This window comes from Saccoglossus kowalevskii, chromosome 9, assembly GCF_978046115.1.
Source record: "Saccoglossus kowalevskii chromosome 9, keSacKowa6.1, whole genome shotgun sequence".
Taxonomy (NCBI): Eukaryota; Metazoa; Hemichordata; class Enteropneusta; family Harrimaniidae; genus Saccoglossus; species Saccoglossus kowalevskii.
This window is the reverse complement of record NC_140649.1, coordinates 26,697,622-26,985,979: the sequence shown is the minus strand read 5'-3', so window position 1 is coordinate 26,985,979 and position 288,358 is coordinate 26,697,622. Positions and strand designations below refer to the sequence as shown.

Sequence of the window (288,358 nt, the reverse complement as noted above, 5' to 3'; positions counted from 1 at the left end):
TAGTTACTGGTGACTATTTTGGCATTAACACATTCGTGTAACTCCATACCGACTTAACCACTCAAAGAATTTATGCAATTGAGTTTAATTAATCATTAAAATCAATTAATTAAATTGAATTAATTTCTATGAAAACAACTAATGGTAGTGATGAATTGCATTTACTCTACAGTGTGACGTTCAAAGGCGAAAGCTATTGGCGTTGGCGGTCATCACCCACAATTATGTTTAATGTTATTTTGCATGAATATAATACATATCATTGCCTTTACTCAAAATATAATAAATATGTCAAATTAAAATAATGAAATATTGTTTTCTATATCGTTCCAAGGAGTTACACTGATCCTATTTGTGGAACAGTCTGAATATTTAACATTATTATCTGAAGGCGTCGGATTTGTGTTATCTGTACATAATCCAAACAATCACCCTTTTCCAGAAGATGAGTCAATAAGCGTTCTACCTGGATATAAAACTTCGATTGGAATTTCTATCGTAAGTTTGACAGGCTAGTTTCATTCACCGTAAACACGTCGATTACATCAATGTTTTGTTTTTGTTTGAAAAAAAAACTTTCATGTGTACGAAGTGTATAATTATTTCTTATTTTAGAGTGAAACCAAGACTCTGGGGCAACCATGGGATAACTGTACAAAAGAAAATAAGACACCTTATGGCAATTATCCATACTCAACTTTGGTATGTTTTAATATTTTTACAATATTGTACGATGATGCGAAAAGTATAAGCGTGTTACTTTCTGACGGGCCAAAATGATGAGGCAAGGAATGGTTCTTGGTTACACTTTATCAATCCTGAAATCAAATATAGAAGCAAATATATGTATCAACGCCAAAGCATGAGCACAAAGATAAACAAGAACTATCTTTGACATAATAATTGTTTATTTCACCAGGCTTGCAGGAAAGAATGTTTACAAACATTTTTACATGACAAATGTGGTTGCGTAGATGCCATATCAAAAAATGGCTATAAGAGGTGTGATGTATTGAACAAAACACAAGGTGAGTGTGTATGCGATTGTCTGTCTGTATGTGTGAATGAATGAATGAATAAATGATTACTAAATAATAGTATTATTATTTAGTAAGGTGCAATGAATAGGTGATTTTGATAATTTTTCTGTTGTTCGTTTATTGAATATCACGACTGACAAGGTTATTCTGTATACACTAGTCTTTTTGAAACGAATACATATAAAATATGTTAATCGGGTGATTTGTTCTTCTTCATTTTTGAGTAGAATGTATTCACACCTAGATTTTAGCCAATATTATGTTGTGTGTTCAGTTATATTATTGCATTGCGTTTGTTAATTTTTAATTGTTTGTATATAGCCATTTAAACTTGATTCTCTAGGGGAATGTTGTAATAATTATGTGTTGTATTGTCATTTATTCTATTATTTATAACGGAAGATTATTTGTTTATGTGGGGCGCTAGTGATTTCTTTTATATTTACCTAATGCAATATCACACCATTATAGCTAACATTTCATTGTTTCTACTTTCATTAGAATTGTGCCGCCAAATGATAAATTACTTAAATAATAATGACAAACTAAAATGTAACTGTCCTGAGCCTTGTAGGTAAATAACAGTCAAGTTATGTTATTGCTTATTCAATAGACGCACCTTGCTATGTAAATAAAATTATCGGACAATGGTATGAAAATATGACAAACAAATATACCAGTTTAATAAAGTGTTGCCACGTCTTTTTCAGTCAATACAGCTACAGCATGACTACGTCTCTGGCGGTCTGGCCATCAGATGATTACTCTGTGAGTAAAGTAGTCATTTCAGATTATAATTAGACGCACACATAAATTAATAAACGTATTGAACCACGTTTGTGAGTGTGCGTGCATTATTGGATAGTTTAATATGAATTCAATATACCGTATCCTGTCGAGGGAATGCTGCACTCGTGAATCTATCCGAGGATAATGTGATATGTTTACTGTCATGTTTATATTCTTAGTAAATTTGCGCACAGAGAGAAATATTATTAATCTTATACCATAAATGAAACGCATTAAGGGAGGTACAGAACTGTTTATTGAACATTTTTCGCATATATAAATGAACATTAAAAAATAAAAGACAACTTGTCTATCCCTAAACACTGAATCCTATCTCTAAATGTAAATCCCTATTTGTGCGACATAATATCTTTCACAGTTTAAGCACACTACATGCATGCATCTAAATAATGTGCAATTTATCACTGTGCGGATAGTGTTCACTTTACACATACTTTACTTACACTTGTCAGTTTGAACACTGAGATCATAAAATATTTATTGTTATTCGTAGTAAAAGATGGCAATTACATTGTTGGCAACGTTTTGAATTATATATACTATATGATCTTTTGTCTTCAACAGGAACGTCTATTACATTTGTTGCATGAAATGAACAACAAAACCAAGGCTATTAATACATCGACTCTGAGGTAATATTATTACATGGTATCATACTGATTTAAATATATATATATATATATATATATATATATATATATATATATATATATATATATATATATATATATATATATATATATATATATATATATATATTCGATCTTGCCAATGATACAATGCATTGTACTTGTAACATATATCTTGCTTTCATATTTGTACTTGTTCAATAGAGGAAACATCGCCGTTGTTCATGTGTACATTGACAGTCTATATATTGAAACAGTATCTCAAGAAAAAGCATATGATGTAAGTAATGTATGACATCTCATCTGTGCTAATATAAATACTAGAATAGATGTATCATATCAAAATACTGTATTCATTCATACCGTATTTAATATTAATATATTATAATGTTCATTTTTTAGATGTTTGATCTGCTTGCTGACATTGGTGGCGCGCTTGGACTATGGATTGGAATGTCAGTTGTAACACTGTTTGAAGTAACTGAACTCACTGTGAGCATCTTAACAATTTTATGTACTTAAATTAGCTTGATATTCAAGACCTTATCGCTCTAATATTACGTCTCATCAGTTGCACATTATTCATTGTTAATGCCCTGTTTAGGTTGGTTGTCATGATTAGGTGTTGTTAAACTTTAAGAACAAATGATTGCAATTAATCACTTTGTATCCGCAAAACTACCACGATGCGTAATAATTTGGATGCCATGTGTACCATATTTTAACGATCAAGGAAGTCAGATAGTTGTTTTGCGTTGCCATCTATTACATAGATACATAAAGAATCGAGTATGTATTCGTGAAATTCATACAATGTGTTTTTATTTGTCTGCAGTGAATTAGTCTATACCAAGACCTTGTTATATGTATGATAATAATGTTTTAATTGTAATATTTCAACAGGTGTCATTATTAATGTTTTGACTTTACACACATTAATACCGACGTATCTGTTATGGTCCCACTGCGTTGATCTATGTGCCAATGACTGCGTAATAACGATTAATTCTACAACAAATGTATATTTTACATGAACTTAAATTGCATGGGACGAAAGTACGGGTCATCAATGCATTCGCACACATATACACACATACATCGTAAATCATATATATTATGAGTACAACACGCGCCACGAATTATATTACCATTATTGCACTATTTACATGTATTTACCTCAGTTGTACAATTTGTCAATGTCATTCACTGTAATATACTTATATGGGCACCTTTGTTTAACTGTTTCGGCAAAACAAGCGTTCATCAATACATTGTGTTTACTTGATAAAATGCGTATAATTGCATCTGGTGTTGACTCGACTTTAAACAACTTTACATTTAATCACACTGATGCATTCAAAACGTGTATAGCGAGTGGGTGCTGGTTTGCCCCTGTAAGTTACATTACATGATTGGGTATATTTATATTCTCAAAGTGTATGACTTAATATCAATAATAGCTGTATTAAATTTTTCACATTTTCATGGGAACGTGTTAATTGCATGGCATATGTAACTATATAACGCTGAATACATTGATATGCATAATAAGAATGCAAAATGTAATTCCGATTTGTAAGCGATGATTCGTACGAATTTTATGTATTGAGAATATACAACATGAGTAAACTTTCATTTCACTTTTCTCTACGCTCAGAAAATTTGTAATTGAACTCAAATGTGCATTCCATCAGACTGAAGTAAATTAATTACGTTTTTTTGCAAATGAGTCACGAGCAGACTAGCATTTATTTCGCAATGCTAAAATAAGAATAATATAAAGTTTATCTCACTGCGTCAAACTATACAATTAGAGAGCAGGTATTATCATGTAAATTTAAATAGACAGGTACAAAAACAACCAAGATTGAACAAAACATTTTTAGAAGAATTGTACACCATGGTGATAAATATGTTATACTTATTACATATTTTTTTCAATATATATGTTAGGTAGTAAAAAAACAAGTTTACAGAAATTAGTTAATATTTCAGAACAAGAGAAGGAACATCATTGCTGTTTTTGATAACAAGGACGATGATCGCATATGAATGTTAAGACCAACACATAATATATATATTCAAACAGCATAACAATATTCTGTCATATTAGCATTTCTGTGTCACATAGTCTGTAATGACGTTATGGAATATGCATTAAAATAGTCTGCTAATGACCAACTTTTATGGGTATTGTGTGTTAATTGTAATATTGTCGTTAGTTAGTCCCACATTCCTCCTAGTACGGAATTTATGGAAATGTGATTTTACCTTTTTTTTCATATTCATGTTTCATTTATTGTTCTTATTGTGTTGATGAGCAAAGATCTTTTTCTATTAATATACAAATGTTAATGTCATACTCATTCAATAAATCATTTCCGTATAAGGATTTTAGACACGTGCAATGACCATATAATCATTCATGAAGGCATATTACAAATAGTACAAATGATATTGAAACCAGCAACGATTATCTGCCCAGATGATTTGTCATAATTTGTCACCGGGCACACACAAGTCTTGAGATAAGACGTTCTCTTCAAATTCTTTTCTGAAAGTTATCATATCATTAGCATATCATATTAAGCTGCAAAATAGAAACTAGTAGTGGAAGTAACTAATCCGTTTGCAAAGACGATACAGAGAAGCAAGGGTTAGTAATACTAAATAATACTCATACACATCCGTAATATTTATTGGCAGTTTGTGCGAGAACAGGAACAAAAGAGATAGTGTGGAGGTCTCCTACGATATATCAATATATCTAACAATGCGGCTTGAGACACTGTCGCTGTTAAATAAATCTTTTCCTGTAGTGACACGGAAAACGAACTTACCACTCAAATAAGTTAACGTAGCTTTACATACAGACATAATCGAAAAAGTGAACAGAGAGCTGATGGAAGTGGACGCAAACATATTTATGAGAGTTCAGCAGTTTGAGAACGACCTTAGGCACATGCGAGAGGTGCTGTCATGGGAGCTAAAGGAAAATAACATTTGATAGGAAGGTTGTCCAAGCTCTAAATATAAATAAAAAAAAGGAATTCCTCAGATACTTCGATGCATGACATGGAGAAAAAGAAGAGAAGAAGAGAAAATGTGTCTGTTCCTGCTGAGTACAGTTTTGGTGTATATTATACCAAGACACTGTATTATAATCAACATAATACTTCAACAGTGAATGTATGAGGTACTAAACACGACCAATTAATTGAGCTGTGCCAGACCTCGCTTTCCAGAGATTGATTATTTGTGTTATATGTTCTCATATTCTGTTCTCATACATCAGTAAATCGTAGGATCGTTCACGACACATTGTCATTATGTGGCACGATACTTAGGGAAAGTGGTATTTTAAATCAAGCATAACATGTTTACCATTGATATCGTTTGACTATTTTAACGACTACAAAACGACGAAAATAATGGGGCTAAATCCCATAGAAATAAACTTCAATTTGCATATTGAACGTCATTATTTAGTAAATATGACGTTGATAAATGAGTATGAGACCATAATTGCGATGGAAAAAGCTTTCCTCACCATTCCCTAAAATATGATTAAATATTGAAATCCGGATTTAAAAAAAATAGATATCATCTATAGCTATGCTACTGTTGCACCACGTTTCGTCACAAAAACATGGCGATATATCATATACGACTATACAGGTGTATAATAAAAAATATACGGTGATATTTACGTCAACAACAAAATGAGGCAAGGCTTAGTAGCATCCAAATTTCACGATGTAATTGTTAATAATTCTTTGTCATTAAAGTTTGTGGGTTGTGGGTTTTAATTATGCCACACCTATTTTGACACGAGTGTAAGAACACAGACCGCTGGCATAGTATTAATTCAGGGGCGAAACCACGACGGGCTTACAGTTCACCTAGATCTGAGAAGTGAGTGAGAATCTAAGAATTTCTAATGTAATACAGATGGGTCTCCAACACAGCCATAAAAGTAATTAGCCGACGCTTGGAGAATTCTTGTAACCCAAAATGCCGATTACCTCGTTAAGAAATTTAATCAAATTAAGGTTATTCTATTTGTGGAATCGGATGGAATAGAGTGGCATTTTATTGAACACTGACCAGACAGGAATGATAATGAACTTATCTTTTCTAGTCATAACATCACTAACAATAATATCATATTCGAAGCTAGCCAAATAAGGAATATATAAGTAATTCCTAAATTGAGTAATTATATCATATTTCAATTAAATCATACATCATCATAACCTGATATGTTTTTTTAATGTCAAAATAATTTATAACAGTAAAACAGATAAGAGGAAAAATGCAGCTTTGAAGGCGATCTAAGTATGAATGAATTGTTTTTATTCATTCATTCATTCGTTCGTCTGTTCGTCCGTGTCCGTCTGTCCGTGTTCGTTAACCCGTCCAAAACATCGTAACATATTTTTTTATTTGAAAAAACTGCGATATAAAGCTAACTGATTCCTGTCAAAATTGTGTGCGGCATCAAGCTTTACAAAAACAAATAGCACATTTAAAGTCACAGTGAAGGTTTCAAACAGAAAACATTTTACTGTGGCTCAGAAAGAAATGTAACGGGTGCCACATATGGAACAGGATATGCTCACTGGCCTAACATCATTTTATCTATGCTTCATAATCACAATAGGGTAAATTAACGGCAAGCGGTGTTGATGGAAGGCAATAGTTTATGCAAATGAACCAGAACGTTCCACGATTCCTCAAATACGCACTCACAAATTACGATCTCTGTATTCTTCTTTAGCCTTAAGAAATTACGAAATGGATATATATATATAAACATCATTCGTGATCCTACAATATAACGTTCATTAAACTGTAATTATTGTTAATAATATCTCGCGGGTCAAGCATGATATATACCCTATTTACACAATGCATATTTCGAATGAAGTCATTCCAAACAATTGTCATGAAACCATTCATGTATCTTTATTTTTGCAAACAAATATTTAGTAATACATACCTCCTACAGATAATTATTTTTCCCCAATGTAAATTTAAAATACCGATGTTAGTAACAAGTGTGTTATTAGTTTGGATAAAATGAATTATCTGATTTATTACAAAATCAACATTATTTGACGAGTGAGTATGACCTCGCAGTGAAGATGCGAATCCTGCATTCCACTAGTTAAATGTCAGGATTTTGTCTTTAGTACCGAATCACCAAATTATTTCCAGATTGAAGCATTAATATTTACTAGTATTTCAGTGCACCAGTGTTAATACTTAATGACGACCCTACCTCGTCAGTGTGTAAGTTTGATTGTTTTATGATCAAAATGGATCTTGAAATGTGCAGTACTATTATTCTATTTCAATTTATGTCTCTGTTTTCATAAATGTGTCCATGGAAACGAACACAGCACAATGATTCTGAGCTAAATATTTTATAATTTGTCATGGAATCATGCTATAGTAATGAATTTAAATTCACTAATTAATAATCTAACCGGGTTTCACATCAATAATGCAAGCTACTAACCATACTCATTTATTTCATCAATATTATGATAACACCTGATCAGATCGAAACGATTACTCGGCATAGTCACAAATGATGGTAACAGTGAGTGGAATAACATTATGATTGCTTTGTCGACAAGAACGCGCGGAATTTATAATAGTGCAACAATGTTCGGTTTATATGGTTATTGGCCGAAACTTTTATAAAAAAGTAGATTTATACAGAGTTTCAGCCACAACCCAATCACGGAAATGAATACGAATAAGCTTAAAATCACTGCACTGCATGATGTTCAAAATATTTAACACAAATAATAATTTTCATCACATGTCCGACAAGCACAGGCCAGGTATTTTGGTCTGATGTTAAATATACACTTACAATATGTGACTAAGTGTACTTACTTACTTACTCACTCACTCACTCACTCACTCACTCATCTTAATGTCCATCTACTTTATTAACATTTGTGTGTCCTGGCAAGTGAAATATTTAGCCAAATGTATATTCTCTCGATCTATTTCTCAATTACTACAACAAAAACATTTAATAGTATAAACAGTGTGCATGTAGCACAATCTGTCTATTTACAATATTTGAATAGTAGTATTTACAAAATGAATCGTTTCATAGTGGCAACATAATGATGAATGTGTTTTTTTTAACAAAGTCTGCCATACAATACAGGCGAATCTAAGAAAAAACATTTAACGATTTTCTAATCAAAATTCAGTAATAATAATGGCCATATTCAAATTTAAATGAATTATTTTTAGCAATTCACATGCTCTCATCAACACATTAAAAATATACTAGGGCATGCGTTATGAAATTATAATACAAGACTAATGATAGCCAGCCAATCTACTGTAAGGTGCAAAGATCATGTGATATGGAATGGACAATCACCGTATTACTGAAACAGAATTGCCAGCATGTTGATCGTATGACACGCTAGACTGTTCACAACCTGTTTTTTTTCTGCACTAAGCTAAGGTAAGTAGCGACAATGTTAACGTACATCATTTTATGTTACTGATTTTGTTGAGGTTTCACGGAAATATACTACAAATGATGTCAGCAAAACATCGAAACATATTACTGCAAGATGAAGCTAAGTGATTCCTGCCAAAACGTTGTGCGGTAGCAAGTTTAACAAATCAAAACAAGTTTGCAACATTATATGATATTTACGTAGCATATTTAAGCTCACAGTAAAGGCTTCAAACAAAAAACATTTCATTTTGGCACAGAAATAAATTTAACGGGTGCCACTTGTGGAGCAGGATAATTATGCGTACTCTCCTAACAGCATTTTATGTATACCAGGGTCTGCATATATCTTTCACTTACTTACGTGACTGTATAGTGTGGTGTCCTTGTCAGTAAATCATTCGTGATAACGTTCATAAAACTCGTGTAGTAATTGTCCTCAATTTATTGTGGTCACGCGTGGTATATACCTCGTTTGCACAATACAAACAATTGTCATGAAAATATTTATGTATGTCTATTTTTGCAAATAAGAATTTAGTAATACATATCTCCTATAGATAATCAATTATTACATAATTCTTCAATGTAAATTTAAAATATCGATGTTGGTAACTCGTTTGTTGTTATTTCGGATGAAATGAATTATCTGATTTATTACAAATCTAACATTATTTGAAGAGTCAGAATGACATCGCAGTGAAGATGCGAATCCTGCATTCCACTAGTGAAATATGCGATGTCAGTATTGAACTATTTTTTAGTACAACTACTATATTATGCTCAGATAGAAATATTAATAATTATTAGTAGTTCAATGCACCAGAGTTAATACTTGATGACGACCCTACCTCGTCAGTGTGTAAGTTTGATTTTTTTATGATCAAAATGAATATTGAAAAATTACTATTATCCTATTTCAGTTTATCTTTGTTTTCATAAGTGTTTCTATGGGAACCAATAAAACACAATGGTTCTGAGCTAAATATTCTTTAATTAGTCACGGAATCATGAAACAGTAATGGATTTAACTTCACTAATTGGTAATCTAACCCTCTTTCACATAAATATAACAAGCTACTAACCACATTCATTTATCTAGTCAATATTCCAATAACGCCTGATTTGAGTGAAACAGTGGGTGTAAAGGCATAACAATATGATTATTGTGTCGATAACAACAGAATTGAGTTACGAACGAGAATATGAGATAGTCTCCCGCTAACTTTGTCGCCAATATCCCGCACCCTAAACGAAACACTAACAAAGGCACATAACCAAAATATGACAAATAATGCTAATTTAATAATACGATAATCAAAGCAAACTAACAGGAGCGATGTAAATTACACATTGGTCAGCAATATACATTACAATAATAATAATAATAACAATAATAATTAAAGCTGCAAGCAGCATTGGCGGGGTCCAAGCAGAATTGTCATACTCCTCGAAATGAGGTATTGATGCAAATATATTTTAATAATCAAGTGTATACATGTTAAATATTTCTTTATATTCAACATCAGCATAACCATGTGACTGATAACAATTTGGGGATGAACTTGGGGTGTATACCTTATGCATATTTATGAGGTTACATTGTCATATATGGCCATTCTTTATGTCAGGTACATCCTTTGTTTGATGCCTTCATTACGATACTGGTTGCATGTTCCGTTCTGCAACAGTGTTACAGATATGACAATTATGCATATTAATGATCTCACATGACCATATACGGTCATCTGTTATTTCAATCAAATCTCTTGTTCAACATTGTCATAACACATGATTCATCTTCCTAACTGCAACAGTGTTTGATATACAACAGTTATGCATATTCATGAGCTCATATTACCATATACGGTCATCTGTTATTTTAATGAAATCTCTTGTTCAACATTGTCATAATAACACAGAATTCATCTTCCCAACTGCAATGATATAACAGTTATGCGTATTAATGAGGTTAAAAGCCCCACCCATTTGGCACCCTGCCACAGGAGCTAGCCATGTTCCATTCAATTGGAAAAATGTATCTCAAGATTAGAATGCACATACAAATTTTCATCTCAATCGGACCAATACAACGCATGTAATTGACAATTTCCCAATTTCACAAAATCCAAGATGGCTGCAAAACCACGTGAAGGATCGAAATTTTATTATTTTTGTCATATAATGCTATAACCAGAGATGTCACATACAAATTTATTTAGTTGATCTGTAGATGCACCTTTGAGAAACAAATGCCTAAACTCAGTTTTTCTATAATCCAAGATGGCGGTCAAACCACGTGACTGATCGAAAATTAAATTTTTCTCGTATGCAGAGACATGTTAATTAGTTGAAGCGCCAATGAGAAAAAAATGCGCACACCTTTGGTCATTTTTGTTACAAAATAGCGGCCAAACCACATGAGCAACCAACTTTTTTATGGGCTCAACTTGAAAGAGCTATGCACGTAGATGGATTATGACAAATTTCATGTCAAACGGTCTGCAACTTTATAAAGATTTTTGAAGTATTTTGCCTCGTTTTCGAAAAAAAACTAGCGGCAAAATCACGTGACCTCTGATGTGTATTTACACACTATTCCGTTCAGCCGTTTTCGAAAACAAGCTGACGAAAAAAACATGTGGCAAGTAGAAAAAAACTTCAGCAATAACAAAAGGGGTCCAGCCCTGAAAGGGCTTGAAACCCTAATAATATCTAGGCATTGCCTATCCTACGAGGGGCGTTCAGTAAGTATTGTCTCTGTCCCTCTTCCAGTTGTCTGAATTTTGCATGTGTAATGATTTACATCTCCATGGGTTATGTTGCAAAAAACAGCTCTGAACTAATTAGGGCAGTGATCCGGTTTTTGTATTTGAAAGATAGCATACCAAAGGAGACTTTTGATGAAATGAAAGAAACTTATGGTGATGATGCCTCACCATATAACCTTGTAAAACCCTGGCATCGTGGATTCAATTATGGCCGGAAGTATGTAGAAACAGCTCCCAGACCAGGTCGTCCCTCTTCTGCCATTGATGAGGCATCTGTCTGTCAAGTTGAGGCAGCCATTTTGGACGATCGACGCATTACTGTTCGCCAAATAGCCCAAGAGGTCAAGATTAGTACAGGGTCTGTGGAAACTATTATTCATGACCATTTGCATTTACATAAGGGGTCTGCCAGATGGATTTCCAGGTTGCTCACACCTTTCCAGAAGCAAGAACTTGTGCTCATGGATGAATTTGGACATGTGCCAAGAAGATGAGTCAAAGTTTTTCGAAAGACTGATTACACAGGATGAAACTTGGATCCATTACTATGATCCAGAGACCAAAGTCCAGTCAATGCAACAGAATCACTTGGACTCGGGACCTCCAGAGGAGGCAAGAGTGCAACCCTCTGCTGGTAAGGTCATGCTCATAGTCTTCTGGCAAAGGGTACCACAATTACAGGAGCCTACTTTTGATGAAATTAGGAGAAGCTATCAAAATCAAGTGGCGGGCAAGATCAGCAAAGGTATCCTCCTCCTGCAGGACAACGCTGTAGATTGATACTTAACAAATAAAATTTCAGGTTTAAAATTGTGAACACCATGTCTGTTTTATTCTAATATTTATAAATGGTAATAAATATTATTGGTGATTGAAAACAACTTGATCATTCACAAGCCTTACCGGATGAATACCGTCCATATAGAACTTCACACCAGTCAGCTAACCTTTCAACTTTCCTTTGTCTCGTTTTCACAATATAGCGTTCTGTACCTAACTATAATTATATTTGCATTCTTTTAAATTTATTTGGGTGATCAAATCACTGTATTCAAACAGATTTGATGGGATCTATCTTTTGCGTTCAGTAAATCGGGCAAATTGTTGAAGTAATCCTGCAAACCAAGTACAGGTAGTGCACTGTAGGGTACAAATGTAAGTAAGAATTCGCGGATCTCCAAAAAATCGAATTTAATAATAAAAAAATGAAGTATATTTTGTTAGGGTGAAACTGAACATAGGGTGGAAGGACTTAGCATTGTATTCCCACTCCTTACACTAACTCGAACCTTAAGCATCTAGTCCCCAATTCAATAATAATAGTAAAAATAACTTTATTGCTTCCTTATGTCTAAAACTTGTAGTCTATTTTAAATTTTGCATAAGTTCTCAGTTTACTTTTTTTGTTTGAAATAATTTTTCCCTATAAATTCACATATTCACTTACCAAAATTTTTTTTTGTTTTTCACTAAGAGATTTTTCATGCATGAAATCAGACGAGTTTCATTGTAAAATTGCATTTATGTTTTATATTAATGGGTAGCTTTAGTTCTTGGTTAGCCTGCTTTGTTAAATTATCAGTTCTTTATGTGCAGCCAGTATGTAATAGCCTGTAGTTTTGCACATAAAAAAGTTGATATTGACCCACCTCTGCTTTAGTTACAAGACTTTTTATTTACTTGCAATTTTTTTTCAAAACTCAATATAAATTTTTAAAGTTGTTGTTTTGTCCCATTTAATATTGTCATTCATACCTAATGCCAATATTTCTGAGCTATAAAATAAAATGAGTTAGATATAATGTTAAATAACATAATTTTGAGTTTATTGTATATAACCTTATTTATAATGTGAATTGATCCGGCTGCTTTACTTGCCAAGTGTGACATTGTATCATTGAAACTCCAATTTGATTTAATAACATATTTTATGTTTTCATTAGATTTTTCCCCATATTTGAATTGAAAATGACAACCTGTGTTTTTGATAGCCTGGGAGAAAAAAAAATAAGTGTTCGATCATCAGCATAAATGTACATGTACATAATTGAGCTAGCTATTGTATTATTTTTCATGGTGGGAATCTGTTTTAACATTAATTGTTCAAATTGTCTTTTAAACCATTAATACAAATATTGAAAAGAGTATGGCTTATGACACCTATGTTAATACAAGCTTTAGTGTTTCAGTATATGCTACTACTAATAATTAATACTTTCCTATCAATGTTTTTTTCCAATAACTTGTATTATAGGCTTTCTTTCCAGTTACTGTCTTTGCAAAAGCTGCAAAACATAAAAACATTTTTCGTTTGTTCTTGATATATTTATAAATCAAATTATTCACCTTGAATTTATCTGAATTCAATTGCATAGACAGAAAGCTATGTCCTCGAGAAGGGCATGTACAGTAAGTGTGGGAATAGCTATGGAAGGTAGGGTTAACGTTCGGATTAGGGGATACAATAGAAAGTGCTCCATATGCAAATGATCAAAATTGTTGAACAAACAATAATTGCATGCAAAAATGACGACTAGAAATAATATTATCGTCTGTTGTTTGCCAGACAGCTTTAAATTCCTTTTCCATGAAACAATTGTCGATAATTACCCAAGAATTTTTATACGAAATGTAAGTTTATGAATAAATCTGCAACTTAATGCTGTTGTTCATGTTATAGCTAATTCTGATCTGTCATACATGTACCAACAATGTCTTCGATCACTATGCAGGTAGACTGTATTAACACAAGCGATTTACATGCCTGCAGTTCAATGTAGTGCAGTAAATCGGTTATACAGTACAATCGCAGACAAACGAGTGTACGCAATTTCTAGTATCGACCCTGTTGCTCAAATATTACGATTAAATGCTTCCACTTACCATGAATGAATAAAATCTACTCCGACACAGTCTGACTCGGTCATATTGCAAATTATAAATATCTCATAATGCATTTACCGTACCCCCTAAGCTAGTGAAGAAATTAGACGTGGAGTTCGCACAAACTTAGCAAGATTAAAAGTGTACTGGGAATTAAAACTGCGAATAAAGTGAAGGCATTGTCACTAAAGAATTGAAAAACATTGTATTATGCATAATAATCGCATAAATATTACTTGTTACTTAAATATGAATACAAATATTGTTAGATTATGTGGCAATCAATTTCAACAGAAAATAGGGGATCACTTTTGATGTCAAAGACACTGATATTTAAACAGTACAGTAAAATGCACATCATTTCTAATTTATAATAAAACACAAGCAGATCAAAAAAACATATTATATATTGTGTCTATTGAATGCAATGTAATTAAAATTAAATTAACTATAAATGCATTGAATGCATCAATAACAATAACTAATAATTGAAACTTGATAATTTATACTCATCGTTTATAAATATATATCACAAGCTATCATTTACATATTAAATATGAATAATATAACCTAGTTGAAATTAATTTGAACGAATTTAATGCTTTTACTTGAATAATGTATTTTGCATTAAAAATTTGGTACTGATATAGAAATGTTTGTTTTTTTATTTTAACTTACTGTCTACCATATTAACCATATTCATATTTACGAATATATTTTGCTAACCTACTCGTTTCATCTTTACATATCGGTGATACGGAGCTAACATAAGAAGTATATATATATATGACATTATATCGTTTGTCTTTGTTGTTGTATACTTCCACTAGTGCTACGTCAATACACTATGACCTCGACAGAAATGATCGTCATTGAGGAGGAAACTCAGCCTGATGATGGACAGACTGGTGCATCAATCGTTGAAGCCGTGCCCAAAGAGACCGACCCTTCTCGTAAAATACCCAAGAAACTCAGCAGTGTTTTAGCACAATTCGCATCAGAAACATCAGCACATGGGATCAGTCGTGTGTCATCATCGGTAAAACCAATGCACAAGATGATATGGAGTATTATTGTTCTGGTTTCCTTCTGTGTTTTCACTTTACATGCAAGTGCATTAGTTATTAAATATTTCGACTACGACGTAACTTTCAAGCTGACAGTCACGAAGAATAACACCATTCAGTTCCCTTCTGTGACGATGTGTAATATGAATAAGATGCGGAGATCAGCTATAAAGAACACAATATACTATGACATAGCTAAGTCTGATGAATATTTTCCAATCATGTATAAAGGTAAGATGTTTGTCTATATTATCATTTTCATTACATTTTAAATTCTATACAGTCCTGGGACCAAATTATTTTGAGTTTAAATTGATTTTACTCATCCTTTAATTGCTAAATATGGGTAAATCTTTGTATGTTCGATACTATAACCATCCTAGTATATCCTAGTGACATGCACCAAGGAAATGTTTGTTACCATTCTTGATGTGTTTGATATGAACATTAGCAGATACGTCATAGCCTTGTTATGTGATATACGGTTGATGATACTACATCATTTGTATTTGACAATGTCTATTCGAATTTTAATTCATGCTAAGCTCTGAAATCAGCATTGTGAAAATTGTACAAAAATACTGATTCTGCTAAAATTTGTTTATATAAATTGGTTGAATAATATGCAGCGTGTCACAGTGACGTTAGATCATCTAACATTTATCTTTTTTTATTTATAATGCAAAATTTAAAATAAAACTATGCTCCTTTTTGTGAAATAATGTTGCACATTTTATTCGTCAGCCATATAGTTAAATTGAAAACTAATTTTTCTTAAATTTTACGGCATATGTGATGTGTAATTCTTCAACTACATAGCCATAATCATTTCATCATGTGCTTGGTGTATCCAATTTATTTTGTAGTGAATGTCAAACATGTTTTAAATCGGTTTTCCTTTTTATTACAAGAGCCTTGTGCAGAAAATGATATAGCATGTAATGACATCGAAAACAACTGTATCAAACCATATATGCAATGTAATGGTGTAAGAGACTGTTTAAACTCAGAAGATGAAAAAAACTGCCGTAAGTAAATTAAAGAGATATTGTTATGGCAATATGCGTTACCTATTTTAATAAGAGTAACAAGTAAAGATTGTAACCTTATTATAATTGTTTTTCCTGCAAAAAGTTTTCACTATTTTGGCGGGTATTAAAGCAGGAGTGATCTTTTTGAAACTTATCTGAGGTTGTAGGCATTCTGATGTTATTGCAATACTGGTATATGGTCTACCTATTTCTTGAAAAAAATTAGCAATCACATGTATTTTCTCGTTATATTCAATAATACGTAAAAGCAAAAAAAAAAAACATGTTTCTCATTGCCGTTTTTTCCACAAGCCATTTGTGGAACATCTGTGAATGTGATATTGCTAAACATGCTGTACTTATTGACTATTATTTGATCTTATTTAACATTCGGACTCGTTTGGCAGTCATATTGGATTGATGTAAATTGGGAGTTATTTTGTTCTCACATTATTGATATGTAGACGAGCTAATTAAAAAACCTTTTGATTTTCCACCTGGTTTGTATTATCCTGTATGACCGAAAGTTTCATTTGGTTAGGAATGCAACTTACTTTTTTTTATTACTTTATGTTATTTAATATGATAGTATAAATAATAACAAAAGTGAATTAGTTCTCTTTTATATATAATGTATTTTATATTATATTATATTATATTATAGGTTACATTTACCAATTACCTAATAAATTTATTGTTTTTTTAAGGCGACTGTTATGACTCTGAATTCAAATGTGCCGAAGGCGAGTGTATCCCTTTAAACCAGAAATGTGATCACAAATTTGATTGTTCAAACGACATGGACGAAGCAGACTGTCCTAAAGGTATCCATGGTTTATATTTATAGTATGTTGCATTACGTGTATGTTTGTTGGTTATTTCCAGAATTCAGCAACTACAGAGAGAGATAATTCCAAGTATAATTGTGAAATTGATTTATTTGCAGAAATGTATATGTGTAAATGAAATTTGAGAATATATACGTATTTTAGCTGATTCGATGCATGGCAGTCGCGAAATGTTTATTTTCGACAATGAAATTGATCTTGAATTTGACAAACACGTGGGTATTGTAACTCATCTTTCTGTCTTCTTAGTAACTTGTACTGAATTGGAATGGACGTGTGACAACTTAGATTGCATTCCAAGTTCATCATTTTGTAATGGAATTCGGGACTGCTACGATTACAGTGATGAACCTGATAATGAGGATTGCAAATACCCGCTTCGTAAGTACAAATCCACACACGATATAGTATTTGTGTTTACCGTATAATATAGTTCGATATTGGCGCTGTCTTATTTATTTGGCTCTGGTATCATGTTGTAGTTTTTTTAAAAACGTTATTGAGGGGAATGCAGAAAATAAACTGAAAGTATTCTGATTGTGTTGCATTGTAGAAACGTAGGTGATCATACTCGTTAATGACAACACAAATCGTGTTTGAACAAACTGTTTATGGTAACAATGTCTGTGTGCTATAAATATTGCTGAGACATTCTAAAACATTGATCTAGCAGAAATTGACCAACCAACAAAATATGCTTTCCGAACTGGCTGAACACTGAGCCCTACAAAGCATATTTCATTACGATACCATAGGTTATCATCAACAATTCAAAGTTATCTCGTATTATTACTATTAACAACCAAATCAACAATCGCAATAAGTCGTTGCCCCGAATAGCGGATAATTATAATCGTGCCATGTTCCCGGAATTAAAGTGGCTCATTTTACATGTATCTGTTTTTTTTGATCGAATTACAAATGTTTTAAATTGGTAATTCGCTGCTGTTACAGGATATATCGTGTAGCGTTGTTCGGAAAATATCCCATACATGTTATTTGGTATTAACAGCGAGTATTTTATATATACGTTGTATAATATTGACCATAACCATGCTATTGTTGGTCATAGTTAATAATTACAAAAATAAAACAGTATAATCAAGACACTAGTAAAAGATGGGTTTACACACGATTTGTATAAAAAACCTAATATGAACACATATATATAAAGTCATGGGTTATCCTTAATTTTGTAGAACAATGTCTGGCAAGTGAGTTTCGGTGTAATGATGGTACTTGTATCAGTGGTAGCATAAGATGCGGTCAGTTGTATCATTATAATAGATGTCCTGATGGTGAAGAAGACATGAACTGTTATGAATGTGAGTAAACTTCTTTCAATTTTCAATATTATTAATAAATGTGAAGTGTGATTGAAAAAGAAGTACACAAAATAAAAACAATCTATATTTTTATGAGAATATATACATTAGAGAAGAAGAAGAATTTCTGCTTTAATATTAATAAATAGTTGTTAATTATTATAGTTATTAAAGTAGCGATTCACGTTCATGACCTTTCATTTTAACTCCTTTTTAACCCCTCAATAACGCTCATTGTGGAAAGTTTGCATTACTTACTAACATTATATACCTTCTAAATTGAAAACTCTGATTTACGAGCTGACTGGTTTAAATAATGAGTTGTTACTTGCATGTGAATATGTTTGATGCTGCTCGAGCAGCTAACTGTTTATTTCACATTTTTGTCGCATTTTAAACGAATTGACTAATTATTCACTGGAGTTCAAAGTTAGTCGAAGCGGTAAAGTGAAATTCGAGACAAATTAAGATTGTAAAGAACGTGTTTCTAGTATTCGCAATTGTAGTGATACATGCAATGCATGGACAATACTTGTCAGAAACAAACAGAGCTAAAAATGAATGGGCATCGCGTCGGCCGGGCAATTTTCCGTCACAGGAGTGGGCAACTCGGGCTTGATACAATAATTTTTCATAACCTTTTTTGCTAAAGTGTAAACGTTTCTGGGCAATGTGACAGTAATATATTATTAACTCTGACCTTTGTCAACTTGAACCAGATCGTCTGGCAAAACAAAAGAATTTGCACTTTTATAACCCACAGTCAGTTTTTTCTCCAAGAGACTGCAAACAAGGCGACAACTAATCGAAACACGCGGTCAGTCAGTGATCGAGAGTGTGGGCAATTTAATGTTATCACATAATTATCGAGAGGTTCACAACCCCTTCGTCATTTTTTTTTACTTACAATTCGCCTTAGTAACACCTCTTCACACGAATCTTCCACCGCGCACTTGTTATAATATGAGCCAATTCCCTCCTTGTTTGGTCGACCACGTTTGCATTTTCGAAATTTTTCATATATCTAGCATGTGTCACTTACAAATACGGAAGTGCAAATTCACATTCAAAGTCCTGTGATTCCTTTCATATACATTGGTTTGCGCAAGCGTCAAACAAAACGCAGCGTCTTCCAACTTTTGCTTATATATGTATTAATTGGCTATATTTAGCCAACCGCTAAGTTGAATCGCAAACAGTACAGCCGAGTCGATAGATTCTGGGAGATAAAATGTGTCTTTTTATCATATTTTCCGAATTTCTAAATGTTATATTTTTTTGTAACTTCAGTCCTTACCTGAAGTTTCTTAAGTATATGAAAATATTTACATTCATTGAAATTAGGCCATGAAACGTATCAGTGCTTTCCTTTGAGGTATTTTAGAACTTCATGATCTAGATCATAGCTTTTACAAAGTGTACTATGAGAACAATAAGGCTATCCATGCATTGCTGGTAAAGGAAAATAAATGGACTCATCGTTTTTCTATTGAGCAGGCTTGGATGATAATCATGTTAGCTAAACAAACCAATAGCCTTGGCTAGACTATACAATTATGTACTGTTTGATTGCATCATGAAATGTGTTGAGGAATTGTGAGTAAACAATACAAATTAGTTGAGTTTAATATACATACAAGTATATGGAATTATAAAAAAATAACAATCCAGCTTTTTTTATTATAAACAAACATTGTTAGTTGGATCACCGTGTTTACTCATAAAACGACCAAAATAGCCGGGTAGTGCAATTACTATTTGCCATGAAACATGACAGTAAATAAGTGAATTCCGAATATAGAAGTATATATGCAATTAATTACTAATACAATGGTTCTTGCAATTAATTAGATTAGGATTTTATCGAATAAATGTGGGCAATCGTTCACTGATTTGTTGGCTGCCATATTCAACAAAATGTATGCAGATATATACTACCATTGAATTGATTGATCAAACATTACTTTTCACGTATGAACACCTAGCACAGTACATTTTTCTGTCAATATATTTATACATATAAAATACTTTATGTGGCAGATACATGTCCCGACTTTACGTGTTTGAACTACATGTGCATTGGGAAAGAATTTGTTTGCAACGGATATTACGAGTGTCCGTGGGGAGAGGACGAAGATACCGAGATGTGCGAAATTCGTGAGTGAATAATTGTCATGTATTCTTTCAAGTTTGTATAGTGGAAATATCACACCGATCTTGAATCACTAAACAGAAGTCGCAAAGAGAACATTCGTGTTCATGAACACAAAACAACTACAAAAAACCAATATATTACTCAACATAATTACATCACTAAAACTATTTACATATATTTCAGTGCACTTATTTTGGTGCACCATGAAAAGCACAAATGTCGAGAAAAGTTATTGGGATTTACAATCGTGTTTACATAGTTTCGAAAAGAGTCATATGGTTTGTTTAAACCTTCGATGTCCACATAATACATACACGTGATTGTCTATTTTTTGTTCACATAACATTATGATAGTTGAAAATATTGAAGGTGGAAGGCATTGTGTCAACAACATATGAAATCAATTTTTTATTTTATCAATTGTCAACATCATTACAGCAAACAATAATCACAATTGCGGCGTACGGGAGTATAAGATTACTAATTCATTCACTATTCCCGGGCATGTAGTGAATGTGAAGACATTTATCGTCCAATCTATTAAACCAATGGTTTTGTAGGAAATATTTTGTCTTAACATTCAAATGGTATAATTGTATGTTTGATAAATCTTTCTCTTGCTGATTGGTTATTTTGTATAATATATTTATCAATTACAATTTCTGTTCTTGTGGATTGTTTTTGTTAATGATGTGAGTAATGATGTGTTTTGTGTTCTTCAATTTGTAAAATGTCTAATAGGATCTACTCAAATCAACATCTATTAACAATATTAATGACTTATTTTAGCAAATGTGATTACTGTTATTATTGGTTAATTAAAAGTAGACTTTGCAATGACATTTTATTTTTCAGATACATGTCCTTATTTTAAGTGTAGCAACCACAGGTGCATCGATCAATTTGAATTATGTGATGGTTATCCCGGTTGTCCCAATGGAGAGGACGAAGATGAAGCTGCGTGTAACAACAGTGAGTAAATACTCATTTACATTGATGAATTATTTCCGAAACGAATCACCATGATTACTCATAAAACGACCAAAATAGCCGCGTAGTGTAACATATTTGAAAAATAGCTAGAGAAAATTATCGTTTGAGTACAACAGTAACAATTTTTAAATTTATTAAATTATGAACATTCATTCAAGATTATTAAAATAGTAACCATTTGCAACAAACATAATTCAATCAAAACAAGTGTGGAAAAGTGAGAATAAGCAAACCAGAGAACTTTATACAAATGTTTCCTTGTAGACATTGTATCAATAATAGTAGACCCGCATCTATTGTGGAATTCGCAAATCACAAAACTTCCGCTAAACCACTAATCACTGATCTGATTAATGAATTTAAATTGCACCAAATATTTTATATTGCATATCTATGGAAATAATTCACTGAATTATTACAAAATTTTCATTTTTCGAGAGATTTATGAGAGAATATCTAACTAACGATATTTCAAACACCACTAATCTGATCTATGATTTGATTTCAGAGATAGGCTCCACATTTATATTGCTTTATTGTTAAGTAAAACATATATATTAAACAAATAATAAGAAGTATGTGATTTATTATTAATATGCAAATTATAATTTTGGCTGCAATTTAAATTTATCAAATTGATAAGAGATAAGGCAGAGAGGAATTCGATTCTTTAGTTTCTTTGTTTTTAGTTTAAGCTGGATATATTGTCAAATGATAACGAATTAATCAAAGATTGTTAATGGAAAGTACATCATCAATATAGCTGAAAGCCAACTTGAATAAGTTCGCTTTCTTGTGTCTGAATATATTGCTGCCTTTTGTGGGGCTACTCCGTATTCAGGAGCTGGGAGCTTATCTTCAATACAGGTATAATAATAGACACTTCCGGTAGCGTGCTTATTTTATAAGTCTTTTCCCTTCAGCACGTCCGCTGCCACGGGGTGGGGATCGTTTTGTGAAAGTATATCACCACAACTGAGGCAGTACAAGGAAGGAAATCAAAACAATAAATCAAAACAACACAATTTCCTTCACTTTAATAAATAAATAGACGGGGTGCTAGTCACTGGAACTAGCTATACAGTAAACAAAGAAAACTTAAGAATTGATCGATGCTGCAGGGGACACTTCACTCGCCGGTGAACAGCAATGCACAATGTTGCGTGTTTTGATGTCTGGTACACTGTTGAAGCAGCTGCACTACAATATAAACACGTGCTCTGTGTCCAGGGAGTAGCACCGGTAGATCATGCTTCCAAATTAAGCAATTTACGATGGTACATTTCAGTTTACGTGAACATATTTAGACTAGAAAAAACTCTGATCTGCATCTATATTTTGTCGTCTTTTTACGGCTGGTGCCGTTTTAATAATACCATTCAGATGGACGATTGTTTATATTTACTAAAGCATACCGCACACGAGAACGATCAGCTCAGGCAAAGTTTGTTTCAGGTTGTTTGCTTAAAGGGCGTCAGGCGTTGTGTCGCGTCCTGTTCGATATGGAACTCATAGCGACGTATACAACGCGTGCAAAATAATTGTTTATTTACACGAAATTCGAACACGCGCTTCGCAAAGACCATCGCACTTTAAGCAAATATCTTCCGTGTGCGCGCAACTCGTGGCGTAGCGAAATGGTAAATATATTTTGTGTTTGATAAATTTCGCCACGAGTGACAGAGTGCTTTGCGTGTGCGGTGAAATGAAAGGTATCTGCTTACGCGTACTCGTAAATGCGCATGCGTCGCACGGAATGGAGTGATACTGATTCGTCATCCGAAGATGACGAGATATCGCTGTTGTTTTTGCTGCTTTTGCGTCGTCGTCGACGATTGAGAGCGGCATGTCGCAGGAGATGGACAAGGTCATGGGTTATGAGAAGGAGGAGCCTACAGTTGAAGTTCTGCAACCTCATACAGGAGTTGAATGCCGAAGATCCCTCCTATCCCTATTCTTGAAATCATATGACCTTACATTATACAAACAAGGATGATCCGGTCAAATATCAACAAGACTCTCTTCTAAGAGAGCATCATTCACGAATACCGAGTCCGTAGGCGCAGCCATTTTGTTGTTATTTGCACGAAAGATATTTGCTTAAAGTAGAGATGCAGTTTACCTGACAGGTATTTTAATTAGTTAATTAGGAAACCAAGATGACCTTCCTTGTCCACAAAACTATATATTTTCGGAAAGCTTGTTGTATGAATTTTAAAATTGTGTTAGTATTTTTTTTATGGACACTGTAGTTTGAAATATGCACGAAAATGTGCTTTTTTGATCAAAAGTGGTTTACAAAAAAAATTAGCTTCTAAACCATGCTTCTGTTTTCTGTCAAAATGGGTTTATGGTACATCTATTTACTATGAAGAAAGTGTCGTCTTGAAAACTGTCTACCAGTTGTCAATTTTGCAGGACAGCAGCTCAAATTTCACTACTTCAAGTTTATGCATAAATTAACACCCAGGCTAGTTGTCTGTGCGATTGCTGTAACACTGTTCAACCAAAAACAATGCCCCGACGGCGTTTTGAAGATAAACACATTGTCAATCATTTGTGAAAATTTCAAAACAAAATTTTAAAATTCATACAAAAAGCTTTCCGAAAATATATAGCTTTGTGGACAAGGGAGGTCATCCTGGTTTCCTAATTAACTTATTAATTACCAATTACCTGTCAGGTAACCTGCATCTCCACCGTAAAATGGCTGTAATAGTTCCAAATTTAAATGTATTGTCGTTTTATTAAAAGTTAAGTATAGTCCATAATATGGAGATCCCGTTATTTCTTTTTTTCGCCATGTTTCTTTTTAATTATTTAATTACAGCCTTGCTAAATCTTTCTAAGGATTCAAAAAAGATAATGTTTGCACCTGTTATCTATACTTTAAAATCGTTTTTGAGTATGTTCCACTATTCACAATTCTACAAAATTTTAACAGTCTATAGCCAAGACTGTTTGGATAATAAAAAGCAAAAACAAAATTTCACTCCCAAGTGCCCACAAAGCTGCATCTCTACCTTAACAAACAGCGACGAAAGAGTTTCGCCTGAGAAAATAGCTCTCGTGTGAACCAGGGTTTATGGGTGTTTTCGTTATGTCGCCCACAGTAATCTAAAACTTACTTTGTTAATTTTGTAGCGATATGTACTGAGTTCAAGTGCAAGAGCGGTAGATGTATCAAAATGCGTTATACCTGCAATGGATATAACCACTGTCCCGATGGCGATGATGAAGAGAAAATAGCTCTCGTGTGAACCAGGGTTTATGGGTATTTTCGTTATGTCGCCCACAGTAATCTAAAACTTACTTTGTTAATTTTGTAGCGATATGTACTGAGTTCAAGTGCAAGAGCGGTAGATGTATCAAAATGCGTTATACCTGCAATGGATATAACCACTGTCCCGATGGCGATGATGAAGACGCCGATCTATGTGGACACCGTGAGTTGTTTATATCAGAAATGTATATCATTCATAGACCACTAATTGTTATCATATATTCAGCAATATAAAAACTATTATTATTATTGAGCATAGAAAACTATATAATATATGGCATTTAGCATATAATACAATATATATATAGTTGCGTAAAAAGCCGCATCTGTATTCGCTCGAGCGTTCGAATTATCTTTCAAATATAGTAAACTACATCACCAGCCTTAATGCGTTACGATTAATGACAATTGTTCACATTTGAACACTTTTTATATAGAATACCTTCACTGGCTGAATTATCTTACAATTTAACCTGGTTAATAAATATGTGTGGACTTTTTAAAATAGTTATCTATGTAGGTTTTACCTGGCCACAAATGCACCCACCACAATGCTCCTATGATATCAGAGAGTACTATGGATCTAGCACGTGACGTTATAACATAGTGTACAGTCTTTGAATGATGTTTTGGATCATAGATTTTTCTGATCCTATTCCGATATATAGCGCATTAAGTAATTAAGCACATACATTACACAGGATGAACCCGATTGACTAATTTGACAAGATGCGCAGTTCTATAAATCACACCTATACAAAATCAAAAACAAGTTTCTTGATACAGTTCATGGACATATTTAGGTTCTGACAGTGCACAACTTTGGCGAGATTATACTTTAGTTATTCGACATACATATGCCATACTTTCAAAGTAAGTTCTTAGTCTTTGTACAAGAAAGATTCATAACAATTTAAAACACTACAAGGCTTAATCTGCATCACATGGATAGCAACTCATCGCTAAAAAATGTAATTACACACAAAATAGAATATCAGTTATCGTGTGTGTTATTTTGTGATTATGCGACTCAACAAAATAGCTTCAGCATTGTGTGGTTGCCAACTAGGCGTAGATTTTTCCCATGAGAATGACGTGGTATAACGAATAAATGAGTAGTATCGCACAAACACATTGTACAATTACTCGGTATTCTAGGTTTCTTAACTGCTCCTCTCTGACCAACTAGAGTTAACACTTGCTTTGCTTAAGGGCACGGTTCTAATGATTGATTGGATTTTCCTATATCCCTGTTATTGTCACATTCCTAGTTTCAGTAGGGCCAGATTTTCCTCAAGGTCGCTCGCAAGTAATTATTGTGTGAAATTGCTCTACATGAACGCCCATATTAAAGTAAACAGCAATATGTTGTTACACAGACAATATTCAGTGGTGATTCACTATAAATATACGCACATTCTGCAGAAAATGTCACAATTTTGGGAGCTAATGTTGTGTAATAACAATTGACTGTGATGCCCTCCACATAACATTAAAATAATATTCCAAGCAATTATTCCTTTATAAATAGTTGTAGTAAGCCCAATAATTTCAGAATATAATTGTTTTTGTACTTACCTATAAAGATGTGATTTCAAACAAATTTATTACTTGTTTATAGAATGATGGTTGAACACCAAAAGTATTCACATTTGATTAGTATTTATAAATACAGTAGTTTACAGGGTATAGTATTTGCAGTTTCGTAGTGCAATACGTTTGGTATAATTGCATTCTATGGTGAAGAATAAATTTTATCTCCATAGTTCCGTGTCGCGAGTTCAAGTGCAACAATAGTCGATGTATTCAAGAGTACGTTGTATGCAATGGCAGAGATGACTGTAAAGATGGATCTGACGAAGATCCTTATATGTGTTCAAATCGTAAGCTATAAATATATTATTTTTCACCAACCAACATACATAAACAATACATTATATAAAATGAAATAGATCTATAAGCAGGTGTCTAAAAATAAGTAAGTACATTATTTCGCCTATGAACTGGCTATGCTGCCGTTAGTAAGATGCATAACAAGTTAAATAAATGTGGTTCACACATAATGACACTGATACCAACAGTGAGGTATAGAAATAGAAAATATTCATTGATTGCTCGGGGCTATTGATATTGGTAAACCACTATATTGGTCATGCCCGTAATTACTGTGAGTGAACCAAAGATAATTCGTCATTTCTATGTGACCGTCTTAATAAAATATGGCGCTCTCCTAAACTTGTACCGGGAGAAGTGTGACCCACCATCAAATCCTCAGGCCTTGCCCACTGGTATTTAACGTCCAGTCCCTCAATGGGTACATTTACAAAGTCGAGTGGTCAAAGGTTAATGATATTGATCAAAATGTTAATGACCGAATCTCACATAAATATGTTAAATAATTTATAGGATAATTCTAACGTGTCAATGAAATACAAATTACCATCTCTAAGAAAATTTGGTGTTAAAATTCGGACATTGAAAATAACATAATGGATCATTTATAATAGCAGGTGTTATATTTCATAGATTTTTGTTGATGTTGTTAATTTGTTAAATCTATATCATTCTAATATATTTACAGGGTATGTCCTAGAACTGTTCATTTCAATATAAGGCGTACATAGATCAACATACAATTACGAAAAAAATTATTCCTCCAATGTCTCGACATGTAAAATTGTAGTCACAATTAAAAATGCCTCAAATCAATTACTCTCAAGTACTATTATTGTATATATTTATGGTGGGTACACTAATATCAAGCATAGCTTATTTTGAATTTGATATTTTTTGCAGATGTGTGTTCTGGAGTAATATGTAGAGACGGTAGGTGTGTAAGTGAATATCGTTTGTGTGATGGACGATGGGACTGTGGTTATACACGATTTGGCGATGAAGATCCTAATTTCTGTAGAAATCGTACGTAAAGACACCTGCTATCACTTGTTTGATCACTCAAGGAAAAAAAGTATTGAGCATAGAATAACATGAAACATTCATGCTCGCAGTAGCCCGTACAATAGCTCCAGTAACTTTATGTTTGAAGAAAAAATATAATTATTATTAAAATTATTAAAAAACTAATTAAAAAATAACTGTTATTTATTTAACGTCAATCGCTTGATTAATCTTGTGTGGTTTGTAAATATTCAATTTAGTTTTTGCGATTTGTGTTCATGAGATCTCTGTTCACTAAAATGTATTTGTCATAGAGTGTACAATACAGGTAGTAAAATACAAGTAGTACCACAAGCTAAATGTGGTACAAAAAACAACCCATTGGTGTATACTTAAACTCCTGACAGCCAAGCTACCAGTGAACCATGCGGTGAAATCTCTGAAAAAATATTGAAACGTTTGAATGATCAGACAACCAACAGTTGAAAATATGATAATCCCATGTGGCATTTTAAAATATTTACCAGTTGGTTATCTCCCTGGTATCATTGACAAAACATGAAACATTTGAAAAAAACAGACAATCTTTCAGACATAAATTAGAAAAATACATCGAAAAAGTAAATGCAGAGGTACAGACGACCTAAAATCATCACGATGATCACGATGACGCGTTGAACCACAGTTCATCTTTGTTGAAGGACTGTGTTTAGACGAAGCAGCAATGCCGTCCAAGAAAATTAGCATTACATGAATCGACGTCTTTATTGAGTACAAATTATTTTGTGTAATACATTCGTAGTTCAGATAGCTCGCGTTGGTTGTGCTGCGGCAATAACTGTTTTTACTTTCAACGGAATCGTCCAACCGGACGCGGTAGAATTGAGAACGTGATAGAACTTCAGAACCGAGGTTCCTTAGGATTTGTTTTATCACGCTAACAAGACTACCATGGCCAATGACTTAATCCCATGTAGTCATTACAATTTTTATTTATTTTTGTGATAAGATAAAATCGGTGTCCTCCCACGTTTACTCAGTAAATTAATGACGCCACTTCAGCGGGTGGTTTTCAAAACTTTGTTGCGTTTTCCAAACAAATATTGCCGCAGTATGATTATTTTCGTCAAAGTACCATGAAAAAATTATCGTTTCAAATAGGTTTCCAAACGATTAGAAAGACAAGAAAGTACATTTATGCAAATTTGCCGTTTTCGAGCCTTTCATTGTGGCACTTCGTGCAATATTTTAATAAACGTCTGACAGACGCCGGATCAATAGAATGTTTTCACAAAAAATTCTCATCCAGTTTACCAATAACTGTACGTATCGCATTATTCGATGAGCTTACTAAAACGACAGAAATCATGAGTACAATACTAACATACGGTAATTTGTTAATAAATTGAAACAGTTTTCCTTTCTGACTTCCATTTCAAGAAAACAAAGGCTCGCATTGTACTGTCCGGACACGGTCCGATTCCCAGTTTGCTGACCAGTTTATAACAATGTTTTCCGTACGTCTGTTTTGAGTGAAAACACTCAAAAAAGCCTATTTTCGAGACACATACACTAGTTTGAGAAATAAAAAAAAAACATTTTAACACAATTTACACACACTAAAAATATATCTTCACTATCAAATTCCATCCTCACTGTGAAATACAGGTTTGAATATAAGCGCCCACGAACTTGGGTCTCATCCTTAAGCTATACATTGAAATAAACAATAGTGGTATGTATCATGTTTTAGCTTTGGTATAAAACCCTTACGCTACGCATGGAAATGATGTCATTAGGGGTTTGATTATTATAGTATAAATCAAGTATTTGTATCTGAATTGTACACAGTATTAGTTTTAAGTCATCTTACAAGTGAAGTTCAAAAATGTAACGATGCTTTTTTTGATCCAGCATTTACTGTTAGTTAAAAAACAGGGCTTCCATAGTAAGCATATTGGATTCCATAACATAGTTATTTAGTTTTCATATAATCCCTGGCCACCATCGAAGCCACCCTGTTCTTTTTCTTGTGCTCTTGAAATGACTTCTGGATTAGTCACGTCTTCTCACAATGACTGTAACGGTAATTATTTTTGTAATGTCATATCACTGGTCAATGTAACGTATGTGTCACTCAGAATATAACATTTTAAGCTAAAACTTATTCTCATGGTGAATGGTTCACTTTCAAGATTTTGCTATTCGGTTTCAACTATGTTACTTTATGGAAGGGAAATTAGTTTTGCTCCCATCTGGGTTGGCAAGGCCCTTAATATGTAATTCATATTGTATGATTTTAATCGTAATCTTAGATGTCTGGTCAAGTGGATTTATCTTGCAGTTTGGGGTACAAACCTTTCTTACACGTAGTGTCTACAATTCAGTCTTACTGGACCTGCCTCAACTCGCTAACTTTCGATTATTAGTTTATCTTCTCTGCGCCATTACAGACTTCATATATACTCAAGCACCATGGTTATGTAGTTAGCTTGTAGATTGAAGTTCATTGTTTATTTAGTAGCCCTATCATCTGCCATATTAACGTCAGTAAATTTTCAATCACAGTTTCACAATCACATGTCAAGAGCACTGTTAGTCCCACAATTTATCTGAAATACAATTTATTGCACAAATGTAACACACAAATGAAGCACAATTCAACAAACTAGTTACTTAATCATTTATTTATTTTTAGCATTAGTACACGTACTGAATTTTGTTAATTCACTAAACTGTTAAATGGGTATCTTGGCATAACTGAATTAACTTTTTACATACACCTAAATGTTATGTTATTTAGCAAGCGTTGCTCAATTTTACCATATAATAATAATAACATACTATGCTGCTTTTGTTACAAACCTCAGTGGTTTAATGTATTTTGCACTCCACATAATAATGTGTGTCATGTGATGAACTGTTAATCAAATGAAAGTTTTTCTGTGTTTGCAGTCTCGAACAGAGTCAAATAACTCAGTACTTTTCCATTCGTACTGACAATATACGTTTTTGCAAAGCCAAATTAGCCTTTTCAAATTACATTACATTATTGTATTTTGTCTGTATGCTGCAATTAGGATTGGTCAATACATATATTTAGTCTTTTGTTTGTATTCAATAAAGGGTCTGCCAAAACATTGCTGCATTTATGTTAAATGAAGCATACACTAATTTAAACAATACCTTTCTATAGGTACATGTGATGGGTTTAAATGCAATAATGGCCAGTGTATTAATGAGCATCTCGTCTGTGATGGAAAATATGATTGTAGTGAGGAAGACGATGAAGATCTTGATTTATGTACAAATAGTGAGTATTCGTTTCATTCGTTATCGTTGTTATCAATATCGATTATTGTGCTTCACGGCGCATGCCTGAAGAGAGTACAATCTGAATATCAACCAACTTGGAGATTGTTGCTACCAATAACTGTTTAGGCAATATGTAGTGTATATAACGAGCCATTGATTGCTGTCAATTAAGACCAAGAGACTATATATTAAATGGGCGGTTAGGTTTGTTTGTAACAACCCTGATGAAAACAAATATCCATTGTTAGTAAAAAATACGATCGTTATTTTTGATCGAGTATAAGGCAGTACATTTATATTACCTAACTGACATACTTCATTTACATTTCTCATGAGGTCAATATGTACAAGCCTAAAATCGGGTATATTTCCTTTGATAACTGATTCTTCAGACTGTAAGATTATTTGTCGATGTACACATTTGAGTCAGTTGGAAACTGCACCACTATCTTTGAACAGGGTATCATGATATCATGATCTATAAGTTTCCGTTTGCGGACTGCGTCTGAACGGGGTCTAAATATCACTAAGCCTAACTATGTCATGATCTTTATTTTTAGGCTGCAATGAAATATCTGGATTTTTATGTCACAACCGTAAATGCATAAGTAATTCGTCCGTGTGCGATGGAAACAAAGATTGTCGTGAAGCGGAAGATGAAGATATGTTGTTGTGTACGAATCGTAAGTATTTAACTCATTACAGCAAAATCTGATGTGATAGACGAGCGGTGGGAAGGTAAAATATATTATGGACAGACAGCAAATCTGGAACGCAGTCAATAAGCAGAACACACAAATACATTAAGGAACTAAATATGGTTAGGTTAGGTCTGGAAGTCTTTTTGCAAGCAATTTAGGCAGAACGGTTCAATGAAAGATTTAATCTTCTTCAAATACTTTGATTTCTTTATATATGGCTTCAACCTGCACATGTATAAGTAAGATTTCTAACAACTAATTTTCTAGTATTTTGGAGTGGTATGTTTACTGATTTGTTCTATCTCTACAGCATGGCATCAAATAGTTATGTGAAGTCTGCTGTCATGAACTAAAATAATACAATAATATAATAAGCTATCTTTATTATAGCATTCGGTATCGTTCTATATGTACTAAATTACGTCATTAGGATGGAATGCATCCTCGTTTATTTATGACACACTCAATACATTTCTTTGTTTTGCCTGAAAACTAAAAAATGCACGACCATGAATTTGAATATATTGTGCAAGATTACTTTTGGAGATTCTAAGACCAGTTACATCATACACGTACCAAACGCAATAAATTGCGTGTTTTTATGAACAAATTTTAAAATAAAACGTTCATACGTTCATACAAGTTGTGAACAGTTGATACACAACATGACATGCAATATAAGGTTCTCAATGATTTTGATTCATTATGTTTTCGATATTTGGAAATCGATGCAATTAATTGCAATACATTGTTGTTTTTTTTCTTTTGTTATTTTTTCAAATAAACGCAATTGAACAGTGGTACCAAAACCTAATCATTTATGAACATACTTCATAAATCAAACTGCTTATAAACGACTAAAAAGGTGTTATATTAAATCATAGTAAGGTAATTGTAAGGTAACGCCATATGTTTATTTTATTTTCGAGAAACTTGTCCGTTTGGATATTTACCCTGTGAAAGTGATGGCGAATGCATTGAAATCAAAAAATGGTGTAACGGACGAATGGATTGCTTGGACGAACAAGACGAGAGCTTCAATATATGTCATATACGTGAGTACACATGGCACACTTTATGCATAAATGTTGTACATTTATGCATATATGTCGTATAATTATTCATATATGTTGTACAGTATATAATTGGGTGTATCTCTATGACCAGTGGTTTGTCAATGTCAAGATGTGATTTATTGACAGGATAATGTTATTTTGTTTGTCGGAAATTAAACTAAATGTATGTCTAATATATGACAAAGTAGTTATTATGGCAGTAGTGCCGAATTGAATACAAAGAAAGCCACAAATACTTCCGAGGTTCAACATTTGATCTAGCTGCATCTTTTTTTTTCCAAAAAGGGTATTAATTTACATCAAATACAAAGAAAATATCAAAACATCTCTGTCAGAATTTGGGTGCAAATAACTTTTGATTTAGGGCTCACTACTGAATAAATTCACTAGAAAGAAATAAGCTATCCTCAATGAATGTTAATTGTATTCAAGTATGTTTAATTGAAACCAGTTTACCTTAGGCATTTGCAGTATTGGCGTCATGTGATGTGAGCCTCGCAATATAGTATCCTTCCACTTTGGTTTTGGTTTTTGTAGTACTAATTCGAACTTGAACTTAATTATCTTTTACTTGGATTTTTCTAGAGGACATTTGTATTTTGTTGGATTACTTCGTCAGGTTTATTTCAACTTTGTACTTAAAATAAACTATCAGTCCAAGTTTTACTTGCTAATGATCCAAGTAAATGCACCAAGTGTCAATTCATTTGTATGCTGTTTTTTTTACCTAATATGTCTTCTGAACTTTTTCAAGTATTTAAGAGTAAAGTAAAAATAAAGCAATCCAAACTTACAACTGACACAAACACTGCACAGCATAATGAAATTATTGATATAAATGCATGTATTGACATCAAGTCATTTGACTCTAAAATAAGTAATTTTAATTTAGACCAGAACAACAGTAAAGGGATTACGTGGACATTCACTGAATGATGGATGTGGCATTACTTTTAACTGTGAACTTAGAGTATAGGATACTTACAATTTGTTGACTGGACCATTCATTTTTGTTATAATATTAACTATTTTTTTCAGAAACATTACCAAATGGAATCGAACAATGTCGCAGTACTCAGTTTATTCACATCAACTCATGGTGCGATGGGTATGGCGACTGTAATGACCGAAGTGACGAAAGTTTTTGTAACAGTGAGTTGTTTGAAATTACTACTAATAATTGAATGACGTGAAAGTACTTTACAACGTCGAGTAGCGTAGGCCAAGTCGTTGCTGATATTCAAATACAGTAACTATATACTGGAATGTACACCGTGATTTTTGCAAGGTTAATTGAACGGTGTCTTTAGAGTGTGTTAGAATTTATCACAGTAATGCAATCATTGTTCTGGGTGCAACTATGTATTGACCTGAATATAAAATCAAATACGATTAAAAATTTACAAATTGAGTTGAAAGCTAAAATGTTAAAACTGTTTACCGCATTTCCGTCGATGAATTCTATAAACAATAAAATCATATCTTCTAAGAATACGACCTCATAAATATATATTTTTATTGAGAAATGTGTGTTAATTTGTGCATACAATTATGTTATTTATTCTCTGGTCAGTTTAATTGTCTGGTCTTGGTTAAATGTAGAAAACAATAAATAGCCTAATTACAATATACAAGGGTTACACTGGTGGCCACATTTATACTATTGCACAAGCTTCAACTAATGTGACGTTATGTGTTTCCACAGATGTGTGTTCCGATGACCAATTCCGATGTAAAGGTGGATGGTGTGTTGATTTTGACAAACTTTGTAATGGTTGGAATGATTGTGGTGATAAATCAGATGAAGTCAACTGTACAGAATGTAAGGAACAAATATTATTGTAAATGATGCTTATTAACAGTATATGAGAATTTCAAACAATAGTCGGAAAAAAAATATGACGGGGAATTCATTCTAAGAAATATACCTGAAAGTATTATATTCCGATTTCAAAAACGATTGGCTGATTAGCATATATTAACATTCGATTCGTAATAGTTGTAACATAATACGACTTGATTCGTTAAACTCACATCCATTCACATTCGATTCCTAGAAATAATAGTGCATAACATGGCTGTGTCAACCAACTTTTCGAACTTTTCGAATTGATTTTTATGTCATTCATTTTTAAATTACCGTATGTGAGGTATTAACATAAGATACATCAATATTTTAAGCAGTATTTATGGGGTTCCAGAAAAAAACAGTATTTACAAGAAGCGATGATAATAATCAGGATATTTGAGCAATATACTAATACGAATCACATTTTCCCAAACTTTCGATGCTATTCCACCATGTATGATTAGGAAATGTCAGCAATTAGCTAGTTTTTTCGAAAGACTGGACAATTTTAGGCAGACACATATTGTGTTTCGAATAAAATATATATTACAATGTTTAGTTTAAACCAACCGGTATATGCATTATGCTTGTTTGATATATAGATAAAACAGAATAACTTACAATTGCGGTGCGTCCACAAACCGTAAATCGAACATGAACGCTCTTAAAGTATGTTACAATAATGCGTTCCACAGACTGTTTGGTTATCCAAGTGACTATAGCGCTAGTACTATATTCTATACAAACCGCATTAATTCGTTTTCGTGTATTTATCGTAATCTCATTTTCAACGTGGGCAGGGATCGTCAAATCGTCTGCTTATGAGTCTGTATAACTCTGGTATACGATGAAGGTATCCGAAATCAGCTGTACTAACTTTTACATTTATTAATTTGTTGGGGGGTTTTCTCCTATTTCCTTCTATGGATCTTATGATTTAAATTAAGGTAGAGATGCAGTTTACCTGACAGGTATTTTAATTAGTTAATTAGGCAACCAAGATGACCTCCCTTGTCCACAAAACTATATATTTTCGGAAAGCTTATTGTATGAATTTTCAAAATTGTGTTAGTATTTTTTTTATGAACACTGTAGTTTGAAATATGTACAAAAATATGCTTTTTTGGTCAAAAGTGATTTTAAAAAAAAATAGCTTCTAAACCATGCTTCTGTTTCCTGTGAAAATTGGTTTATGGGTACATCTGTTTACTATGAAGAAAGTGCCGTCTTCAAAACTGTCTACCAGTTGTCAATTTTGCAGGGCAGCAGCTCAAATTTCACTACTTCAAGTTTATGCATAAATTAACACCCTGGCTAGTTGTCTGTACGATCGTTGTAACACCGTTCAACCAAAAACAATGCCCCGACGGCGTTTTGAAGATAAACACATTGTCAATCCATTTGTGAAAATTTCAAAACAAAAGGTAAAAGCGTCTAGGAGCTATTTTTTCTTTAAAGTTCTGGGATGTGCACTAAAAAGAAGCTGAGATAATTGCTAATTTGTATAACAATTCACTCAGTAAGAAGTTTGCTAATGCTCATAATTACAATGGCTGCAACAGTTCCAAATTTAAATGTATTATCGTTTTGTAAAAAGTAGAATATAGTGCATAATATGGAGATCCCGTCATTTCTTTTTTTTTCACCATGTTTCTTTTTTATTATTTATGTACAGCCTTGCTAAATCTTGCTAAGCATTCAAAAGAGAGAATTTTTGCACCTGTTATCTATATTTTCAAATCGTTTTTTGAGTATGTTCCACTATTCATAATTCTACAACATTTTAACAGTCTATAGCCAAAAATCTTTTGATAATAAAAAGCAAAAAAAATCACTCCCAAGTGCCCACAAACCTGCATCTCTACCTTAAAGCAATAATAATATGTCAATATAATTTTACAGCTTAAAATTGATATTGGATCTTGGGTTGTAGACCTAGTTTAACAAATCATTAGACAGTACATTAATTAGGTCATTTATCTATTAATTTGGTGCCATTAACGCTATTCATTACTCTATCACTTGATTGTACACTTTAGTGTGATATATCCATATACCGAGATATATATTCCTTAGTGGAAAAACATTCTTTTTGAGTTGACACTGCATTTTATTTATTTATTTTTTAATAGATAATACAAATATGTTCGAATATTTTTTTTTAGTTTGTCCGGGCGAATACAAATGCAAAGCCGGTATATTTTCAAATAGAAATACACTGCCTAAATGTATTCCTCTTCATATGAGATGTGACATGTTTATCGATTGCGATGGTGGCGAAGACGAAAATAACTGTGATTATGGTAAATGACATTTCTAACTTTATCTGAATAGTATGATCGTTATAAGGATAAATTAAACCTTCACTTTTGTCACGAAGTGTCTGGATTGTGATTATAAGAAACTAAACACATGTTGAGCACTAGGGTTGCATTTTATTATTATCATACTATAACAGCCTACAAGCACAAATATCTGATCGTCCCGCCCGTGATGTCGCCACTTGATTTCACTTGATGGGTAAATATTCATAGCTGATGACTGTGCAGTTGTGTTGACACAATAAATTGTGTGACGACATGGCCGATATTTGAAATTGGATGACGTGCTTCCACATGATTGCTGCTCAGATTTTGACAAAGAGGGCCCATGGCTTCGGGCAGCCAGAAATTCATGTACTATTATAGTCCGACGATTCAGGGGTTAAACTGGAAAGAAAACATAGTAATATAGTTTCACTGTGTGTCATACTGTTACAGAATTATAGCACGTGAAAGAACACCAGTGTTATAACTCAAGTGAAGTTGCAAAATTTGCAGAGCCGCGTAATGGGGGCACGCTAATGTACCAATGGCTAAAAAATACAGATATTCCAAATACCGTCTTTATTGAGTAAAACAGACAATATGTACCCCAGGTGATATCAGTAATTTACACGATTTGGGCTCAAAACAAAAGACTGTAATGGGGTGTTTGGGCAAGATGACATTATAGAAGGTTGGAGGTGGGAGCGTCCCCCACCACACAGTCACTCATCACCCGACTATTGACACATTGACGTGCATCTTTACACCTAACGTGAAGATAATCAAGCGGACTCCCTGATTGCTGTACAAGATGGTGCAAATAATCATTATAGCGAGCTGGAAATACTTGAGGTTATACATGGACAAGAACTCGCAGGACGGTTATGCACGATTCCACTGTTATGTAATGGCTGTCAGCAGACTATATGCAAGGGTGGAGATGGTAAGGTTCCAGGTACTTTCGGTAAATTGCTTCCCTGCGTGAACAGCTGAAGAGCATTTTATCCCCAGCTACAATGGCTGGCCATAAGATGTCTATCAAAGAAATGATTGCATTCTGCATTAAATCTGGATATTCTGTTGCACTTTTTTGTAGATCTGAAATGACACCCTACAGAACCACAATGGCAACGACACTTTGATATAGTTCTTTGCCAGCGGCTAATCTATAGCTGAAATCAATATTTTCTTTAACCCAGAAAATGCATCTAATTTATTGTACAAGAATTCTCGTCTTGTCGCTATAAGAGATAAATAACACTCATGTAAATAATATTAAATATAATTAAACAAGGATTAAAGGGAAACAAATCTAACAAGCTTCGAATCGGGGAAAGGCAGCAAATATGTTTACAATCAACACCATCGTGAACAAAATTCTAGTGCTACAAGAAAATAAAAACAATTAGTGTCTATTATCTTAGGTCATCTTCCGTTCGAAGGCTCCGTGCCATAGATCATACAGCAGGGTCTATGTACTCTTGCAGTCATGAAATATGCTAAATTTATAAACAGCAATACAATGTATGAAAAGTATACCAACCTTTAGTATTTATTTTGGTCTTTGGGTTTGTGTACTTCCGAATTTGAATCTCCCGGTGCAGTTTCCTCGTCTTTGAAAAACAATTAAAACCAAAACAAAGATTTGCCGCCTTTGTGTAGATAAATTTCTGTAAACTCACAGCGATGATATTAAGAGCATGTCAAAGGAACTGCCGAGTACATCAAGAAAATCCCAATCTAACATAGCTATTTTTTCATATGAATCACTATATGTGAGTATTACATTATAAGCCTTCGAAAACAATCGATCAAGGCAACCATCTTGGTGAAACAATACCAAACGCCTACGATCATAGTAAGCGTCTTTCCCTAGACAATTCGTGGCATTCACAGCCAGGGCTTGATGTAAATAATTCCTATCTCTAATGTTATGTTCATTTAGGAGATCGTTTTTACACCCTTGTTTGGTTTTGAAGCTCTAACAGCACAATGTGCATTTGTATTTCTCAGCATCACCTCGACGTAAACATCTAACAAACGTCCAACCTTAGATTTCCCGTCTGCTACAATATTTCATCGTCGCTGAAATTACTGTCGTTAAGTCGTAACCAGAATAAACAGATGGAAATTCTTCGTTGTCTATCTGAGTTTCTTTTAAATCAGCTTCACTTCGTTTGATTTACATAATCACGTCTCGTAGATTGCGAGTGTTTAGGCAATTTACATTTGATTTGCATAGTCGCGGCTCGTGATTCACGAGATGTGATATAAATTTAGCTCAAGTGGGCAGAACGTTACGCAAAATAAAAATAAACGTTACACGATTCAAAACCACCTTACATCAAGGAAATACTCATATCCCTCTACTGTAAGGTCTGTGGTATAACAAATAATTTTTATAATAAATAAATGTCGAATTACAATGTTTGTGTACACAGCGTAATGCGCTACTTATAATCACAATCCGTACAATTCGTGACAAAATTTATTGCTCAATAGATAATATATTTATGCAGAGAGTCTCAAAACGAGGAGATAACGTGAATGATTAGTACATGAAACAAATCAATCATTGGAAATTGACAGTTAATTACAGTATTTGTTTATATAATTTACAGTTATACAGGATAGTACTTATGTAATATGTTAATAGTATACACTACACAAGTCGGTTCATGAACCAAAATCAACAGCACATGCAATAATACCATATTGTAATAAATTACAATCTGCTGCTTCATCAAAATTTAATAAAAAACAATCAAGAATTATGAAAATGATCCTAATCACCTTATTTATATTGTCAGTTAAGTCAGAATATTTCAGCAGCAGGTGAAATAGATCATACCACATTGTGTATGAATCATCATATTACAGAGAAAATGTTTCATTATAAAATTCATTATGAGTATAAAACGTGAATTCCATAGTGTACATTTGATTAAAATATCTGTATGCGACTACATGACATGAACCACCATGTACGATGAATACTATGCTTTTAATAAAGAGGCAGATAATTATTCCCAACTCTATCGCGATAGTTTCGAAACAAACACCATAGTGTCATAGAGTACATAATTGTCTTGACATCATAAAGATTCTTATTTTGAGGGTAAACAATAGTATCATTTACATATGATAAACGGGTGATTTGTATTTTTAATCGCCTTCATAACATTGAAGAAGAAGTATTTCTTCTGGACTTACGTTGTTAATATGCTTTGTGGGACATCTTATAATTTCCATATGAACAGATGTGATGTCAGAAGGTCTAATATTATAATCTGATCATAATACATTCTCATATATTCCAGTTTTGGACACATTCCGTGATATTGATGTGTTCGCCGATCCACATTGGTTTGAGTATTTCTATGACATAACACAAGATCCTAAACTCTTTGCCGTTTTCAAAGACAAATACTATACTAATACAACTACTAGCATGATTCCTAACAGAGATCCGCTATCACTGAGACATGTAATCTTGGCTTCTGCATTTAATCCGGCACTAAATATATTGAATATGCTAGACGTGCCTGTTGAAGAGCTAGCTAAGTATGGTCATCAACGAGAAGATATGATATTGAAATGTCGATACCAACAGAAAAAATGCCGAGCAAGGTAATATTATTATATTTATGTTAAATTGAGTTCGTTATTGGTGAATATTCATTCATGGAAGCAGTTCCATTTTATATTCCATTTTCTAAAATCAGACACTAATACTGTGTGAATACCACGTAGGTAGTCCGCAATATGTTTTCTTTGTATGTTTGTACAATACGCTTTCGGCATGGTATGCTCTTCGTTTTGGTGGTGGTGACTGGCCAGCAACCATTTATTTAATACTCAGCTCAATTAGGCGTCGGTTGCGTCATAATACATCAAGATATTGTCATATCGTCGGATGGTGTACGCCGACATTGGTTTGAAATCTTCGATGCCAACCCTGGATGAGACATTGGACAGGTACAAGGCAGGCCTGCTTCACTTCTATCAAGGATGTTCCACAGTGATATAGGAAACCTTGGTTTCTGTCGATGACGGTTGTGGCGTCGACCACGTTTGCGTCTCATAAATGTGTCTTCAAAAAACATGCTGGAAGCGTGCATACATGTAATGTAAAGTCATTGTCTTCTTGGTATAGTTGCTGTAGTCCTTCAGCCTGTACTCTTCTGTAAACGCACTGTGACAGATGCTAAAACACCCCTTCCTCCTTGTATTAGGGAATACTGTACCGGCAGCATTAATTGCATCTGATCCAAAGTCACTCAACATGGACGTAGCACCCAGTTGCTGTCTTATGTCGAAAATCCAGCACAATCTTGATTGTTAAGTAAATGTAACCCGATTGTCGTATCACATTGTTTTTTGTTTTTTATGTTTTGTGAATTTTACAAATATGAGCTAACTGTTCTTTGGTAGTGTTGGATTTTTGTTGAATTGTTGGTGGAACATGCTGTTTTATTTCTAGTAATAAATATAATATAATAATATAAATCTCTGCATCATTCTTGTGTAGTCACTAGAGTAAAAACACATCCGTTTCACAACAAATGCTCAGGTCACACTCTTAAAGTAAAGCTCGGAATTTTCTGATCTACGCGCTATGCTGTTGTAAGCACCCGAGTCAGAACGAGGGAGATAATACATTATTAAATCCTACAATAATATTTTAGTATTTTAAAATATTTGTTTAATTTTATAAAAACAAAACGCGGGGCAAATCAACCAGGGGCAACAGGCCGGGCAATAGGCGGGGGGCAACGGGCCTAGAATCGTCATTCAAATCACATTGATAGATCATTTTTTCCAGTACATTATGGCGCTACAATTTCAAAAGTGTTGTTGATGTATTCGTCGAAACGAAAATGACTGTTCTAACGTGTACGTTTATCACATGAAGTGTTGATACTATGATTGACTCCACCATTATCATTAACCAATAAAACAAAATACAATTAAATCAACCTACTCCATAGGTTTAAGATTTTCACGATGTACTGACTAATTCAATGTGCGTAATGCCCCAAAGAAATCAGTTGTATCAGTGACGATGCCCATCAACGCAACGCTATTGTGATCAAAGATATAAATGAGATGAACTCCATACTACAATCCTGTAAATCAGGATATACTAACAACCTCTGGCAATTATTGAATTCAACAAAGTGACTACATATCAATGTTTACAGCATAATAATATAATCTATGTAAATTCAGTATAGTCAAATTACGACTTCCACAGTCGTCAGGAATTCAACGGCATTTTTTACAGGGAATGTACCTTCGTCATAGCCTAATTTCAAAATACCATGACCGTTTCATGAGATCAATAAATACTCATGTCATCATATACTTGTAAATCACCATATAGATGTCACCAATGTCACCTATGTATGTCAAAGGTTTGTAAGATGTTATGTATGTTATTCTTTCAGTGATATTTCGGAATTTCAAGACAACAAATATGGAAATTGTTTTACATTCAATCCATCAACAGAAAACAGAATATTGTATACAACTTCGAAAACTGGCAAAAGATATGGTAAGCCACATTTAAAGTAATGTACAGTGAAAGCGTACATTTCAATATACTCTATTGAAGTCTTGACAATATTATCACATTTCTGTAACCCGGTATCAACACCTTTAGAATTTATACGATTGAGTTAATTATTACATTCAAAAAATCAAATTGAAATTGGTATTGATCAATTTTATTGACTCTAATGTGTGAAAATTAGTGTGACGTTCAAAGATGAATGCACATTCGCCAGTCACTGTCATGTATGTTTGTTCTACTTATAACTCTTGTACTCATTTACGTTGGCGATCCGCATACGCTATTATGCATAATGTCAATTAAACATTTATGAACTGATTATATATAATACCTATGTATGTCCATCGAATATGATAATGAAGTGTTTTATTCTATATTATTTCAAGGAGTTACACTGATCCTATTTGTAGAACAGTCTGAATATTTAACATTATTATCTGAAGGCGTTGGATTTGTGTTATCTGTACATAATGCAAACAATCACCCCTTTCCAGAAGATGAATCAATAAGTGTTGTACCAGGATATGAAACTTCGATTGGAATCTCTATCGTAAGTGTGACATACTAGTATCATTCACCGCACACATGTCGATTAAGGAATGTATCAATGGTTTTCACGATGTTCATATTTAGCCCTCGTTCGGACGCAGTCCGAAAACTTATAGATTGACCTTTGTGTGTGCGTCCGTGCCTGCCTCCGTCTATCCATGTGTCTTAGACATGCATAGACCAATTACATTCACAATTCACACATACATCATACACATATTATTATACATACTCATATCAATTGTTTTACGATCTGATTAAAGTTGGCCGAATATCGGCCATTTTTTATACTGAAATCAAGCATTTCTCGCATTCAAAACCGAATGGTTTACAAATGGTTCATATATAAAATGAGTGTACATTATGGAGCCTTGATGCACGTCATTTTGATTTTGAGATCGCTTTCCAAATTGGACGACTGGTGGCTACTTTGTTTTAACTGTTGCTGTTTGGGAGCAATAATGTATTCCTTCGATGATCAGATACAAAATGACTGAATGTCAACCATTTTAATGTTGAAATACCATCACAATCAAGCATCATATTCTGAAATCATAATCATATCTGTGACAACTATACTACTATAAACAAAACTGTATATTTTATGCAATGCTTGTTATTTCTTTTTTTAGAGTGAAACTAAAACTTTGGGACAACCATGGGATAATTGTACGAATGAAGTTAAGACACCTTATGGCAATTATCCTTACTCAACTTTGGTGAGTTTTATTAGTTGTACAATTGTGAACTCTAGCGTTGTGTTCGAGAACTTCGTCTCGCATGGCTGACAACACTTACACGTAGAAATACCAGATTCGACCAAAAGGGACACATTAGTTCATTAAAGATAGTCTAGCTTTATTCATCCAAACAGTGAGCTGAGGTTACCCTCGCTTCCCACTCCTCTCCTGCTCCAGTAAACATGTGACCAGCCAATCGCTGCAGTCGTTTGCACAATCACATAATTGCCAGAGACGTGTCTCACGGTTCAAGCATTGCTTACTTTCCACTATTAAATACAATTAGTAATAAATTCCTGTTATATGTTTATAATGTCTACACTAAACATCCAAGTTGTTGATTCTAAACAAAACCGCCAAGATAGGTGAACCAAATGTCATTGATAACACAAAACTGGATTATCAGCGCACCCTACTTTCTGATGGGTTGAAATTGATGGTTCAACCCACAGTTATGGTACTGCTATTCTGAGGGTGGTGAGAAGACAGGAATATACCTGGAATTTTATTTTGCATTGATTTTGAAAAGGCATTTGACTCTTTGGAATGGCAATACATTTTTGCTGTTCTAAAGAAATATAATTTTGGGGAGTCATTTATTAACTGGATTCATTGTTTCTACTCTGATATCTCAAGTTGTGTAATGAACAAAGGCTTTTCAACTGGGTATTTTAACATGAATCGAGGTGTAAGACAAGGTGACCCTTTATCTCCTGCTTTGTTTATTTTAAGTTTGGAACCTTTACTAAATGCTATATCTGAAAAATAATAAAATAAATGGTATTCAGATTGGTCCAAATCAAGTGAAATACACTGCTTATGCAGATGATCTCACCACTTTTATTAGAGACTTGGCTTCTGCTACGGAACTATTTAGCAAATTGGACTGTTTTAGTACTGTATCTGGGCTGAGGGTAAATGCGGATAAAACGGAAGCAATGTGGATAGGTAGCTGGAGACACCGAAAAGACGAACCTTTAAAATTAAAATGGTGTTCAGATTGTGTTAAAATTGTCGGTATATATTTTTCATATAACGATGATCTTGCGACTTCAATGAATTGTGAAAAATATCTTGTGTCAGTTGGAAAGCTTTTAAAATTTTGGGCTTGTCGTAATTAACTTTACTCGGTAAAATACAAGTTATTAGATCCTTAGCTATTTCCAAATTACTGTATACGTTTAACCTTATTTCCGTTCCTAAATCAGTATTAGTTAAACTCAACTCGATGTTTTATAATTTCCTCTGGAACGGTCCTGATAAGATCGCCAGAAACACTGTGATTGGTAATATGTTAAAGGGGGTTTGGCTATGCCGGATTTATTGAGCATGTGTGTTGGAGCAAAAGCAAATTGGGTTAAAAAGTTTTTTGATAAAAATTACCATCCATGGAAACAAGTTTTCGATTGGTATCTTAATTCGGTAGGTGGAGCAAATTTGTTGTTCCAGTGTAATTTTAATAGGGAAATGTTACCGATAAACTTGCCACCCTTTTATGAGTCTGTTCTTCATGCATGGTCGTCAGTAAATTTACATAAACCCCCGGAAAATCTTCAAGAAATCGCAAGTGAGATTATTTGGAACAATCAAAATATTATTATTCAAGGAAAATCTATCTTTTATAGGGAATTGTATAACATAGGTATAGTTTATATTACGGATTTATATGATAAGAATGGTAAAATTCTGTCTTGGGATCTATTGGTTAATCGTTTGGAAGGCACGACAATTTTTTTAAAATGGTTTGGTCTTGTGGATGCAATTCCGAAAACTTGGCATATTAAACGTTCTTATGTTGTTAGACCCACTCTCCCGGTAAGTGTTCCTAGTGATGGTAAAATTATAGTTATTAGCAAAATGTCTACGAGAATATTTTCCCAAATACTAGTTAAAAGGAAATTCCCCCCCCCCCGAAAAGCGAAATATACTACCAAAATTTGTTTCCTACTATAACTTTAGACCGGAAAAAATTGTATGCACTTCCGTACAAGGTTACAATAGAATCTAAGTCACGTGCATTTTATTGTAAAATTTTGAGAAATATTCTATATATTAATTTTATTTTATTTAAAATGTCCCCAGCTTATGCATCATCTCCCCTGTGTACTTTTTGTAAAAAAAACAGATGAAACTTTACTACATTTATTTGTAGACTGCCAATATTCAAAGGAGCTTTGGGGTAAAGTATTTCATAACTGGGGCAAATTTTTAAATCTAAACAGTCTTCCAGATAAACATCAATTACTACTTGGGGATGGAAATTTTAGTACTATTACAAATCAGGTTATATTACTTGCTAAACGGGCTATATACACTGCTAGGTGTCAAGATACCTTACCCAGTTTCATAGTATTAAAACATTTAGTATTGAATATTTATAAAATTGAAAAATATATTGCAACTCGTAAAAATATTATGGAGCATCATGTTAATAAATGGAGTGATTTTCCAGTCGAATAGGTCAAATTTTATGTACTTTACCTTACTCTGATAATTTGTTGTATTTGTGATTGTGTTGTACTTTTTGTTCTGTTTCCTTTTCATGTATTGTTAATTGTATAAGAATAAAAAAAAAAAAAAAAGAGAAGACATGTTAAAGACTCGGAATGTAGATACATCATTTCGAATTGTGCAGGCGGAAGGGCACGATAAAAAATGATGCTTAAAGACAGCTCGTCTATTCAAATGTCCCAGTTATGTTAACTGATTTCTTTAAGCTGACTGGTTTGATTTTTAATTTAAGGAAGACAAAATGATTCTCATTGGTAATCAGAACGGGAGATAGGTGCTTCTACAAAGCTCATCCCCCAACATTGATCCCCGTTCAGATAATTGGTGTGTATTCAGATCATGATGAAAGTAAAAATGAAAAACTGAACTTTTGGGGAAAAAATGAAAGATAAATTAATAATAAAGAGGAGATTTTGTCATATATTTAGTTCAAAAATAAATGTAATATCGAGGTCTACTTTATTACATATTATGATAATACCTGCCAACCCTCGTAATTGGAACAAAGCCGAAGTAATTTACCTATGCATACAAGACCTACTAGTTACAAACAATTAAACACTATATACGAATTTCAAATGTCTCAACTACTATACTGTTTTAAAACTGTTCTAATTTTGAGAGCACGTTTGGCAGGAAGGAATATGCAGATAATGCTAGCTGAAAGGAAGCATGGCAACAAATTAAGCAGATTGTATTCAAAAGGATATTGCAGGGATTTTAATAAGATTTCAGTAAATGCGAAAACATTTTAAAAAATTGAGTAAAATTATAAAATATTTTGAAACGCATTAAATTGTTAATGCATTCTATTCTTTTATCAAAATAACATGCACCTTTTGACTTTGTCCATGTCGCCGTTTCTGTCCAGGTTTCGCTTGTTGTCTCGTGTCCTAGTGTGTGTGTGTGTGTGTGTAAATCATCATAAATTAGTCATAACTGTGCTGACATCATTGGCATATGATTTGCTCGTGTCTTTTGAATAATAATTAAGCCTGTTGTATATCTGAATATTTGTTCAATATCAATAATTACAAATTATCTTTTACAAATGAAGACAAATTATATTTATCCACGCAAAAGAATGTGACCAGCTCAGAGATAAACGAGAAATATTCTTGTTTATTGTACCAGGCTTGCAGGAAAGAGTGTTTGCAGACATTTTTACGTGACAAATGTGGTTGTGTAAATGCCATATCAAAAAACGGTTATAAGATGTGTAATATGTTGAATAAAACGCAAGGTGAGTGGCTGGACTATTTTGTGTGCGTTTGTTGGTTAGTGTTTTTGATGTCAACGTTGTTCCTTTAACTTTACACTTACCAGGTGACGACAAACGTACAAAGTCACAACCCTATTTTCATAAGTTATATTAATATTTAATCGAATTTAAATCAAGTTTGCGTAGTTTAGGGTTAATGGGGAAAGTGTAGTATAATTTATATTATTATTATTGTCGTAAAACTTGTTCGTTCCACACATCCTGAATGATAGCTATTGTTTTCATGTAAAAATACGGACATCATTGTTCTTCTTCATTTTTGGGTCAAAATATTTTCACACCCAAATTTCTGCCAATATTTTGTTGTGTGTTTAGATATATTATTGCATTGTTTCGTGACTTTGATTCTCACTTTTGTCATGCAAAAAAAAGATCAAGTATCGTTAGTATGTATCTATGCACCCAATTGTTATTTAATGTAGATTCTTGAAGGTTGTAATTGTACGCTCACGTTTGTTATGTTTACATTAAGTGTTTATACTATTTGGTCTAATATTTGTTTATGTGTGTCACCAGTGATTGTTTTTATACTTACCTGATACAAGATACACAAATCGAGGTAACATTTAATTGTTTTTACTTTCATTAGATTTGTGCCACCAAATGATAAGATACTTACATAATCATGGTAAACTAAAATGTAACTGTCTTGAGCCTTGCAGGTAAATAAAAGTCATGTTATTTAATATATGTTTATTCAATATACGCACCTTGGTATGTAAAATAAATTATTGCGCGAAGCTATGAAGTTCAATTAAGTGTTGCCATGTCTTTTGTAGTCGATACAGCTACAAGATGACTACGTCCCTGGCAGTTTGGCCATCAGATGATTACTCTGTAAGTACAGCAACATTTCATATTACATATGACGCACAAATGAATGAATAAATGTTTTAACCACGTATGTGAGAGGGCATGCATTATTGGTTAGTTTAATATGAATTCAATATAACGTATTCTGTCGAGGGAAAACTGTACGTCGTTATTTCAGCCGACGATACAGAGCTACATTTACTGTTATAATTGAATTCATGTATAAACTGATTATTTTAACTATTAACCCTACATGAAACGCATTAAAAAGTAGAACAGTAATATATTTTGACCATTGTTTGTATACATACACCAACATTGTCGTATAAGAGAAGACTTAAATCGTCAATAAACGAAAGCGCTATTTGTGCAACATAATATTATGTATATTTAGATACAAATCCTTCACAGTTTAAGCACACTACGCTCTTACTATGCAATTATATAATATTTAATGTATCGCTGCAGATAGTGTTCATTTAACATACACTTACTATTTCTGCCAGTGTGACATCAAATATATTTATTGTCATTCGTAATAAAAGATGGCAATTACATTGTTGGCAACGTCTTGAATTACATATACTCTTTGATCGTTTTTCTTCAACAGGGACGTCTGTTACATTTGTTACATGTAATGAATAACAAAACCAAGTCTATTAATACATCGACTCTGAGGTAATATGATTGCATGATATTATACTGATTTTAACAAAACCTGCCATTGGATCTTGCCAATGGTGCAATGCAATGTATTAGTAACACATATATTGTTGTAGCTTTTTTTTATTTGTACTTGATCAACAGAGGAAACATTGCTCTTGTGCACGTGTACATCGACAGAAGACATGTAGAGACAGTATCTCAAGAAAAAGCATATGATGTAAGTAATCAATACATGATATCTTATTTGTTCCAATATAATCACGAGAATACGTGTATCTTATTCGAATACATTATTATAGTGATTCCTACTGTCCTTGTTCTTAATATTAATATATGACCATGTTTTTTTAGATGGTTGACCTGTTTGCTGACATTGGTGGTGCCCTTGGACTATGGATTGGAATGTCAGCTGTAACACTGTTTGAAGTAGCTGAACTCATTTTCAGCATCTTAAAAATTTTATGTTAAATTAACTTGAATGTCAATACCTTATCGCTCCAATATTATGTTACACCAGTAGCTCATTGTTGATGCCCTGTATTTGTCATTAATGTTTGCAATGTTTTGCTGTTGTTGAACCTAATAATAACGAATAGTTGCAATATACACATATATATATATATATATATATATATATATATATATATATATATATATATATATATATATATATATATATATATATATATATATATATATATATATGTGTGTGTGTGTGTGTGTGTGTGTGTGCGTGTGTACTTGGATTGCTATATGTTGCGAGGACAAAAATACAGATATATAGTAACTTCCGAAGACATACACACCTTCCGAGGACCTTTTTCATAGTCCTCGGAAAACATAATTTATATTATTAGTTAATTCGATTAATAATACGTTTTGCGTAGCTTAGGTTTAGTATCGGGGGAAGATATGGTTCAGTTTATATTAATATTAATATAATTGTACCATACCTTCCCTGGATACTAAACCTGAGCTTCGCAAACATTTCTATGTTCAGTCACGGGGAATTCAACTCTTGTTTAATTAAACTTAATTAAAATGCAATTCTCCATTGTATTGCATTGTAATTGAGTTTAATTAAACTCCAATTAAAACGCAACCCTATATAGGAACGCGTTTTAATCGAGTTCATATTGCAACTATATTAAAAGTTGATTCAACTATATTAAAGGTTAATCCAATGAAGTCCTCGGAACATATAGCAATACAAGTATGCGTGCGTGTGTGTATGTGTGTGTGTGTGTGACTAACCCTTTATTTAAATATTGTATGTGGAAAGATACTTCTATGAAAATAGAACAGATGAGGTAGATTGTAAACCGATAGTATTTAGGGTTCAAAGGGGAATCGTGAAAACCATAATTGTACATAATTACGCAAATGGCACCCAGCTTGATTGCCATTCGAACTGGCTGGTTTTTGAATCAGGAAGTTTTTCGATTGTAAAACGCAACCAGGCACAAGGCGTCATCTGTGTTGTTTTTCTTAATTATGTTGATTGGAACAATTTTTCATATACCAAGGTTGCCCCTAAAACGAAGAAATAATCGCTGTATTCTATTTCAAGCACACATTTGCATTTACTATGATTACATGGAAAACGTTTCGGGTGCTTTAACACATACACTCCTGGACATAAATAAAACTTGTACATATCTCGTTGTATTCTGGTTTATGCGTTTTATGCTGTTTTAATTCTTTTAAGTAAGTGCACGTCAATGCAAATCCGGAAATCGTTCCTTTAGTTTACGCTATTGTTCAACTGTAGGAAATAATTATATATATTCAATGTACACTATTCAAACTGTTATTTATTAAAATATAACTTACCATATACGCTCACTGTTTTTTTTTGTCCTGGAAATCTAATATCTGGAATACCAAGGCAAAATATGTCCACTTCACTAACTATTATGCCATTGAAATTCACAATTACTTTGTTTTTATACTCTAACTTATAACTGGTTGGAGACAGTTGAAGGGTCCAGACATTCATAACTTTACTGCATCCTATGCAACTACTGGATTTCCACTGAATTCACAGATAAAAAAATGTTGCCTCGCCAGGTAAAATATTGGTTGGGACATTAGTGTACCATCTGTAAAGAGAAATAAATTGGGCATGCATTTACATACAATTTTGCTAGAACGCGTTGACGCAATTAATATTACCCGCCATTCACTGCCAATATGTAACTATGGTAAAGTTAGTTCACTTAACAGTGAAGTAACATATAATTTTTACATGCATTTACAAACTGCAATTTACTACGATGTTTATCATTTTTAAAGTTAGTGAATACTGCTTATGTTGTAAACAATAATATTTAACGTCTTCATGTACCATATTTGTGTGCAATATTTATCATGATTACCTGAACTTTGATACAATGTTTTGTTATGCACATTGAATTCATATTGACATGTATACATGCACATGATTGAAATAACACCCGTAATTACAATTATAAGTAGGAAAGTATGTCCTATATTGTCACATATACATCAGTATGTGTAGTATACCCTATAGAGTAGAAACCCACAATTTGTGTTCTCATTATAGTTATAGTTGAATAATTCACCTTAAAAAAAATGATTTGAAATACAAACCCTGTGACACTCAGAACCTACAGTCTCTAAATTTATCCATCCTGGTGCACAATCTCTATTTTTACAAACACCAGTGTTTTTATCACATATTGCATTGCTTTCATAATGACAATTATATTGTGACCAGTGTTCATGGAACACATTAGTGTTATTATTTTGGTTTTTCTTTTACCTTTGGTGTGACAAAGGCTCACGGAATCTTGTTATCTAGTTTAAATTATTGTACTTAACAAAACAAACGTTTTACCGAGATCACCTGTGGTGGCGCATTTCATAACAGGTGGGTTTCTCTGTGATGACCTTTAACCCCACCTGCCATCTTTTGTGTGTTTCTAGGCGAATGTTTTATCAAAATAGTAATCCTTTATATCCCACTTGTTGAACTACCTGTATGAGTTGATAAAGTGTGTCTCCTTGTTGACATGTAATTTTTGGAAGTTTATGATCATTTTTTGAGATTGATAAAAATTGTTGATGATCGTCCCATTGCCATCTACAGACTGTCGTGTTGCCAAATACTTTTTTCTTGTTTGGATATGAATGATATGTATTTTAAAAGCCCCACCTGCCATCTTTTGTATGTTTCTAGGGGTTCAATAGAGAAATAAAGCTTCAGCAAAGTTGGATCGTTCATCAATCTACAATTGCAATCTCTGGTGTGTTATTATATTTTCATGTATGATCACCCAAAATTATATACAACGCAAATCTCGCATGTCCGACTGACCGTCGAAAAGCCCTTCCATAATATTTACAAAATTCGCAATGGAATCCATCAGGGCACGAGGAGAAAACTGAAATAATAACAAAAATTAAAACGCTATAGTTTATTATGCGATGTTTATGTCGGGCGTTTGAACGATCGTGGAAATCTGTAACACATCGACTGTGTAGTATTTTTAACAACTAACTGCATAAATCTCATTTAATATTATTCCCGAGTTATTGGAAGTGCATGATGACCTAATTCTAAACTTGGTGATGACATTACCAACAACTATAGATTTCTCACCGTATTTGGCAAAGTATTGGTGCAGTAGATATTTCGACAAAATCATCGAATGAAAGAGTTTTGTAGAGAACGACTGTCAAATATAATGCGCATACAATGAACATTGTTATCCTACATGCCATCGATGTAATTTGTTTGATGTAAACATCACCTGATACCACTTCATACATACTGTCTCAATATGCATTTCCTTACTTTTCTAGTCATTTTTTCCGATATTTAGAAATAGGTGTGACGACATATTATTGAGCTAGTATTTACCGACTGAGTATAACTGTACTTTTAACACAATCGACAAATTAATAGGTCGCCATGGTAACTATCTTACTGGTTATTTGTGTGTGTATTATTGTTTTTGCGCGCATTTAATTATTAAATTAGTTGCGTTATGTTATTAAACGTTGTGCCACTAACATGCAGACAAGCCGGGGGCTGTTGGAGATTCGCTATGGTAGGACATGAACGTATATCTAACGTTTGTTAAAACAAAAACCAGGGCCCCATACAAGGGCGTTAGGCAAAAGTGTTGGATCAGTAATACATTCTGCTTTGGAAGATTTAAATAATAATATTCGTAATAAATATACACACAAACTAGACACTGTTCCATTATATCTATATTCAATTTCCTTACCGATTTGACACGTATTAGATAAATTGAGAAACTGTAAGTTATCAACATCGGCGTAGATGAGAGTTGTAAACAGTATTTAACAGCGTTGCCATCGATGAATTGCCCGCGCTTTCGCCTCACGACTTCGTGCGCGTCTATGTTCCGCTATAACCCGGGACGTTAGTAGTTAATAACGCATCAGTAGCTGCAATACTGCGAGTTTATATCGTTTTTTTTTTATTGCCGGTAAGATTATTTCGCCCGTCATCGAACTAATTTCAAATATGCACAGAATGGCAGATATGCATCTAGTGAAAGCGATGCATCATGAGTGGCCGCACAACAGCGATTATTTAAGTTTATGCATTTCAGCAAACATTCGATATTGAGCCTAGATTAGAGAATTACGTTTTTGAATAATTTAACACGGTGTGTATCTTGTTTTATAAGCGGCAGATATGCATAATAATGCGAAGAAGAGCATGTTACACGTAAACAATGGTACGGGCCACAGTGCTAGAGGGACTGTGTACGGGCATTGGATGAAAAAAATTGCAGGTCACGTGTTCTATATGGCGAACACCTATTGTTAAGCTTCAGATGTGTCATATCCTGTCTACGTATTATGAAGAGCGAGGCGAAAGCATCTTACATTCGAACGTTTTCAAAAAGCGCGTGGCCAAGTCTTGTACGCGTTAGACATAATAATTCTCATAATAATTAGCACATGGCCAACAGCTCTCGACCAATCAGAGTCGCGATAAAGTGCTTTATTTCTTGTAATTATTCTGAGAGGTAATAAAGCCAGGTGCTTTAACTCGATATTTTGTCGTATGTGTATTTCATTTCCAGTACGATTGTATTGCCTACTCCATTCTAGCAGTGAAAGAACCCCTGTCCAGTGTGAGTTCTCAGTTACAATAAGATGTGACGTAGCTGCTCAAATGGGGTTCTGGAAACGGGTACTTTTGGATTGACCTCTGTGCTTGCGTCCGCGAGTCCGAACCTGAATATTATACATGCTTGAGGTATGTAAATGTCTCGAAATGGACATAGTGCATTAGTAGCACTAATCCGAAAAACTACTAGATCTAGTGCTAAAATGTACATAGTGCGAGTGGCATTGATATTGCGTTGTCAACGACCTCAAGACATCCCGTAATTCTCTGAAAATAAATTAATATTTACGTAAAATTTTTGTATCTTTCATTCATTGGAACAACGCGATCGGCCGGGAAACTAGCTGAAACAGTGAATAGATATACTGAATAGATATACTGTATGAAATGGTATTGTGGGGAAGTCAGGGTCCCTGTAAAGCTCGGTGGATTGTGTGTGTACTGCGATCACGCAATCCTGTTGTTACATTGTATCAGGGAGGAACTAACGGAATATGATGTAACCTCGCCGATTTTTTTAAATTTTTTAACGTGATCATATTATATATGTCTAGACACTTTCTCTGCAATAATATTTTTTAGAAGCCCTTAGTAGGATTTTTTGTTGTAGACTCTCGAAATCGTGTTCTTGTTACAGTTGCTAATAATTAAAACATGTGAAGTAACAAGTTCGTCTGTTGAATTTCCGGTTGTGAAATACGTATTTTAACCCTCACAGCTAAACAAACCCAGTGTATGGTCGCGTTAAAAAAAATGGGACCAAGAAATCGTCCAGGGCGATTTTTCGGCAGTTTTTAAATTTATTTTTTAAAATATTTTGTCGTAATTTATCGGACATTTCAATCGTTCCTGACGCCTAAATCAGTATATTTAAGTTTTTATTCAAGAGTGTGTTTATTTTGACTAGCGTAAGCTCCGTTTGGACAAAGAGCTGTTATCACTGTAAACAATGTTAAATTATTCTTCTTATGCTAAGTTCATCTTTGAAAACAACTATTTTTTTATTTTAAAAAAAACATTTTCCCATCAAAATCCAAGCCAAAAGAGCGTACTACAACATCGTCAAATCTCTTCCGCGTTGCGTTCAATAACGTTAACATATTTAAATGAGCTATGGTGATTTGAACGTGTTGGCATCATCCAGCATTTTGATTGGTTAATTAGCGATTTGACCTATTAGCTCAACTCATGCAAGAGAAGCGCATGGCGGATACCCTACCGCATCGAGCGTTTATATGCGATCGGAATCATTTGCTTACGATGAAACTAAGTTGAATTTTATTTGAATTTCATAAAAATTAACGAATTTATTTTTTTGTGCGTTATTATAATCACTACTGACTAATAATCAACGTTTGTGAAACATATCATTTTTATTGTCCGGATTGAGCATCTGTGATCCTTGCCGGGATCGCTTAATGCAGTTGTGTTCGTTTTTATTAGAAACGTCGTTTAAAATATACTTTTGTTACCAATAAAATAAAAACAAATGTATTTGAAAAATGACACTGGGCGACACTTTAATGACATTTCAGGTGGTCTACTTTTTAACTCAGCAAGAATTAGTAATTATTGTTAATTCTGCAATAGTTTCATTCGTCTTGGGTGGCCCAACTGACGGCGTAGAAAGTCTGTGTAGTTGGATACAATGAAAATGCCCCTCCCCCAAATATTTGATAATTATTTTTTGAAATTTTGAACCCCAAATAAGCGCCCATCAGCCGTGAAATCCCCAAGGCGATTTTTCGGATGGGCGAATTTGGGGCAGAATCCGGTATTATATAAATAAAGTATTATTATGGACATCTCGCGCATATTGCCAATGTTTTATACTGTTTGCAGTTTGCATATGAAAGTGGTTGTTGATTATTATTCGACGTCGTTGACAATGCGATAACAATGCCACTCGCACTTTGCACATTTTAGCACTAGATCTAGTGCCATTTTAGCGCTAGATCTAGTGCCATTTTAGCACTAGATCTAGTACGTTTTCGGATTAGTGCTACTAGCACTCGCACTACGCCCATTTCGACACATTTACATACATGCATGCCTGGAACAATTACATTCACATTTCACATATACATATACATCGCACATAAATTGTTACAAGATCTGATTCATAATGGTCGAATATCGACCATTTTTGTACTGAAAAGATAACAAAATCAAGCATTTCTTGGCTGTTTACAGATGGATTTTGTACAAACTTGCTACACACATTGGATATTATGCGACCTACTGCACGTTATTTTGTTTTTTCAGATCAGAGACAAAATGGCGGACTGGCGGCCATTTTGTTTGAATTAATGTGGTTTTAATGACATATCTCTGACATGCTTTGACAATATCGTCCAATATGGAAAATTACTCATTCTATATTACTATAAACAAAAACTATATAACTTAGATTTGATGACTAACGGGACTGTTAATGAAAGTCGCTGTAGTAGTCGAAATGTAAACTTGTGAACACATTCAAGTAAAATAAAATACATAACTTTTGTTTTATGACCATTCATGTAAACTAAATTAGGTTTTCATAAATTTGAAAGGGCGCATGCGTAGTAATTTACGTATTTTTTTAAAAACTGTGATAGTACTATTAGGTTTTCATATATTCCCAAAATAGTGTGGTTTGTAAAATTATGTAGAAATAAACATTCTATGCGAAATACAATAATCTTCATCCAAAATCTCTACAGCGATCTCCATCACCTTGAATATGTGGTTCGAGCCATAAAGATATCAAAACGGAGCAGCCATACACGAACATTTCAGACTATATACGAGTGTGTGTTTTTATTAGATTGAAAATAATTATTTCTGACCGAGAACGACGAAGAAAATTCCAAAAGGTTCGACATAATAATAATCTGGACCAGTTTCTACACTGTCGCATACGACTTGTTTACCACTTCCGTGTTACTGAGAATGTTCTAGAGCCGTGCTGTGTCTGGGTGGAATATTCTAGATTTGTTTAGAAACTGGTTGAATATGTAATAGAACACTGTAGGAGGCAATAGAAGGTAATGGAACATACTAGAAATTTTGACATATTAGTAAGTTCCAGACTCATTATGTATGCTGATGTAATGGTCTATTTATAGACAGTGGTAGTATATATAGGGGAGTTGTTCAGCACTGAGAGCAGATCGGAGATCTCGTTGAATTGTATTGGAGTTTAAGTATCTAGTTATTGGAGTAGTGGAGTTTTACCGCGTTATTGTACTTGATGTTTGCAGAGTATAATAATACCAGTACCAGTTGAAACCTCATCTGTTGGCTCCGTGTTCGTATTTTATCATCGCCGCCAGGGAAGTCTTTCTGTTACTGTTGCCATTTTGGTATTTGAACCATCACACCTGTACTATATCAATTACGGTATTATTACGTTGCGTGTGACATACACGTAAAGAAATTTGTGTTGATTGCGTCCTTCTTGGTTGAAGTTTTATAATATATTTCGTTTATATGACTTCGAACTGAAACTACTGCATTTGTGCTGTGATCGTTGACCAATTTAGATTTTTTAGATAATTTTTTTGACTTTCATAATCTGAAAGCATGAATAACAAAATATTAAAATAAATTGACTCTCTGTTTTTCTGAAATCAGGAAATTACATTGTTTAGTAATTGTAGTACACAATCGTAAGAGAAGGGCGGCACTTTACATTGATATGGTACAAGGGAATTCTATTACACACACAAACATGCGTGAGTTAAGGCTTTACCCTGAACAGGTGAGTAACACACAACTATTATACCTGGCGTGGTTTCGCAAAAGTAGGCGTGGATTCTGAAATATGGGCGTAGTCATATTTGTAACTACCCGGTATGTTCAGCATTTCCAAAATGAATTACTCATAATCAACTTATGTACATGGTTTGATGCAAATGATTCATAGAGCGCTCGAGTATATACCGTCACAGTTTGGTGCAGCAAATGCTGCTCTGGTGACACTGGCGTGCACAATAAAACATAGTACATATGCAGCCTTCAAATTGACAACCGGTTTGATTGGAGGGATTCCAGCATGCAGCGCACTGCAAGATCACACTGTGTACCATCAGGTCAAATTCTCGGGTCGAAGGTTAGCAGCAGATTATATACCCCATTAATTGATTATTTATCAATAAATTATTCACTAACAAATAGTGGCAGTGACGGCATAAACATTATTATATAGTGGCAATAACATACTGATATATTTGGCAAACAGTGTACATGCAACACATACAAAGAATGAGCATCACAACTGATAAATGATAATATGTATTACATACATGGTAATTAGTACAAAAACATAACATACAGTAGATAGTAAAATGTGTTACACATTATAAAATATTGTCCTCATCGATCAGTATATCACAATTCTATAAATAACCTAAAATAACAAATACATAAGCCATGATTAGTTCATGATGAAATTAAAATGACAGACAAAAAACTAATATTCAAATGACGATTTTGATATGCATTCAAATGACTTGCTTTTACAAATTACGCTTCAATATGTAAGCTCGTGGAATTTATAGAATTGTAAAATTTGTATAATAAACACCACCATGAAGATACAACATGTGATAAACAGACTATTTAAGTTTATAATCATGCATTTAAAACCAAAAATCAAGCATTTTCTTTAATTTGTATCTGCAACTGACGACTTATCATGCTGCCCACACTAGATCCTTTGATAAAGTAATTATGCTAAAAGATGTACACTAGTATCCTGCAGGTTGATATAATAGGATATGGTTTACTAATCTACTACATCTATCTGATTATTTATTCTATCCCCCTTTTCTCGCATATTGTGTTCATCTGTTAACAGCTCTTCACTAGCAAACTACAAAAATACCAGTTGAATACAAACTCGAAAAACATTGTAATTTGCAAGAATTCGGCATCCAAATAGTTTAAAGTACTAAGTAAACAATGTTTTACCATTACAAACATTTATGTATTTGTTCGTAGATCATAATGTTAGTTTTACATACAATGATTGACACACACTGTAGCATAGTTTTGACAGTACTGTCTCCATGGTTTAAATAGATGTTTACCAATCCATATAAATCTGAAATCTAGATTGCCATTCATAAGCAATTATTCTGTCAATTAGTATTTTGGAATTATGACATATTATCTCAAGCACACGAGAAAATATCACATTTAACTGTTGCTATAGTGATCAATACTTACATTGGAAATATTTTGATATGTAACTGGGCCAAATCGAAATCTATTTACTTGATTATACAAATAAAAAAAATTATGAATACACTGTATAAAGTTGAAGCAATGCAGTATAATCAAATACATGATTCCTATACAAACATCACGGTTCATTCATTGCTTCATCTACATCGTTATGCCAGATACTGTGTATAGTTATATTGTACCATAAACAATTACCTTATATTGATTGAAATTTCGGTAAAAAATACTACACAATCCGAATAATATATCAGGTTAATGCAATAGCTTAATCAACAGATTTGTGCTAGTTTTTAAATATGTTTTTTAACTAACATCATAGTCTTGTATATAAATATATATAAATGTGATTGTCTGTATTCTATAATGAGATTTCATATTATTTGATCAAATATCTTAGTTGGTAGATTAACAAATTAAAAATTGTCATGTCACAAAAGTATAATGGGCAAGATGTCAAGACTGTACACTTGTTGATAATAATTCAATCGAGTTTGAGTTACTGAAACAAGAAAATCAATCCCAATACCAGACAGTATTATACATCTGTCACCATAACGCGATAAAGTACGGCGTGCCGTAATTGTGCCGTAATTTTGCGGTCTTGCACTGGGCATTTGCATCTTCAGCGTCCTCTAATAAAAGAAAACATGGCAGCCTCAGCGTTTGACCGGCCCCTCACAAAGAAGTTCGCTAAATCTGTTCTAAACTAAATTCCCTTGATGTATCCTTGGGAGGAAAAGATGTATACTAATAAGGGTATATAATATCCTTCACACTAATGCTCCTCTTCAGTCTACTATACAGCACAAGCTGAATATTTTCAAATTAAATATTAGTATAAATATTGTATGTAAAATAATAAAGTATTTAAATTTATAGAGAGATCAAATAAAATAAAACAATTATAATTTAGATATTATTTAGATCCATATATACATTTACACCAGACAAGTAGTAACTCAAAATCAATGCAGACTACTACATTATAGTCAATCAATCTGTAAACACACTACCTGGCTTGAAATGAGTTTAGTTATTAGTCTGAGGTAAGAGTAACAAGTTGAAACAATCAGAGAATAACGTACTTTCCGCATGGGAATACCTATACATCATAGGATTAGTGTTTTAATAATCAAGTCTTTGAATCAATTTACTGGAAGTTGGAATATGTATTAAAAGATTCAAAGTAATCCAGGATGACATCATCATGGCAGAATTTATACTGAGCCTGAAAAAGACAAATAAATATGAGTGACGAAATTTGCATAACATGGTAGAAAAGGTTGTAATTTGAACATATATCTCATGGCCATAAAAACAGTAATATGTAATTCCAGCAATACAATAATGTATAGTGTTATGTCCAGGCAGCGTTATTTTCCATTTCAGCGGTAAACACATTGTCAGTCTTATTGCCAATGTTAGTGATGAGGTAACGAAATTGACTTACCATACTTTCTAGCATGTGCGGTCGATTAGTTCTGAGTGCTTTCACAGCTTGGAAGATGTCAGCCATCTGGTCCACTTTGATTCTTTCACAAGTAGACACTGATGCACAATATACGCCACTACGACCAATACCATTGCTATCAAAATATTGAGATATACAAAGCAAAATGTTATTAAGTTATTGGATATTTCAAGTTTTCTAATAGTTCTGCCTCTCTAAACATAATTTGAGATGATCCCTGAAATACTTACATGCAGTGAACAGTCACTGGTCCATTACCAGTCTGTCGTTGCCATCTTTCCACCATGGACATCAGATCAACAATGACAGATTTACTGGTTGGGAATTCCTGATCAGCTGGCCAACATGTCACCTGAAACTGCTGAATTGTTTTTACTACTCCTTTTGCCTGCAAAAACAGACAATGATTCTTTTATTTATTTCATCATTTCCAGCCCAGTAACAGTTACAAATTTTCACAAAATGCAAAATTCAAAACATCAATCGACTGGAGTGATACACAGGTCATTTGATGTTTCAAATTCAAGACTTCTTTCATACCTCATTTAATAAGTCAAGGTTTGGAAAGACAACTGTGCTGTGTGAGTCAATTGTAATACATTATAGCATAGATTGCACATTGCATGTATGAACCAATTATTAAATCTAAGCGAGTGATTTAAATCAAATGGCTACAATTTAAGTTACTTTTATAAGACCATAAACGACTTTTGACTAGAGATTTACAGTTGGATATGTTATTTCCACTTCACTCACATTTGTCAAATGCATGGTTCTGGTTGTTATATTTTTCATTTTATCAGTTTTCACAGTCTCCACCAGGAATGGTCCACACTGCATATCGCCCTCATCAGGCCAGTATTGTCCAAGAGTCTGAAATACAAATTACAGATACTTTATGAAAATGTACATTCGCAACACATAATTGAAACCCATAAAAGTAGCTAGCCCTAGCAATGTAATGACTTTCTTTGTAGAACTATGGTAGTATTTGGTTATGACATCTGAGTTACCATGAATTCCTACCTTATCATTGTGATCCATAACATTGAGCATTACAATAGATGTTGATTTGTAATCATAAACCATTCTCCAAAGATCTACAATAGTATTTGGTAATGGCATCTGAGTTACCATAAATTATTCTTTCACTGTATATGCCTAGGCAGATTAATAAAATGTTATAGTTTATTATGTAATGGTACATTAAAGGTGACTTGAGCAAATCATGGAAATGTGAGAGATATATATGCCAAATTAACATATGTCCTACTGTAGATTACCACTAGTATTAAAACCTTGAAAATGTGAAATATGCATTGAGTTAAATTTCGGTGGATTTAATATTGCACAAATATTTTCTTTCAAGTTCTTTGGTTTGCAAACAAATCATTAAACTTCATTATTAATTTCAATAAAAACTTGGTTTTCATTTGTCGGATTTAGATGTCAGTTAAAATCAATGATTAATGCTTGATTCACCACCATTATGCCAGCAAACGTGATACATGTGATAATCTCAAGTGTACATTAACATAACATGTAGATTCTTACATGATCGCAATATGAGGAAAATAACATGTAGATACTTACATGATCGCAATATGAGGAAAATAACATGCTGGTACTTACGCTCACAAAGCTTGCATTGATATAGTCGGATAAAAACTCATCATCATATACTGGTGTCATTAAACGAAGTCGACGACGATAAACTATTGAAATAAAAAAGCATACATTGTATAACTTCCTCAACAAATGTAACTACTTTATTGATATTCATGCCAAGTTTGGATTATCAATAACAATTGAAAATTTGAGTGCTCAACATATTCATTCATGTATGAGCAAAATGTTTGAAAATGATGGTGTCTAGCTGCCATCGTTGTCAGGAAAATATTTAGTTTTGTAATGTAGCAAATTTCTGAACGTTTTGTTTGGCTAAATGATCAGCCTCAATTTACATAATAATAATGTGAATTCCATCTCCAGTTTTTGTATATATCCTATTAGCTCTATTATGAGTTGATTTCCAAAAACCGTACACATACAAAGTAAAACAAAAATTGCATTTTTGTAGACTGATTCTTTAAAATATCACTTATTTTGACCACAACACTTCATAATTTACATAAGTGCATGATACCCTAATATTCGCGCAAATACGGTATTATAGATAAGTTATAAATCTCGCTTCACAAACATACTACAAATACCTATAAGAACATCTACCTGTGTTGAACCTATAAAAACGATCAGGTTAGACATGTTCAATATACAATCATATGAAACATTAGTATAGTTTCACACATATTTAAAAAGGGGGACCGAGATGACCCAAGTAATTACAGAGGAATAGCAATTTCCAGTTGTGTAGGTAAAGTGCTATGTAACATAATTAATAACAGAATATATCAATTTACAGAAACAAATAATATAATAAATAATAATCAAGCAGGTTTTACCGTACCACTGATCAAATCTTTGTTTTAAAAACAAATGGTAATAAATATCTTAAACAAAATGGTGCACTTTTCACTTTTCATAATTTGCACCACTATTTCACCTCTTGCTCTCTAGTTTCTCACTTTGCACCACAAATCTTCAACTTTGCATTCTAATTTCACAATTTGCACCACGACTCCGCCACTTTGCATTATAGTTTCACACTTTGCACCACTACTTCACCAATTTGCACTCTAATTTCTCACTTCTCACTTGCTGCTATTCCACTGCTTTGCACTGTAATACCACAATTTGCAACACAACTTGTACTCCAGGCTCGCATTTTGCACCACTAATCTACATCTATTCACTCTAATTTCGCCCTTTTTACCACTATTTCTCCACTTTGCACTACAGTTTCCTATTTTTCATTACTATTCTACAAATTTGCACACTAGTATCACACTTTGCACCACTGATCTACCTCTTTGCACTCTAGTTTCGACTTTTGCACCACTTTTTCAATATTTTGCACCACTATTCTTTTACTTTGCACTCTAATTTCTTAGTTAGCGCTGCTATTACTGCTATTACACTGCAGTGTCACATTTTGCAACACTACTCCACACTTTGCACCACTTTTCGACAACTTTGCTCCTTAGCTTCGCTCTTTGCACCCCCGTGCACGATTCTGCACTCTAGTTCCAAACTTTGCACCATTTCTCCACCACTTTTCACCGTAATTTCTCACTTTGCACCACTATTTCCACCACATTGATTGCACTTCATTTTCCCCTTTGCGTCACTCTATTTCGCTACTTTTAATGGCTCTCATATAAACAAATATGGCGACTTTGAGTGTTGGGCAGATCAACGAGTACAAACTGAGACGTTACAAAGCTTTAATTAGGTATTTTTAGGTGATTGGAAGGTATCGAAAGAGTCACTTGCACCTAGGTTAAACCTCATACTTCTGATTTCCATTACAAGAGTGCATTGGGTTGAGAGAATATCAATGTTTATCAACACAAATGTCGCAAATACACAGCGTGACGACTGTCGCCTTTTAAACAGATGTCTCATAGTCAATGGGTGAATAGTAGCTCTTTGGAATTAATTGAGTTGTGGCTGACTAAACAGGCACAGATACATACTAATCCATCAACTACTACTTATTAGGTACTGATAAACTATGTAGATACACTGAAGCAGTGAAACAATATTATACCGCCCCCCATATAACCAATTACTTAACCAAGTGCGGCTTCTCAGAATTATCAATTCCAGATGTAACAATTTATCAGTACCTAATACTCTGCTTTTAATACTATGCTGCTGTCAGTTTCAAAAAAGCCGACCATATTAATTGTGTTGAAAAGAATAATTCTTGAGTTGATTTTTGTCTTTCCCATCTCTTTAAGTCAAACAAAGGATTAGGGTCGTGCAATACATATGTCAAAAGAACCAGGTAGATTGGAAACAAATAACAGAGTGCCAAGAAAAGTCACTCGGAAGTACACATTTAACAGCTGGTTCCAGTAGGGTGTGATCCACAACGTTGACTTGTGGTGACCACTAACAATGATTGATACACTATACCAAACAGTATTTCATTCTGTGCAATTCAAAGCTGCATACTGCCTCCTGAGAACATGCGTTCCTATATGTATCTTTGACAAAAGGAGGAATACTGAGCAATCCCTTCTTGATATTGGACGAGTACAGTCCCTCAACTTGCAAAGTGGATTCTAGCTGAGAACACTTCATACCTTTCTTGCAATGACGTCCAAAACGAATTAGTAAATAAACTTCTGTACATTATTTGACGTAAATGATACACCGTATATACCGTCACAGTTTGGTAATGTAAATGATGCATGTTATACTGATGTGCACAATAAATCATAGTACTTACGAAGCTTTCAAATTCACAACCTGTTTGGACAAGAACATGGGCAATCTGATTTTATCTGTCATACCAGTAAAACAAATTCTCAGGTCAAGGGTTAGCAACGGATTATATATCACATTATTTCAACATTGATCAATAAATTAATCACCAACAAATAGTGGTAGAACTAGGAATGATGACATAAACAATAGCTTTGTGTCAATAACATACCGATAAAACGGCATAAAGTGCATCCATAATACACACAAAGAATGAGAACCACAGCTGATAACTGATATTTATTACATACAAAATATTATTTGACAATATACAACATAAAGTAGATAGTAAAATGTGCTGCACAGTATACAATATTGTCCTCATCCAAAAGGATATCATAATCCAATAAATATCCTCACGTAACGAAAACATAAGCCATGATTAGATCATGATGAAGTTAAAATGAGACAAACATGTATCCAAAATAAAATTTTGATATGGATTCAAATGACTTGCTTTACAAATATATATGCAGATTAATTTATAGAATTGTTGTTAAGAGATGTACATTGGAAAGTACTAAATGTTACTATTTTAAACTGACAAATTACGTTCATTATCATTTAAAACCAAGCATCTATTAATTATTTAATAAGCAAATGCCGACTTATGGTGCTGTCTAAATCTTGTGTACACTTGTATCCTGTTGTTGGAATAAAGTATGGTTTACTAATCAACTATATCTGTCTGATTATTTGTTCTATATCCCCTTCCCACTTTATGTGTTCATCTGTTCACAGCTCTTCGCTGGCAAACTACAATTCATACAATATTGTAATGGTTAGAATTTGGCATGCAAATAGTTTAAAGTACTAAGTATGTTTTAGCATTACTGACAAACATTTAAGAACCGTTCGCAGATCATAATATCGGTTTTACATAGAATGCTGACACACACTGTAGTCTGGTTGTTACAGTACTATCTCAATTGAGAAATGAATATTTACCAATCCATATAAACCTGAAAACTAGATTGTCAATCATAAGCATTTTTAGAATTATGGCACATGAGGAAATTCCACATTTAACTGTTGCTATAGTGATTAACCTTGGATTGGTAATACTTCGGATTATGATATGTAAGATAGATATATAGTTAGAAACAAATTGGGTAAAATCGAAATCATACAATATAATGCATGTAATGAATGCATGATGTTACGTTGAATCAATACAATCTTCAAATATAAGTATCTTGGTTATATAGGTTAATTAAGATACAACACAGGAAAACAATCTGTACAAGTAAGTACACATGCACACAACCAAACAATGTACTGAGGCGGCGGCACTAATTTTCCCGGGGGGGGGGGAGAGAACTGCTCAATTTTGAAATCTAGACCCTCTGAATGTTGACATAGAAAGGTTTCAGCTTGATTTGGGGGACCCCCCCCCCATGCTGCCGCCACTCATGTTTATTAAATATATAATTCTGAATATACATGAAATATAGAAACATCAAAGCTCATTCATTGCTATATCTACAAAGTTAGACCAGATATTAGATTATATAAGTAAAATGTGTATAGTTATATTACTGTAATAACATAAACAACTTCAGCTTCATCAATTAAAAATGTTTTCCCTGGAGTTACTGCAGAATAAGGCGACATTGATTTGTCTAGGGGATACAAGAAAAAATATGTAAACTTTAACTGATGACACATAAAGAACAAGCCATGCATGTCAGAGTCCCTGTTAATTATCAAATTTAAGATATATAGTTTTGTTTATGGTAATATAGTTGGAACATGTCAGAAGTATGGATCCAGAAGAAGATGCTTGATAATGATGATTTTTTAACATTAAAATGATTGACATCTTGTATCAGACCGTCAAACGAGTAGTTGTCCATATTAAGAAATATTGCCCGAGAACAGCATTAATTAAAACAAAATAGCCACAAGTCGGCCATTTTGAATAAATCTATATCTCTATAACATATTCAGTCAAAGCATATTGGAGATATGGCACTAGAACTGCATTCATTAAAACAAAATGACCACCAGTCGGCCATTTTAAGTTGGATTTGAAAAATAAAATGATGTGCATGAAGGTCCCATAATTATGCACCAAGTTTAAACAAAATCACAAGGTCACAAGGCTCAAAACTGCGTCCGAACGGGACATTAAAAGTTACTATGATAATATATCTGTACTATTCCTGGGCCCTCATACAATTTTTTCCTTTTACATATGTCCAACACTTCGTTGATCGATACTCCCGCTGTACTGTCTTTGTGCATACTTTGCAGTATCTTTGCAATAACCTCATATCCTCCTTCACAGTAAAACTTTCCTCAGTCTACTATATAGCACAAGATGAATATTTTCAAATTAAACATTTGTGGTTGTAAATATTCTATGTAGAATAATTAATAAAGATAAATAATAAAGTATACATATTTATAGAGAAACAATAAAATAAAACAATTATAATACAGATAATATTTAGATTCATATATCTTTGTACAGCAGACAAGTAGTAACACAAATATATTGCAGTACATTCCAATTTTAGCAGACTACTACATTATATTTAATCATTCACAAACAAATGTAGCGCTTAAGGCCACAGATTCAATCTGTAAACACCCTATCTAGTGGCTTGAAATGAGTTATATGTCAAGCCTGAGATAAGAGTAACAAGTTGAGACAATCTCAGAATAATAATAGTTTGGCTTGGGAATACCCATACATAATAGTAGTAGTGTTTCAATAATCAAGACTTGAACACAAACACAGTAAATTTCCTTCAAATCTACTTATTTACTGGAAGTTAGAATATGTATCGAAAGATTCAAAGTAATCCAGGATGACGTCATGACAGTATTTATACTGAGCCTGAAAAAGATAAATAAATATGGATGATAATTATGGGAAATTTGCATAACATAGTAGGTAAGGTTGTAATTTCACAGAGATCAAATGGCCAATAAAAACAGCAATATGTAATTCCAGCACTATAATAGTGTATAGTGTTATATCTAGCAGAGGTATTTGTCTTTCCCAGGGATAAATAAACTGGAGACAATCAACTTCTACCACTCAAAGATGTCAATGTAATAGTTATTTCTATTGCAGTAATGAATACAAATTAATTTGACTTACCATACTTTCTAGCATGTGCGGTCGATTAGTTCTGAGTGCTTTCACAGCTTGGAAGATGTCAGCCATCTGGTCCACTTTGATTCTTTCACAAGTAGACACTGATGCACAATATACGCCACTACGACCAATACCATTGCTATCAAGATATTGGGATACACAAAGCAAAATATTATTAAGTTATTGGCCATTTCAAGTTTGTCAATAGTTCTGCCTCTCTAAACATAATTTGAGATAATCCCTGAAATACCGGATTTTACATGCAGTGAACAGTCACTGATCCATTACCACTTTGTTTTTGTCATCCGTCCTGCCTCCATAAAAATGTTCCCTGAAATACTTACATGCAGTGAACAGTCACTGGTCCATTACCAGTTTGCTGTTGCCATCTTTCAACCTTTGACATCAGATCAACAATCACAGATTTACTTGTGGGGAATTCCTGACCAGCTGGCCAACATGTTACCTGAAACTGCTGAATTGTTTTTACTACTCCTTTTGCCTGCAAAAAAACAGACAATGATTTTTTCACCCAATAGCAGTTACATATTTTCACAAAATGCAAAATTCAATATATCAATCAATCAATCGGAGTGACACACACGTCATTCATCTGTCTTCACTGGATAAAGTCAGAATATATTATATATTATATTATACCAGTATATTGATGGTGTTAATCCATTGATTTGATTGGTCCAAACACAAAATTTGCATATGCAATCCATGGTATATTGGCTGATAATGCACGGCTAAACCAAGTGGCCCTGGAACATGAATTGACTACAGGTTTAATACGAAAATGCATAAAACCGGTATTATTTGATTTTTAGGTAAATATAGTGGTTGAATTTTAGAAGAATATTGAAAAAAAAACTGAATTAAAAACATCTGAAAAGTTATTTAACTATAATATTGCTTTTTGTTAATGGTGGGATCCAAGTTGTGAGCGTCGGTCGTTGGGTGATTGTCGTTCGCCACACAAACCTAAACCACCGTCCCTTTAACACCGTGAGGTGCCGACACGAACGCCAGAACGCTATGTTCTCAGTGCTGTTACTTTGAGATGGATTGCGAACTTCCAACAAAGAAAACATGATCTTTAAGTACAAGATATAATTGAGGGATTTAATGACATAAAAATGCAAAAAAACTATGAGTCACAGGCAAACATGTATGCCAGTTTGCCACTAATAACAACCGGTGTCCGGTAGCGGCAGGTGACAAAATTGCAGTGCACCCGGGTAATTGTCATCTGTTTCAAAAAACACGGGACAACGCAGGATTCGACGACGATATATGGTATTGCAATTCTTCACTATGGGTGAATAAATTACAGGAGATGATGAAGGTAATTTCGAAAGCTACAGATTTGTGCCGAGTGTACACCAACCACTGTATTATATTAGAGCGACGGCGTGCAAAGTCTTTCGGCCTTAGTTGAGACAAGGCATATCATGTACGTGTCACAAAAACGATGTGAAAATCCGATCTTACACCATCAAACTTACCCCAGAACAACGACAAAACTTGTCAGTCATACTGTCACAAAACTTTGGTTATACCAAAGGTATCCAGGTCAGATGTTTGAACTGAGGTCGCTGTGCCGGTCGCCGTACATGATACACCGCGTCCCGCCGCGTACCGCTGAACGTCAAATATACACAGTTACAAGTAGTATGATGAGTCACAAAACCGGTTTATTTCACAACTGTACTTTCAATGGGCAAATTACAGTCCAAATTGTACAAAAACCGGAATGAAAACGTGGAAAATCCGTTGTTTAAATGATCCAAACTGTACACGACCCTGTATTTCAAATCGCGTTGTGCGTCAGTAAAAGGTCAGAAAGGTCATCCTTTGTTATGCTAATTTGTGTGTTTACGCTGCTCTATTCAACGTGGATGGTTTTTTTTCATGTGGAATACAAAATTAGTTTGTATTCAATTTGAACTGTGTTGCGCATGTAATTTTTGTATGCATTCAGCGTACAACTACATACTATTCTTATAAATATTCATGTTCAAGGGCCATAATCATGATCTTTTAGTAGATGAAAGTAAACTCTTTTTTTACAAGTTTTATCGAATTGTCAATATACTGGTATAATATAATAGCAATAACCCCCGCCGAAGTTGGGTATACCACTTGATATTGCACAATTCACTCCATATATGCACTCGCCTTCATACCTCATTTAATTTCTTTCATACCTCATTTAATAAGTCATAGTTTGGAAAGACAACTGTGTGTGTCAATTGTAATAATACATTATAGCATAGATTTGTACATGGCATATATGAACCAATTATTAAATCTAAGACAGTAAATTAAATCAAACGGCTACAAATTAAGTTACTTTTATAAGACCATAAACAACTGTTGGCTAAAGATTTACGGTTTGGTATGCTATTTCCACTTTACTCACATTTGTCAGTTGTATCGTTCTTGTTGTTATATTTTTCATTTTATCAGTTTTCACAGTCTCTACCAGGAATGGTCCACACTGCATAACGCCCTCATCAGGCCAGTATTGTCCAAGAGTCTGAAATATACAAGTACAGGTACTTTATGAACATGTACATATGCAACAGATAATTCAAACCGATAAAAGTAGATAGCCCCAGCAAGCATGTTTGCAGAGAAAAAAGCAAAATGAGTACAATACATTTTGAAGTAAGTTGGGAACAAATCAATACTTGAATAAATTATGTTGATCCATATGATTGAGAATAATAGATGATTTGTAATGCTTTTTTTCATAGAACTATGATACTATTTGGTAACAGCATAAGAGTAACCATGAATAATACCTTATCATAAATCATTCTCCACAGATATGTGATAGTATTTGGTAATGGCATCCGAGTCACCATGAATACATACCTTATCATTGTGATCCATATCATTGAGCATAACAATAGACGTTGATTTGTAATCATAAACCATTCTCCACAGATCTACAATAGTATTTGGTAATGGCATCTGAGTCACCATAAATGATTCTTTCACTGTATATGCCTACGCAGATTAATAAAATGTTATAGTTTAGTATGTAATGATACATTAAAGGTGACTTGAGCAAATCATGGAAATGTGAGAGATATATATGCCAAATAAATAAAGATTACCTCTAGTATTAAAACCTTGAAAAGGTGAAATTTGCAGCGAGTTAAATTTCGTTGAATTTAATATTGCACAAATATTTTCTTTCAAGTTCTTTGGTTTGCACACAAATCATTAAACTTCATTATTAATTTCAATATTTACTTGATTTTCTATTATCGGATTTAGATGTCATATAAAATCAATGAATAATGCTTGATTCACCACCATTATGCCAGCAAACGTGATACATGTGATAATCCCAATTGTATATTCACATAAAATGCAGATTCTTACATGATCGCAAATATGAGGAAAATAACGTAGATTCTTACGTGATCGCAATATGAGGAAAATAATGTAGATTCTTACATGATCGCAATATGAGGAAAATAACACATAAATACTTACGCTCACAAAGCTTGCATTGATGTAGTCAGTTGAAAACTCATCATCATACACTGGTGTCATTAAACGAAGTCGACGACGATCAACTATTGAAATCAAAAAGGATACATTGTATAACTTCCTCAACAAATGTAACTTTATTGATATTCATGCCAAGTTTGGATTATCAATAACTATTGAAAATTTGAGTGCTCAACATATTCATTCATGTATGAGCAAAATGTTTGAAAATGGTGCTGTCAAGCTGCCCATCGTTGTCAGGAAAATATTTAGTTTTGTAATGTAGCAAATTTCTGAACTTTTTGTTTGGCTGAATGACCAGCCTCAATTTACATAATAATAATAAATCTATCTTCAGTTTTTGTATATGTCATTAGCTCTATTATTAGTTGATTTCCAAAAAACGTACACATACAAAGTAAAACAAAAATTGCAATTTTGTAGACTGATTCTTTAAAATATCACTTATTTTGACCACAACACTTCATAATTTACATAAGTGCATGATACCCTAATATTCACGCAAATACGGTATTATAGATACATTGTAAGTTATAAATCTCGCTTCACAAACATACTACAAATACCTATAGAAACATCTACCTGTGTTGAACCTATAAAAACAATCAGGTTAGACATGTTCAATATACAATCAAAGAAATTTTAGACATGTGAAGCAGAAATATCTGTGGAATAATGAAAAAAGAAACCTATTGTGAAAGTAATCTGATCCAAAGTATTGAAGTTTAAAATATAAACACTTATTAAAGTAGAATGCTACATGTAGACACCATGAAGTGCGCTTTTCACATGTTGATCAAGAACAAAAGAAATGTAATGATCTTGTATTACATGTATCTGCATACATATTATCTGGTAAACCTACAATTGTATAATTGACCTTCATCTAACAATGACTTTGTATAGAATGTAGACAGTACTTACATGGTAATATATCATGAAATCTATTCTTGTCAGCATTTTCTTCCAGTTTTCCTACTTCACATTCATCTGCTCTGGGTTTACGACTCACTTTGCCAAGATTCTACAAAACACAATGTCGGCCACCATTATTATAAACCTACATGTATATATGGGCCAGCTATCATGTTTTATAGAAATGGGCGAGTGGGAATCAGCGCTATATGTTGTTTGTTGACACAAAACTGAGGGTGATTTAATAGCTTTAAAAAAATTATTCCAATGCTAGTGAAATGCATTTTTTTAAATTTCATTCCCCTAAAAACATATTTTCTGAAATATCTCCAAAAATATATAATTATGTGCAAAAAATAAACGTGTTCCAGATTATCCATTGATAACACATATTATGTTTGAAAGAGAACACTTGTACATTGTTTACCCCGGGTATTTTGTACATACTTTAACTGGGGTAAGTGAACATAGATTAACTTTAGTAGATTTACAGAGTTTACCCGTGATAGGTGAACATATAGTTGAACGGGGATATGTGATACGTGTTGAAAGCATTTATTCATGGTAGGCATACATACTTTACAGATGGTAGACGTAAATAGTTTATCTTGGATAGATGTACATATAGTTTACTTTAGTTAGGAGTGCGTATTTTACTTGAGGTAGATGTACATAGTTTACCCAAGATACATGTAGGTTAACATATTTTACCTAGGAAATATATCGCACTTCCTCTAAAAGTCTCATTATATTAAAAGACTGTTGAATGATCAATGTAGTGTCAATAAATATACATATATATATATATATGCTTTCAATTCATATAGCCACTTGGATCAATGGATGCAATTGCTGATTACTAAACATTTTCAATTAATACCTCAAAACAAACATCAAACATGTCTCTAAAAGTAACATTGATACCAGCAATATTTACTAACCTCCCATTGTACTTGCAGTTGTGATTTTTTGGTCTTTCTGTCAATCGTCTGTAATTTTCCATAAATCTGCCTGAAATCTGATGCTGGAATTGAAGTGTCTCCACACAAGATAGCTTCCATTACAGCGGTGTGGATAAACTCATATTGCTCCTGGGAAACAAGAAATATAAATATCATTAAACATGTAGTGTGTAGTGTATGATCATTTTATATACCGTATTTATCCGGGTAAGCGCCCATGCCTGGGTAAATGTCCACACCCCAATTATGATACAATAAAGAAGTTGAGGTCATATCCGGGCATACGCCCAGGGGGTCTTTTCTGGTAGTTTCGCGTTATGCCTCAAGGGCAGCGTGTTCGCCGCTGTTTACATTTATTTTTCAAGATTTTTCATCAGAATCATAACAGTAGGCAAGGCTACAAAAAGATATATTAAAGCAAAAACGGTAGTTCTCTTTTTGAAGTATGTCGTAGCCCCGAAAAGGGCCATTTGGTTTGTGTTTCCTTAGAAACGATTCATGCAAATCTTACAGCATATGGAGAGCCACGAAGCAAGTGTCGCACTCATTCAGCTTTAGCAACATCGACAATAAAACCGATGTTGCAATATTGTAATAACCCATACCTGGGAGAGTTGGTTGAAAGCATGTTGTTTTGGCTTAATAAAATATTTGCTAGCAGCTTGCGGATCCATAACTGGGCCAGCAATTTTGCAATGTCACGCCGAAGACTGCCAACTTGTTTGCCTTCTTTCATCACAGCTATTGGGTTTCTGTCGTGGAAATTATTCTTCTGTTGTTGGAGAAAAAAAATTCTTCCTATTTCAAGCCCACCGTGATAACCATAGTGAGACATTCCAACAACCAGAACTTGCTAAATGGTAACTTCACCACAGTCCGGACTGTGCTTTCACATGATTGATGAGCATGGATGCTTAAAGGTCAAAGATGATTGCCAGACGGTAAACAACAGCATCGTGCAAACCCATTTTTCTTATCTCTTTAATCTGATTAGACGTGAATTAAAAGTGCCAAGCTGTCAGACAGCGTAATCCGTGGATTAAATGTCCAAATTGTGTGGGACGACATCGACGAACTTCAAGACGAAGCTGTAGGGATGTTGTTCCATCGCGACAATGACGCCGACTTGGACTTTTTTGAAGATAGCAATGAACGTACAAAAAGAGATCTGAGATGGGTTTTTTTTCAAACAACTATGAACTTTCGTCATTTTACTGCGTAAATTATTGATCTTGTATGGCTGTTGATCCGGTATTTGTCAAAACCGGAAATAATTTTACGCAGTTTAACCCCTGACATTTTAATTCATTTTGAGTTCACGCGTATTGAGCGTGTTTGTCAGCGGAGAAATCCTTTTTATTATTTCTGGTTTATTTGTCACATTCTAAGCAATAAATTATTTATTGTTAACTTATAATGGTGCATATTGTTCATTTGACATTCTATTCCCTGTCACAGTTCTATCTGCGTGTTGACAATATTTGCGGATTTTCGTTTTTTATGCAGGAGATGTTCGGGCAAATGCCCACCCCTATTTTTGGTTATTTTCCATGTTCGTTCAGGACCCTGGGCGCTTACCCAGATAAATACGGTATAGTTAAAGCAAATAATTATAGTACATACAAAGTTATTACAAGGATACCACAAAGTATACACAAAGACAGTATACAAAGATTATGAATTCACATTACACAAACAGAGTTGAACTTTCTTGCATTATGGTAATTTGTTTTGAATAATGCAACAAAATAACACACTCACTTCACATTGGGAATTAACAATAAGGTAACAATGCAATAACCTATATTCATGCACCCATCTCGGAAATGACTCAGCCATTCCTTATTTAGAATTCACATTTCTTGATTAGATAAGGTTGCAATAATCAGCATTTCTAGTTTTATTAAGATCTAGATATAACAGATTGCACACAACTCTAATATTATCTTTTGCTTTTGTAATTTTCAACATTTTTGGAAAACATAAGAGTGAATAATAGATGAATGATAGAGAGCGTTCCTGGAACATAAACTAGAATAATTAATACCAACTTAAAAGGGGCATATAATAGAGTTGACTGTCACAATTATCTAAACAGGTCATAAGATACATTGCATCTGTCACAGTGATCTTGAATGTCAATATTGACGATATAATACAAACTACTCTCACGAAATTGGAAATTGACTACCCAGTGCCTGGAACACATATCTGTTAAGTAGTTGTATGTGATTTTAAGACAGAAGCCTATCAAGGTGAAGCTATGACATTTTTGACTAATACTGTAACAGTGGTCCAGTGACAGTGTAATTCACTTCACATTCCTATCCATAGTAACGTTATTATAACATATTACAATAGATATTTAAGAACAGAATGCAAATTGATATATTAGCATACATTTACCACACAATTAAAACAAGGAAAAAACAGAGTTGATATATTGTGCTTTTTGCCTGCATGGCTAATTGTTGTACATGTATGAAAGTCAAACTTAATAAACACTAACCTTGTACCTTAGATCATCTCTAGCAATGATAAGCACTAAGAAGTGACTAAATAGAGCCACTACAAGTTTCACACCATTTAAGTTTGCAAGGGGTGGCAAGCTTATATTTAAAGATTACTTTATTTAACCCAATATTTCTGAATAGAATTTAATGAAAACTAATTGGTTTTGAAATGGTGGACATTTACAGTACGTGTTCGCTGGATCAACTTTTTTCTATTGCAAATACCAGATTAGTTGAATTGGTTTCATTTTTGGTACTTTCAATCAAATATTATTTTTATAAATTGGCTATATTAGAATACAAATGTCTGTGATTGAAACCGCAAGTATAACATGTACAATGTGAGCTGTACCTTGTATGAATTTACACACATGACAACTAGCCATACAGTCACTAATTACCCCATATAAAGCGAAATACCTGTTGTGATCTCAATTAGATGATTGTAGGCATTACTAACGTCCTTATAGCAACGACTGTCCACTCAAGTCAGTGAAATAGAATGATACAAAGCAGTAAGTAAAGCAGAATATTATTTACTGCATTATTTGCAAGAAGAGAGAGGAGGTCATTAAAAAGAATAGAGAATTATGCTGTTAAAATAAGTCAATATGGCAGATAAAAACTAAACTATATAATATCCCAACACACACGCTCCTACTCGGATATATATACAATACTAGTGGTTTACTAAATATAATAATACCATGTAACTCCAACAATTTTAATATAAAATTCATTCATGTAATACACTTGAATATATTAACATTGTTAATACTTCTTAATGAGATACTGCTTAAAGTTATTTGGCGTCTATATAACTATGATGTAAACAAGTCACTGACAGTAAACTGAAACAGCCATTTTGAATCAGAACTTGACTGATGTACATGTGTAAAGGTTGATTAAAATTTGGAATTTTGAATGACGAAAACACTTGAATTTGATGTAAAAAAACATGCACCATAATAGCCTAATATTCAATCTATGAACCAAATTGACTATGCATGACCCAGATCCAGTTCCAAAATGTTGGAGATGCTTAATTTTCATCATTTTTAAGCTTTACACCACTATGTCATAATGTCTAGCTTGCATTATAAAATTGAAACATTTTCAGACAGTATACAATCATAAAGAGTAGACAGATTTAACACTTACTACTGTTTGAACAAAGTGCATTCTGTTTTCTCTCCCTCTTTTCACAAAGTTGAAGACATCAATACATCCCTCAGCCTTAGCCATTTTCAGCATAGAATCAATGGATATAAATGATCCAGTTCGACCAACACCAGCACTGCAGGAGAACAATCAAACATGTTATTTAACATGTCATATGTGTTTTATAAGAAACGAATACATGATATTTTTGATGTAGTAGACAAAGAGAGCATCTCATTTTAAACAAACAAAGCAGATTAAGCAAAGTACACAATAGCAAGTATAGGTAGACTGAAAACAGCATTTTATATTAGATGAAAATAATAGTTAAACTACACACGACTTGTCCTGTATATGTAAGGGCAGTTTGATCATAGCAAATAGTGGGGATATAATTACATATGCGGGGCAGATCACAACATGGGAAAAATTATAGCATAGGGTGGGGGAAGGTCATCTATGCATACAGATGTATATAAGTTTGATAATAATCACCAAATTAGAATGTAAAAAAAAAAAAGTAACAAATTAAAATAATTCAAAAGCAAGTGTCATGTGCGTATAATGTACAGCAACACAGAAACCAAAGTTAAATGACCTGACCTTTATATTCACAAAATTAATACTATTTATTCTCATTAGATTAGATTAGTCAAATTGCTTGAAATCATGATTGCATTGCACAACCCACAATTTATATTGGGCCAGCCTTAACTACCACCACTGTCCACAATCAGCGAATAGTTCAAGTAGATATTTGTTAAACACTGAGAAGCAATTGAACATTAGGTGGAAGAAAATCTTCTATCGATAATATTCCACATAATAAAACAATGCTGAAAATATAATAAGACCAAGTAATAAGGGATTCTATAGAAGTCCAAGTGCAGATTCATTGAGAACACACTTTATATATCACCTACCTACAATGTACAACCATAGGTCCATTTTTGGCATCATGAACTGAATTAATATGTTGCAATACAGCAAGTACACCAGTAGCATATATCGGTACACCCATATCAGGCCAGACAGTGAAATGAAACTGTTTTACTTCATGTTCATGGTCAGAGTTCTCCTGCACATAAGAAAGGTATGCTAACTATAGACATATACACAACATGGTATGAACTGTCAAATTGGTGTCACCCCAAAATAAAAAATCGTTCAGCTAAATTGCTGTGTCAGCAGTGTACACATACTTGTTTCACAATGATTGTTCTTAGAAAGTAGTCAGGAAATTGTTCAGATTTCACAAGTGTTACAGATATGGAGCCATATTTCTTGCTGCCCTTGTCTGGCCAGTACTGGATACACTTGATCTAATGTATAACGAGAAAGATTAATGTTAAAAAAGATTTAGGATGCAATTAGTTGTTCTGTTATACAGTGCAACATGTTTGGGTAATCATCAATGATCAGTTACTGTAGATATGCACATACCTTCCCACCTTCTGATAAGTTGGTCGCCATCAAAATTGTGGCAACATTTTCTTTTAATACCATTCTCCAAAAGTCTTTAATAGTTGTATCATTTGTTCCTAAAATAACAATTACAATGATGACATGAAGTTTATAGTATTTTGTAACTTTGTTACTTCAGTTTCAATGTCTTCCCAATAAATAAAATTGTAGCATTAATATCAATAACAGTTTAACAAAGCATTACATATAGTGATACAAAGGAGTATGTACATTGACAGTAATATATTAAATGGAGCCCCTACACAGGAAGGAGATTGGATACAAAAGCCAAGCTTACCTTGGGTGGCTATGTATGCATTATTTTTCTGGTAACCCTGTCATTAAAAAATCAAAGTCAAATATATTCAGCCTCTATAATCAAATTTGATGTATGTCAAACTCACTAATTGTACATGTACAATGTAAAGTACAGACCCAGCGTAACTTAACATTTAGCTAACTTTACATGCAGCTCGTTTTCAAAACCACCATATATCTAAGTAGTGGGTAAATACTACAAGAAATAGGTTGATAGCCAGCTCTGGAGGTAAATTACGATCTGACTGTACTTTATATTGTCAATATTGAATTTTATCTAGACTAATAATGTAGGTACTCACATCAATATAGTTAGCATTGATATAATCCGAATTGGGATCATCGTTAATCACATCCAATACTACTCTAGAATGGTCATCTACATTAAAAAATAAACAAAAAAGTTAAACAAAAAAGAAACACAAACTAACCACTGGATCTGACATCCTACATATACATGTATGGTAGAGATGGCACATCCAGATGACTAGTATGTTTTAGCGCAGTTTCACTGAATTTATTATGTTGAATGTTCAAAATATCAATGATATACATGGTCATAAAGTAACATACGTGGTCATAAAGTGACATATGTTGTTTAGGCAACTTTTTTCATCAACTATTTAGAAAAAACATACTAGTGAGAGGTATTGAAACAAAAATAAATCAGTATGTAACATAATTTCCCTTCATTCACAGTGCAGGGAAAGTAAAAAACAACCAATACAAACCCCAGACACACAAAGAAATGTTCTCCCTTAACAACCTATATACTCACAAGAAAGAACATTGTGAAATCTGTTCTTCGATTTGTTCTCTGGAATACTAGCAGCTTCATGGGGAATTTCCATTTTTTTGCTTTGAGGCAACAACTGAAAATAAAAAAATAATATTCAAGATGTCAGTAATTGTTACCATTCTAATATGTTATACATGAAGATATAGGATATCGTGGATTTCATATATGAAGTGTTCCAGACTACCCATATACCCATACGTGTCATATAATATGTTAATATTTCAAGCATAGACTAATCAGATCTGTAAACCAAATTTAAACTCTTAATATGCATGGACATGACCCTAACACTAATTATGTCTGCACATTACTCCAAGCTCAGGGGTTTGGGGATTTTGCTTAAACAGGCTGAAATGAGTTAATATTATGCAAATTAACTACTTAATATGCATGGACATCACCCGATTGTCACAAGGTACCAAATTGAATCAAAAATCTGCTTTTTTAAATTAACATTTTTGAAATTTTGCAAACATTCTGAAATGACATAATTAATATGCAAATCAGCTATTTATTATTCACTGACATGGTCCAAAAACTAAATATATCCGTATTATCCCAATGTACTAAATTTGATCAAAATCCATGCACAAGTTTTATAAATTTTGCATAAAGTCTGAAATGTGGTAATTATAATGCACAGACATGACCCCAAGTCTGCATATTCACTCAAGGAACTTGTATACTAAATTAAATAAAAATTTTAGGTTTTCCTTTAAAAGGCTGAAATGAGATAATTAATATGCAAATTAGCTATTTAATATGCACAGACATGGCCCTAAAAACTATTCATGACTGTAAATTACACCTTGGTACCTAAAGTATACACTAAATGTAGTTATGTTTAAATTCCCATCAAATTTAAGTTTTTGAGATTTTGTGTGAACAGGCTTAAATGGGATAATTAATATGCAAATTAGTTATTTAATATGCATAGACACACAAAACCTATTACCCCACCCTGTGTTTATTTGGTCAAAAAAGAGTCAAAAAAATAAATTAATAGCTTTAATAGTAGTTCTTAAAAATATAATGCGTTTTCTGAGCTATTTCTAAACATGTTTTATAGGCAAAGGCTAAATTCAGAGAATTGAAGTTGTGTTCCAAAGTGACTGATAAGTGTGTTTAAAAATATTCAATCTAAAATGAGATGGCTTTGAGATATATATTTTAATATATATTTTTAACATGTTTAAAATTCATTCACCTCATTACAAGTGTAAAACATGACAGTTTAGAATGCATTTTCTTACATGTACAAAGCATTTTAAGTGCTGCAATTTTAACGTATTTAAATGCACTGTTATATAGTTATAAATAATATAATAATGCATTTTATTGTATTTTAATTTTGTAAGGTACTCTATACTTTGTATAAGATGACATCCTGATATTATAAATATAGTAATAAAATATAGCATAGATCTGTAAAAAAAATTCATGCAACACACCTTAAATTCTGCAACAAAATCATTTTCTTCTCGTTTCTTAATAACATAATCAGCCAAATCTTTAACTTGAATTGTGTATTGCGAGTTATATATTGGCTTGGCTTTAGGTTTTGGCTTTGGGGGAAGACCCCTTGGTTTGGTTAGTTCAGAAGTTGGCACTTCTGTTGGCTTTATAGGTTTGTCAGGTTTCACCACATCAGGAGCCTTCTTTGCTTCAGTTATATTCATATATTGAGATTCACCAGTTTCTTTATCTGTGATAGGTGTAATATTATCTATTTAGGAAAGATTAACAACAACAATAACTTAGAAATAAGATCTTAAAAAAGTGGAATTGAAAAATAAACAAAGAAAAAAATTGCGATGTCATGAATTAGCAAATAATAAAAAAAAAAGAGATTGAAACAATATATATATATATTCATATAATACTGTAAGAAGATTGCTATAGGGTTGTATGAATGAATAACGATTTTGCTGTGTACAACTTTTTAAAACAGTATGAATATAAAGACTGTAACCATACCATCTAAACTGTACACTAATTCAGAAGGATAGAAAAATTTTTGAATGAGACGTTTATGACAACGTTTTATATATTCTTTATATTTCTATATTATTGTCTTAGGTATCTAAAATCAGGTCATATGCATTATTAGTTCATACATATCAAAGAATTTATGAGATCAGACATCGCACCGTGATTGGTATACCTATATATATATATATATATATATATATATTTAGTGACAGGCAAAAAAATCACAATGTCCAGGATATTCTAACGTGGAATAGAATCTTACCTCTTTCTGAGCTTGTTATATTATCCTCCACATTTGCATAAGTATTCTCTGACGGTACATTTCGACCACTTGCTTCATGTTCATTACTTCTTTTCTGTTTTCTTTGGCGCCTAATATTTAATAACAATAAAAAACAAACATCAACACGGTAATATTATATTATATTATGAGGTTATTACGAAGATACCTTAAAGTATGCACGAAGACAGTACAGCGATAGTATCGACTGGCGCGCAGCGGAGGTCGATGCGACAACGTACTGTCTGAGTGCATACTTTGAGGTATCTTCGTAATAACCTTATTATTATACATCTTTTCCTACCAAGGATACATCATGGGAATGCAGAAATCTAAAAAGTTTAGAACAGAATCAGCGAACTTCTTTGTATGGAGTCCGGTTAAATTTAGGTGGCAGCCATGTTTGTTTTTATTATTAGAGGACGCTTACGCACGTAATAATTCCATATTTGGAATTCGCATTTCCTAAAATGGTAGGATGAAAATACCCCGTAAAATACCGCAAAATCACGGCACGCTGTAACCTATGGCGTTACGGTGACAGATGTATAATAATATGTAATATGAAATAGATAGCACATTGCATTACATATGACAGTATTTTTCACATACTTCACATCAATAATAGTCAATAATATCAACAAATTGCTAAATATGCTAAAAGATTGACAGATTAAAATAGAAAAATTGTCATAATGATGCACACAATACAAGGTTATTATGATAATGATGCATACAGTGATTATATCAACAGTACAATGTATGTATCAATTGATGATGCAGTACCATACTGCTTGAGCCTATACATGTGCTTTGCTGTATTTCTCATAATAATCTCATACTTATACCTCTTTTTCTGCTTGCAGTTATAAGTTCATAATTTATTGATTTATAACTGCTCAATTTAATCATCTACATTTAGTAAAATTTTTCTGTCATTCATGACATTGTGGCTCCATCTGATGTAAACAAAGATTAAGTATTTGAATAAGACAAGGAATATGTTGTTCATACATGTTTTATGGATGGCTGAATGTTCTTGTTTCCGGACATAACAGTAAGTTACCATCCCATTACTAAACATAGGAAGCATTTCAGAAAATAAAATATGTAATTATCACATACCTTGATCAGATTATGAAACTTGGGTCAGGCAATTTTAAATTCAGACATAAAATAAGTCAGAAGCCTTGACATAACTTATGCACATAGTATATCAAATATATGAAAATCTGCAATTGTACATGACTATTATACAGTAATAGACTTGCGTTACAAAATGTTATACTTACCTTCTAATAATAAATATTGCAGCTAATATTCCTGCAATGACTACAAGAACCATAATAACTGAAACAGTAGCACCAACAATAGCATCATTCTGCCTTGGTGTTGGTTCAATTAGTACACCATCTACAAAAATTAATCAAATTCATTACTGTAACTATAATTTAGATGATTCTTTAAATGGTGTCGTGGGATTAAATATTAATACACATATAGTACTTAAATAGCTATATGTATAGTCGTATATAACTGCCAGCAATATATTTCTAAAAAGCCTGTACCTTTAAATGATGTTATTGGTTCATCTGTCAATAATATTTCTTCCACCTGCAAAATAACAAAACATAATGTGACATGGTCATGGACAGCTTCTATTTTATTTATGAAAATAAAGACTACAAATGAAAATAGACCATATTCAATGAGCAAATTAGGTTATTCTGAGTTTGTAAAACTTAGCAACAAGATGGTTCTTTGGTGGCCTTTTATGGCATACAGAGCAAGAAACACAATCACCATTATAGTGTATATGTACACACTGGTAAACTAATATATGTGACTAATATAATGGTTTATCACATGCATGATTCGTGTATCACAAAACTGTGATATAACACAGGGCAGATTGAAATCCCTACAGACTGCAGAATTCGGTTTTCACTTTTTTTTTTATTTTATTCTGTCCAAAAACTATAGATTGTGGTAGCATTTGTTCATTTTGACAAGGTCATATGTGTTTATTCAGAATTTTTCAGTTCCAACTAAAATCAGTTAAAATAAGAAAAAATCCCAGTAAATTTACGAACGAGCAAAATGGCCACACAGCTTATGCAAGGCATTCATGTGAAATATAGCACCACGGCAAAATCAGCTTACCCCTGTAGTATATACTGCAACCCCATCATATATGGCATATTGTTGTCCAGGTGTTAATGGTTTATTGATATAACCATTATATTCCATATCATCACCCACTATAAGTTGATCAGGGATTTCATTAAGTGGAAACGATGCTGTAATATACATATTCTCTTGTAAATCACGCTTTTTTTTCTGCTTCTGCTCTTCCACAACAACAATATAACTCCTGAATTGAGAAAAAAAATAGTTCTCAAGACAATTAATGCTTTGGAAAATATTCTAATTTCTTTTTGGCTGAATTAGGATATGAAGTCAACACTGAATAAACCTGTAGGGGCATATACGAAAAATTGCAATGAATGCATGCAACTAAATTTATCAAATTAAATATGTGGGTTGTTCATAACATAACATTTTGCGGTTTAAATCATTAAAAATGGTTGGAAGTCAAATAAATTTCATTGAAACTTCAAAACAGAAAAAAAAGCAGGAATTGAACACAATTTCTCAAATATTGACACTATAATGTCATATCAACTACTAATCGGGAGATATCCTTATTCGGTAACCTCTGTTCACTTTGAAACTTACGTAATCATTATTGATATTAACAACAGAACTATTTGGACTCGCAATATTTTACCCATTTGCAAACCAAAGCTAAAAGAGGAGTAGGCAAGCTGACATGATGTTCTAATATTAGTCAATGAAACCAATGTTGCAATATTGTAGCAACCCATATCTGGGACAGTGGTTGTAAGCATGTTGTTTTAGCTTTATAAGAATCCATACTATAACTGGGGCAAGCACGCTGAAGACTAACAATTTTTTTACCATCTTTTATCACAGCTATTGCATTTCTGACATTGAAAATTATTCTTCTGTCAGTTGAGAAATAAAAATTCTTCCTATTTTAAGCCCACCACAATATCCATAGTGAGACATTTCAAGCACCCTTACTTGCTGAATGTGAACTTTCACCATGATTGATGAGTGACAGTCATTGCAAATTATTTTAAAAATAGATTGCTCTCAGGATGACTTGATTTTAGAGAAAATTGTGTACAGCGACATCAATGAACTGTAGAGATTTTGTTCGATGGCGAGAGTGAGACTTGGACTTTGAGGGTTTTGACGTACGAATAAAGATCTGAGTTTTTCAAACAATTATGAACTTTCATAATTTTTGCTATGTAAATTTGTAAATTATTATCTATTATCTTGTATGACTGTTGATCCGGTATTTGTCAAAACTGGAAAAATTATATGCAGTTTAACCCCTGACATTTTAGTTTATTTTGGATTCATTTGTATTGGGAGAGTTTGTCGACAGGGAAATTCTAATTCAAATGATTTTCTCACTGTCTATTTTTCTTATTGGCGATCGGCTCCATTAGAATTACCCTTAAAATCACTTTTGTAGGTTTGTGTGTGTTGGCGATATGCTCCACTAGGATTGCCCTTAAAAATGTTGGCCAATCGTTGCCATAGCAACAGCCAAAAAACTGATTATTGGATAGTTTTGCACCAAATGTATCTCCTACAAATTTAGGATAAAACACGTCATTCTACTCAGTTTGAGTGTGGGCACAAAGTAACTATTTGAATTTTTGATATCTTTTTTTCATTACAAAGAAATTTGACCCCAAAGTTCGGGTAACTGTTCACCAGGAATGGCTTTTTAACTCTTCTGTGATTTTTTTGGCTGAGCCGATTTGGTTCAAACTTGGCAGGCAAGTCACACCTTCACTCCAGTTAGATTGTAAAATTTGGAAATAAATTTTGGCTCATTGTTTCCATGGCAACAGCCAAAAAACTGATTTTTTAAATACCTTTGCTCTACAATTCTGAAATTAAAAAGCACTGACATATCTCATTCTATTCACCTTGAGTGTGGGCAAAAATTTACTGTTTTATTTTTTTATGTATATTTTCATTAACATGAAAATTGACCTCAAAGCTGGGGTAACTTTTCACCAGCAACGGCTTTTAACTGCTCTGTGATTTTTTTGTGGCTTGGCTGATTTTGTCCATACTTGGACAGGCAGGTCGTACCGTCCCTAATTAAAAAAAAACTTGGCCCACTGCTGCCATGGCAACAGCCAAAAACTGATTTTTGATTACTTTCGCTCAAAATTTATTACCTCCTATCTGTCTTCTAATAGCAGTGTCCAAATGATCATGCCTTTTATTTTGGCTACGTTGAGCACTGGTAAGATATCACCGGCGCCGACATTGTTACATAACGTAATTCCAAAGCAACTTTGAATGTACTGTAAATGTTGCCTTCATTCTAGAAAATACTATTGCAAAACGGTTGGAAATAATAAATTTAACAACAGAATACGTCCTAACAATAAAATAAAGTAACTTCTAAAGACAGAATTGTTTTTTGCAAACTTCGTATACGGGACTCGGTTTTAGTTATAAACTGATGTTAGCTTCACGTTCACGTTCATGTCCTACCATGACAACAGTCGAAAACATGTTGCTTGCTTTTTGAGCGGAGAGGATCGCCAACCAGCCTACCGACTTCTGGTTTATTTGTCACATTATAAGCAATAACTTATTTTTGTTATATTTCTAATGTTGCATAATTTTCATTTATTTCCATTACATGTTTTCATTTGCCATTCTCTTCCCTGCTGCAGTTCGATCTGCATGTTGTCAATTTTCATTTTTTCAGGGTAAGTCCGGCAATACGCCCACCCCTATTTTTTTGGAAATTTTCAATGTTCAGGACCCTGGGCGCTTTCCCGGAAAACTACGGTAATATTAGCCATAAATAACCTATAATTAACTATCTAATCATGTGCTCTATTTAATTCCACGGTGCACATCATCTGTGTACATACACTACTAAAAAGATCAACCATATTAATATATGTCTATAATAAATTATCATACTTACACAAGTTCTGTATCAGTCTTTATGTCTGTGTTTGATTTTGATTTTCTCAAATCTATAGTAGCAGTGGTTTCTGTTAATACTGGTTCATTTGTCACATGAGGCTCTTCCAGAATATTTAAAACATCAATACCTATAAATGTAATTATTATCAATGTCACTATAGTATTCATTATTTTATCCTGAATGGTTTACAGTTATTTAAAACTGACTTGGCAATTTGTTATTCAAACAGAGATCACAACATGATCATGTTTTCTTGTTTGAACATTTTGTTCACAATTATAGGTTTTTGGCTTGTCTACTTTTTATCAGTTATAACTCATACCTGTGACCATTAATTAATATAATTTGCAATATGTCACTGTAACAAAATAAGTACTAGCAACTGTACTATTTTTTGGAAGTTATTGAGTTTCGTGTTTTAAGATGCGCCAGGATGCTATTTGTAGGAATTAGATTAATGTCATACGTGACACTATTTGTATTATCAACGACATTGTGCATATAATTTATAAATCAAACCATTTAGTTCAGAATTTGATCTCAGCTGTCATTTACATTATTATAACTTAATCATAAAGCGTAATATACACTTACCAATTTTAGTTCCAGAGATAATTGATTTAGGTTCACCAAATCCCTTTGATGTACTTGCACTCACTGATATTTCAAACTGTGTTCCAGGTGGTAATTCTTCTAAAGTGTGTGAATCAATACTGCCCTCAACAAGTATATCCTTAGGTTCTACCACGGTAGTTGGATAAACAGATTCAGATGATTTATATGTTATCTATTATAAAAAAAATTATAAATAAATAAATAACTAGCAGCCTCTCAGCTGAGATAGAGATAGCTCCACTGTTAGCAATGCTCATTTCAATTAGAGAACTGAAGACATCATCATTAAAAATAAACAATATCAAGGCAATTGGACCTGCAGTTTTCAAAAATAAGTCATGGCAAAAATATTCACCAAAATCAAAGAATTAAAGAAATCATCATGAAATGAACAAATCTGAGATAGGTCTACCCAAGGTACATATATGTACCAAATACCAAAGAAATTAGACTTGCAGTTTTCATAAAGAAGTCGAATAAATAAAAAGTTGACATGGAAGACGACAAAAAGAGCCAAAAATAAACAAAGAAAGCTTAAAACGAACTCTCTAGTGGCGAGAAGTATTGGAGACACATTGAATATGGATTCAAAATTACTTGTACTTGAGATAAGGTGATTAAAATGCACAAATATTTACCAAAAAATAATCAGGTGTTTGCATAGTTCTAGCGTATCTATGTATCAAGTTTCACTGAAATTTAATGATTAGTACTTAAAATATGCAAGATAGGTAATTAATATGCATAGACAATAATCTAAAAACTATCAGATCTGTTTGACATATATGTCTAAAGTTTCATCAAAATGTGATGATTAGTACTCAAGATATTAGTGGAAAGCTGATAATTGACTAATTATGCAAATTAGGTACTTAATATGCAATATTTTACCCAAAACTAATCAAATCTGTGCATTTGTCCAGAGCATCTATGTACCAAGTTTCATCAAAATCCAATGATATCAGTGGAGAAAGTCATGTAACGTACAGCTCAAAATTAGCTAATTATCATGCAAATGAGATAATTAATATGCATGGACTTCTACCAAAACCTAATAAAATCTGCATATTAAGTTCCATCAAAAACCAACATGTAGTTCTTCAGATATCAGTTGAACGGACAGACACACACACACACACACACACACACGCACACGCATACAGACAGACTGACTGACTGCAAACACTCCCATTGTATGCTTCGCACACGGGAATAAAAAATATAAAATGAAATGATTTATGAATTATTAACTGCAACTGAGATGCGCCAGCCAAGCTGAATAAATGTCACACCTGGGAGACAATAAAACCGTAATAGTTTACAGTTTGAGTTATTGTTTTGTCATGTCAAATTTAAGTGATAATGATATTATTATGTTGGTATAAGTCTCAATGTAGAAATAACCAGGATGTACAGCAGTATAATAATAAACCCAATTACTGGGCCTAATACGGCTGGATGGTAAATCGCCTGCCAATCTGCAAATGCTGGACTCAACTCTATATTGGGACATACCTAGAATACAACAAGCGACTCTGTGTAGCTAACAAGAATCAAGCAGTCTACAGACTATAAGACTTTCAGACTTCATCCAAACGAACACAAATTACTTACTCTATATTGTAAAATATTACCACTAAATATGGCAGGATCTGTCCATGTGAATCTGATGCTGTTTTCAGTCGTGCTTTGTACATCAATGCTGGCAGGTTTACGAGGAACTGTTAAATATGATAATTAGATACATTATTTGCAACAAATAAACACACATGTACTATGTAAAGTAAATAGTTAAGATACATAACATACTTGTTTCTGTTGTCTTTGTATTTATTTCATTACTGTATTCACCTTCCCCAACACTAGTAGAGGCAGACACCTGAAAAGAAACATAATTTTATGCAGTAATATGTAGCTTACAATATGAAATTGAATAATAATAATAGTTTTTATTGAAGTCGTATCCTGAAAATGGACATATATTTGTAGATCTAAGTACAATAAAGCATGGCTGTCATCCCATGTTATAAACAGTCAGAATAAAATAAAAAACATACATCTAGAAGAAAAAAAACTAAACAAAACTAAAACAAAATAACAACAAATGGGTTAGAAATGCAAATTAATAATTTAGTTAATGTAAGGATTACTCAGTTTTTTGTGTTTTTTTTTTATTTTTCTTTCTCTTAGGTTGAAACATCCATGTATGTACTTTTGTACTACAACTCTGTTGTTTTGAATTTATTCCTAATCAGTCGTGTATTTTTTCTATCAGTCATGTATTTTTCTATATCTTTGCAGTCGCATTATGGGGGCCGCACCAGGACCATAGGTTAATATTGTATTGGCAAACAGCTCTGTGGTTTTGGTCGAGTCCCCTCCCCCTTTTGCCAATAAATAAGCTTTAACGTATATGAGATCTTGTGTCATAAATAAAGCTTGTATCAGTGTTGCCCTCAGAACACAGTCTAATTGTGTTGTCTTTCATGTTTGTATAGCTGACATTATAACAAAAAGTGCTCTTCATCTTCAATATCATCATAGTATGACTGTTCACAAAATGCAACCACTTCAATGATGATGGATCTACTATAAACATTCGATCTCACCCAAACTGTATTACAGCCAACTCACAACAAAGGACACATTCTTGACTGGCTACTCCATTGATCTGATGACAATCATGCAATGTCCACTAATGTTTCCAATGCCATCGCCTCTGATCATTACTGTGTTATTAGTCGCCTTAACATCACTGAACCGAAACCATTCAGTACTCATGTGACTGCTCGTAACATTCGCTTTATAAATCGTTCTTCCCTAAACAATGATCTGCACAACAGTGTTTCTGGTCTTCATCCACTGACTGATGATAATTTTAATTCACACTTACGAGCCATTATTGATAAGCATGCTCCAGCAACTCGTCGCCCGGTTACATCGCACAGGAATGCCTCTTGGTTCAGTGCAGTCAGCACCGAATTAAAGGCCGCCAAGCAACATCGCCTCCGTGCATATAGCCTGACAAGTTGGCGTAGGTGGCGCCCTGGACTGCTGCGATCCCCACCATACCTAGTTTTGTTCAGCTTTTTTTTTCATTTTCCTATCTGCACTTTCAATGCCCTCGTTGACACCTCGCGTGGTATTTACACTTCCCATCCTCACCACCCCTTTGAAAGACCGCTACGAATCAGTATGTACACATAACCATCAGCCACGGTGTCTACTCCCCAGTAGTACCGCCGACCACACACCGACGCCCTCTACGCCACGGTAAATGATAAGCGACCTAAATTTCAACATACTGGCTCTCCCCCGGTTTGTTGTTAACGCCGCCGCCAATCACAATAACAATGTCGTCTCGCACCTCCTCCCTTTCCCCCGCCAGTCCTTGTTATTTCCGTCGATATATTTCACACCATTCCTACAAAATTTCTCAACAGACTTTTTGAGGATCCCCCGAAATGATCGACGCCCCCCTAAAACCTAATATAACGTTCCATTAGTATGTTTAAGTGACAACTCGCATTTATTCCAGCCCAATAAATCGCGAGCCACTTCTCGTTGGCCGTTCCCCTACACTGGGTGTATAGGTGATTACTCTATTTTTAATAGACTTTTACCTGACTGAGACTCCAAAAGTGGCTGTTTATTCCCATTAATGTACGAGTAGGTTTACGTTACGAAGACACACTACAAATTTGACAAGTATTACATTGTAAGTGTTTTTTTCCTGTATCACAATCATGGGTTGTGTGTTTCATAGTGTACATGTGTTATATAAGTCTTTTGTGTAGAAGGAAAATGAACAAATGATAAGAACTGTTTAGAACAAAAAGCATAATTACCCGTAGTAATTGCTGACATTTAGGATGCCTAATGAAAACTGTCTTTGATATCGCAAGTAAGCATCATATTTATGAGTATGAGACAAAGAGTGGTATAACTTACTATTATAGTATAGTCAACTTGGTAATCCAGATTATCTATATTGTGTTCATGGGAATTACCATTATCTATTGATATATCCTTTTTAGTACTCTCATCACCTGTTTTCCAATATGTTATCTTGTAGGATGTTATTATACCATTCGGTGGGTCTGGCTCTAACCATGTAACAGTAATTGTATACACTGCTGGTTGTAGTGTTACATTTCTCGGCTTAGAAGGAACTGCAATACGATCACATAAGCATAGGATGTTATTATACCATTGGGTGGGTTTTGTTCTAACCATGTTGCTGCAATAATTGTATACACTACTGATTGTAGTGTTTTATTTCTAGGCTTAGAGGGAACTACATACAGTATGTCATTTCATGTTATTACTATGATACCAAATGGGTCTGGTTCTGGCTACTGCAATTATATACAATGTAGTGTTATATTCTAGGTTTAAAAGGAAAATTAATTTTTCTTTTTTAAATTTACATTCAATTAGGTTTTTCTTGTCTATCATGGTCAACCATCGTTAAACTGTGTACAACTGTGGTGAACAATGGTTTTGAATTCTATCAAAACATTTAGATTTGACCATGATTACCTTGAACATGGTTATATCATAAACTTTAGCCATGGTCAGCCATGGTGAACACATGAAATACCAGATCATTGTCAAGCATAATTGCATATTGATGAAACATATAGCTAAAGTATTTGTGCATGTGTTGTGGTTAGTGACAAGGATTCTATTTCAGGTTTGACTTTATAATTTTTGAGTTTGATGTAGTAAAGTGTTCAAATGTGCTCATATGACATTTTACAGATGGATTTCATTTTTTTCACTGCCAGATGTATAATATAAAATGATATTCTATTTATTTATTTCATTAATTATTACATTGTGGTGATGTATTGCTATGCTGTACCTACATATATCCTAGTTATGAATGATAAATCAACTTACCATCCTCATGTGATATAACAGTCACTGAATTACTCTGTGGACTTGTAGCATCAGCATTTTTAAGCAGAGCAATTACTTCATACTCAGTGTATGGTAGTAATGATTCAGCAGTAAATGTGATAGTTTTTGTACCCGTCACAATTTCTTGGTAACCTTCTGTTTTTCCTGTCTCATAGTCATCTTCTGTACCAGTCTTCCTATACTTGACTTCAATGTAATCAATGTAACCATCCACACCATCTTTCTTACACTTTATATCACTACTATCAGGAACCTGGAATATTGAAACAATGACACATTTGAAGATGTCAATACAAATTGGATCATGTGTATGCAATGTTGAGACAAGTGAATCGCACTGTACATTTATAAAACTTAATAATACTTATTGAATAGAATGGCTGTACTTAAGGTGGAACAAATTTAAATAGTCTGTGAAACATTTATTATCCCATTATCGTCTACCTCAGTCAAAAATGTTAATTAGATGAAATCGCATTTATAACAGTCACCAACCAAAGTTGCATAAATTATATTTCTAAAATCAAATTTCTAAATACAAAATTTATGCAAATCACATAAATACGTAGACTGGAAAAAAAAAATTATTTCCTTGATTTGCTACCGGTGATAAAGTACCGGGGGTAGTTCAATGAAAACTTACTTGCACATGAACTTCAAGTTGTTTCAACTCAGGTGAAAATATTTTCTTAATAGTTGGTTTTTGTGGGACTGTAATAGAATTAAACTGCCATGTAAAATACATCAAATGATAATACACAGAATGGAATCAATACAAGGATAGCTCCAGACACTGTATATTGTATTCCTGTCCACAAGTTACAGGAAACTGTGCTATGCAATATTATATTCATATCCATCATTTGAATTTATATTGGGGCATACGTATACAATTACTTGATATTTTGGCGAAAAGGTTTGAAAACTGAAGTTTATATAATTAGAAGTACAACGAAGCAGATCAAGGAGAGAGATTAATCAATATTGTATTGTAAAAATTTGCTCAAATAAACACAATGGAATCAAATTCAAGAAGCAGGTTGCTATAAATTTGGCAGTTGAACAATTACATTAGTTTGAATATATAGCTTTGAATCTCCTTGTGATTCAGCTGTGAAAATGAATAAACTACATGGCAGATAAAATCTGATCGCTGAAAAGCAACTCAGGTAATTAATAAGCACCGATTATAATGTAAAACTACTAAGGTCTGTGCAATGTCACAGATCTATATACTATATATGAACAGTATTATGCAAATTAGGTAATTATTATGTACAGCTTTTAACCAAAAAATAACCAGGTCTGTGAATTGTTCTAAAGCATATATATACCAAGTTGTGGTTAGAACTTGAGATATCAATGGAAACTGAAAAATTATGAATTTTTATGCAAATTAGGAAGTTACTGCAAACAAATTTTAATCCAATAGAGCATCTATTCACCTAGTTTTATTGCGATGGGATGATTAGTACTTGAATTATCAGAGTAAAAGCCAAAAAATTGATACTTAAGCAAATTAGGTGATTAATATGCAAGATTTTTACCCCAAAATAATCAGGTCCGTGCATAGTCTTAGGGCATCTATGTACCAGCTATCTTTTCAATGTAATGATCAGTACAGGAAATAACAAAAATCTTAGAAATCTTAGAAAGAACTCATGTGTGCTGAAGGTATTGGGGACCTGAAGTACCAATACTATAATATTAAAAACACATTTTTAATACACATAAAGCAAATATTTGGTTTATAACTTGCAAAATCATTGAAATATGTCTCATTTTGACCATAGACCTGTCCTTGTCATTTCTATTCACAGTAAGCACATGTGCTTATAAGAGAGCAAATACAGTATTGAAAAATAAAACTGCAAGAAATGATGAGGATTGCTTCCAAGTAGCTATCGTTTAAATATTTAAATATGAAGGGCATATATCTTGTAAGACATCACAATTATAGCACTGGTTGCATGTCCCAATCTGCAACAGTACTTACAGTTACGCATATTAAGAAACACATATAAAACTAATAACAGGTAATTAATTAATGCATAGATTTCAACTCAGAAGTAATATTAATATAACTGTACCATACCTACCCCTTTACAAAACCTAAAACGTTTTAATAATCAAATTAACTATTAATATAAATTATGTTAACCAAGGACTATGAAAAAGGTCCGCGGTTGGTTGGTATATATTAAAAACAATGTCCACAGTTGACACCTTTCACAAACGCGCACAGATGCACTAACCGCAAAGACTCCCATTGTGTGCTTCGCATGTACATGAAAAAGTTAAAAACGAAAATGTATTAATTATGGAAATGAGGTTATTAATACGCAAGGATTTTTACCCAATCAGGTTTGTGCATTGTCCCAAAGCAACTATGTACCAAGTTTCATTAAAATCTAAAATGTATTAGATATCAGTAGGGCAGTTATGGAACAGCTAAAAATTGGTGAAATATCATGCAAATTGGGTAATTCAACCAAAAACTAATCAAATCTTCACATTTGCCCAGAGCATCTATGCACTAAGTTTCATTGAAATCCATTAATAGGTTCTTATTTAGATATCATTGGTTGGAACACACACGCCTATGCAAGGAAACACACACTAACAGATGCACTAGCTGCAGACTTCCATTGGTTTCTTCACACAGAGCAGTCAAAATATAACAATAGTTAAAGTTCTTGATGTTAGTGCACAAGGATTTGCACGAGATATATTTGCTTGAAACTACTCCTGGCGGCAAAAGATTTGGCGCCTTGACGTTTGGGCTCTCTCCGTTGACGAAGTTTCTCATGATCCGCCAATGTACAGGCCAGTCAAATACCGGGCCTGAAAAACCATTTGAAAGCTGTACTCGTCACCACAAATATACATTGTATCGTACAGAAAGTTTCTGTTGTTCAGCTAACATGAAGGCCATTCATACCACACATAAAGCATCATTCCGAAAGCTGTACTCGTCGCTGATAGAACGTACATAGTTCAATCAACACTGAAGCCACTCAACTTCAAGGTCGAATATACATTTATCGTACAGAAAGTTTCTGTGTTTTAACTAACATGAAGGCCAATATCTTGAGTGAAGCATCGTTCATGGCTGTACTCGTCACCGGTATTCAAGAAAGAATATAAACACTACAAAGTAAGACTTCTGAAACTGTTGATGAAGTGTCACAAGTTATTATTATAATTTTTTTTGAAGCTGTCATACTTAATGTTTATTGTAGGCAAGAATTTCATTGTTTTCGCACAGCTGTATGCTTGAATATTACGTTTGAATGGAAATACTAGTCTGTTTAACACATTCCGTTCTTTGTTGCATGTCTTGATATTACCAGTCATTTCCCGCACGGAACATCAGCCATCAGGAAAACTTTCGGACAAACATTGGTAAAGATTATGCACTATCGTATTCATCTATACCAAAACTTTCACATCCCTTTTTACCAGAAATGACAAAATAATCATCAAAATTAGAAAATTGTCATGAAATACACGACCTGAAATATCTACATATTAAATATCTAAGCAACCAGAATTGAGGTTACCGAAAAACAGCTATTCTGTGGTGTATTTGACATCTATCGCTGGGCATGTTATAATGAGTTTATCATTGTATGCTTGGGTATTTGATAGTGGATATTATATCTCTCTAGCAAAATTAGCATAATTGGTAAAAGATATAATAATCTTAAGCTTGGTTATTATCTCCAAATGTGCTATTTTTGACCAGTAAGGTCTTATGTCACCTACATGTACCATAAAGATGTTGTTTATAACCTACGAATGACACTACCCAAACAATCACAAACACACCATGACACTGCCACGTCAAACTGTTGCAGGTCATTTCACCTTCAATTTTAATACATTTTGATAATTTTGATAAATCAGAACCTGTATGATTAACATGAACAGATATTTCATAAGTTAAAAGTGATTTTCAAAAACAAAATGACACAATCACCAGTGCCAGCATAACATTTAATTATGAATATAATTCCACATACTTGCACATAATGTCGTTTCTGTTATAGCGGTGTCTTTACTTCCTTCACCAAGTGGTCCCGGTCTTTTAACAGTCACTGTAATTTCATATTCAGTAGACCATTGTAATCCTGTGATGGTTGATGTGTATCTCATCATTGAATCACTGACTGATATAACTTGACCTGATATCCAGTCACTCACACCACTCTCTCTGTAGTATACTTTATAAGATTCAACAGGACCATCTCCAATATCATCAGTAGTCCATTTGTTCCAGGTCACAGTAAGCTGGTCAGATTGACTATCTGATACTTGTGGATTGTTACTAGTCTGAAATCTTGGCAGATCTGATGAGGAAAAGTAATAGGTGTGGTTTATGTGTAAATTAGCCTCAAGTTAAAGTGATCTGTCTACTAATAAATCATTTCTTACTATCACAAGTTTTGGGATGACAATCATGACCTGAATTATCAACCCCAAAGTGCAGACAACACATGATTATATTCTTTTAACAACAATCCCCAAAAAATTCATAATGGAATCAAATAAAAAATACATAATTGATTTACAGAAACTAGAAACAGAAACTCGGCTTGTGCATGTGATTATAATATTTTCCATCATTTACATTCACGATATCATGTCAGCAATATCACTAATTGTATTGGGCCATTCCAGTTTATATCTGCACCCCCCCCCCCCTGTTGATGAGCTTGTGTGTTTACTTCATACAGGGTATAATTTCCATGGGTGTATAAGTCATACAAAGTTTTATTTCCAAATCACCATTCACCATACAGTAATGGAAATTCAAAACTATAGTTCCTACTTATGGTGTTGATGAGTTTCATTATGCCACCATACAGAGTAGGATTTCCAAATATAACTCTCATCATATGCTAATTTACCAAGTTCACAATTTTATATTTGATAATGGAAATCCAAACTATTCCTGATTCACGGTGTTGATGAGCTCATTCGTGCCACCATCCTTATCTAATTTCAGTAATAACTATTTCATACTGGCCCAATTTTTTTAAGTTTTTTTAGTCATACTGTTGGAAATCCAACCTCATCAACCGGTATGTGGCGAGATGAACTAGGCCATATTTTATTTAGTACCCATAACTGCCTGGATTTCCAGGAATTTTTTTTCCATACTCGTCTGGATTTCCAGATTCTGTTTCTCCATATACAGTTGGGATTCCGGGGTATTTTCCCCATTATACAGTGCTGGAAATCCGACCACATCAACATGGGGGGTGCAGATATAAACTGGAATGGCCCATTGCTCCCAGTTAAACTATTAGGGAATAATAAATGTTAATGCTATAATGCTCGACAAAATCATATATCAAATGTATGCTTATACTTCCAAGAGACTCTACATTGGTATTTGGTGCTAGCATTACGATCGCCCATTTTGTCTCAAAAACAAATGCTGTATAGAGTTTTTACAGATTATCAACATACTCTATTAGCAGGCAAACGACATTACTATTTGATAGTGATTATCTTGTTTTATATTTAAAAGATATAATATATATAAATGTACCATATAGTTGTAAAGTAACTGAGAATCCATTAAATCCAATATCTGGAGCACCACACGAAAATACATCACCATTCTGAACAACAGCAACAGTAAAATTTCCAATAGCAGTGTATTTGTTACCATCATCATAATGAGTTGGAGATATATAATCCATTGTACCCAGTTTCCATAACTTCATTTCATTATTTGCTACTACAGGGTTTCCAATGATTCCACAGATGAAATGTGTTTCTTCACCAGGGTTGACTTTGTGATAGAAGAAGCTTTCATTTTTAGGACTACCATCTTAACATAAAATAGTAGAAAACAACTCAAGATTAGAAATCACATTTATTTAATAGTATGATTATGCGTCAGCATAGTCTGTGTTAATGCTGGGCAACGATGCTTCAGTCTTAATCCCTAACACATGACTTGCGCAATGCACGGCAGTCGTAATCCCCCTCACATGATATCAAGGTGTGCCCCCATTCATAGGCACGCGACCTTCCATCTCGTGCATGCCTCGCCCGTGCTATTTCCATTCACATACATATTCTAAGCTTGTATTCTCGTGACGATCATTCGCCTAATCTCACTTGCCATGCCATGCTTTGCCTTAGCATAGTCATTCCACGTTCAGCAAACCTGAACCAGTCTCCAAGCTATCCCACCCACCCTCAACCTCATAATTTAAGCATTCAACTCTTGCATCAACCTGTATTACATTTCAACATTGTTTCAATAAAGTTAAGGGGGGGTTGTCATCGCAGTGCATGCAGGCACCACTCGATCCACCATTCTTTGTTGTGAATAGAGTCAAACAAGCGACTCTGTGCAAGGAAATGGTATCCGCAATGACAGTCGGGTGGTGACCCCTGCGTTGACTGGCCTCGATCAAGTACCATGCTAATCTCTTCGTGATATGAATCAAATCTGCGACTCACATCACGAAGCAGATTTTGACTGTGGCTCACACCCCTCCTGCTCTCAGCCAAGACTTGGTCTCTAGTGTCGTTTCTTAGCATTTCTTAGCATTAAAGCTGCTTTATCAGATACCAGTATATTTGGTTTGTATAGTTTGGTTTGATAGTACCGGTATATGTGCCATGATGTATCAAATGCAACAATTACGATAGTCACAAGACACTCTTTTCAAAAATTGCCAGCAAACAGCCAATCAATACATACATGTATACACACAGACGAACCAACAATATACAATCAATGTAATTACAAACATGCAATACAGGTTTGGAACTTGTAATTATGACAAGCACTGGCACAGATGAAAGAATAATGAGTCATCAATGATGTTGAATGTTGAGGATACTTTATATTGCAGTGTATAGAATTGTCCCACTGCTATACTTACTAGCTTTTTTCATACGCTACTCTATCTATTTTGTGTTAATGAAAACTATGATAAGATAGCAGAGTGAAAAGCATTCAGAAGTTCTTGATAAACAAATAAATGTCCTGTCAAGTTATCAGACTATATACGGTATAATATATACAGCCAAATGTCCTATTACATATCACATGACTTTTGAGAAGAACCTAGTCATTTATAGCTGCACAAGCACAACCACAAGAATTCATCCTTGTGTACCAACTCTATATTTGAACAAACACCAGTGTTTTTATCAGCTGCATTAATTTCTCAATGACAATTATAGTTACATAATTCACCATAGAAACCAGTAATTTGAAATACAAACCTTGTTGACAATCAGAATCTTTAGTATCTAGATTTATCCATCCTGGTGCACAATCTCCATTTGGACAAACACCGGTGTTCCTATCACATGCTGCATTGTTATTACAGTGACAATTATAGTTACATAATGCACCATATTGACCATCAGCACAAGAGGAGGGAACTGAAATCAAGAAACATTGACAAATTACATTTAATTCGAGCATCTACGTCATAATTATTAAGATCATATGATTGCCATCAGGTTACTTGTAGCTTGGATGATCTGTACCATAAGATCAACATGCAGAATGGTTGGTCCCATGTATTTACCTATTTCGGTTAAGATACAGTTTTCTGGATATATGAGCCATGTTCTAATGCATATTAATGATAGCAAATAATCATTTATGGTCATTTCTCAGGATAGTAACATCTTGCTTGATGCGTTTATTTTTGCAATGATTACATGTCCCAGCCTGCAACAGTGTTTTAGATATGATGTAGTTATACAAATTAATGAGTTCACATGACCATATATGTTCATCTGTTATTTTAGTTATATCTCTAGTTCAATGTCATTATAATATCACACATGGAATCTATCTAACTGCAATTAACAGAATTTGAGTTACAGGTATGCATATCAATGAGGTTAGATGACGAACCCCATATGCGCTAAATACCATAATCATGCCATATTCAAGAAGGAGGCCCCCTATGTAGTAAATAGTGCACTTGTGCGCCATCTGACTGTGGCTATAGCCATGTGATATTTGGTCGAATGATTGCATCTCCAGAGTGGAAAGTACATGTACAGTTTAAGACAAATGAGATTGATACAACATACATAACACATAAAATCTAATATGCCAGCCCAAAATAACATGACCAATAATGTAATTCGTAGTACGGCCCAATAACGCAAACAATAAAAAATCAGAATTCCTAGCTAGACCCCTACAACATGGTGCAAATGATCCCTTCTTGGTTCTTGTCAACCTAAAATGGCAGCAAAAACAATGTGACCACTAAAAATATTTTTGCATAGTTTGGAAAGTGTTCGCAACAGTTCTTGGTGAAAATGATTATTTTCATGTTTTTTTTGTTTGTTTTTAAATGCAAGATTGTAAGTAAGGTATCTGACCATTCAGAATGCCAAAAACACACTTCTAAAGCTCAGACAAGCATTTATTACATACCAAATTTCAGAACTTTAGCACTGGTTGATTGAAATATTGCATATGCATAATACATGACATTGCACAACTAGTTCAACGATGTCAAATGTCTCAAATTGTTGCCATCTTTGCCAAATATCCAAGATAACAACTGATCAGTATTATTTTTTCTGCTAGCTGATGGGGTTTAGAGGAAAGATGCAACATGAAAAAGTCTATATAACAAATATGCATGAGTATAAACCTGTTTTGACCAACAGTTTCTCCAACATTTATGCACTTTATACACACATGCAAGATTAAAACTCTAAATAAAACAGAGGTTAACTTTGACCTCAACTTTAACATAGTTGTCGAATAGCAGCAAACATACAAACATTGAAATGACCTTGGCCTGAAATTCAACATGTTTTAAAAAAACTGGCCCATGTAGTTCAGAACCAAACAATACACCTATCTATTGCAATCCATGTATTATACCTGTACATGGCCCATATAACAAATGGGAAAGTGAGAAAAATAAAAAAAAAATATTCACCAAAGATTGCACAAAACTAGAGATATCTTCACCATTATGAATCTCAAAAGCAATCTGGCTGGCAGTTTTGGAGAAGTCAAAAATATCAAAAATGAGCAACAAAATGTATTTATCCGAGTAAGCACCCAGGGTCCTGAACATGGAAAATTTAAAAAAAAAATAGTGGTGGGCGTTTGTCCGGACATCCCCCTGCAAACAAAAATGAAAATTCGCGAAAATTAACAACACGCAGATCGAACTGTCGTAGGGAATAGATTGTCAAATGAAGACATGCGAAGGAAATAAATGAACAATATTCAGCATTAGAAGTAAAACAAAAATGATTTATTGCTTAGAATGTGACAAATAAACCAGAAATAACAAGTTTTTGAAAGTTCTTTTTGTGCTCGTAAACAACAGATGGTTTATTTACATCAAATTCGAACATGTGTTGCATGATGACCACTCCAGTTTAAGACATAGCAAAGAAAAACATAGATCACAAGTGAAAGAATGTCCAAGCTATCACATTACAAACAGATGGCCGGCAGTCGGCCATATTTGATCAAATTGCAAATTGAATTGACATGTACATGTATCCATTTATAACATGCTAAAAAAATGATACATGGGTGACAGAGATATTATAATAGTAATATGGTCAAAAATAAAAACAGCCGTTATACGAATGAAAATGGTACATAAATCTTGGAAATATAACAGTAAGGCCAAAAAGTGAGATGGCTGTCAATCGGCCATCCTGGATTCAATTTTGAAACAAATTTTCATGGACATGTATCCTATATAAATGTATAAATGTACATGTATATATACATGTATAAAGTATGTGCCAAATTCGAATAAAAACTGACAAAGCATGTCCAAGATACCACATTTGAAAAAAAAAAAGATGGCTGCCAGTCGGCCATCTTTTATCTAATTGCAATAGAATTGTCATGGACATGTATCCCAACATGTATAATCTATGTACTAAGTTTGAATGATGAAAAATACAACATTTTCAAGATGGCTGCCAGTCAGCCATTTTGAATCAAATCGCTAAACCACTGCATGTGCATTTGTCCCACATACAGTACTAGGCACATGCTAAGAATGAACAGAATCGGTCCAAAGGATTCTGAAATATGACTCTGGGCGGAATTATGATTCTGGACGGACGCACAGACGGAGACCAAATTATAAGTCCATGTTTTCGGACTTCGTCCCAAGGGGGACTAATAAAAATCGACAGTGAAGAATCATTTGAATTAGGATTTCCCGATGACAAACACGCCCAATACGCATGAATTCAAAATTAATAAAAATGTCAGGGGTTAAACTGCGTAAAATTATTTCCAGTTTTGACAAATACCGGATCAACAGCTATACAAGATCAATTTACGCAGTAAAACTACGAAAGTTCACAGTTTGAAAAATAACATCTCAGATCACTATTTGTACGTTTATTGCTTCCTTCGTAAAAATCAAACCCTCAAAGTCCAAGTCGGCGTCACTGTCGCAATCGAACAAAATCCCTACAGCTTCGTCTTTAGGTTTGTTGATGTTGTCCCTCACAATTTCGATGTGGCACATTTAATCCACAGATTTCGCTGTTGTCTGCTTGGCACTTTTAATTCACTTCTAATCAGAATAAAGAGACAAGAAAATAGAGTCATGGGCAAACGACTCGCACGATGCCTATGTTTACCGTCTGCCAAAATTTACCGATTGGTTAAGAATGACATCACTACTAGTGTTTCATCATAGAGGTCAAGTCAACATCGCTTTCTTATCAGACTAGGCGCTCATCAATCATGGTGAAAGTTACCATTGAGCAAGTTCCGGTGATTGGAATGTCTTACTATGGATATCGCGGTGGGTTTAAAATAGGAAGAATTTTTTTCTCCAACAACAGAAGAATAATTTCCATGACAGAAATGCAATAGCTGTGATGAAACTTGGCAAAAAAGACTCCAGTCAGTCAAAATGACTGTTTTGAACAGTAGGCATTAATCTGCAATTCAGCCAATGACGGAGAGAGAAATCTAGGTCAGGGGAAGCCCTCAAGATTTTCCCTAAAGTCACTAACAATGTGACCAAGGCCATGAGGCGCAGCCATATTGGCCTACTAATCACTCTGGATCCATTTTCCTCCATTCTCCGCACTGAGGACTAAGCCAACGCTATGGAAAAGTGGGGTGGTCTGGGGAACCCGGAGACTATGGTGGGTATGAACTATGAGAATAGGCGGGTTGAAAATCCTTTGCCTAAATTCACTACGTTCAAATACCCATCATAGACTCCGGTCAGTCAAAATGACTATTTTGAACTGTAGGCAGAGTCAGCAAGTCTGACCTGCTATGATGGGACCCTCCCTAAAAAGATCCTCCTCAATGGATTGGGTATCTTTTAGGTAGAAGTGGTAAATACATTTTGCGTTCTCCAGAATTAAGCCTGCCATCAGTACATGTTTCAGGGGGCACCTGACGTAAGAGCTAATGAGTTAGCCATCACACGGCCTCATGCGCTCGTACTTGATGTCTCTGTAAACCCTGTGTCGAAGAAACCAAACGGTTATAAACCTTGAACCTGGTCGCAGTGACCCACCTGGCAATGGAAGCCAGGGAGGCTAGTCTATCCTGCTTACCCTGGTCATAACACATAAACATGTGCTTGCTGCCGTACCTTAGTACGGCTCTTGTAGCAACTCAGCACTCAAACCTGGTACAGAAGCAACTCCTCCCAATCTTCCGGGTTGACAATGTTGCCAGCCGGGGGATGACGATCAGTTCTGGATCACGTCCTGGGATTTCATTCTTGTTGAGGAACCCGATTCATGATTGACCATAAATGCAGCACACCCGTCCGAGGAGGGTAGGGCCCCTAGTTCAGCTCGATGTCTACCTGAGGCGATAGCCAGTAGGAAGACTGTTTTCCATGTCAAATATCTGAGTGATGCTGATCGGAGAGGCTCAAAGGGCGGTTTGCTTGGAGCGGACAACACAACCGACAAGTACCAACTGGGTGGTTCCCTCATTCGGGTCTAGACCTCTGATTAAGCAGGAAACAGTCTCCCAATAGTAGGACAACCGGCTAGCCTCGTCCCCAGAGAATTCTCAATGGTGGGTGACAAGGCTGACCTGTAGCCAACAATCTCTGAAATGACAAGTCATTGTCATCAAACAGATGGACGAAAAGTCAGCTGACTGGTGTAGCAGCTGGGTCATCTGTCTTAGCACATTGGTGATGACGTACGGTACCATGCACAGACCGAAGGGGAGGGGAGGGTGGCAAACTCATTGCCCTCTAATGGGAACCGGCTGCATGAGTGATGAATGGGGATGTGGATATAAGCGTCACTCAAATCCAGCAACACCAGCCCGAGTGCACTAACAGAAGTACTGAAGCCAGTGTTTCCATCCAAAAGCATTTGAGTTCCACAAACACGTTCAGCTGACTGAGGTCTAGGACTGGAATAAGGAATGAATCCTTGTATTAAATGGGGGTTATCCACTACAGTACAGTTCTCGCGGAAGCTTTGGCTTCACTTCAGCTTCACCTTCGCTTCAGCATTGCATCATTATGGCATTGTTATGGCTTCAGCATCGCTTCAATGTCATGACATTAAAAAGTTAGGCGGTTATCGCTTCGCTTCATTGTGGCCTCATTATGGCGACAATGTGGCATCAGCATCGCTTCATCAAACAAAGAAGTACAGAACTCATTTCGCCGAACCTCTTGCCCGCTTCCGCTTTTCAATCGCTTGCTTTTGTGACCGCTTGTTGAATTTCCGCTTTATTTTTGACTGTGCAAAAATTTGGACTACTAACAATTTTCTGGTTTTCATAGATCACTAGTTTAGTAACCGTGCATAGATGTTAAACAACCTTCAAAAGTTCAAATACTTTTTGTTTTAACTAACTATCTATAATTATATGCACACAATCTGACCCTTTGACCTAGATTTGGCTGGGATTGACTATTTTATTTTAAACAATATTCTGACGTGACGCACTGCTACAAAATGTATTTCAACAGAAGTACGACATGGTTGTCCGGGTTTCTTTTCCTGACTGTGTTGAGTTTACGATTTGTATAATTATTGTTATTTCCCCAAGGAGAAGACAAGCCAAAGGACCATGAAGCTAAATAGAAGTCCCACGCATGGACTGAGTGAAAGAAAATATTTCCAAGGCTAAAATAAAACCTAATATCTCTTTGTGTATTTGTCAATTTTGCATATATTTGTTGTGACAGTATGTTCGTAAATATCTGGAAAAATCTCGTCTTTGTTTGAAATGTATACCGACCGTGTCCCAATAATTTGGTTGGAATATCGATCCCCGTTGGTTTCTCCAAACGGTCCAACGTCCATTATTCAACACAATCAGCATTTATTTATCGTAATTTATGAGGATCATGTCCCGTAATTTGCGGGCTGTAAAACCAAATAATTAAACATGTACTATTTATTATATATATTTTTTTACCTCGTGAAACTACAACACAGCGTAGAGTTGTCGCGGTGAAACAGTCGCCTTGAAATCGATGGAACTTCAATTATCCATTTCTCGCCTTGAAATAAAATTAAAAAAAATTCAAAAAGCATCGGGGGATATATTATTAACCAGTCTTACCAATTGCTAGCTTTATTTTATTCAAATCCATAAAATTCACGAGTTTTTCGACATTTGTTGGCAACTTCCGCGCTAACAATGGTTGAAAAATGTGGGTGTGGTTCTCTCGCAAAGTCCAGTTGATAATACGGACAAATATGGTTCTGTGACCCAGGTCGTGCTCCGATCAGGTGACTTTCAGCAAATCAATGATGTTGTAACAAAGCATATTTGACGCTAATTGAAGGGTTGTCGTACCGTCCAATCTCCGGCATCGATTCACTGTGCTGTGACAGGCTTCACAATCATTCACTGAAAAACATCGGTATATTTTGACAAACGGCTGGGATTTGACCTCAGTTCAAAAAAAGAAAAAAGAAAAACTGGGCGGAGATACAAATCAGTTTTGCAAGATGGGAAATAAGGTAAACCAGATTGGAGTCGATGATATTCAGTATCGAAGGACTTCCGTGTGTATAATGAGTTTCAAATTGTTCATCGACTGGTCACCAAATATTTACGGCTACAACTAAATGAACACTTTTTTTCTGAAGCCCAATAAATTATTTCTGCACGTCAAGTGCTATTCGAGTTTTTACCAGGCCTGTGACGCGAAGCTGATGCCACAATGATGCGATGCTGAGGCGACAATGAAGCCATACGTAGGCGACAATGATGCCACAAAAGCCAAAGCTTCCGCGAGAACTGTACTGTATGTCTAGAAAACATTAAGAAATGAGATCGTGAAAAAACGAGAAAATTCACCGAACCGAAAATAGGAATCAAGGCGAACATAACTGAGTTATTGATTCAACTAAAAACAGGTAAAAATGGGGCCCTTAATAATGGAAAGCCTTTACCGTAATGACGTTGATTGTCGATCTCCACTAGATTCCTAGATAGGCTCAGTAAGAAAACTGCAATCTGTATTCTTTTTGTCTTAGTAATACCGTAGCTAAAAAATTAATCAACCTCACGCCTCAGTCGCGTGATCGCCCTTGGGGTGACCCCTTAGGCAAAGCCTTTTTTTATAGGAAATGCTACGCAAGGGTGTTCTTTGTGAACCCTGGTATATTCCCTAATAATTTCTGTTTGGGGCTGTAAATGAAATTTATTATTTCCACAGACTTGCTGGTAGGTGATGTAGTAAACTGACATATCTGATGTGATATCACAGTCATACCTTTACACTTATTACCACTCCATCCTCTATCACAATCACCAGTACTGTTAATACATTCTCCTTTTGTAATTACACCCATTGGTAAACTGACATATCTGATGTGATATCATAGTCATACCTTTACACTTATTACCACTCCATCCTGTATCACAATCACCAGGACTGCTAATACATTCTCCTTTTGTAATTACACCCATTGGTAAACTGACATATCTGATGTGATATCATAGTCATACCTTTACACTTATTACCACTCCATCCTGTATCACAATCACCAGGACTACAAATAAATTCTCCTTTTGTAATTACATCCATTGGTAAACTGACATATCTGATGTGATATCATAGCCATACCTTTACACTTATTACCACTCCATTCTGTATCACAATCACCAGGACTACTAATACATTTTCTTTTTGTAATTACACCCATTGGTAAACTGACATATCTGATGTGATATCATAGTCATACCTTTACACTTATTACCACTCCATATTGTATCACAATCACCAGGACTGCTAATACATTCTCCTTTTGTAATTACACCCATTGGTAAACTGACATATCTGATGTTATATCATAGTCGTACCTTTACACTTATTACCACTCCATCCTGTATCACAATCACCATGACTGATAATATATTCTCCTTTTGTAATTACACCCATTTGTAAACTGACATATCTGATGTGATATCATAGCCATACCTTTACACTTATTACCACTCCATCCTGTATCACAATCACTAGGACTACTAATACATTCTCTGTTTGTAATTACATCCATTGTTAAACTGACATATCTGATGTGATATCATAGTCATACCTTTACACTTATTACCATTCCATCCTGTATCACAATCACCAGGACTGCTAATACATTCTCCTTTCGTATTACATCCATTAGTACAGTGACATGTCTGTGTACATCCAGCTCCATATGTTCCAGAAGGACAATCTGGTAAAGTAAAACAGGATGACATATCAGTTTAAAAAAAACATTAAGTAGACACATAAGTATTATGCTAACAATGTAGTAACATGTTATTACTAACTAATGCCGGGTCTCAGTGTCGGGTCCCATGAAACACTCAAAAATTTACATAGATTGCCAAATTACTGTAATGACAAATCATTGCTATGTTTACATGACAGCATTGCATTAGAGCCGAACTACTGCTCTTCCCACAGATCAAGAGTAGGTTATACGTTGCCGTACCATGACCGCTTCTTCTTAACATCGTGTCTTTAAAAAGTTTCTTCAATTTCTATTGGATCTGTTTGTATAATTTCGTACCCCATTCATCTGTTTGCTGTTGAGCTATCAATCTATCGCAGTATTTCTTTACTCTGCCAAATAAGTATTAGGGTACGTACCTCTTCATCAAACCAGAAATTACGCGAAATTACAAACGTTGTCTCCGCCATAGATGAAATGAGAGTTTACTTAAAGATGATTGAGGGCGTGATTTAGGCCGATAGCTGGGCCTGATGCGAACATGTACGGTATACACAGTCGGAACAACGTCGGGCCCAACCCTAATGGATTTCAACCCCGAGGGTTTATTGGAGCCAAAATTCACTTGAGCCAAACGTGTATACACGGCCATTTTTGCTGGCTCAAGCTGTTGTGTAAACAAAGCACACAAGTCACATTGAGTAAACACAATAGTTATATACCCTATAAATAAAATATGTTCGTCGCCAGAGTGATTTACATCGTCAATTTTGGTTCCCTGAGCGTCCCTAATAAATAACCTATCAAACCGCTGGGATGTTGTCAATTTAAGCGCCAACAACTTGCATGCCGGACTATACAATTTAGGTGTGGGGGTGGTGGTTATGGGTAAGGGTGCTTACAGCTGCTTGTCTCAGGCTTTACGTGTGGCCACGTGTTGAGGGATGGTGGTGTGGCCAAGTGTTTCACTTCCGACTCATTGTGGTCGGAGTCCATGACACATAATTTGGTCATGAAAACTAAGTCTGCCATGTGCTCAAATTTTCTACCTTCTGTTTATACCTCCATGGTCTGGTCGATAAAATCATGGAAGGCACTAAATTTTAATAATAATCGCTTTACATACTGTCGACGTTCTTCTCCAAATTTCTTTGGATTTGTTTTCTTTCGTCACTGTCATAGTCGACCCCAAGACGGTTTCATAGTCGACTGCTTGAAGAGCGAGAAATTCAACGAAATTAATACTTGTATTATTAGTCTGAGCTTGTACTGAATGCAAGAGACTGTTTATATTTGCTATGGGTGGTGATTATTATGCAAATTATCTGTCTATTATGTCATTGGCTGATTGATTAAAACGTAGCTTTCAAAACAATGACATGTGCTTTTGTTTTTAATTAACAAAAATTGATTTTTGCACCCTATAAAAAGATCCAAATCACTTTTTTTCCTACTGAGTGTTTGCTCCTTGTAGTCCAGCATTGAAAAATACAAAAAAGTTTCAAAGCAAAAAAACGTGTACAGCATCCTTAAGACTTTCTACAATATAAACTTCAAGTCACACGATATATCAAATTAAACCAGGATTAGAGCAATGAATATATGTTCAGTTATCAGTGATAAATCTGAAATATTAACCTCAACATGATTTGTGTACACAGCCCATAAATCAAATCAATGTTTGTGATTTTCTGTCCCGCCATACTAGGGCCCTACCTATGTACATCAGTCAATCTGTGGTGGGATCATCGAAGGTAGCAGGAATGTAATTATGCTGCCAACACATTGCAAAACGCCAATGAGTTAGCGTGTATTGTGTATTTTTTGGAGTATATAAATGGTTTTGGGATGTCAGAATTTTATGCAAACCTAAAATTAGGCTGGAGTGTGGTATTTTACCCTCTCACTAAACTAGAGACTGGAATCATATCTTTCAGCTATCAGTCAAGATCATAATAACATACAGGACCATGGAGTCAGCATAATTAGCATAAGATCAAATTCATGTGAGGAGTTAATCATTATAATTTTTTTTAGTTGCGGTATATAATAACCGAAATAACAGTGAGCCAAATATCAGCAATATGTTGACTAGTGACAACAGTGTTCATCAAAGTAACAATGAACCATTGCAAAGTACTATAACAACAGGAGCTAATATCATCAATAATTCAACAAATGAAAACGTGCAAAGCTATATTGCAGATGACAACAATTCTAAAAACAATTCACAAACTTTTCAAAATCCACAAAGGCTAAGTAACATGGCAATGTCAAACTGGTATCAATATGGCTTACAGCCACCACCTCCACCACCACCACCACTCATGGATCGACCAATGTCATTGCCTCAAATATACAACAGATATCTTCCTTCAATACCATTCTCTTATCCACCATGGGGATACCCGTTTAGTTCATAAATGGAAAAATACAAAGAGCAGCTCAAGGTAGCCTCTTGGAACATTCATGGACTCAAATCAAGTATTTATGATCAATCATTTATTAGTTTTATTATTAGTCATGATATTATTTGTCTTTTAGAAACTTGGTTAGACAGTAGTGATTGTTTTAGATTTCCTAGTGGTTTTTCTTATTTTAGGGCTGACAGAAAGAAAAGTAGAAATGCTCGTAAAGCCTCTGGAGGTATTATGGTTCTTTTCAGATCTAAATTCAGTAAAGGAATCACTAAAATTGAAAGCAAATACAAAGAGTCATTTTGGCTTAAACTCAGTAAGGATTTCTTTGGTTTAGTAAAAGATCTCTACATTTGTATTACTTATATTCCTCCACTTGGTTCATCATACTATAATAGCAGTGAGCTTGCTGCTGAAGACATCTTTAATATTATTACAGACGAAGCACTAAAATATTCCTGTCATGGGGATATTTGTTTAATGGGTGATTTTAACTCTAGGACTACTGGTCTTAGTGATACTTTAGGAGAGGAAATTATTATGTCAGACATTCAAATTCCATATACTAATATTATTAATGATAACAGACAATCTATGGATACTGTTAATAAGTATGGACATCACCTATGCAATCTTTGTATTACTACTGACATGATTATTGCCAATGGGCGTATTATAGGGGACTTGTCAGGAAGAGTCACATGCTTCCAATATAATGGAGTGAGTCAAGTAGATTATTGTGTTGTACAAAAATCATTTTTGCCACAGATTAATTATTTAAAAGTTAATACTCTTAGTCATGTATCAGACCACTGCTCACTATCATTAGCTATCAAGACTAATTTTACTCTAAAAAATAGCAATGACATTGCATTAAATCCATACAAAAAATACATTTGGAATAGCACATCTAAAGTTAATTTCATTACACAGCTTAACTCTGAAGAGTCAACTAATAAAATGAAAACTTTTCTGCTTAAAAACATTTTAGATCAGAATAATGAAGCTATCCCAGCATTCAATAACATTATGTATAGTGCAGCTGATAAAGCTGTGAAATTTATTAAAATTAAGACTAGGAAAACAAATCAAAGCGGTATACGTAAAAAACAGAAATGGTTTAACAGTGATCAAGTGCGTAAAAGCCTAAAAGATATTTCTAAACAACTCGACAAATTTCCATTTGATCAAAACATGAGAATACAGAGAAAAAACTTGAACAAAAACTACAAAAAACTAGTTAAATTTAAGAAAAATGAATTCAAGTCGATGTTACTTCAACATTTAATGAATTTGGAAAATAAAAACCCAAAAGATTTTTGGGAGGCTATTAAAAATATTAAAGAGTTCAATAGCGCTAACAGCACTAATCATTTACCCCCAATTCAAACTACTGACTGGACTGACTATTTTTCAGCACTGTTAAACATTAAATTTCAACCATTAAATTCTAATTCAGAGATTGATTCTGAAGTTAAATATTTTGTCAACAGCTTGAACAAAAAATCCAATGGTAATCCAGATCTTGATAAACAAATTACCAACAATGAAATCATTACTGCAATTAACAAAACTAAATGTGGTAAATCAGCAGGTCCTGATTCTATTATCAATGAAATGTTTAAGTGCTATAACCCATTACTATTAGCTTGTATTAATAAACTATTCAATCAAATTTTATCAAGTGGATGTTTTCCAGCAGAGTGGAATACAAGTTATATAGTCCCTATTCACAAATCTGGAAACATTTCAGATATCAATAATTACAGGGGAATAGCCCTTTCTAATGGTACATCTAAAATTTTTAATAGCATTATTCATAATAGAATTCAAAATGTTCTTAACAATAATAATTTCTTACAAGATTCTCAATTTGGATTTAGAAAGAATAGGAGGACAACAGACAACATCTTCATTCTTAAGTCAATTATCAATAAATATACAAATAGCATTGGCAAGAAATATCTTTATGCCTGCTTTGTTGACTTACGCAAAGCTTTTGATAGTGTTTGGCGTGAAGGGCTATTATTTAAATTAGGGAAAGCAGGAGTGACAGGAAAATGTATAAATTTGATTCAATCAATGTATTCAAATACTAGCTATGCTATTAAGACTGATCAGGGGTGCACCAAACCATTTGTATCATCTAGTGGTGTTAAACAAGGATGCAACTTAAGCCTATTTTTATTTAACATATACATCAATGACCTATCTGACAGTCTTAAAAAATCTGAGTCTGTCAGTCTTAATGGCACCAATATTAATTGCCTACTTTTTGCAGATGACATTGTCATTTTTTCAAACACAAGTACAGGACTACAAAATAATCTTAATTTGTTTAAAGGCTACTGTATCAAATGGAGACTTGGAGTTAATATTAACAAAACTAAAATTATTATTTTTAATAACAGGGGAAGAAAGATAGATGGCAAATTTTACTTAGGAGACCAACAGGTAAAAGTTGTCCCAACATATACCTACTTAGGTATCACTTTTCAAAGTAGTGGTAATTTTACAATTGCTATCGATAATGTAGTCAAAAAAGCAATGCGTGCAATAGGTGCATTAAAACAAACACTTAGCCTACACAATTATATAGTTTCGCCAAAAAATGCTATTCAGTTATATCGCAGTACAATCATACCCATTTTATTATATGGATCTGAGATATGGGGGGCTTTTACTTTCAAACTTGTTAAAACAAAAAATAACGAAATAACTGAAGACAATTTTATACAAAGTCTGTTTAATGACAAAACATACTTTGAACAACTCCACATTAAACTTTGCAAACAGATTTTAGGTGTTAATAATAAGGCCAGCAATGCAGCAACTAGAGCTGAACTTGGTAGCTATCCTCTCATTATTGACATTAGTTCACAAACATTGAAGTATTATGAAAGGCTAAAATCAATTAAACATAATCATCTTCTGGACTGTGCTTTTAATACTGACAATAAAATGAACGGTAATTCATGGACAGCATTTGTTAAAAGATTATTCACATTAACTAAAATTAGCGATGAATCTAACACTATAGAATTCAAAACCAAATTCAAACAAGTTTACTATAATAAAGTCTGGTTGCCAACGGTATTTAAACCAGAAAAGAATAAGCTACGTACTTTTAACAAGTTTAAACAAAATTTTGAATTTGAACCATATTTAGAACAAATCAAAAATGTGCAACACAGGGTCAGCTTCACTAAGTTTCGCATTTCTTCTCACGCGTTGCCAATTGAAAAACTTAGATATAATAAAACACCTCCAGAGCAAAGGTTTTGTTTTCTATGTAATGAACAGGCTATTGGGGATGAATTTCATGTATTACTCACATGTAAAAATAGTCAGATTGTACAAGCTCGTACTAAATTTGAAGCTGAATTAGCAATTTATGATGATAACATTTGCAAGTTATCAACTCATGAGAAATTCAAGTGCTTGCTAGGCACTAAAGATAGCTTCATTGTCAATTACTTGGGAAAATTTATTGATTTTATTTCTAAGCTTTAGTTTAGTCTATTGTTTTATTTGTGTTTTTCTTGACCATTGATTTATTGTATGTTTTTTTCATTCATGCTAAATTTTGTGTCAAATAAAATATCTATCTATCTATCTATCTATCTATCTATCTATCTATCTATCTATCTATCTATCTATCTATCTATCTATAAACCCATCGTTTTAGTCAGTTGAGGAGTGATGTTTGCTCACTTCGCTTGAATACTGTGGTGTGAATCATTTCCTTGATGTAGCAACCAACCCTATATGTGTAGTACCAGTTTTAGACAGGCCATGGTGAGTTTAAATTAATTTATACTCGTAGCGAGTCGCTAATCAGATTGCTTCATTTGCATAAACAATATCAGGTCAATTACAAGAGTGCCTTTTGAATACAGTTACCTCGTAACTACTGTGTATAATTGGATTACCGCTATATCCATATAAGAAACAAAACAAAACTTGTGACAGTATAGATAGAGATGTCAGTATAATTTGTTATGGTGTTATTACTTCAGTTTGCCTTTGAATCAGTGTATCAGTTGTTGATGTTATGATTTGTTACGACAAATAAATGTACAGTGAAACATATTTAACCTGTGCTTTGCTTGGTGTTCTGCCGTATGGTTTTACAGAGGGTATGAAACTGAAAGTCAGTAGTATTCCCTCATTCCGTAAATTTTACAAGCAAGATTTTTACTTTGACTATGATTGATTGTTTATAGTGGTATTATTATTATAATAGTATTATTTGGATCTGTAAGACAGGACTTTGACAATGTACTACTACTTGTCATATTATTACTTGAATTAATAGACATGATAGGATTTGGCCATGAAAGGTTACATTGATCTTGTCCACTGCAAAAACATACAAGAAGTCCAGAAAAGAGTGACACAGTGAAGACTAATTCTAGGGAAATTGAGAGCCTACAACAGTTAAATATCAAACAATTGCCCTACTTAGCTGGCAGTAGATGGCCAAAACAAGAAATGTGATTAACACAGACTGAGTGGTGCTCTATATCTTGGTGGAAGATAACAAAGATAACCAAACAATTCACGCAATATATGGAATTAACATATGAAGCCTTACAGTATAACGACATGTTCTTTTACATGTACCGGTACTTTATATATTGTAAGCAGTGTGAGCAAATATATTGTGTACAGCGTATCTTTAGCAGTAGTTGAGGTGAGATGAGATGAGTTATTGGTTGATTGTAGGGAAGATGAACATTGTTTTGTCTGAAAGACAGTGAGTGACTAGCAATTAGACAGTGTCTTTTCTAACATGACAATTCATACAAATTATTAGGGTTGTACAAACCCGTTTGTTTACCTAATCATACCTACCAAAAAGTCTGTGGAAATAATAAATTCCATTTATTACTTGTAGGCTTAACTACAGATTACAGCCCCGAATGGAAACAATTATGGAATATACCCGGGTATACAAAGAACACCCTAGGGTATCATTCCCTATAGAAAAAAGGCCTCTCCTGAAGGGTCACCCTCAGGACGCTTCTTGCGATCCGTTCATTCTCACAAATGTTTCCGCTGTACCAACGGGTCGCCGAAAGCTTGTGGGGAGGTGGGCATTTTCCACAGACTTTCTGGTAGGTATCATGGTTTGTACAACCCTAATAGTTTACTATGTACATCAGTGGAAATAATAAATTCCATTTATTACTCGTTAGGCAGAGTAGCGCACGCTCACCGGAGGTGGGGAAGCTCCGACGGCTGAAATGTATATTTTTCAACACAAAGAAGAAAGGTCAAAAACTGAGAGAAATCTAAAGCTACCCACTAACAACCAGTCTTGTCCTGGGATACACCTGGGCGACTCTTCAGGGACCGGGTGCCTCAAGAGTAGGCCCCCCAATTTAGGGAGGCTTACTAAAGCCGGCCGGCTAAACAATAAAATAGGGCCCCAACAATTCTAATGCATCAAAAACAGTGTATTGCTGGGGTTCTATAGCGCCGAACGAAGCGTCAGCGAAGCGCAGCGTCAAGCAAAGAAGCTGGTTTCGGTTAAAGACACTATCGCGCTAACGCTTTCACGCATAGGGCCCCTTGGTGGTGCGGGCTGGGTCAATGAACACTGTCTGACCCGTCACCACTGGACCCAACCTGTGGAGACCCTCCTCCAGCGCTTGGAGGTCTCTCAGGTAATAGTTAATGAAGACATTCTGAGATCTCCAGAATCATGCTCGAAGCACCTGCTCGAGCAAGGCCCCAGACATCAAAGCCAATTAGTGACAGATGTGCATCCTTATGAACTCACAAGTTATTTTGAAGACTCGGCTGGGCTTTCTTGCTAAGAATCATTCCCAGGGCGTGATCCTGAGCCAATTGTCATCCCACGCCTGACTAACTTACGGGTGATCTCATATTCAAACATGCGGGTCAAACCTACGAAAACCCAAACCGCCCTAAACCGCCTGAACAAAACCCAGTTTTGCGGTTTGGAAGTTTAAACAATAGACAGTGCGGTTCAGGACGACCGCAGGAATTTGCATAAAAACTGCGGTTCGAACCGATCTCATTCACACCTCATTCAAGCTGTTGTTTATTTTTAGGATTGACAGAGTTTACATTGCTTTTTGAAGACTAGATAGTTGTCTGTAAAATGTGTCAATTTATTGGTGTACAGTAGTCATTTTACCGTGTGTCTTGCCTAAAAAATATATATCATATATCGGTGAACAGCGTGCTGAATAAATTTTTTGTTTTGATAAACTGTTATGCTCGAGTCGCAAATTGAGCAGAGAACGTGAATCAGACTTTTCATTGGACTGGACAATTGATATGCATCTCTGACAGCTAATAAGTGTCAGAAGACGAACATTTGTTGATACAAACAGTTCTTTCAGGAGTGCGTCATCGCAAAATCCGTAAAAACAAATGCAGCGTACGCCATGAAAATTTATTTCGCTTTGCAGTTTTTCTTATTCAGTGACACGAAGTATCAAAACAGAAAATTAAATTAAATGGACTCGCGCTGATTATTTAAGGCTATTCATCTGCAGACGAGACTGCTTATAAAAAACGAACCCTGACCTCTGAAAATACCTTATTCATAGAGTGCCTTGTACCCAAGACCGTCGCCCAAGGCGACACAGTGCACGTTGCGATATCGCAATCGATGCATGCTGGGTGACAAGGAGAAATTCTGATTGAGGTAACCAAGATGGCTGCGTTGAGTGCATGATTTTCTGCGGTGAATTTAAAAACAACACCTCGCTGCCTACTTCACCCACAGTCCCTCAAAGCACTGTACTTCGATGTATTTTCTAAAATAATCGTTTATTTTTAATTAACCGGGGGTTCGAAATGTGTGCATTTTGTCACAGAAAAGTAAGATATCGGCAGCGGTAAATACCCGTAATTTCCCCGCAATGCCGTCAGTTGACAATGTTACGGTGGTCGTAGCGCCGGAGTCGTAGCGTTAGCCCCGACTTTAGTTTTCACACAGTGATAGAGGGACTGTGGTTTTCAGATGCCTTCGTAAAAAACAATGTTGCCATTATCGATTTAATATCATATCATCATATAACTCGCAGTCTCACAGACTTTACAATCTTAACCAAAAAATGTGTTCTATGAATTTATGGACTGACATGGGCACAAAACTGACCGTACTTGTTGCGGACAAAATGTACCAGTTCGCTTAATATATAAGACGCCATCTTGGAATGACGCAACATTACATCGCTCCGTAAATTTTACATTTTCAAAGCGGTAACTTTGGAGGTCTACAACCCAGTTTATTTCTATTGATTGATGAACTATTGAAGATACTATTGTGAAAAAATGGCAGAAACACGACGAATTCGCCGCGAGCTACGCGATCCTGATTTCTTATACGACGACGATGAATTGAAACTGACAATGGAACAAAGAAAACAACAGACAAAGAAAAACGGGAAACGTAAGTTTTACGCAGTAGCAAAAGGTAGAACTACCGGTATTTACGACAGTTGGGATGAGTGTCACAAAAATATAGATGAATTCCCAAGTGCCCTTTTTAAAGGTTTCAAGTCAAGGGAAGATGCCGAGAGATTTTTAGCCGCGATCAGTCCTGTACTTACAAAGAAAAGAAATGAAGACTGCCAGAACCAAATTCAACAATGCGACAGTGACAGCGATCATTCAGAGACAGAACTGAAACGTTTTGATACTGAAATAGTTTCAAACAACGATGTCAGCCACAGTAGTAAGGTAAATAACGATAAAGACAACGAAAAAAACATATTTGCTCAAACTCTACACGACGTTGTCGAACTTACCCCTCCACGACGACAATGTATTTCTCCCCAGTCTATCATCGCTGAACATCTCAAAGCAGTTGACGAAAAAAATAGAAACTATGATGAGAGTATACATCTTTTAGAAGAGAAATTTACTGAGGTTGTAGACCAATGTAACGAAGGAAAACGTATAAATACACAGACCATGAATGAAGTGAAAGAAACAATGGATTTGATGCGATCGGAAAATGCAAATATGGCAGCGGAAATCGATAAGCTGAACAAATCATTCACCATGGTCTACGAACTTATTGACAACAAAATGCTTGCACTACATACCGCCGTTGATAAAGAGATGAGGGATCTTTCTACCAAAGTAGAAGAAAGGATAAAAGAACAAGCTAGTTGCACAGAAGACAGAATGAAAAAAATGTTTGAAGAGAGGTTGGTAGAAGTTGAAAGGAAATTAAACACAAAGGCTGACAACATCGACACTGAATACTTGACCGTACACGATAAAGATAAAGAACCGGAACCACATGGTGAGTCCGACAAATCTTACGCTGTTTCGATGGCCGATTCAGATTACGTTTCACCAAAACGTAAACACTTGGCCAGTAAACAACAAAGTCGTGGTGATTTTGTTTTAATTACATCCAACAGTTTTCCAGCCGAACTTGCGAATGAGACTGAAGAACAAAGTAATCTTACTAACATAGCCACCACCAGCGACACAGATAACCATATCGTAGCTGTAGAACACAAAGACATCAATACCCCTAGCAACCAGGAAAATAAATCAAAGGACATATACCTAAAAAATAAGCCATTGAATAATAATAGCACAGAAGTAAAGAAACTACTCATTGGTGACTCGTTAACTCGTGACATTTCAATTCGCCGTTTTTTCCCCCGCACACAGGCTGACCATCTACGCATATCTACTCTGAGAAAGGCTAGCCATGATTTAAACAAAGTACAATCGACTACGGTAGATGAAATTATAATACACCTAGGTACTAATGACTTGAAAGACGGTACCTCGCCTGAAAATTGCCGTAATTTCGTCATGGAAATAATCAAAATAGTCAACACAAATTTGCCAAACGCCAAGATTATTTTTTCGGAAATATTACACCGCCAGGACAACAACACTATTCTGAATAGGAAAATTGCACACTTCAATTCACTACTCAAAGAGATTCACGCTATAACTGTTATTGAACACGACGTTCTCTCAAAGTCGCGTAATTTGTATGAAGAAGATGGCGTACACATTAACAGCAGCGAAGTCGCTCGTCTAGTTCGTGACATAAAACTTGTGATTCGCCCGAGAAAGATACAGAAGTATCACGTTGCTAAATCTCATGACAACACTACCAAGACGAAGTATGATAGATTTAATGGGAATAGTCCAAACCGGTATCGGGAAAACCTTGGAAGACCCGGGTATAGACAGCAGAGAAACCATAATGAAGGACGCCCTCAACCAACACTTCCAAGAAAGTCTGGTCATAGCAAGTCGTGGAATAACATGCCTATAGAAAATAACGACAACCCAGCCTTGTTCTCACAGTTCCTGAAATTCATGAACTTTATGAACTCATTTTGAATATAAAACAGGTACTTCACCGTTTTACAAAGCAAATTTCCAACTGGTAGAACCAGTTGATTTTGAATTTTAATTTCCGTTTTACATCCAAAGTTACCGTTGAAAACGTTTGATTAGTAATTGTTGTCTTTCCACTCTTGCAATCATACAAGGGTGTACTTTCAACAGAACCGTTTTTGTTTTGTTTTTCTTTTCTTTTCATAATAGTACACAAGTACTGTTGGTAACTGACTGTGTAGTTGTCACGCCAATAGTCTTTTTTTTTTTTTTATGCATTTGATTGCACTTTAGTTTTTTATTGATTGCTACGACAAGTTCACATACTCTTGTGTCCTTAGCGTTTTTTTTTTATTAGTATTTTCTAGTTTTTTTGATATCTATACTAACACTCATTGAATATTGTTTTCCGAAATATTTTTTTTATATATATACTAAAGCTTTTTTTCCTTTTAGTCCCCCTGAATTCGATTTAAAAAGTATGAGAATTTTTCATAGCAACGCACTGCCCTACTTTAAGTTAGGTAGTTGGAATGTAAATGGCATCCAAAATAAGAGCCAGGATCATGAGTTTATTAACTTTATTTCTCCATTAGATTTTATTTGTATTCAGGAGACCTGGTTGAATAGTGATATAACCCAAGTTTCTCTCCCAGCTGTCTTAGATAATTATGAAATAATCCGTAAAGATAGACAGTCTGGAAATAACACATCAAAATGTAGGAGGGGTGGAGTTGCTGTTTTGTTCAAGGACAAATTTAAACATTTCATCACTAGAATTAACACAGAAAATAATATAAATGATATTCTCTGGTGTAAAATTGATAAAAAGCTATTTAACCGTAGCAGTGATTTATATATTGGCTGCATATATATACCACCAGAAAACTCTTCTATTTATAAAAATAATGAAAGTGATAAATTCTTACTGCTTGAGAGGGATATAGCACATGTCTCTGCTAAAGGAGATGTTATCCTGTTAGGTGATTTCAACTCTAGAGTTGGCTTAATTAATGATTTAGTAAATGAAGAAAATAATATTCCCCTCCCTCTTAACTATATCGCTGACAACTTTAGAGAAAGACGTAGCATGGATAACAAAGCAAAAACAAACACTAACAAATTTGGTAGAAAATTAATTGAGCTTTGCATGGACAGTAACTTGATTATTCTCAATGGGCACACCATTGGTGATTCATCTGGTAAATACACCTGCTACACAGCAAATGGGTGCAGTACCGTTGATTATGCAATCACATCTACTTTTATTTTTGAAAATGTTCAGTATCTCAAAGTGCATGACCTAACCTGCATCTCAGACCACTGCCCCATATCACTGTCTCTGTCTTTTAAAATTGATATTAACAATATTAACATAAAAAAACGTGAAGTCAAAATGAACATGAAACCACTACCAGCAAAATACATCTGGGACAGTGAAGCAAAACTAAAATATAGGCAACTTCTTGAAATTGCTAAAGAAAACGAAATTAGCGACATTATAAACAAAATTGATTCAAACAATTGTGATGATGTTGTTACAGAATTTAGTGCTTTGCTGTCATCAGTCGTGGACAAAACTGTCAAAAAAATAACACCCAAAATTAGAAAAAAGAAAAAAAGAGAAACCAAATTATGGTTTGATAGAGAATGCTGGGAAATTCGAAATGAACTTAAATCTGCTAGCAAATTGTTTCAGCAATATCCCCTTGATCCGTTCACCAGGGGAAAATACTTTGTCATAAAAAAAAATATAAAAAATTAATTAAAAGGAAAAAATATGACTTAAAACAGCACCAGTTATCAAAGCTAAATGATTCGGAAGGTGAACATCAAAATTTTGGAAGCTGTTACGAGACTTAAACTCAGATTGTTTAGATAACAACAACAATTCAATTGAGCCCAATGAATGGCTGTCTTACTTTAAAAAGCTTTTAAACAATAACAGTCTATCAACTGATTTAGAAACAAATCGCCTTAATAAAAACAATTTAAATGAAACTAGTCAAACTGATTGGACTGTTGAAAACAAAACAAACAGCAAAAATGATTTAAATGCCCAAATCACTATACCTGAAATCAAAAAAGCAATTAATCAACTTAAACTAAATAAAACATCAGGGGAGGACGAGCTCTGTAATGAAATGTTTAAATATGGTGAATTCTACATTCTTGAAGGGCTTCAAAAATTGTTTAGTCATATATATAATTCAGGCATTTTTCCAGCCAGTTGGAACACGAGCTTAGTCGTTCCTATTCATAAGTCAGGGTCCAAGACAATTCCTAATAATTACAGAGGGATTGCAGTATCTAGCTGCTTAGGAAAACTGTTTACCAGTATCCTGAACACTAGGCTAATAGCATACTTGGACAAACAAAATATTATTTCAAAGCATCAATTCGGTTTTAGGAAAAACTGCAGGACCACAGACAATCTCTTTATATTAAAAACAATTGTACAAAAATATCTCTATAATAATAGCCATTCAAAAGATATCATAACCTCCAAGTCTAACAAAATCTATGCTTGCTTCATAGATTTTAGAAAGGCGTTTGACAGTGTGTGGCATAATGGTCTCTATTTCAAACTCCATAAAAATGGCATATCAGGTAAAATGTTTGAAATAATAAAAAACATGTACGAAAACAAATCTGCTAGGGGGCTACAAAACTGTTTAGGCAACTTAAAAATATATAGGTCAAAATGGCGCCTGGCTGTTAATACAGAGAAAACAAAGGTTATTGTATTCAATAAATCAAACAGAGCCCTGAGCAATAATATATTCTTCTTCGCTGAAAAAGAAATTGTCATAGTTAAGCAAATTAATTACCTGGGTATAACTATAAGTGCTAATGGCAAACATAAAGAGGGTATCAATAATTTAAAAAATAAAGGGATGAAAGCTCTCTTTGCTTTGCAAACTCGGTTATGACAACTCACTAAACATACCCCTCCAACTATCTTTATTTGACAAACTGATAAGACCAATTATTGTATATGGTAGTGATGTTTGGGGTGATGAAAGCACAACTAAGTCTGCAATTGAGGATGTCCATCTTTCATTTTGTCGGTTCATTCTTGGTCTCTCAAAATTCACACCAAAAATGGCTGTTTATGGTGAGCTAGGAAGGTACCCCATTGACTGTTTTATCAAGAAACAACAACTTAAATATTTCAACCGGGTAACAAACTCTGATAACACATTACTAAGAGAAGCCTACTTAGTTAACAAGAATGTAAAAAGTAAATGGTTTACAAGTGTAGAAACCCTCATGCAAGATTTAGATGTTGTCACCATTGTAAACTCAAGTGAAAAAATAATTAAGAAAAATTTAGACTTTATTCATAAAAAAATAAACAAATCATTTGAGAACCAATGGATCTTAGACATGCATAATGATAATAGAAAACTAACCTTGGCTAAAAACAAACTAAGAACATACAGACTTTTCAAACAAGATTTATAAATTGAAAATTACCTAATTAATATGCAGAACCATGGTCTTAGAAGGTTAATTGCAAAATTCAGGACAAGCAACCATGACCTTAAAATTGAGAAAGGCAGACATAATAATGTGCGGCTGGATAAAAGAACATGTGATATGTGCAGCCAAAATATAGTTGAGGATGAGCAACATTTTGTAATGAAATGTCCAGCTTACAGTCACCATAGGGACAAATTATTCCTGACTGCACAAAATAAAATTCCAAATTTTGATAAAGAAAATAGTCAGAATAAATTCATTTTGATTATGGCAAACCATACTCTAGCACCAGCCTTAGCTGTCTTCTTAAAAAACAGCTATGGAACAAAACAGCAACAACTATCAGTGTATTAGGCCACATTCTGTGTTCATTCTATATTCTGTATTCACCATTGGCTGCAAATTGTATTTTTTTGTTTTTGACTTGTTTTTTTTTTTTTTTTTTTTTTTTTTAGAAAAGTTTTTATTTTTTGTTTCTTTTTTAGATTGTAGTTTTTTTGTTTTTTTTTTAATTTCTTTCTGTAAGACCCTTTTTATCCTTTCCTAAGGATTTTATGCGTCTAATCAAAATATATAATGGATAAACATATTTTACTGACTGTGCCAAGTAATTTATCCTAAGAAGCTGCTCATTAAAATTCTAGTGCATTTTTTCCCTGTTCTGTTTCAAACATTAATTCACCATATATATCACAATAGAGAGTGTCTATGGTATCACTTGATTCACATTCAATGACAAAATATAACAAACCATCACGTCTGTAATTAATTCCAGATAAATTGAATAACAATTGTATCTGGTACAAACCAAAATGTAAGTTGTGGGAAACTGATTATTATTACCAATCACAGAAATAAATAAATAAACTTTTCATCACACTTATAAATGACATGATGTAAATAGATGTAAATAGAAAAATCGCTGCTGTAATTCTTAACACTTCAAAATATAACACTCAGTATGAACATGGAGCTCCATAGTATACATCTTATTTTTTTTCCTACTGAAACCAGGCTGAAACAGTATTGTAAGAAAAACCTAGGTTTCCCTAGGTCTGTCTTCTTTGTTCTCTGTTGTTTGTTTTCAGTGGGGGTGTTAATGGGCAGTTAATCCGGAGGTTAGGTTCAAACCTACTACTAATTTGCATATTGTAGGTCTAGTAGGTCTGATTAGGGCTAGCAAGGGCAGACTGGGTTAACCCAGGTTTGACCCAGGTGTTTGAATATGAGATCAATCCTATAATAATAATATAAAAAAAATAGTGGGCAAGGAGGGCCGTCAAGAACAGATTCTATGTCCTGTTCGAACTCTGAGTTGGTACCGTGACCGCACCAAGGTGTCTAGGGGCAGTGAGAAGCGCATGTTTGTCTGTTATGGGTAAGGCAAACCTGCTTCGAATATCACCATTTTACGGTGCATTGTTGAACGGTCGTGGAAGCGTACAACTTAACTGCTTGTTCATCGGCTCGTCTGGAACGTCACCAGACATTTGCAAGTATTGTATTTGTTTGACAAATTGTACAGTATGGTCATTCTATAACAATCGATTGGTCGTTTTTTTTTCACAGTCTTACTATTCCTGCAGATATTCTTCAATTGTTATAGGTGCCACAGATTTACATAACTACAACTTGGCAACCATCACCCTACACACGGTTACTTGACAAATACTGTACTCTAAAGTAGACATTTTTCGCTCTCCACCAAATATAGATGGTTTTATTTCATAATAGTTGTGTCTGTGTCAGTGACGTATTTGATATCACATGTTTGGTTCGATCTTGTTTGTGGTGGACATTATTACTACGCGTATGTATTATTACCATTTTTATATGGCAGTGTGGTCCACTGTATTTTTTCAACGGTCGTTCTACAAATTTCTGATTGTATTCTTCTTTTAACATCATAGAAACAAAAATATTACACTTTACAATATTTAATATTTTTTATTAGACGCATAAAATCCTTAGGAAAGGATAAAAAGGGTCTTACAGAAAGAAATTTAAAAAAAACTACAATCTAAAAAAGAAAACAAAAAATAAAAACTTTTCTAAAAAAAAAAAAAACAAGTCAAAAACAATAAAGACAATTTGCAGCCAATGGTGAATACAAAATATGGAATGAACACAAAATGTGGCCTAATACACTGATAGTTGTTGCTGTTTTGTTCCATAGCTGTTTTTTAAGAAGACAGCTAAGGCTGGTGCTAGAGTATGGTTTGCCATAATCAAAATGAATTTATTCTGACTATTTTCTTTATCAAAATTTGGAATTTTATTTTGTGCAGTCAGGAATAATTTGTCCCTATGGTGACTGTAAGCTGGACATTTCATTACAAAATGTTGCTCATCCTCAACTATATTTTGGCTGCACATATCACATGTTCTTTTATCAAGCGGCACATTATTATGTCTGCCTTTCTCAATTTTAAGGTCATGGTTGCTTGTCCTGAATTTTGCAATTAACCTTCTAAGACCATGGTTCTGCATATTAATTAGGTAATTTTCAATTTTTAAATCTTGTTTGAAAAGTCTGTATGTTCTTAGTTTGTTTTTAGCCAAGGTTTGTTTTCTATTATCATTATGCATGTCTAAGATCCATTGGTTCTCAAATGATTTGTTTATTTTTTTATGAATAAAGTCTAAATTTTTCTTAATTATTTTTTCACTTGAGTTTACAATGGTGACAACATCTATAACTTGCATGAGGGTTTCTACACTTGTAAACCATTTACTTTTTACATTCTTATTTACTAAGTAGGCTTCTCTTAGTAATGTATTATCAGAGTTTTTACCCGGTTGAAATATTTAAGTTGTTGTTTCTTGATAAAACAGTCAATGGGGTACCTTCCTAGCTCACCATAAACAGCCATTTTTGGTGTGAATTTTGAGAGACCAAGAATGAACCGACAAAATAAAAGATGGACATCCTCAATTGCAGACTTGGTTGTGCTTTCATCACCCCAAACATCACTACCATATACAATAATTGGTCTTATCAGTTTGTCAAATAAAGATAGTTGGAGGGGTATGTTTAGTGAGTTGTCATAACCGAGTTTGCATTTCAAAGCAAAGAGAGCTTTCATCCCTTTATTTTTTAAATTATTGATACCCTCTTTACATGAAACAATAGGTAATAAACTGTAAATGCAGGCGGTTACACTGTCAGGTGAGCGTGCGAGCAAGCACATACTTCCTGATTTGCGCGGTTGAAAAAAAACAGAAATTATCCGGTCGAATTGAACAAAGCAAGCGAAAAAAAAGCGATCGAAATCCGGAAGCGGGCGGGAGGTTGGGCGAAATGATTACTGTACTGTACATGTTCGCCTTCTCCATAGGCTTGAAGGGGGGATGTCGTAACGCCATTAAAACCAACGACAAGTCCCAGTCAGGAGGATTCGCTAGCCCCCTGGCGCATGGCCCCTTCAAGCTCAAAGACTAAAAACAGTTGTATCATAATAGAACTCAAAGCCAGTTTCAGTCTAGCAGAATCTGATAAAACTGGGAATAAAACTGACTGATATCCAAGAATTGTCGATATAGATTTTTCTTGATCAAATAAATATTGGAAAAAAAATCGGCTACCTTGCTAGGTAATAGAGGGGCTGAGATGATCAATCTTCCTTCTCTCACACCAATCAATGTACAGTTGCCGTCTGGATTCGTACAAACGTCTGGTGCCGTCCGACTGTGCCAAAGAGAAGAACTTGGACAACTCTGCAGAAAAGCCTAGTGCTTGCACAATTGTATTGACAGCCTCCAGGCATGAATATGGAATAGCGCGGGGCTCATCGGTTGAGTGCCGTCTGGCTGGGACAACAGATCCGAAAGATCCGGCAACTCAATCGACGACTCGACTAGAAGTCGCAGGAACATTGGGAAACAGACCTTCACTGGCCAATTTAGCGCCACCAAAGTGAGAAGGCGGGTTGGCTCGAGTCGTAACTGCTCCAACACTTGGTGTCCAGTTTGAAGGGTGGAAAAGTGTAAGCGTCCATGAGACTTTCAGAGATCGATAGAGCGTCCATGGCCAAAGCGCTCGTCTCCGGGAGGAGTGACACGTATGGTGGGAGCTTGGCATTCCAGTGATTGGCAAACAGAACTATCTGGGACCCATACCAGAGATGAAACAGCCTGTCTGTCACTCACTGGGGGTCTGTCACGCGGTGTTATGGAACCGAATACGTCCTGAAAGGACGCCCGCAGCGCTGTTGCGCTGTGTTGTCTGTACGAAGCAGGACACTGTGGTGATGTGCGACTTCCTAAACAAATTTCAGAGACAGTAGGACGGTCTGCAACTCCAACCAATAGATGTGGCAGTCCGAATATGCGGACGGCCACGTCCCCTTGGATCTGAAGGTCCATCAAATGACCGCCCCATCCCTGGAGTGACGGATCTGTAATGAGAGTCAGGAAGAGAGTCATCTGATCTAGGGGTATTCCTGTTTCCAAGTTTTATTAGTCCTTCCGCCAAAGGAGGGCTGTCATCGCTTTGTCCAACGATTGAACCCTGAACGTCAGGTTCCGCATGTGGACCCTGTAGTTCATAAATCGGACGAGACCGGAGAGCTGCTAGCGGATTATGTCTCTCTTGTCTCAATCGTCGACCCTGGTAGTTCAAACAGACATTTGCTTAAAGCAGGATGAGCATGTCTTACGTCCCGACTGCTGCGTTGGGACATTCTTTTTTTTTTTCCCATTTAGGCATTATGCAATCTGGAAAAAAGGACGCAATGAGATCGTGAAAAAACGAAAAAATTCACCGTGTCAAAATTCGGAATCCAGTGAATATAAACTGAGCCAGCGATTCCACTAAAACAGGTAAAAAAAGGGGGCCCCTAATAATGGAAACCCTTTACCATACTGGAGTCGATCACCAACACTAGATTCCTAGATAATCTCAGTCATAAAACTGTAACCTGCACTCTTGTCCTGCGTAGCAGCAGAGCTGAAAAATATCTGCACCCGTTGGTCGCGGAAACAAGAGAGAATGAAGGGATCGGGCCTCACGCGCGTGATTCACATAAAACTAATTTATAAATTGTTACTAATTTTTGTTCACATATTACATTTCCATACTTATTAATTCGGTCACACTAAGATCTGCCTTAACTTAACTTAACTTAACTTAAGCGCATATAAGTGTTTGTAGAGCGAAATAATAAATCAATGTGAGTCAAAAATTAACATTAACATCTACTGCCAAGAGACCAATAAGGTTGTGTCAAAAGGTACTTGATTCAACACAATATAATATGACATGTTACTTAATACTAATAATATTAAATGGAAAAGTTAGATTATGTGACACTTCACAATTTGCTACTTGATTTGAGAACAATTATACACATTAACCATCACTCTCAATGAACAGTATTTAAATTTAAATACATTTTGGCAGACTATTCTATGGGAATGTTTTAAATTCCATGAATAGATTTCACATCTATATACATTCAAAAGTATATCTACAAACAATGAATTCCTTTGATTCGGAATTCTTTTTTAAATTAGATTTATTTATTATTCAACTTACTTAGCAAGTCACAATCCAATCCTCCATGTGATGCAAGACATGAACATCCATACGGATCAGAAACACAAAACATTCTTCCTTTACAAGCTATACCTGTATTTGTACTAGAACATTTGCGCCCACATGACTTTCCCCAATGGCCTCGTGTACAACCTAAAATATAGAAACATGTGTAGAAAAATAGTATAATGCATTATATTTATTGAGTGACAATTTTAACCAATAAACTGAATGTTTGAAGATGAGGTTTTATTCCAATACAAAAGCTGATTAGTCTGATAAAAAGTATTTACGATATTATCAACATTTGCAAATAAACATGTGGTTATGTCATCTCCATGCAAATGGAATGACAAAAGTTAAAAACAATTTTTTATTTAAAAACAAAAGACCGAAACCCAAATTTGTACACAAAATTATACAGTGAAAATTATTTATTCATATTTTGCCCAAATACGTGGGATGAAAAGTTGCACATAATAATCATATGAATCATAATATAGTTTGTAACAGTACACTCAGTCACACTGAACGGTGTGCTGCTCTGATAATAGATGTCCTTAATAAATTAAATTAATTTAAAAATGCATGCAATCAACAATGAAATTACACACCTTATTGAAATTATTACTAGAAACAAAAACTAAATGACAAACGTGATTAGAGCATGAGAAACCAGTCAAATCTGAATAGGGCAACATGACTGAACATACATATTGAACATCTCACTGAAAATATTAATTTAAAACAGCACACCATACAAGGAGTATCGGTACATACAATTATATTCAATAAAGATAAAACATAATCTACAATACTGAATCAATTACATGAATTCTTCTATGGTTAAATAATCCAGCTTTATAAATAATTAGCTGCAGCATGTTCTAGGCTGTGAATGTGTTTACATGCAAGACACTGGTGCTCACTGAGAATGCTCTAAGGGGAGGACCATTTAATATTCTGACTATGACTATGCTTGAAAAAACAAGCCATGCACGGCGCAGTCCCCGTTAGTTATCAAATTTAAGATATATAGTTTTGTTTATGGTAATATAGCTGAAATATAAACATGTCAGGAATATGATTATGATTGTTTAACATTTAAATGATTGACATTTGTATCTGATCGTCAAACAAGTACTTGTCCATATTGGGAGATGTTGCTCTGGAACAGCATTAATTAAAACAAAATCAGCCATTTTGAATACATGTATATATCTATAACATGATGTATAACGAATATATAAAATTTGAACATAATCAGTCAAAGCATGTCAGAGATATGGCTCTAGAAGACCATTCATTAAAACAAAATGGCCACCAAACAGCCATTTTGAATCCGATCTGAAAAATAAAATGATGTGCATCAGGAACCCGTAATGTCTAATGTATGTACAAGTTTCAACGAAATCCATCCATAAATGCCAGAAATGCTTGATATTTGATGATTTTTTTTAGCACAAAAATGATCACCACTCAGCCACTTTGAATAGTATCGTCAAACCAATATATCTGTATATCTATGACATGATGTATAATGAATATTAAAAATTTGAACATAATCAGTCAAAGCAAGTCAGAGATATGGCACTAGAACCATATTCCTTAAAACAAAATGGCCACCAGTCGGCCATTTTGAATCCGATCTGAAAATAAAATGACGTGCATCAGAAACCTGTAATGCCTAATTAATGTATGTACCAAGTTTGACAAAATCCATCCATAAATGCTTGATATTAGATGATTTTTTTAGCACAAAAATGGCCACCATTTGGCCATTTTGAATAGAATTGTCAAACCAATATATCTGTATATCTATGACATGATGTATGATAAATATTTAAAATTTGAACATAATCAGTCAAAAGCTAGTCAGAGATATGGCACTAGAACCACATTCCTTAAAACAAAATGGCCACCAGTCGGCCATTTTGAATCTTATCTGAAAAACAAAATGATTTGCATCAAGGACCCATGATGTCTAATTATAGTCCCCGTTTTCAGACTGCGTCCGAACAGGGACTAAAAAATCTAAAAAAACCTATAGTGCAATATATTTATATGTATTTACATTTTGGTTTATTTCTATTCGAGATGATTCAGGTAGACTAGTAAACAATAAATGTGTCATACATGTATATTATATTAAAAGATCATTCAGTTCAATATGCACAAATAAGATACAATTGCTACGTTCACATGACAGCATTTTATCAGAGCCCAACGGCTCGAGCCGGCTCGAGCCTGCAAAAATGGCCGTGTGAACGCGTTTGACTCTAGCCGACTCGAGCCAAGTTCAGCTCCACTAAACCCTTGGGGTTGAACTCCGATAGGGTTGAGTCCCGACATGGCTCTGATCGTGTAAACGCATCGGGCCCAACTATCGGAGCCGAAATCACGCCCTCGATCGTCTTCTTCGAGTAACCTCTCATTTCAATTATGGCGGAGACAACATTTTTCATAATTTCACGCAATTTCCAGCTTGAATAAGAGGTACGCGTCCTAATATATAGTAACGAATTATTGCGATAGATTAATAGCTCAACGGGAAACAAAAAATGGCGAACGAAATTATTCGACAAAACTTGAAAGGAAACTTTTTAAAGACACTAAAGATAAAAATCGTAGAAGTGATCGCGGTACGGTGACATGTTCCTGGTAGGTTTAGATTCTTCCATAGTCCCTCTATGGTAGATAGAGAGAATCTGTGATTCTTCCTAGTAGTTTAGATATCACTACAGTTGAATAGTTACAAAATGGTAATTTTGCATGACAACAACTTGAGCGAATAGGCTGTATTAAACGCATTTTAGCTGCTGTGTTTCCTGTTTATTTGAGATACTAGTACCTAAATCATAATTGGCGATCCGCTCCGCTAGGATTGCCCTTATAATCACTTTTGTCGTTTTGTGTGTGTGTGTGTGTGTGTGTGTGTCTGTGTGTGTACATTTCCAGTGTTCACTATTATTTCTTCTGTGATTTTTTTGGCTTGGCCGATTTCGTTCAAACTTGGCAGGTAGGTCACACCTTAACCCTAGTTATAAGGAAAAATCTGAAAAAATTTTTTGGCCCACCATTGCCATAGCAACAGCCAAAAAACTGATTTTTGGATAGCTTCGCGCCAAATGTATCTCCTCCTACAAATGTGGGATAAAACACTTCAGACATAGCTCATTCTACTCAGCTTGAGTGTGGGCACAAAGTTACCATTTGAATTTTTGATATCTGTTTTCATTACCGAGAAATTTGACCCTAAAGTTGGGGTAACTTTTCACCAGCAACGGCTTTTAACTCCTCTGTGATTGTTTCGGCCGGTTTTGTTCATACTTCACAGGTAGGTCGTGCCGTCACTAATTGGAAAACAATCCTGGCCCACCATTGCCATTGCAACATCCAAAAACTGATTTTTGAATACTTTCGCCCCAAATGTATTACCTCCTACCAGTTTTATCGGTGTCGCTGGGTGTATATGATAAAGGGAAGTTGTGCAACCAAATTTGCCGAGTTCGCAGTTTTTCGCCAATAAAAAAATAACTAAGGCAACAACTCACGGTTTTTCAGCATTTTTGTAATAAAGACATTATTCTCCATCAATAATCCGCCCAAAACAGGAACATTTCTACTAATTCTTGTGTTTTTTCGACGTTTTTCGAAAAACCTGCGATTAGGCTGTGAAAGTAGAACATTCCGGAGGGGGCGAAATGGAAGAGCCATATTTAACACGTAAAAATAGAACGCGTATTTTGACCTCTATGCGGTCGTCGCCAAAGAGCCCCGCGTCCATCGCCTGGCAATGCTCTTCCGTTTCACCAGTTGCGTTTTTTTGGCTAAAATTTGGGCAGTACTGTCAGTCACGAAAATTGATGAATAAATGAATACACATAAAATATGAATCACGGGCTAATTCAATGGTCACCAAACACTCCACTGTGGCAAGATAGTAGCGTACTGTATATTTGACCCAGATTTGACAAGCGTGGTACAGTTTTTTGCGCGTGTCCGTAATAACGCGCACAAAAGATTGTGGGACAGAGTCCTTTATTTGCTGGCATTCTTGACTTTTGACTGCAGTTCTTTTTTATATTTTAGAGTAAATGCTTTTGATATGCTCTTAGGTTTCTTAATATCCGTCTGAAATTCTGGACTGTGGTCATATTTTTCGATTAGGAGTCGTATATTTAAATAACTCACCGTGACTAATGTTTTGCATTATGTATATTTTTATGAAGGTCAACACACTGTACTTTAGGTAAATATTTACCATCTCGTTATTTCATTATTTCGCTTTCCAGCATTTACAGGAAACGCTTCATTCTAGAAAATGCTATCGCAAAACTGTTGGAAATAATAAATGTAACAGCAGAATACGTCCTAGCACAGTCACTCGACTAGGAGAGTGATTGTGGTCCTAGTAATAAACTAAGTGACTTCCAAAAACTGAATGGTGTTTGCGAACTTCGTATTAGTTATAAACTGACGTTAGCTTCACGTTTATGTCACACCATGGAAACAGCCAAAAACATGGTGCTTGTTTTTGAGCGGAGCGGATCGCCAACCAGCCTACCGGCTTGTACTAGTACCAGTCATTGGCTTTTCTACCTTCATGCTCAGGCTCTTTTTTCTCCTAGCTCAACAGCATCAACACATGTAAAGAAAAAAACACAAGCACATCACTAAAAATGTTTTCAGTCACTAATTATTCAAGGGCACTGTTCCGTTCAACTCTGGTCGAACTGAATCGAACTCTGGCAGATCTCGGCTCTCGTTCCACTCCCGACCGTATGAATGCATTGGAGATAATCTCCAATTTCTAATTTTGGGGTCATTATTCGGACATTTCAATCTTTCCTGACGCTTAAAATGGTCTATTGAAGTTTTTATTGAAGAACATGTTTATTGTGATTAGCGTGAATGGGTAAGCTTCGTTTCGACAATGAGCTGTTATCACTGTAAACAATGTTAAATTATTCTTCTAATGCTCAGTTTATATTTTGAAAACAACTTTTTTTTTTATTTGAAAAAAAAAATCATGCTGTTTTCCCATTAAAAGATTGTACTACAACATCGGCAAATCTCTTCTGCGTTTTTGTTCAATAACATTAACCTATTTAAATGAGCTATGCAGAACACGTTGGCATGGCGTCATCTGTTTTGGGAGATTCCTGTTTATAGGATGATCTGTCAGGATATACATGTTCAAAATGAGAAAGCTTGTTTAGAAATCCTGCACAACAGGTCTGAAACTTCTCAACTAATAATACAGCATTGTAAGACCTGATAATTGACAAATAGATACACATTATGACTGACTATAGAATAGAATAGAATTATTTATTATCGTAATACCATAAAGATAATGTGACATTTCTTTTTTGGTTAATGAGTTGATAAAGTTTTTACATAGTTGAGTGGTCATAAAACTATCTGTGAATAGTAAAGTTAAGAAAATTTACGATATGTAAGAATATGGCATATGTTGTTTATCTTGCCGGTAATGTATTTCTTATGTTGTAACACTGTTCAATGTACTTTATGGTTTCTTTGATTAGTGAAGTGTTCTTATTACTCATTATTTGTATGAATTTTGTATAGTTTGTCATATCTTGGAATCCATCTATACAGGATTTGGCTGTTGCATATAGAACGTGTCTGTTGTTTTCATACAAGGTGCATTCTGTTGTGAAATGTTCTTCATCTTCAATTTTGGCACAATTTTAACAAGTTCTGCTTTGTAGTGGTATTTTTGGGTTTTTGTTGATGACCAGTTTCAATTTTCAGTTTGCGGCCACTCATTCTCAATCATGCAAATGTCCCTATTGCTTTTCATTCATTGAGTTTTTGTAAATAGGTTAATTCCAACTAAAATAAAGTATTTTAAAGTAATAGTCACATGAGATACATATGAACAACTTTTTTCGGTGCTACTGCTGAGCTAACACTAACTCAGACTCTCTGAGGAGCTATAGTGATGGGATTTAGGAGCCTTTGATGCTATATACTGTGTTGTTCAAACCTTCATTAGCCTTACTAGACCCAAGACAACTCAATTTTTCCTTCTGCCTTGGCATATTTACTGAACATGGCACTGAGATCTTGACCGAGAGATTCTCCTTGTTAATCTTGGCTGCATGGCAAGGTTTTATGTTTATGATTTGACACCATAATTCATTGCAATTTGCATGCGAACCAAATGCATGTGGCACAATAACTGAGACCTTCCTGATTTCCCACATTCATTCAAGCATACATGTAGTTCAAATAGCTAATGACAGATACAGTAAGATGCATATCATATGCACTTCCCAGATTGTTCACTGTCACAAGGCTTGTTTTCAGTTAATTAATAGTGGTAGCCAAATAAGGACCAAAACAACCTTGCCTTGTGTTGTGTTGTGGGTTCTTTACCCATTATTGGGGTGACCAGGTTTGGAAATGTACACGAATTCGACACACATGCTCGTAATCAGACAACACGAAGATGCATTAACTTTCAACTCAATATTTAATAACACAACTATAAATAAAAGAGGAATAATACAAAGCGGGCATATACGGAACAACTGATATATACACACAGCTTCAAGCTCCAGTCACGAGTGACAAGTGACTGGAGTATGTAGAGCCAAAAGTAAGTAAATATGTAAAATTTAACAAAACTATTTGGTGTTTCAACTAAGTGAACCGTTCATACCACAGTTGGCTAAAGTATGAAACCCAACAAAGCGTTGGCAAATGTATGAAACCCAACAAAGCGTTGAACAAAATAACACACTACGACTCTAAAATAATTCTGAAATAATCATTATGCATACCATGTCGACAGTACAGTTCATGTGGAAGCGTAGACCTGCTGTGCACGCTGTTGAAGTGGAGATGGACACGCCCTATTCCAGCTGGCAACGGAGCATTGAACCGGTTACACTTGACGAACCAAAGGCTTCTTGGCAATGTGGTTTAGAGTAATGCGTCAGTTCCTAGGAAATGTACTCAGCTCGCAGAACCATTGGTGACATCCACTAGAAGACTGCATCCATGGCGATTTCTTAACAAAGGATAATAGAGCCGGGCCTTCCGACGTACAAATGATGTGCACACTCAGCAACTGCGTGGCAGGAAAGACGTTGACAATAGATTTTCCATTCGTTAAATACCATGCATGAATTAGCATAACAGACAATTAGCATGTAGATCCTTTTCAGTAAGCAATTAGTTGGTTCGTTGACATTGGTGGCGTCCTTATTACTCCACTTAAAATTAGCAGACGTACAAAAATGTATGTGCATTTCACCTTGAGAGGGGAATCGACGTCTCACATACTCAACACAATTCGTTGCTGGGATTATTCTGCCCAGGTTATATTTATCATTGCAAATTAGCATGCTTCATGGAATTAATTTTATAATAATTACATTACTATGATCTGAAATTACATATGTATTTTGGAACCTTGTGACATACCTCCCATTCCTAAGACAAAATCCACCCGTTTCATATCACAACTACTTGGAGTAGATTTGTCTTCAAATATCAGTAAAATACACTAATTTTCATGTCACAACTACTAGGTGGTGATTTTGTCTATCCACAATACAAGCGACAAAATACATTAATTATAATACCAAATATTGCACAAAATATTTCAAATATCAGTTTCTTGGATAGTGCTTCGGCTAAGATAATCTGCTCCTACATTTTGGGAGCCTTTAATCGCCACAATTCTATACCTGAATGACTGTAGGTATAAAGCCCACCTGGTCAGTCTTCCATTTGCCATTCTAGCACAATTCAAGTAAATCAACGGTTGGTGATCAGTTTCAATAACAAATTCTCGACCATACAAGTATTGCTGGAATTTACGTAGACCCCAAATTAGTGCTAGACATTCCTTCTCAATGACTGAATATTTAGCTTCTTGTACAGAAAGCTTTCTACTCGCAAAAGCTACAGGAAAATGATGGTCGTCTTGAATTTGCATTAAAACCGCACCCAGACCGGTATCAGAAGTGTCTCTACGTAAAATAAATGGTATATTGAAATCTGGAAATTTCAAAATGGGTGGATTATTGAGGGCGCTTTTTAACCCTTCAAATGCTTTTTGATGTGGTTCTTTCCAATTAACCTTCTTTGGTTGGCCTTTCCTGGTTAGGACATGTAGGGGTGCGGCAATTGCCGCAAAATTCGGAACAAACTTTCGATAATAACTCACAACACCAATGAACGAGCGAACCTGCGTGATTGTATGTGGCCGCTCTGTATCGAGTAATGCCTTAATTTTCCCAGGCATTGTTTGCAGCGTACCTTGACCCACCCGATGACCTACGAACACTAATTCCCTGAAACCCACGTAGCATTTACTCGGTTTAGCAGTCAAACCTGCTGCTTGAAGTCTAGTCAAAACATCTGAAAATGTGCGCAGGTTATTTACCCATGACTCTGTATAGATAAGAATGTCATCCACCAAGTTTACCACCCTTCCTTCCATACCACGGAGGACTATTCGCATTATTCTTGAAAATGTGGCTGGACTATTGACCAATCCAAAGGGCATATATCTATATTGGTACAGGCCCAATGGAGTTAAAAAAGCAGTTTTTGCTTTTGACTCGGCAGTTAAGGGTATTTGCCAAAACCCTTTGGTTAAATCCAATTTTGTGAAATACCGTCCACCAGTTAATTGTGCGAATAATTCTTCCGGGTTGGGCATCGGTTCAGCATCAAACACGGTAATTTGGTTCAATTTCCGAAAATCTGTGCAGAACCCGATTGTGCCATCCTTTTTTATTAATACTATGGGGGAGGCATATGGCGAATCTGATGGTTCTATAACCCCCATATCTGACATAGTTTTAACCTCTTTTATGATGGATTCTCGAGTGGAAAAAGGAGTTGGGTAAGACTTCAGTCTTACTGACTGCTCAGATACCAGTTTAATATCATGACTTCCTACCATTGACCTGCCCGGGATATCCGTTAAAGTAGTACTATATTTTCTCAAAATACGTTTAACTGCATTAATCTGATCGATATCTAAATCAGGACAAATATGTACATCCTCAATAGTTTCCTCCCCTTCAATAGGGACTACCTCAACTAATCCTGTAGGGGGAGAGTCAGAGTTATCTATCCTGGAGTCCATATCCCGACTTTCAATTAGCCCCATGGCTACATACTGAAGTACTCCCAATTGCTCTACCTTCTCTTTTGCACAAACTTCCTGACCTCTCACCTCATACTTTTTGAGCATGTTAGCATGGTAAAGTTTCAACCTCCCCTCTTTTTCAACTCTATAGTCTACCGACCCCACACGTTCTTTGATAATATATGGTCCCTGCCATTGCATTTTTAATTTGTCATTAGATGTAGGCAAAAGTAAAAGTACGTGATCCCCCTCTTCAAACTTTCTATACCTGGCTTTCTTATCAAAGTGATGTTTGTATTTACACTGGGATTTCAACAATTCTTTTCGTGCCATTTCGCATGTGTCCTCTAATCTTTCCCTTAAATCCAGTACATACTGATAAGTGGACTTAATTTCGGGTTTTACAGTTTCAGATGTCCATACCTCCCTCAATATGGCCATAGGGCCTCTCACGGTCCTACCATATAAAAGTTCAAATGGGGAACATCCAAGACTTTCTTGGGGAGTTTCCCGATATGCAAATAATAATGGGCTGATATACCTATCCCAATCTTTGGGTCGTTCTCTACACATACGTTTTAGCATCGCCTTCAATGTCGCATTAAACCTCTCCACAAGCCCATTGCATTGTGGGTGGTAGGGAGTAGTGGTCAATTGTTGGATGGACAACAAGCGACTCGCCTCTTTCATTAATTGTGCCAGGAACTGTGTACCCATGTCTGACAACACTTGCTCGGGGACACCCATCCTACTATAAATATTAACTAATGCTTCTGCAACCACCACCTTTAAGGAGGACTGCTTCCGGATAACGGGTCGCATAGTCTACTAATGTTAAGATGTAGCGATTACCTTGGTCAGTTATGGGGTCAATAGGTCCCACAAGGTCAACAGCCACACGTTTAAAGGGGACATCAATTAAGGGCATAGTGCCCAGGGGCACCTTACCCACTTTTCCTTTAGGGGACGTACATTGACATGCATCACATGACTGACAATAACGTTTGATGTCATTGTGCATGCCAGGCCAATAAAACTGAGTTAGTATGTTATCTACAGTTTTACGAGTGCCAAGGTGACCTGCCAAGACGGAATCGTGACATAATCTCATTACTTGTAAACGAAATTCTGAAGGTACTACCAACTGAGTAAATTCTCGACCTAATTCTATCTTAGGGGACCTATATTTCCTATTGATTAATCCATTTTTGATTATGAAATAGGCTACGTTGTTTTTACCTGTGGTTTTCTGCTTACCAGACTCAGCCAAGTTACGAACAGATTTTAAACTAGGATGCCCGTCTTGTGCTGCTTTAAGCACCACTACTGTAACTTTGTTCGTATCATCTTTAAATTCGGGAACAGTCATGGGATGGGTTAGTCTTTTCTTAGACTCAATTTGGGCTCTAGTTTCTACTGTCTGTACTAACTCGATCCTATCTTGAACCATATTTCTAGTGGGGTTTATGCTACTATCAATACTATCCCCATCTTTAGTGGGGGTGGCTACATTACCATCCCTATCTCTAGTCGGGGTGGTTATACCCTCACCTCTACACTGGGCAAGTTCATCTCCACCTCTGTTCTGGGTGGTTACCCGCTCACCTCTACACTGGGCGAGTTCACCTCCACCTCTGCTCTGGGTGGTTACACCCTCACCTCTACGCTGGGCAAGTTCACCTCCACCTCTGCTCTGGGTGGTTACACCCTCACCTCTACGCTGGGCAAGTTCACCTCCACCTCTGCTCTGGGTGGTTACACCCTCACCTCTACACTGGGCGAGTTCACCTCCACCTCTGCTCTGGGTGGTATCAGGATCACCAGGCTTTCTGGCCCCGGGAATATTTCCAATTATCAAGTCAAAAACTGGCGCCTTCATGCATACAGCTTTCACTTGGCCTACATAATAGGGTGTTTCAATATCTAATGCTGCTACAGGAGCTTTTCTGTACGACCCATCCTTTAATATGCAAGTACGTACCTCACCTGTAAGTTGGCTGGGTTTAACTAAATCAGTTTCACAACCCTGCTACAACCCGAGTCTCGAAGGACTCTAACGACCTTGTCGTTAACCACGCCCTCAACGACCGGCATTTCCGGTTCTACACTACATAGGTGATTAACACTAGACATGCTAATTACCGGGACTATGCGCCCACACTTCAGTTCCAATTTGTTATTTTGTTCATGGATACATGGTTCTTTGGGCAAACAAATACATGTAGCCACTGTCTGTTTTTCCGAAACAGACATAGGCTGACGTTCAGATATTTCTAACATGGAAGCCGTATTAATTATGGAATGGCCTGAGGCCGTGAATCTAGACCTACACGCGTGTATAAAATGCCCTGGTTTGCCACATCTGTGACATAACCTTTGCTTATTATTCCTACCTACTGTTCACACCGCCTGTGGGGTACTACCTGACTGAGGAAGATTCTTAGGCACATTCTGTTTGGGAGGGGGGTTATACGATTTATTTGACACGTACTGTCTAGCTTCTCTATGTTTATCGGCCAATTCGGCCACTTCGTGTATGTTTTTAAGAGAGTGTTCACGCAGAAACACTGCCAAATCCGAATTGCAAGTAGTATAGTATTGTTCACACAAAATTAAATCTACAAACCCCTCAACTGTATTATCAACCCCTGACAACTCGACCCAACGTTTTAAATAGTTCTTCAAACGCACCACAAACTGCTTGGCAGATTCTAACTTGCCGGGTCTTTCTTGTCTGAATTTCGTTCGAAAGCCCACCTCAGTCAAATCATATAAAGCCAATAAAAGAGTTTGTTAAATAATTTGCCACTTCTGGGCATCCTCTTTTGACAAAGTATTATAAATTGTCAACGCTTTACCAGTAAGTAGGGCACAGAAATTAACTCCCCAACCCTCTTTTGGCCATTGATTTACAGTTGCAAATGTTTCAAACCTATTTATAAAGGCATCCATATCTTCCCCATCTTTATACTCGGGTAACCTAGGGTATTTAGTGTTAACAGTGGTTTCAAGCTTGGGTTTCACATTCCCTCCTGGGTTAACCTGCATATTGTGTTGTCTCTCCCTTTCCCTCTCCTCCATTGCTAATTTTTCAAGTTCAATTTGATGTTCATATGCCAATTTCTTTTCAGCCTGGGCTGCTTTCATGTCAAGTTCTTTTTGTGCCTTCTCTTTCTCCTCTGCCCTCTTTTCTAACCTTTCTTCCCGTTCCCTAGCCTGTGTTGCAGTTATTCTGTCCCTAACATATTTAACTATCTCGGGTTCATCATGATAACCTAACTCTTTTGCTATTTCCCTCAACTTTCTAACTTCCGCCAATTCTAATTCATGGCCCATATTCGAGCAAAACTGGGAATAATACCTGTGGGACAAAGACCAACACCTCCAAGGCCAGAAATAAACAGAATATTTGAACTATAAGTCAACTAAACCGTAAAAAATTGAACTAACCTAAACTGCATATAAGGGTTAGGAACCAACAGAGCCGCCGTAATGTTAGTCACTGCTCGTGTAGTGCCAATTCGTGATATTCAATACGAAAAGTGGTCAACCTCAATATTTTAAGTATGTTTTTCCAAATATTGTTGATAGACTGCACATTTGCCACTTTTGATGCAAATTGTATGCCAATCTATCCCACCGCTGCCATCAAATGTCACAAGGCTTGTTTTCAGTTAATTAATAATGGTAGCCAAATAAGGACCAAAACGACCTTGCCTTGTGTTGTGGGTTCTTTACCCATTATTGGGGTGACCAGGTTTGGAAATGTACACGAATTCGACACACACATTCGCAATGACAACACGAAGATGCATTAACTTTCAACTCAATATTTAATAACACAACTATAAATAAAAGAGGAATAATACAAAGCGGGCATATACGGAACAACTGATATATACACACAGCTTCAAGCTCCAGTCACGAGTGACAAGTGACTGGAGTATGTAGAGCCAAAAGTAAGAAAAATATGTAAAATTTAACAAAACTATTTGGTGTTTCAACTAAGTGAACCGTTCATACCACAGTTGGCTAAAGTATGAAAACCAACAAAGCGTTGGCAAATGTATGAAACCCAACAAAGCATTGAACAAAATAACACACTACGACTCTAAAATAATTCTGAAATAATCATTATGCATACCATGTCGACAGTACAGTTCATGTGGAAGCGTAGACCTGCTGTGCACGCTGTTGAAGTGGAGATGGACACGCCCTATTCGAGCTGGCAACGGAGCATTGAACCGGTTACACTCGACAAACCAAAGGCTTCTTGGCAATGTGGTTTAGAGTAATGCGTCAGTTCCTAGGAAATGTACTCAGCTCGCAGAACCATTGGTGACATCCACTAGAAGACTGCATCCATGGCGATTTCTTAACAAAGGATAATAGAGCCGGGCCTTCCGACGTACAAATGATGTGCACACTCAGCAACTGCGTGGCAGGAAAGACGTTGACAATAGATTTTCCATTCATTAAATACCATGCATGAATTAGCATAACAGACAATTAGCATGTAGATTTTTTTCAGTAAGCAATTAGTTGGTTCGTTGACATTGGTGGCGTCCTTATTACTCCACTTAAAATTAGCAGACGTACGTGCATTTCACCTTGAGTGGGGAATCGACGTCCCACATACTCAACACAATTCGTTGCTGGGATTATTCTGCCCAGGTTATATTTATCATTGCAAATTTGCATGTTTCATGGAATTAATTTTATAATAATTACATTACTATGATCTGAAATTACATATGTATTTTGGAACCTTGTGACATTCACCTATCATTGTTGCATGACCTTTCAAATAAATATCAAGACAAAAAAATTTCAAACATATTTGCACTTGATTTTAAGTACTTCCTGTCCATATAAACACCAATTAATATCCCAGACTGGTAATCATATTGTCTTTCCTTCCTCTCTGTGTCTGCTGTCTGTATACACACGATTAATTAGTGAACACGTTGAAACGACGACCCGCCCTCCAATCACAAAAATTGTACATTGTTCTGTATAGAAAAACTATCATCGTTGATGCAATTTTTTTTTACAAGGATCGAGACATCACTACTTCTTCTTGATGATGGATGTCGTTGGATGGATGGCTCGACTGTGGTAGGAAAGATCGTCATTAGCATCATACACTGTTTCATCGCTTGTTACACATTTGTAACTGCCATCTAACTGTACAATCTCTTGCGCAAAAACACAAATTTGACGTTTTTATTACAAAACATACTTGTACAGGAATTTAAAAACCTGACCTCAAATGTTTACCTCAAGATTTGTGTTGCACATGCATAGACATATGCGCAGTTAAAAAAAAAGCTTAGCCACATCCCATGTTAAGTTAGATATTTTTCTATGTTAGACAAAATGGTTTGAGTCCGAAGAAACAAAGCTGCAGGCACTTCAGTCACCCCAAGCCAAATTTCCAATTAAGACACAGTGTGAGTCCAATGCCAACATTTAATACACAATAGTGAAAGAGTATAAATTGAGTACCCCTGGACGCCAGTGTTCGCTTTCAGTGTGCACTGAGCACAGGATCCGCTGCTCCCTCATGTTGTACTGGAAGCAGAACAAAAGTACTCAAACTGTTCCTTCTACCACAAACCAAAACAGAGGTTGGCTTGCTGGATTCATTGGTATGTGTAGGTATGCATTCTTGAGTTCCAGGACTTCCAAAAATCGTGTTTGTAGTACTGATCAATAGATCATGCAATAACCATCTTGAATGACTGAGGGGTTCAAGGATGACAATCAATTTTGAAACAGGTTCACGTAGACACCAGGCTAGGTTAATAGACTAAATGCATGGAGCTGTGAACAGCCACTGGTGGCGCTGTACACAATCAAAACCTATTTAGGCTTACCTACACTCATGCAAACTACAGTGTAAAATCCAGAAACAGTTGTTAAATTTTGTGACCAGTTTAGTAAGATAGAAAGCAAGTACAGTATTCAAAATAGCAGTGGGGGGTCAAGACCGAATATACCGGTAAGTGATTCAGGCATTTCATAATAAATACTTTCTATTAATAATTGCACTTTCAAATAATATTCTCATGATATGTCTATGTCATAACCTAGTTAAATGATACAAAGGGTACTATGCAGTACGCATGCTTTGGTCCCTTTTTCCGTATTCCACAACCAATGCATCATCACAGTGAGGTCAATTGCAATTTACGTTTCATAAAGTGACATTCAGCACCATCAATGAGGTTTGTCAACAAATGGTGCTTAATATTGTGTTCATATTCAAAGCCCACACATAAGCGACGCTACCAGATATATACACAAGCTAACAAGCCATACTAACCCAGCGACTACTCTGATAGCAAATGATTTGTACACACTTCCACCATGTCGTACTCTGGTATATGCAATTACAATTCTGGGTTACAGGGGTATATCGCCCCTTAGCCTTATAAGGAATAATACCTTTGTTATTATTATTAAAACTTTATTAGGCCACATTTTGATGCAGTACGAAAACGTGGACTTATGGCTTGAGCTTTGTGCTTCTGTGCGTCCAGACCTGTATCTTATACGTGCCAGGAACAATCACATTCACACATACATGTACATCATACATAATATTATATATATGCACATCAATTTGTTTCACGGTCTGATTTAAAATGGCCGACTGGCGGTCATTTTATTTTAATGAATGCAGTTCTAGTGCCATATCTCTGCCATGCTCTGACTGATTATGTTCAAATTCCATATATTCATTATACATGATCATGATATAAATATATAGATAATCTGGTTTGACTATCTGATTCAAAATAACCAAATGGCAGCCATTTTTTGTGCTCAAAAAAATCATCAAAAATCAAGCATTTCTGGCATTTCAGAACTAGATCTTGAAGTTTACGGATGGATTTTGTTCAGACTTGGTACATACATTAGACATTATGGGTTCCTGATGCACGTTATTTTATTTTCCGAATTCAAAATGGCTGACTGGCGGTCATTTTGTTTTAATGAATGCACTTCTAGAGCCATATCTTCATGCGATGCTTTGACTGATTATGTTCAAATATATATATTTGTTAAAGATATTCAAAATGGTCAACCAGTGGCCATTTTGTTTTAATTAATGCTGTTCCAGAGCAACATTTCTCAATATGGAAAAGTACTTGTTTGACAATCAGATACAAGATGTCAATCATTTTAATGTCATAATCAAGCATTAATTCTGGATCCATACTTCTGACATGTTTATGTTCCAACTATATTACTATAAACAAAACTATATATCTTAAATTTGATAACTGACTGGTACTGTGCCATGCATGGCTTGTTTAATTAGGTATAACGCAGTAAGTATACACTATGATGATGATGATGATGCAGCAGACATTTTCAGTCCTTTTTGACTAAAAAGCCATACTTAGTATCGTCAGATCTGTACATTTTGGTGATACACCTTAAAGTTTGTAGAATTTCATGAAAATCAATCAGTGATTCAGAGTTATGTGGCACAAATTTTCATCCTTTTTTAAAGATTACACTTTTTGACTCAAAACCATACTTAACATGAGAAGATCCAAAAACCAAAATTAACATATGTCTGGATGTTGAAAATCAATCAAAACATTTCTGAGTTACAAAGTGGCACATATCTTCATTATTTTTTCAACCAAAAACGGCTAAACAGGTGTTTATTACCATAAATAATATACTCCTTTAATGTACATGAATCAGGGAATTGAAAAAGTATGTGTAATACTAAGTTTATCAAATGTGTACCAAGTATGAATGCAATCAGTTTTTTTTTTTGGGGGGGGGCAAGTAGGAATAGGTTTAATTTTGTCTAAAACATTTTAAAATAATTATACATGTATATACTACTATACATACATTGTAGTACATGTATAGAATGTTACAACATGAATTTTATAAAAGTTTCCAAATAATAGTGCAGAGATATATGTAGGTAAGTAAAATAAAATAATAGCCAAAAGTATAATTGGCACATGTTGGTTTACTACACTTATAGAATTGACAAATCTTAGTGAGCATATTACTAACATCTGGTTATAAGTATCAGCAGTATAAATGTCTTTATTTGGTCCATTTATTTCTACAACTGATATTTCAGCCATATTTGAATAATAATATACTTTATTTCTAATACAACCTATTTTGACCACGGAAGACAACTTGGTCATTCACGTAAGCATGCATACACAACTAAAAGATTAACTTAAATATGTCTTACCTGTATTACAGTCATCTCCTTTAAATCCTGGTGGACATATACATTCTCCAGTGTCTGAATTACATATACCACCACTATGACATGTAGGACAGTTAAGTAGACATGTATCACCATATTTACCATTAGGACAACCTGTAATAATTAGAACATTATGTGTGACATGTATTTCTGGTAAGTAAACTTAATACTACATTCCTATTTTACACAAAATTTGCAGAAAACCTTTCACTAGTAGTATTTATATTACAAATCTTTGCACATACTGTCTGGGTCCTTACTCTCGGCGTGTGTAAAAAGAACATGCCAACAAATGTTTTACCTTGATCCCAATAGAGTCATTACTGAAAGATTAGCTGTTCGAACACTCAACGCGAAGCAAAATCTAGCCCTTGGTGGTGAATTTAAGAGAGCATATACTGCAGCTAGATCTGATCAGATGCTGTAGTAATTAATGCAGAACATTGTCAGCAACACTTATTAATGTGTTGCTGCAACTGGTCAAATAACACTGGTTTAGTGAATCCTGAATAATGTGATCGCAAGTGTGTAATTCCTCTGCAAACACGAAAAAATTTTGGCACATGCCATGATCCCATAACATGAATCTATAGTAACTGATTCCAGTAAGATTAAAGTGGCCTTAAAGTAAAGTAAACACTACAATAGTTACATTAGCGCAGAGCTCCAATCATCAATCGTCATAAACAGTAGCATGGGCTAAGAGGTCAAAAAATATGAGCCAATGCTAATTGAACATCAATTTGAAAGATTTACTATTAAAATAAAATAATTTAAAGTAAAAGAAAATGTATAATAAAAATAAATAATTAAACACAAATTTTAAAAAAAGCCCAAACTTGATTTTATTTTAACCATATTGGAATAAAACCACAGATGTAAAATCAGATTTATGGATATCACATTGTTATCAAGTTGTGCACTTTAAATAGCAGACAGATAGCAGTTGCCAAGCTTCTTGTCTGAAAGGCTAATCTTAAATCTGGAATTATTAATATGCCTTTACGGTAAAACTCTCTGCACATGGGAGTTCTTTTTAAGCTTTCTTTGATTAAAATGTCCACCATTCAGATATCATGAATCAAATTGTCAAATAAATAAATGTGCATATGTGTGCCATGTATAATTTATATGTAAACTTTGAACATGATAAGTAAAGACATGTCAGAGGTATGGCCTTGGAACAGCATTTGATAAAACATAATGGCAGCCAGTCGGTCATTTTGAATCTTGTCTGAGAAACAAAATGGTGCGCATCAAGGTCCTATAATGTCTGATTTGGTACCAAGTTTGAACAAAATACTTGAAAGGTTCTGGAATGGCAAAAAAATGCCTGATTTTGATGAATTTTCAGCACAAAAATGGCAACCTTTCAACAATCTTGAATCAGATCATGAACCAAATGGACATATATATGTTGCCCAAGATAGAGGATGTATTTGTTTGAATGTGATCAGACCAGGCCTGTCCAAGATACAGATGGAAATGCACACACAAAAGCACACACACACACACACACACACACACACACACACACACACACACACACACACACACACACACACACACACAAGTCAAAGCACAAGCTCTTGTTTTTGATCAAAACGAGATCACTCTAAGCCACAAACACACCAAATTTGCTAAATTTCCAATAAAAGCACAGATAAACCAAAACTAGTATGTGTTGTATACTGAATCACGAGTCAATGCACATATTAAAGCACATACGTTACTAATAGATCAAATAATTTTCAAGTGGAAATGTCATTTATGAAAAGTTGATGACCATAGACAGTCATACCATGAGTAAAGCTTCGTGCTGTGGAAAGCAGAGCTAAAAATATGGTTCATTATTTTTAATTTTAAAATTCTAACACATAAAAATGTAGGTGACAAAAGCGTTTTAGCCATGCCCATTATGTTTCACAAAGGTGGCTGCCAAATTCAGCTGTATTTGCTCAAATGACAATATACATGTACTTGTGTGTGCATATAATGCTGTATTTTACAAATTAATGTCCTAGACAACTGTTTGGAGAAGGGGTCATATTATGGGGGACTGCTGGCTTCAAAACCTAGCGCCCAAATGTTGATCAGTATACAGTCATGATTATAATAACATACAAAATATCAATTTATTGGTTTTTGCAGATAAAATTCAACTTGTTGAAATAGTAAATGAATGTTTTCGGTTGCATGCAAACATTCAATGTCAATGATATCTGTAATGTTTTTTTCATATTCAAGTTCACTTAAAACAGCACTCTACATTGTTGTGTGTGCTCAAGGTAGAAGCCTACTCATAATTTTGGTCAAAATTGGTCATAAATCACATGACAATGTAAAATCATTAAGCTATTGTTCAATGGCAGAATAAAATACCATTTTTCTGTGTGTTACAGTGACATATTTCGAAAAATTTGTCCTAATATTTTTCATAGAACACAAAGTTAAAAAAAATATTGCATTTTTGACACTTTTTAAAATAATTTTGAAATAATTCAGGTCAACAAAATGTACCATATCATTAACAATTAATAATTTTTTAACCAGGCCAATATTTACGATGTGGCATAATATATATGCCATAAAAACCTATATGGTAAATGCTTTATTATACTGGCTAAATATAACCATCATTTTTTCAAAACTTAGGCCGGTGACTCCCAACTTTTTTAAAGTCAATATCATTATATTGCCTGGGAGTACAATTTATCAAGTATTTGCATTTGTGAGTAGGATTCTACCTTAACTGCCAGAGAGACGTCAACACAACAATCCCCATATCAGATTTTGATCAATTTGGTAAAAATGACTGACTTAATGTAATGTAAAACAAAATAAACTTACGTCTAACAATAAGTCTCATAAAACCATTCTTTCCATTTTCTCGTTGCTGTTCAGTAGTATAACATTCATAAATTCCAGCATCTGATGGTTTAGCTGATGTAATAGTAATACTACTTTGTCCATTCCATGCTTCTATATCCAAACCATTATGTTTCCAGTTCAATCCAGTTTTTGATGTGGTCATTGTCAATGTTACATCATCTCCCCAACTCACTGTCTTGGTTTGACTCTCTGGCTTTATTTCAGCTGCAAAAAATAAAAAGAAGATGGAATTTACTGTAAAACCTCACAAATCATTGAAAATTTCACAACCCCCTCTCCTTCTGTACTTATTATACACAGCAATGTTGTAGGCAATTGTGAGTACACAGCAAAGATGTAGGCTACAATGCGTACACAGCAATGATGCAGGCTACTGTGAGTTAAATATTGTAATAAGTAGTTGGTACCGGACTGAATGACGCATGTGTTTTAACTGGGCAATACAACAGTGTTGGTGTTTGCATATCCCATTTAATTTCATTGGGCTGTACACACAACTAGGAAAAACTGACTGTGCAACAATTATGTGGAAACAAGTGTTTGAACTCAGAAATTGATGTTTTAACTAGTAAAATTTGTATGTTTAAACTTTGCTAATATGATACATTTTGATGAATGACGATGTGTGGCTAAATAAATTTTCATACTAGAAATAACGAATACATATAATAACATGTCATTGTTAATGACACAGTCCCCGACTCCCCGTCCAAAATTTTGTAATCTGACATATCATTTTGATGCTAATGAAGTCATTGAGACTAGATTGAAACCATTAATGAGATGGATTTGTAAAAAATTATGATTTAGTGCTTTTACATGAGAATTGGATATTGGGCAGTCATATTGAATCAAATTACAAAAATAATGTTCATGTTGATGTATCTATTGGTATACTGTTTTTGTACAATACATTCATGGGAAAGTAGGCATGGGTACCATGAAAAACAAAATGGCCACCAGCCGGCCATATTTGTTCCAATCACAAAAAAATATAACTTGCACCTATAACCCAATATGTATGATCATCATACCAACTTTGATCCAAATCAGCCTAGTCATCTCTAAGAAACAGTTCTGAACATGTAAAAAATGAAGATTTAACACTTTTACAGGAAATTTGGGCGTCGGTCAGCCATATTGAATTGAATCACAAAAATAATGTTGGTACAAATGTATCCCTTGGTATACTATCTTTGTACAATATTTAAGAGAAACTTTCATTGCATTCAAGAGAAAGTAGCATGGGTACCATGAAAAACCAAAATGGCCGCCAGGCGGTCGTATTTGTTCGGATTTAGAAAAAAAAATTACTTGCACCGACAACCGAATATGGATGATCATCATACCAACTTTGATCCAAAATCGGCCCAGTCATCTCCGAGAAACTGCTGCAAACACATTTAGGTATCAGAAATAACAAATTTTACATCCAAAATGGCCGCCAGTCATCCGTCAATGGGTGTCCAAGATATAGCTCCGGACGTACGGACCGACGGGAACAAACCCAAATTAATAGTCCCAGTTTTCGGACTTCGTTCGAACGAGGACTAAAAATGTATACAAACCTGATATTCCTGTTGTTCTTTCCCCATTAACAATATTTTTATAACTAACTTTTATTGATAAATTTGACATTTGACACCGTAATACCATAAAAAACTATTAATTCACCTTATGAATGCATGAATTAAGCATACAAATTGAATTTTTTTTTTTTTACACAACGGATGAATTTCGATTGTACACATTAATTTTTGACACCAGGTCAATCCAATCAAAGACATGAACCTATGCATCATGTCTCATGGCATCCACATGGTGGCGACAAACTTTCAACCTTTCAACAAAATGTTCACCAAAGACAACAGCTGAGGATGTTGGCACTGGCTGTGGAAATGTTATGATCTAATTGTATTATTTTGAAACATTATTTTTCCTGCCACAAGCTTATTTATATTTACATCATTTATATTGTGAGTAAAAACAATTAAAGTTCACTTTTTGCTGAAAATGGCACTGCTACGATGTGTTGTGATATGTGACTGAAATCCCCAGCAGAAGTGTATGGCGAGTAATTTCTAAATGTGACGCAGCATATGTATTATTGCAATGCATAATTCTATAATTTTATGGAATAAAATAATTTCCATGCCATGTTATACACAGAAAGTTTGAGCATGAACTAAAAAATACAATAATTTATTTTAAATTACAATTCAAGCATCATATGGAATGAACTGGATACATTAATAATATAAGAGTTTTCAATCATCATGAGTTATAATAGTACATATTTACGAATGACATGTGAATCAAAATATTAAGCAATTTTTTGAAGTATGTCATAATTTACGCAAACAAAAAAACCCAAGACCGACCTCTGACACAGAGCTATTGTATAGCCATATCTGCTGTTATGGTTTGATCTACTCACCCTGTGATGCTACTTGTACTGTTTGTATTGACACATCTGAAGTACATTGTATTACTGTAATATACACCTAGTCCACCTTTACCTGTAGCTAAGTTGAGCTGTATTGTATAGCCATACCTGTTTTCATGGTTTGATCTACCCACCTAGCTATGCTACTTGTACTGTTTGTATTAACACATCTGAAGTATTACAGTAATATACACCTGGTTTACCTATACTTGTATGTAAGTTGAGCTGTATTGTATCAGCTGTTATGGTTTGATCTACTCACCTTGTGATGCTACATGTACTGTTTGTATTGACACATCTGAAGTATTACAGTTATATACACCTGGTATACCTGTACTTGTAGTTGAGTTGCGCTGTATTGTATAGCCATATCTGCTGTTATGGTTTGATCTACTCACCTTGTGATGCTACTTGTACTGTTTGTATTGACACATCTGAAGTGTTACAGTAATATACACCTGGTATACCTGTACTTGTAGTTGAGTTGCGCTGTATTGTATAGTCATATCTGGTGTTATGGCTTGATCTACTCACCTTGTGATGTTACTTGTACTGTTTGTATTGAAACATCTGAAGTATTACAGTTATATACACCTGGTATACCTGTACTTGTAGTTGAGTTGCGCTGTATTGTATAGCCATATCTGCTGTTATGGTTTGATCTACTCACCTTGTGATGCTACTTGTACTGTTTGTATTGACACATCTGAAGTGTTACAGTAATATACACCTGGTTTACCTGTACCTGTAGGTAAGTTGTGCTGTATTGTATAGCCATATCTACTGTTATGGTTTGATCTACTCACCTTGTGATGTTACTTGTACTGTTTGTATTGACACATCTGAAGTATTACAGTAATATACACCTGGTCTACCTGTACCTGCAGGTAAGATGAGCTGTATTGTATAGCCATACCTGCTGTTATGGTTTGATCTACTCACCTTGTAATGCTACTTGTAGTGTTTGTATTGACACATATGAAGTGTTACAGTAATATACACCTGGTCTACCTGTACCTGTAGGTAAGTTGAGCTGTATTATATAGCCATATCTGCTGTTAAGGTTTGATCTACTCACCTTGTGATGCTACTTGTACTGTTTGCATTGACACATCTGAAATATTACAGTAATATACACCTGGTCTACCTGTACCTGTAGGTAAGTTGTGCTGTATTGTATAGCCATATCTGTTGTTATGGTTTAATCTACTCACCTTATGATGCTACCTGTACTGTTTGTATTGACACATCTGAAGTATTACAGTAATATACACCTGGTCTACCTGTACCTGTAGGTAAGTTGAGTTGTACTGTATAACCATATCTGCTGTTATGGTTTGATCTACTCACCTTGTGATGCTACTTGTAGTGTTTGTATTGACACATCTGAAGTATTACAGTAATATACACCTGGTCTACCTGTACATGTAGGTAAGTTGAGCTGTATTGTATAGCCATATCTTCTGTTATGGTTTGATCTACTCACCTTGTGATGCTACTTGTAGTGTTTGTATTGACACATCTGAAGTATTACAATAATATACACCTGGTCTACCTGTACCTGTAGGTAAGTTGAGCTGTACTGTACTGTCTGTATAGTCATATCTGCTGTTATGGTTTGATCTACTCACTTTGTGATGTTACTTGTAGTGTTTGTATTGACACATCTGAAGTATTACAATAATATACACCTGGTCTACCTGTACCTGTAGGTAAGTTGAGCTGTACTGTACTGTCTGTATAGTCATATCTGCTGTTATGGTTTGATCTACTCACCTTGTGATGATACTTGTAGTGTTTGTATTGACACATCTGAAGTATTACAGTAATATACACCTGGTCTACCTGTACCTGTAGGTAAGTTGAGCTGTATTGTATAGCCATATCTGCTGTTATGGTTGGATCTACTCACCTTGTGATGTTACTTGTACTGTTTGTATTGACACATCTGAAGTATTACAGTTATATACACCTGGTCTACCTGTAGGTAAGTTGAGCTGTATTGTATAGCCATATCTGCTGTTATGGTTTGATCTACTCACCTTGCGATGCTACTTGTAGTGTTTGTATTGACACATCTGAAGTATTACAGTAATATACACCTGGTCTACCTGTACAAATGTACCTGTAGGTAAGTTGAGCTGTATTGTATAGCCATATCTGCTGTTATGGTTGGATCTACTCACCTTGTGATGTTACTTGTACTGTTTGTATTGACACATCTGAAGTATTACTAACAGTAATATACACCTGGTCTACCTGTACCTGTAGGTAAGTTGAGCTGCATTGTATAGCCATATCTGCTGTTATGGTTTAATCTACTCACCTTATGATGCTACCTGTACTGTTTGTATTAACACATCTGAAGTATTACAGTAATATACACCTGGTCTACCTGTACCTGTAGGTAAGTTGAGTTGTACTGTATAACCATATCTGCTGTTATGGTTTGATCTACTCACCTTGTGATGCTACTTGTAGTGTTTGTATTGACACATCTGAAGTATTACAATAATATACACCTGGTCTACCTGTACCTGTAGGTAAGTTGAGCTGTACTGTACTGTCTGTATAGTCATATCTGCTGTTATGGTTTGATCTACTCACTTTGTGATGTTACTTGTAGTGTTTGTATTGACACATCTGAAGTATTACAATAATATACACCTGGTCTACCTGTACCTGTAGGTAAGTTGAGCTGTACTGTACTGTCTGTATAGTCATATCTGCTGTTATGGTTTGATCTACTCACCTTGTGATGCTACTTGTAGTGTTTGTATTGACACATCTGAAGTATTACAATAATAATAATAATAATAATAACTTTATTACACTACTAAAAAACCTTCAGAGGGTTTTTGTATGGTAAGGAACATAAATACATACAATACATAAGAGATAAAAAATAAAATGTTAGTAAAATAAAATAAATTAATTACTTTCTGTGGTTTTAAAAAATTGTGCTCTTTAAGTATTTTGCTAAAGCTATATTATTCTCCATAATCTTTTTAAATATGGAATTCACATCCATTGTGTAAATATTTATTGAACACTCATCAAACAGTTTTTTTCTTTGTTCTATATAGCCAGTACAAAATAGCAGGAAATGTTTTTCATCTCCTAATGCTTTAGTGTTACATTTATTACAGTGTCTATTTTCTAATTCTATTTTGGGCTTTGTTCTTCTACCTAATTCTATTTCTAAGTTGTGGTCACTCAGACGGAATTTTGAAAGCATTTTCCTGAGACTGAAATTTGAAATGTTTTGCAAATAATTTTCCATATTATAGCTTACTTTGAATAGTTTGTATGTTCTCAGTTTTGTTCCCCTATTTTCATTGGTTTCACTGAAATTTAGTTTTTCTCTCCATCTTTGAATATAAAACTCAGATAGTCTGAGTTTTACTTTTTTTAGTATTTGATTCCAATTTTCCATATTGTGATCATTTTTTATTTTAATTAGATCATGTCCCAGTGTAGCATTAATAGTCCTTACCCAGTTTGAATTAATTTTTATCATTTCATCCAGGGCTAATTTTAAAATGTGATTATCTGGCAGACTATATAGTCTATGGCAGTATTTAATTTGAGCCAAATTAATTTTTAATTTTACTGGTAACCTACCAAGTTCTGCTTTCAAACCACTAATTGGCGTCATTTTACTCACTCCTAGGATAAACCTGTAAAAATGACTGCAAACTTGCTCTAAACTGTTACTGTCAGTTGTGATTTCATTGGCCCAGATTTCTGCACCATACATGAGTATAGGTGAAATTAATTGGTCGAAAATTTTCAAACTAAGTGCTGGTGAAATTATTTTGTGGTTTAAGACTGTTTGTCTGATGCTGAAAAGAGCCTTCATTGATTTATTTTTTAACATAGATAAGTTTGTTTTAAATTTCCCATTTGGAGTAAATATTGCCCCTAAATAGCAAAACTCGCTAACAGCTGTTATGTCTTGGTTGTTGATTTTAAAATTCATGTTTTTAATCAGTCTGTTGCTGCAATTAAATACCATGACTTTAGTTTTCTTTACGTTTACTTCTAAATTCCAATTTATACAATAGTCATTTAATTTGTTCAGACAGCTTTGTAGGCCGTCTTCCGTTTCTGAAATAAGTGCAAGGTCATCTGCATATTGGATGCAATTTATAGGTTTCTCGCCCATTAGAACTGGTTTATCAATTTGATCCCCAAATAATTCTGGCAGATCGTTCAGAAAAATGTTAAATAAAGTTGGTGATAAATTGCAGCCTTGCTTAACTCCACAGGTAGACTGAAATCCATCAGTTATACCCTCTGACAATTTAATTTTATATTTAATATCCTTATACATAGATTTTATTATTTCATAAAAGTTCCCCGTGATACCACTGTTTTGTAACTTCAGAAAGAGTGCATCCCTCCAGATGCTGTCGAAAGCCTTTCTAAAGTCAACAAAACATGTGTATAACCGTCTTCCAGAACTGCTGCTTTTATTTTTATTATAAATTGTTTTTTCAACTGCTGTTTTTAACAGGAAAATTGCGTCTGTCGTTCTCCTGTCTTTCCTAAAGTCAAACTGCATGTCGGTAAATAAATTATTTTCTTCCAAGTATGTGGTCAATCTTTGATTCATTATGCCAGTAAATAGTTTTGAGAGACAACTTGTTAATGCAATAGCTCTATAATTACCAAGATTTAATTTGTCGCCTGATTTGTGTAGTGGAACAAGAATCGTAGATTTCCAGGTTGCAGGAAATTTTCCACTATCTAGAATACAGTTGAAAAGTTTCTGTAAACATCTTATCATTAACTTATTTTTGGTTTTCAACATTTCATTGGCAATGCTGTCATCAGCAGCTGATTTATTGTTTTTTAGTTTGCTAACAGCGCTAAGAATTTCTTTGTATGTGATATTTGAGTTTAGATATTGGTTGGGAATTTGTCGCATTTCTTTTTCTATAAGATTATTTTGTAACTCATGATTTTTAATGTTTGTTTTATTATAGAGTTTTGAAAAATGATCAATCCAATTTTTTCCGGATATTGTTGTGTCTTGATTTTTGGTCTTTTGATTACGTAGGCTTTTCAGCACAGACCAGTACTCATTTTGGTTGGCACTGTCCATATGTTCAAGTTTGGACACCAACATGTTTTTATATTCTCTTTTTTTATATTTTATAAGTTTTGTATAATGCTTTTTAAGAGTATAATATTGGTGTTTGATATACGGGTTGGTTGGTTGTTTTGTTAATATACACCTGGTCTACCTGTACCTGTAGGTAAGTTGAGCTGTACTGTACTGTCTGTATAGTCATATCTGCTGTTATGGTTTGATCTACTCACCTTGTGATGTTACTTGTAGTGTTTGTATTGACACATCTGAAGTATTACAATAATATACACCCAGTCTACCTGTACCTGTAGGTAAGTTGAGCTGTACTGTACTGTCTGTATAGTCATATCTGCTGTTATGGTTTGATCTACTCACCTTGTGATGCTACTTGTAGTGTTTGTATTGACACATCTGAAGTATTACAATAATATACACCTGGTCTACCTGTACCTGTAGGTAAGTTGAGCTGTACTGTACTGTCTGTATAGTCATATCTGCTGTTATGGTTTGATCTACTCACCTTGTGATGCTACTTGTAGTGTTTGTATTGACACATCTGAAGTATTACAGTAATATACACCTGGTCTACCTGTACCTGAAGGTAAGTTGAGCTGTATTGTATAGTCATATCTGCTGTTATGGTTGGATCTACTCACCTGGTGATGTTACTTGTACTGTTTGTATTGACACATCTGAAGTATTACAGTTATATACACCTGGTCTACCTGTACCTGTAGGTAAGTTGAGCTGTATTGTATAGCCATATCTGCTGTTATGGTTTGATCTACTCACCTTGCGATGCTACTTGTACTGTTTGTATTGACACATCTGAAGTATTACAGTAATATACACCTGGTCTACCTGTACAAATGTACCTGTAGGTAAGTTGAGCTGTATTGTATAGCCATATCTGCTGTTATGGTTGGATCTACTCACCTTGTGATGTTACTTGTACTGTTTGTATTGACACATCTGAAGCATTACAGTAATATACACCTGGTCTACCTGTACAAATGTACCTGTAGGTAAGTTGAGCTGTATTGTATAGCCATATCTGCTGTTATGGTTTGATCTACTCACCTTGTAATGCTACTTGTACTGTTTGTATTGACACATCTGAAGTATTACAGTAATATACACCTGATCTACCTGTACCTGTAAGTAAGTTGAGCTGTATTGTATAGCCATATCTGCTGTTATGGTTTGATCTACTCACCTTGGTATGCTACTTGTACTGTTTGTATTGACACATCTGAAGTGTTACAGTAATATACACCTGGTCTACCTGTACCTGTAGGTAAGTTAAGCTGGATTGTATAGCCATATCTGCTGTTATGGTTGGATCTACTCACCTTGTGATGTTACTTGTACTGTTTGTATTGACACATCTGAAGTATTACAGTAATATACACCTGGTCTACCTGTACCTGAAGGTAAGTTGAGCTGTATTGTATAGTCATATCTGCTGTTATGGTTGGATCTACTCACCTGGTGATGTTACTTGTACTGTTTGTATTGACACATCTGAAGTATTACAGTTATATACACCTGGTCTACCTGTACCTGTAGGTAAGTTGAGCTGTATTGTATAGCCATATCTGCTGTTATGGTTTGATCTACTCACCTTGCGATGCTACTTGTACTGTTTGTATTGACACATCTGAAGTATTACAGTAATATACACCTGGTCTACCTGTACAAATGTACCTGTAGGTAAGTTGAGCTGTATTGTATAGCCATATCTGCTGTTATGGTTGGATCTACTCACCTTGTGATGTTACTTGTACTGTTTGTATTGACACATCTGAAGCATTACAGTAATATACACCTGGTCTACCTGTACAAATGTACCTGTAGGTAAGTTGAGCTGTATTGTATAGCCATATCTGCTGTTATGGTTTGATCTACTCACCTTGTAATGCTACTTGTACTGTTTGTATTGACACATCTGAAGTATTACAGTAATATACACCTGATCTACCTGTACCTGTAAGTAAGTTGAGCTGTATTGTATAGCCATATCTGCTGTTATGGTTTGATCTACTCACCTTGGTATGCTACTTGTACTGTTTGTATTGACACATCTGAAGTGTTACAGTAATATACACCTGGTCTACCTGTACCTGTAGGTAAGTTAAGCTGGATTGTATAGCCATATCTGCTGTTATGGTTGGATCTACTCACCTTGTGATGTTACTTGTACTGTTTGTATTGACACATCTGAAGCATTACAGTAATATACACCTGGTCTACCTGTACATATGTACCTGTAGGTAAGTTGAGCTGTATTGTATAGCCATATCTGCTGTTATGGTTTGATCTACTCACCTTGTAATGCTACTTGTACTGTTTGTATTGACACATCTGAAGTATTACAGTAATATACACCTGATCTACCTGTACCTGTAAGTAAGTTGAGCTGTATTGTATAGCCATATCTGCTGTTATGGTTTGATCTACTCACCTTGGTATGCTACTTGTACTGTTTGTATTGACACATCTGAAGTGTTACAGTAATATACACCTGGTCTACCTGTACCTGTAGGTAAGTTAAGCTGGATTGTATAGCCATATCTGCTGTTATGGTTTGATCTACTCACCTTGCGATGCTACTTGTACTGTTTGTATTGACACATCTGAAGTATTACAGTAATATACACCTGGACTACCTGTATCTGTAGGTAAGTTGAGCTGTATTGTATAGCCATATCTTCTGTTATGGTTTGATCTACTCACCTTGTGATGCTACTTGTACTGTTTGTATTGACACATCTGAAGTATTACAGTAATATACACCTGGTCTACCTGTACCTGTAGGTAAGTTGAGCTGTATTGTATAGCCATATCTGCTGTTATGGTTTGATCTACTCACCTTGTGATGCTACTTGTACTGTTTGTATTGACACATCTGAAGTATTACTGTAACAGTAATATACACCTAGTATACCTGTACCTGTAGGTAAGTTAAGCTGGATTGTATAGCCATATCTGCTGTTATGGTTTGATCTACTCACCTTGCGATGCTACTTGTACTGTTTGTATTGACACATCTGAAGTATTACAGTAATATACACCTGGTATACCTGTACCTGTAGGTAAGTTGAGCTGTATTGTATAGCCATATCTGCTGTTATGGTTTGATCTACTCACCTTGTAATGCTACTTGTAGTGTTTGTATTGACACATCTGAAGTGTTACAGTAATATACACCCAGTCTACCTGTACCTGTAGGTAAGTTGAGCTGTATTGTATAGCCATATCTGATGTTATGGTTTGATCTACTCACCTTGTAATGCTACTTGTAGTGTTTGTATTGACACATCTGAAGTGTTACAGTAATATACACCCAGTCTACCTGTACCTGTAGGTAAGTTGAGCTGTATTGTATAGCCATATCTGCTGTTATGGTTTGATCTACTCACCTTGTAATGCTACTTGTAGTGTTTGTATTGACACATCTGAAGTGTTACAGTAATATACACCTGGTCTACCTGTATCTGTAGGTAAGTTGAGCTGTATTGTATAGCCATATCTGCTGTTATGGTTTGATCTACTCACCTTGTGATGATACTTGTACTGTTTGTATTGACACATCTGAAGTATTACAGTAATATACACCTGGTATACCTGTACCTGTAGGTAAGTTGAGGCGTATTGTAAAGGCATATCTGCTGTTATGGTTTGATCTACTCACCTTGTAATGCTACTTGTACTGTTTGTATTGACACATCTGAAGTATTACAGTAATATACACCCAGTCTACCTGTACCTGTAGGTAAGTTGAGCTGTATTGTATAGCCATATCTGCTGTTATGGTTTGATCTACTCACCTTGTAATGCTACTTGTAGTGTTTGTATTGACACATCTGAAGTGTTACAGTAATATACACCCAGTCTATCTGTACCTGTAGGTAAGTTGAGCTGTATTGTATAGCCATATCTGCTGTTATGGTTTGATCTACTCACCTTGTAATGCTACTTGTAGTGTTTGTATTGACACATCTGAAGTGTTACAGTAATATACACCTGGTCTACCTGTATCTGTAGGTAAGTTGAGCTGTATTGTATAGCCATATCTGCTGTTATGGTTTGATCTACTCACCTTGTGATGATACTTGTACTGTTTGTATTGACACATCTGAAGTATTACAGTAATATACACCTGGTATACCTGTACCTGTAGGTAAGTTGAGGCGTATTGTAAAGGCATATCTGCTGTTATGGTTTGATCTACTCACCTTGTAATGCTACTTGTACTGTTTGTATTGACACATCTGAAGTATTACAGTAATATACACCCAGTCTACCTGTACCTGTAGGTAAGTTGAGCTGTATTGTATAGCCATATCTGCTGTTATGGTTTGATCTACTCACCTTGTAATGCTACTTGTAGTGTTTGTATTGACACATCTGAAGTGTTACAGTAATATACACCTGGTCTACCTGTATCTGTAGGTAAGTTGAGCTGTATTGTATAGCCATATCTGCTGTTATGGTTTGATCTACTCACCTTGTGATGATACTTGTACTGTTTGTATTGACACATCTGAAGTGTTACAGTAATATACACCTGGTCTACCTGTATCTGTAGGTAAGTTGAGCTGTATTGTATAGCCATATCTGCTGTTATGGTTTGATCTACTCACCTTGTGATGCTACTTGTACTGTTTGTATTGACACATCTGAAGTATTACAGTAATATACACCTGGTCTACCTTTACCTGTAGGTAAGTTGAGCTGTATTGTATAGCCATATCTGCTATTATGTTTTGATCTACTCACCTTGTGATGCTACTTGTACTGTTTGTATTGACACATCTGAAGTGTTACAGTAATATACACCTGGTAGGTAGTGCTTGCGGTTACACAAAAAATAAGCCAAAAATATATGGTATGTCATTGGGGAATAGGGAAATAAAGTTTTATTTTCAAAATTAAAGTTGTAATAGATTTTACTTTATAAATTTTATTAAACATTTTACTCAAAAACATTTGATAACAAAGATAATAAAAGATCTTGACTTTGACTGTTACACCGTCAATTCAGATGGTATGTAAATCAAATTGTAATAAAATGTGCATATTTCTGTGAATTGTTTATTTTTTCATTGTAAATGTGTTGTGGAAATCAATGATGACCAAACTCCTTACATTTTTTTTTCTCTCAAAACAAACGTAATATTCCCCCCATCATGGTAAATGAAGGATGTAATTTGGATATTTTATTAGGGTATTAAACATTGTTGCAATGTTAAACACCCAAAATGTTCATCCTTTCTGAGGTGGTCCACTGGCCCACCCTTTATTTTCCTTGATTTTACATGTTGAGGCCACTGGGCTTATGACCTGGAAAATTTGGTTCATATAAGTAGCTTGTAATATGCAAAGCATTATCACAAATCACGATTGAAATCTAATGATTGGTTTTTGAGATATTTGTACAACAGATGCACATATACAGGCATCCACAAATAAATACAAATACCTACAGTAAACTAAACTACAATTTTTTTACAACTCCCATTGTGTGCCTTGTAACGCAACAATCAAATACACATCTTATCATATATAAATACTGCTGCAGGCATGAATATATTGAACAAATAAATAAAAGACTTATTTACCCAAACCAACCACAGTAATTAAACTAATAGATTTTCAAATTTGGATTTAGTGGATTTCCACTAAAACCTTATCAGGTTTAGCATTATTTCTATGTAGCTACAGTAAACTTAACTGCAATATCAAATACACATCTTATCATATGCAAATTACTGCACTCGCCACAGGCAAGAATAGGTTGAACAAAATATAAAAGACTTAATGACTTAACCAACAACAATAATTCAACTAATAGATTTACAAATTTGGATTTAGTGGATTTACACTAAAACCTTATCAGGTTTAGCATTATTTCTATGCAGCTATATACCCAGTTGTATTGAATTAGATTAGTGGTTCCCGAGATATTGATAATTAACAGACAATTACAAAGTATACATGCATCTCTAAACTAGGTGAAGGGAAATATAATTTGCATAGCAGTTCTACCCTTACTACTACATTTTACAAAATAGCTCCACTGTTTTTGTAGTGCATCTTCCTCAGAACAAAGTTGATAATGTTTTATATGATGATATATTAGTGATTTGCCGTGGTTGTTGTTAGCTCAATGTTCTAAACCCCAGCCATTGCAGTTTATATGGTTGTATCTACTTATATACCAAGCATCGAGGTAATTAAGCTGGTAGTTTTCAAGAGGAAGTTGAAAATAGCATTTTTTACCAAAAATGACAAAAATATTTGCCAAAAATAAAGAATTGAAGATATCAACTCAAAATGAACTGACAGAGGTCCACCCAAGGTACCTACATTCCAAGTGTCAAAGCAATTGAGCTAATAGTTTTCAAAAAGAAGTTGAAAATAGCATTTTTTACCAAAAATTACAAAAATATTCATTAAAAATAGATAACTGGAGATATCGTCACAAAATGAACAATTCTGACAAAACTCCACTCAAGCTACATGTACAGTTCTACATATCAAGTATCAAAGCAATTCAGCTTGACAAAACAACTCATAGTTTGGTTAACAGTTAATGAGAATTCGAGTTACTAAACAAAAATGTATATTGCCCGTAAGATGAAGTTCTTTTAACTATTAATTGAACATCAAGTTACAATTTGGTCATTGTTTCTGAAATATGGGAGTGATCATTTCTGTAACTCAATGTTCATAACTTGATGCTGTAACTCAAAAATTTGAATTAGCATCTTGAAAATCAAATGAAAATAGTCCCACACTGAATTGAGAAAATATCAACTGCACAGAAGAAAAAAAACATTTTATGTAATTTTAATGTATTTTCACACATAATGTTGACAGCTCCAGGTAATGTTGATACATAGGCATCTATGGAGCAACAACAGCTGAAAATATTGTTTCCAAAATGGGAAATGAGAAATGTCTTGCACAATCACCACCAAAAATGGATGAGATGCTAGACAACCCAAACATATCAACCTATAACTTAACAATAACTTCAAAATATTTTCACAAATAATAAATGGCAGCCAGACTGAACAACCACTCTACTTGGCTGTTTCAAAAGTAGGTAGCGAGACTATTATTTGTGTTTAAAAATTACGATTTTCACATTTATTTATTAATTGATGAAATGCACTATAAACTTTCATATGATAAAATCAACATAACATAGAATGTCATGCAAGTTGGTTAAAATATAGATTTTCTGAAGGGAAGCAAGGCAGCCTCAGTAGTGTTTTCCAAAATCAACAACACTGGTTTAATCTGTGTGCCTATAAGTTTCAAAGATAAACTCAAGACAAAGCAATGTTAGGATGTGTTATCAGTAGCTATCTGACACACAATGAGTGTTTCCAAACATTTGAGTAGTTTGTCTCTGCCCCTGTTTGTTTCACAGATTAGTCATTTGCATATGAATGTGTCAGACACAAGGTCACACAGCCACTGAAAAAAATCATTGATTTTGGTGTTTTCATATGACGAATTTATCCAACTATAGCTATCCCATTCCTTTATTTTTTTGGTTTCTAATAGCCTTACACATTTGGATGCCCCTACACATGGTAAAACAGACCAAATTTTCACAGCTTTAAGGTGACAATGAGAGGAACTTGAATGTGTCCAGACAAACTATTTCATCGATTATTTACCAACGAGTTGTGGTTTGAGTTGGGGGCAATATGACTAAAACAGTAATTGAAATTCAGCACACTATTTTTTAAAACGCGTTGCTTGAATAAAACTGACCAGACACATTCAATTTACCAGACTATTGAACAACTAGGAAAAGTGAAAAAAATACTTCTTATCGCCAGCATAAATGCGTAATTATTTTTTTTTACAGAAAAAGTAATTTTACACCTTTGATTGAGTAACGCGTTGTAGAATGCAGATACGGGCATGCAAAATACACTTGTGAAAAGTTTGAAGTCTGGCGATTCTAAAAATATAAACTTTCCTGGGTCTATTTGTAGTCATTTAGTCACAATTAGAAGATGAAAACAAGTATGCAAATAATAGTCCCGCTACCTTAAGCATTTTTATAGTTTTTGCATAATGTTTGGAGGATCAACTTCTCATGTACAAATTGCCATCTAGATATTGCTGCTATACAACAAAAATCAAGATAAACAGTTCAGCTAAAAACGTTTTCACATACATACATACATACACACACACACATATCATACATGTTAAATATATTAATTATGAAATTAAAAATATCATTAAAGGAAATAAAAACCTATGTTTTAAATTCTATAACGTTTTTACACATATGTACTGCACATTATATTATTGTTACAGAATTCAACAATTGCTTTGTTGTTTTCAAATACATTGTATAGAATTCTCTCTTCAATATTACCTACTACATGTATACCCATTTAATGTACCGGTACTATCACTTTCTGTGAAAAAAAAAATTGTTTACCTTGTGATGCCACTAGAACAGTTTGTAACCTGAAACCTGAATGATCACAGTAGTATACACCAGGTAGATCAGAGCCTGCTTGGATGGTCATCCTCCTTGCATAACCATTCTGGTCAGTATAAGTCACATCACTTGGTAGTTCATCCCCTTTACCTGTATCTATTACTCTACCAAATGTAAATGATGTTGACCTATCACTACCAGCTGAGTATCCACCAATGAATGTATTGGCAGTCTTATTTGGTAATGCTTTTGCATTAAAAAAGGTAATATCCTTGTATGCAACAGCTGAAAGAACAAGTTATTGTAAATGTCTGTAAGCCACCAACAATTGCCATGATAGTAATGGTGGGTACATGATGTGAGAAAGACATGGGCATAAGATGTATTCATTGTGAGATTTTCCCTGGTAGATAAATAGTCACAGTTAATACTCAAATGAATGCATCTCTGACAGGATGACAGGACCATAGATTCAAAAAATTTTCATCACAAGATGTAAATCTGATGAAGATTTCAAAGCAACATGCAGGAAGTACATGTACATTGTAGTTGAAAATTGTATTTTCCACTAAAGATGATGAAAACACTGAAAAATTAGACAAAATTATTCTAACAAAATGAGCAATTCATGTCATGTCATTAACAGACAGGATTCTTGTGGTTAAAATATCAAATAAATTTATTCCACTATTTGATAATCACAATAATTATAAGAAACAGTAGCGAATGAACGAATGAACGAATGAACAAACAAAAGACCAAACAAACACAAACAAATAAATATAATTTGTCAATTTGTCAATTGTCGTGTTTGCTAGTAAGGGGCAAGGTGGTTGAGGTATCAATAAACATCATCGGCAAAACATCTATTATAATCGAAAAACAAAAAGGCAAGTATGGAATTTAATCTTTATTTATATATCATTCATTGGAATCTCACGAGTAGTTATTGAGATATCTGTGGGAGTGCTTTACATGTATATTGGCTAATTTACACAAATTAGACAATTCATATACACACAATTCACTCAAAAACAAAACAGGCCTGTGGAGTATCCCAGTACCTTTGTACTAAGTTTCATTGGAATACGATGATTGGTTTTAATGTTAATACGGAAAATGCAGAAAACATGACTAATTATGCAAATTAGGTAATTAATATACATGTATTTTAACCTGGTTAAGACCAGACCTGCCTGGGTCTTAAACCGTGGCTATATAAACCGGGTATATAAAAGGAAAGATGACCGCCAGTTTTCAACATGCAAATGACACTCAAGTGCAAAACCTCACTTTGGGGTGCTTCGCGAACTCACTCTTTTCGACAATCTTAACGCCTGTGGTGCATGTTGCCAATATATCTGTATATCAATGACATGATGTATAATGAATATTAAAAATTTGAACATAATCAGTCACAGCATGTCAGAGATATGGCTCTAGAAGCCCATTCATTAAAACAAACTGGCTGCCAGTCAGCCATTTTGAATCCAATCTGAAAAATAAAATGACGTGCATCAGGAACCCGTAATGTCTAACGTATGTACCAAGTTTGAACACAATCCAATTCTTTAGCACAAAAATGGCCACCATTCGACCATTTTTAATAGGATCGTCAAACCAATATATCTGTATATCAATGACATGATGTATAATGAATATTTAATATTTGAACATAATCTGTCAAAGCAAGTCAGAGATATGGCTCTAGAAGCCCATTCATTAAAACAAAATGGCTGCCAGTCAGCCATTTTGAATCAGATCGTGAAACAAATTGATGTATAATGTCATGTATGATGTATGTGTGAAGTTTGATTGTGATTGGTCTAGGCATTTCTAAGATACAGGTCCAAACGAACGCACACACAGACACACGAACACACAGACGCATGGAGGTCAAAACATAAGTCCCCGTTTTCGGATTGCGTCCAAGCGTCCAAACAAGGACTAAAAAGCAGCCTCTAGGCTGAGATACCGTATTTATACGAGTAAGAGCCAGGCAAATGCCCCCCCTCCCTCCAATTTTGATACAATAAAGAAATTGAGGTCATGTCCGAAAAAATGCCCAGGGAGTGTTTTTCTTCACTTGTAAAAAAACTAACAAAAACCTATTTCTTGTTTGTTGTATTAAAACAGTTGACTTCTTTGCAGTCTGTTGTAATTTTGATAAACATTCCTGAAAAAAAAATAGTCAATTGCGTAAAACGAGGGGTAAACATGAAATAGCTGTGACAGCAAAATAGGTAATTTCACGTTCTGCCTTCAGGGCAGCGCGTTCACCGATGTTTACGTAATTTACATTTATTTTTCAAGATTTTTTTAGCAGAATCATAACACTCAGCAAGTCTACAAAAATGTATATTAAAGCAGGAACGTGGCCTTTTTGGTTTCTGCTTCTTTAGAAACGATTCAAGCAAATCTTACAGTATATGAAGAGCCGCAAAGCAAGTGTCGTACTTGTTTGGCTTTAGCTTCATCGACAATGAAACCAATGTTGCAATATTGTAGCAACCCATACCATGGAGAGTGGTTCAAAATCAATATATTTTGGCTTTATAAAATATTTGGTAGCACCTTGCGAATCCACAACTGGGGCCAGCAATTTTTCAATCTCACGCCAAAGACTGCCAACCTTTTTACCATCTTTCATCATCACTATTGCATTTCTGTCATGAAAAAAATTATTCAGTCCTTTGAGACAAAAAAATGTTCCTTCCGATATCCATATAATGAGACATTCCAATCGCTGGAACTTGCTGAATGATAACTTTCACTGTGATTGATGAGCATCTAGTCTGATAAGAAAACAATGTTGACTTGACCTCTATAATAAAACACTAGTAGTGATGTCATTCTTAGCCAATCAGTAAAGCAGATGCTTAAAGGTCAAAGATGATTGACAGACTGTAAACAAAAGCATCGTGTGCCATTATAGCAGAGTGACCCAATTTTTCTTGTGACTATATTGTGATTAGACATGAATTAAAAGCACCAAGCTGACAGACAGCAAAATCCGTGGATTAAAAATGCCAAGTCCAAATCCTGTGTGACGACATCTACAAACTCCAGAACGAAGCTGTAGGGATTTTGTTGGACAGTGGCAGGGACGCCGACTCGGACTTTAAGACTTTGACTAAGATGGCAATTCACGTACAAAGAAAGATCTGAAATGTTTTTTTAAACAACTATGAACTTTCATAATTTTTACTGTGTAAATTTGTAAGTTATTATTGATCTTGTATGACAGTTGATCCGTAAGTTGTCAAAACCGGATATCATTTTACGCAGTTTAACTTCTGACTTTAGTTCATTTTGAGGTCACACCTACACAAAATAGTTATCGTACAACATTTGCTATAATGTGTCAGATAGGCAATAATGACATTCTACAATGTGAAAAAAAACAAGGCACCCACAAATTAAAAAAAACAAAAAGAACTATGATATATGTGTGTGGCATGGGCATACCCAGCTGCCCAACGCCTAATATACACGAATATATGCATGGAAATATTTTTATTTCGAGGCATATATATACTTGTTGGCATCAGCATATATTAAGTTCGAGAAGCATACTCGTCGGGATGTAATTTTGTTGAATAACTGGGACGATTTACACACATGAATCATGGAGGTAAAAAGAGAAGGAGTCACAGCCAAAATAATCCACTTAAACTTCTTTTGTTTTAGACATGTTTAATCCCATAATTCCCTTTGTCTTATCGTCCTTTCACCCCAGGATCGTCGTCGACGCGTCATTTACTCTCAAGCGTTGCTGCGCACAGTACACATTCCAAGGTCTTGTTTTACGGTGTCGCAGTAAATGTCAAAGGACATAAAGCATGCGCAGATCTTTTATACGTAGAGGAATCGTGTTTGTGAGAACGGGAAAGTTGGAATTTTGAAAATCAGAGAATTTCTTGTTAAGTTTATGTAATTTTTCATTTTTCAGCACATTTTCCATTGTATTTTTGAATCAGCAATATTGTAATGTTTCGAAACCTTGCTAGTACTGTTTTTAGTCCACAATAAAGCTCGTTTAATGATCTTTGCAATGGTGCATGGCATGGACCGCACCGCGTTGTACCAGAGACTGAATTTTGAGGTTCGAAATGACGCTTGTTGTAGTTTATATCCCTTGTATGTCCTACTTCCTACGGCAGTGCATCAACAAGAAATTCGCTGCATTTTTTGTTTTCAAGCAATCATTTTGTTCACAGCATATGGAAAACAATTTTTTGTCTGTAATATGCTCTTTGATTTCGTTTACGTCTTCTGAATTGAAGGACATAGCAGTTTCAGCATCGTAGTCAAACTCGTACGCGTTATCGATCGTCGCCATATTTGTTTATAAGAATTTGACAGAATTGTCACGAAAATCATCGAGTGCTGCCGAAGGGGTCCGTAGTATGCTAATTCACGGTAATCCTCACTGCGCTAAGAGGAAACTGTCCTCCTTGATCCGTTCGGCAAATAAACTCCCTGATCTATGTACAAACAGCAACGACCATCCTGGTACCTTTGATCTAAGCTTGGCTGTGACTCCTTCTCTTTTTACCTCCATGCATGAATGTATGTAATCCCACTATTATCATGTTATTATGACCACTCAATGTCAACAAGGCATTTGTTTATGAACTAATTTAGGCCAGTACCCATCTTTTCATCAGCAATGGGGTGAAAACCATCTGGTTTTCCCTTCTCATAACTGAATTCATGGTCTCGCCGCTCAGGACCTAGTTCACCTCTGTTGCCGTTGGAAAATAAAAATCCAGCAAGTTTACAAGCCTTGAAACCATGAATGTCTTTCTTTGCGTACATATTCTAAGGAAGTTATTAGAATGTTCACGTAATATAAGTATATTAAAAGGCGGCATTTCGTGTATCATCACACATAAAACTTTTATATGTATTATATCGTGCATTGAGACCAAGTTGCCTCTATTTCAACATTTCTCACTAAGTGCAGGGCTGGACCACTATTTTGGCCAAACATTCCCCTCTATCAAGCCACTTCGTAGATTGTTGACGACGCCCCTGAAGTGGTCATACAAACAGCTCACAACATATCATTTCATATTAGCTCCATGATATCACTTACATGATCAACTCCGTAATTACATAAACATACCTAGAGATTGAACAAACAACTCGGGATTAACACTTTGCATTTTCATAAACTCATGATTGACAGTCATTTTGAGCAGTCAAAACGACTGTCTGAATCATGCTTTTCTGTCACTTTTCCGCGAAAATCGCACTGACATTGCTCCAAACTTGTAAATTTACATCAAAATTAAGTCCCCATTTTGAACTACGTCCAACGGGACCGAAAAAATTAACAGTATTATAAAAAAATAAAAGAAAAGGTTTTCAAAATACTTTAAATGAAGAACTGTCTTCTAAACAGATGAGTTTTTGGACTTTTCTTTAAAACATTGATACTGATTAACTGACAAATGGAGAGTTCATTCTACAAAAGGGGGCATAATTGCTAAAAGAACGCCAACCATATGTTTTTGTGGTACATTTTGAATCCTTTCTTTTCAATAACAAGATCAGTGTTAGATGACTTGAGACCACTATGACCCGTTTCATAATGGTCAACCAAATCACATAAATAAATTGGAGCAGAATTATTTAAAAATTTATAGACAGACAACAGTACTTTAAAATTTTTTCTTTCATGAAGGCGTAGCCAATGCAAATCATAAAGTTGGATGTAATGTTGTCAATTTTTTTTTGAACAGATTGTCTAGCTGAAATTGAGTGCAACCATAAAATATAATATTACAGTAGATAAAACAAAAATAATGATATTCAATAAGTGTAACAGACTCCTTAACAAGGAAATATTCTTTTATGAAGGAAAAGAAATCAATATAGTTAAAGATTTCAATTATCTTGGCTTAACTATGAGTCCAAATGGTAAATTTAAAGATGCAATGAAAAACCTAAAAAGAAAAGGAATAAAAGCCTTATTCTCATTAAAGACCAAAATTGGATCTGGTAATCTGGACATGTCCATACTACTGTCACTATTTGATAAACTTATCAGACCAGTTATTGTGTATGGGAGTGACATTTGGGGAGAAGAAAGCTCTACAAAATCAATTGTAGAGGATGTTCAGCTTACATACTATCGGTACATTCTTGGTATCTCAAAAAATACACCAATCATGGCAATATATAGTGAATTGGGAAAATTACCTCTTGACTCTTTTATTAAGAAACAAATGATAAAATATGCCAATCGTATTGCTAATTCCACAAATACTCTACTTCAAGAAGCATACTATGTCAATAAAATTATTAAAAGTAAATGGTTTAAAAAACCTCTTGATCTGATATTAAAAAATATTAACCATTCTTATCTTTTAAATGAAACAAATATTATCTCATTATCAAAATTAAAAACAATTGATGAGAAATTAAAAGAAGAGTTTACAACTGAGTGGAAAAATGAAATAAATAATGACAATAGGAAAAAATCAAATTCTAAAAATAAACTAAGAACCTACAAACTTTTTAAAACCAAAATAGAACAAGAAAACTACTTAACAATTATGAAAAACAGTGAACTTCGCAAATCCTTAACAAAATTTAGACTTGGCAACCACTGTCTGAAAATTGAAACAGGCCGGCATACAGGATTGGATTTTAAAGACAGAGTCTGCAATATGTGCGACAATGACCATGTTGAAGATGAACAACATTTTGTCACAAATTGTCCTCATTACAACGAAATAAGATTAAAACTTTACATTGTAGCTAATAAATGTATACCAAATTTTGACAAATTTAGTAATGAAAATAAATTCAATATTTAAAAAACTGTTTTAATACAAGACAGCAGCACCTACATAAACTAAGCCAGTAATACATTCCTTGTATTCAAATTATTTTTTTTTTTTTTTTTTTTATGCCTTTTTTGTTCCCTTACTCTTTATGTGGTTATTTTTCTTTTACTAATATCTGATTTGTAACCCTTTTCATCCCCTCCGGGGGATGTTGTGTGTTAATAAATAAATAGTAGTCTAATCTCGACATCACAATGCATGGACAAACTTCATTGTAGCTGCTTTATCCAATAGAGTTCGAATTTTACTAATGCGGTAAAGTGCAAAGTAAGCTGACTTACAAATCTGATTAATATGGTGCCCCAAATCACCATCAGTTTCAAAACGGACTCCCAAGATTACGGACTGAGCTAGAAAGATTTATGTCAGACCCACCAATTCTCAATGAGTTCAACATCTGAATTTTCTTTTTAAAGCGTGATGAAAAATGAATAAATTTGTCTTGCCAGGGTTGAGAATAAACATGTTCGATTTCAACCAGGCACGAATATCTTCAATACACATCTCGATGCGATTAAATGAATCAGATGGCTTATTACAAGTTACATATCATAAAATCAATATCATAAAGAGTAAAAATGTCTTCAAGGTGGGCGGTGTAAAGTGTAAACAGAATCAGGCCAAGGACGGAACCTTGAGGGACACCGAATAACAAATTAGATGGTGACGATGATGATAAGGAGTAAAACAAGATATTGAATGATCAATCTGTAAGATAGGAAGTGAACTATTGTAAAACTGTGCCTGTAATACCAAAACGATGTTGGAGACGATGAATTAGGATAGAGTGATCCAAGGTATCAAAGCATGACCATGACCATTATTACGCTAATTATGGAATTAATATGAACAGATTTTAACCCAAAACTAATCAGATTTGTACATTGTCCTAGAGAATCTTTGTATCAAGTTACATTGAAATGGAATAATTAGTACTTAAATAATTAATTATGCAAATTAGGTAATTAATAAGCAGAATTATTTACCCCAAAACTAATCAGGTCTTTGCATAGTCCTAGAGGATCTATGTACCAAGTTTCATTGAAATGTGATGATTAGTACTTGAGATATCAGTGGAAAAGCCGAAAATTAACTAATTATGCAAATTTGGTGATTAATATGCACAAATATCTCTGCATAGTCTTGAGTATCTATGTATCAAGTTGAAATATTAAAAGCTGAAAATTAATTAATTATGCAAATTAAGTAATTATTATGCACGGATTTTTACCCAAAACTAAGCAAATCTGTGCATAAGTTCAGAGCATCCATGTACCAAGTTACATCAAAATAGATATCAGTGGAACAGTCATGGAACAGCTAAAAATGAACTTATTATCACAGGGTTCTCCCCAGAAAAAATGCATAGCGCTGTAACTAATTTGCATATTCATTTGCATAATAATTTGCATATCTTTTACATACTTTTCATTTATTAACATAATTCATTTATAATTATGAATATTAATGAGCTCGGTCACAGTGCAAATATTTTTTTTAATGGAATCAAAACATTATGTTTCACAATTTAGAAAAGTTTGAATTTAAAAATGAAACATTCTTGCAATACAAATGCTGCAGACTTAAAACAAAAACAAATAAATTATTGTTGCAATATTAATGTCTATTGTAAAACGTTAAATGAAACCCATTCGAAATGTTAGGCCCGAAATATGTTCAGGAATTTCATGATTTTATTTACTCACAAAAACATTCTCCTTCAAAAAATCGACCACGTAATTAATTGGCGTATTGTTGTAATTTATTATTCGTACCATCAACTTCTAAAACGTTTACATTTACAGTAATGAACGAACAAATAAAACTTCAAAACAATCATCAAAGTTATGACGTGACATAACTTACTTTGCGATGTTATACACCGGTTATAAAAATAATTCCTCTTACTTAAAAATGTTACTTCTTTTTTTTTTGATATGAAATGAAATTAAATCTGACTTATTTTTATCGGGAGTGATTATTTTTGATCGCTCGATTGCTTCGGTGAAAAACACAGATGATTTTGACGTATCAGTTGACCGGCACGTGTCCTTTGACCCATCAAAATGCCGCATGGTAATGCCGGTAGAATCTGAAGTTTTCCAAATGGTAGTGATCATAAAAATTACATTGCGGAAGTAAAGCGAAGTCGTAGCATGATGTGTTGGCATCGATTTCAGTCGAAAACTTTTCGAAAGAACTTTCGGTTTTCGAAAGAGGTGATTAGCAATTTTTAAAAGGTAAAATAGGTCTTGAAAAAAGAGTTTTTACATGATTTGTGATGATAAAAGTTCAAATGTATTTTACCAAATCATGCAATAAACACTTTTTTTTCTTCTTGAGTACACTGATCGTGTGAACTGATCGTGAACTCCGCTTTGACCATGTTATATCGAGGTGGAATTGATTTTGAAAGAATTTTAGCTTCCAATCTAAAGACTTTGTCTATCGCAGAAAGTATTTACTTACAAACAAAGAGGTACTAATTTCACAAAATTGACTAGCCGTTACGTGTCGTGCGACTAAGTCTATTGTTAATCCACGAATGGCAGAATGCGTGTTGGTCGGTGTACAATAACAATCGGACAATAGTCCTAGTCGGAAGCGTTTCCGTGGTGGTCACTAATTTTGAGTGCCGGTCGGGGCCAACCAGCGTGGCGAACAAACCTTTTGCACATCTGATATTGGCATGTCAAATATGAAATCAAGCGCCGAGGTCAGAACACATAGCGCCGAGGACCTAAGTAAAGCGCCGAGATCCACAAATATAGTGCCGAGCACCACGGCGTTAAAAAGCCCTGGGGAGAACCCAGTATCATGCAAATTAATATGCATGGATTTCTACCAAAACCTAATCAAATCTGTGAATTGGCCCAGAGCATCTATGCATCAAGTTTCAAAAAAAATAGATGTATGGGTCTTGAGATATCAGTGGAACAGACGGACACACATACATACACATACACACACACACACACACACACACATACAGACACACTAACTGCAAAGACTCCACACAGGAGTCAAATAAGGAAAGTAGCTGTGCACTTGCGCAAAAGATTCTATACATCAGGCCAAGCATGCATTATAGTTGCGTAGAACAGATCGGACAAAAAGCTGGCTGGCAGTGTTCCCTCTAAGCCTTATTTTCGCTCAATTTTCTCAGATTCAATTGTAGTTTCTCAGTGAAATTTTGTCTTTTGAGAAAGTTTCCATGCATTATGTATGCAGAAAAAACATTTCAAGGGGAAAATGGGCAAATTTTCACAGTATTTACTAGATTCAAAAAAATTAAAGGGAACAGTGCTGGTTGGCTTATTGGTTGGCAGCTTACTAGCCTTGCTACTGATTAGCATATTTATCACCACAAGAACGTGGTGACAAGTATAGAGGGAACAGCAGAACAGACCAATCATGGTAATTTGGGGTCAACGTCGAAGATTCTACAAACTTTTATGATCGAAGCCTATCATTAAAAATTGGTAGGCTGATTTATCACATTGCATTTTATTAATGTTAAATTTGGCTCTTTTTATTAATGCTCTTTTCGATCGTTAATGCAAATGGCGACATTTTGAAATGACAATGTGCACTATTCAGTGGTACAAAAATGTATTTATATGCAAAAATGTTTTAAATGTTTTAAAAACTTTGCAACATCTCCATGAATCGAACATTCAAAACACTGTGATACTGTCATTTTTGTAAAACTGAAAATCAACAACATTTGTAATTTTAGCTCTTACTGAAATATCAATGCCCATTAACAAGGCAAGTCTTGTTATATTTGCAACAGATTTTGCAATAATTTTTTACATGTAATTAGATTTGAGTCCAAAAAGACTGTGATTTGGGGTGCCGGTAAATAAACTGCATGGCGAAGTTTTCTTAAAAAAAAGAATGATCTCCATGCTGATGTTTTTAACAGATTGTAAAGGTTGATTTCAATTTTTTTGTGAGCTCTTGTTTGTTGAGATTATCTGAGGTTGCATTGACATTGTTTTCATTGTGGTATTGTTTTCCTGTATTTTATAGACTCCCTCCACCAAAGATGCCACCTTTGAAAGCATTATTCTTTATATTATGAGTTTATTACGAGGATACTGCAAAATATACACGTATCCTCGTAATAACCTTATTATTATACATCTTTTCCTCCCAGAGATACATCATGGAAATGCGGAAATCCAAAACATTTAGAACAGACTTAGCGAACTTTGTTGTGTGGGGTCCTGTCAAACTTTGGGAGAAGCCATGTTTGCATATTTTTATTATTAGAGTATGCTTACATGCGTAATCGTTCTATATTTGGAATTCGCATTTCCTAATATGGTAGGATGAAAATACCTAGTACTATACTGCAAATGACACACTGTAACTTATAGTGTTACAGTGACAGATGTATAATAATATTCTGTATTTTCATATTTTTATTTATTTTTAGTTATTAGATCTTTTAATTTTTAGTTATTTTTAGTTGTATTTCTTTTATTTTATTTCACACTATTTTTACCTAACTGTATCCACAGCAGATTACAGTTGAGTAATAAATTATTATTATTATTATTTAGTTTATATTTTTTTAAAAACAAAAAAAAAATTATGGGACCAAGGATGTTTACTTGATTAAACATTATTATGAATTTGCCGACTCGGACAACATGACCCCCCCCCCCCCCAATAATAACTGGTCGCTCCTTATGGCGAGTACATGCAGCAATTCTGTGAACTACTAGTAGTTGACATATTCCACAAGGTAGAAATAGTTTAACTGCCAAAGCATCGACTATTTGAAACTGAAAACACGATGCACCCTTCACTTGTCACAAAAACAGTGAAGAAACTGTCGAAAAATTTAACTTTCCAACAAGGAAGTAAAGTAAAAGTATTATTACTTACGACCCCGTCGTCGTTGTTGTTGACAGTACCGTATACATGGCAAGTACGTCCCTAACAACTAAACTGTGACTCGAAATGTGACTACGTATTAGGAAAGTGTAAGAATTGTCGGAAATGAACTTACCTGTCACCAAAATTTGAAAAACAGCGACGACTAGCACCAAGAGCCCCATATCCTCCGAACTTCTGCGTCAATGGCCGCGCGATAAGTCGACTAATTTACATACAGTCAGGTGACCTCATCGCAACCACTTTAAAGTGATAATACACTCAGCATCGTCTGTCAAGCGCAACGAAAAAGTCGCCAATTCCCAGTTTTATAGAAACTAATAAAATATTCAGGTAATAATAAATACATAATAAATCTCTTCCGGGCTGTAACAAAACATAGTTGATAAAACGTTTTCATTAGAGAACAGAAACCGAGGCCGAAACCACGGAAACCGTGCCGTGACTTTTTGAATTCTGTATGGACTAGCTTGTCGACAGAATTTTTGTTTTGTTTTTTTCCGCGAGAATTAATTCGACTGGATTGTGTGCCATTATTTTTACCGCTCAGACCATTTGCACTGTACCGTTAAACTGGTGCCATTATTCATCCGCCTCATTTAATCTACCACAAACCATCTACATAAATATTTATTTGCGAGTTCTGTTAAAAATTTTGCACGAATTCATTATAAGGAAAGGGCCATGTACCTTTTTCCAAAGAATAATATACTTACATTACATGTCCTAAAATATTTAGCACATGCCGGTAAGTGCGTGAATGCAGTACACGTGTGCATGAGCGTTTACTGATCGGAGTGTGTGGTTATTGTTTTCTCACTAAAACAGTTGGTATACATCCTCCCATGAAATATCAGGTAGAATGGGATATCACCAAGCTGTCATATACGTATACGTACACTGGAGGTATATTTCCAGAATTCAGCGAAAGGGGTGTGTTTTGGGCAAATGGAATACGAAAAACGAAAAAGAAAATAGTGGGTATATAATCCGTGAAATGATTTTTCATTGTCGCCAGTGTTGCAAACATCTTGAATGCCTGAGGCAATATTCTAAACATAAGTAAGTCACAATCCCTCTGTGGATAGAAAGACAGTGAGTGTTTATTTTACTACTACTAAAGGGTATATTTATCAGTTTATATTTTTTACATTTTGTATTAATTTAAGAACGCAAATAGGATGTACATGTACTTATGTTATGTAACAATTTTAATTCTTTCCGAGGAATTTTAAGCGTTCTTTAATAAATTTAAATATGTTATAGTATCTGGCAATGAAAATGAGTGAAATTTCCATGTGTTTAGATGTTTTTCAAAACCTTGCTTGTTAGAGACCCAAAATCTGTCCGCTCAAATTTTGGCAAATGAACCCTATACCCAAGAATTGCTAAACATAGAAGATGCCAAAGTGACAACGCGTACACACGATTACGGTTCTAATAATCGTGGTGTAAATGAAAACTGGATGGATGGATCAAGAGTAAATATATATGAATAAATGATGAATCTACTCAGAATATTTTTTTTTTTTTTTTGGTGAAGGTTACAGATATAGTGTTCATTAGAACTAGTCGGATCCGCTGTATATGTAATTTCATAGTTTAATCAAATAAATCTTAAAATAAAGAAAGAGAGAAAAATATATAACGTAGAGCAGTCATGTCGTTCCTAGCATTGTGTGGTAACACCATCAATGTTGTTGGATTTTCCTTCATTATTCTTCGTAATCTTACATTATTGTACTGTAATTATACTTCCAAATGATGATACCGTGACGATTAAAAAAAAAATAAGACATATAATAATCACCATGGCAATTTACACCCATCCCCAGGATTAACCGTATACTAGTACTCTTACATTATGGATCATCATTGATGGCGTATGTAGTCTATTCACATGCAAATTGAGTATGTGAATTAATAATTAACTCAAACAAAAATAATACAGTACCCAAATTATTAGTATCTTAGCAACCATCGTAGCGCCACTGCCGAATGAATGTCCCCGTAATATCATCGCTGTCACAACAGAGCATTATTTGCTTTAATAATCGTTTACATTTGTATGAACTTGTATCCAATGTGAAATCGTATCACATGTATAGCATTGTTTTGAGATACGTCATCACCTCTCGTCTTGCCTTCCGCATTTGCAGACAAGGGTTACTAACAGTCTGCAGTGTAACAGAAATGACTAAAGACACAGTTATGAATTTGTCTGAATCTAAACTGCCTGTATTGCACCGCATGAATTGAATATATCAAAGTTGTCGGTCGCAACATATCGAGTCATGGAATCACGGCAGCTACTATATACCATGGTGAATCTTGGACTCTTGCCATTGCATGACAAGGTCGGCTATAATACTGCGCCCTCGCCGGCAGATTCACGTTGCGAGTGAGTCCGCCGGCAGGGGCGCAATAACTACAGATATGTATTTATATTTCCGTTCTTTTCCCCCATTTAATTCCATATTGCATCATAATTTATCGTTTATAGTTTATAAACAATATTTTCTATTATTTATGCTCCAGTTATATAAAATGAAAGATGGTAGCCAGATTTCAGTATTCAAATCGTATTCAGTGATGATGGAAGTGGTGCATTTTTAAAGCGCTCAAACCTAGAGATTGTACCAATGCTCATAGAATTTCAATTCTAAAACTCCACCTACGTCGACTTTGTTGTAAACCCATTTTTATATTTCGCCACGTTGTACTACACGTTTGGCATTTTTGGTAGTTACATTTTTGACTTGCTTGCAAGGTTAGCATTTGTGAAACTCGACTTTGTGCTGAGAACTCTTATACATTTAGCATATTTGTCACGTTTGAATCTGTTTTGACTTCAAAATTAGTCAACTAGATCTGCCCACTGCACAATACAAGTTGATACACAATACAATACAAGGTCATCTCCCGACTCCAGCCACTGGTGTTTATGTCACGTGACCACCAAGGAAATTGTTTCAATTTTCACTAAATTGTCATATTTTCTTAGACTGAAAGTATGAACCGATCGGTTATTACAAACGACAAAACGAAACGATAACAGTATATAGTTCACGTTTCCTTTCATTCTCACAGTCTTTCCCTTGTTCCGCTTTGAAATACAAGTTGACTGATATTAGGGCGCGGCCTTCACCTGAAATAATAGTAACCGCAATACGTCATATTGACTGGGGTGTTATCACGAGGTCATCTCCCGACTCCAGCCACTGGTGTTTATGTCACGTGACCACCAGGGAAATTGTTTCAATTTTCACTAAATTGTCATATTTTCTTAGACTGAAAGTATGAACCGATCGGTTATTACAAACGACAAAATGAAACGATAACAGTATATAGTTCACGTTTCCTTTCATTCTCACAGTCTTTCCCTTGTTCCGCTTTGAAACTAAATGTTTGATTTATCTTGAAGAGTGTATTCACAAGTAAACGACAGACTGAAAAAACGGACTCATTACATATATGGACAGACGTAGTATCATGTAAATGACAAAGAGCAAATAAAATGAGGGTTACCTAAAATGTGTTTCCATGGAAATGACGACACTGTGATCTCCCATAGAGTTGAACCTTCTTCTGTTTTACAAATATTTGAATTGGAAATTGGTCAAAATGCTTACAACTGAGGTTCATTAAATAATCAACTATTGTTTCTGGTATCCCATTGTTTTTCTTCGGACTTTAAAATAACCATTTACACACGGTATAACTTTCCTAAAATACAAATTGCTGTGTCAAACGTGTTAGCTGCGACCACACTTGTTATATTGTAACTGACTTAGTAAAAATCCGTACCAATGGGATTTTATTGCGATTGATATAATCTTTTCTTCACTGTTTTGACTTGACATGAGTGATACAATATTTAATTATGGACGGAATTTAGAAATTGTGATTAATACCAAGCACCAGTAAAATACTACTCTTTATTTTATAGTTGTTTATATCCTAGATAGTATTTGTTTGAGGTCATCTAATGATCATCTCATTTCCTGATTATCCATATTTTGACTAGATTCCGGGGAGGAGTCATTATTTTGTGTGAAACTCGTGAAATTGTTTCTAGTTGACTGGGCCATAACGACTGAACCGTCCCTTAGTGTGCGAGTGTGTGCCTACTCCTTCATCTATCTACGCAATGCACAAAGTAACGGCAGACACAGCACAATCCAATTACATGTTTTGTCAAACACGGTGAACGTATCGGTATTATAGAAGCGACGGCGGTCGATCATATTAATCTCAAAAACTCATCCACTAGTAGTAGTGACAATAATGAAGGCAATAAACTTGGGACATATAAACAATTTAAAATGAACTATGAACTTGAAAATTATCTAAATGAAGTAAATAACTTTAGCTTACGCAGAATGTTATCAAAATTCAGGCTTAGTGATAACATTTTGGAAATTGAACTGGGGAGAAGGAGAAAACCAAAACTACCAGAGTCTGTAAAAAATGTGATCAAGGCGATATTGAAGATGAAAAACATTTTCTTTTGAGCTGCTCACATTTTAAAAATGAAAGAAAAATCCCCCAGAAAAACTGCAAAATTACCTCCACTGAAATGAACAAAGACGTAATGTTCTTAAAAATTATGAAAAATAACATTGCTCTTTCACTATATCTTAAAAATACCATATACAAAGCACCGCCTGTGTAAACCCCTGGGTAGGGAGAGCCTTTACTTTGATTTATCTACTGTATTTTTTATTACATTCTGATTTTTTGTAGTTATTAGAACTTTTATATTTGTAGTTATTTTTAGTTGCTTTATTTTACACTATTTTACCTTCAAGTTACTGTATCCACAGCAGATAATAAACTATTATTATATTATACTTTTGAAACTTTCAATCCATAGTTACTTCTATTTAGACGTCTTTATTTATTAACTATTTCATCCAATCAGCGCCATGCCATCATTGTTTTTGATGGCTATTGCCGTACAGGGATAACCCCTGAACGCATCCTAACCATGAAAAGTACGAATATTTGCAAATTATTGGATAATTTGATAGTGGACTTGGTTTGAATATGTCGACTTGACTTTACTCAGTTGATTTCATGTTGAAAGTTAAACTGTAAACTATAATCGCTAGTGAGAGCTACACCGTGACTTGACAAATCTACTGTAGGCGGGGTTTTACGTCGACAGTTTAAGATCGAAACAAGATAGCATCTTACGTATGTATTTATTATTTATTAATTAAAATTAAAATTAATACCTACACGTAATCTTGGCTACGGGAAGTGTGACTTTGCAAACATTATTGTTTTGTTGTCACTATACATTTACCTACAAGTTTGGTGGTGTTTCAATTTAAGTTATAATAATTAATATCGCTCGAAGAACCAATGGCAGTAACAAATCCACCAATGGCAGTAACAAATCCAGGCCACTAATAATCCTCGGGGCGGACATCCGGGCATTTTTATTACCGCCTGGCAACCCTCGCGGTGAAAACAAAGACCAAAAACTCGCCCCGAGGATACCTTCGAAAGAATCGTCGAATGAGGGCGCTCTTGACGAGTGTCGAATTCTCTGTTTCAAGGTGAATGACAAACTAGTTGCTCGTACAGACGATACTGCAGTCTACGGCATTTACAAACAAGCTTTTAACTCATAAAAAAACAATCGTGATTAGAATAAAACTACAGAAAAGGGCATTATCAGTCTGCAAACAAAATTAGGTCAACAGTACTATAAAGTTAGTACCGATGTCTTGAAATTAAAAGCCAAATTTCTGAAAATACGAAGACAAGACGTCATTAATTACAACCTCTTTACTGTTGAAAAATCTTCAAGTTGAAAACAATTTATTTTAACACAGCGCCACCAGCGACCGACATTTGAACTTTTTAAAGCAATTTGAAACAAATTGTTCACCATATATAAATCTTTTTTTTCACATTCAAATGTCTGTGATTGTCTTCTTCTTACATTTTTTTTCCTTTCTTGTTATTTTATTGTATTTTCAACTAAGATCCCACTCTGGGATACGGTTTCAATAAAGATTATTATTATTATTGTTATATACTACATGTCTCACATGGATCGAGTTATGTCGTACATGGCTACCTGTCTATGTTTCCTATTATTATACCAATCTGACCCCCATGATTTGTAATCTGCACATATATTCTTTAAATAACCTTGGCTAAACTAAAACCAGCCATTCAGGAGACATGTGATACAAGCAATGTTTGTTATTTTAAGTTGTTACAAATTGAACAAACCTTGAAGAAGTTTACCCATGATGCCTACATAGCAAGTAGCAATGCTACCAGACTAGTAGTTTTTAATACCATTGCAAAAATAGAGACGATGTAATAGCAAAATGTACAACTCTGACACAGGTCAACCAAGGTACAAATTATAAAAGCAATTGAGTAGGTAGTTTTCAAAAAAGTTATTTATTATTATATGAATAGCTCTACTTGGTCATCTTCAGTTACATTGGAGCTAAAATGTTTATAAATCCAAATTACATGTATGCATGCAAAACCTCTTTGTGGTTATGAAAACTAACGATATGTGTTCAAGCCGATAGTGTCATTCATCCAATAACAGCAGAGTTCTCCCCACATGCTTTTACCCATGCTTTTACAGTGTAGTTTATAATTGTTATACCAGTCTTTGGTTCATCACTATTGTTGTAACCATGCCTTCTTTATCCAGTAAGTGTCACTTTTCTCTGGAATTGGTCTGTTTCGATTCTTTGTTGGAAACTATCCAGGTTTACTTGCAAATTGATTAGTTTCTTCGTTGTGTTATGTTTCTTTGGTTAATTAGGCAGTTTCAGTTGTTCTTTCATGAATGTGACTGAGAGTGCAACTTTTATAAAAGTAATTTGTTTTCAAACCACTTTCTTCTGATCCGCCAAGCTGTGGAGAAGCCACTCCAACTGAGCTAAGCAGGTGGTCAATGAGATACTTCAAGCAATGTCGCGTAATTACACATGCATTTTACTAACAACAATATGGTTTAATCTGGCGAACACCCTCATATCTGTTTGAACTCTTGAACCCAACCAATGCAAATATTATCACTGACATAAGGATAACAAAATATATGCATGCTAAGTCAATTTGCATCTCATTCTAAAAGATGTACACTAGTACATCACATGGTGTTGAAATTACACAATCACTTATGGCATGCTCACTGAACAACACATCTTGTGTTTATCCATTTACAGCTGTTTACAGGCAAATTATAATCCTATTTTGTTGTCAACATGGTGCAAAGAACAGAATAAAGAAACAATTATATCAGTTTAATACAATTTTAGCCAACATTGTTAAAATAAGAAATTATAGTCATATAAGTATTGACGGCACTGTGTAGCTGACTCTGAATATGAGTACTGTAAAGTACTTTATTTTAGCTGGAATTAATTTTTGCTGTAAAGATCTTTTGGGTGTTGTGTATGGAATCAGAGGTACATTACTTGGGGTTTGCAACTACAGTGACATGATACCAAGATCCTGTTTCAATTTCGCTTTCGCATAAGAAAATTGCAAATGCGCATGCCCAAGGTAACTAGGATACGGGGATGTCCAGGTGAATCAAAATAGCTGCTCACGATATGACGGAGGATTACGATAACTATATTTTCTGTACATTTTCGCTGTATTACATTTTTTCACCATGAATGTGGTAAGACATGTATATTCGCTAGTAATGTATTTTCACCGAATCATTCCTTCAGCGAAAATTAATTCCAAGCAAAAATAAAGTATTTTACAGTATTTAAGATTATACAGACTATGATATAACACAGAATTATAATCTGTATAGGCAAGTACAAATATCTTGTATAATACGATAGACACTAGCAATTAATTCAAATGTAGTTTTGAAAATGCATGAATTTAAAAAAACATCAAAGGTAAAATTATTGCTTTAACCAATTACAGTAAGTAAAGTGTGTCTAGTACATAATAATTTAGTAACATTATCAACTATTTTTTATTGAGTTACTGAATATTACAATAGTTGTGTTCACGTTACACAAAGTACGGGCTAAGATTTAAGCTGATAAAGGCTTATCTAGCATATTTGCATTTCGGCTAGACCCAATTGCGTCCACGCACAGGGAGGGCCAGTCGTTAGCTCGGGCTAAGGGGCGCCATTAGTCGGTGACCTTTGGTGAAGCGACGTGCACAGGAACGCGAGAGAAGACGGACCCAACTTATTTGGATGCACAGAAACAGTATACAACAGCGTAACAGAATACAGAGTTTTATTAATGCCTGTCGTAGACAGCGAACCAAATTTATTTTGTCTACAATTGGAGCTGCAGCATGCTCTACTACAGCGACCCGATCAGTGTGGAAGCGAGCACGGAGTAATGACTGGTGGAATAGAGTCGTTATTCGAACATGGGACAATGCAACATTCCTTGAAAACTTCAGTTCTGTTAACTGTTGGAATGAGAAAGTTGGACGTATTTGATCATGTGCATATTTTTCACACCCAAAGGTCGCTGCAGAGGGCACTTAGCCTTGGGCTAAGCGTTCGCGCAGACTTCGTTAGCCCGTGCTAAGGGTCTAGACCGCGTCTTAAATTCGGATCAGATTTAACCCGTACTTAGCATTCCTTAGCCCGTGCTAAGCGTTCACGCACGTTTTCTTAGCATGGGCTAAGGAATTTGACCCCTTAGCCCGTGCTAAGGAGCTGTGCGTGAACGCAACTAATGACAATTTTGAATTGTTTGGATTATTATCAATAAGACAAGAAAATAACAAGTACTACTGTAAAATCTGTATTAGAAGCCACGGCTTCAATTAAAATGGTACAATGCAACAGAGGGGATGAGGCTTCTATTAGAGCATCTACACATAAGAGAAATGGTGAATTTTTGGTTCTCAATGGGTGCGACTTATATTAGGGGTGCGACTTCTATTAGGGGTGCGACTACTAATACAGATTTTACGGTACAACAATGATGATAACAATACCACACTTTACTCTGGGTCTACAATAGAGAGAGGTAAATTTTCAATTATATTCTGTTTATAAAATAATTACTACCATATTAACGTATCATTTCATTAAAATTTTCATATATACATCACACATATACATACAAATAGTGTAGAAGCTGTCTAATCATTGCACTTATATTTACTGAAATAAAGTTATCCAATCATTGCACTTATATTTACTGGAATTAAGTAGTTGACTGCATGTATTAGATATGCAAGCACACCAACTAGTAAATTTTTAAATTACAAGGCTTGAGATAAAAAAACAAACAAGCAGCCTCTCGGCTGAGATAGCTCCGCTGTTAGCAATGCACATTTCAATTAAAGAACAGAAGATATCATTAGAAAATGAACAATATGCATACCGGTAGTATCAATGCAATGGGACTTGCTGTTTTCAACAAGAAGTCGAAAATATCAGTTTTTACCAAAAATGACAAAAATATTCACCAAAATTAGAAAATTAAAGATATCATCATGAAATGAACAAATCTGAGAGAGGTCCACATGTAGTACCTATATATGTAATATTAAAGCAATTGGACTTGTGGTTTTTAACAAGAAGTCGAAAATATCACTTTTTACCAAAAATTACAAAGATTACGGTATTCACCAAAATTAGAGAATTAAAGATATCATTACAAAATGAACAAATCTGAGAAAGGTCCATATGTAGTACCTATATATGTAATATCAAAGCAATTGGACTTGCAGTTTTTAACAAGAAGTTGAAAATATCACTTTTTATCAAAAATGACAAAAATATTCACCAAAATTAGAGAATTGAAGATAAGATCATGAAATGAACAAATCCGAGAGAGGTCTACCCAAGGTACATATACACCAAGTATCAAAGCATTCAGGCTTGTAGTTTTTAAGAAGAAGTCAAAAAAGTAAAACATTGACACGGACGCAGGACGACGGACGATAGATGCAGGACGACAGACTATCACTTATATGATAAGCTTCGCTCGACAAAGTCGACAGCGGAGCTAAAAAAAAACAAAAACTTAACACAATCCCTGAATAGTGTGAGTTATTTTTGTATAACTTTCAGTTCAACTTGAGAACAAAAGACCTCTATATAATAGTAATATTATAATTATCATCACTGGACTTAAACACATGAGACTTTATCCTGAACTGTTATTTACTGGAAGTTGGAATAAGTGTCAAATGAGCCAAAGTAATCCACGATGACGTCATGGCAATATTTATACTGAGCCTGAAATAAACAAATAACTAGGGTTAGGGATTTACATAACATAACAATAAAATCTATGATTGGTTACATATTGTGTTTATCACAGACTGTCAGGAATTCAAGTCTGAGTGTACTTCTGTTGTTGCCATCATTTTACAATTGACATCAATGACAGAACTTCTAGCATTTTAGTGGGTCATTATGGTGTTTATTATTGTGATTTTTGTTCAAGAATTCATAGTTGGTGCATAAGTTAACCTATTGCATCATCACATGATACCCTATTTGTTTATGTTTACATCCATTAGGTATATTATTTCTTTCCTTGTCAGAGTTGCTTTATAATATGGCCACAATTCCTCAACGCACTTAGTCCTTTTATATCATTGATGGATGAAAATGCAATAACGATTTCTTATTTTATACAGTAACAAATACTTTTAATATTATTATGACTTACCATACTTTCTACCATGTACGGTCGATTAGTTCTGAGTGTTTTCACAGCTTGGAAGACATCAACCATCTGGTCCACTTTGATTCTATCACAAGTAGACACTGATGCACAATATACACCACTACGACCAATACCATTACTATTGAGATATTATGACACAGAAAGTGGATTGTAATTAGAGGCGTAAGTTATTGTACATTTCTTTTGTTGTGACTAGACTTGCTTTCCTAAACATAATTTGAGATTATCTCTGAAATACTTACTTCCAGTGAACAGTCACAAGTCTATTTCCAGTCTGGTGTTGTCATCAGTCCTGCCTCCCAAAAAATAGTTTGAGATGTTCCCTGAAATACTTACATGCAGTGAAGTCTGTTGTCATCAGTCCTGCCTCACTAAAAATAATTTGAGATGTTCCCTGAAATACTTACATGCAGTTAACAGTCACTGGTCCATTTCCAGTCTGTTGTTGCCATCAGTCCTGCCTCACTAAAAATAATTTGAGATGATCCCTGAAATACTTACATGCAGTGAACAGTCACTGGTCCATTTCCAGTCTGTTGTTATCATTAGTCCTATCTCCCTAAAAATAATTTGAAATGTTCCCTGAAATACTTACATGCAGTAACAGTCACTGGTCCATTTCCAGTCTGGTGTTGTCATCAGTCCTGCCTCCCTAAAAATAGTTTGAGATGTTCCCTGAAATACTTACATGCAGTGAAGTCTGTTGTCATCAGTCCTGCCTCACTAAAAATAATTTGAGATGTTCCCTGAAATACTTACATGCAGTGAACAGTCACTGGTCCATTTCCAGTCTGTTGTTGCCATCAGTCCTGCCTCACTAAAAATAATTTGAGATGATCCCTGAAATACTTACATGCAGTGAACAGTCACTGGTCCATTTCCAGTCTGTTGTTATCATTAGTCCTATCTCCCTAAAAATAATTTGAAATGTTCCCTGAAATACTTACATGCAGTGAACAGTCACTGGTCCATTTCCAGTCTGTTGTTGCCATCTTTCAACCTTTGACATCAGATCAACAATGACAGATTTACTTGTTGGGAAATCCTGATCAGCTGGCCAACATGTCACCTGAAACTGCTGAATTGTTGTCACTACTCCTTTTGCCTGCAAATAATAAGTATTAACAGGACCAAGACAGTTACGTAATGTTTTCCTTTTTTAAATAAATTATACAGCAATTAGTGTTATTTAAGACTGAGTAGTTGCAAACACACTTTCTCAGGATTTAGATCTAAATGCAACAAATACTTGAGACACTCACAAAATGCCATTCCTCTTCAAGTAAAAACATATATCATTTGACTTCTGATTTCTTTTATGTGATCTCCTTATAAGAATCTTAAGTAATATGTAAAAAGTCTTACAAGATTTTTATCAAAAAATTTGTATGCAACTGAGCTAGACAGAATAAATTTTTATTTTTTTTTGGTCTTTGTGTCATATGATTAACAGTTGTGATTATTCCGACTTACTCCACACTCTAACAATACATAGTTGCACATAAGTTCTGGCATTTAAAATGTATTCTATAATCTACACTTATATTCTGTTCCAACAAACTGGTTATAATTTGTGTTTAAGATGGCAAAACAAATGAGAAAAATAATTATTTTTTTCATGAAAAATGAATAGGTTTCTTACAAATATTAATGACTGTAATTTTTAGGACTATTTCAAGTTATTTTTGAACAATATATTTGAAAGTGACCATGAAATAACCATTGTTAGGACAAAACTAAATCGCAAAGCCTGTTGGGTAAGGATTTGTGGTAAATCAAAAAATCTAGATTTTTCATCTTACAAGATTCTTATCAGAAGAATCCATATAGAAAGGTTTGAAATAGGAACTATGTGAGTATTGTTGTTGTATTGTCAGCAAAAGTATGTTTGAAGCCTTTGACATGTCTGACATTTGTACTGTAATAAATACAACAGCTATGATATTCACAAGATATCCAGTTCAGAAGTTTATTGTCAATCGTCAAATATCACTGAACCGATTCAGTGGATGTATTGAAACAATTCCCAACAAACTAAGTTACTCACATTTGTCAAATGTATGGTTCTAGTTGTTATATTTGTCATTTTCTCTGTTTTCACAGTCTCCACTCGAAATGGTCCATACTGCATAGAGCCCTCATCAGGCCAATATTGTCCAATGGTCTGAAAATGATAAAATAATAAACAAAACAAAAACTGTATGCTAAATTCTTCAGAAAAAAACAAACAACATGACAATTGATGTTGATTTTTTAATCATAAACTATTCTCCACAGATCTATGATAGTATTTGGTAGTGGCATCTGAGTTACCATGAATACATACCTTATCATTGTGATCCATATCATTGAGCATAACAATAAATGTTGATTTGTAATCATAAACCATTCTCCACAGATCTATGATAGTATTTGGTAATGGCATCTGGGTTACCATGAATACATACCTTATCATTGTGATCCATTTCATTGAGCATAACAATAAATGTTGATTTGTAATCATAAACTATTCTCCACAGATCTATGATAGTATTTGGTAATGGCATCTGGGTCACCATGAATACATACCTTATCATTGTGATCCATATCATTGAGCATAACAATAGATGTTGATTTGTAATCATAAACCATTCTCCACAGATCTATGATAGTATTTGGTAATGGCATCTGGGTCACCATGAATACATACCTTATCATTGTGATCCATATCATTGAGCATAACAATAAATGTTGATTTGTAATCATAAATCATTCTCCACAGATCTATGATAGTATTTGGTAATGGCATCTGGGTTACCATGAATACATACCTTATCATCGTGATCCATTTCATTGAGCATAACAATAAATGTTGATTTGTAATCATAAATCATTCTCCACAGATCTATGATAGTATTTGGTAGTGGCATCTGGATCACCATGAATACATACCTTATCATTGTGATCCATATCATTGAGCATAACAATAGATGTTGATTTGTAATCATAAACCATTCTCCACAGATCTATGATAGTATTTGGTAATGGCATCTGAGTTACAATGAATACATACCGTATCATTGAGCATAACAATAGATGTTGATTTGTAATCATAAACTATTCTCCACAGATCTATGATAATATTTGGTAATGGCATCTGAGTTACCATGAATACATACCGTATCATTGAGCATAAAAATAGATGTTGATTTGTAATCATAAACTATTCTCCACAGATCTATGGTAGTATTTGGTAATGGCATCTGAGTTACCATAAACACATACCTTATCATTGTGATCCATATCATTGAGCATAACAATAGATGTTGATTTGTAATCATAAACTATTCTCCACAGATCTATGATAATATTTGGTAATGGCATCTGAGTTACCATGAATACATACTGTATCATTGAGCATAACAATAGATGTTGATTTGTAATCATAAACTATTCTCCACAGATCTATGGTAGTATTTGGTAATGGCATCTGAGTTACCATAAACACATACCTTATCATTGTGATCCATATCATTGAGCATAACAATAGATGTTGATTTGTAATCATAAACCATTCTCCACAGATCTATGATAATATTTGGTAATGGCATCTGAGTTACCATGAATACATACCGTATCATTGAGCATAACAATAGATGTTGATTTGTAATCATAAACTATTCTCCACAGATCTATGGTAGTATTTGGTAATGGCATCTGAGTTACCATAAACACATACCTTATCATTGTGATCCATATCATTGAGCATAACAATAAATGTTGATTTGTAATCATAAATCATTCTCCACAGATCTATGATAGTATTTGGTAGTGGCATCTGGGTCACCATGAATACATACCTTATCATTGTGATCCATATCATTGAGCATAACAATAAATGTTGATTTGTAATCATAAATCATTCTCCACAGATCTATGATAGTATTTGGTAGTGGCATCTGGGTCACCATGAATACATACCTTATCATTGTGATCCATATCATTGAGCATAACAATAGATGTTGATTTGTAATCATACACCATTCTCCACAGATCTACAATAGTATTTGGTAATGGCATCTGGGTTACCAGGAATGCATCTTTCACCGTATAAGCCTGTCAATATTAATGCAATAAATAAATGAAATAATTTGAGTTAAATCACTCAGAATTTCCAGTATAAATAATTTTCAGTATAAATAATTGCCCACTTGTATGTATGAATTGTATTTGGAAATGAATAACAACTGACTGATGAATACTTACACTAATAAAACTTGCATTGATGTAGTCAGTTGAGAATTCATCTTCATATATTGGAGTCATTAAACGAATACGATGGCGATTAACTATACAAAAAAAAATGTTTTTAATTCACTTGGGAAGAATTAATACAAAAAACACTGTACTAGTCCTCTTGTATCACTTGGTATCACTAGCTACTACTAGTGTCAGTAATAAAAATACTGTGCTGGCTCACTTGGGAAATGTAAATGACAAAAATACTGTGCTAGCTTGTATCACAGTACAGTGATGAATACACTTAGTGCAGGCCAGCATCATTTGATTTGAAGGTGTTCAAGCAATCCTAAATGGTACCATAACCTGGAAAGATTGGCATAAGTCATGATATACAATGTGCAATGTACTTACATGGTAAGACATTGTGAAATCTATTCTTGTCAGAATTTTCTTCCAGTGTTCCTACATCACATTCATCATCTCTGGGTTTACGACTTACTTTGCCAAGATTCTGCAAAACGACATTAGTTCAACAAAATAAGTTCATAAAAATCATAATAGCATATATGTTGTACAAGTTTTGCATACATGTGTGGACCAACTAACACGTTTTAAAGAAATGAAAGCAACAAGATTAGAGATGAATAAACAATTCAATGATGTCTTGTTACATTTACAAGAAATACTAGTATTATGGCAGAAAATAGTTATTTTTTATTAAAAGCCTGAGCAAAGTTGTTGCAATGCTAGAACATAGTAAAATTATTGTAACCTTGCCCATGGAGTTGATTTCTTTGCAACATACTAATTATGCATTTCTTTGATCTCAACACATACCAATGAATGAGTGTAATAAAAAAAACTTGGTCTGCATTCTTTTTATCAATATTATTGGTCTGCATTCTTTTTATCAATATTATTGGTCTGCATTCTTTTTATCAATATTATTGGTCTGCATTCTTTTTATCATTATTATTGATCTGCATTCTTTTTATCAATATTAATGGTCTGCATTCTTTTTATCAATATTATTGGTCTGCATTCTTTTTATTATTTTATTATTATTCAACTTGTGTTGAATTATTAATAAATTGAAACAAATGTAGCATATGTGTGTAAAGTAACACTGATATATGTACCAGCAATGTTTACTAACCTCCCATTGTATTTGCAGTTGTGATTTTTTGGTCTTTCTGTCAATCGTCTGTAATTTTCCATAAATCTGCCTGAAGTCTGATGCTGGAATTGAAGTGTCTCCACACAAGATGGCTTCCATTACAGCAGTATGAACAAATTCATATTGCTCCTGGTAAACAAGAAACACAAAAATATTATTAGACATAATAGTGTATAATTTATATATATATATTTATATACAGTGAAAACAAATATTAGTACATGTACAGTTATAAGTAAACAGGATACCACAAAGATTACACAAAAAAAGTACAAAGAGAGTTTGAATTGACGTGTTGCAAAAGTAATTCTCATAATAACTTTCTCATCCAACTGGAATATATGGAACCCTGATTTCTATATGTGGTGAAAATATATATCCTTGCAATATACTATTTGTTTTGGACAATACAATCATTCCTTATTTGGAATTCACATTTCCTAATAAGGTAAACTACTTGCACAAAGTTTTGAAAACTTCATTTATAGCAATTATGCATGACTATAACAGTCCAGGAAATATTTCAGCACAACGTTAATAAAAGGAAAGACGGTGACCAAATGTCAGTACATAAATCATACTCCATGATGTTTAATATGGTCTGAGTGCTATTTTTCAGTTGTATACAATAATTAGTATTTGTACAATACAATTTTTATGTCTGTTTATTAGTTGAGCCAAATTAAAGAGTAATTCTCCATAAAAGTTGATGAAAAGGCATATGTTTTAATGGTTTATTCAAATTACAGAGGTAATCATTTAATCTTTCAATACAGCCAATGTATACATTGTAAACAATGGGTGGGCCGTTCAAATTATGGCTACCATGATGTACTGGCATAATCTTTGGGATTGGAGAAACAGGATTCAAGTTCAGTCAGAATAAATGCATGTGATTCTAAGACAGTAGTAGTTTGAAGGAAATGGAAGTGAATGACAGATGCAATGGTCAAATGACTGTGCATAATCCCTATATGATAACATTGAATTACCATTACTATAAAATACTATGAGGTTATTATGAGAATACTTCAAAGTATGCCAAAGACAGTACAGCTGGAGCATCGACCGACATGCAGCAGAGGTCGTTGTGCGGCATACTGTTTGAGTGCATACTTTGAGGTATTCTCGTAATAACCATATTATTATACATCTTTTCCTTTCAAGGATACACCAATGGAATGCTGAAATCCAAAATATTTAGAACAGAATCAGCGAACTTTTTTGTGTTGAATCAGGTCAAACCCTGGTGGCAGCCATGATTGTTTTTATTATTAGAGGACGCTTATGCCCCGCAATCATTCCATATTTGGAATTCGCATTTCCTAATATGGTAGGATGAAAATACCCAGTAAAATACTGCAAAATCACGGCACGCAGTAACTTACGACGTTACGGTGATAGATGTATAATAATAGTAAGTAAATAAGTAAATAACTTTATTGATTTCGTATCATTATCAGGATCTTGGAAATAATACAATAAAGAATGTTGTTTAAATAAACAACAGCTAGCTAAAAAAGTAACAAACTAAAGTAAACAATTAGAAAATTAGATCAATAAGTAAAACATATACAAGAAATGTAAAATATATATAAAAATAATATATATGATGGACATTATTTAAACGAACAATATGCAAAGTTAATATACATCTACAACACACACTCAAGACAAGGACAGTTTATATCAACATGGTCTTTGACATGAAAAATACCAGACAATCATCAATCATATAGTGGTTGCATTAATTACAGGAAAACCATTGTAAAATGTAAGTAATTAGAGCCATCAGTTTATGAGCACATATACTGGAATATGTATTAGTAACTCAAAGCCTATACCAACATGTAGAATATGAGCTCTACCTTGTATGAATTTACACACATGACAACTAGCCAAACACAAACAGTTTACAGTCAATAGTTAGCACATATAAAGCGAAATACCTGATCTGATCTCAATTAGATGATTGTAGGCATTACTAAGGTCCATATAGCAACAACTGTCCACTCAAGTCAGTAAAATAAAATGATACAAAGCAGTAAGTAAAGCAGAATACTAATTACTGCATTATTTGCAAGAAGAGAAAGAAATCATTAAAAAGAATAGTGTCAGAGAATTATGCTGTTAAAATAGGTTTTATATTTAATGGTTTTTAGTATAATCTGTAAGCTTTTTGCAAGCAGTATATGTAAATATAGGTATCCATAAAAGTCTGAACTTCATTGTGAATGCAAAATTACCGAGTGTTATACATTTCAAGAACACAACATTACGAATATAAAATTGCCATGCACCATGCTGTGCCAAACACTGATACATCATATGACAGTTGATACTTGTATCACATACACCTAAAATGAGCTTATACACAAATTCTACTCATTTGACATATGGGAATCAAAACACAATATTTAAAACCACTGTATCCTAGTACCAGCTAGTGGTTTGCTAATTTAAATAGAATTGAGACTGAAAGTTAGATTACGTAGACCACAATATACATTGTAACACTGGTAATATTGCCAAAATTATATTATGCAATTTTTACCCAAAATTTTTTTTGCACAGTTAGTCATATGTTATAAACATATTATATATTAAAGCGGAGGAGTCGTCACCTGCACATGCGTCAGATGGCCATAGCGTGTCATTATTTACAAACAAGCGTCCACCCATGAGCTTTTGCGTTTTTAGTGTGTTGATATTGTCGCTTGGGACTCAATTTCCTTACGTGCACAGGTGACGACCCTTTCGCTTTAAATGCTTAAGATATATTGACAACATGGTAATTGTAGCGACAGATAGTGAAACATTGTGACAGTAATTATGATCACTATTACACACATTGAGAAAACTTACTGCTGTTTGAACAAAGTTCATTCTGTTTTCTCTTCCTCTTTTCACAAAGTTGAAGACATCAATACATCCCTCAGCATTGGCCATTTTCAGCATAGAATCAATGGATATAAATGATCCGGTTCGACCAATACCAGCACTGCAGATAGAGATGTAAGTCATAAGCAAATACATCATTTAATATTTTGTAGTTGTTAAATTTACCAGATTTTGGAGAAATTAAAAAATAAATCATAATTAATAGTATACAAAACTGAAACAAATTATTTCAAAACAAAACATGAATGCCTGTAAATGTGTATGACGTTGTTAGTACACACATATTTGTAAAATTGATTGCAATCATTCAACGTATGCCTCAGATACACATGTATAGATCCAGAGCTACATTATTTAATAAACATGGCTGCCAGTTATCTATTTGAATGTGATTTGTAAACAAAAATGAATGAAGAGTCGACATGTTTTGATGCATATACCAAGTTTTAAATAAAATCTGTCCATGCATGACAAATATTTGGTCCTGGAATGGCAGAAATGCTTGATTTTGTTGCATTTTAGCGCTAAAATGGATGCAATTCGTTCATGTTAAATCAAATCCTGAAACAAATTGCATGTGTATATGTGTTTAACATATGTGTGAAGTTACGCATGAGTGGTCAAGGCACGTCAGAGTTATGGAACTTGTTAAAACAAAATGTCCACCAGTCAGCCACTTTGAATCTAATCTGTAAAATGTACCAAGTTTGAACGAACAAAATTTGTTTATTATTGCCTAAAATACATTTATGATATTTCTGATTTCCATGCATTTTAAAATACATGCATAAAGCACATGGGTAAAAAACATGATGTTAGAGACATGGATATAGAACTGCAATTGTTAGAACAAAATGGCTACAACATAATCTAACCTGCAAATTCATGTGCATCAAGCTATATTCAATGTTTGCAAAAAGTTTAAAGAAAATCTGTCCATGCATAACAAAAAACTTGTTTATGAAATACAGATATGCCAGATTTTGATATATTTTTAGAACTAAGCTGATCACGTTTTTGGCCATCTTAAATTGAATACAAAAACATATATGTGCATAATGCAAAGACAATGGTATTATGTAATCATAGTTTTGGGCAGTTATTCAATATAACCACACATTTCAAGTAATGGTTCTTCTTCTGTGTAAAGGCTATTGCCTAAAATGTCTGGTTATATTGATTACCTACTATCATTTATATGTTACCGTTACGGTATATTTATCAGACCAAACTGCTTCCTCTAATTATTTAATTGTATTCAAAAAATGTTTGATGCATGTGTGGAGTTTGAACATTGACAGGTATGCCATGTCCAAGTCACAAATGCAGAAATACAGATGCACAGACAGACAGACAGACAGACAGACAGACAGACAGACAGACAGACAGACAGACAGACAGACAGACAGACAGACAGACAGACAGATCGGGATGGGAACTAATTACCGGTATATATTAAACAAAAACATACCTAGAAAAGCACATTACAATAGAAACACATGTATAGTAGAATAAAGTAAAAAAATCATAGATGACATTATAAATAAAGAAAATATGTGCTCTATATCAATAAAATCACTCTATATACTGGAAATGATGAAAACCATGATATAGTAGAAATTAGACAAATTAAACATTTCACAGCAGACATATAACACAATGCCACATCAGTAAAATGGAGCACACTGTAGTAGCTAGACATAGACTAATTATTAACAAATGCACTCAAAAAAATAATCATAAGTACAGTGTAATAAGCATATGAAGTAAAGCACTCTCTTCTATCAGTAGAAAAAGAGAAAACAATACCGTATATAGTTGAATAAATCAATAGGCTACATATCAAACCAACAATATCTGCAACTCTATAATAGCCCAAGAATAATTAGTGTATAATTCATAGAGCAACTTTTAAACTCAGTATATATCACTTACCTGCAATGTACTACCATAGGTCCACTCTTGGCATCATGAACTGAATTAATATGTTGTAATGCACTCAGTACACCAGTAGCATATATCGGTACACCCATATCAGGCCAGACAGTGAAATGAAACTGTTTTACTTCATGTTCATGGTCAGAGTTCTCCTGCACATAAGAAAGGTATGCTACATATGAAAATTTGTGCTTACAACTGGTTTTTAATCCGTGTCGAAAACGTGCACAGAATGGTCGTTTTGTGCACGTTTTCGACACGACTTATCAGCTACCTCAAGTGCCAAATCCATGAAATAAACAACCAATGTCAATAGAGTAGCCTAGGTGTTAAAAATGGATTAAGTACTGGCAAACCAACTTCTGCATATGTATGTTACTAAACGCTTGCTTTTTAGCTGATTTAGTCATCATTTTTGAATTCAGAAGCCCGCAAAACCTAATATTACATGTGAGTACGAAACAAATCCGTCGAGATGTCACGTTTTCCCGTAAAAGGGATGCTGGCTGTTCCCTCTCTGGACTCCCTCCCCGCGTATACTAGTACTGGTACTACCATGGATTAGTACCTTCCATGGTACTACCAACTCTAACCATGTCCCTATTTGGTGACGCATGTAAAGCTATAAATGGGCATCAATACTCATTTCGCCCAATATTTCGCTTTTATAACATTTTATAACATATCACTTAATTTCCGATCGGAAACACAACCATGTTTTTATCCCTTTTTTTTCTCACTCGCTTATTAAAAACACTGACCGCTTGTTCAAACACTGAACACTGGCACATGAGTTGTCGAAATGGTTGTTTTAGTGCTAAAGTTTGAGGATTCAATGAGTATTAACCATTATTTAATTTCGAACGACACTTCCAAACCATCATACTTTGTTTCGTTCGCGAACGTACAGCGGGAATGTGTTCCGTTTGAATCCAGGGCTGCTATATCGTTTCAACAACATGATTATCAAGACAATTACGTGATACAGGCAATGCTAACTCCTTAGGGCAGAGAGCAGATACACCAGGAACATATTGATGCCACGGCCATGTATTTAAAATGCGAGCATGCAGACGGGCGATATTTCTGGGTTCACGCGCTCAAACAAATAAGCGAAAATTATTCAACAGGCGGTTGCAAAAGCGATTAAAAATGATAATCGAAAAGCAGAAGTGAGCAGGAGGTTGGGTGAAATTAGTGCTGTACATTCAGGTCCTTTGTAAAAATACGATCGGCCAAGATCTATATCATTCTGAGGCACGCTAGAGACAGACAAAATGCAGTTTTAAATATTGACACCGTTCGTATTTTTTAAATGAGTCAAAAAATAAATAAATTGTAAGCTGCTTAAGCGATGATGGATTGAAACACTCGTTTTGCAAGTTTTAACGGCTACGTTCTCCTGAAGATATAAGACTTCACTTTCGGAGTTATTACCGAAGATAATGTGCAACAGCAAAAAACAACAACATTTGGTTATGTGAAATAGAGTAGCATTCATGTAGGTCCAATCAGTACTGTTGTATCGTCTATTTCGTCAACCGAACGTTACTACCCGGACCTGCTCGTCGATTATTATTGCAAATGTCATTTTTTCCCAGAATCAATTGAATATAAGTACGTTATTTTAGAATGATTTTCATTTGGTTTCACCAAAGACAATTGTCTTTAGTTTCACGTGATAGTTAATCTGATTTATCATATAGCATTACAAACAGGAAGTCCTCGGCATGGGTCAGAGTACTAGTATACCCCAGACCACTCGTTTTGATGAATATAACATGTACGGAAACATTACTGCCGTCTGAAACTAACTTTTAATTTTATTTAATTAAACAGGAACATATATATTAAAAGTCATATTTTTTACTAGTGAACCACGTTCACGAGAACATCTGATAACTATTGTGTGTTCGGAAGATGCGCATTGCGGAAAGATACTTGTAGTTTGATACCAAAGTAGTGACATCGCATGGAAGTAAATATGACGTTATTGTTTACTTGCTCATCATAATATTCCAGCCCTGCTTACGTTGGGCATACGGCGTTTGACATTGGTGTTACTATATGTACTATACTGTCTATGGTTAAACAGGGCCCAAATTGATAGGGAGTAAAACACGGAAGTGGAAGAGCTGTCCATGCATTGACCAATCACACAAGAGCTCACAAACACCAACGAAATATTTGTTGTTGTACTAAACAAAGGGGTTTGGCACTAAAAACAATGGAACGTTTATAGGCTTAACGTTGGATTTAGATCGTGTTATAATCCAAATCCCCCACTAAGACTTGTAAGCACCAATTTTCATATGTAACTATAGACATATACACAACATGGTATGAACTGTCAAATTGGTGTCACCCAAAAATTGAAAAAAAAAAATATTCAGCTAAATTACTGTGTCAGCATATACGTACTTGTCTCACATTGATTGTTCTTAGAAAGTAGTCAGGAAATTGCTCAGATTTCACAAGTGTCACACATATGGAGCCATATTTCTTGCTGCCATTTTGTGGCCAATACTGGACACACTTTACCTAATACAGAAGAAAACACACAAAACAATGCGAATGAAGATTGTTTGTTTCATTGTAAGCATATGTGCATAATCTAAATGACATTTCAAAAAACATTAATATAATGAATTGTTTGCCTCAAAAATCAAAACCACCTGTAGGATTTGTATAATGAATGAATGAATGAATATGAGCATACAATACCTGTATGTGAATGTGAGCTTGAAATGGATGACTGTGATGTTAGCTTCGCCTAGATTTCAACAGTGCAGCATGTTCGAGTAATGATGAATGATCAGTGATTTTTTGGTATTTCGTTATGAGAACAAAAATGTTATGAAAAGGACTGTGATTCAGTGTCTTCAGGATCCCAGTGAAATTATCAATGCTGCAAGAATTTAATCACAGGCATATTACATATAAATACACAAGACATGTGACACGAACAGACAACAAAGGCAAAGCCACTGTAAGCATGTACACAGTATTGTAAATGTAGTGTATACTACACTAACTGGTCCCAAAAATAACATCTCCGCCAGCCAAGGACCATTTATTCGGCAGAAGCCTCAACATTAGCCCTTGGCAAATTTCACCACAATTTACTGTATGTCGCACGCCCTCAAACGATTATTCACTTGGGCTCATTTGCATTACCCAATTAGAACTCATGATTATTTGGTAAAATACGGTTTGCACAAATATTTAGACATTCCATCATCTTCATTCACTGTGTGGGTAACACACAATTTTCAACATTGGAATATGAAATTTTGGAAACGTATCATTGAATATTGACCTTCTGTTCTTGACTCCTGGTTAATCAGTTCAAAGTCTACATGCCACCATTGTTTTCATCTGCGATGACCCCCGCCATTCACATTTATGACGCAGCAACAGTGATTGGTGGTGCCAGCTCATTGGCGCGCCCAATCAAATGACTCAATTTACTTGCAGTGAAATACAGCTTTTCCTTACACGATCACGCACGGGTTCGTTGGCCCGTTATGAATTGCTGGCTTTAGTGCATGAAACCGTGCGATTCAGGCATTGCAAAAAATAACAACTTGGGAAAGTATAGAGTGTAAAGAATGCAGACATACAACAGCACCATGGACATTGGCAAGATAAAATTCTGATGTCACACATATAAAGCATTCATGATACAGTATGACCTATCCAGTTATGATTGTCCTTAGGGACAAGTTCATGACCACCAGCAGTAACAAACATCTAGATGAAACTAATATAATTACAGGCATATTAAAAATATATAAACAGGAAACAAATTCACACATTCGATCACATCGAAGCGTCTGTCCACTGAAGAGACACACACTACATTTCATACACTGACTGTCCCCAAATAGGATGTAATAAATGTGGACCTCCAGTGACTAGATGAACATATGCAAATCAAAGACTTTGACAATTTGCCTAATAGAGGCAGCGGCACGAAATTTTGCATGAGGGGACCAGATCTGCTCACCAACCTTGCGCCAAAGGTGCGACCTTATTGGGGGGTCTGGGGGCATGCTCCCCCTTAAAAATTTTGAAATGTAAACGCTCTGAAACGCTATTTCCTTCATTTTGGGGGAAAATTTTGCTGATACAAAGGGTTACAGCTTGATTTTGAATGGACGAGGGGACGACCGTGCTCTCTGCCCCCCCCCGTGCCGCAACCACTGCCTAATACTGTAATATTATATGTTCGATAATATGCAATCAAGCTGTAAATCTCAAATTTTGCTATAAACTTAATCTGTACATACCTTCCCACCTTCAGAAAGGTTGGTGGTCATAAGAATTGTGCCAACATTTTCTTTCACCACCATTCTCCAAAAGTCTTTAATAGTTACATCAGTGGGTCCTAAAATAATTATATGCATGTTAGTGTTGTATAACTTTGTTTAAATGCCTAATATTACATAGATGTAATATTATAATATCAACTGTAATAGTTCAACATAGCATTAACACATAGTGATGGAGTGTACACTAATAACTATAATGCAGTCCATGCAGAGAGGACTTACCTTGGGTAGCAATGTATGCGTTATTCTTCTGGTAACCCTGTAAAATGAAAGAACATGCTCAGTCACGTATATTATACAATCAGTGCTGTGGTGTCACACAATGTTAATGTTGAATTTAAACAAAACTAATAAATTCAAATGTAAGTACTCACATCAATATAATTAGCATTGATATAATCTGAATTGGGATCATCATTAATCACATCTAATACCACTCTGGAATGGTCATCTATATAAGGAACCAAATCGTCATAAAACAGTAAAAGTTTAAAGATACAAAGTTAACTAACTAGTTTAAAGATACAAAGTTAACTAACTACAATATGCTGCACAAGCAGCACTATAAGAAGTCTCAAAAAATCATATGCTTATAATACTTGACAGATAATTTTAAAACAAAGAATGAACTTATATACTATAAAGTTGAGTAAATTTGTGAAAGGTTGAGTTAATTATACCAAATATCAATTCTCCAGTCATTAAAAAAAATTATACAAAATGTATGGGGTGAATGTCTTTTTTACCACATCACCCATATACAGTTTTTTGATTTTTTTTGTTTTGACGACACCACAAAATATGATATATAAGAAGAACACTGGTTAAAATAATACGATATCAGTAATATTTTCATGTAATAATTATACACACTCACATGAAAGAACATTGCGAAATCTGTTCTTTGATTTGTTTTCTGGAATTTTAGCAGCTTCATGAGGTATATTTGTATTAGCGCTTTGAGGCAACAACTGGAAATAAAAAAATAAAAATCTCATACAAAGCCGTTTCCAGTAGCTGTTCCTACATTTCACAATACAAACTATGTACATGTATGTCTACCTTAACATGTGTAAAATTTTACTAATAATATAACATTTAAATTTGTATTTATTGCATTGATAAACTATTTCAGCATTTTAAAATAAAATGAAAATCACAAACCTTGATACAGACATATTGCCCCATACAGCAAAAATGATAATACTAATAAGCATTGATCCAATTATAAAACATACTATGTAAGCACATACATATTAAGCATCTATTAAAACTATAAGTAACATACCTTAAATTGTGAAACAAAATCATTTTCTTCTCGTTTCTTAATAACATAATCAGCCAAATCTTTAACTTGAATTGTGTATTGCGAGTTATGTATTGGCTTGGCTTTAGGTTTTGGCTTTGGAGGGAGACTCCTTGGCTTGGCTGCAGGTTCAGAAGTTGGCACTTTTGTTGGCTTTATAGGTTTGTCAGGTTTCACCACATCAGGAGCCTTCTTTGCTTCAGTTATATTCATATATTGAGATTCACCAGTTTCTTTATCTGTGACAGTGTCTATGTGGAAAAAATTGTCAACAACATTTAACAATAGACCATTTTCCGTTCACTGCGAGAATCATGAGTTATGTGTGAAATTGAACGTAAAAACAGGACAAACAAGGGTCATAGTGGCATCAAACATCGCGTGGGATTCAACAAACACAAAAAATATTTTGGGAGCATTTCCCTGCTTAATAATGTGCTGTACACATTTGATGATAGACAATTTCGATTAAGTGATGGTATTCAAAAGCAATATTCCTCTGTCGAAGATCGGCCGGTCAATGTGAGTTACGAACTGAAGTAATTCAAGTTCAAAATCAAATCATTCAATTTTTGTGGTGACGCGGGTCTTTCATGCATCTCGCGAGATCTCGCAGTTGAACAGAAAATCACCTATTTATGAACTTGAAGTACTGTAAATGTATTCACTGGGTTTTAATTTTATTTATTTTTGCAAAAACCACTAAATTAAATCCAAGTGAATATGTAAAGTAACAATAAAACTCATTTCCTTGATAAATCCATGAAATTATAAAAACACAGTGAATATACTCAAAACATCAAAATAGTGAAATTAAATGTCAGTGAAAATAAATGGTTTTACAGTACATATAAATATTCTTAAAGTGTATTCCTTATAAGATTGTTGCAAACAACCTTGAGTGTGGTTCCTTTCTCAGAGTTTTCTAAATAATAAAATTGAAAAGGTTCAAGTAAGGTTCAATATCAAATTCTTGTGCTTAAAGGGAAACACATAAAACACCTCTTTTTAACTTTCCACATTTAGAAGTCTGTAGAAAAATTCTAAATTCACATTTTTACATAAATCTCTTCATTCAAATTATAATTGTAGTTTTCATGACAATTTCATGTACCATCTCATTCAACAAGCCGTCTCATGTGCTGTTTTTTTAATGAATTGTTCAACAGTTAGGATTTTCAGTCTTTTTAAGTGTCGTTTAGCTACATATTTTAGACAGTAGTGTTCTAAAGTTTTGTATTTATTGTTTTATTTTTCATTTTTTTAGGTTAAATTGTCATTAAATTTTTATTTTACCCAGTATACATGTATGTAAATTTGTCATTGTACTCAAGCCTATAATTGTTTTCTTTTTCCCGTTATATGCAGTTTAATGAAAAAAATAAATAAAATAAAGGAGTGATAGGAACTTATGGTAGTTGTCGTTAACTAGGATATTCTGGGGATCACTATTCATTTTTTATGAAATCATGCTTTGACATGGCTTCATAAGAATATTATTAATTGTTTTCCCCCAAACAAATGACGATGTGTTAAAATGAATAATTGTGTAACACTAAAGTGTTTATTTTTCGCCATATTTATTAGATTATATGCCTGCAATCTTCCTTATAATATATTGTTTAACAAAGGTAAATAAAAGACAAGGGTATGCAAACAATGTGACATGTGCTAAAGATCCAAATATACTCAAGAAATCATCAAATTTCTAGACATGGTAATGCAAGTGAGTGAAATTAGAAATGAAACTGAACTAGTCATTCCTTACTTAGTGTTTCCACAAAGAAACAGTTCCATGGACACTAATAATCATCCATGGAATTCTGTGATGCTATTAGCCATGCGACATCTATAGGATCATCATTGCATATGCTTTCATATCATAAGTTTCAGTACTCAAGTAAATAGGGAATTTAGTGGTTTTAAATCGTGTTTCGATTGCCTCTGCAAAATGAGCTCAGAGTATCTAAAACATTTAAAGTACAATGTAACAACATCATAATAATAATAATAATAATAACTTTATTTAATTAAGCGCAACAATCATAAGTATAAAATTACCATGCTTCAAGCTACTTATACGTTAATACATTATATCACAATTGATTAAGTATAATTTTTAATGAGCTTATGTGCCCCCTTCACACATTGGAAACCAAACACCATATTTTAAACCACTGTATTTAAATCATTTACAGACATGCAAATTGAGTGACAATATCAATGGTGAATTTAGATTATGCATGGAAAATTCACAATATTCAGGTTTCTAAACTGAATTAAAAGCAACTTACCTGAATTCATGCTGGATTCCTCTAAATTTGCATAAGCATTCTCAAAAGGCATACTGCTGTTAGGTGTTTCATATTCAGTACTACGTTTCTGGTTTCCCAGACGCCTTGTATATAAAAAGCAAAATGAATTATTCAATGACTGTGTTGGAATAATTCTGCAATATTAGACGAATAACAAATTTTGCCTGACAGATTTGTTCACATTTTAAGTTTACTTCTAATCAGTCAATTATGTACATGTAAGGTCCTTCCAACAAACTCAGAAGTATCTCTTCTGTTACCATTAGAGATGTCTTTATATAATGTATAATTATTGTCATAGTACTGTACATAACTTTTGATATAGTGTATAAGAGGACTGTAAATAGTAATGATTTATAAACTACAATTTAAATATCATTCATTATATAAAACAATATATATCCCCACCAATTCTTGGGGGCAAAGCTACGTATGTCACAGAGCATTCTATGTTGCTTGGACTTGCACCACTGTACAATGTATTTCTGTGTGCTATGCGTGGGCTGCTGTGGAACACAGGTCGAGGAGCCAGTGAAAACGGCTGAAGACAAGAAAACACTTACCTTCTCATAATAAATACTGCAACTATTATTGCTACAACAATTAAAAGAACCACAACAACACCAACAGCAACACCAACAGCAGAACCACCTGGTTCTATTATGTTGGGTACTCCACCTACAAACATGAAACAAATTTACTACTATCATTTTGATGATTCTTTAAATGTATTGATGGAAAACATATTTATACACAACTAGTATGTATTGTAAACTTAGTTGGTAAATGTAGCGCAATAATTATACTACCCAGACAAAGTGCAATGTATGCAGGCAGTGAAGTAATAAAAAGAAAAAACAACAGTATGATCAATTTGTTGCAAACGGAAGCCAGACTTGTCATCTATGAAAGACAGACATGGAATACAAAGTTGAGGGAACATACAATAGTAAACTTTCAGAATAAGCAGATATGATAGTTTACAAATCAAGCAGTTAATCTAAAGTCAGGAGAGATAATTTCTCATTATAGCTGTCACTTGCCAACAATGTATAACTGAAAATACCTATACCTTGAAATGATGATATTGGTTGATCTGTCAATAGTAATTCCTCCACCTGTAAAGTAACAACATAATGTGATATGTGATATGTAGGACACCATTACAGTTTAGCAATGTGTAAAAAATACACCTAGTGTTATACAGCAGGTATAGTCATGGTTTTCCTGGTCTGCATGTATATACTGCTAAACCATGATGAAAGTAAACAGATAAACACAGCTATGACTGATAAATATGATAAATAGTAGATGATATTTTGTAATTGTTGTCTGAAATAACTACATGTATATAAAATAGCTTTATGTTCAAGCAATGGCCATTTAGAATCAAAATCATAATGCAAACTGATGTGCAGCAAAACCATCATGTGTGAGATCAATGATGTTCATTTTGATATCAATTAGTTAATGAGTAATTGAAATCTATGACCTGAGGTGTGATGCATGTGTAAAGTTTAACCTTGATTGGTCCAGGATTTATGAGATATGGCTCCTGATTATCCTGTAGTATACACTACAACTCCATTATATATGGCATATTGTTGTCCAGGTGTTAATGGTTTATTGATATAACCACTATATTCCCATCACCCACTTCTAATTGATCGGGGATTGCATTAGGCGGAAACGATACTGTGATATACTTAAAATTATTTATCTTACCCCTGTAGTATACACTGCAAACCCATCATATATGACATATTCTTGTCCAGGTGTTAATGGTTTATTGATATAACCACTATATTCCCATCACCCACTTCTAATTGATCAGGGATTGCATTAGGCGGAAACGATACTGTGATATACTTAAAATTATTCATCTTACCCCTGTAGTATACACTGCAAACCCATCATATATGACATATTCTTGTCCAGGTGTTAATGGTTTATTGATATAACTACTATATTCCCATCACCCACTTCTAATTGATCAGGGATCGCATTAAGCGGAAACGATACTGTGATATACTTAAAATTATTTATCTTACCCCTGTAGTATACACTGCAATCCCATCATATATGACATATTCTTGTCCAGGTGTTAATGGTTTATTGATATAACCATTATATTCCTTATCATTACCCACTATAAGTTGATCAGGGATTTCATTCAATGGAAACGATGCTGTAATATACTGATTCTCTTCTAAATCACGCTTTCTCTTCTGACTCACTTCTTCCACAACTAGAATGTAACTCCTAAAGCATGAACAGATTATATATAAAGAATGATGACCAAGGTAAAAGGCTTTTGGAAATGGTGTCAAAGCAAAATGTAAGCATTGTAACATATTATAAATCAATAAAACCAATACAATCCATTCACTAATTGCAAGTCAATGTCATTGTGAGGGAGATGGAATGAAAGACTTACTATTGCCATAGAAACCATTTAATTTTAATGATTGAAAAGATGTTTTATTCGGACATACTAACACCCACATAAATTGTATACAGATGTACAGAGTAATAGTTACAGAACTCATATAAAGAATAAGTTAATACAAATTGCACAAACTTTTGATAAAATTTTAAATTTAGCTAGCAAATATTGCCACTTTCAAGATTTTCTTATTTTAAGTTATTTGTGCATAAAGAGAGTAGACACAGCATGGCTTAATATATGTCCTATAAATCTTCTGCTTTCTGTGCATGTATACATACTGGTACATGTATCATCTTTTTTATGATGTGCTATCCCAGAGTAAGTGAATGTTTCCATGGCATCTGTATATACTACTGTTGACATATTTACCATACCGGTATACAATATGTTCATAAATCATACTTACATAAGTTGTGTATCAGTCTTTATGTCTGAGTTTGACTTGGGTTTTCTCAAATCAATAGTCGCAGTGTGATCTGTTAAGTTTAGTTCACTTTTCTCATCAAACTCCTCCAGAATATCAGAAACACCAACACCTATAAATGCAATTATTATCAATGCCATCATTTATCACATATTATCCATGCCACTATGTACCACATTATCTTAAATGTTCTACTACCTGTACTGGTTAGACTATTCATGTCTCCAATACATTTTTTGCGTTTACGCGGCTCTATTCACTGTGGATAAGTTTCATTTTCACACGAAATAAAAATTAGTTTGTATTCAATTTGAACTGTGTTGCGCATGTAATTTTTGTTGGCATTCAGTGTACAACTACATACTCTTCTTATAAATATTCATGTTCAAGGGCCATAATCATGATCTTATAGTAGATGCAAGTAAAAGTCTTTTTTTTTTACTAGTTTTATCAAATTTTCAATATACTGTTATAATACAATAGCAATAATCTCTAAAGTTAGGTATATTGCACAATTCACTCCATAGACTATTCATGTCTCCAATAAAAACGAAAATCAGAACCAAGTTCAGTATCTCGTCTCATGGTCAAATTCACGTTTCCTCAATTTACTAACTTAGTTAATTACTATTAATATGTCTGTCAACGTTCCTACATTCTTTTTTGAATGTTATTTTGACTAGTTACATGTATATGCAACTGACACTACCTAATTTGCATGAACTAAATTAATTCCTCAAATAATTATTACTGGCAACTGTTCCGGAAGTTACTTGTTGATATTCTGAGATGAGTTGAAGTAATGCTTTTTATCAGAATGAGTTTGATGTAATTTATAAACAGAGGCATTTCATTTCGTTCAGAGGTTTTTAAAGGTTGTTCTTCAAAGCAATTATTATTATATTAATAATCATTTGATAAACTTACCAATTTTGGTACCAGTGCTAACTGTTCTAGGATCACCAAATCCCTTTGATGTACTTGCATTTACTGATATTTCAAACTGTGTTCCTGGAGGCAATCCTTCTAGTGTGTGTGTATGAGCACTGCCCTCAACAAGTAGATCCTTAGATTCCAACACAGTAGATGAATGAACAGATTCAGATGATCTATATGTTATCTATTATGAAATGAAAATAATTAAAAATTGTAACATATGAACTGCAGTTTATTTTGTTGCATCATGAAAAATATAATCAGTTTTTTAATACCTAATAATATTGTAAATAAGCAATAAAATTTCATATCTGTTTACTATGCTATTTGGACAACCACTATCTTTCTATTCAAATTTATTTTGTAATGCATATTATAGAACATCAAAAAACACAGCAAAATTAGTTCTAGAACCAAGCAGTTTGTGATGGTCGGTTAGCATGTAATGCATATTTCCACTGATGATGGATAAATGCTAGCATGGTATTTAATATGACTGATATGCAAATCGCATGAGCGGAATCTTGATGTCTTAAAATACATGTACATTCATTGATATGATACACTACATTAAAGAAGCCTATGTCACAAGAAATGAATTAAGGTGAAGTATTTTGACAAGCTTTTGAATTTTAATTCGATTGCCATATTTCCTATTAAGTACTGTCCTTGCACACAATTGTTGATGATGTGATTACATTTCCGCACCCCTCACAATGTTAGGGGATGATCGATGATCGTGTTTTTTTTCTCACACCTGTAGTTACCGGTATATCCTTTTTTTTGTTACCCAAAATAGATAGAGGGATTGAGAAATGGCAGAAATGCTCGATTCCAATGACTTTTTAGCACTAATATAGCAGTCAATCAGCTATCTCGATATAGAAGTATCATATGATGTGTGTGTAAAGTTTGATTGTAAGTGGCCAAGGCATTTCCACATTGAAATGTCAATGTATTTGGATTGTCTGAACAGGGACTAATAATTACTTACCCCATAATGTAAAATATCACCACTGAATATATCAGGATCTGTCCATGTGAATTTGATGCTGTTTTCAGTTGTTCTTTGTACATCGATGCTGGCAGGTTCATGAGGAACTGTGATTACAAGTATTATTAAGATGTGTCATAAACATGTATATATTGTATGTTACAAATAAATACACAAGTACAATGTACAAAAATAGGCCAATGGCCTGTTGCTCAACTGCTATTGTACAAAAGATTAGTGCTGTATATGCCACAACTTTTCGTTTAAATTTGTACTTTTAAATGAAATATCGCCAAACAACCACACAAAGTTGTCAATGGAATAATAAACACATGTATGCCTAACACCAAAGCATTGGTAATAGTGGTTAGTTGAAATTCCATTTTTAACCAAAAATGACAAAAATATTTGCCAAAATTAGAGAATTAAAGATATGGCCATGGGATGAACAAATCTAATAGATGTCAACACAAGGTACATACACACCAAATATCAAAGCATTCAGGCTACCGGTTTTGAAGAAGAAGTTCATTTTAAAATATTCGCCAAAATTAGGAAATTTAAAAATTTCCTTACCAAATTAACAAAACTGATAGAGGACAACCCAAGGCACATGCACTATAAATATCAGCACTGTAGACCACTTAGTGTCATAGTAGTGTAAGCTACACACACAGTAATATATCAGGGCAGTGGGCTAAATGCGGTCATGGGTACTCGGGTTCGATAACAAAATACCCAGCTCAGTGTTGCATGTAAAGTTAGAATGTTGTATTAACACATAACAAACAGAAACACAATCGTAATGAATGCTACGTGGATAAAGTAATACACAGTAATGTGTCACGTAACGCAGTTATTTCTCAATAAAAGTCTCAATAAAAAGTCAAAAATACAATTACAAGTTCTGTAATGTGCTATCAAAATGTATTACAAGATACTTCTCATTACCTGGTTACTATTATAATGACTAACAGGAATATCTATGCACAGTACTGTATAGTGCCACTAACTGCTGCAATCATATAGGCCAACACATCAGTACAGAGTACTGAAGAGAATGTATGGCATACGCAGTAATCCTATCTTACTCAATACAAATGGCTACCACATACACAATACAGTATTTACTAACTAGAAACACTAAGTGCTGATATATACTACGTAATAGGTACTAAGGCTGCGAATGCCTGAGTATTCACTAGATACATAGAAGTATATGCTAGTAACAACAGAGATTAGCACTCTGATATTAAATACAGGTACTTGGTAAAATAAAAGGAAAATACTTTAAAGTTACTATAATTGAAAAGATTATTTAATATCTAGTCTTACGGTAACGAAGGCGTACTAAATACAACAGTATACATCAGCTTAACTGTAAAACACTAAGACTATCGTAATGCAACTTGTGTGTTCAAATAATACACAACCAATGCAGTCATCTACAATGCCATAACAGTAGATAAGTACAAAAAATTCCTACTCGATTACTGAAATAGTATATTCACAGGTTTATATCAACAGAAAATAGTTAAGTATTCAATAATAAAATAACCCTTGAGTTCAACTACTGCATACTAAAGACATCTAAAATACATTTTAAACATGCAAAGCAGGCCAAAGTTCCAAATTATGCATGTAACACTACAAGTATCAACTATAACAACAATAGGATACGTCAGAAATAGTTTGGTTTAAGTGAATACCAAAATGACACAATTTAAGGTAAGTATTCAGTAATATCACTCACCAGAATGGTAGTCACAATATGTATGTATAGTAAAATACACAATCCAGATAAAGAACTCTGGACTAAATAAATGTATACGACACAAAATAATTATTGGAAAGGAAATATCATGCAAAATGCAAACTACACACTGGCTTGATAAGGTTACGCAATGCCAGTGCAGGCGAATTACACTAAATGCAGACTTTATAATAATAAGAAAATAATAAGTTTGATCACAATGTAGATCCGGGAAATGCACAACAGTGTCACAGTCAATTTATGCACTTTCTACTTGATGCTGAATGTCACACGAATCAAAGTTTGGTAGATGTCTGAGATGGTAAACAAGTCAGTCCGACTGGATGTCGACAACAGATAGTCACGTGATACGAATGGCGGGACTTTTCCACAACTAAGAACAGTTTTTACTTTAGTTGAAATCTCGACGGGACAACATAATTGGTCAGGTCGATCTACTCGAAACAGTTAATACTGGCGTACAGAACTCAAAATGTCAACGATTGAACTCACAGGAACCTGGATACTTGGTTCAACCCTGGTTTCGTTCAACACAATGGCAACAGCAGACTGCAACCTCTGCGGTCGATCCACACAACCACAACTTTCGGAAAAGACTTCTGCCAGTAAAATTCCATGCAAACACGATTTCGTCTGTCCCAAGAGTTCCACAACATCCATAACCACTTTAGTTCAGTCTTTGGAAGGCATTCAGTCGATTTAACAGGAGAATCGACTAGCCCACACAAACGAAAACAATTCGAACATGACACACTAAACCGCCATGCTGACCGACACAGGGACGCACAGACTTATTCATGAACAAAGTTATTCCAACACCATACTATAGAAGGCGCTCTCACTACAGACTGCCACAGTAGCATAGAAGACATTTTAGAGGGGGGGCTAATTTGCATAATTTTTGGCAGATCGACTTCTCATGAACAAATTACCATCTACACTCATCAAGGCATCCACACACCAAAAATCGAATCAAACGGTTCGGCGGTTTTTGAGAAAAAGTCGTGCACAGACAGATAGATAGATAGATAGACGGACGACAGACGCAGGACAGAAACCTATCACATAGGCTCAGCGGACCTATGGTCCGTTGAGCCAAAAATGATTATAGCTGAGAATTACATGAATGATAAGAATCTTACTTGCTTCTGTTGTCTGAATACTCAATTTATCACTGTATTCACCTTCTCCAACACTGGTAAAGGCAGATACCTGAATAAAAACATATAGGCAGCACACAATTTAAGAAGCTATTGTACTTGGCATACAAATCTTAATATACAAATAAGATACATACATTTTTAACTCTTTTTAAACATCTACCAGTATTTGAAATAGAACTGAAAGACTACAGCTTGCACTCACCCAAACACTCATTCACTTATATAGGGTAGAATATGGCATGTAGTCTTGTGCAGTATTATGCAGTCTCATTCAAATCCAAATGAAATGATTAGATTTAAGCTTGACCCCCTCTTCGACATGCATAAAATAGAATGTGTTAGAACAGCCTACATCACTGCACTCACTCATGCCACCTAATGCACCCATCTAATGACTTCACGGTATCATAACTAGTACAACAGAATATTGAAAGAATGGATGTACATGTACATTTGTTGTACTTTATATTTTAGCTTTATAATACTATCAATGAATCAATCAACCAGAAACATTTGTAAAGAAGCTAGATTCAAAACAAAGTTCTGTTCAATAATGCTGTAAGCTTTGTTGAATAAATATGTTTTCAGTCTTTTTCTATATAAGTTGACATCAGTGACTTGACGCATGTCAGATGGTGAGGACTCTAGCAGCTGTGTTTGGGGGTCTTTGAAGTAGTCCAAATAAAAGTGAATTCCCATAAGAGTGTATTTCATGAATTAAAGTGTGCTGAGGTATTTGCTGATGCAACAAATGCGACGAAGGTGGTAGTGCATGGCTTTGCATGTATTACTTATGTGGATATTGCGTGTGTTACTCAGACATTATGTGCAGAAGTAACTAAAGCAAATTGTGACATTGTCAATTTGATCAGAAAACCTGGTAAATTTGGATGAGCAATACTTCGATTTTTAAGTCGTTAAGTTTCAGTTTGTTTTGTGGAATCCATTCTTTGATATAGGCTTCAATTGAGTTAACTGCTGAAGTAAAATCTTTATGATGAAATGCAAGATATTAGCTGATTACTATACTTTGATTAACATATAAGATCTAGACTCCATGTGTAGCAATATAACTTTGTATGAACTTACTTGTATAGTATAGAGAACATTATACTCCAGATTATCTATACTATGTTCATTCAAATCACCAATATCTACCAGAATATCTATTTTATCATTCTCATCATTGGATTTCCAATATATTATTTTATAGGCTGTTAATATACCATTGGGAGGTTCTGGTTCTAGCCATGTAACAGTAATTGTATGCACTGCTGGTTGTAGTGTTACATTTCTAGGCTTAGAAGGAACTGTAATACAAACACATACACTATGTTATGTAATAGACTGTTATTATACCATTGGGTTAATTAGATTATCACATATTGTAAAAGTAGACAAGCCATGCATGGCAGTTTTTGTTTGTTACCGAATTTAAGATATATAGTTTTGTTTATAGTAATATAGTTAGAACATAACCATGAGAGATATGAAAGCTGATGCTTGATTATGATGATTTTTTAACATTAAAATGTTTGACATTCAGTCATTTTGTATCTGATCGTCAAACAAGTGCTTGTCCTCATTATAAGATATTGCTCTGGAAAAGCATTAATAAAACAAAAACGGCCACGAGTAAGCTATTTTGAATCGGATCAGAATACAAAAAGCTGTGCATCAGGGCCCCACATTGTCTAGTGTATGAACAAAATCCATCTATAAACGACAGAGAATTGCTTGATTTTGATGATTTTTTAGCACTAATATGGTCACATTCGGCCATCTTGAATCAGATCATGAAACAAATTGATGTGCATATATATATAATATTATGTATGATGTATGTGTGGTGTTTGATTGTAATCAGTCCAGGCATGTCTAAGATATAGGTCTTGATGTATGTATGTATGCATGGACACACACACACACACGCACGCACAGAGGTCAATCCAAATCCCCGTTTTGGACAGTGTCTGAACAGAAACTAAAAAAATGCAAAATTAATGATTTTCAGCAAACAAAATGGATGCTGAGCAGCCAAATTGCATACAATTTTGACAAAAATCAACTTATAATATACTGCCTCAGTAACAGAATCAATTATTATGTAAGTATTATGCACAGATTTCAATCTAAACCAATCAGGTCTGTGTTGTTCCAGGAAACAAATGTACCAGGTTTCATTATGATGCGATGATTAATTCTTAAAAAAATCGTTGGAAAGCCAAAAAGTAAATTATTATTCAAATTAGGTAATTATTATGGATGTATATCAACCCAAAATAATTAGATCGTTGCATTGTTATTAAAAGAAGTTGTTAAGTACTTGAAATATTGATGGAAATGCTGAAAATTATCATGCAACTCAGGTAAGTAATATGCACAGATTTTAATGTAAAACCTATAAGGTCTGCGCAATGTCACATACAATGATTACATGATTAGTACTGAGATATGGAAAAGCCAAAAATTTACTACCGAAAGTCATTATGCAAATTAGTTAATTAATGCGATAATTACCGAAAACCAATCAAATCCATGAAGTAATTTTTGGGAAATCAGTGGAAGAGTCATGGAACAGCTAACAACTGGTGAATTACCATGCGAATTAGGTAATTAATATTCATGGGTTTTCACCCAAAACTAATCAGGTCTGTGCATGGTCCTAGAGCATCAATGTACCAAGTTTCATTGAAATGTGATCATTAGTACTTGAGATATCAGTGGAAATTTGGCAACTAATATGTTCAGATTTGAAGCCAAATCAAATTAAGTTTGTGCATAAGCCCATTACGTACCAAGTTTCATCAAAATCAAATAAGTGATTTTTTAGATACCAGTGGAACAGTCACAGAACCTCAGAATGCCAACAGGTGTTTGATGGATGCACTGATGGATGAACGGACTAAAGAAACCCAATCCATAAAAAATATTGATGAAACATAGATTCTGCTCAAAATTGAACACTGAAGTTATCATGAGAATACCGCAAAGTAATCACTGAGGCAGTATGGTGATTGTGTCTACCGTTGCATAGTGGAGGTGATCACATACTCCCCGAGTGATCACACCTCCTTTCCTGCTTGTAATCATAATGTTGTTAAATATAAGAGGTCACAATTTCAGCAAAAATTATTTGAGTCTATGCAATCATTTGTGTTAAGAGGCATGGATTTTATTTCAGTATGGCTATATAGTTTTTGAGTTGGATGTAGACAAATGAAAGTGTTCAAATTTGTTTGAAAATGTATTATGTAGACAGACTTATAATGTTCATATGGCATTTTACAGGTTGATGAATTTTATTGTAAAAAAATATTTCATATATTTACTTCATCAATTATTACATTATGGTGATGTATTGCTATTCCTAGTTGTGAATGATAAATCAACTTACCATCCTCATGTGACACAACAGTCACTGAATTACTCTGTGGACTTGTAGCATCAGCATTTTTAAGCAGAGCAATGACTTCATACTCTGTGTATGGTAGTAATGATTCTTCAGTAAATGTGATAACTTTTGTACCCGTTACAATTTCTTCGTAAACTTCTATCTTTCCCATTTCATATTCATCCTCTGTACCTGTCTTCCTATACTTCACTTCAATGTAATCAATGTAGCCATCCACACCATCTTTTTTACACTTTATATCACTACTATCAGGAACCTGGAATATTGAAACAACGACACATTTGAAGATGTCAATACAAATTGGTTCATGTGTATGCAATAAATTTGTGACTAGTTACATGTAAATTGTAATGTACATTTATAAAACTTAATCTTATAGAACAGCTGTACTTACAGTTGAACAGATTTGAATAATCTGTCAACTTATTATCCCATTATCGTTTAACTCAGTCAAAATCTTAATTAGGAGACAATGGCCTTGGATCGATAATCCCCCTTTTTTCACATTGGGTTTTGCTTTCAAAATTTGCATAATATATTTCTAAAAAAATTGAAATTCTTACAAATGCAGCTGAACACAAATGGTTCAATGGAGACTCAAAAAAAAAACTATTATGCAAATTTCTATATTCTTGATTTACCAAAATCATAAGCAATCCTACGCTTGCAGTAGTAATTAGTTGAATCAATAAATGATTACCTGGACATGAACTTCAAGTTGTTTCAACTCAGGTGATAATACATTCTGAATTGTTGGTTTTTGCGGGGCTGTAATACAATTGATCTGCCATGTAAATACATCGAATAATAATAATACATGATCAATAGAAGGATTGCTAAGGATACTGTATATTATTAAATGCCTTGCTCTGTAACCTATGAGCATTACAATAATTTTCGTTATTGTATTCTGTTTGACCCTTGACTATAACTATAACTAACTGATAAATGGAAACACAAAGCAAATAATCGCGGAGCATATATACTGAAGCATATGACATAGTTACCTAAATTCCAGTATTTCGTTAATAACCTTATTATTGTACATTTTTTTTAAGACGCTGGAAAGTATAGGTCAGCTAAAATATTGCCTTCGCTTTCTAAATTTGCATAATCGAACACACCATATGTGCATACTAGAGCCCACTGACCCACTAGCTACATTTGTACATACAAGTTGTGTTTCAATTCAAGCTGTATGTGGTACTGCATATGTCGTCCCAATGTTTGGCTAAAAGATTATCAGGTGATCAATATTTTGCAGATGAAGAAAAACTGAGATGTGGTGCTCTAGCCTACATCATTATGAGCATTCTGAGTAATCACAGTTCATTAGCGTGACTGAACAATATTTTCATTAGTCATAATAGAAATAAATCACAACAGTGAAACTAGCCATCTAGTAATCTTTCAAACAAACATTGGTATGGCATATGCACTATCATTTTTGTCTATATCTAAGCCTTTAGATGATTTATCATATACCTCGTATTGCCCGGCCTCGTAACGCTATGGGAATCCCGATGCGCGAGCCGTGCAATAATTTTCCATATCACGCCCGGGCCCCGTTTGCCATATTTGGTAAATGCATCTATTTTCTGGAACTACTTTCTGTTCACAAACAACGCATGTAATTTGAGTCTGCGCTTGGATAATGGCTGACGATATTATTCTGTGGATGGGAAATATACCGAAAGACCAGTTGGACTCATTATTACCCTGACAAAAGCCTGCATTCCACCACAACCAATCATAAATATAACTGGTCACAAAAATGTGTCAAGTTTACAGCACTACGATACTCACATTCAGCTGGCATCGGTGTTGCTGGATACACTCAGCGACACCGATGCCAGCTGACTGTCTCTCAACGGAAGATCATCGGCGCATTTCAGATATTCTTAGTTGAGCTACTCCAGAATCTCGAACTGTAAACTAAACTGTTTCTTGTCAAGCATTTGTTTCTCGTTCACCGACTACGGTTTTTAACAACTGTGAAATCAACATGTCTCTACCTACAACATCAGTAAATGACCAACTTAGCTGGACTGTAGTGTCCATTCTTAAGAAAGAAAGTTTATAATGCGTTAAAATATTGTAAGTTATAAATTTACGTTCAGTTGCTGTTTCATTAAAACGTTATTTGTGGATATATTTAGTGACATTCTTTTGTCTATTGTGTGAGAGATGTTGACGCTTTTGCGTCGTTTAAAATTCTTCGTATAAATCCGTGCCAGTAAAAAGGCCTGAATCGAAACCCAGATGAAATCAAATAAGTTTTCTTTTGGGCCAGACGAGCGAAAAATAACATAACTAAAGACTTTTTTTTCCTATAAGGTATATGATAAAACCTTTATGGACTGGATACGGTTTTTGTTGCCATTCGGCCATTTTGAATAAGATCGTGAAACAAATTGACGTGCATATGTATAATATCTTGTATGATGTATGTGTGAAGTTTTATTGTGATTGGTCCAGGCATTTCTAAGATACAGGTCCGAACGCATGCATGCATGCACGCACGCACACACAGACGCCGTTTTTAGACTGTGTCCGAACGAGGACTAACAAAATGACGTGCATCAGGGATCCATAATGTCTAATGTATGTACATGTACCAAGTTTGAACAAAATCCATCCATAAACGACTGAGAATTACTTGATTTTGATGACTTTTCAGTACAAAAATGGCTGCCATTTGGCCATCTTGAATCAGATTGTGAAACAAATTGATGTGCATATGTATAATATTATGTATCATGTATGTGTGAAGTTTTGAATGTAATTGGTCCAGGCATGTCTAAGATACAGGTCCAAATGCTTGCACGCCTGAACGTACAGAAGTCATAAGTTCATAAGTCCCCACTGCATCCAAACAGGAACTAAAAATGACACACATACACTAGAGCTAGCATAAAATTAAATTATGAGTATAATTCCACATACTTGCACACAGTGTAGTTTCTGTTATAGTAGTGTCTTTACTTCCTTCACCAAGTGGACCCGGTCTTTTAACAGTCACTGTAATTTCATATTGAGTAGACCATTGTAATCCTGTGATGGTTGATGTATAACTCATCTGACTTGAATCACTGACTGATATAACTTGACCTGATATCCAGTCACTCTCACCACTCTCTCTGTAGTATACTTTATAAGATTCAACTGGACCTTCTCCAATATCATCAGTAGTCCATTTGTTCCAGGTCACAGTAAGCTGGTCAGATTGACTATCTGATACTTGTGGCTTGTTGCTAGTCTGAAATCTTGGCAGATCTGATGAAAAAAGTAATAGACATGGTTTATATCTAATCTAGCTTCAAGTTAAAGTGATCTGTTACTTTGCATTAGATACAAAATCATTTTAGCATCTAAGAGGTAGAAGTATACAAAAAAGGATGATTTTTTTTAGTCTAAACATTTTATGCTACACAGAAGCACAGAATCACCACCTGAGTAAGCCAAGTTATTCCTAACATGGTAATATAGTGAACAGTGAGCAACTAGAAAACACTTTTAAACCTTTTTTGTTCTAAGTCATTTGAATCATTACCAGGGATTTTTTTAAACAAGGGAACAGGGGCGCAGTGCCCTCATGCCATGGCCATGCATTCCTTACCCTGGGGAGCAGATCCTCTGGCAACCATAAAATTCTGAATGACCAGGGATCACATGTGGCCACAGTCTTCAACTGTGACCTGTCTGATAGTAATTTTGGCCCAAAGGAAGCCATAGAATGCTCCATTTTAACTTAGAATTATCAAAAACTCCACATCCTGGTAGGGAGAACCATACATGTATCTCCTCCACTTGATGGCCCCACTGAATTGCAGTGCTCCCTCTTGCAGTTTTTTTTTCTATAAAAACCCCTGATTACTATAACGGTATGTCATTAGTTCTGGTGAAACTATCTTCATCAAGTTTCAGCTGTTCAAACTAAACATTAAATGATATTTTATTTTGCTTGTAAATGGGTAACTGAAACATTAGAACACACCATCATGTTTGTAATGTTATAATAACATTCCTGTGAGTTGTCACACTACTGAAACAACAGATTATGTTCATATACATTTTCTTATCAGTAGACCATGCATGTAAAATTACAATTAATACTAAGATTTCAACACTATACATGTATGTAACAGTTCATATAAAATCTACTAACAAATCATTTCTCTCCATAACAAGTTTTGGGATGACAATCTTGACCTGAATCATCAACATCAAAATGCAGAGAGAAACATGAATACGCTTTTCAAACCAAAATCAAAAAGAAATTCATGATGAAATCAAATAAAAAATACATATTGATTTTCAGAAACTAGACACGAAAACTTGGCTTGTGCATGGGATTACAATATTTTCTTATTTTAAATAAGAAAATATTGTAATACTCTACAATACTTGTGATGCTTCCCCCCCCCCCCAGTTACAATATTAGGGAATAATAAATAAATGCTTGACAAAGTCATATCATATGTATTGTATGCCTATACTTCACATGCACTCTACATTGGTGTTTGGTGCCAGCATGACGATCACACATTTTGTCTCAATAAGTTAACTATTTAAGAAAAAAACTCGCATACACAGATGCTGTATAAAGTTTTTACAGATTATTAATATGCTATATTAGCAGACAAACAACACTACTATTTTATAGTGATTACAATTTTATCAGCTGTTATCACCTCCACATTTAGCAAAAAATAAAAACAAGCAGCCTGTCGGCTGAGATAGCTCTGCTGTTAGCAATGCACATTGCAATTAAAGAACAGAAGATGTCATTAGAGAATGAACAATATGTATAGTATCAAAGTAACAGGACTTGCTGTTTTCAACAAGAATTCAAAAATATCACTTTTCACCAAAAATGATCATCAAAATTAGATAATTGAAGATATCACCAGGATATTAACAAATCTGAAAGAGGTCCACATGTAGTACCTATATATGTAATATAAAAGCAATCAGACTATTGGTTTTCAACAAGAAGTCGAAAATATCACTTTTTACCAAAATTTAAAAAAATATTCACTAAATTTAGAGAATTAAAGATATCATCATAACATGAACAAATCTGAGAGAGGACCACATGTAGGACCTATATATGTAATATCAAAGCAATTGGACTTGCTGTTTTCAACAAGAATTCAAAAATATCACTTTTCACCAAAAATGACAAAAATATTCACCCAAATTAGAGAATTGAAGATATCACCAGGAAATTAACAAATCTGAGAGAGGTCCACATGTAGTACCTATATATGTAATATAAAAGCAAACAGACTTGCGGTTTTCAACAAGAAGTCGAAAATATCACTTTTTACCAAAAATTAAAAAAATAATCACTAAATTTAGAGAATTAAAGATATCATCATGACATGAACAAATCTGAGAGAGGACCCACATGTAGTACCTATATATGTAATACCAAATGAAAGCAATTGGACTTGCGGTTTTTAACAAGAAGTCGAAAATATCATTTTTTACCAAAAATGACAAAAGTATTCACCAAAATTAGAGAATTGAAGATATCATCACGAAATGAACAAATCTGAGGAAGGGTCTACCCAAGGTACATATACACCAAGTATCAAAGCATTCAGGCTCGTAGTTTTCAAGAAGAAGTCGAAAAAGTAAAACATTGACATGAACGACGACAGACAATCACTCATATGATAAGCTCCACTCGACAAAGTCGACAGCGGAGCTAAAAAACTAAAATGTTTTAAATAATGAAGATGAGAAAACAATAATACAAATACCAAAATACATAGGAAACTGTTTCAAAACAAGAGGAAAAACTGAAAACAACTATCTCAAAATAAGGTCATGTACATTGTACATGCATTAGTAAACCAAATATTCACAAACACAAATATGGAAAACAATCCAATTACCGTTTTTTTCCCCCTACTTTTTATTTGCTTGTAATTTTTTTTTAATTTTCTTGTGTGTATTTTTATTCTCACTTTAATTGCTTGTTTTTCTTCACATCTGTATTGCATTTTACTCAAAATTCTATATATAATCGTCTATAATAAGGTATATAAGGTATATAATAGCAATAAAGTTAATTATTATAATTGTTATTATATATATAAACTTACCATACAGTTGTAAAGTAACAGAGAATCCGGTATATTCAATATCAGGAGCACCACAGAAAAATACATCATCATTCTGAACAACAGCAACAGTGAAATTTCCAATAGCTGTGTATTTGTCACCATCATTATAGGTAGTAGGAGACAGGAAGTCAGTTGTACCCAGTTTCCATAATTTCATTTCATTATTTGATACCACAGGATTCCCAATGATTCCACAGATGAAATGCGTTTCTTCACCAGGGTTGACTTTGTGATAGGAAAAGCTTTTATGTTTAGGACTACCATCTACATAAAATAGTACAAAAACAACTCAAGATTAGTAATCACATTAAAGCTATTTTAACAGATACCAGTATAGAGTTTGACATACGAAGTAGTATATATGCGCCATGTATCAAATGCAACAACTACGAAACTCACATGATACGAGCAAACAGCCAAGCACATACATACAAGTAAACCAACAATATAATTACAACTCGCAATCATGACAAGTACTTTGCCTCTGATAAAAGAATAAAGATGTTAAATGTTGAAGATACTTTATATTGCAGTGTAAGGGATATCCCATTGCTATACTCACTAGCATTGAAGTTATTTATATACACTAAATAAATGCCCTGTCTGTGTCCCGAGTATATGGCCATGCACATATATAATGACAGATAAAGTCAAGTTATCAAACTAACTGAATAACACATACAGCCCAATGTCCTGTTATAGATCACATGACTTTTGAGAAGACTCTAGCCTTTTATAACTGCACAAGAACAACCACAAGTATTCATCCTGGTGTACCAACTCTATTTGAATGAATACCAGTATTTTTATCAGCTGCATTGTTTTCTCAGTGACAATTATACACTGTAGTTGCATAATTCACCATGGAAACCAGTGATTTGAAATACAAACCTTGTTGACAATCAGAATGTATAGTATCTAGATTTATCCATCCTGGTGCACAATCTCCATTTGGACAAACACCAGTGTTCTTATCACATGCTACATCGTTTTTACAATGACAATTATAGTTACATAATTCACCATAGAAACCAGTGATTTGAAAAACAAACCTTGTTGACAATCAGAATGTATAGTATCTAGATTTATCCATCCTGGTGCACAATCTTCATTTGGACAAACACCAGTGTTCTTATTACACGCTGCATTGTTTTCACAATGACAATTATAGTTACATAATTCACCATGGAAACCAGTGATTTGAAATACAAACCTTGTTGACAATCAGAATCTCTAGTATTTAGATTTATCCATCCTGGCGCACAATCTCCATTTGGACAAACACCAGTGTTCTTAACACATGCTGCATTGTTTTTACAATGACAATTATAGTTGCATAATTTACCATATAAACCATTAGGACAAAAGGAGGGAACTGAAAACAATGAAACATTAAATTAAATTAAAGTGCCTGTGAATTGCCCAATCACACATTTGTGTTTGTCGTATCCGAGATATTGCTCATGTTTAAACCACCCCCACCTATCCTGAAACAGTCGACTGTTTTTGGCCGAAGTAAAAGTGTGCCACCAAACGCCAAACGTTCTGTTTAATGTGCCTTATATACATCATCAGCTATGCATGCTGACCAGCAAGTTCCCCTTCTTACATGTATGTCGCAAGGGATATTTGAGTATGCAAATGAGACAATAATGAGGCGCCTCGTTTTAAAATACATAAAAATAAAATTGGCATAGATTGGGCTTGAAACCCATTTTTTCACTTTATAAATTTATTTTGTACTTAATAGCATAAACAATTATAATATTGATATACCAATAAATGATTTTGGGCCAGAAAATTGCAGGCATTTCACAGGCACTTTAAATAGTATTATGAACTCATACTACATATTGTTTATGAGCCCACAAATGTAATGGATTCTATTTTTACAGCAGGATTTCCGACCAGTTTCATTTCGAACATGGGTGTCATGATCAACAGGGAAACCCATTAAAACAATTGCGATTGGATAATGAACTGCAACATTGTATTACAGTGCTGTACTACTAAGTGACAGGCATGTGATTAAACATCGCTGCTACAATCAAATGCCATGTGAGTGCCAGATCAGAAGACCAATTAATGTTACAGTAACTGTTTTATGATAATTGTCTTCACTAATAATATGAATGAATAAGAACAATTTTCACACAAAATTACTCTATTTTCGAGACTTTTCAAAACTGTCAACATTCATGCCAAATTATTTACACTCATCTGACAGACAGGATACAACATGAAGCCACTTTATTTGTACAATTTTTTCCTTTATTCTGCCCATTACAATAATACATGTAATGCATTTCTAACACAAAATGGCAATCAGCCATCTTGAATCAGATTCTAAAGCATGCATGTGCAAATGTTTATACATGTGTAAAGTTAAAACATGTTAGAATTAAATATGTCCATGCATGACTGAGATCCGGTTCCAGAATGACAGAAATGTTTGATTTTGGTGATTTTTTATCACTAAAATAGCCACCATTTGAACATTTTGAATTGTATCACGTATAATATGATGTGTTATGTAAAATACATTTTGTAATTCATCCTATTGATAAACTGATATGTCCATTATGCTATCTGAAGGGATATCATAGTCATACCTTTACACTTATTACCACTCCATCCTGTATCACAGTCACTACTAAGGACTGCTAATACATTCTCCTTTTGTATTACACCCATTGTTAAACTGACATATCTGATGTGATATCGTAGTCATACCTTTACACTTATTACCACTCCATCCTGTATCACAGCCACTAGGACTGCTAATACATTCTCCTTTTGTATTACACCCATTGTTAAACTGACATATCTGATGTGATATCGTAGTCATACCTTTACACTTATTACCACTCCATCCTGTATCACAGTCACTAGGACTGCTAATACATTCTCCTTTTGTATTACACCCATTGTTAAACTGACATATCTGATGTGATATCATAGTCATACCTTTACACTTATTACCACTCCATCCTGTATCACAGTCACTAGGACTGCTAATACATTCTCCTTTTGTATTACACCCATTGTTAAACTGACATATCTGATGTGATATCATAGTCATACCTTTACACTTATTACCACTCCATCCTGTATCACAATCACCAGGACTGCTAATACATTCTCCTTTTGTATTACACCCATTGTTAAACTGACATATTTGATGTGATATCGTAGTCATACCTTTACACTTATTACCACTCCATCCTGTATCACAGTCACTAGGACTGCTAATACATTCTCCTTTTGTATTACACCCATTGGTAAACTGACATATCTGATGTGATATCGTAGTCATACCTTTACACTTATTACCACTCCATCCTGTATCACAATCACCAGGACTGTTAATACATTCTCCTTTTGTAGTTACACCTACACCCATTAGTAAACTGACATACCTGATATGATATCATAGTCATACCTTTACACTTATTACCACTCCATCCAGTACCACAATCGCCAGGACTGCTAATACATTCTCCTTTTGTAGTTACATCCATTGGTAAACTTACTTATCTGATGTGATATCATAGTCATACCTTTACACTTATTACCACTCCATCCTGTATCACAATCACCAGGACTGCTAATACATTCTCCTTTTGTAGTTACACCTATTAGTAAACTGACATATCTGATGTGATATCATAGTCATACCTTTACATTAATTACCACTCCATCCTGTATCACAATCGCCAGGACTGCTAATACATTCTCCTTTTGTAGTTACACCCATTAGTAAACTGACATATCTGATGTGATATCATAGTCATACCTTTACACTTATTACCACTTCATCCTGTATCACAATCACCAGGACTGCTAATACATTCTCCTTTTGTAATTACACCCATTGGTAAACTGACATGTCTGATGTGATATCATAGTCATACCTTTACACTTATTACCACTCCATCCTGTATCACAATCACCAGGACTGCTAATACATTCTCCTTTTGTAGTTACACCTATTAGTAAACTGACATATCTGATGTGATATCATAGTCATACCTTTACATTTATTACCACTCCATCCTGTATCACAATCGCCAGGACTGCTAATACATTCTCCTTTTGTAGTTACACCCATTAGTAAACTGACATATCTGATGTGATATCATAGTCATACCTTTACACTTATTACCACTTCATCCTGTATCACAATCACCAGGACTGCTAATACATTCTCCTTTTGTAATTACACCCATTGGTAAACTGACATATCTGATGTGATATCATAGTCATACCTTTACACTTATTACCACTCCATCCTGTATCACAATCACCAGGACTGCTAATACATTCTCCTTTTGTAATTACACCCATTGGTAAACTGACATATCTGATGTGATATCATAGTCATACCTTTACACTTATTACCACTCCATCCTGTATCACAATCACCAGGACTGCTAATACATTCTCCTTTTGTATTACACCCATTGTTAAACTGACATACCTGATGTGATATCATAGTCATACCTTTACACTTATTACCACTCCATCCTGTATCACAATCACCAGGACTGCTAATATATTCTCCTTTTGTAGTTACATCCATTGGTAAACTTACTTATCTGATGTGATATCATAGTCATACCTTTACACTTATTACCACTCCATCCTGTATCACAATCACCAGGACTGCTAATACATTCTCCTTTTGTAGTTACACCTATTAGTAAACTGACATACAGTGATAACATAGTCATACCTTTACATTTATTACCACTCCATCCTGTATCACAATCACCAGGACTGCTAATACATTCTCCTTTTGTAGTTACACCTATTAGTAAACTGACATACAGTGATATCATAGTCATACCTTTACATTTACTACCACTCCATCCTGTATCACAATCACCAGGACTGCTAATACATTCTCCTTTTGTAATTACATCCATTGGTAAACTGACATATATGATGTGATATCATAGTCATACCTTTACACTTATTACCACTCCATCCTGTATCACAATCACCAGGACTGCTAATACATTCTCCTTTTGTAATTACACCCATTGGTAAACTGACATATCTGATGTGATATCATAGTCATACCTTTACATTTATTACCACTCCATCCTGTATCACAATCGCCAGGACTGCTAATACATCCTCCTTTTGTAGATACACCCATTAGTAAACTGACATATCTGATGTGATATCATAATCATACCTTTACACTAATTACCACTTCATCCTGTATCACAATCAGCAGGACTGCTAATACATTCTCCTTTTGTAATTACACCCATTGGTAAACTGACATATCTGATGTGATATCATAGTCATACCTTTACACTTATTACCACTCCATCCTGTATCACAATCACCAGGACTGCTAATACATTCTCCTTTTGTAATTACATCCATTGGTAAACTGACATATCTGATGTGATATCATAGTCATACCTTTACACTTATTACCACTCCATCCTGTATCACAATCACCAGGACTGCTAATACATTCTCCTTTTGTATTACACCCATTGTTAAACTGACATATCTGATGTGATATCATAGTCATATCTTTACACTTATTACCACTCCATCCTGTATCACAATCACCAGGACTGCTAATACATTCTCCTTTTGTAGTTACACCCATTAGTAAACTGACATACCTGATATGATATCATAGTCATACCTTTACACTTATTACCACTCCATCCTGTATCACAATCACCAGGACTGCTAATACATTCTCCCTTTGTAGTTACACCTATTAGTAAACTGACATACAGTGATATCATAGTCATACCTTTACATTTACTACCACTCCATCCTGTATCACAATCACCAGGACTGCTAATACATTCTCCTTTTGTAATTACATCCATTGGTAAACTGACATATATGATGTGATATCATAGTCATACCTTTACACTTATTACCACTCCATCCTGTATCACAATCACCAGGACTGCTAATACATTCTCCTTTTGTAATTACACCCATTGGTAAACTGACATATCTGATGTGATATCATAGTCATACCTTTACACTTATTACCACTCCATCCTGTATCACAATCACCAGGACTGCTAATACATTCTCCTTTTGTAATTACACCCATTGGTAAACTGACATATCTGATGTGATATCATAGTCATACCTTTACACTTATTACCACTCCATCCTGTATCACAATCACCAGGACTGCTAATACATTCTCCTTTTGTATTACACCCATTGTTAAACTGACATATCTGATGTGATATCATAGTCATACCTTTACACTTATCACCACTCCATCCTGTACCACAATCACCAGGACTGCTAATACATTCTCCTTTTGTAATTACATCCATTGGTAAACTGACATATATGATGTGATATCATTGTCATACCTTTACACTTATTACCACTCCATCCTGTATCACGATCACCAGGACTGCTAATACATTCTCCTTTTGTAGTTACACCTATTAGTAAACTGACATACAGTGATATCATAGTCATACCTTTACATTTATTACCACTCCATCCTGTATCACAATCACCAGGACTGCTAATACATTCTCCTTTTGTAGTTACACCTATTAGTAAACTGACATACAGTGATATCATAGTCATACCTTTACATTTACTACCACTCCATCCTGTATCACAATCACCAGGACTGCTAATACATTCTCCTTTTGTAATTACATCCATTGGTAAACTGACATATATGATGTGATATCATAGTCATACCTTTACACTTATTACCACTCCATCCTGTATCACAATCACCAGGACTGCTAATACATTCTCCTTTTGTAATTACACCCATTGGTAAACTGACATATCTGATGTGATATCATAGTCATACCTTTACACTTATTACCACTCCATCCTGTATCACAATCACCAGGACTGCTAATACATTCTCCTTTTGTAATTACACCCATTGGTAAACTGACATATCTGATGTGATATCATAGTCATACCTTTACACTTATTACCACTCCATCCTGTATCACAATCACCAGGACTGCTAATACATTCTCCTTTTGTATTACACCCATTGTTAAACTGACATATCTGATGTGATATCATAGTCATACCTTTACACTTATCACCACTCCATCCTGTACCACAATCACCAGGACTGCTAATACATTCTCCTTTTGTAATTACATCCATTGGTAAACTGACATATATGATGTGATATCATTGTCATACCTTTACACTTATTACCACTCCATCCTGTATCACAATCACCAGGACTGCTAATACATTCTCCTTTTGTAGTTACACCCATTAGTAAACTGACATATCTGATATGATATCATAGTCATACCTTTACACTTATCACCACTCCATCCTGTATCACAATCACCAGGACTGCTAATACATTCTCCTTTTGTAGTTACACCCATTAGTAAACTGACATATCTGATATGATATCATAGTCATACCTTTACACTTATCACCACTCCATCCTGTATCACAATCACCAGGACTGCTAATACATTCTCCTTTTGTAGTTACACCCATTAGTAAACTGACATACCTGATATGATATCATAGTCATACCTTTACACTTATTACCACTCCATCCAGTATCACAATCGCCAGGACTGCTAATATATTCTCCTTTTGTAGTTACATCCATTGGTAAACTTACTTATCTGATGTGATATCATAGTCATACCTTTACACTTATTACCACTCCATCCTGTATCACAATCACCAGGACTGCTAATACATTCTCCTTTTGTAGTTACACCTATTAGTAAACTGACATACAGTGATATCATAGTCATACCTTTACATTTATTACCACTCCATCCTGTATCACAATCACCAGGACTGCTAATACATTCTCCTTTTGTAGTTACACCTATTAGTAAACTGACATACAGTGATATCATAGTCATACCTTTACATTTACTACCACTCCATCCTGTATCACAATCACCAGGACTGCTAATACATTCTCCTTTTGTAATTACATCCATTGGTAAACTGACATATATGATGTGATATCATAGTCATACCTTTACACTTATTACCACTCCATCCTGTATCACAATCACCAGGACTGCTAATACATTCTCCTTTTGTAATTACACCCATTGGTAAACTGACATATCTGATGTGATATCATAGTCATACCTTTACACTTATTACCACTCCATCCTGTGTCACAATCACTAGGACTGCTAATACATTCTCCTTTTGTAATTACATCCATTGGTAAACTGACATATATGATGTGATATCATAGTCATACCTTTACACTTATTACCACTCCATCTTGTATCGCAATCATCAGGACTGCTAATACATTCTCCTTTTGTAATTACACCCATTGGTAAACTGACATATCTGATGTGATATCATAGTTATACCTTTACACTTATTACCACTCCATCCTGTATCACAATCATCAGGACTGCTAATACATTCTCCTTTTGTAATTACACCCATTGGTAAACTGACATATCTGATGTGATATCATAGTTATACCTTTACACTTATTACCACTCTATCCTGTATCACAATCACCAGGACTGCTAATACATTCTCCTTTTGTATTACACCCATTGGTAAACTGACATATCTGATGTGATATCATAGTCATACCTTTACACTTATTACCACTCCATCCTGTGTCACAATCACTAGGACTGCTAATACATTCTCCTTTTGTAATTACATCCATTAGTAAACTGACATATCTGATATGATATCATAGTCATACCTTTACACTTATTACCATCCAATCCTGTATCACAATCACCAGGACTGCTAATACATTCTCCTTTTGCAATTACATCCATTGGTAAACTGACATATATGATGTGGTATCTTAGTCACACCTTCCCACTTATTACCACTCCATCCTGTATCACAATCACCCGGACTACTAATACATTCTCCTTTTGTAATTACATCCATTGGTAAACTGACATATCTGATGTGATATCATAGTCATACCTTTACACTTATTACCACTTCATCCTGTATCACAATCACCAGGACTGCTAATACATTCTCCTTTTGTAATTACACCCATTGGTAAACTGACATATATGATGTGATATCATTGTCATACCTTTACACTTATTACCACTCCATCCTGTATCACAATCACCAGGACTGCTAATACATTCTCCTTTTGTAGTTACACCCATTAGTAAACTGACATATCTGATATGATATCATAGTCATACCTTTACACTTATCACCACTCCATTCTGTATCACAATCACCAGGACTGCTAATACATTCTCCTTTTGTAGTTACACCCATTGGTAAACTGACATACCTGATATGATATCATAGTCATACCTTTACACTTATTACCACTCCATCCAGTATCACAATCGCCAGGACTGCTAATATATTCTCCTTTTGTAGTTACATCCATTGGTAAACTTGCTTATCTGATGTGATATCATAGTCATACCTTTACACTTATTACCACTCCATCCTGTATCACAATCACCAGGACTGCTAATACATTCTCCTTTTGTAGTTACACCTATTAGTAAACTGACATACAGTGATATCATAGTCATACCATTACATTTATTACCACTCCATCCTGTATCACAATCACCAGGACTGCTAATACATTCTCCTTTTGTAGTTACACCTATTAGTAAACTGACATACAGTGATATCATAGTCATACCTTTACATTTACTACCACTCCATCCTGTATCACAATCACCAGGACTGCTAATACATTCTCCTTTTGTAATTACATCCATTGGTAAACTGACATATATGATGTGATATCATAGTCATACCTTTACACTTATTACCACTCCATCCTGTATCACAATCACCAGGACTGCTAATACATTCTCCCTTTGTAATTACACCCATTGGTAAACTGACATATCTGATGTGATATCATAGTCATACCTTTACTTATTACCACTCCATCCTGTGTCACAATCACTAGGACTGCTATACATTCTCCTTTTGTAATTACATCCATTGGTAAACTGACATATAAGATGTGATATCATAGTCATACCTTTACACTTATTACCACTCCATCCTGTATCACAATCATCAGGACTGCTAATACATTCTCCTTTTGTAATTACACCCATTGGTAATCTGACATATCTGATGTGATATCATAGTTATACCTTTACACTTATTACCACTCTATCCTGTATCACAATCACCAGGACTGCTAATACATTCTCCTTTTGTATTACACCCATTGGTAAACTGACATATCTGATGTGATATCATAGTCATACCTTTACACTTATTACCACTCCATCCTGTGTCACAATCACTAGGACTGCTAATACATTCTCCTTTTGTAATTACATCCATTAGTAAACTGACATATCTGATATGATATCATAGTCATACCTTTACACTTATTACCACTCCATCCTGTATCACAATCACCAGGACTGCTAATACATTCTCCTTTTGCAATTACATCCATTGGTAAACTGACATATATGATGTGGTATCATTGTCATACCTTTACACTTATTACCACTCCATCCTGTATCACAATCACTAGGACTGCTAATACATTCTCGTTTTGTAATTACATCCATTGGTAAACTGACATATCTGATGTGATATCATTGTCATACCTTTACATTTATTACCACTCCATCCTGTATCACAATCACCAGGACTGCTAATACATTCTCCTTCTGTAATTACACTCATTGGTAAACTTACTTATCTGATGTGATATCATAGTCATACCTTTACACTTATTACCACTCCATCCTGTATCACAATCACCAGGAATGCTAATACATTCTCCTTTTGTAGTTACACGTATTAGTAAACTGACATATCTGATGTGATATCGTAGTCATACCTTTACACTTATTACCACTCCATCCTGTACCACAATCACCAGGACTGCTAATACATTCTCCTTTTGTAATTACACCCATTGGTAAACTGACATATCTGATGTGATATCATTGTCATACCTTTACACTTATTACCACTCCATCCTGTATCACAATCACTAGGACTGCTAGTACATTCTCCTTTTGTAATTACATCCATTGGTAAACTGACATATCTGATGTGATATCATAGTCATACCTTTACACTTATTACCACTCCATCCTGTATCACAATCACCAGGACTGCTAATACATTCTCCTTTTGTAATTACACCCATTGGTAAACTGACATATCTGATGTGATATCATAGTCATATATACCTTTACACTTATTACCACTCCATCCTGTATCACAGTCACTAGGACTGCTAATACATTCTCCTTTTGTAATTACATCCATTGGTAAACTGACATATCAAATGTGATATCATAGTCATACTTGACCCTTACACTTATTACCAATCCATCCTGTATCACAATCACCAGGACTGCTAATACATTCTCCTTTTGTAATTACACCCATTGGTAAACTGACATATCTGATGTGATATCATTGTCATACCTTTACACTTATTACCACTCCATCCTGTGTCACAATCACTAGGACTGCTAATACATTCTCGTTTTGTAATTACACCCATTGGTAAACTGACATATCTGATGTGATATCATTGTCATACCTTTACACTTATTACCAATCCATCCTGTATCACAATCACCAGGACTGCTATACACTCTCCTTTTGTAATTACATCCATTGGTAAACTGACATATATGATGTGATATCATAGTCATACCTTTACACTTATTACCACTCCATCCTGTATCACAATGACCAGAACTGCCAATACATTCTCCTTTTGTATTACATCCATTGGTACAATGACAGGCCTGTGTACATCCCGCTCCATATGTTCCAGAAGGACAATCTGGAAAAAACGATGACGTCAGTTTTGAAAAGATCAATATGTTCAATGTATTTACCGTATTAGTAGATTACCCCTGAAATGGAAAATATCATATTTTACCAAAAATAGAGAATTGAAGATATTATCTAGAAAAGAACCAATCTAACAAAGGTCCACCCAAAGAACGTACATACCAAGTATCAAAGCAATCAGCTGGTAGTTTCCAAAAAGAAGTCGAAAATAGCATTTTTTACCAAATATGATAAAAATATTAGCCAAAAAAAAGATATTGTCACAAAATGAACAAATCTGATTCAGGTCACCCAAGGTACCTACATTCTAAGTATCTGAGCAATTGAAGAAGAAGAAAGAAGAATAAAAAAATGCCAATGTTGATGGATGGATGAGTACTTGTCAATATTGAGAGATATTAATCTGGAACAACAAAACTAATCAAATCTGCGCATATGTTCAGAGCATCTATGTACCAAGTTTCATCAAAATCCAATGAGTGGTTCTTTAGATATCAGTGGAACAGTCATAGAACAGCTAAAAATTAGCTAATTATCATGCAAATTAGGTAATTAACGAGCATGGATTTTTACCAAAACCTAATCAAATCTGCGCATTGGCCCAGAGCATCTATGCACCAAGTTTCATCAAAAACTGATGCATGGTTCTTGAGAAAAGCTGACAATTAATTATGCAAATTAGGTAATTAATATGCACAATTATTTACCCTGAAACTAATCAGGTCTCTACATAGTCCTAAAGGATCTATGTACCAAGTTTCATTGAAATGCGATGATTAGTACTTGAGATACCCGTGGAAAAGCTGAGAATTAACTAATTATGCAAATTAGGTGATTAATATACACAAATATTTATCCGAAACAATCAATCTCTGCATAGTCCTTGAGTATGTAAGTACCAAGTTTCATTGAAATGTAATGCTCACTACTTATATCAAAAGCTGAAAATTAATTAATTATGCAAATTAGGTAATTATATGTACTGATATTACCATAAAAACTATCAGGTCTGTGCAGTGTCATATGACATCTATGTACCAAGTTTCATTGAAATGTGATGATTAGTACTTGAGATATCAGTGGAAAAACCGAAAATTGACTAATCATTATGCAAATTAGGTAATTAGTATCCACGGATTATTACCAAAAACTAATCATAACCTAGCATTAGTTCAGATCATGTATGTACAAAGTTTCATCAAAATCCAATGAGTGGTTGTTTAGATATCAGTGGAACAGTCATGGAACCACTAAAAAATAGCTAATTATCATGCAAATTAGGTAATTAATATGCACGGATTTTTACCAAAAACTAATCAAATCTGCGCATATGTTCAGAGCATCTATGTACCAAATTTCATCAAAATCCAATGGGTGGTTCTTTAGATATCAGTGGAACAGTCATAGAACAGCTAAAAATTAGCTAATTATCATGCAAATTAGGTAATTAACGAGCATGGATTTTTACCAAAACCTAATCAAATCTGCGCATTGGCCCAGAGCATCTATGCACCAAGTTTCATCAAAAACCGATGTATGGTTCTTGAGATAGCAGTGGAACAGTCGGACACACATACACAAATACACACATACATACATACACACATACACACACACATACAGATACAGACACACTAACTGCAAAGACTCCCATTTTGTGCTTCGCACATGGGAGTCAAAAAATTACTAGTGTTGCCGCAGAGTCAACAATAGAGAAAAGCCAGGAGTGGACGCTTGACTTTGTGGAAGCTATTGCAAATTACGATGTTAGACAACTACACTGGTTTGACGAATATTCAGTAATCTGTACAACTGGGAACTGTATCTACGGACACGCTGAAAGAGGGCAACCTGCAGTCCAAGTTCAAAGACATGCCAGTAATGCCAACTATACTATCAGCTTGCTAACAAGTGCGTCAGGTATTGACCATGCTGATATTATTTCTGGGCCTTCCAACGGTTTAGAAATGTTGGATTTTTTGGATGACGCAACAAGAATCGTTGATGTATTTGGAAACCCCATTTTATCAGATGGAGATTGCGTTGTTCTCGACAATTGTGGGTTTCACCATGGATATTTTGTAGAGCCAGCACTAAGAGATTTATTACGTAGACAGGTAGTTGAACTCATTTTTCAGCCTCCATATAGTCCACAGTTTAATTTTAGTGAACTCTGCTTCCGCTATATAAAAATTTGCCTGTTACAGTCCCAGTCATTTAATAAAACACTCATGTTAAAAAAATACATGGAACATCTGCAATCTGGTGAATTAATATGTACTCTATGTGGGTAAAACTCATCATAAAGTGATTTTTCTTTTCTAGTATTGTATTGATAACTGAAACTTCCATTGACCCATGTCCAAAATGTCAGAGTACACAAGTGCAACCAAACTATGTCTCATACATGCTCAAGTAACTGCATTCATAAATCTGAGTAAACCTTGATGTACCTTGATAACAACTTGACTTCTACTAGCCGCTGACAACTGAAGTATATTTAGACCACATATGTCAATGTGCCTGGTTAACATTTATAAAATTGCAGTAACTGCAAAGTGTTTTCACTGATCTTCAACTTTGTGAGCCGGGTTTTCAGTGATGGCTCTTTATTTCTGACCATTTTTTTTCAAGATTTCAGCATAAATTTTTCATAAAACCAAACAAAAACCAGACTGTGGTTCATTTATGTCACTGATTCAGATCAAGGTCATGACATCACTGAAAACCCGAGCATTACAATCTAAGTATTCATTCTGAGCATGCTCAGTTGTTCTCTCAGTGTTGTTGGGAGAGGTAATTTATGATGAAAATCAGGAAATATTAGGGTTGTACAAACCCATTTGTTTACCTAATCACACTACCAGAAAATCCATGGAAATAATAAATTTTTTAATAAATTTATTACTCGTTAGGCTTAATAACAGATTACACACCAAACAGAAACGACTAGAGAATATACCCGAGTCCAAAGGGAACACCCCCGGGTTGCATTCTCTAAGAAAAAGGCATCGCCTAAGGGGTCACCCCCAGGGCAATCACGCACCAGAAGCCTGTTAGTTTCAATTCTCACAAATGTTTCCGGTGTGCCACAATGGGCCGGTCGGAAGCTTGTGGGGAGGTGGGCGGCTTTTTCCATGAATTTTCTGGTAGGTATGATTAGGTAAACACACAGGTTTGTACTACCCAACATCACCTACCAGAAAATTAGTGGGAATAATAAATTTCATTTATTACTTGTTAGGCAGACCTTCACTGGCCAATTGGGTGCCACCAGTGTCAGAAGGCAGGTGGGCTTGAGTCATAACTTCTCCAACACTTGGTGTCTATTTGGAAGGGTGGAACGGTGTAAGCGTCCATGGGACTGCCAGAAATCGATAGAGCACCCGTGGCAAATGCGCTCGTCTCCGGGAGCAGCAACACATACATGTACGTTGGGAGCTTGGCATTCCGGTGATTGGCAAAAAGATCCATTTGGGGGCCGTTCCAGAGATGAATAAAAAAGCGATCCGCCACCCACTGGGGAGGGCCACCAGGACTTGGTCCGACAAGTGAACCCTGAACGTCAGGTTCCGCATGTGGGCCTAGCGGTCCAACAAGCACCTGCTGCTGACAGAACAAGACGACGAACTGAAATCATATTCCCAAATGGAGCATCAGTTCATGCATAGAAGCCGATCCCATCGACCGGAGTTGGCTGTCGAGCTTCACAAAAGTTTTGCATCGCACCTGAAAGGGGCGGACAAGCCCTTATTTTGTTTCGAACTGGATACCCGGATACCCGGAGTGTTTGCGTTAGTGCTCCGCTGACACCTCCCTGTCTTGGTTGTGCCCTAACCAGTCATCGAGGTATGGGTTCAGATAAATCGAACCTGTGGAGCACCTGGGTCACCTGTCTAAACACACCCTGGTGAAGACGTACGGCGCCATGCACAAACTGAAAGGGAGGGCAGTATACTCGTAAACTTGCCCACTAAAGGGAATCTGAGATACCGGCTTAGTGGTGAATGGGGATGTGGAAATATGCATCGCTCAACTCTGGAGTGCACTGATAGAAGCACAGAAATAGGTGTTTCCATCCGATTGAGCTCTACAAACCCGTTTAGCCGCCTGAGGACGCCTTGACCTCATTCCTCGGTAGAAGAGCAGAGCAGGGATGAGGAGTCAGAGGTGGAGGAGACCAGAGAGGAATTCGATACCCCTGAGACTCTACTGCAAGTGTTCAGGAGTCAGAAACTCTCTTGCGCCAAGCTGGTGTGTGCTGCGTGAGGTGTGATCCGACGTAAAGGAGTGGACGGGGGTTCGTGGCTAGAGCTCCCCAGAACTCCAGCCTCCAGTGTAGGAGGACAAAGACCAGGAGGCTAAGCTCGAGGATACTGGAGGAGGGGACCTGGAGCCGTACCACCGTCCATGCCCAGGCAGCCGGTGAAGCCTTTAAAGAGACTGTGTGGCTCCCTGGCACCCAGAAATGCAAGAACGTCCACGTACTTGGATCTCTTCTGACACTTCCCACTACCGGTCTTCTTCTGCCCCTTAGAAGGAGACCACAAGCACTTAGATCCTTGCTGGTTCTGGTCCTAAGCGAGGGACTTATTGCCTGAGCTGTCCTGTAGTTTTGGTTTGAACTGTTGAACAGCCCTATCCAAAAAGAATGATTGCTTTAATTGGATACATTGATCCTGAGCAACTACCAAACGATCACCACATCAGATAGCCGGCCACCAAAGAGCAGGCCACGCGCCCAAGGCCCTCCACTGGAGATCAAACTCGTCTCCCGCTGGAGTAGGGTAGGTGCACTGACTCAGTACTGCCTCCCACTCAACCGAATCCGCTACTGCTAAGAGGGCAGTATGGACTTGCAGGATGTCACACATATCGACTCTCTGCACAGCCAAAACTGGTCAATCTGCCCGAGGATCGTGGTTCGTTGCTTAGCACTCAGGTGGTCAGAACATAAAAGGGTGAGCTGACGCTCTAACGCCAAGGAGACCTATTCTACAAAGTTGATGGGTTTTTAAGTTCTGCCTGCAGCGCCCAATGCACGTGCAGGCTGTGGTGTCGGTCAAAAGACCCTGCAACATGGCCTTCCCGATCCACGTAACCCGTTTTAACAAAGGCATGAGTAGCGAGATCGGAGCAGGGAACCTGTGAAGAAGGCTGCGGCGTTGCACGAGTAACCCGAATCAGAGACCCGTTGACGGTTTGTGTAGCCCCTATGGGGTATCATTCCCCAACGGGAGGCATGAAACAGGACCAACCAAATCCAGGATCAGTCTTCTCGTCCTTGTCTCCCAAAGGGTACCAATCACCCCCTCAATCGCCTTCTTAGCCCCCTCCACAACCTGGGTCACACAAGGTCCCCAGGAAAGTTGGCCAACAAGCGTGGTTTCAACATCGGCAATGAGAGAGAGAGAGGGAAGTGCCGATGATAACAAAAAGTCCAAACGCAACTCCTTCATCCAGGGAGGTGGGATCACCACGGCCAGCATGCAAACAAAGTCTCTCGCCAAGCACTGCCCGGTTCACAAGCTGCGTCCTTAACCGTATAATGGTAAGGGTCATAGGAGAAGTGGACACTCCCTTTCCCACTTGATGAGAGTCGTCCTCCCCTCTTAAGGAGAGGATGGGACACATCTGACCAGAGTACTGACGGAGGAGGGGGAAAACTCTGGCCCTAATAATGAAAAGGCCTTACCGTGATGTTGGGAGTCAGAGTCGATTGGCAAAATTTCTCGGAAAGCCCAGTGAACAAACCTCTGCCTCTTTTGTCCAGTACACGCTTACAGAGAAAAAATATTTCGAACCACATGCACTGGAAAAAAAAAAGAGAATTGAAACTAACAGACCTTGGGTGCGTTTTTCTCAGAGAATGCTACCCTAGGGTAATCCCTGTGGACCCAGGTATATTCTCCAGTAGTTTCTGTTTGGGGCTGTAATCTGTAATTAAGCCTAACGAGTAATAAATGAAATTTATTATTTCCACAGATTTTCTGATGCAGTAAACAAGACCCACTTAGGCTCTCAGATTTGGAAAAGAATTCAGTGAATATTCAACAGATTATTGTTCATGAACCTGCAGAATTTCTGAGAAAATGTTGGAGATGTAAGAGAAACGGGACAGACAGAATGCACAAATAAGAAACTATAGTCCCTTTTTTAGGCTGCGCCTGAACAGGGACTAAAAATTACTCGCATCAGGGACTCATAATGTCTAATGTATGTACCAAGTATGAACAAAATCCATCCATAAATGCCAAGATCTGGTTTAGGAATGCCAGAAATGTTTGATTTTTGATGATGAAATAGCCGCGATTTTGAATTAGATAGTCAAAGCAACATAACTGTATATCTATGACATGATGTACCGTATTTATCCGGGTAAGCGCCCATGCCCGGGCAAACACCCACCTGCCCAGGGGGTCTTTTCTGGTAGTTTCGCGTTCTGCCTCGAGGGCAGCGTGTTCGTGGCTGTTTACATTCATTTTTCATCAGAATTATAAAATGTATATTAAAGCAAAAACAGCAGTTCTCTTTTTGAAAAGGGCCGTTTGGTTTGTGTTTCTTTAGAAACGATTCATGCAAATCTTACAGCATATGTAGAGCAACAAAGCAAGTGTCGCACTCGCTTTAGCAAACCGTACCAGGGAGAGTGGTTGAAAGCACGTTGTTTTGGCTTTATGAAATATTTGGTAGCAGCTTGCGAATCCATAACTAAGGCCAGCAATTTTGCAATGTCACGCCAAGACTGCCAACTTTTTTGCCTTCTTTCATCACAGCTATTGTATTTCTGTCATGAAAATTATTCTTCTGTCGTAGAAAAAAAATCTTCCTATTTCAAGCCCACCGTGACATAGTGACATTCCAACCACTGGAACTTGCTGAATGATAACTTTCACCACGATTAATGAGCGCCTAGTCTGATAAGAAAGCGATGTTGACATGACCTCTATGATGAAACACTAGTAGTGATGTCATTCTTAGCCAATCGGTAAATACGATGCTTAAAGGTCAAAGATGATTGTCAGACGGTAAACAAAAGCATCGTGTGAGTCGTTTGCCGTGATCCCATTTTTTTGTCTCTTTATTCTGATTAGAATTGTGTGGAACGACATCGAAATCGGTACTCTGCGCCACCGGAATGCGCCGGCGCATTTCCCAAAATAAGCATTGTGCGTCACCTAGTTGCGCCACCATTCTGTGCCATATATATTGAGAAAATTCATACTGTGCCCCATTCTGGGTTCAAAATGATTGATTTTCAATCCTGTTTATCAACGCAATCATGACGCTCATACTATTGGGAAATAAAAACAGAATTGTACCAGGGCCACCAAATCCTGAATAAGATAAACCGTACCATGACAGAATGATTGGGCGAGTGTATTTTTTTTCGAGGCAGCGAGAATGAACCGAGACATTGTTTACAAAACACTACTAACAATAAACTATCTTTAATACTGTTTGGTGCTGGTGTGGTGCATGCAACGGCCGTCGGCACCTTTTTGTCTCGAAATCGGTGTTTCTTTCTCGTTTTTATGATTCAACTACTCAAATTATGTCCAAGATAATGGCCTCTCAAAACATAATTTCTGTTTTTGTTCTAATAATTCAGCCAATTCCAAAGATAATGTTTATTTTCATGGTTTCGTGACCTTAGAATTTAACCGTTGAAAGCCTGTGTTATCGGGTGCTATTTATCTGACACTGAGTCTCCGCCCTGTTTGTTTCACAGATTATTTATTTGCGTATCAATAGGTCTGACTCAATGTTACGCTACCCATGGAGCCAAAAAGAGATCTTTTTTTTTAGCTCCATGCGCTACCTTCTTTGGAAATTTGTCTAATTATAGCTAGCCGATTATTTTAATTTACTTGTTTCCAATAGCTTCGTACTTATTTACCAGAAATGTTATATAACAATATTTCACGCAAACATCCAGATTGCGTTGATAAACAGGCTTGAAAATCATTGCCGTCCATGAGTCTATTATTTTACATGTTTAAAAAGCTTGAACTGGGACGCAGAATGGTGGCGCAACTAGGCAGCGCACAATGATTATTTTGGGAAATGAGCCGACGCATTCCGGTGGCACAGAGTACCGATTTCGAGCCTCACACATACCTCAACTTCAAGACGAAGCTGTAGGGATTTTGTTCAATCGCAACAGTGAAGCCGACTTGGACTTTTACAAAGATAGCAATGAACGTCCAAATAGAGATCTGAGATGTTTTTCTCAAACAACTATGAACTTTCGTAATTTTACTGCGTATTATTATTATTATTATTGATCTTGTAATGCTGTTGATCCGGTATTTGTCAAAACCGGAAATAATTTTACGCAGTTTAACCCCTGACATTTTAATTCATTTTGAGTTCACACGTATTGGGCGTGTTTGTCGGCAAGGAAATCCTAATTCTTCACTGTCAATTGTTATTATTTCTGGTTTATTTGTCACATTCTAAGCAATAAATTATTTCTTGTTACACTTCTAATGCTGCATATTGTTCATTTATTTCTGTTGCATGTCTTCATTTGACATTCTATTCCCTGTCGCAGTTTGATTTGAGTGTTGTCAGTTTTTGCGGGTTTTCGTTTTTTTTTTTTTGCAGGGGGATGTCACCCACCCTAATTTTCCATGTTCAGGACCCTGGGCGCTTACCCAGATGAATACGGTACATAATCAGTCAAAGCATGGCAGAGATGTGGCCCTAAAACTGCATTCATTAAAACAAAATGGCTGACAGTCGTCTATTTTAAATCTGATCTGAAAAAATAAAATGACATGCATCAAGGTCCCATAATGTCTAACGTATGTACCAAGTTTGAACAGAATCCATCTATAAATTTGTCTACACAAAAATGGCCATCTTTTGGCCATTTTGAATAAGATAGTGAAACAAAATGATGTGCATATGTATAATACATTTTGTATGTGTGATGTTTGTGTCATGTAGTTTTTTTGTTATGTAATTGTGTTTGTAGTTTTAATGTAATCCGTCCAGGTCCGGACTCGCGCATGGACGCATGGATGCATGAACACACACACACAAACGCAGGGGCCAATAAATAAATCCCTGTTTTCAGACTGCATTCGAACAGGGACTAAAAACATTTTTCAGACTTTTCCACAAGAGCAGACTTGAATTTTTTTAATAGAATCCAGATCTATATAAATTCAAAAGTATATCTACATCTACGAACAATAAAACCTATTGAATCCTTTACATCTGAAGATGTATTTTTTCAACTTACCTTCGATAAGACAATCTAATCCCCCATGTGATGCAAGACATGAACATCCATATGGATCAGAAACACAAAACATTCTTCCTTTACAAGCTGTACCTGTATTTTTTTGTGAACATCTGCGCCCACATGACTTTCCCCAATAGCCTCGTGTACAACCTAGAATATGGAAATATTTGTAGATAAATAGCATATATTGTTTTATTTTATTTACAATGTTAACCAATAAACTGAAACTTGTAATTTTGAAGATAAGGATTTATCCCTTTAAAAACTGTGAAAACGGTTCAGTCTGATAAAACATGTTTGTTACAAATTTAGGATAAGGAGTTTAAGATCTTCTTTATGACACTGGGATATCAATAATTAAAAACAAAACTGGAGTCACCAGAGAATTTTTTGAAAAACAAGAGCTTGAAATGTCATGGAAAATGGACCAACTTGAATATTTGCACAGGGCTATATAGTGAAAATTATTTATTTATATCTTGAAATGTTGCCCAGTTACATAATATTAAAACGTTGTAGCTACCTTATACTAAAATATGTTTGGATATTTAGAGTAGTAACAAATTCCCACTTTGGTCCGTCGTTGTATTGTCGTCCTGTACTTCATTTAGGAATTCAGACTTCCCAGATTGCGTAAAAATAGAAAATTCACGATTTTGACATGGAAAATGCCTGGACTAAATCATTTGCTGAGGGACGGCCTCTTAGGTCTGTGCACTGTAACTTGCAGCACATGGACCTAAAGCCGTTGGGCAAACAAAAAAAAAGTATGTTTGAGGTCTTCACTTTTTGATAACATAATCTCGGTTTTACCTTTATTATGTCACCCTTATAAGTGAATAATTCAAGTTCCCCTCAAGAGTAAACAATGGTTAAGTTCAATTCCACAGTGACTGTTTTACTACAATTGGAAACTGTTTTGTGTCATGTACCTTAAATGCTGCATTTACTGGAATCTTGCCGATATCAATTTGTTCCAATTTCCATAGCTAACAGCAAGGTAATTCACAAGAAACTACAAAACTATTGCTCATGGAAAAAGAGTAAATTACCATCATGATAATGTTTTTGACCTTTGTCGCCATGTTTATTCATATTATTTACATCACAAATATCGGTTCCCCAAGAGTTTGTAATAAAACTGAATTCATGTCCTTCATAAAAATTCATAAAGGTTTGCATCGTTTCAAGCCGTACATGTATACAAAATATGTTTTTTTTAAATGCAGTCTCTAATTTTCACTGTTTAGCTGTTGCTATGGATACAGCTTTCTCAGATAGGAAAACACACTACTGTAAACTCCATAGCTGGTATTTTTGTGCAGTTAACCATGCAATGTATGAGGTGGCATTTGTATCCACAATAGTATTAACATATACCGGTATTTATATTTTCACTTTGCTTTGTCTGTAATTACATTTCACCTGATTCATTTAGTAGGTTTATTACTGTTCAGGTGAGTACTGTCTTCTATTTAGGCATCAAAGACAATTTCTGAACCAATTTCAAGCATTTCAAATTACATTAAAGTTTTGTAAACTGAACACAATGCAATGTGTCTCATTCATCAGGGATAGAAAAACAATTATTATCTTCATCACAAAATTATTATAAAACTAAATAATTATGTATATATTGATACTTTCACAACTATCCAAATCAGTTTAGCCACCGTGATTTCCTATTAAAATTTCTTTGCAATAACTATACATTGTATAAAAATAATCATGCAGTATTGCAATTAAACTGATTTATTTGGCATGTTACAAGGCATTCTGCTGAAGACAAGACTTATTTATTGGCGATCCGCTCCGCTAGGATTGCCCTTATAATCACTTTTGTCGTTTTGTGTGTGTGTGTGTGTCTGTGTGTGTGATTTCCAGTGTTTTCACGCATTACAAAATGTATTTCTTCTGTGATTTTTTTGGCTTGGCCGATTTCACTAAAACTTGGCAGGTAGGTCACACATTCACTCTTGACTAGTTATTAGGAAAAATCTGAAAATTTTTGTTGACCCACCGTTATCATAGCAACAGCCTAAAAACTGATTTTTGGATAGCTTCGCGCCAAATGCATCTCCTCCTACAAATTTAGGATAAAACACTTCAGACATAGCTCATTCTACTCAGCTTGAGTGTGGGCACAAAGTTACTATTTGAATTTTTGATATCTTTTTTCATTACCGAGAAATTTGACCCCAAAGTTGGGGTAACTTTTCACCAGCAACGGCTTTTAACTCCTCTGATTTTTTCGGCTCAGCTGATTTTGTTCATACTTCAGAGGTAGGTCGTACCGTCACTAATTGGAAAAAAATCCTGGCCCACCACTGCCATTGCAACATCCAAAAACTGATTTTTGAATACTTTCGCCCCAAATGTATTACTTCCTACCAGTTTTGTAATAGCAGTGTTCAAATGATCATGCTTTTTATTTTGGCTACGTTGCACACTGGTAAGAGATCACCGGTTCCGACATTGTTAAACTGTATCAACGTAATTCCAACACAACTGTGAACTTTGAATGAACTGTAAATGCTGCCTTCAATCTAGAAAATACTATTGCAAAACGGTTGGAAATAATAAATGTAACAGCAGAATACGTCCTAGAAATAAAATAAAGTGACCTCTAAAGACTGAATGTTTTTTGCGAACTTCGTATATGGGCCAATCAGTTATAAACTGACGTTCATGTCCTACCATGGAAACAGCCAAAAACATGTTGCTTGTTTTTGAGTGGAGCAGATCGCCAATCAGCCTACCGGCTTGTATCTATTACTTGTACATGTAGCTAGAGACACAGCTATCACAGCTGTGAATGTTCCAATCAAACCAGAGCACCATTACATATTTCTGAATTTATCAAATAAATTCCATATCTTATTTAATATACATCTGTCATTGCTTACAGTTTCAAGCAAATGTCATCAGAACATTCATCGCATCGCACTGAAGTGTCACTGATGGAATATTTTATATTGCAATTTCGTTAAATTTTAATTTTTTGTATTGCAAAACATTAGTAATAATAATATATATATATATATATATATATATATATATATATATATATATATATATATATATATATATATATATTTCTTTATTGCGAAGCTACTAGTAGCAAATTTGAAATTATAGCTGCATTGCGGGTTTCAGGCCCAACATGGCCAGGTATGTACAGTACATGTATTTGTGTTGAAATGGGCATAGTGCGAGTGGTTAGTGCAGGTAGCACTAATCTGAAATAGTACTAGATCTCGGGGGAAAATGGCACTAGATCTAGTGCTGAAATGTACACAGAGCCATGGTAGTCAGAGTTCTTGTTGTTTATTGCAGGTGTTGCAAATCACTTGCATAGCCTTTATTTACAGAAACCTTTACAAGCTAATGACACTAATCCCCAGAAGCATCAATGTGTAGAGCAGAACTTTCAGACTTGCTTTCATAAGGCATTGATCTGAGCTAGGCATTCCCATAACGACAAAACTAATATAATCGGGTCGGCGAATGTACCAGCGACTGACAAAGTATACCAACCCTGTGTACAGAGTCCCAACAAAATGGTAACATCACTAAATTACTGACTGCGACATAAATGCTACTACTGATGCGTAGCAATAGTAAAGATAATGATGCATTGTTTTGTGAAATTTCCTTTCTATTGTATAACACAGTTAGAAAACGACACATCAAAAGAACAAGTTTAGTTCATAGCCCGCTATGTGCATTGACACGGTGGTGAGATCCAAATCCCAGTTGCAGTTCTATTTTTCCCGAGATTGTTTTTTTTGGATGAGATATTTGTTAGATATTTACTAACTATATATACTCTCTATATACTATACAAGTATATACTAACTATTAAGCTTCTGAGACGGACCATATATGGGACTACGAACATTCACCGTGACACAAAACCAGAACAGGATACAATGAAGCTAGCTTTGGAATTGTTGACATGATGGAAAGAAATTGACATACATGTATATACGGCGGACATTTACGTCCTGTGGTATGGGCGGAGCTTAGTATTCTAATTTGACTGATTGGACCTTCACTAGATACACATTCCATTCAAAAGGTTGTTACAGAAATGGTCTGCAAATGTTTCTGTGGGAACTGTTAGTGTGTATGATGTAACAGTTTCTAGATATGAATGCAACAACACAAAGGTTCTTCTCGATTGCTTTGACTGTCGGAAAAATACAGATATTGTAAACTTTCTGACAAAGTTGGCATCAATGGTTTCACATTCAATATGCATAGAAAAAAGATTTGTGCGTAAAATTTATGATAAAAACATCAATAGGTAACCTGAAATTATCATATAATAAACACACAACAGAGTTATGCTAAATATGTAGTGGCACAACACTCTTGATGTTGGCTTATCATAATGCATTGTGGGAATTGAAGTTATCGGATATACAGTCATGTATATCAATTAGTCTTTTTGAGTCAGAAATGAAGTATTTGCCCGTAGTCATAACACTGATGTGCGTGCCTCGGTGTTCTTTTTTTATTTCATTCAGTTGGCCAAGAAATGCTGTTATGTATTTATAAATTTACTCATTTCACATGTCCATACTCATTTCACATGCGTGTAGTTTGCATATGAAAAGGGTTGCGATAACAATGCCACTCGCACAGTGTATATTTTACCCCTAGATCTAGTACCATTTCGAATTATTTCTACACACTAACCACTCGCACTATGCAAATTTCAACACATGTACATACATGGCATGGCCTATTAGCAACGTTCCAAATTACATTTTGTAACACTATTTGGCTGGTTTATTACAGTTATACATAACAATGAGTACATATGATCATATAAGGCCAACTGATATGTTAAAACATTTTCTCTTGTCATTTTCATTTTTTTTTTTACTTACGGTCGATGGAATGTATCAGTGTACAAACATACCTAGTAACCTGACAAATAACTAGAAAACGTCAAACTTGATTTAGACAACCTTGGAAATATCGACATAAACATAGAGATCACACAGAGAGAGGTGGCAATAGAACTTGACACTTCAACCGACTTCATCGACCACAATACAAGGGACTGTGATTATGCAATACGCTGTTGATCCCAGTAACTGGCTACGCCGGTTTTAAGGGATACATTATCAACAATGCATGCTGACCAGTTCCCCTGCATACATCACAAGGAGTATTTCAGTATGCAAGTCTTCTTTTAAATACATAAAAACAAGCGACCTTGTGGCCGAAAGAGCTCCGCTGTAATTGTTAACTGTGAGTTGGAAACATAGGTTGGAGTGATGTTGATAAAGTTTGGCACCATAAAAGAAACTGGTCGTTGTAATATTACCAGTTTGAAGAAATGAAGATTGTAGAGTATGTTATGGCCAGTCAGGACAAGTTTTTTTAAAACTCAAAATAGAATAGAGATTAAAAGAGAGCTATGCAATGTTGCACATGTAATCAATCTATAATCTGATAGGCTGTGATCAGTAATGGTAGAAACAAGACATTTTTGCAGCAGGAATCCAGGTAGTGTTAATCTTCGTTACTGTGACATTGAAATGACTTCCATATTTTTGAAAAACATTGGTCCAGGTAGTTCAGTACCCAACAATACACTTATCTATTACATGTACAGTCCATGTATTACACATAGCCCATATATAACATGTCATATGGAAAAGTTGAAAAAATGAAATAAAATTCACAAATTTTTTTTTTAAAATAAAGAGAACCCACCCGTCCATGTGTCTACATTATGAATCTCAAAGCAATCTAGCAGGCAGTTTTGGAGAAGAAGTCAAAAATATGCACACAAAAAACATGAAATATCTACTAAAAATAGACACTTGCATATGGTCTCATGAAATTAGTAAGTCAGAGTCTAGTCAATGTCAAGAACATTCATGCCGAATTTCAATGCAATCTGACAAGCAGTTGTAGAAAAAATTATTTTCCACCAGAAATTACAAAAATATTCCCTAAAAATAAAGATTTTAATGTTATGTCATGAAATGAACAAATATGTAAAATCTATAAAATAGCAAGGTGATCGATCCGTTACAATTTGGGAGAAGAAGTTGCATGAATAAAAGTTGACAGACGACATAAAAAAGACAGACGACAACAGGTCCAGTCAACCCATGAGCTCCGCTCGGTCACCATCAATGATAACAACAAGTTGGTTTACTACACTTGTCTCATTGATCTGATATGGTTCTCATGATCGGCAGTATAAATCATTTATATATTTAAAATGTTATTTTGTCCACTTACATGTAATTGTATGTCTAAAATGGTTTATTTCAGCCAAATTAGAATAATTGCAATAACAGTTTATCATTCTGATAAGAATTATTTTTACCACAGAATACACCTTGATCATTTATGTAAGCATGCATGCACAACCAAAAGATCAAATATTATTATATTATTCACTAGCTCATTATTCGTTTTACCTATATTACAGTCATCTCCTTTAAATCCTGGTGGACATATACATTCTCCAGTGTCTGAATCACATATACCTCCATTATAACATGTAGGACAGTTAAGTAGACATGTATCACCATATTTACCATTAGGACAACCTGTAATTAGTTAAGAACATCACAAGTTACATCTCAGACTACTATAGATGGACTAGCAACGCCTATTGTTGTAGGTGTGAATTTGGATAGGATGCGTGCAGACCTTGCTGGTAGTTTATTGACACATAATAACCTGAAGATTCCCGAATGCACTTTGTGTGTTTTTGTAATGTCATTCTAGTGCCAAACACACATGCGCATACTTTTCAATCTAACCAGAAATGAAATCTGTGTGTTTTGATTGTCATTGTTTCTGTTCAAATCAGTCAATTTTGTGGTGAGTTACAGCACTTTTAATATAGATCTTCTACTAAACATATAATGAGAAACTTTATAGGAGTATTTCTCATTATTTTGAATTTTCCCAGAATATGTGAAAATTTTTCTATAAAGGTCAAATGGCAGTGTTGGCGTCGACAGTGTTCCTTTCTGTACATTGATCCTTCATACTAGTTTTTGTGGACAATGTGTTTGTAAGCTTGATATGCTAGCGTTCACTGTCCTTGTAACAAAGGGCGGGTATTTTTTTCTTGGTTGCTATGTGATGTTTTATGAGAATGAGAGTAAATTTACTTGCGCGATGCATCTAGAAAGAATGCCATTTTTATGAAAAGTTTATTCATGTCTGATTTTTTTAAATCGGCCAATCTATCACTAAGTTGTGTTGTTTTTCCAAGGAATTTCTATAGGCTCTATTTCTATTGGCCCACTTATGTTTTAGTTTAAATTGAAGCCTACTTTACGATCTTTGCAATGGTATTAAAAGTATCCCCCCCCGGAATACTCCGGGCATGCAGTAGACGACAGAAACTTGAACTGTTTTCAAGTTTGTTTTTTTCGGTAATAGTATTGCAAGACTTCCGGGTATATCTTTCGCTATTATATCGGTGTCATGGTTTTGAGACAAAATATATCCTCTTCAATCAAGACTTTTTCAATTTCAATTTCAATTGAAACAATCATGGACTACGCCTTTGTGAACACGTACACAACTTAAGTTCCTGTGACGCCATTTTAAACAATGACCTTTGGCCAGACAGTTTTTGAATATTCCCGATGGCTCCCGAAGTACGTCCGTAATGCTGACATCGGAAATATCAGCTCCCGTCAGCAGTCCCTTCAAAATACCTCCATGATTTAACCAAGAAAAAAAACTTACGTCTGACTATAAGTCTCATAAAACCATGTAATCCGTCTTGTCGTGTTTGATTAGTATAACATTCATAAATTCCCGCATCTGATGGTTTAGCTGATGTAATAGTAATACGACTTTGTTCATTCTTTACTTCTATATCCACACCATTATGTTTCCATTTCAATTGTGATTCTGTTATTGATGTTGATTGTATGGTCATTGTCAGTGTTACATCATCTCCCCAACTCACTGTCTTGGTTTGACTCTCTGGATATATTAAAGCTGCAGAAAATAAAAGAGAGATGGAATTCATGAACACTGTAATCACCTCACAGCAATGTTGTAGACTATTGTGACTACACAGCAATGTTGTAGACCATTGTGAATACACAGAAATGTGTGTTGTAGGCTATTGTGAGTACACAGCAATGTTGTAGGCTATTGTGAGTACACGGCAATGTTGTAGGCTATTGTGAACACATAACAAAGTTGTAGGCTATTGTGAGTACACAGCAATGTTGTAGACTATTGTGAATACACAGAAATGTGTGTTGTAGGCTATAATTTGTGAGTACACAGCAATGTTGTAGGCTATTGTGAACACATAACAAAGTTGTAGGCTATTGTGAGTACACAGCAATGTTGTAGACTATTGTGAACACACAACAAAGTTGTAGGCTATTGTGAGTACATAGCAATGTTGTAGGCTATTGTGAGGACACAGCAATGTTGTAGGCTATTGTGAGTACACAGCAATGATGTAGACTATTGTGAATACACAGAAATGTGTGTTGTAGGCTATTGTGAGTACACAGCAATGTTGTAGGCTATTGTGAACACATAACAAAGTTGTAGGCTATTGTGAGTACACAGCAATGTTGTAGACTATTGTGAATACACAGAAATGTGTGTTGTAGGCTATTGTGAGTACACAGCAATGTTGTAGGCTATTGTGAGTACACGGCAATGTTGTAGGCTATTGTGAACACATAACAAAGTTGTAGGCTATTGTGAGTACACAGCAATGTTGTAGACTATTGTGAATACACAGAAATGTGTGTTGTAGGCTATTGTGAGTACACAGCAATGTTGTAGGCTATTGTGAGTACACGGCAATGTTGTAGACTATTGTGAACACATAACAACGTTGTAGGCTATTGTGAGTACACAGCAATGTTGTAGACTATTGTGAACACATAACAAAGTTGTAGGCTATTGTGAGTACACAGCAATGTTGTAGACTATTGTGAATACACAGAAATGTGTGTTGTAGGCTATAATTTGTGAGTACACAGCAATGTTGTAGGCTATTGAGAGTACACGGCAATGTTGTAGACTATTGTGAACACATAACAAAGTTGTAGGCTATTGTGAGTACACAGCAATGTTGTAGACTATTGTGAACACACAACAAAGTTGTAGGCTATTGTGAGTACATAGCAATGTTGAAGGCTATTGTGAGGACACAGCAATGTTGTAGGCTATTGTGAGTACACAGCAATGATGTAGACTATTGTGAATACACAGAAATGTGTGTTGTAGGCTATTGTGAGTACACAGCAATGTTGTAGGCTATTGTGAACACATAACAAAGTTGTAGGCTATTGTGAGTACACAGCAATGTTGTAGACTATTGTGAATACACAGAAATGTGTGTTGTAGGCTATTGTGAGTACACAGCAATGTTGTAGGCTATTGTGAGTACACGGCAATGTTGTAGGCTATTGTGAACACATAACAAAGTTGTAGGCTATTGTGAGTACACAGCAATGTTGTAGACTATTGTGAATACACAGAAATGTGTGTTGTAGGCTATTGTGAGTACACAGCAATGTTGTAGGCTATTGTGAGTACACGGCAATGTTGTAGACTATTGTGAACACATAACAACGTTGTAGGCTATTGTGAGTACACAGCAATGTTGTAGACTATTGTGAACACATAACAAAGTTGTAGGCTATTGTGAGTACACAGCAATGTTGTAGGCTATTGTGAGGACACAGCAATGTTGTAGGCTATTGTGAGTACACAGCAATGATGTAGACTATTGTGAATACACAGAAATGTGTGTTGTAGGCTATTGTGAGTACACAGCAATGTTGTAGGCTATTGTGAACACATAACAAAGTTGTAGGCTATTGTGAGTACACAGCAATGTTGTAGACTATTGTGAATACACAGAAATGTGTGTTGTAGGCTATTGTGAGTACACAGCAATGTTGTAGGCTATTGTGAGTACACGGCAATGTTGTAGGCTATTGTGAACACATAACAAAGTTGTAGGCTATTGTGAGTACACAGCAATGTTGTAGACTATTGTGAATACACAGAAATGTGTGTTGTAGGCTATTGTGAGTACACAGCAATGTTGTAGGCTATTGTGAGTACACGGCAATGTTGTAGACTATTGTGAACACATAACAACGTTGTAGGCTATTGTGAGTACACAGCAATGTTGTAGACTATTGTGAACACATAACAAAGTTGTAGGCTATTGTGAGTACACAGCAATGTTGTAGACTATTGTGAACACACAACAAAGTTGTAGGCTATTGTGAGTACATAGCAATGTTGTAGGCTATTGTGAGGACACAGCAATGTTGTAGGCTATTGTGAGTACACGGCAATGTTGTAGGCTATTGTGAACACATAACAAAGTTGTAGGCTATTGTGAGTACACAGCAATGTTGTAGACTATTGTGAATACACAGAAATGTGTGTTGTAGGCTATTGTGAGTACACAGCAATGTTGTAGGCTATTGTGAGTACACGGCAATGTTGTAGACTATTGTGAACACATAACAAAGTTGTAGGCTATTGTGAGTACACAGCAATGTTGTAGACTATTGTGAATACACAGAAATGTGTGTTGTAGGCTATAATTTGTGAGTACACAGCAATGTTGTAGGCTATTGTGAGGACACAGCAATGTTGTAGGCTATTGTGAGTACACAGCAATGATGTAGACTATTGTGAATACACAGAAATGTGTGTTGTAGGCTATTGTGAGTACACAGCAATGTTGTAGGCTATTGTGAACACATAACAAAGTTGTAGGCTATTGTGAGTACACAGCAATGTTGTAGACTATTGTGAATACACAGAAATGTGTGTTGTAGGCTATTGTGAGTACACATCAATGTTGTAGGCTATTGTGAGTACACGGCAATGTTGTAGGCTATTGTGAACACATAACAAAGTTGTAGGCTATTGTGAGTACACAGCAATGTTGTAGACTATTGTGAATACACAGAAATGTGTGTTGTAGGCTATTGTGAGTACACAGCAATGTTGTAGGCTATTGTGAGTACACGGCAATGTTGTAGACTATTGTGAACACATAACAACGTTGTAGGCTATTGTGAGTACACAGCAATGTTGTAGACTATTGTGAACACACAACAATGTTGTAGGCTATTGTGAGTACACAGCAATGTTGTAGGCTATTGTGAGTACACAGCAATGATGTAGGCTATTGTGAGTACACAGCAATGATGTAGGCTATTGTGAGTACACAGCAATGTTGTAGGCTATTGTGAGGACACAGCAATTATGTAGGCTATTGTGAGTACACAGCAATGATGTAGGCTACTGTGAGGACACAGCAATGTTGTAGGCTATTACGAGTACACAGCAATGATGTAGGCTATTGTGAGTACACAGCAATGATGTAGGCTACTGTGAGGACACAGCAATGTTGTAGGCTATTATGAGTACACAGCAATGATGTAGGCTATTACGAGTACACAGCAATGATGTAGGCTATTGTGAGTACACAGCAATGATGTAGGCTACTGTGAGGACACAGCAATGTTGTAGGCTATTATGAGTACACAGCAATGATGTAGGCTATTATGAGTACACAGCAATGATGTAGGCTATTGTGAACACATAACAAAGTTGTAGGCTATTGTGAGTACACAGCAATGTTGTAGACTATTGTGAATACACAGAAATGTGTGTTGTAGGCTATTGTGAGTACACAGCAATGTTGTAGGCTATTGTGAGTACACGGCAATGTTGTAGACTATTGTGAACACATAACAACGTTGTAGGCTATTGTGAGTACACAGCAATGTTGTAGACTATTGTGAATACACAGAAATGTGTGTTGTAGGCTATAATTTGTGAGTACACAGCAATGTTGTAGGCTATTGAGAGTACACGGCAATGTTGTAGACTATTGTGAACACATAACAAAGTTGTAGGCTATTGTGAGTACACAGCAATGTTGTAGACTATTGTGAACACACAACAAAGTTGTAGGCTATTGTGAGTACATAGCAATGTTGTAGGCTATTGTGAGGACACAGCAATGTTGTAGGCTATTGTGAGTACACAGCAATGATGTAGACTATTGTGAATACACAGAAATGTGTGTTGTAGGCTATTGTGAGTACACAGCAATGTTGTAGGCTATTGTGAACACATAACAAAGTTGTAGGCTATTGTGAGTACACAGCAATGTTGTAGACTATTGTGAATACACAGAAATGTGTGTTGTAGGCTATTGTGAGTACACAGCAATGTTGTAGGCTATTGTGAGTACACGGCAATGTTGTAGGCTATTGTGAACACATAACAAAGTTGTAGGCTATTGTGAGTACACAGCAATGTTGTAGACTATTGTGAATACACAGAAATGTGTGTTGTAGGCTATTGTGAGTACACAGCAATGTTGTAGGCTATTGTGAGTACACGGCAATGTTGTAGACTATTGTGAACACATAACAACGTTGTAGGCTATTGTGAGTACACAGCAATGTTGTAGACTATTGTGAACACACAACAATGTTGTAGGCTATTGTGAGTACACAGCAATGTTGTAGGCTACTGTGAGTACACAGCAATGATGTAGGCTATTGTGAGTACACAGCAATGATGTAGGCTATTGTGAGTACACAGCAATGTTGTAGGCTATTGTGAGGACACAGCAATTATGTAGGCTATTGTGAGTACACAGCAATGATGTAGGCTACTGTGAGGACACAGCAATGTTGTAGGCTATTACGAGTACACAGCAATGATGTAGGCTATTGTGAGTACACAGCAATGATGTAGGCTACTGTGAGGACACAGCAATGTTGTAGGCTATTATGAGTACACAGCAATGATGTAGGCTATTACGAGTACACAGCAATGATGTAGGCTATTGTGAGTACACAGCAATGATGTAGGCTACTGTGAGGACACAGCAATGTTGTAGGCTATTATGAGTACACAGCAATGATGTAGGCTATTGTGAGTACACAGCAATGATGTAGGCTACTGTGAGGACACAGCAATGTTGTAGGCTACTGTGAGTACACAGCAATGTTGTAGACTATTGTGAGTCAGACGCCGATAGGTGGTGGGTTTTCCGAGCGAACAGAAAATGATGAAAGGGTGCCAAAGTCTGGGATAATACCCTCTACCTATGACTACCTCCTAGTTGAGACCAGTGACGAAACGGTGTCCTACTTTGCCAGTGCCGCCCCGGAACAAAAACATAACGCTTAAACGGTGAGTATGCCCGGGAATGCTAGACCCAAATTTTTGGGTAAATAGCTTTCAAAAGAAAAGACTGAAACAGTTCCGCATGTGGGCATAAGTCGAAAGCGATATCTGGAAAGTTCCAAGGAGCGCTGACGGAAGAAATCTCGTGCTGCCGAGACTGTTCTATCGCCGATGCGCATGGATACCTAAGGTCGTCCGGCTGGGTCGGTAACCAAAGCCTGACTCGCAACGACGGGATCCTCCTTAAAAAAAAACCTCCTCAATGGATTGGGTATCTCTTAGGTAGAAGTGGTAAAGACATTGTGCGTTCTCCAGAAGCTTGCCGTCAGCACATGTTCGAGGGGGGCACCTGACGCAAGAGCTAATGAGTTAGCAATTGCACAAACCTCATATGCTCGTACTTGGTGTCTCTGTAAACCCGGTGTCGAGGAAGCCAAACGGTTATAAACCTCAAACACGGATGCAGTGATCCACTTGGCGATGGAAGTCGGGGAGACTGGTCTGTCCTGCTTACCCTGGCCATAACACATAAATATGTGCTTGCTGCCATGCCTCGACTGGGGATGACAATCCTTTGTGAATCGTGTCCCGAGATTAGATTCTTGGCGAGGAACCCGATTCATGTCTTTAGCACTACTTGATTGTCCATAAAGGCGGCACACCCGTTCGAGAAGGACAGGGCCCCTAGTTCAGACAGACGCCTACATGAGGTGAGGGCTAGTAGGAAGACTGTTTTCCAGGTCAAATATTTTAGTGGTGCTGATCGGTGAGGCTCAAAGGGCGGTCTGCTTAGAGTAGACAACACAACCGTCAAGTCCCAATTGGGTGGTTCCATCGTTCGGGGTCTACTAGGCCCCTGATTAAGCAGTCTCCTAATAGTAGGACAACCGGCTAGCCTTGTCCCCAGAGAATTATCAATGGTGGGTGACAAGGCTGACCTATAACCAACAATCGCTGCAAGGACAAACCCATTTCGTCAAACAGATGGACGAAAAGTTAGCTGCCAGCCCAACAGAGGGATGGCATGGATCAATCTCCCTTCCACTACACCAATCAGTGTATGCTCATCATTTCGAGACGTAGGCTGTGTTGGTGGGATCCCTGTTCGCCCTGGCCAGGGTGTTGGCAGCCAACTCAGAAAAAACCTGAGCGAGTCAACTGAGAGCCTCGATGCGTGCAAGTAGTACACCACTGGGCTCAAAGGCATTGCGTCATCCGGTTGCGATAGCAGATCCGGTGAGTTCATGAGAAGCACCACTGGTGTTTCGACTGACATTTCCAACAGTAGTGGAAACCAGGTCTTGCTTGGCCCGTTGGGTGCCACCCGCATCAAAGTGTAGATGCGCTCCTGTTGAAATTTCACAAGTACCCAGTGAATAGTGGGAAGGGAGGAAAGGCATACACGTCCATGTGGGTCCACGGGGTCGACAAAGCGTCCCTGGCCCAGGCTCCTGGAGTCAGCAGGAGTGTTGTGTACATCGGGAGCTTGGCATTCCGGGGTGTGGTGAATAGATCTAACTTTGGACCGTCCCACTGCCGAAACAGTCTGGAGGCTACCCTTTGGGGTTTCTGCCACTCTGCGTTCTGGAGACTGAGCCACCACAAGAGGGCATCCGCTTGACTGTTCCTCAACCCTGGAATGTGGTGTGCGGTTACAAAATGTAGCTCCACATTGTATTCCAGGTACCAAATGAGAATTTGCTCTGCTAGGACTGAAAACGATTGGAATCTGGTCCCCCATCCTTGTTGCTATAGGAGACCACTGTTGTGTTATTCATGCAAAGCAAGACCCTGTGGTCTCGCACTATGGGTAGAAAGTGCATCAGTGCTATAAGTGCACTTCTTTCAGTTCGAGCTAGATGATATGGGGGTCCTGAACCCAATGCAAGGGCCATATTCATTGCGCTTATTCGTCAAATAGGTGCGCTCCCCAACCTGTGAGGAAGGCATCCGTTACCCGTAGATGAGCCCGGTGCAGCAACGACGTGTGCGAACCGAGGTCATCATTCTGATGATCCGCATAAGTTCTCGGAGGAACACAGAGGGAACGCTGACTAAGCGTTCGGCTAGGTCGCTTAGACAACTTGCTTGCTGCGATGACTGTACCAAGCCCACCTCTGTGTCGAACTCCAAGCCCAGGAACACCAACTGTTGTGTTGGCTGAGGATGGGACTTTGCTCGATTTACTAGGAAGCCCAACTTGTGTTAGTAGTAAAACCTGTGTTAGTCTCACTGTTTGACTAACCACCTCTTGTTTGGGTTGTGTAGCAACCAGCCGTCTAGGTACGAGTTGATGCGTACCGACGCCCGATGCAGCAGTAGCATCACCTGTTTCCACACTCTGGTGAAAACGTATGAGGCCATGCAAAACCCGAAGGGGAGCACCCTGTACTTCGCCACTTGGCCCAAATGGGCGAATCGAGGGAGTCGGTGACTTGCCTGGTGTATAGCTATGTGTGGGTAAGCATCGCTCAAATCTAGCAAGGCTAACTAGTAGAAACAGAGCACGGAGAGTAATACAGTGCTCTGTTATAGTCTGCTTAAGTCCAGAACGGGCGCAGCCACCTGTAGTCTTTGGAACCACTAACACTTGTGAGTAGAAGTCCGGACTTAAAGCTGGGTCCTCTATCATGTGTATAGATAGTTGTAAGTTTGTAAGCAAACCGTCTACCTCCTGTTGGATTGCTTCTGTTTTGCGAGGATCCCCTGGCAGCGCCCGCCCGTCCCCTTCGTCACAAGCAGAAGCGTCAAACTTGCTTCCCCTGCGAGCTGGGTAAGCGACCCCCGAGGATGAGGGGGATCACCACTTGGTCCTTTCTTCTTGGGGGGGTCGCCGTCACTCTTCCCTCCCCCCGGAAGAGCCAAGACGCTTGCCTCCTGGCTACTTCTGGCCAGTGGGTGGAGACTTTGGTTTTGTCAGCTTGGAGTTCTTTCTGCTTGCCCTTGGCAGAAGCCAAACTGGCTTGCGGGTCTCACCTGTACCAACTGGTTGGTGGGATTCAAATGCACCGAGACTGCTCCTTCCACCCCAAAAGAAAGAGGGTGGGAGAGGTTCAGTCTGAGTAACTGAGGCGGTGGTGCACCAAGTGAAAACAGCCAAATCGCATCCCACTGTACAGAAGCAGCCCCTGCCAGGAGAGCCAGATGACACTGCAAGATATCCCACATAGTCATGTGGTGTCCCACCAAATGGCTGTGTCTGCTGGTCTAGGAAGATGGAGGTGCAAAACAATGTGTTCCAGTGGGCTGGCCACAACCCGAAGGTTGAGGGTCACCACTCTGCTCTCAGGGCGTGGATTGTTTCCGACTGAACTGTTGAAATATTCCACCACGTGGCCACCATGAATGACAATCCTTGGTGTACATTACCTGTGTCAACAACTTTACTTCCCATGTACTTCATGTACAGATCTACATGTAGTTTGTGGCCCTGAATTAGTTTCAATATCTCTAAATAAGGACAAGAGTACTTCTCATATGACAATGATACAAATAAAGTGCAAGAATCCAGAAAAATATTATCAAGTTTTTATTATCATACATTAATATTAACAAATCGTGTGAAATTGAACTTTTATGTACAGAGAAACACATATTTATGCTTTGGTTGACAGCACTTCTCAAAAAAAAAAAAAAGACGACCTGCAAAACTTTATACAATTGTCAGACATGCAGCGAATAGTATGCTTTTGTAATATATGCAGTTTCAGTGGCTTTGCTTTCCGAGAAAAAAATTCTGGCTCTGCACCTGAAAAAAACAAAAAAACATTTAGTCAAAAGTAAGCAGAGGTTGTAGTATATATGCTCCCAATATACTGTTTGAAAGGCTGCAAGATGTAACAGCACAATACATACAAAAATGTATGCAGATGATATATGAGCAGCTCCACCAAATATAAAAATATTCTTTCCATAGTTATGACTCTAATGTGATCGTACAAGTTTATTGTGATTCTATATGTGTTTGTAATATTATTTAGCTTTATTTAGCATTCTGTTTAGTTGGTTAACTTTACTGTATCTTAATGTAGTTTATTTTATTTTTATACGACCATAAAACAACTCACTGTAGTTTGTTTTAATGTTGAATAAAAATTAAATCAGTCACTGTATAGTGGTGACGTATTGCGCGAAATTGTTGCAAGGACAATACTTTTCTCGATTTGCGTGTCGTCGTGCGTCGATAAAAAATGCATGGAATGGTCGGCAGTATCGATCAAGTTCGTCTAGTGTGACATTCGTGGCTGGCGACAAGATGCCGTATAATCGTTTAAATAGACGTCAAGGAGGAGTGAAAGGCCATAATTTGGTGCTACAATAGACGTCATGAAATGTTGGAAAATTACAGTCAATCAAAAAAACTGTTCACATGACAACAAAAAATATTCACTATATTTATTATGCATTATTTTGTTGTTGGTAGCAAATGATCACGGTACGGTAGCTTACTTGTTTTCGAAGTGTTGTAATTGTTGATTAGTACTCAGTAGTGATTATATTAACGTACAAAAAATAAATTCGTTGAATTGTTATGAAATGCAAGTAAAATTCAACTTAGTTTTATCGTAAGCAAATGTTTTCGGTTACATGTTAACGCTCGATGAGACAATATCCGCCATGTTATCCATGCCCACGACGCGTGTTTATTGACCAGATAGGTCAAGTCGCTAATCAACCAATCAAAATGCTGGATGGTGCCCATGTGCTCAAATTACCATAAAGCATTTAAATATGACAGTTCAGCGACCTCTCGGTGAAAGCAACACGAAAGACCAGATTTACCGATGTTTTAGTGCGATCTTTTGGCTTCATTTCTCATGGGGAAAAAGGCATGATTTTTTTAATCGGATTTAGAAAAATAAATAAACGTACCGTCCCAAATAAAAATGTGTCGGGTGGAATTTTTCTGTGGAAAAAATAAACATACCGGTACGTTTATATTGGGACATTTAGCGTTGTGGGCAAGCTCTCCTGAGTAGCGACATATTTTTAACTTCGCCTATTGCGTGATCAGTGGATTACGTAAATAAACCAACACTTTCAATGAGTACATGCCGACCCAACTAAACTTGTTTATGGCTGTTTATGAACAGCGAGGACGCATCTCATAGAACAATAGCAATGGAAATCATAAACAAATGTAAATGTTGCGGAAATCAAGCATGGCGATAATGATTTTGAGCGAGGCAGAGTCTGGCAAGCATCTCAGAGCAGCATTGCGCCGACACCACCACGACGTTTGAATCCCGGTGAGAGCACTGCAAACCTCTTAAGTCACGAGGTAAACTTTCAATTTACACAATACATAATCGGTCCCTACAACCATAATAAAAAGGCAGTTTCTCTGGCGAAACTCTCGACAGATTAGCAATAGTTTCTCACGATCACAAAACCCGAGACACAAACGATAATACAAAGTGTACAAATACCATAACAAGCACAGTTTCTTACCTTTGAAATTGACGAGACACAATTTTGTCCATAGAAGCGTTGCGCAAATAAAGATACAATTCCGGGATACAATATCCTCACAAAATTGACTGATTTCCACCGAGACGAGAACTGCGTAAGCGTCATCAAAACTCGGATTAAAGTCGGGTAATTTCGGGAAAAGTCGGATTTTGAAGGAAAAATGTTAAAAATCAAGGAAAAACACAGTGAAACTTTGAAGAATCGAAAAAATAACTTAATGTGCACCATAGCACCATCAATTTCTGTCTCTGTACCAACTCTGAACTGAATTGGATCACACATGTGTGAGAAAAAGCTGGTAACATGAAAATGTGCACACACATTGCACAGACACGACCCAAATTAATACCCCCCGCCTGGATCGCAGATCCGGCGGGGGCTAAAAAGTTATGGAAGGAAGAAAAAACGGGCAATAATAAAAATGTATGATTCCGGATGTTATTTTTCTGTTAAAAATAATATTTTTGAAACTAACTTTATTCATACATCTTGTATGTAAGACATGAATCCATGCATCATGTCAGTCATGGCACCTATATATGGTGGCAATGAACTTTCAGCCTTTCAACAACATGGCACCTCATGTTCACCAAAGTCATTCAGCTAAGAATGCTTTCTATTGGCACTGGCTGAGGAAATGTTATGATCTATTTGCATTGTTTTACTATCGTTTCAGTCATTCTTTGAACAATAATGTTTATGTAAATGTTGCTAAAAGTTATTATCAACATTGCTATTAAATGTACAGTGAATGCTCTGAATGTTATTGAAGTTGATTTGCTGCAATCAAGGTTGTTTTGATACATTCGTGACATACCCAGACTTTTCGTCGCCAACATTGGAACAGCCGAAGTTATCTATCATAGCAACGAGCCTGCAATGACCATACCAACCCACCTCCATGTTGAACCCCATGCCCAGGAACACCAACTGTGTTGGCCGAGGATGGGACTTTGCTCGATTTACTAGAAAGCCCAACTGGTGTTAGTAGTAAATCCTGTGTTAGTCTTACTGTTTGACTAACCACCCCTTGTTTGGGTTGTGTAGCAACCAGTCGTCTAGGTACGAGCTGATGCATACCAACGCCCGACGCAGCAGTAGCACCACCTGTTTCCACACTCTGGTGAATACATATGGAGCCATGTAGGAGCACCTTGTACTTCACTACTTGGCCCAAATAGAGGGAGTCGCTGACTCGCTGAGTGTATCGGTTTGTGTGGGTAAATAAATAAATAAATAAATAATAAGCATCGCTCAAATCTAGCAGGGCTAACCAGTAGAAACAGAGCATGGAGAGTAATATGGTGCTCTGTGTTTCCAAATACAAGGTGGTTCACCCTATATTTTGTTTGCGTTTTCTTTCCAGGGTGGTGTATCTCTGGATTTCTACTGCAGATTTCCCACTTTCAGCATGACTATACACGCGATTACCGGTTGTTTTAATAACTGACGATTTATCAAAGCAATGGAGTTGTTCAACATCATAATTGGTGACAGTCCACTCTTCGTTACATTCTGTCATAGACTCGGCGGCAGCACTGGTCAATTTCTTTTGGCTCATCCCCCAAAGTTTTTGTGATAGCACCATGTATGGTTAACAAACACAAGACAGTATCGATGGTATACACATTTTCGGTGATCAACTTTCTTTTAATAAATCTCCTTCAAATAAATACTTGGCTTGGTCTTCTTGTATAATTATAAGTGCTGTAATATGTTGTCAATAAGCTTCATGCATTTCGAGGGACCGCCAACACCACATTCAATATGCAGCTGATGTGAATTTGGACAGCTCGCTATTCCAAGGGTTCATATGTTCTAGATTTCATTGGTCCAAGGGTTCATTAGTCAGATGGTTATTGGTCATACGGTTTTAAATGACAAAAGAATCCCATATATTGTTAAATTTTGAATGCATCTTGGTGGTGTAGTTATATATAGCTGGTTAGGAAGGTACCCCTGAGCCAGACCATTTTTAAACCTGGGTATCTACACCAATATTTATGCCAAAAGAAGAAATGCAATGTCAGTCTGCAAATTTTATATACAATTATTAAAGGAACAAGACATGAAATGTCACAGTCCCCGTTATTTGATTATAAAGTAGTACAAGGAACATCTGCAAACAGGTGAATGAATATGTACTCTATGTGAATACAACTCATCATAAAGTGATTTCCCATAATCTAGTTTTGTACTGACAACTAAAAACTTCCACTGACCCATGTTCAGAATCTCAGAGTACACAAGTGCAACAAAACTATTTGTCATACATGTATACTTGCTCAAGAAACTGCATTCATAAATCTGAGTGAACCTTGATGTACATGACTTCTTTGTTAATCAGGTCTTAGTATATTACCAGGACCTGGGTTTGTTTCAACATCACCACTGGGCATCAGAATCATTCTCATGTTGTCAAATACAATTTTTTATTAATACAGTAAGGTTTATTATTTAAAATGTATTCATTGTACATAGAACAACATCTGTTAATTTAAACAATTGTAAAAGCTATGTTTTCAGAGCAAGTACATGTAATAATTAAGGAAGCCAGTAAAGGTTGGTCTGCTCATAACCTTCAATGGAGAAGTAACAATAATTGTTTGAAGTCTTTTTAGTGCAGTGATATTATTGCATTTCATCATTATTAATGGGTATAAAATACTGTAAACCATTTAATTTTCACTTCTAGATATATTCAGGATTCTATGAAATTTCAATAAAGTCCCTGACACTCCATGTTGTAGGAACCCAGAAAAAATTGCCTTGCAAAATTGAAGCAGTTCACAGCACCACTGTAAAAAAAAAAAGTTTAAAATGAGTATTGTTAAAGATATACACATGTGGGTTCATAAGACATACCGGTATGTACCAATCTGAGCGGTTCTAGAGATTAGTATCACAAGATTTTACTCTCCGTGATTCAATATCAGCCCTATGTATAACGCTGTGTTGATCAGGCGAACTAATTGACAATGGCCCTACAGGTATCGCTATGCAATCACAGTAGTTTTGTATTCTTCTTGCATTTCGACCATGGAAAAATATTTGTTTTTGAGAGTGGCCGAATTATTAGAAGAAAAACAGAAACTATTTTTTTTTAGTATAAATTCTAGTAACTGAAATGCAGGATTGGTAAAGAACAAGACAATAAGCAAGATTGATAAACCTTCAGCGAGCACTCCTGAAATTTCAGATCATTGGTACCATGTTTTTGGATACATTCAATAAAATTGGGTTATTTATTTGATGTAACGAAACATGCATTCACAGCAGACGGAAATTCGTTTGAGATGTTACTGGATTTTTGTATTCAGTTTTCCATTTCAACCACCATCATCACTTAGTAAGCTGAGATCATGCATAAATGCACAGTGTAGTGCCACCAGAAAACCAATTGCTTGAGAATATTTTGCACCATTACACCATTTCAAATATTATATTAATTCACAGACAACAAAATAAAGATTTTCAATAACATATAAGTTTTCCCACAGTTGATTGTATGGCAATTACATGGCTTCACCAGTTTTACTCTGGAAGAAGTTGGAAACAGATAACAGGAAGGGGCTACATGGCTACATCTTTTTTTTTTGAATTTGAATCAAGCATGATTTTTAAATTTTTTTTTTTTACAAATGTCTATTTCAGGGCAACAGAAACAAAAACAATAAATGTGTAGGTAGGCATTTTAACAATTGCACTATTAATATTGGATGAAAACGTCATTACCGATATAAATCATAATTCTGTTCAAATTAAAAATAAGATCACATTTAATTTAGTCAGTTTTCATAATTAAATACATAATAACATGTACTTATAAATTTGAATAAGGTTCAACGGCTTTTTCATTTAGTGCCAGTTTATACACCATAAAACTTCTGGTTTAGGTGTCACACTCAAAAGAGTGAAAGGCCTTTGGTTTGGCATCGCGAAATGTTGGAATTGAATCCCCCCAAAAATTCAGTAAAGTTTACGAAAAGTAAAGTATTTTCTAAAAGAAGTTTCGAATAAATACAAACACGAATACATTGCTTAGTTGTTAGTACCGGTAGCAAATGATCACGGTAGCACAATCTGGTCATTCTGTGTTTCGCAAGTGAATAACTTACTTGTTTTCGAAGTATTGCAATTGTTTATTATTATTCAGTAATGATTATAATACGCACAAAAAAATAATTCGTTGAATTTTTATGAATTGGAAGTAATATTCAACTTAGTTTCATCGTAAACGAATGATTTCGGTCGAATGTAAATGCGATGCGATGCGATATCCGCCATGTTATTTCAGTACACGTGGTCATTTAAATATGTTAATGACGGCTCAGTGACCTCGTGGTGAACGCAACAGGGGATTCACCGATGTTTAGCAAGATCTTTATGCTTTGATTTTGACGGGGAAAACGGCATGATTTTTTTTAAATCGAAAAATTAGTTGTTTTCAAAAAATAAACTGAGCATTCAAAGAATAATTTAACATTGTTCACAGAAATAACAGCCCATTGTCGAAACGAAGCTTACCCATTCACGCTATTCACAATAAACATGATACTCTTGAATAGGTGTCAATGACTACGGTAAAATATAAATTAGACTCTTTTAGGCATCAGGAGTGAATGAAATATCCAAAACATTAAAAAAAAAAAGTGCCGAAAAAACGGGCGATTTCACGGTCCGTTCACAGACTGTGGTCCGTTGCAGACTGCTCGACCGACCGTCCATACACGTGTTGTCACTGTACATCCGCCATGTTGAATCGCACAAGATCGCCAAAATCTTCATTGCAACTAACAGTTTAATGCTCACAACATAAAAAATACGAATATAATCATAGGCAACCTGCTATTATATAATGAATAAATTGATCGACACAGGGAAATTCTTCCCCCCCCCCGAGTTGTGAATATTTCGGAAATCGCTACACAAGCAAAAGACCGGAAAACGATTTACCGGTACTTGAAAACTATGTCCTCGTGAATTAATCGTTCGTGTACAATAATTTGACAGGGTATACAATTCACAAACTAGTTTCGTAGATTAGAGACAATTGTTTGCTTTTTTTGGTTTTTCACAAGAATATAAAGCTGGCAATCATCATAATATTCACGTCCGTACGTCACGAAATGTACACCAATCGTACCCCAATAAACTGGAAAACTTACCTTTGCAAACACGTCTCTTATGCCGCCTTCTTGAAGTTCTTGAAATCAAATAAAGTTACTAGTTCTTCTAGTAACGAGTGAATGAGACCACTGAGCCAAACAGAATACATGTATAAACAGTACTATAATAAATTGCACGCAATGGAGAAATCACGTGCCGTAATAACAGCAGCCTTACTCACAGATCTAATCTACTGTAAAATATTTTATTTCAGCTGGAATTATCATTCGCTGAAAAGACTTTTTCTGGGTGTTTTGTATTGAATTTATTTTCATTGATTTTTGACAAGTTGACTGTAACATATAAGAAAAGGGTATATTCGCTGGATTTTATTTTAACTGAAACATTCCTTCAGCGAAAATAGCAAAAAAATGTTGCAAGCAAAAATAAAGTATTTTACAGTAATTAATTTATTCTGAGCATGCGCAGACGTTTTGTCAATGTTGCCGGGAGAGGCAATTTTTGATAAAATCGTGAAAAAGACCCACTTGGGATTTTCAGATCTGGAAAAAAAATTACGTGCATACTCGGAGGGGACATGTTCATCAACCTGCCAAGTTTCACTGATATCTGCTGTAGAATTTCTGAGAAAATGTTGGAGACGGAATTATGGACATAACCTGAATTATTAGTCCCCTTTTCAGGCTGCGCCTGAACGGGGACTAATCAGAGCTCTACAGTTTGTGTATATTGATTGACACAGGCTTTGGTGATCTAATAATGTAAGTAAAAATTTTTAAAAATGAAAATAATAATTTTATAATAATAAATAAATAAATTTAAAAAAGCCCAATAAGGTCTTATTTTGCGTTAAATGCGCTTAAAAACTTCAAATTGTAATGAAATAAGTACATTTCATATGCTTTGTTTGCTATACGTAGTATTCACCAGCCATCAGAAACCACAAGATTTCAGAATTTTGAGCTGCTTTCAAAAGTTGTTTATTTTTTAATGTCAAAACCTATGCATTTTGGGTGTAAAATATCTTCATTAGTATTTTATCCTAAAGCTCTCAACAGTATTAAAACTACAGGTGCTTTAATTCTGTATCAAGCTGCACATGCTTGCTATTATAAAAATTCTTAGAAGAATATGCTAACATTTTAAAGGTTGTATAGTATATGAGTAACTACACATTATCATATAACAACTGCAACACAGATAAACACAGTGTTACTTTCTCATCTGGTAAACGCATTTATTCCAAGAATATATTGAACAATGTAGCTGTAGAAAATTCATCATAATAGGATGTGTGGAAGGCGCCACATTGCATTGTTTCATTATCTGTTAGTTACGTCAAATATACAACTTACATTTAATTTCATCTGAAAACCTGATTACATTGTTATTTAAGATATTGGAGTATGACTACTACTACCGTACTCGACCGCGTTAGCGCCCATGGCCGGGCAAGCGCCAACCCCCAACTTTTGCGCAATTTTTATATTTGGGGTCACATTCGGCAAAGCTCCCACCCCTTCAAAATGCAACTAATTTAAAACTTAGTCTTGCATAACAAATCTTGGTAATCGTTTTTATATGATACAGCGTGGATATCAACCGCTGTGAACATGTTGTGAATGCGTAGAACACGGTAACCGTGCGTAAACGACGCTTTGACAATAACCTGTTAATACAAGTAAATGCGGTAAATATTTCATGGCATATTCAGTTTACCTCTCAAAAATGGCTAGTTACTAGTTTTTTGGAAAAACCATGTCGTTTATTCGCTGAAGTCAATTCCAACAGATCATACTTCGACATCGATAATTCACTTCCGCATTGCGTTACTGGAAAGTCTTCGGGAATTTCCGAAGAATTGTGTCAGTACAACACAGCATTCTGATTGGTTAATAACCAACTTGACCAATTAGGTCAAAGGACGCTGCTACACGTCAAATCTGCAAATGCATCATGGCGAAAAGTGATTTTCATCGAGAGTTTGCGTACGATCCAACACCTTCGTCAGTGGAGATAATATGACAAATTTGACTTTGACTGTGTTCCAACAGACTCAAATGTTTTTAATTTCGTAAATTCTGGTGGTACGTAATTAATATTGTAATAAAATGTGCATATTTTTTGTGATCATTTCTGTTTCTTCATTGTGAAAATCAATGACGACTCAACTAATTTCGTAATTTGATTTTCCCTCAAAGGCGTAATCTGAATCAAATTTTTCATTTGAACTCTTTTTCGAGCGGGGTGCTCAGGTAAGCGCCCACCCCTAAAAAATCGTGATTTTCTGAGTTGAGGCCTCCTTGGCGATAACGCGGTCGAGTATGGTAGTTCCCCCGTTTCTTGAGACAGTAATTCACCTGTAATATCAGAGAAATTCAATAATTCTGCCTGAAAATCATATTTCGTTCCTCTGTTCTTGGACCCGTAATTCTCCAATAGACGTAGAATCTAAATAAATATTAGAAGTTAGAATAATTTAATACCTCTAGTAGTCAAGGCAAAATGTTAATTGTCCGATATTAAACAACTCTTTAATTCTATGGTAAAAATGCAGTGTCTCGTCTTCTGTAGTAAATCGTTACTTATGCACAAAACAGAACTTTTGCAATGATTCAATCCTTTTAACTGTTTTCTTTGTAAATGGTCAAAGAAGGGAATTCAACATGAATTTATAATATGTTCTTTTTTGTATTTTCACTGCATACTTTTTCTACATTATTTCTGCATATTCTGTTTTACATTTACAATTTGTCTATCGTTATTGTTGTTTACAATAAATCATCAACAGATGTGTTTATGTTTCTATGTTTTTATTAACATCAACCATCATAACTCCATATCGCAATGTGAATAACAGTAAGCTTCTCAATAACAACTTTCCCACTAAAAAACGAAATGAGGTAGTAACTATAGAGCATTGCACAGCATGTGTTTAGCTTGTGTTCTAGTGTATATGCCAACCAATGATACACAGGGTGCAGGTTCACTCTATAAAGGAGGCAGCCACACCTTACACACTAACTAGAAGAAGCGCCTATTAAACCTTTTAAACTGTAGAGAACTTTAAGGGGTTCACAGAATTCAATAGCAGTTTATGAATAACATTTTTCCCATTGTGGTTTTTCTTTGGTTTATGTTAAGTTGAGCTGTATTGTAGAGTCATATCTGCTGTTATGGTTTGATCTACTCACCTTGTGATGTTACTTGTACTGTTTGTATTGACACATCTGAAGTATTACAGTAATACACACCTAATCTATCTGTACCTGTACGTAAGTTGAGCTGTATTGTAGAGTCATATCTGCTGTTATGGTTTGATCTACTCACCTTGTGATGTTACTTGTACTGTTTGTATTGACACATCTGAAGTATTACAGTAATATACACCTGGCCTACCTGTATCTGTAGGTAAGTTGAGCTGTATTGTATAGTCATATCTGCTGTTATGGTTTGATCTACTCACCTTGTGATGGTAATTGTACTGTTTGTATTGACACATCTGAAGTATTACAGTAATATACACCTGGCCTACCTGTACCTGTACGTAAGTTGAGCTGTATTGTAGAGTCATATCTGCTGTTATGGTTTGATCTACTCACCTTGTGATGTTACTTGTACTGTTTGTATTGACACATCTGAAGTATTACAGTAATATACACCTGGCCTACCTGTATCTGTAGGTAAGTTGAGCTGTATTGTAGAGTCATATCTGCTGTTATGGTTTGATCTACTCACCTTGTGATGTTACTTGTACTGTTTGTATTGACACATCTGAAGTATTACAGTAATACACACCTAATCTATCTGTACCTGTACGTAAGTTGAGCTGTATTGTAGAGTCATATCTGCTGTTATGGTTTGATCTACTCACCTTGTGATGTTACTTGTACTGTTTGTATTGACACATCTGAAGTATTACAGTAATATACACCTGGCCTACCTGTATCTGTAGGTAAGTTGAGCTGTATTGTATAGCCATATCTGCTGTTATGGTTTGATCTACTCGCCTTGTGATTCTACTTGTACTGGTTTGTATTGACACATCTGAAGTATTACAGTAATACACACCTGGTCTACCTGTACCTGTAGGCAAGTTGAGCTGTATTGTAGAGTCATATCTGCTGTTATGGTTTGATCTACTCACCTTGTGATGTTACTTGTACTGTTTGTATTGACACATCTGAAGTATTACAGTTATATACTGTACACCTAATCTATCTGTACCTGTACGTAAGTTGAGCTGTATTGTATAGTCATATCTGCTGTTATGGTTTGATCTACTCACCTTGTGATGTTACTTGTACTGTTTGTATTGACACATCTGAAGTATTACAGTAATATACACCTGGCCTACCTGTATCTGTAGGTAAGTTGAGCTGTATTGTATAGTCATATCTGCTGTTATGGTTTGATCTACTCACCTTGTGATGGTAATTGTACTCTTTGTATTGACACATCTGAAGTATTACAGTAATACACACCTGGTCTACCTGTATCTGTAGGTAAGTTGAGCTGTATTGTATAGCCATATCTGCTGTTATGGTTTGATCTACTCACCTTGCGATGTTACTTGTATTCTTTGTATTGACACATCTGAAATATTACAGTAATATACACCTGGTCTACCTGTACCTGTAGGTAAGTTGAGCTGTATTGTATAGCCATATCTGCTGTAATGGTTTGATCTACTCACCTTGCGATGTTACTTGTATTCTTTGTATTGACACATCTGAAGTATTACAGTAATATACACCTGGTCTACCTGTACCTGTAGGTAAGTTGAGCTGTATTGTATAGCCATATCTGCTGTTATGGTTTGATCTACTCGCCTTGTGATTCTACTTGTACTGTCTGTATTGACACATCTGAAGTATTACAGTAATATACACCTGGCCTACCTGTATCTGTAGGTAAGTTGAGCTGTATTGTAGAGTCATATCTGCTGTTATGGTTTGATCTACTCACCTTGTGATGTTACTTGTACTGTTTGTATTGACACATCTGAAGTATTACAGTAATATACACCTGGCCTACCTGTATCTGTAGGTAAGTTGAGCTGTATTGTATAGTCATATCTGCTGTTATGGTTTGATCTACTCACCTTGTGATGGTAATTGTACTCTTTGTATTGACACATCTGAAGTATTACAGTAATACACACCTGGTCTACCTGTATCTGTAGGTAAGTTGAGCTGTATTGTATAGCCATATCTGCTGTTATGGTTTGATCTACTCACCTTGCGATGTTACTTGTATTCTTTGTATTGACACATCTGAAATATTACAGTAATATACACCTGGTCTACCTGTACCTGTAGGTAAGTTGAGCTGTATTGTATAGCCATATCTGCTGTAATGGTTTGATCTACTCACCTTGCGATGTTACTTGTATTCTTTGTATTGACACATCTGAAGTATTACAGTAATATACACCTGGTCTACCTGTACCTGTAGGTAAGTTGAGCTGTATTGTATAGCCATATCTGCTGTTATGGTTTGATCTACTCGCCTTGTGATTCTACTTGTACTGTCTGTATTGACACATCTGAAGTATTACAGTAATATACACCTGGTCTACCTGTACCCGTACGTAAGTTGAGCTGCATTGTATAGCCATATCTGCTGTTATGGTTTGATCTACTCACCTTGTGATTCTACTTGTACTGTTTGTATTGACACATCTGAAGTACTACAGTAATATACACCTGGTCTACCTGTGCCTATATGTAAGTTGAGCTGTATTGTATAGTCATATCTGCTGTTATGGTTTGATCTAGTCACCTAGTAATGTTATTTGTACTGTTTGTATTGACACATCTGAAGTATTACAGTAATATACACCTGGTATACCTGTACCTGTAGGTAAGTTGAGCTGTATTGTATAGTCATATATGTTGTTATGGTTTGATCTACTCACCTTGTGATGCTACTTGTACTGTTTGTATTAACACATCTGAAGTATTACAGTAATATACACCTGGTCTACCTGTACCTGTAGGTAAGTTGAGCTGTATTGTATAGCCATATCTGCTGTTATGGTTTGATCTACTCACCTTCTGATGCTACTTGTACTGTTTGTATCAACACATCTGAAGTATTACAGTAATATACACCTGGTATACCTGTACCTGTAGGTAAGTTGAGCTGTATTGTATAGTCATATATGTTGTTATGGTTTGATCTACTCACCTTGTGATGCTACTTGTACTGTTTGTATTAACACATCTGAAGTATTACAGTAATATACACCTGGTCTACCTGTACCTGTAGGTAAGTTGAGCTGTATTGTATAGCCATATCTGCTGTTATGGTTTGATCTACTTACCTTGTGATGCTACTTGTACTGTTTGTATTGACACATCTGAAGTATTACAGTAATATACACCTAGCCTACCTGTACCTGTAGGTAAGTTGAGTTGTATTGTATAGCCATATCTGCTGTTATGGTTTGATCTACTCACCTTGTAATGCTACTTGTACTCTTTGTATTGACACATCTGAAGTATTACAGTAATATACACCTGGTCTACCTGTACCTGTAGGCAAGTTGAGTTGTATTGTATAGCCATATCTGCTGTTATGGTTTGATCTACCCACCCTGTGATGCCATGTGTACTGTTTGTATTGACACATCTGAAGTATTACAGTAATATACACCTGGTCTACCTGTACCTGTAGGCAAGTTGAGGCGTATTGTATAGGCATATCTGCTGTTCTTTCTAGGAAGTACTTGCGGTCATACAAAAAATAGGCCAATTGATCAAAATATTTTGCCAAATAATGAATGGCATATATCATTTGGGAATAAAATGAATTTTACTTATTATATTGGTATACGCCCACCTCTTATTTTTCTTGATTTTACATGTTGAGGCCACTGGGCTTATGGCCTGGAAAATTATACTAGTTTTTAATATGCAAAGCATTATCACAAATCATGATTGAAATCTAATGATTGGTTCTTGAGATACTTGTACAACAGATGCACATATACAGGCATCCACAAATAAATACAGGACCTACAGTAAACTTAACTGTAAATATGAAATACACATCTTATCATATGCAAATTACTGCACTCACCACAGGCAAGAATATGTTGAACAAATATATAAAAGACTTAATGACTTAACCAACAACAATAATTCAACTAATAGATTTACAAATTTAGATTTAGTGGATTTCCACTAAAACCTTATCAGGTTTAGCATTATTTCTATGCAGCTATATACCCAGTTGTATTTAATTAGATTAGTGGTTCCTGAGATATTGATAGTTAACAGACAATTACAATGTATACCTACATCTCAAAACTAGGTTAAGGGAAAAATAATTTGATAATGTTATATAAGATGATGTAGTGATTTGCCATGGTTATTGTTAGCTCAATATTCTAAATCACAGCCATGGCAGTTTACATAATTGTATCCACTTGTTACAAATATACCAAGTATCGAGGTAATTAAGCTGGTAGTTTTTAAGAAGAAGTTGTGAAACAGCATTTTTTACCAAAAATGACAAAAATATTTGCCAAAAATAAAAAATTGAAGATATAACTCAAAATGAACAAATGTGTTAGAGGTCCACCTAAGGTACCTACATACCAAGTATCAAAGCAATTGAGCTAATAGTTTTCAAAAAGAAGTTGAAAATAGCATTTTTACCAAAAATTACAACAAATTTATTCAAAATAGAGAACTGAAGATATCGTCACAAAATGAACAATTCTGACAAAACTCCACTCAAGATACATGTACAGGTCCACATATCAAGTATCAAAGCAATTCAGCTTGACAAAACAACTCATAGTTTGGTTAACAGTTAATGAGAATTCGAGTTACTAAACAAAAATGTATATTGCCCGTAAGATGAAGTTCTTTTAACTATTAATTGAACATCAAGTTACAATTTGGTCATTGTTTCTGAAATATGGGAGTGATCATTTCTGTAACTCAATGTTCATAACTTGATGCTGTAACTCGAACAATTTAAATTAGCATCTTGAAAATCTAATGAAAATTGTTCCACACTGAATTGTAATTGTAATGATTGATGTATTTTCACACATAACTGACATGTCGCCAGCTCCCGGTAATGTTGATACATCGGCATCTACAATGTATGAAGCAACAACAGCTGAAAACATTGTTTCCAAAATGGGAAAATTAGAAATGTTTTGCACAATCACCACCAAAAATGGATGAGATGTTAGTCCACCAAACATATCAATCTATAACTTCAACAATAATTTCAACATATTTTCACAAATATTAAATGGCAGCCAAACTGAACAACCACTCTACTTGGCTGTTTCAAAAGTCCGCATACAGCAGTGAATCAGCACACAGAAATTGTTAGAGCAATACAATATACTGTACAATATTTTATTTTAACTGTAATTTTTGCTGAAAAGACATTTAAAATCATGTATAAAGTTTAATTTTATTTTTTTTTGATTGAGTTGATTGCAAAATATAGGAAAAATGATATTTTCACTGACTCATCCTTTTATGATGAATTCCAAGGGAAAATCAAGTCCTTTACAGTAAGTCATTTATGCATTTTTATAGTTTTTGATAGCTAATTTAAATAATTTTTGGAGGATCAACTCCAAAACAAACACATACATGTACACACACATATCATACACGTTAAATATATTAATTATGAAATTAAAAATATCATTAAAGAAAATAAAAACCTATGTTTTAAATTAATAAATGTACTACACATTATAGTGTTGTTACAGAATTCAACAGTTGCCTTGTTGTATTCAAATACACTGAATAGAATTCTCTTCAATATCACCTATTACATGTATACCCATTAAATGTAGTATTGAATGGATCTATATATTGTTTTGTTTTTTTATTCTTCCTTCTGTCAAAAAAATAAATCTGCTCACCTTCTGATGCAACTAGAACTGTTTGTAACGTGAAACCTGAATGATCACAGTAGTATACACCAGGTAGATCAGAGCCTGCTTGGATGGTCATCCTCCTTGCATAACCACCCTGGTTTTTATAAGACACATCACTTGGTAGTGCATCCCCTGTACCTGTATCTATTACTCTACCATATGTAAATGATGTTGTCGTGTCAATACCAGCTGAGTATCCACCAATGACAGTACTGGCAGTCTTACTTGGTAATGCTTTGGCATTGAAAAAGGTAATATCCTTGTATGCAACAGCTGAAAGAACAACAAGTCATTGTAAATGTCTGTAAGCCACAAACAATTGCCATGAATGTAATGGAACATGATGTGAGAAAGACATGGGCATAAGATGTATTCATTGTGAGATTTTCCCTGGTAAATAAATAGTCACAGTTATTCAAATGAATGCATCTCTGATGATAAGACAGTCAATATTCAGTTTTAGTCACTGTAATACATTTGCACCAAATAGAACTTATTGATATCCTTGTATACAACTGCTGATAGAAGAACAAGACTTAGTCATTGTAAATGTCAGCACCTATCAACAAATGCATGTACATGTAGGTACATGAGAACAAGATAAGAGTTATGATTTCATTGTAACTTAGATCAATTAATTTGAAAATTTTCCAAAATAGTTAAATGAATACACATTTCCCAGGGGATGACAGCACACAGACAATACCCAGTTTTAGGCACTTGTAATTCACTTCTACCAAATAGAACATAATTTAAAATCAATTATTTAACTCATTTCATGGCAAGATAGAGTTAGATCGAAAGTGATGACTGATTTAATCACTTTATTAAAGGGGAGCAGAGGTGTGGCTTTTGACACTCTGTACATGAAATCTGAGATCTATGAATGGATTCTGTCGATAAAAATAACTTGTATGTGCTGCGAAATGCCCTAAATATCGGGTATAAAACGGGCTGTGAAGCAGACGACAAACTTCCGCTTTTCCTGGTGTCATTTCGCCTCTAGAGGTCCAGTCAAATGACGTCATCAGTGAACACTGATAATTGAACCCATTCATGCTAGTACGCCAATCCCATAGAAATGATACTATGAAAGACCTTGTTAACTGACTACTTAAAAGTTGAAACATGGCGAGGTGTTGTGTTATGAATGCCGTAACGATTCATGTTATGTTTCTCAAAATCCCAAATAAAAAATCAAGTTGTTGGTTGCGAGAAATCGGTGGAAGAACTAACCTGAAAGTGAAGACAGTACAGCGTTCTGGCTATAGTAAACAGTGAGTGAATAAATATTGTACGAGTTAAAACTAAATGAAAAATATGCTAATATCACTTGAACCACAGTACTCATTTTGTCCAACTTCCCACTTTTTAAACGATCGCTTAATTTCCGACCGGAAAACTACCGCATTTTTATCGTAATTTTTCTCTCACCGACCCATTGAAAACACCGACCGGTCGCCCAAACACTGGTCATTGGCAGAGTAGTGATCGAAATAGTGGTTTTGAGTGATACAGTTTGGGGATGCAACGGGTACTAACTATTCCGAACTACTCTTCAAATCTATACCACATTGTATCATTCGCGGAGGAAACTTCACCTGTGTCCAATATTAAATAACTGACTTTGCGTAATTATTATGAAACCGATATATTACAATGTTGAAATTTTTAGAGCCGGTACAACATTGTAAACAAATTTGCGTAATTAGAAAAGCAGCGCAAGTTTGCGTACAGCACCGTCAGAACTAATAACAATTTTAGAAGATCGACGCGCGGAGCATGAAAGAAAAAGATTGCTAAGGCAACGCGCCTGTTCAGTGCGTGACTTGGGATCAAACTTCGGTCAACACACACTTGATGTCAGCATCGCCGCGCAGTAAGTTACGCAATGAAAGTCAATTGCATCCTAAAATGATGTCGTTGATCACTCAGTCTTTTGCAAAATATTATAACTAGTTTCCAAGCTTTTGATGCAGCCAGATTTATTTAACTTTGTGGAAATATAATTTTTTTAATTTCTCAGTCCTTTCTGGGCGACCTGCGGCTGTTTGATTTCCCACTCGCTCCTAAGCTAGCGATTGGTGAGAATGGTTATTAATATATTACCCAATGCACTTGTAAATCGGACAGTCATACCGCAATTGTGTTGAAACATTTTGGGGCAGTAAGTAACGTCAGAATATTGTTTAAAATAAAATATTCCATCCCAATCAAATCTAGGTCAAAGGGTCAAAGTGTGTGCATATAATTATAGATAGTTAAAAACTAAATATATTGGAATGTTTGACGGCTATTCAACGTTTGCGCAAACAAGAATAAAAAAGGTAGTGTATACAATAGCGATATGACTGAGATATCATGGCATTTGTTTACAATATTGTACCGGCTCTAGTATTTGACACAGATGAAGTTGTTCGCGAACGATACAGAGTGGTATAGATTTGAAGAGCCGTTCAGAATTTATAATAATTAACACTTGTTGTATATCCCCAAAAACTTTGACTACTCCTGTTCCGGTGACCAGTGTTTGGGCGAGCGGTCGGTGTTTTCAATATACGAGCGAGAGAAAAAAAAACTGTAAAAATGTGGTCGTTTTCTGGTCGGAAAATACAGTGCGGTCGGAAATTAAGCGATCGTTTACAAGTCATGAATGACACTGCCTTCGCTAGTTGTCATTCTAAAGTTGCATGGACATAAATTGGCAAACATGATTTCTATGGCATTTTCAAGTTTATAGCACTCTCCATCCAGGTCAGCATTATTCTCAGCAAGGAAACCAGATAGCACCAAACCAGTACAACAGGTAAAATGACAAGGAAGTATACAAATCAGATCTGCAAATATGTAGAGTCAGTGTTGTGTCTGTTTGGATAAACTAGTTTGTGGCCCTGGATCAGTTTCAATATCTCTAATAAGGACAAGATTACCGGTACTTCTCATACGACAATGATACAAATAAAGTACAAAAATCCAGAAGAATATTATCAAGTTTTTATTATCATACATTAATATTAACAAATCGTGTGAAATTTTATGTGCAGAGAAAACACATATTTATGCTTTGGTTGACAGAACTTCTCAAAGTAAAAAAAAAGAGGACCTGCGAAACTTTATACAATTGTCAGACACGCAGTGAATAGTACCGGTATGTTTTTGTAATACATGTAGTTCCAGTGCCTTTGCTTTCTGAGAAAAAAATCTGGCTCTGCACCTGAAAAAACAAAAAAAAAACAAAAACATTTAGTCCAAAGTAAGCAGAGGTTGTAGCATATGTGCTCCCATTGGCTGTAAGATTTAATTAAAAAAGATATTTGAGTCTTTTTAGTACGAAAAAATATTACTTAATAAATTTATACCAGCCAGAAAGAAATTGCAGTTCACACTGTACTATTTTAAACATGTTCTACCAAAGTCTGGGATGAACTAATTCAATAGTTTCCACTCTACAAAGTTGTCAAATTAATATTCACAGGATTCTGCAAAAATAAAATATTAAGAATGTGCAAAAAGCCAGAGTACTTGTGCCGAAAATTTCACTTGAGCTGAACCAAATGGATGCCAAGCTATCAAAAGTAATAAAAAAAAACTATTGAGAAAAATACAAAAAAATACATTTAATATAAAAGCAGATAGAAGTGCATAAAAAACTAATCAGCAGAGGTAGTGATCATGTAACCTAAGTGTATGTCAAATTTCCTTTGAACTGGATTGCATTGTCTCAGATTGGCTGCTAATTTGCATATTAATTTGCATACTAATTAACATATTGTAGTTGTATTAAAATATTATATAAAATAATATCCGAAGTTTTGAAAAAAAAAATTTAATATTAAGTCAACATCATTAAAATTGCGGATTACGTGAATTTGACCCCCTCCCTAATATTATTTCACATATCCCTTAAAAACATGGCCGCAGTTAAATCCATCTCAATCGAGGTCCGTAATTTATTTTCCTGCTCATAATGGAGATAAATTATGGTAGCTAAACATTGAAATTGCCACCCTGACTTCTGTACCGAGATAAATAGCTGATTGGGAAAATGTGTCTCTGTTGACAGAGGTTCGATTTACCGATAAACTTCCAACACCATGGAAGTCCCGGTCACGAATGCAATAACGCACTCGGGTATCATATTTACTTCAAAGGTAATTTAAAAGTGATGATAGATTCATTGATATTGAATTAAAGTACTTTTCAATTTCATCATTGCTTTCAAGCAGTCACGGTTGGCCGAACTTGACTTGTTTTCTCGATAATTCTAGTCTAATATGTCGTCACGAAACCAAGTTTCAATCTGCTAGCACTTGCCAATGAACACCGGAAATAGCAATCGTACATAACAGAATCACGATCAGCGTGTTCTAAACTTTTACGTTTTTATTATTCCAGTATTTCATATGCCAAACGTTATTCCTAAGCCTCCTTAATGACGAGATAAACTTTCGATTTACACGTTTCATAACCAGTTCTTGAACTAATAGCAGGACTGTTTTTCTGGCAAAGTGTGACACTGTGCGATCGTTTCTCACTAAAGTCAGGACACACAAAAGAATAAATCAAAGTTCATAATAAATACCAAAAGCACAGTTTCTTACCTTTGAGATAGAATTTAATCTATGTAAGCCTTGTGCAAAGAAAGATACAGCCCCGGAATACAATATCCTCAGACGAAATCGACGGCGATTTCCTCAGCGGTTAGACTGGCGCATGCGCAATACGGTAAAACTCGGATTTTTCCGGCAAATTTCGGCACTTGTACTAGTAAAATGTTGAAAATCACAGAAAAACACAGTGAAACTTTGGCGAATCAAAAAAATACTTGGCGTGCATATGCATGGCATTGAGAATAAAATGTGCACCAACTTGGAAAAAAAATGGACAGAGCATATCAAAGTTATAAGAGGTAAAAGACGGACGGACGGACGGACAGAACCCAATCTATAAGCCTTCGGCAGACTTCGTCTGCGAAGGCTAAAAAAGTGGGAAGTTGGGCAAAATGAGTACTGTGGTTCAAGTGATATTAGCATATTTTTCATTTAGTTTTAACTCGTACAATATTTATTCACTTACTGTTTACTATAGCCAGAACGCTGTACTGTCTTCACTTTCACGTTAGTTCTCCCGCCGATTTCTCGCAACCAACAACTTGATTTTTTATTTGGGATTTCGAGAAACATAACATGAATCGTTACGGCATTCATAACACAACACCTCGCCATGTTTCCTCAACTTTTAAGTAGTCAGTTATCAAGGTCTTTCATAGTAGCATTTCTATGGGATTGGCGTACTAGCTTGAATGGGTTCAATTATCAGTGTTCACTGATGACGTCATTTGACTGGCCCTCTAGAGGCGAAATGACACCAGGAAAAGCGGAAGTTTGTCATCTGCTTCACAGCCCGTTTTATACCCGATATTTAGGGCATTTCGCAGCACATACAAGTTGTTTTTATCGACAGAATTCATTCATAGATCTCAAATTTCATGTACAGAGTGTCAAAAGCCACACCTCTGCTCCCCTTTAACCAGGGATTATTTCAGAACTATTGGCCAATAATTTTGAGAAAGTCACTTCAAATTTTAAAATTGCAACAGAATGAATGGATCTTGGTTTCTCATAGGTTGAACACTTTGGGAGTGGACGGATACAGAGTAGAACCCAAGAAGAACAAATTATTAATTAATTGGAGACACTTTGTCTTGATTATTCCCCTTTCAGTTTCTAATTTGGCCTCCGTTGCAAGTTTCACTTTTCGTCTCGAACATTTGCTGGCCATTAAAAAAATAATGGCCATTATAATGGCCAGAAGTGACTTTTTAAAGGGGTCTGAGGGGTGAAAAAAACAGTGTTAAAGTTAAGCGAAGAATTATTATAACTTCCTCACTAACCTAAAAGTACAAATAAATATTCGAACATTGTGAAAATTAAAACTTTTCAAAGGTTATCTGGAAGCTATTTGTAACAGTTTCTAATTTGGTCTTCGATGTAAGTTTCACTTTTCACAACATTTTCTCAGAAATTCTGCAGCAGATATCAATGTAACTTGGCAAGTAGCCTGACAAGTTGGCGTAGGTGGCGCCCTGGACTCGCAGCAGTCCAGGGCGCCACCTACGCCAACTTGTCAGGCTACTTGGCAAGTTGATGAACAATAATCTGCTGGATATGCACAAAATTGTTTTCCAGATCTGAAAATCCTGAGGGGGTTATAAAAAACTACTTCTCCCAAAAAAACTTACAGAACAATTCTGCATGCTCAGAATGAAATAATTACTGTAAAATATTTTTCACTTGCAACTAATTTTCGCTATTTTCGCTGAAAATCAGTGGAAATAAATTTCATACAAAACACAAAAAGTCTTTTCAGCGAAAATTAATTAATTCAATTTATGAAACTAGTTTGTAAATAGCCTTGTTTACCCTGTCAAATTATTGTACATGATTAATTCATGGGGACATAGTTTCAAGAAAATATTGGGTGTCGTGATTTCTGAAATATCTACAACTCCAGGGAGAGAGAATTCCCTGGTTGATCAATTTGTTCATTAAAAATAACAGGTTGCCTATATGATTATATTTGATTGTAGTTTTTAGATTCAACATAGCAGATGTACAGTGACAACACAAGATAAACATGACGTGATCTTGTTTTTTATTTGTATAATAGACTTGACATTTAAATATGTTCTATCGATCGATCACTATATTTGTGCATTTTTGTGTACTTGAGCAAGTCAGAGAGATGGCTCTAAAACAGCATTCTTTAAAACAAAATGGCCATCAGTCAGCCGCTTTAAATCGTACCTGAGGAAAAATGATACTTATGAAGATACCAAATCCAGAGTAGTGTGTGTTTTCTCCTTTTGCTCATGAATGATGCATGATATGCCTTCAATCCAATAAGGCTGCTGAATCAGTTGACCAACCACAATTTTTAAAGTTAGGTAGTCTTACAAATTTGGGTCAATAAGAACAGCAAGTTTGGCAATTTGACACCCAGTGGCGTGACAAAAATGTGGTGTGACAAATGGCTTGACAAAAAAACTGCAAGGAGCAACATATTTTTACAAAAAATTTTAAATGGCAGCCAAAGCATTCGACTGATCAAAATTAATTTAATTTTTTTTAAAAACCTGAGACCATAGATACTAATGCACAATTTCAAGTCAATTTGTAAAAGTACTCATGAAAAACAAAAGTTCAAATTTTTTGCCATTTTTGTTGGAAATCTAAGATGACTACCAACATGACTGCTGTCTGAAAGAGTTCAGTAGAAAGATAACAAACTTCAAATGAATCAAAATTAATTTGGCATCAGTATAAAACTACTTCCTGTTTAGAAGAAATGTTAAGGGGTCTGTTATTTTTGAACATTTCTCTACCAGTGTATCAGTGTGAAAAGACTAAGACGATCCATTAATTAGTGAAGTTTTACATGTAATAATAATAATAATAATTTATCTTTATTACCACCGCAAAAACAAATTTGACATTTCTTTTTTGGTTTACACGTTACATGTAATAAAGATTTTTTTTCTTTTTTATCACAATACAACAACATATTTATGGAATGGATGAAACAATCAATTTGATTGGAGCATTGAATGGCAGAAGAAAATAGTCAAGCAGAGCTATTCAGATTGTCTGTCTGCATCAATTGACATGCAAATATTTTCATTCATTTCTTAGTTGTTTTTTTTTGCTTTATGGTTCATGTACATGTACCTAGAATTCTCTGCTTCCAATTCTCAAAAGAAGAGCATCAGGGTTACAGCCAGTAAATAAAAAATGCCTGTCTAAAAACTTTATGAGAATGAAAAAAAGCAGTTGCTCGCCTGATTCTTTCATCTTACAATTTTTTTTGATTGTTTATGGTTATTTTGTAATTTACAGGTATTTTCAATCAAAATTTTGCCTGTCAAATGAAATTTTGTACCTGTGTTTACAATGTGGAGACGAGTGCTTGTCTGAAATGTAAGGTCAATAGATGGCCGGCTGAACACCTGCCGAGAATATGTCATAATCCTAAACCAAGAACTTTTAGAAAAAACAAAAACAGACAATGTCCCTTTCCGTACGCTAACCAACTTCCCCCATGTTGGTGAAAACATCCTTGCTTCTATCAACTTCCTGTTCCAGTTTGTCTTTGAGAATGATCAACTATACACTAATTGGCATTTGACCATTTTTTGAATAAATTTAAGTATGCTTGTTGGAGCTAAACTTGTTTTAAAAATTATAATGATTAAATTTTATCTTTTTCGGACACTTGAATTTTTCGAACTTGTCTAAAGTTACATTCCTTGAAATTTCCTCTGTTTACATGTATTAGCATTAAAAGTAAACCAGCAATGCCCAAACAAGTTATGTATGCATATAGAGGCTATTATGCACACATGCAAACATTGTATTACAGATATATTAACCCTTATCCTGTCAGCCACACATACTTTTACATTGACTTGACCAGATAAGAGTTAAACTCCATCACCAGATATGTGCCATTAAAATAGCAATATTTATTATTAATAACCACATTTTCATTGTGGGTCCAGTTTTGGGTGCATTTGGAGTCTCTACTATTTAGGTAAAACTATTTGAAGAAACAGGGATATTCGTAGAGCATTATACTGATGTGGTAAACACCCACACCCCATGGCGGTGACTACATGACCCCACAGCACAGGGAAATACTATCGTGACTTTTGTGAATGAATGGATATATTCAACTTAGTAATATGTTCAGCTGCCGACACTTAAACTGCTTGAAACACATTGTACCTTTTATTTTCGCCGAGAACAATAAACAAATCTCTTAAAAGTTCAATTTTCCAACAAGGAAGTAAACGAAATATTTCGTGACCGTGAAGTGACGAGATCTTGCTGTCGACAGTTCCGCCCGATCACGCCAAGTACATGCATGTGTCTAACAACTGAACTGCGTCTCCGAATTATCCAAATTATCTAAAATGAACTTACCTGTCACCGAAATTTGAAGAACAGCGACAAATAACACCACAGCCTCCATATCTTCTGAACTTCAATGTCGAAGGCCGCACGATAAAGTTTACTAATTTGCATACAGTCAGGTGACCAACGCGGAGGTTACACACCGCCCACCCGGGCGCGACCGAAAAAAGGTTGCCCATTGTGAGATGTATGACCATTTTATCTCACTCCTTGAAATATTATGAGTTAATAAATAATATTATTTAATATCTCAATATTTTTGATAATATAGATTTCAAATATTATATTTATCATGTAATATGTTTATTAGGGTATTTTTGTAAATTTAATCGCTACAGAATAATTTGTGATCTGAACAAATGCAACGTACAACAACGTTATTCGTATCAGCGGTTTATAGTCATTACACCCGTTTAAGTCCTTCGGGTTGGTCCTTCGCGGTCCTTCGTTTTAGTGAGTACCCTCTTGTCTGGGGCATCGTGTTGTCAGTACGCTCCTGCGTACAGTATATTCACAGCTATGTTTATATGATCAAAATTATATCAAACTCATGTGACCTGCATTTTAGCTATGGTTCATGGTAAAACGGCAAAAGTGTCGTATTTATTTCATTTGACGCTGACATCCGATGATCGAGCATGAGAACGAAACGTCAAAGACCGCAACTACTACATTAAATTTGACAGTGTGACGAGACATAAGCCAACATATATCGTTGTAACGAAATATCGTTGACATGTAAGGTATTGAGTATTAGAAACTACGAAATTGTAGCAAAACCATGCAAATTACTTTTTCTTTCACTTAATACTTTGAATGTCATCATTTTTCCACTACTTTGTAAAGCTTTTCCCAATCTTTTTTTTTGAAAAAAAAGTTGATCAGAATTTGGTAAAAATACGCAAATGGTACGCTTAGTTAAAAGTCTTGTGGTGTTGAGGGACTGTGGTTGATCATATGCCGTGATCGCCGTGATCGAGGGTCGTTAACTAGGGGTCCGGACGTTTTCCTCGTTTTTGCGATAATTGAATGCCTTAAAGCAATAAAAAAAAACAAAAAAAAAAAACGATAATCTCATTTAAAAAATGACCACCCTTATCACGTTGGCAGTACCGGAAAGACACCCTTTTTGTCTAAAAAAAACACACCCTTTTAACGCGTTTTCTTTCACAGACATGCGTACCAGATCATTCTTTAAGTCGGATCCCGGGCACGATGTTTGCCATTGAATGCCCCAAACGTGAATTTCGCGAATTGAAAAAAATAACGAATAACATTGATATAATTCATATGCTTATACAGCTGTCACCCCGGACACTGATCAAGA

General features: G+C 35.0%; 4 protein-coding genes and 2 long non-coding RNA genes across 8 annotated transcripts; all 6 read right to left on the bottom strand.

The window, feature by feature from the left end:
* Positions 1-61,134: 61,134 nt before the first annotated feature.
* LOC144343225 (receptor-type tyrosine-protein phosphatase alpha-like) lies at positions 61,135-64,243 on the bottom strand. Its single transcript, XM_078005928.2, has 6 exons — positions 64,174-64,243; positions 63,088-63,170; positions 62,212-62,328; positions 61,686-61,843; positions 61,435-61,570; positions 61,135-61,212 (listed from the first exon to the last, which is right to left on the bottom strand). The coding sequence occupies exons 1-6, from the start codon at positions 64,241-64,243 to the stop codon at positions 61,135-61,137; spliced, it is 642 nt and encodes a 213-aa protein (XP_077862054.2).
* A 1,832-nt stretch (positions 64,244-66,075) lies between these two features.
* On the bottom strand, positions 66,076-178,284 carry LOC100375402 (receptor-type tyrosine-protein phosphatase mu-like). Of its 3 annotated transcripts, none has more exons than XM_085503360.1 (36): positions 178,199-178,284; positions 166,313-166,600; positions 150,248-150,493; positions 147,380-147,511; positions 129,996-130,148; positions 109,062-109,193; positions 100,761-100,922; positions 99,061-99,345; positions 97,526-97,852; positions 94,144-94,211; positions 93,480-93,753; positions 92,526-92,746; positions 90,384-90,453; positions 90,189-90,295; positions 88,554-88,746; positions 87,957-88,086; positions 85,061-85,271; positions 84,466-84,511; positions 84,190-84,310; positions 82,880-82,989; positions 82,077-82,351; positions 80,605-80,698; positions 80,129-80,205; positions 79,807-79,843; positions 79,488-79,585; positions 79,247-79,366; positions 78,968-79,122; positions 78,045-78,180; positions 74,350-74,499; positions 73,418-73,517; positions 72,476-72,558; positions 71,846-71,980; positions 71,388-71,504; positions 69,304-69,461; positions 68,963-69,098; positions 66,076-68,695 (listed from the first exon to the last, which is right to left on the bottom strand). In XM_085503360.1, exons 1-36 carry the CDS (start codon positions 178,245-178,247, stop codon positions 68,621-68,623), a joined length of 5,271 nt encoding a protein of 1,756 aa, XP_085359486.1. In that variant the 5' UTR covers positions 178,248-178,284; the 3' UTR covers positions 66,076-68,620. The 3 variants fall into 3 exon arrangements, with proteins under 3 accessions (XP_085359486.1, XP_085359487.1, XP_085359488.1); XM_085503361.1 differs by having other exon boundaries at positions 82,077-82,330; XM_085503362.1 differs by lacking the exon at positions 166,313-166,600.
* Positions 178,285-188,224: 9,940 nt separating this feature from the next.
* On the bottom strand, positions 188,225-207,595 carry LOC102806175 (receptor-type tyrosine-protein phosphatase T-like). The gene is made up of 18 exons (XM_085503363.1): positions 207,527-207,595; positions 206,943-207,046; positions 204,631-204,899; positions 204,220-204,313; positions 203,717-203,793; positions 203,565-203,601; positions 203,301-203,398; positions 201,430-201,549; positions 199,006-199,160; positions 197,035-197,170; positions 194,149-194,298; positions 193,404-193,503; positions 193,017-193,099; positions 192,732-192,866; positions 190,819-190,935; positions 189,719-189,876; positions 188,754-188,889; positions 188,225-188,314 (listed from the first exon to the last, which is right to left on the bottom strand). The coding sequence occupies exons 1-18, from the start codon at positions 207,532-207,534 to the stop codon at positions 188,240-188,242; spliced, it is 2,052 nt and encodes a 683-aa protein (XP_085359489.1). The 5' UTR covers positions 207,535-207,595; the 3' UTR covers positions 188,225-188,239.
* Positions 207,596-214,620: 7,025 nt separating this feature from the next.
* Positions 214,621-287,125, bottom strand: LOC144359600 (tyrosine-protein kinase receptor Tie-1-like). The gene is made up of 13 exons (XM_085504050.1): positions 287,041-287,125; positions 278,045-278,332; positions 253,063-253,320; positions 251,772-251,903; positions 245,317-245,469; positions 235,921-236,052; positions 225,469-225,630; positions 224,235-224,519; positions 221,065-221,394; positions 218,819-218,886; positions 218,101-218,374; positions 215,793-216,013; positions 214,621-214,752 (listed from the first exon to the last, which is right to left on the bottom strand). The coding sequence occupies exons 1-13, from the start codon at positions 287,087-287,089 to the stop codon at positions 214,621-214,623; spliced, it is 2,484 nt and encodes an 827-aa protein (XP_085360176.1). The 5' UTR covers positions 287,090-287,125.
* LOC146739122 (uncharacterized) lies at positions 262,041-264,118 on the bottom strand. Its single transcript, XR_014930422.1, has 2 exons — positions 263,986-264,118; positions 262,041-262,282 (listed from the first exon to the last, which is right to left on the bottom strand). It is a non-coding gene; the product is annotated as an uncharacterized LOC146739122 (long non-coding RNA).
* Positions 281,040-282,768, bottom strand: LOC146739121 (uncharacterized). Its single transcript, XR_014930606.1, has 2 exons — positions 282,661-282,768; positions 281,040-281,273 (listed from the first exon to the last, which is right to left on the bottom strand). It is a non-coding gene; the product is annotated as an uncharacterized LOC146739121 (long non-coding RNA).
* Positions 287,126-288,358: the final 1,233 nt, after the last annotated feature.

Bases quoted from the DNA above. Each gene is read 5' to 3' on its own strand.
- LOC102806175 (XM_085503363.1), bottom strand. The intron at 203,794-204,219 runs GTGAGTGTGTAT...TTCCTTATATAG, and splicing joins ATTTCGCAATGTTCTTTCAT to ATGACCATTCCAGAGTGGTA. The intron at 199,161-201,429 runs GTACGTATATGC...TCTTATGTGCAG, and splicing joins GAACAATCAATGTGAGACAA to GAGAACTCTGACCATGAACA.
- LOC144359600 (XM_085504050.1), bottom strand. From the start codon at position 287,089: ATGGAGGCTGTGGTGTTATTTGTCGCTGTTCTTCAAATTTCGGTGACA. The intron at 253,321-278,044 runs GTGAGCAGATTT...TATTTTCTGCAG, and splicing joins AGTTCTAGTTGCATCAGAAG to CTTTAATATATCCAGAGAGT. The intron at 245,470-251,771 runs GTAAAACGAATA...TCCATATTCTAG, and splicing joins AGGAGATGACTGTAATATAG to GTTGTACACGAGGCTATTGG.
- LOC100375402 (XM_085503360.1), bottom strand. From the start codon at position 178,247: ATGGGGCTCTTGGTGCTAGTCGTCGCTGTTTTTCAAATTTTGGTGACA. The intron at 150,494-166,312 runs GTAAACAATTTT...TATTTTTTGCAG, and splicing joins TGTTCTAGTGGCATCACAAG to CTGAAATAAAGCCAGAGAGT. The intron at 90,296-90,383 runs GTATGTTATGTA...CATATTTAACAG, and splicing joins TACAAAGACAACAGAAACAA to TTCCTCGTAAACCTGCCAGC.
- LOC144343225 (XM_078005928.2), bottom strand. From the start codon at position 64,243: ATGCGAGCCTGGAGTACAAGTTGTGTTGCAAATTGTGGTATTACAGTG. The intron at 63,171-64,173 runs GTGAGAAGTGAG...TTATTTCAATAG, and splicing joins AAGCAGTGGAATAGCAGCAA to TTTATCGTCGTCGACTTCGT. The intron at 61,571-61,685 runs GTAAGTATTTCA...ATATTTTGATAG, and splicing joins CCAGTGACTGTTCACTGCAT to CAATGGTATTGGTCGTAGTG.